Source organism: Schistocerca piceifrons, chromosome 7 (assembly GCF_021461385.2).
Source record: "Schistocerca piceifrons isolate TAMUIC-IGC-003096 chromosome 7, iqSchPice1.1, whole genome shotgun sequence".
NCBI classification, from domain to species: domain Eukaryota; kingdom Metazoa; phylum Arthropoda; class Insecta; order Orthoptera; family Acrididae; genus Schistocerca; species Schistocerca piceifrons.
Genome location: NC_060144.1, coordinates 523,230,455 through 523,497,967, shown reverse-complemented (window position 1 = coordinate 523,497,967; position 267,513 = coordinate 523,230,455). Strand labels below are relative to the sequence as shown.

The window sequence follows — 267,513 nt, the reverse complement described above, 5'->3', positions numbered from 1 at the left end:
TTCTAATATCACACAATATAGCATAACACTCTGTTGACATCTTGCCTTGGATAAGTCTCCAATGACTGGTTTCAACCACCCATTGAATTCAAGTTCTGCTTCCCTTGCATCCTGATATTTTTGAGCGTACTGCTTCTTCTTCTGCTGTAAATCCATTACGTAAGCTACCACAACATAAGGTTCACCAATTCATAATCACTGAAAATACATTAAAACTCAGGCGAATTAGAGGTCATGAAACAATCTATTCACTCGGTAACTCTATATCAGTCCTATTGTTCGTTGTTTAGAACGTAATAATGTCTGAAATACCCCCACCGAATTGTTTTTGCGTTAACACTGTGCATGTGGTAATAATTTGACTGCGAGTTAACATTTCGAAAAATTAGAGGTTGCTGGACAGAAACGTATTTTATTATACTTAATATTACGTATGTTTTTTGTCAATTCGAAAAATAAAGGGAGTTCAAAAGTTGAAGAATTATAGATCGATATGCTATCGACGATAACAGGCTAGTGGGTGATGAATAATGAATTGTTCTATAGTCAAGGTTTTCTTACTTTGTAGGCAATTCCCACATTCAGGTTTACTAAATGCTGAACAATGCTACATGATCTGCTAAGAACTTAAATTTAACTTAGTAAATCTACATGATCAGCTAAGAACGTAATTTAACTTAGTAAATCTAGAACAAAGTCAGTGTAGTACTCATTCTATAGTTAAAATCTTAGTTTTGTTAATGAAAATACTGGCCCAAAATAGTTTTTATTTGTACTTCAAAAGTCGTCAGTACTCCAAAAGTCGCCAGATAAGTCGCTAAATAATTTTTGTCGCTAAAAAGTTTTTTTTGTCACTAAGACGAAGGCAAAAGAAGCCATTTCTAGCAACAAAGTCGCTAAATTGGCAACACTGGCTGTTGGCTGTAGCAGCCAGTCACATTCACAGCTTTTCTTACGGTTTAAATTTCTATGTATGACATAAGCTCAGGAAACACATTTGCTGATTATTGTTATTTTTTACTAGCGGAAATTTTGTTGTGTTTTGTATCCTCATGAAGCGTTAAGCAAATAGTGGAGTGTGAGAGACAGAAAGAACAATCTACACCCAAGTCAGTGGGTCTTCAAGCGATGGAATTTTCACATATCAATTTACTTCGCGAATAACATGGCGAACCCGATGACTGGCGAAATTATTTGTGACTGGACGTGGAAACGTAAATATCTGTAGATTCTAGTAGCTACTCAACTAACACAACAAAATTCTTGCATGGAGGAAGTACTATCACCACGTGAACCGCTGATAGCGACATTGCGAGTGCAGACAACAGTGAATAGTTAAAAAAATTAGAATTTTTGACAGCAATGTCCAAACAAGCATTAAGCAAAACAACATGTGACAGATTGCGAAACTATATAATAATGCCCTCAAGAGTTTTATGAAAACAGGTAAACAAAGTATTTGAGTTATGGAATATATCAACTGTGACCTTCAGAATAAATGTTTACATTTTGGACGTGTTTTGAACAGCATAAACACTAAAAAATTACTGGAATGTCCAATTAGCTGTCCTTTACTTTGATTCTGAAAACATGGAGATTTTTCAGCTCTGTGCTTGCAGCATACCTACCAGCAACATGATATTAACTTTTGTATCAGAATATAATCTATTTTGAACTTAAGATAGGGATTCATAGTACATACGAAAAGTTTTAATATTGTGCTAGTGAACTGTACAGTTTACCTTTAATTCATTCTTATTCTGAACCACAGATTCCATCAAGGATTAAACATATTGGTGCACAAACCAGCAACTTCTTTTATTATTACTTTATTACCAATTCTCTGACATTCACCAGCCACAGCTGGACAGACAGCTGTGTCAAGATACAACATTATCAAAATGCGTGAATACAACTCTACTATGATAGTAATTTAATACTGCAATACATATTTAAGTTATAAATTATATTATAATAATATCACAACAATAAAATAGATACACGTATATATTGAAATTAAATATAACTATTGCTGTTGGAGTCATGGAACTGAGCTGCAGCTCAAGTAAACACTATGCAATTACTAGAGAAGAATTCTTCAACATTGTAGAAGGGTTGCTCTTTTGCTTACACAAAATTGTGGTTTTAAGCTGCTCCCATGGTAAAGCCTGAATGTCATGAGGTAGAGCATTAAACAATTTTAGGGCCACCATTGGGAAGCTGTTTTGTGTGTTTGCTAATCGACACCTTGGCATGTCGATACTGTCTTTGTTGCGAGTGCTGTATGCGAACTTCAATTCGCTTTCTGCAGATATCATGGTTTCTCTTTATGTGGAAGAGGCAATTCAATATATACTGGTTGTAAACAGTCAGAACTCCTAACCTGGAGAAAACTGGTTTACATTGGCCTGTTTTTTGCTTGAAGTAATGATCCTCATTGCATTCTTTTGCAGTAAAAGCACATTCATGCAGCCTGCAGAATGGCCCCAAAAGAACAGCCCATAACTGATGTGGCTTTGGAACGTTGCATAGTATACAGTTAGCAGGTACTGTTCTGGTACTATACTTTTCAGTTTCCTCGAGAAGTACAGAATCTGTGAAAGTTTGGAACATATATGTTTGGTGTGCTGTTGTCAGGTTAGTTTGGTATCAATGAGAAAGCCGAGAAGTTTAAAATCTGCTGTGTTACCCAGTGCTCTAGTACTGCTGAGGCTGCATTTCATCCTCTGAGTTTTTTCTTCATTAATTTTCATTTTGTTCATGATAAACCAGGCCTTAGCTGCATTGAACAAGACTTCTGCTTGCTGGACTGCCTGTACAACATTCTCTCCTTTTTAGAACAACTCTTTGTCTTCAAAACCCTGACTTATGTTTGTAACTAAGTCAAGTACAGCTGTTGTTGTTGACCTGCCCTTCCAAAAGCCATGTTGCGCATCATTAAAGAGACTATTTCCTTCAAAGTAACTTAATAGTTGTTCTTTTATTATCGACCCCATCGCCTTCGTTAGTGCTGGTATTATAGATATGGGCCTGTCGCTTGACACTTCATGTGAACTGTCTTTTTTGTAAACAGTCACTGTGCGTGCTACTTTCCCCTGCATAGAGGCATTTATTTATTACTACTGTTTATGCCTGTGCAATTTCACTGATTATAGTTTTTAATATTGTACAGAACATGCAATAAATATCAGGGCTCCCTGAAGATTTGTAGATTTTACAATTTTTATTATTTCTTTTGGATACACTCTCTTCGACATTGCCATGCTGCATTTATTCTCAAATTTCACAGCAATTGCAGGATCTATCCCAAAGTCAGGAATTTCGTCTACTTTGTTTTCCACTGTTTTTATAAAATAGTCATTAAACTCATCTGGACTGCAAGAATTAGAGCAAGAGGTAGGCTTTTTCCTGTAGTCATTAACCAGATCCAATGCTGCTTTACAAGGATTGTGAGCTTCTTCAATAAATCTGGTATTGCTTTCCTGCTTTCCTTTTTGTTCTTCCTTTCTGTAGATCCTTTTGATCTGTAAATAACTAGAGTACAGTCTATTCTTGATATCTATATCTTTAGCAGCTTTGATCTTGTCATTTGGTATTTGGAGAATACATTTTATTTTGGCTAATCTAGGAGTATACCACCTCTTTACTTTGTTATTTTTTGTCTACATTTTGATTTAGCATTTGAAAATATTTGAGGTTTTAATGGAAAATGTTCATAAAATTTCATTTTAAGGGTCTGGAACGTGTGATTGAATGCAGAATTTGGTGGCAATTCATCAATTATTTGGTGCCAATCTATAGAAGACACTAGTTTTGAAATCATCTAAGCTTTTCTTTGTAATAACTCTATTTCTGAATATATAATTTGAATGCCAGCTGGGAATTTGTTGTGTACTTACTGAGTTTGTGCATAACTTCATGATTACTGCATGGTGATCTTCTAATATAGCATCTACCACACTTACTTTGTAGTCCCAACTATTTAGGCTTGTCACAATTGTGTTAAGAAAAATAGCTCCTCTTGTTGGTAGAGAGTTTCCTACCAATAGCCCATAGCTGTTTACTAAGTTCATGAAAGGTCTTTGTTTATAATTACCTTCTCCAATATGAATGTTGAAGTCTCCATATAAAACAATTTTTGTCCCTAAGTACTTTAGGTGACACAGACAGCTTTCCAACTGGTTGAGGAAATTTTCAAAATTTCCATCTGGGGAACAGTACACAGAAACAACAATTAAGTGCCAGCCAGGGTGACCGAGAGGTTCTAGGCGCTACAGTCTTGAACCGTGCGAGCGATACGGTCGCAGGTTCGAAACCTACCTTGGGCATGGATGTGTGTGATGTCCTTAGGTTAGTTAGGTTTAAATAGTTCTAAATTCTAGGGGACTGATGACCTCAGAAGTTGAGTCCCATAGTGCTCGGAGCCATTTGAACCATTTGAACAATTAAGTTGGCATCCGACAGTCCCTAAGCAGCTAATTCTAGGTCTAGATCTACACAAAATTTACTTAAGTCACTTTTATTGGCACTGAGTTTACTGTTTACATACACAGCCACACCACCATGGATAGCAGTTTCTCTACACCATGCATTCACCATTCCTAAATATTCAATGTTTCTGTAGTGTTCTATTTCCGGTTGGGCTAGCCAGTGTTCACATATACATAATACATCAGGTCTCACTTCGTCAATAAACGGTGACAATGCATCAAGCTTTGTTCTGAGGCACTACACATTTACACTCGCTAGAACTAAGTCAGCATTTTCTTCAAAGATATCATTTCCTTTTTCACTAGAATGTTCTCGGTCTTGGGAGTTTATCGCACTGGTGCACTGGGTATCCTCCAGAATAAAAAACGTTTTATCACAATGTTCTTCAGCCATATACTGTTGTCCATTATTTTATCTTTGAGGTCGAAATCAACACCAATTTTGAAGCCATTATTTATTCCCTTTGTTTGCAGTTTTTCAACTGTAAAATTGTTGTGATTTGGGAAAGTGTTCTGTAAGAAGTTATTTACAGTTTCATCTGTGGTGCCACCTCTTAGTTTGCTTAGATGTAACCAGGCTTTTTTGTCACCATACAGCATTCCTTTTTCATCGCCAATACCTATTATGGCTTTATTTCTGTTTTTAGTACTGGCATTCACAAACGTTTTTATAGTGGGCCTCAAACACTGTTCACCAGATTTTCCATTTTGTAGCACAGTCTTGTAAGATGTTTTGTTTTCTTTTTCGGTGACTTCAGTGGTTTTAGCCAGTTCATGTTCTTGTTTCGCTACAGTCGAATTTCTTCTGCCTCCTAGCTTGTTCTTAACTTCTTGCCAGTCTATATTGATGCCTTCTGAAGAGTTTTCATCCATCAGATTGTTTACGTCTGTATTTGGTTTCTTTTTAATCTGGGATTGAGTTTCACTGACACATTCATTGTTTACGTTTGTACTAGATGCCACTCTAGCAATGCTTGGGTCTTCAACGTTATTTCTCGTTGGAAAATTACCTCTTGATGAATTTGCAGGCTTTTTGCTGCTGTTGTGATTGGTGATGGTGGTAAGCGCTGCTTCTCTGACACACTCCAGGCCTGTATTTGAACTTTGCCTCAGATTAGCGATGTTTACTTCTTTATTTCCGGCAATAGTACACGGCATGTTGTTTTCTACATCCTCTGCACACTGTCTTGCTGTATTTCTCGATGACTGAGTTGCTTCTTCAGACTTTGTGGCAATCACAGTGTCTTGTTTTTCTTTTATTTTTTGTTATCACTGGTAAGTTTTTTCACAGTTTGTGTAAATCACTCACTGATACAACTAGATCAACATTGCATTGCTGCTTAGCGTACAAGATTTGTTCATGTTTCGCTGTATTAATGTCTTCTGAGACTTTGTCAGCCCGCATCTCGTGGTCGTGCGGTAGCGTTCTCGCTTCCCACGCCCGGGTTCCCGGGTTCGATTCCCGGCGGGGTCAGAGATTTTCTCTGCCTCGTGATGGCTGGGTGTTGTGTGCTGTCCTTAGGTTAGTTAAGTTTAAGTAGTTCTAAGTTCTAGGGAACTGATGACCATAGATGTTAAGTCCCATAGTGCTCACAGCCATTTGAACCATTTTTTGAGACTTTGTCAGCTAACCTCACTTCACAGGTGTCACTTTAGATTGCGATCTTCGCTGTTGGTGAGTCCCACACATTCCGTGGTGCAGAGATTGGCAACCTGCTCTAATGTTCAGAAATGTAAAATTTTGCTCTGCACAAAACAAAAAAGGTAGTATCCTATGACTATAATATCAATGAGTCATTGTTAAAGTCAGCCAACTCATATAAGTACCTGCAAGTAACACTCTGTAGGGATATGAAATGGAAAGATCAGACAGGTTCCATCGTGGGTCAAGTTGATGGTAGACTTCGGTTTATTGGTAGAATATTGGGGCAGTGCAATCAGTCAACGAAAGAGATTGCTTAAAAATCACTCGCGTGACTGGTACTAGAATATTGGCCAAGTGTGTGGGACCCATACCAGATAGGACTAACAGGGGATATTGAACGTATACAGAGAAGGGCAGCACGAATGAAGGTTTGTTTAACCGTTGGAGAGTGTCACAGAGATCCTAAAGGAACTGTTATGGCAGAGGGGCAGCAGCCTTTTCAGTAGTTGCAGGTGCAACAGTCTGGATGATTGACTGATCTGGCCTTGTAACATTAACCAAAACGGCCTTGCTGTGCTGGTACTGCGAACAGCTGAAAGCAAGGGGAAACTACAGCCTTAATGTTTCCTAAGGACATGCACCTTTACTGTATGATTAAATGATGATGGCGTCCTCTTGGGTAAAATATTCCGGAGGTAAAATAGTCCCCCATTCGGATCTCCGGGCGGGGACTACTCAAGAGGACGTCGTTATCAGGAGAAAGAAAACTGGCATTCTACGGATCGGAGCATGGAATGTCAGATCCCTTAATCAGGCAGGTAGGTTAGAAAATTTAAAAAGGGAGATGGATAGTTTAAAGTTAGATATAGTGGGAATTAGTGAAGTTCGGTAGCAGGAGGAACAAGACTTTTGGTCAGGTGAATACAGGGTTATAAATACAAAATCAAATAGGGGTAATGCAGGAGTAGGTTTAATAATGAATAAAAAAATAGGAGTGCGGGTAAGCTACTACAAACAGCATAGTGAACGCATTATTGTGGCCAAGATAGACACAAAGCCCATGCCTACTACAGTAGTACAAGTTTATATGCCAACTAGCTCTGCAGATGATGAAGAAATTGATGAAATGTATGACGAGATAAAAGAAATTATTCAGGTAGTGAAGGGAGACGAAAATTTAATAGTCATGGGTGACTGGAATTCGTCAGTAGGAAAAGGGAGAGAAGGAAACATAGTAGGTGAATATGGATTGGGGGGAAGAAATGAAAGAGGAAGCCACCTTGTAGAATTTTGCACAGAGCATAACTTAATCATAGCTAACACTTGGTTCAAGAATCATGAAAGAAGGTTGTATACCTGGAAGAATCCTGGAGATACTAAAAGGTATCAGATAGATTACATAATGGTAAGACAGAGATTTAGGAACCAGGTTTTAAATTGTAAGACATTTCCAGGGGCAGATGTGGATTCTGACCACAATCTATTGGTTATGAACTGCAGATTGAAACTGAAGAAACTGCAAAAAGGTGGGAATTTAAGGAGATGGGACCTGGATAAACTGAAAGAACCAGAGGTTGTACAGAGTTTCAGGGAGAGCATAAGGGAACAATTGACAGGAATGGGGGAAAGAAGTACAGTAGAAGAAGAATGGGTAGCTCTGAGGGACGAAGTAGTGAAGGCAGCAGAGGAACAAGTAGGTAAAAAGACGAGGGCTAATAGAAATCCTTGGGTAACAGAAGAAATATTGAATTTAATTGATGAAAGGAGAAAATATAAAAATGCAGTAAATGAAGCAGGCAAAAAGGAATACAAACGTCTCAAAAATGAGATCGACAGGAAGTGCAAAATGGCTAAGCAGGGATGGCTAGAGGACAAATGTAAGGATGTAGAGGCTTGTCTCACTAGGAGTAAGATAGATACTGCCTACAGGAAAATTAAAGAGACCTTTGGAGAAAAGAGAACTACTTGTATGAATATCAAAAGCTCAGATGGGAACCCAGTTCTAAGCAAAGAAGGGAAGGCAGAAAGGTGGAAGGAGTATATTGAGGGTTTATACAAGGGCGATGTACTTGAGGACAATATTATGGAAATGAAAGAGGATGTAGATGAAGATGAAATGGGAGATAAGATACTGTGTGAAGAGTTTGACAGAGCACTGAAAGACCTGAGTCGAAACAAGGCCCCGGGAGTAGACAACATTCCATTAGAACTACTGACGGCCTTGGGAGAGCCAGCCATGAGCAAACTCTACCATCTGGTGAGCAAGATGTATGAGATAGGCGAAATACCCACAGACTTCAAGAAGAATATAATAATTCCAATCCCAAAGAAAGCAGGTGTTGACAGATGTGAAAATTACCGAACTATCAGTTTAATAAGTCACAGCTGCAAAATACTAACGCGAATTCTTTACAGACGAATGGAAAAACTGGTAGAAGCGGACCTCGGGGAGATCAGTTTGGATTCCGTAGAAATGTTGGAACACGTGAGGCAATACTAACCTTACGACTTATCTTAGAAGAAAGATTAAGAAAAGGCAAACCTATGTTTCTAGCATTTGTAGACTTAGAGAAAGCTTTTGACAACGTTAACTGGAATACTCTCTTTCAAATTCTGAAGGTGCCAGTGGTAAAATACAGGGAGCGAAAGGCTATTTACAATTTGTACAGAAACCAGATGGCAGTTATAAGAGTCGAGGGGCATGAAAGGGAAGCAGTGGTTGGGAAAGGAGTGAGACAGGGTTGTAGCCTCTCCCCGATGTTATTCAATGTGTATATTGAGCAAGCAGGAAAGGAAACAAAAGAAAAATTCGGAGTAGGTATTAAAATCCATGGAGAAGAAATAAAAACTTTGAGGTTCGCCGATGACATTGTAATTCTGTCAGAGACAGCAAAGGACTTGGAAGAGCAGTTGAACGGAATGGACATTGTCTTGAAAGGAGGATATAAGATGAACATCAACAAAAGCAAAACGAGGATAATGGATTTTAGTCAAATTAAATCGGGTGATGCTGAGGGGATTAGATTAGTAAATGAGACACTTAAAGTAGTAAAGGAGTTTTGCTATTTAGGGAGTAAAATAACTGATGATGGTCGAAGTAGAGAGGATATAAAATGTAGACTGGCAATGGCAAGGAAAGCGTTTCTCAAGAAGAGAAATTTGTTAACGTCGAGTATAGATTTAAGTGTCAGGAAGTCGTTTCTGAAGGTATTTGTATGGAGTGTAGCCATGTATGGAAGTGAAACATGGAAGATAACCAGTTGGGACAAGAAGAGGATAGAAGCTTTCGAAATGTGGTGCTACAGAAGAATGCTGAAGATAAGGTGGGTAGATCATGTAACTAATGAGGAGGTATTGAATAGGATTGGGGAGAAGAGAAGTTTGTGGCACAACTTGACTAGAAGAAGGGATCGGTTGGTAGGACATGTTTTGAGGCATCAAGAGATCACAAATTTAGCATTGGAGGGCAGCGTGGAGGGTACAAATCGTAGAGGGAGACCAAGAGATCAATACACTAAGCAGATTCAGAAGGATGTAGGTTGCAGTAGGTACTGGGAGATGAAGAAGCTTGCCCAGGATAGAGTAACATGGAGAGCTGCATCAAACCAGTCTCAGAACTGAAGACCACAACAACAACCACATGGCAGACTCCTGAAGACAGACATAAACTATCGGAAAAAAGTCTGTTAACAAAGTTTCAAGAACAGGCTTTAAACGATTACTCTGGTGATATACTCATGCAGGGATCGTAAGGATAAGATTAGAACAATTACTGCACACACATTCAGACAATCAGTCTTGCCATGCTCCGTATGTGAATGGAACAGAGAGAAACCCTAATAACTGGTTCAATGGGATATATCCTTTGCCATGCACCTCATGGTGCTTTGCAGAGTATAGATGTAGGTGTAGCTTCCAAGTTTGCACACATCTACAAAGGAGACTGCATACAAAACACTTATGTGACGCATCCTAAAATATTGCTGAAGTGTGTAGGACCCACACAAAAGAGGACTGACAGCTGATATGGAATGGATATAAATAAGGGCAGCACGAATGGTCAAAGGTTGTTTCAAACCAAGGGAGAGTGTCGGCGGGTACACTTTCGCAGCTTCTGGGTCTACAGGAACAACAACCAGTGTTGAATTATCTGTAGCAGTGTGTGTGTGTGTGTGTGCGTGTGTGTGTGTGTGTGTGTGTGTTAAAACAACTGAACTGGCAGATCCTTGAAGATATATGGAAATCATCCCTTGAAAATCTACTTTAAGAGATGAATCTAGAAATATATTACAACTCCGTATGTACCACTGCCATACAAATCACGAAGACAGCGTGCGCAGAGGCATTTAAGCAACCAGTTTTCACATGCTCCATACATGAATGGAATGGGAGAAGCCGTAATAACTGGTACAATTTGGGGTGCCATCTGCCAAACACTTCTCATTGGTTTACAATGGATAGTTGTAGATGTAGATCTCATATCTGTGCAAATCTCCTGTCCGCAAGATGTGATCTGTCTGCACAGATATGATGTCTGTAGATAGGTCATTATGTGTGCGAAGTTACAATGTAGTTTTGTAGTGACAGAATCAAACAAAACGTAATGAATGTGCTTTATTGTGTTATAAATACAGCTAGAAAATACTCCGAAATTTTGAATATCGTGAAGTAGCCGTAAGGTGTGAATAAGCAACTACATTACTAAAGCCTAAAAATTCTGTCGCTCTAGACTATTACATGAAACCGAACACCAAACATCTAGTGACACTGCAGATCAAGTTTAGACAATGAAAAATACAGGACAGAATATAATATTATTATGAAAAGGATAGCTGCTACTCTGCTGAATACTATTACAGGAACTCTGCTGATATGACGAGTGTATTAACAGTTCATTTCCTATGCAAATTGTTAGCCAAAAACAAGCAATTATACAAAACATGATAAAGCCAACAACGCCAAAATATGATGTAAGGACAGAACAGGAGAAAAGGGAACCAGAGAAATCCTAAAGAGAAAGGTTTGTTACGGGTCAGCAAAGCTCTTATTATTACTTTAGGAATAACCCGTGGAGTGCGGAAGATGCGTGACAGCACGTTTGCGCTCCCTACCGTGCTGCGTCTCAAAAAGTGTAGTTACGTCAACCGCGTCAAGCACTCAACCGCGTGGCACATCTTGTGCATTCCGCGGCAGCCGCGCCGCACCTCTGCAGCTTACAGATTCTGCAGTATTACTACGATGGTCGATCAAGTTCCTGCACCATTAGCAGACGCACCTGCTGGTGCAGTGATCAACCATGTCACAACAAAACCACCGGCGTTCTGGCAGCAAAATCCTATGCTGTGGTTTGCACAGTTGGAAAGCCAGTTTATTTATTTATTTATTTAGCTATCTGTGGTCATTTTAAAATGTATGGATGTTGTCAGTTTGTGTACATTCATATATTTATACAGTTTGCTGTTATATGCAGTTAAACATTGTGACATATAAGTTATTTACAATCCTTATCAAAAAGTTACATATAGTTAAGTATTGTGAAACAAGAGTTATTTACAATCATTTTGTACTAAGGAATTCACTTATTGTGCAAAAGCAGTGTTCCTGCAAAAAGAATTTAAGATTTCTCCTTAAGCGGTAGATGTTATCTGTTTCTTTTACTTTCTGTGGCAGTTTATTATACAGTTTTACACCCTCATACAAGAAGCTGTCTTATGTTTATTCTTCCTGTCTAGGTGAAGACAGTGACTTGTTCTTGTGCTATAGTTACGAAAACTGCTATTTGTGCTACAATTTTATATGTTTTTCTTGATGTACACTACTGTTTGGAATATAAATTCACAAGGAACAGTTAGAACTTCTAACATTTTTAAAGTTACTGCTTTTCGTTATAATTCTTACTGCTGTCCTTTGCATTTTAACTACTGTTAGTAAATTGTGTGCACTGTTTTCCCAGAAAATAATACCAAAACTGATTAATGAATGAACATAACATGCGGATACAAGGACTCTAAGCATAATATGTTGTGGACATCTTTCTCGAGAATTTCATAGCATGTTCACTCCACTTCTTTTGCCAGGCAATGTGCAACCTTAAGAATTTTGTTGTAGGTACATCATCTAGGGAGATGTTATCTAGTTTTAAGTTTAAGGAACTCAGTTTTCTGTTCATTCTAAAGCATATTGCCCAAGCAAAAGTCACCACACACTGTACAAAATATATACGTTGTGGCAGCACTCAGCGAAGAAATGGCACTGCAGGTGCAGGATATTCTGTCATCACTGCCGAGCGTGGACCAATATTCGTCGATTAAGAGCGCCCTAATCACATGACTTTCGCAGTCGCGAAAAGGCTGGAAAAACTACTTCGTAAAGAAGAGTTGGGCGATCGCACGCCATAGCAGCTGCTGCGCCGCTTATGTACGTTGGCAAGCAACTCAGTAAGCGACGACATTCTGCCAAGCATTTGGCCATCACGCCTACCTCCTGATGTGCAAAAAGAGTCTGTGTGCGCCGGCGATCTAGATGCACTAACGCAAAACTGCCGATACAATATCTGAAATGTATCCATCTGTGTGATTTGCAACAGTTAGCTCACAACCGCAGACGGATAGCAACTTCGCTGCGCTACAAGCTCAGATCACTGAACTTTCTGCACAAGTCGCTGCACTGCGAACTCACAACAATCGCCGATCTCGTCGCTACCGCAGGGAAATGGAACAGGAGCTCAGTGATGACGGTGACTGACGCTCCGAACGCCAGCCATCGATTGTTTACCACAGACTGAGGTACGAAATAAGAGTTCCTAGTAGACACAGGCACAGACACATCAATCTACCCGTCTGCCCATTTGTCACCTCGTGATGGTTACCACCTCTTTGCAGCGAATGGTTCTACAATGGCTACATATGGTCGTACCCCATTAGTGTTAAACCTAGGCCTATGACACATGCTCCAGTAGCAGTCTGTTGTGGCAGACATCACACATCCTATACTGGGGGCTTGTGTCTGACTTCCAGCATTGATTCCTGCTGGACACGTACTAACTTAACTAGCAGAGTACTAGTATGCATGTGGAAGGCGTTAGCATCAGAGTGGTAATTGGAAATTCTCCATTTATTGAACTTTTGAAACAGTTTCCTGAGATCACGGGTCAGCCTCCCAAGCTAGTTCCCGTGGAGCACTCCACGGTGCACTACATTCTGACCACACCTGGGTCATCTGTTCATGCTCGACCACGTCGTTTAACGCCACAGAAATTGAAAGTAGTTAAACAGGAATTCGCATCCATACTCTCACAGGAGATCCATCGTCCATCAAGTAGTAGTTGGGCATCCGCACTCCACGTGGTACCAAAAAAGAACAACGGATGGCATTCTTGTGGAGACTGTCGACAGCTAAATGCAAGAACGACTCCAGACCGCTAGCCCATACCACACATAGAGGATTTCACGTCCAATGTCTACGGTACGACCACATTCTCTACTCTGGACCGCGTTAGAGCTTTCTACCACATACCCGTGGCAGCTATATGCACACCTCTCAGGTGGTTCGAGTTCACTCGCATGCCTTTCGGGCTATGCAACGCTGCTCAGACATTCCAAAGATTTATGGATGAGGTCACATGTGACTTGAATTATTGCTGTGTATACATAGACGAGGTTTTGGTCATGTCGCCCTCAGAAGCTGAACATCTGTCACACCTACGACAAGTCTTCACCCGTCTACATGAGTATGGCCTCATTATTAATTCGTCCAAATGCGTCTTTGGGGCAGCAGAAGTTCAATTTCTTGGTTATATCATTAATGCTTAAGGAATTAGGTCGTCAAAAGAGAACATAGAGGGTTGGGTTGGGTTGTTTGGGGGAGAAGAACAGACAGCGAGGTCATCTGTCTCATCGGATTAGGGAAGGACGGGGAAGGAAGTCGGCCGTGCCCTTTCAAGGGAACCATCCCGGCATTTGCCTGGAGCGATTTAGGGAAACCACGGAAAACCTAAATCAGGATGGCCGGACGCGGGATTGAACCGACGTTCTCCCGAATGCGAGTCCAGTGTGCTAGCCCCTGCTACGACGTTTCATCAGTGTCACGAACTTCTATCGTCGTTTCGTTTGTAACCACGCCCACCTAGCTGCAGCACTGAACAAATTCATACAAGACAAACCAAGATCAAAGGATAAACTTCAGTAGAATCTAGAAGCTGTAACGGTATCTTCTGATTTGAAGTCTGCCATCACTGAAGCAGCACTATTGGCACACCTAGTGCCGCAGGCACAACTTGCTGTGATGGTTGATGCCTCCCCCTCCTCAATCAGTGCTGCACTACAACAACGCGTGTATGGACAGCGGCAACCGGTAGCCTTTTTTAGCAAAAAGTTGTCACCTTCACAGCAAAATTGGTCAACATACGACCGTGAGCTGTATGCTGCCTATGTTTCGGTAACGCATCACAAGCCACTAATATATGCTTTCCGACATCGCCCGGACAAAGCTCCACCACGACAGCTGCGACATCTTAATTTTATTTGTCAGTTTACTACTAACATCATTCATGTCGAAGGCAAACTGAACATGCCAGCTGACGCGCTCTCGTGTATAGAAACTATTTTTGAAGCAATTGACTTTGAAGCTCTCGCTGCGACGCAACAATCTGACGATGAATTACGTGATTTGTTGACGTAACCGTCAGGCATGCAACTCCGCCGCATCGCGCTACCACCGTCAGTTGTTGAGCTGTATGGTGACGTTGCCAATAACAGAGCACGGCTATTCGTTACAGCAAATTTCCGGCAACAGGGTGTCGCTTCGCTGCACAATATGTCGCACGCTGGTGTTAGAACCACAACAAACATGGTGAAGTGAGCGTTCATCTGGCAGCATATGGACAGAGACTGTAAGCAATTTGTACGACAGTCGTAAGGATACAATTACTATCTCACAGCTACAGACCGTTACACACGCTGGTTCAAATGGCTCTGAGCACTATGGGACTCAACATATATGGTCATCAGTCCCCTAGAAATTAGAACTACTTAAACCTAACTAACCTAAGGACATCACACAACACACAGTCATCACGAGGTAGAGAAAATCCCTGACCCCGTCGGGAATCGAACCCGGGAACCCGGGCGCGGGAAGCGAGAACGCTACCGCACGACCACGAGCTGCGGACAGAAATATACGCGCTGGGTTGAAGTATTTCCGATAAATGCTATAACTGCTGAATCTGTCGCGACCGCATTCTTTCGTGGGTGGATCGCCCATTTTGGAGTACCTCTGCGGATCACAACCGACGAGCGGAGACAATTTGGATCTTATCTCTTCAAAGCACCTGCTGTCTTACTTGGCATGAAGCGAATCAGGATCACAGCGTGCCACCCAGCGGCAAATGGTTTACTTGACCGTGTGCACCGCCATCTCAAAGCACCGCAGCGATGCCACTACTTGCAACGGTGGACCGAGACTCTACCTGTCGTTCTCTTAGGTCTATGTGCGTCCCTGAAAGAAGACCTCCAAGCAACTACAGCAGAGCTTATATATGTGAACCGTGATTTATTTTCAAAGGATATTCTTAAGAATTTATCTTATTTACTAGCGATTCATCAAGAACGTTAACGCATTTAATCACTCTATGTAATTATGGAAGTAGTTGCCATGGAGTTACTGATGAAATCATAACCAAATTCCTTTTAACTAATGGGAATTTTATTCACTTTAATAGTGCCTAAAAGCGTATTTTAAAAGAAACAGACTTAAAACTCTAATCAGAAAGCACCCTCTAAATATCAAAGTTACAGTTTATTCAGAGGCAGAAAGAAACAAGTTTAGACTGTATGAGCCTTTGGGCAGACAACCTTGCCGCTCCCTTTTGACGTGGCCGTAGTTACAACTGCTCACAACAGCCTCTGAAAGACTACGCTGGTGCAAATCTGCAACACACCAGATAATTTTAAACTAAGAGTTTTAACAATTTACACAAGCACACAAACTATGCACCCCCCCATAGGAGGGATGGAAATAGTACAAAACACTAACAATTAAAATATTAACCTTGCCACCGAAGGTGCAACTTGATTTTAACTTCTAAGAAAAGTCTTATGGTGAAAGGGTGGCAACTTTATATACTAAAATGATCATTTAAATATAAGCCCATGAAATGCAATCTCATATAAAATTCTACAAGATTTGTCAAACAATAGTTAAGATGCTCTACAGTATACAGATACCGCCTCTCAAGATCATAGGCAATAATATGAAAGTTTCCAAAGATCAAAACATATTTCAGGCATTAGGACGTTACACTCTAAGCAATAAATTCGTTAGCACACCAAATCTGACAAACATGACAGAGGCAGCTACTAACGTACGGTAGATTGATAGGGAGATTACTGAACAACCCGGACCGCAGGTTGCTCTAACCCGCCCCTACTCCACAAGGGAAAAACGGACCACCCAATTTATAAACGACCACCTTCCCATGGGTGGGCAAACGGAGAAGAATGGCGGGACGACCCCAAAGCAAAACGGCTGGTGACTTCACCAAAAAAACAAGTATAATTTAACAAGAGTAAATCAAACAACATATCACTAATCACTTAACTTCTAATAAATTGCGATTTCTCGAGTAGACCTGGCGCAGCACACCAAAATCGCTCTCCCTAACTGTCCGCTGCTAGCCGCTTCAACGGACGCAGGAAGGCGAGCCGATCTTCGCCTCACGGCGTCGCAGCTCGCACCAGCCAGACTGATGTGGGTTGACTCCTATTGCTCTCGTGTCGACCACGAAGTCACTACCCCTCGCTACACGCCATGGCCCACTGGACCCACGTGTTGACCTCACATGCGCCAACGCTCAAGACGGACCAGTCATCTTGTGTCTCAATGCGCGACCGACCATCCAATCGATCAAACCGCCAATGATCATTGTCTGAGCAAACTCGAGCAGACTGGTGGCCTAACACCCAGACTCAGATGCAGGAACTAAGCCCCGACCGGGCGACCACTCGTTGAGTTCTCTTACTGGTGGAGTGGAAAGACTCTCATTTTGTCGGCTTTAAAGGCTGATCCGAACGACAGACATACTAGCACTCCGAACAACAGACAGACACTAACTGCCTAACAAATGCGGACGAGAGACAGACTAGCAAGCTGGGGACGAGAGACTGACCCAGACTGACCAACTGGCGAGCTCATAGCGCCCCTTAAATGCACATGAACAGGCAACCTTTCCCCCTTCCCACCAGAAGGAGACACCAAAGCTACGATTGCCACAGCGACGCCACCGCCAGAAACGGAGGGCGACTGCTTTACACCATGCACTGCGGCATGCTCTTCAAAACAGCAATTTGTACCACGGCTCAGTATGGTCAACCTATACGCCTTCCTGGTGAGTTCTTCGCCAATGTAGAAGATGAATCCATTGACCCATCAGAGTTTGTGGATAAGCTGCACACACAGATACGACATCTACGCCTGGTGGCGCCAAGGGGTCAGCCGAACAGCTACTCGTTGATGTTCGATGTAAAATGTAAATGTCGTGTGACTAGGGCCTCCCGTCGGGTAGACCGTTGGCTGGGTGCAAGTCTTTCCATTTGACGCCACTTTGGCGACTGGTGCATCGATCGGGATGAAATGATGATGATTAGGAGAACACAACACCCAGTCCCTAAGTGGAGGAAATCTCCGACCCAGCCGGGAATCGAGCCCGGGCCCTTAGGATTGAAATTTTGTCACGCTGACCGCTCAGCTACCAGGGGCGGACGTTCATGTTCGATGAGCTACATGATTGTCACTATGTTTTTATTCACAACGACACAGTGCGTAAGCCGCTGTAGCCACCCTATGATGGACCGTACTGTGTAGTTCGCAGGCAAGACAAAACATTTACCGCCGACATAATGGGCACACCGACAGTCATCAATGTTGATAGGCTTAAGCCAGCCTTCCGTGTAAGTACCATAGACCATGACCCAGCTGCACTCACCTCAGACACTACAAGTACATCTACTACTTCACCACACACTGTGAAGAAGCTGCAATGGTCGTCAGAACCCACGACCAGTACACGACCTGTTGTCCGATTGGGAAGCCCACCACCAGGAAACCAGCAGTAACCAGTATGTGAGCTGTTGTCAGGTTCAATGCAAAGTATAGATGACACTAGGGGAGGGAGTAGTGACGTGTACGCAAGCTGGTGTACAGTGTATATGCGCAAGATTGCTGCACACAAGTCAAAGAGTCCATGCAACATCTCTGGCACAGCCTGTGATCTATATTTATTCTTTGTTTTCTAGCTATATTTTTTATTCTGTTGCTTGTTTGCTCTGTCACTCGAATATCATTTTCTGTTATGGGTTATTCTTAAAGTAATAAAAAGAGTTTTGCTAACCCACAACAGGTCAATATTTACCTTTCCAACAAGTCGTGTGATGCCAGCATCTTAGGGAAGACGCCTGTTTCATAACAATAGTCTGAGAAAGCCATGGGAGTGAAACTCACACACAATATGTTTACACACATGGGACTCCCAAAACCGGATTTCGTAAACCAATTTCACAGTAACATTTCTGACAGTTCATGTAAACACTCAGCAATCGATTATGGAAATCCGTTTCTAGCTGCCAGTTGTCCACTTGCACTATCGATGTTCACTTCTATGTCAATGCACAACCATTTGGAACATGAAAATGCATTGACATCGAAAGGAGTACAACGGCAGTCTCTCCACAATAACTGTGACATAATGCTGGTATTCGAATTCAGCCACCAGGGAGGAGTGATGGAAGAGAAGAGGCTCAACAAGTTACAAAAAAATTGATTTTTTTGTGGCATGAAAAGAGTTGCGTTTCTTAAATAGCACCATTAAAAGTTGAGACATGACACATGCAATTACACTGCAATTGCGGTGTGCCACTAGCTGTGGTGACACTTTCGTTGCATGTGTGAAGCCGGCTTGCATCGGATTTGCTAGTCTGGTTAAACATGGCGTCTGGAAAACAGCTGTCCCAGTTTCTGGTTTATCAGCACAATCGCTATTGCTCTTCACATATAGCCTAATCTTAAAACTAGGCATAGGAAATATGGAAAATACACACACACTACTACAGATAATTAAAGATAGGTTATTGTTCTTGTAGTTCCACAAGCTGCGAAAGTGTATCTGCCGACCACTGTTTTCACTTTTTTCAGTAATACAATGAAAATGCACTGGAATCGATTGGAGTATGGCAGCAGTTACTCCACGATAACCGCGACAGAAAGCTCATGTTTCGAAATACAGTCACCAGGGAGCAGTGGTTGAAGTAAAAGTGGTGGAACGAAGTTGAAGTTACTGTCGCACGACAAAAGTTGCGTTTCTCAAATTGCGCGACTAAAAGCTGGGACTTCACAAGTGCAACTACATTACAACTGCGGTATCTTGTATGCTGTAGCGACACTTTTGTTGCATGTGTGAACCCAGTTTTAATTTCGTCCATATTTGTTTTCGTTTTGTAGAACAGAAAAACTCTTTTCATGGTATTCAGTTCCTGATTACGACTTACTGAGTGCATTTCACTTTTTTAATTGCATTTTAAATATGTTGCTTGTATTCTGCTTGATTTTTCCTCACATCTCTACTATTGGGTGGAGTTCATAATTCCATATTATTGTTTCATATAAATCAGAAGCTGGTTTCGTCTGATATTATTCTGTGGATATTTCTTCTTGCCTATGAATGTATGTATTAACTGCTGGATTTAAATGCATTGTAAGTATATTGTTTGTATTCTGCTTTACTTTAGTTAACATTCATTTCTTGTGATTTCTCACATATAATGGAGAACTCAGTGCTACCAGTTTTTGGCAATTGGTGTCCAACTTTATTACTTCTTGTCATGGGATGAGTGTGTATTTCTGCTTTGAACTGAGTTTGCTTTGTAGTATTAGTGAGAGAGTATGTATGGTAGTTATTGTACAAAACTATTCTACATCGAAATGCATATTTATATATTGGACTGTGTGGCATAGTGCGAGTGTGCTTCCAGTATACTGAATGCTGCTGCATTTAGTTAACGATAGTTAAACAGAATTTGGTAGTAAAGCCAATGATGAAAGCATGATAGTGTATATCATTTGCTTTTCAATCTTCATTGGTTTGAGACGATGATTGTACATCATCACAGAATTCAAGATGGCGCCGAGTGTAAATTGTGGCTGTGTTAATTCCAGAATAAACTCAACATAAACGTTAAAAAGTGTTTAACATGTAAATATATTTGAGACCAACTGCCCTCAATACAAATGTAAAGTTAACCCTAAAAGTAACAGTAAAAGACATAGGGATAAGAATCCATGGTATGCCACTCAACTAGCCAATATGAAAAGGAGGTTGTTGTTGTATAGAGTGAGAGGCACCCACATGCCTTGCTCATACTGTGGCATCAAGCAGTCAGGCCTGCAAGATGAGTGGACTGCCAAGTGAGTTAATTCATTCTTATTTATCGAGTAATATGAACTCTCGTACTCTCAATTAAGTTACAAATTATCCTCCTGTATGAATAATACGCAACAGAAACGCACATCTGACTATCAGTAATTTACAGAACTCTGACTGTTCACTACGCACTGGCAATACCACATTTTCTTTCTTTTTTTATTTAACGGCTTTTATCAACACGTGGCCATCGCACTGAATATGAGTGGCGCACACATTATAAATTCTGGATATCATGACAACATACAATTCGAAGGAAAAGGCCACCAATCTTTTTCTTTTCACTATCTTATTTATTCTGATAAATTCTATAACCTAAACACACAAATTCTATAACCTACAACAATAACACGTGAGAAATTCCGCCCAGTGGGCATGTCTTTACATTGGTGAATCTCTATCTTATGGTCTCGTAATTATTTAACGCTACAGTGCACTTTCTGGATAGGATGGTGGATCTTTTGCTATATCTCACACTTCGACTCTCACAACCATCATCACGAAACTTTCTTCCAGACCGAGCGGTACAAAAGGAACATGCATACCCACTACCTCTGAAACTACCTTGCTACTCTCCCATGCAAACCACACATACTTAAATTACATTACATACACCACACTGCAACATGAAATACAAGACAATAAATAGTCACAACACTATCACTTTCAGCTTTCCCACTTCAGTTAGTATTTATCCCAGTTTCACACAACACTGCCCCACTTTGTAATTCTACTTTCCTACTATGAACTCTGGAGATATATGCACGTCTTCCTGTGCAATGCAAGCCAAGTGGCGTTGCTGGATAGACGGCCGACTCACCTTGCTTCTCTCTCAGAGTTTGAATCTAGCGTCACACGGAATCATATCACGCAAAGTAATATTAAGAACATATTCATCACACACGCGAGTCCTCAACTGATACCATGGACGAGTACTTCTCTTTATCCTTTGTCTCATACACAGATTGAGACTTACACTGTACTCACCACGTGGAAGTACTCGTCTCAAATTTCAAGTCCTGCACACGCCATTTCTTAAATATTTCAACTTATGGTACACACGCTATTTCTTAAATATTTCAACTTATTGTACAAACGCTAGTAATTCAACTTAACTTAAGCACACGGAAGTATTTCAACTTATTGCTACACGTGGTTTCATTGTGACCGTTGGTCACTTCCGAAGATTACTACGATCCCATTAATATTACCTGCCTGACATTTAATTCTCCCCACAACAGTTCCTGAAATAGAGAAATTATTATTTCAAACTACTCTTAAATATTCCACATGCATACCATGTCTCCACTCTTTGGTCTTTACGGAGCACAACTAAAACATGTCTTAACAGCACAAGTTCCAGCGGCAGAGTGCTGAAACATGGCCGTTCTTCAGGTTCTCTCGCACCTCTGCTGAACTGGGGAGCACCTTGCTACCGTATTGGTCAGCCACATTTCAGGTGCTCAAAGCTCAGGTAAGTTTCATCTCTTTGGTCCCACCAAAGGTGGCCAAAGGATCGTCTCAAAGATGATCATGTATTCACATTCACTATCTGTGGTTAGCAGACGACCATACATTCATTCATTTCACAGATCTCACCAAACTGGATGTAGGGATTTATTTTGTGGGAGTGCACATGTGATCAATTAAATAAATAAATTGTCATTCTTTCCCACACTGGTATCCGGCTTTGTTGTATTAATTGAAATTGAGTTATTATTTGTTCTGACAAAAATAATGAAGTATGTTGTACCTATTTTCAATGTTGGGCGATACTGTACCCTTTCAAGAGATTCTTACAGACTTCAGAAAACTGATATGGCTAAACAAAGGTACTCAAGAGTACAAAAGGAACATAAGTATGCTTTAAATGAGACCAAAAAACAACATAACCTAGTCAGCATTGAGTCATCAAAAAATAAATGCAAAAAAGCATGGACTATAATAAATTCAGTGTCCAAAAGCAAGCAGAAAGCTGAGGTAGAAATTTCGGTAGATGAATATAATAACTACTATATAAAATCTGTTAACCAAATTAGGGAAAGCATTGGGAGGCCGCAAGAAACTGTAGCTGATCTCATTAAACATCATAATCTAGACTACACCCTGAAAGACAGATTCCTTTTAACAGAGGTCACACCAGATGTTGTTTTAACTATTGTAAATAATTTTAGGCCCTCTGATAGTGAAGATATATATGGTATTTCTTGTAATATGTTAAAAAATATAATTGGGCACATAGTATATCCTCTTACTGAATGTATAAACAGATGCCTAATTGAAGGAATATTCCCAGATGTATTAAAATTATCCAGGGTAGTGCCCATTTACAAGAAAGGAGACAAAAATTGCCCATCTAGCTGTTGACCAATATCTCTGACACCTATTTTATCTAAAGTTTTGGAATCCATCATCAACTCACAGTTGTGTGATTATCTAACATGTAATAACATTATTACTGCGGTACAATTTGGCTTTAGGAAGGGCAAATCCACTGTCCATTCCCTTGTCTCCCTGATTAAAAAAGTGCTTGATGCTTATGAAGGAAAAAAATTTGCTCAGGCTACCTTTTGTGACCTTAGCAAAGCCTTCGATTGTGTGGAGCATATTTCACTTCTCAGCAAACTAGTTTATTATGGAATCACGAACAGTGAAGTCGACAACATCTTCGAATCTTTCCTTAGTAACCGTAAACAAATTGTTTTTATTGGTAAACAGAGATCACAGCTAGCTGAAGTTAAGTGCGGTGTACCACAATGCTCAGTATTAGGACCTCTGCTATTTATCCTAACGACAAACGATTTACCATCTTACATAAATACTCACTCCATTCTCTATGCAGATGATACCAATTTTTTCAATATCAGCTCAGACATAGATATGCTCCAAACTGTGGCAAATGACACAATATCAGAAGCATCAGTCTGGTTTTGAGCTAATGGGTTCCTGCTTAATGAGAGTAAAACTCAATAGATCTGCCAGTAGCAGACTTCATGGATAGTGTTAAGCTCTTAGGTATTGTTATAGATAGTAAATTGACTTGCGAGCAACATATTAAATACATTAGTGCAAGGCTGTCTAGAGTGGATTATATGTTAAGGAATTTAAGAAACCATGTCCCTGCAGCCTATGTAAGATCGGCCAACTTTGCTTTCTTTTCAAAGCATTATAGCTTATGGGCTTTTAATATTGGGCAATGGCTCACACCTTCAGGACATTTTGGTACTTCAGAAGAAAGTAATTCCAATTATCACAAACAGTGATGAAGTGGACCACTGAAAACCACTGTTTATCAACTTATAAATATTAACTGTTATAAACTTGTATATTTAGACTGCCCTACTGCATATAAAGACCAACTTACGAGAATACCAGCGTAGAAGAGATGTACACTCTCATGAAACCAGAAATAGTAGCCATCTTGACATACCTTACTACAGATTATCCAAGTCGCTGAACAGTGACGAAGTGGTGGGTATGAAGATGATTAACAAACTGCCACTAGAATGGGTAGAAGCTCCATTTGATTTATTTAAAGACAGATTATTCAGTTGGTTAGCTGCAAATCCTTGCTACTCACTTCAGGAATTTTATGACTGTAAAATATCATAGTGGTACCGGTTTGGAAAGTACACCATAATTTCTTTAACTGAGTAATTTATGATGCAAAGTTATCATATTATTTGATTTTCAATATTTTATTTTATGGAACACCAATAGTGACATAATGATCTTCATGTATATATGCTGTATAACTTGTATATATGTAACTTGACTTTGTCAATTGCTGTAATAGCTAAACGACAATAAAATTTCATTCAATTCAATTTGTTAAAATGTATTGTTTGTAGTACATGTTAATAATAATACTTCATTAATCACTAAATGTTTAATTGCAATATGTATAAAAACAGGTTACAAATCTTGATTCATACCACAACAATATATTCTTCTGAATATGTGTCTGATTAACAAAATGATTAAATTACAAATAAAATGGTTTGCTTAACACTATTTACATATTTTTTCGAAGCACTTCTTATTCTGCATGTAAGTATGGTATTCTTCTAATGTGTAAAATGGATTTTGCAACAGGAATTTCTTTAGATGAAATTTAAGCTTCATTGTGGGTAGGGTAATAACTTTACTGGGCAGTGCATTGGCTACCTTTAAACCTGCATATTGCGAACCCTTTTCATAGAGTGCTGTTCTGTGGCTGCTAATGTAAAATTTTTCTTTATTTCTGGCATTGTACAGTTACAAATTGGAACAAATGTTGGGTTGTAGTGTTTTAAAAAGTAATGTGGCTTTAAGACTGTACATTTTTACTACAGTTAGTACACCAGTTTTTGGAAACAAGTCACGGCATGATTCCTTATATTTTGCTGCAATGATGATCCTTATAGTCCTTTTCTGAAGTAGCATTAGCTTATTTAGATTTGCTTTGGTTGTTGCTCCCTATATTTCTATTCCATAATTCAGCTGAGAGGGAAATAGAGCATGGTATGCAGTCTTCTGATTCCTCCAGCGACTTCTTTGCTCTTGAAATTTCAGATAGTACCTTCTGTTGGAGAGCAGTGATCTCACAACTTCAGTAAGATGGTAGTTTCCCATCATTTTGAAAATTTTTCCCAGAAGGATTTTGTGGTTTATCGTGTCGTATGCTGCTGATGAGTCGACAAACACTTACCAGTTTTTTGTCCCTTCTCAAAACCGTCCTCTGTGTAATGTGTTAGGCAGAGGACCTGTCCAGTGCAAGACTTACCGGGTCTGAATCCTGCTTGTTGTGGAATGATTTGGTTTTCTAGTTGTAGTCCTACTTTATTCAAGATAAGACGCTCATATAGTTTGAAAGGGCAACACAGCAGCGATATTGGACGATAGTTCTTGGCATCACCTCTTGATTTACCCGCCTATGGGATAACTACTACCTGAGCCAGCAGCCATAGCTTAGTTACCATCTTGTTGGACCAGCAGAAATAATAGCGCTGTAAGAGCCGTTCCTTAGCAATGGGCAACATATTCTATATGAATTCATTAATGACGTCATCGGGACCTGTGGCCTTCCTGGGTGTCAAGGAACTAATACTAGCTACCAATTCTGTTGAATTGAAATATGGCTCAGGTGAAATTTCAGCCACTTGTAGGCTCTTATATGAGGTGGCAATCTTGCTGTTCCTGGTTGGTTTACCATTCAAAAGGAGCTGATGTGCGATTTGAATATCTGCCATGGAAACCTGATCGTTGGGGACTGCCAGGTCGCTAGACAATCGTTTTATAAGGTTCTAAGATCTTCTGCTACTATGTTTCACGTCAAGACTCTCCAACATATGTTTCCAGAACTCTTGTGGGTCTTCGCTTGTAGTTTCAGTCAGCTGATCCCCAAGTTTTATGGTTTCTGCACTGAAAGGGGCCTGGCTGTACTACGCCAGGTATTCGTTATGAGTTTGTTTCGTGTCATTGGACACTACAGGAATGTAGAGTTTTCGGCAGCCTCTAGGTATGCTTAGTCTTGCTGATCTTTTAAGAGCTTCGACGGACATTCTGTAGTTTTCAGTGTTTGATGGTAAATTTACGATTTCCATATCTAAGGTGTCCACAAATTTTTTCCGGTTAGCCCTTTTGAAGTTAAAACATCTTTTAAAGGGTACTTTTTGCGGCACTATTACTGGTCTAAACTTTAGCATGATTGGTCTGTGTTGGGTCTTTCGGATCGGGTTGAGAATGAATTTATTACATGACCCAGACAAGGTCTTGAAAACAAGTATGAGGTCTGGGTTATACCCTCTCTGCCGTCTTGCACTGTTGAATGACGCAGGATTCTTCTGATCATGGATGAGATTCAGCTTGTGCTCTTCTGCCCAGTTTTCCAGTACTTCTCCGTCCTCGTTTGTGACTTGGTAGCCCCACACTCAACTGTGACAGTTAAAGTCTGCCATTATTAGCTGTGGGTGACAGACATGTTGGCTGAAAGCAAACCTTTCCCCTGGTAGTTTATATATATTGGTCGTGAGGGCACTCCTTCACCAAGGTCATCCCAGGAATATTTGGACGGCTTTATGATGGCCCTCTACGGGTCTCCTGGAGGCACAGGACGTCACAGACGTAGCTCAGTGTGTGGAAGGATCTGCTGGTATTTAGCGTTGCCCAGCAGACGCCTGACTCTACATGTACAATCTTCTGGGAGGCTCCTTCTTTGTCCCACTTGCCCACACAGGGCATGAATAGAAACCTTAAAGAAAACGATACAGGTAAATTCGTTTGTAGCTAGTGCTCCATACAGGCATGATTTAATAGATAATTGCTGTGTAAACAGAGAAACAGTTACCATGCACATTCGAAAAGATCTACAGGAGTTCCCAATATGCCAGATTTTTAGAAACAAGGAATCAATGAGACATCATTTCATCAGGCATGGATTATACAAAATAATTAAGGGATGACAGTTCTGCATGAAGAAGTATTGCACGTAATTAATATGCAAATAGAGAAAAATGGAGTAAATGTACTGTTTGCAGAAACTCAAACTGAAGCAATACAGGACGCAAAGAAGTGAAATTGCGAGGAATTGAATCATCCAAAGAAGAATATTCACCAGCAGCAGAACTATCACTGACACCAGAGTTTAAAACACCAACAAAACTGGAAACAGCATTCAAGGAGAAACTCGAAGTATTAACCTTACATGCAGCACAACAGACACTAATTAGTAACATCAGAAAAGAGGTAGAAGCCACCGAACAGTATTTTAGATACCTACAGGTAGCAAAAATGTAATATAAAAATATAGATACTAATTTAAATGTTACATCATAATAACCAAAAATTTTAAATTAATTATTTTACTTTAAAATGCGAAATATGCCTCAAAAAATTAGAAGAGATAGAATTACTATTTGTTACTGATGTAACATATGTTTTTGTAATGGCAGAACGTGACCTAAAAGAAAATGAAATAAGTGTTAACAACCAATAGGACTACACAGAATTGCCATGATTTCTGTAGATCTGAAGATAAGGTTGGGAGATTGACAATACTTGCTAACAACAAGATGAAAGATAGTATGTCTTGGTAGTGGTAAATAGCACATAAATAATTATTTTCAGTTAGTAGCAATAATACCTGGGAAATAATGTTTCATAATAGTTCTTTTCTGATCACAAGCATTGAGATAAATTCTTTTTACAAGAATTGCAATTCATTTTAATCAAGCTTGAAGAATTCATATATCTGGTAATGGTCGAGACTTAAATATAGAGTACATCATAATTAATAGCGAAGACGTCGGGTGAAAGTAAATAAAAACATTCTAGTAAACTGGCTTCACAAACAAGACATTTTTGTGAGAAGACTGCAGATGTGTGGTTACAAGCTTTAACTAACTTCAGTATGAAATGTTGCCCTAGTTAGTACAAATATATTTGAAATACAAAATTTTCAATGAAGTCTGGACCGTTCATGTTCACATACTTTCAATCATCTCGCTTTCCCCTATTATTTGTAGTACACCCTGTGTAAATACACTGATAGCCAACTTACATACAATATCTTTTTTGTGAGTTGTTCACCAATTGCGTTTTAAGGTTAGAAGTAAATAGCTGAACAAGTTTTAGGAACTCATCGAATTACTAGTAGATCATATAATAGCCTATGTTTCTCAAAGTAGACCACTTTAAGTCACACTTACACTGAATTTGAAATATGTTTTGATACAATGTTCACAACAGTGTTCGCAACTGCTGTTGGACTATCATCTTGTGACTGTTACAAACACGAAAAAATCTTGTAAAAGGTCAGTATGTAACCATGTTTATAAATGGATGTAAAATGTGAATATAAAATGACTTATTCCACATCAGTGTGATTAATCATACTAATGAATCATGCAGCATGCAATTAACTAACTAATTAGCTATCTATGATTGTGTCAATACAGATCAAAGGAAACATTGGTTGTGATACACTACCGGTTTTTGTTTATTTCATGACATACATTGTATAGATGAATGCAGTAACTGTGCTGGCACACAGTGTGTGATAGGTTCTAATATCTGTTGTCCTGTGAAGACAATACATATTTAATCTTGTCACACTCTATGAGACAAAGAAATGGCTGTGGATTTTGTGAAGTGTTAACTATAAAAATTACAAGTTAAAACAATCTCCATCCAGAAGATCGCTGCTGTGCTTAAAACCAGCTGTAATGAAGTTGAAAAGAAATTTGGGGGTCTCTTGACACACTGCAGATGAGTGCCATCAGGTCCTCTTTGAGAACACATTGACTTTATTTAGGAGGATGGAAGAATTGTCAGTGAGCATGGACATGAGAGTGTGGATGGGGAGGGCGGGGGGGGGGGGGGGAATAGGGTTGAAAACAACTGTAGATTCTGTTGTTACATTCATTACGTCCAGTTGTGGTATTACTGCGGAATTGTTGGTAGGATCCGACAATGAAAATGATATGATTTTTTATACATTAATGTCCTATGAGTGTTTCAATGTACAATTAAAAATATGCTTCAGTGTTATTTATGTGACTGAACTGCTGTTGTGTAATCCTTCAGCTGGTGCTTCACAAACAGCTGTACCAATATAAATATTATGTGGATTTCAGATATAGAATAAATATCGAGCAAAAATGCACTGCTTGATACAACAGTGTGTTGTCTGGTTTGCTCTGGGAGGAGACTGAGCGGATGCTATAAGACATAACATATTAGTTCAGTTTATGACAACATAGATAACAAGAATTACTTAACTTTGTATGATCCATATCCACAGTAATTTCATAGGTAGTTACAACTATCTCTGAACATTAAGGTATCACTTTATATAGACAAATTAGAAGTCTATCTCTCAGACTTTATTGTACAATAACTTTGACATTGACTCTGCCTACTAGATTAATCACACAGCTGGCCTACTAGAAGACAATCGCGTTGCCTTAGTTGATGATTGCAGACTGAGCTGGTGGTACTGTGCTCAGACATAAGTAGAAGGTTGGATGCAATGGCGTGTGTATGGTGGTGGCTTGTGACAATGGTAGGGGGAAACAGAATGCAGACAGAGATGACGGCACAGGGAGTGTATTGCAAGTTAGCAAGTTAGAGAAACCAGTTACAGGCTGAATGCCAGAGACACAGATGAAAGGCAAACAACAAGGGGATCTTCTGGGGGGCAGAATGACAATCCAGGGGTAAAAATGGAAATGTCGTGTGATGAGGGCCTCCCGTCGGGTAGACTGTTCGCCTGGTGCAAGTCTTTCGATTTGACGCCACTTCGGCGACTTGCGTGTCGATGGGGATGAAATGATGATGATTGGGACAACACAACACCCATCCCTGAGCGGAGAAAATCTCCAACCCAGCCGGGAATCGAACCCGGGCCCTTTGGATTAGCATTCCGTCATGCTGACCACTCAGCTACCGGGGGCAGACAATCCACGGGCGCCACGTCCATACACATTGGTTCAGGACGTAGGGCTGGTGCAAATGTTGGTGAGAAAATGGTTCAAATGGCTCTGAGCACTATGGGACTTAACTTCTGAAGTCATCAGTCCACTAGAACTTAGAACTACTTAAACCTAACTAACCTAAGGACATCACACCATCCATGTCCGAGGCAGGATTCGAACCTGCCACTGTAGCGGACGCGCGGTTCCAGACTGTAGCGCCTAGAACCGCTCGCCCACCACGGCCGGTAGATGTTGGTGAGGTCTGTTGTGGACTGTCAAGACAGTCAATCCACTATGACAGGTAGCCGAAAGGAATGTGTTTAAGCTCACGCATGATGGCGTGAGGTCTGGAACAGGACAAGGTCTTTATAGTAGCAAAAATAGTACGTAGCTTCTGGAATACTTAACTTGGGGACCGACGCACAAATTGTTTGCAGATATTGCTGAAACAACGCAGGGGCAGATGCACACCCGAATGGCAGTCGTTTGAATCGATACAAACCAAGATGCATGTTAACCACCAAAACACGCTGGGATTCTTCGTCCACCGGTATTTGCAAGTACGCATCTGCTAGGTCCAACTTCGAAAAATATTTACCCGGACACAGTTTGTCAAAAAGATCTTCCGGGCGGGGTAAAGGAAAAGTTGCAGTCACTAGTTGGGGATTCACTGTTGCCTTGAAGTCCACACAAAGTCTCAATTTTCCGGAAGGTTTCGGCAAAATTACTAAGGGCGATGCCCAGAGAGAAGCCTGCACACGTTCAATTACACCTTGTGATTCCAAATCGTGTAATGTTTTTGCGACCTCATCACCCAATGCGTGGGGAACATTGCGCGCTCTGAAAAATGTTCGTTGTGTGTTGACTTTCAGTTCCAAATGTGCTTTATAGTTCTTAGCGCAACCAAGGCCCGGTGCAAAAATGTCTGCAAACTCTTCACATAGACGAGAAACACTGTCTGAAGGCACAGTCTGGTTCACTGATAGGACCTGATTGACTATAAACAAGTTAAACGACTGAAATAAATCTAAACCAAACAAGTTCACTGCAGAAGAAGAATGCAGGACGTACAATGACACAAGTTTTGTTTGTCCCTTGTATGTTGCAAGAAGGCTGCACTGTCCTAACACAGGGATTGCTTGTCTTGAATAACTACTTAACTTAACATTTGTGGCACGCAACGGAGGGGTGCCCAGCTGTTTGTACGTGTCTTGATTGATTAAGGAAACTGCAGCTCCGGTATCGAGCTGGAATGGTATCACATTGCCATTAATGTCCAAGTCTGCAAAAAGTTTATTGTCCTGCTGACGACAAGAGCGACTGTCTCGTGCAATGTGAACTGACACTTGTACAGAATCACTTGCGACTTGACGGGATTTCCGGCGATGTCGGTGCACACTATTTGTGGGACGAACACAGTCACTGTTAGAGAGAGTGGCACTGGGCGGAGTGGAATGAACTACATGAATTTCCGTGGGCGAAGGTTCACGAGCCTGAGTATTCTGGGTTCGATTCCGATTCCGGCGTGAAGCAAAGGGCCTGGAATGGTTGTGAGTGTCCGTTCTGAGCTTTTTCTGGCAAATACTTTGAACATGTCCTTTTTTATCACAGAAAAAGCAAATAGCCTGGCGTGACGGGCAATTCTAACGCGAATGTCTAGTAGCACACCACGGGCATGATTTTAGCACTGCATTTGCTTGCTTGCGCGGCAGCTACGCGGACGAGCGCGAGGGCTGTTTACTGTTCCGTGCAGCGCGCCCGGCGGGCCGGTGAATGTGACACACAGCTGGTGAAGTTTCAAATGATTCCTGAGCAAAGTCAAGTGTGTCCTGCTGATCCAATATGTCGATCACTTGTTGACGGGAGGGATTGACTAGTTTCAAAATCTGTTCCCGTATACAAACATCAGAAACATTCTGTGCAATTGCATCACGTACCATAGTATCTGAATAAGGAAGTCCACATTCACACTCAAAACCACAATCCCTAGTAAGGCCTTGCAAAGTTGCAACCCACTCCCTATTAGTCTGACCGGCCGTACGTTTTGTACGAAAGAAGGTATACCTTTTCGCAACTACATTGACTGATTCTTTGAAATATGCATCTAATGCAGACAAAATTTCGTCGTAGGACAGAGTTGCTACGTCGCGTCGGGGAAATAATTTCACTATCACATGGTATGTGGTCACTCTGACGCAAGAAAGGAGAAAAGGCTGCCGCTCATTACCTTGAATTCTGTAGGCGGCGAGATGGAATCCAAATTGGCGTGACCACTCCATCCAGCTTTCCAGTGCCGCATCAAAAGGACAAAAAGGTGGTGCAACTGCGTGTTGTGGCTGCGTGAACGGTGAAGCGGCAGCAGCCGCATTGTTTTGCATTGCACGTTGACCGTGGACAAGCTGTCCAAGTGCATCCAGTAAGGCCTGCGTCTGCTGGTTCTGTAAGCGATAGAATTCGGACAGCACATCTGGAGATTGTGGCGAAGTCATGACACAAGTAAATCAGGGCAATATCAATACGAACGCAAATTGGGCTCGTCGCCAACTGTTGTGGACTGGCAAGACAGCCAATCCACTATGACAGGTAGCCGAAAGGCACGCGTTTAAGCTCACGCAGGATGGCGTGAGGTCTGGAACAGGACAAGGTCTTTATAGTGGCAAAAATAGTACGTAGCTTCTGGAATACTTAACTTTAATCTATAATTGGTGAACATCGATCTGACGGTACATGCATCACAAGATAAATAGCAATTGATAATGGCGCCCTGCTAGGTCGTAGCAAATGATGTAGCTGAAGGCTATGCTAACTATCGTCTCGGCAAATGAGAGCGTAATTTGTCAGTGAACCATCGCTAGCAAAGTCGGCTGTACAACTGGGGCGAGTGCTAGGAAGTCTCTCTAGACCTGCCGTGTGGTGGCGCTCGGTTTGCAATCACTGATAGTGGCGACACGCGGGTCCGACGTATACTAACGGACTGCGGCCGATTTAAAGGCTACCACCTAGCAAGTGTGGTGTCTGGCGGTGACACCACAAGGTCAGTGGCGGCTCCAGTAGTGGTGACAGCAGCAGCTGACTATAGTCTGATTTGAAGTAGTTTTCACTTGACGTTTGCACTGCGATGTTGCAGCATTGTCACGTCAAGCACTGACTGGAGGCAGCCGCCTCAGCGCATTGCTATAGTCTGTCGGTAAACTGAAGAGCGAGCAAGCGAGTCCCCACTCCGCCTACCCTGCTACGTCACAGGGTGCTTCTACAGGCCGTTTCACAACGTAGTACCGGCCTTGCCGCGGTGCGCGCTTCAAATCTGTGGCAACGCCGTGTACAGATACGTCCCGGCTGTGTTTATTTTTAGACAAACGTATTAAGAGTATAAGTAAAACAAAAGACGATAGCTTCTTCGAAACAAAACATTATAGAGTAAATAATATTAACATAAGAACGGAAGTCAGTATTCTACTACAAACATAGAACCGAATGTCTCTTCATGTGAATGTATGTTCCACTATTCGAAAGACGAACCAGATATAGTGCAATCAATCTGTAGAATTTAAGGCTTGTTCTTACTTTGTGTTTCTACTAAAAGGCAGAAGTTTTCTTTAAAGGGTTTGCATTGAAACTTAACAATTCTTGCAACACGAGGAGTGTTAAAAAGTAAGCAGAAATTTATAATTTCGTGTTTTGCATTGGTTCGATTTGCACTGCATTTTTTGTCACTGTCTTTGTAAACATGTCTGAAAAGTATCTGTGCAATGTATTTACCCAGTTCTCAGTTGTTAAAAAAGTTATATGTGTTTTGGTAGCATCAACTATTATTTGTTTTGTATAAAAATAGATTAGAGAATCTGTACTAAATTTTGTTATAAGAATGGAATAAAGTGTATCAAATTTTTAGGAATGTTAAATATTGCTTTTGGTGAGTCTCTTATGAGTAAACCCAGAACATACAAGTGGTATAAACATTTCAAAGCAGTCCTTAAAGGACAGCAGTTTTACAAGAATGGATGAGATTAAAAATGCAGTCAAAAAGCCTATAAACTATCCTGAGGAAATAGTTCCTAAAGTGTTTTGGGAATTGGAAAAAGCACTGGCATAAGTGTATAGCATGTACTGGGGAATATTTTGAATAGGATAACATTGTTGTAGAATAACAAGTAAAGTTCTTACCAAAAAATAAAAATTAATACATGAACGCACCTTGTATGTCAAGCTTTTTACATAGAAGTCCAGAATCGGTATACATGTTTTGAAAGAAATTTCAGCAGGGTTTAGATTAGCTATTGCACACATGTTTTAAGCAATATTCCTTAGAATCATGTGAATAGTAACGGAGATAGAGTTTTAGTGACAGAATACATTCAAATGCTGCTGTTCTCTAGGCATTAAATGTTTTACATGATTGAATCACGTTCTACTAGCAAAAAGTTAATTGATTTTACCATGAAGTTCTCAAGTTATTCCTGGTTTTGTACAACAAGTGATAATGGTATTTATTGCTTTGGACCACATTTGACTGTATTTATCTTGGAAAATCTTTTACTACCATGTAGTACATTTCTACCAAAAGAAATTTCGTGGTGTATGAGCAGAGTCAGGCTTGAAAGAACACACAATACATTTTTCAAAAAAATATTCATTGCCTGTTTACATACATCGTATTTTAGATGTCATCATCAACATTGTCACTGTCATTACCGACGTCGTCGTCGTCGTCCTCGTCGTCATCACTTTCTAAATTAATAACTATAGCGTCTATTATGTCTTCCATAACCCCATCCTTAACCCAGTATTCTGTTTCAAGTTTCTCCACATGGAGGCAGTATGCACTCCAGTCATCTTGAGTTATCGTTTCGAAACCTGTGACAATTGGGACAAGTGTTTGTATATGCTCTCTTTCGGTTACGGCAAAATTTAGTTCGGAATAAAACACGGAAGCTCAGAAAATGTCTACGTACCTTCTTTCACCAACTGCAGCAACTTCGTCATGCAAATATCTCCAAGAATATTTCTTCTTCTGGCGAAATTCTTGAGCTTTGCCCACGCCATTTCAATTGGATTTAAGTCACAGTTGTATGGTGGAAGTCGCAGCACAGTGTGTTCATGAGCTTCAAGTATTTTATTAATTTCAAATACTTGGTCTTCCGGCTTATGTTGTTTAATTAAATCAAATAATTTTTTATTCTCATTGTCAAATCAGCTTCCACCTTATTTTTTAATAACCATTCAATCGATCATTTCGCTTTTATTCGAGGACCTAGTTGGAGCTTTGTTACCGCTTTATAAATCAACTGTGTGTTGCGTAAGAACCCATCTTTTGATCCAATATTGACCACTATAATCCTATTGCTTCCGCTAACATTGTCCATAATGCCCTCAACGCCAGGGCCCTGCCAACATTTTCTGTAAGTAATGTTGTTGTCCACACATGTTTCATCAATATAAAAGAATTTTCTGCCTAGCTCCCTTAATTTCCTCACTTGGATCAGGTACTTACATCGCCAGTCAATTATATCCGTTCTTTCTACGAGAATCTTTCGTTTACTTACAGATCTTTTTCAGGTAAATCCCATTTCACGCAATGTCTTGTGTAAAACATCTTTCTGCCAAGGAAAATGTATTTTTTGTTTCACGACAGTAAGTAATTTCCGTAATGTCGGCACTATTTTTTGGTTTATGTAAAAGTCCTCCATCGTTTGTCGAATGACTGATTTTGTGAAACTGTCTATAACGATGGGTTTCCTCCCTGAATTATCAGTTTTCCTTCGCGGTGATTCCAGTAAACCATGCGGCTTGTTTTCACGTTCCTTCCTTATGCGTCCTATTGTGGCGAGGCTGACGTTTGCATAAACTGCAGCCCTTTGACTGGGGCTGTAAATGTTAACCAACAGTTCTTTTTGTGTCGCCTCCTTAACACACACTGTAATAACGTTAGACGATCGAACGCTCGTTACTCCGCAAATACCTCCTCTTCTTCGTGTTCTGCACATTTTCTTGCAATACAGGGCGATTATCCATCACTCCGGGATACTGAAGTATATCAGTGAGTACACAAAGTCAACTGACTGACACTGACAACAAAGATTCCACAAACAGAAACGACGTATATCAGTATATCAGTGCACGCTGAACTACACTGCTAGACAGGTAACAGGGCAACTGATTTTGGGTGGCCCTGTAGGCCAGTGACAGGGTTCTTCCGGGAAAGGCCACTTCCCTCACCAAAGGCGCTGCTCGCTCTTCAGTTTACAGACAGACTATAGCCCCGGCGATAGAAAATCGTTTTAAAGCCTGTATCTTCTACAAAAAGTAAGTAAAAAACTTCAAACCCACATATGATGTATATCTCTACAATGTCTCTCAATCTGTCAAATATCTATTCTTAATTTTAATTAAGACAAGAGTTACGTCAATTTGTTTGAAACCATTTAAATTCTAGATTTCGCAAACAGCTTCTAACTTATCACGTCATTACTGAAAAACTATTGGTGTCACAGCAAAATATTTTTTTCCATTCATTACCAAAATAATGCACTCGGCAAAGAATCCTTAAAAGTTTTCGTAGTGCATTACGTTTCCTGTATATAAATTTCTGAAAACAGCGTTTTTAAGCAACCCTATCAGTACTGAACTCGAAACAAGTATGACGTTTAACATCTCTACCTCCTATAAATATTATCCAAATATTTTGACATTTACGTACAGTATCGGTCTCAGTGGTATCTGTAAGCATTTCAAATATCTTTTCTTAATTTTAGTTAGGGCCATTGTTACATTAACTATTGAAGTGTGAGAACTTTTCGCGTCCGGAAAAGTTTTCTTCTTTAGATTGCAAATCTCGAAAACTATTACACACATTGAATAAAATCTTGGTGTATATACAAAATGAAATAGAATTAAAATTCAGTCTAACTTACCGTAAGGAGATGACGAGAGCTGGCCAAACAGTATTTCTTAGTCTCACAACAAGAATAAGAATTAACCGAAATAAATTCACAAACACAATATTTAATGGCAGTAAGTACACTACACACTAATCAGACAATGCGAAAACACCGCTTAATTCAGAGTCAGAGTCAGTGGAACTACCTGTGTCGCTGCTCGTACTGACAGATATAATCAAGTCTTCGACACTTTGTTGTAAGATACCTTCATTGTTCCATGTGTCCTGTATCAGTCCTTTCACGTCATGCACTACCTTCTGCCAGTCTTCCGATGTCATAATTTCAACTGCCTCTTTCCACTTCGGTTAATGTGAATTTCTTATGTTCTGTAGCAATATGCCGTTTAACCTGAGCCCAAATCAATTCTATTGCGTTGAAATAGCAATGGTATGGAGGCAATCTGAGCACTTTATGCCCGTATTTTTTTGCTACTTCATCCACAATGTCAGTCGGGTTCTTTGGCTTGTGTTGCGATACAAGTTCTAATAAGTCTGCCCTTGTCAAATTACCGTCGAACTGTACCATATGTTTTTGTAACCAGCTAACAATGTCGTTTTTCCTCGTTGCCTTTGTGGATGCTTTATCTTGTATTACTGAGTGATAAGGAGCGTTATCCATAAAAATGATAGAGTTTTTTGTTAAGTTCTGGAGCACACAGTCTTCAAACCATTTCGCAAAAGTATTGTGGTTCATCTCTTCGTGGTAGTCGGAGGTCTTATTTGAACTGAATAGCAGCAGACAATTTGGAATGAAACCTTTTTTAATTTCCGGCATGTGCTACAATTATCTTTTTTCCTCTGCCGATCGGAGCTGCCATACTACCGCTGATGGTACCGCCTGTCCAGCCTTTTTTTAAAAACTGTGTCCTGCATTCACCCACGTTTCATCAAGCCAAACGATATCATCAAAATTTGTCCTCACTAATTCTCTAAGAAAGCGGCATCGCCAGGCTGCAATATCTTGGCGTTCCATTAGTAACTTTCTGCCAGAGATGGATTTATAGCGGATCCTAACATTTTCACGACTCGCAACAAAGACGATTTACTACCCTGAAACAGGTCAGCCACTGTGAGGGTAGTATGTAGTTTTTGAGTGTTGGATACTCCTTCCTCGAATAAAATGCGTATATTTGACGACGAATGGCATCTTCCTGAAAAGAGTTTAGTTTTGTGACCCTCTTCTCTAGTCGCCTCTTTTTCCCAGGTGTCTCCAATTTAGATGATTCACTTGAGCCTTCTTTCGTGAAATTCTCCTTGGAGATTCTTATTACTGGTTGTTCGCTAACTTGCAGAGCAGCTGCAGTTCGCTCCACCACCTTATCCAAAGGAACGAGAGGCCCTCTCGCATCCCTCTCTCTCTCAAAATACTCCCTTAAGGAACACACGTATTCGCGCGCCTGATTGCGTATAACGACGCCATGTCCGCCACTTTTGGGAGGTTTCAAAGGAGTGTGCAGCCTCGGCCTCCCTCTCTTGCGACTGCTTTCATCAGACATCGTAAACACGCGAAGCTACAAGTCACTCGAATCTCTCACCCGCACGTCTATAGCGGCTCGCTGAGGACTGGCTGGCCTGCACAATGCCTTAGTCAGCTCAGCAGAGCGAAGTGGCAACGCAGTGGCAGCCGACAGCGCTGTCGGCTGCCATAGGTTTATTGATGGCGGGAGCCCTGCAGCCCGTTGCCTGTCAAGTGACAACTACTTTAAATCAGACTAAGGTGGGGCAGTGGGCAGCGACGTCCACAGGGACCACTGTGGACGCGTACTGGCCACGACAGGCTGAGAGATGGAGGCGACTGATGGCGTGGTCCCCAGCAGTGTGCTGGTCGATGGGAAAAATTCTGCAGCAGAATCTCTGACATGTACTGAAGCGTGCAACAGTTGGTTCTGGTGGTGCCGATGCAGCCCAGTGGAACTTTGTACAATGAAAGAAGGGCGTCCAAAGGCTTTTGTAGTGACACTGTGGTCCCAATGTAGTTTCTTCCAAAACGCTTCATAGAACACTTTATCCCATGCCTAAAACTTTGTCTGCCCAGATGGAACGAAATATTTCCATGGTAAACGCAGAAGATGCAACAGGGTACAGTGTCTACAACCACGTAATAATTCTGCTAGCAACTATTGTGACACGGCAAGGGGCAGTAGGAGGACAGAAAAATCTTTAAGAGTGCTTCTGTGTGTGGGAGGAATGGAGTTTCTCCATGTGACTTCTGAATGTCTGAAAGAACCATTCAGCTTCAGAGTTAGACTGAGCATTTTTTAATTTGTGTCAAAGGCATCAATTACAAGGGAATTAACAGAAATTAACAGTTATAAAACATGTAAGTATACAATGGACAGTAACATATAAACATGAAATAGGAGAAAGAAATCTATAATTAACTAGCTTTTGCCCAAAAGGGAGCTATGTTCAAAGCATTACAATTAGCAAACAGTTAGAAGTAATTGTACATAAATGAAAATTCATAAATACACTTAAGTATAGACTAACAGACAATGAATTAAATTGTATTCGCCCAGAAATGGGCAACTTCCAAGGCGTTAGAACTGGCCAGCATCAACTCTTCTTTGGTGCATGATGATGGACACAGACAGCAGTTGTGCAGGTGAGACATCATCTGCTCCTCTCCACACTCACAAGTTGAGGGTCCTCTAGCGCATCCCTATTTTTCAATAGCTTCTTTACACCGCCGAACACCAGTTTGTAATCTGTTGAGGGACTTCCAGGTACACCAGCTCTCATTATCACTGGGGGGTAGTTCTTCTTTGGGTTGTCTCCAGCTTAGAGGAGCAGTCTCTACTCTATTTCTCCTCATGTCCAGTCTTTTGTTTGTGTTGTTGTTGTTTACATAGACCCTTACAAAACTTTTTCTGGACTTCAAGGCCGGCCGAAGTGGCCGTGCGGTTAAAGGCGCTGCAGTCTGGAACCGCAAGACCGCTACGGTCACAGGTTCGAATCCTGCCTCGGGCATGGATGTTTGTGATGTCCTTAGGTTAGTTAGGTTTAACTAGTTCTAAGTTCTAGGGGACTAATGACCTCAGCAGTTGAGTCCCATAGTGCTCAGAGCCATTTGAACCATTTCTGGACTTCAAGTGGGACGGTGTTGGCGAATGGCCAAATGATGGGTGAGTGTCAGATGTCAAGGCTCTACATCCTTCTATTGGAGTAGCTGCTTCACACCTGATGTCAGGTGGAGCTATACCTGCAAGATGATACAGCGGCTCCCCTTTAATGGGTCTCAGGCACCCAGTGATTACGTGAAATGTCTCATTCAGGGTAGTGTCCACGTGCCTAGCATGGCAGGAGTTAAACAGGCGATGCATATTCTCTCCAAGAGCAGCACAACGCCAAAACCTAAGTCCGAATAGCGACTGGCTGTGCTCCCCAGTTAGATACCCTTAGTATTCGTATGATATTGCTCCCTGTGGAAACTTTCAATTTGGTGTTTTGACAATGCGTTTTGAACGTTAGGGTCCGATCTAAAGTCATCCCAAGATACTTTGGGGAAAATGAATGTCCAAGTTGAGTGTCATTCCATGAAATATTTAGTTGTTGGTTGGCCTGTATGTTTTTTTAGCAAGTTCTTCCAGTGCTTCAGACAGCTTATTTTCGACGTTATGGAAATCTTTTCCCTGGGTGGCCAATGCGAGATCATCCGCATACAGAAAACTCCAAGTGTACAGCGGGAGTGGTTGATCATTCGCCATATACATATTAAAGAGTATAGGGGCCAGCACACTGTCCATTCCTCTGTAGTCCACATCTACTGCGCCGTCCTTGAAATTCCACGAAAAATCTCCTGTTGCTAAGGAAGTTGGCTATTAAGGTGGTTAGAGTACAGCAATTACTGATGTCATAAAATTTTTTCAGGAGTAATTTATGGTTGACAGTGTTGTATGCAGCAGATAGGTCACCAAAGGCCTCATTGGTTACCATACGTGATTTAAAACCGTCTTCAATGTATTGGGCGAGGTTGAGGATCTGTGACGTGCAGCTTTTACCCAGTCTAAAGCCAGCCTGTTGAGGTATGAGCGCAGAGTCATTTGCTTCTGTCAAGCATTCAAACTCATTCTCTTCAAGATTTTATACAAATGGGAAAGAAGAGATATGGGACAGTAGTTCTTAGGGTCATTGCTCTCTTTACCAGGTTTAAGAATAGCGATGACATGAGCTTTCTGCGAGACTTTGGGGATACTACCAGAGCATAAGCAGTTGTTAAAAAGATCTAGAATCCATTTTAGTGTTGTAGGACGAAAACGTTTTATTTGCTCATTCCTAAGATCATCCATCCCAACAGCCTTTCCTGTTTTACATTTACTAATCGCCCTCTGCAGCTCTTCTGAGCAGAAAGGTCTAGACAAGTCGGTAACAGAAGTACGCACGTTATTAGACTTTGGCTTGATGTTTCGGTTATCCGATTTCACATTTAATAATAGTTGATGGGAAATATCGTAGGCTATTATGTTTGCGTGGAGGGCCGCGCTAGCAGGGCCATTATTAAGGTGTCTGAGAAGTTTCCAGGCTTTCTGGCTGTTCTTGCTGAAGTCAGTTTCCTCCATAAGCTTGATCCACTGATCCAACTTGGCGGCTGATATTGATTCAAGTAATTGCAGTCCACGAGATATGGTTTCTTCGCCAAAAGGGTTTTGCTCAAATGCTGTGTAGTAGCGATCAAGATCTGGTGCTATCTCAGGGGACAGTCCTTGCACGTATTTAGTTCGACATTGACGAGGAATGGACATTCTAGACCATTTGTTCACAGCTCTTACGAAACGATCGTATTGCTCAGGGTATGGGCTGATATGTGTTACCTCTTGATCAAGAAAAGTTGTAAATTTCTTCCAGTTTGCTTTTTTAAAGTTATACCCCATACACACCACGAGACTGGCTACATCGCACTACTAAAACGGAAAATGGCTCTGAGCACTATGGGACTTAACTTCTGAGGTCATCAGTCCCCTTGAACTTAGAACTACTTAAACCTAACTAACCTAAGGACACCACACACATCCATGCCCGAGGCAGCATTCGAACCTGCGACCGCAGCGGTCTCGCGGTTCCAGACTGTAGCGTCTAGAACCGCACGCCCACTCCGGCCGACTACATCGCACTACAGGTGATACCTCCTAACACACCGAGTCTTAGCGTCGACACGTGCTCAAAACGTGGACCGCTAACACGGTACGAGACACATCTGAAAATCGAGACGCACATGCTCCATGGCACGATTTACCATCTTGACACCACGAAAAACATAAAGTGACGTACATCTGTCCCTTGGACAGTGTACAAGAAACCACGGAAAGTAAACAGAAACAATTTCCTCGACCATGGTGATAACTGTGAAGGCTCTTCTACGAGAATGCTATCACAAGAGTATGATGCTCAACTGCGGTCAACTTACTACAGACCTCCTTGCTCTCCTGGGAGCGGAAATCGGACAACAATTGTGAATTCCAAAGAAATAATAGCAGTACTCAGTTGTTTGGAGTACTCAGTATTGCAACGTGCCTGGTTTGGTATGCCGCAAAAAGTGCCAATTGGTGATGACATATAACTTGCAACTGAATTTTAATTCAAAATGGTTCAAATGGCTCTGAGCACTATGGGACTTAACATCTTAGGTCATCAGTCCCCTAGAACTTAGAACTACTTAAACCTAACTAACCTAAGGACAACACACACATCCATTCCCGAGGCAGGATTCGAACCTGTGACCGTAGCGGTCGCGCGGTTCCAGACTGAAGCGCCTAGATCCGCTCGGCCACACAAGCCGGCGAATTTTAATTCAATCTGCCACCTGCCAGTCAATGTTGGTGTGAAGATGTCACAAAAACGCAACTCATTTGACGACATTCAGCAAGGACTCATGCTGAAACCTAATGGAATTTACAAACAAAATAACACAGAAATAGAACAAATGGAAAATTACATTAAGCAGCACAATATCAACATTAAATTACGTTAAACACTTCATCTCTGGAGACTATTTACATACTGCCACCTTCTCTTCCCGTTGCAGTTCTCTTGTATCTTAGTACTCTAACAGGTTAATATCGGTCGTTCTGATAGTTTCTGCGGCATTGGTCTGAGCTGATTCCGCAGCAGTTGTGTATCAGTTCCTGTTTGAATTTTCTCTGCGTGACTGAATCCTGCGATGGGTTACGTGGCCTCAATTTCACATATTCGCTATGTTGGTTATTCCATTGACCTTTACCGTTGTAGGTCCTGCTATTGCTTTGCTGTTGGTCCCTGGAATTCTGTTGACCCTGGTTTGAGTTATGTTGCTCCCTCCGCTTTCCGTTTCGTCGATAATTGTTGTTGTTGTTATGATTATAATTTCCTCACCTTCTTCTACTTTTCCATGATGGCCGCTTATTCCCGTTGAAGTTTCAATTCTGGTTTCGATTCGATCAATGTTTTCCCCCATTTCGTCCATCGCCATTCAACTCTGGCGAATCTGGCCAGTTACAGTCATTATTTCTACTTCTTTCCCGCGAGTTGTGAATTTCATTCACAAACGCGAGTTCGCACAGCGCACTCTTGAAAGCTTCGATTGAACTGCTGCATCCACCGATGAGCAGTTACTGGTAACATAAAGGTAATTTAATGTAGCAGTACCTTATAATTTCCTTGGGACTCTATGGTTGATCCAATAATCGTTTCTTCTTGACCAGGGATTCGAAGAATTTGACAGGAGTGCGGAATCCTGACGCTTCTAAGTCCTTCCCTGACGTGATCTCCTGTTTTATCCTCTCCTGCGTGTCTTGCGACCAATATGTGCCAAGGAATACGTCCTTAAATTCTTGGTAGGAATGACAACTCTGCAACTCCGCGCGTATGTTCTGCAGTCGACCCTTCTAAGAAAACATAGATAAACTGGAGCTTGTACTTCAGTGGCCAAGAGTCTGGTAGCACGTGATCGTACTGTGCCATCCAGATCATGGATGCAATGGGTTGTTTGCCTCCTTGTAGACTTGAAAATCCTCCATGGTCAAGAAAAGTTTGTAGTCGAAAGGTTCGACGTATCCGCCATACGAATTATCCCTCTTGTCTGCAGTGCGATTCCATGTATCCGTGCCCAAACGATCCTCGTGCACTGTTATGGTATCCTCTCGTGTTGTCAGATTCACATAATAACGTTTTTGACCTCCTTGGAGGTGAACAATTGTTTTCCGACTCAGTCTCTGGCATGCTGCGTGTTACCGACGGAGCATTTTCCATTACACGTTCCACCGCGACTAGAGCATATTCCTGCTGCATTCGCGCATGTGCAGAGGGTGTGTCCTCATAGAGCTGTCCGGAGAGTCGCAAAACATTTTCTTCGCTTCTGTGATGCTCTCGATGGCGCTCTACCGGACGAGATTGTGTTTGCAATTGCGCGACCCGCTCATGTGCCTGCCGAACGTTCTATGCCAACTTGTTTTGTTGCACGGCGACTCGGGTCTGCTGATCTTTAACTTCAGAGATTTCGACCTGTTTGATTTCTGTCAGTTCGATTTGCTACGCAACCTCACTCATTTTTTCCTGCGTTTCTCGAGCTATTTTTCTGGCTTGCTTTTGGAGAGTTGTAAGTGCCTTTTCTGTCTTACACACTTCAGTTCTTGCCACATTAACTTTTCCTTTGGCCACTGATGCATCCTTTTGTGCTACTTGCGCTACCAATCGTGCTGTTTTGGCATCGCGATCCCTGGTTTGCGACCTCACGTGTTTCTACTGTCGTTTTCTTGACATTCTCTAGCTCTTCTTGGATTCCTGTGATCTCTTCCTTGGCTCCATTTATACCGTCTCTGACCGTTCTTATGACTAATTTGTGTCTTTGCTCCTCTTCCTCCTGTCTCTTTTTCTCTGCCTCTTGTCTCTTCCTTTCTGCCTCTTGCCTCATCCCTTCTGCATCTTGCATGAATTGCAAGTGCCCTCGGCAAACGAGAAGTCCAAGACGTTTGAAGTCATTCTGTCGGTACAGTAAGAACTTCACCACAGATTCCCCAGTCTAAACTACTCGCAAGTGAAGTCAGTCTTAGGACAGGTTCTTAGGACAGGTCCCAAGTACCAACCACACATGCCAGAGCTTTGACCAGAAGTGCTTCCAGACCAAAGTCCAGCACCCAAGTACTTTGCACCTCTTCAGAAGAAAACAAATCCGTTTTCTTGCAAAGTGCACAAACCACACCACATTCACGCCATCTTGAGCCAATCACAGTGCTCTAGAGGCGCTAAATCTCGCCTCCAACATGACAGCACAAACTCATGTCGAACCAGGGCAAGAGTTAAGAAACCTAATTCTCTGGGGGAAAAACACCAATTACTGGCTTTTTTTAAAGTTTTCACAGAGGGGGAAGATGATTTTCTCCAAATTCATGTTGCTTCCCATGGCAACAAGCGAACAGATACAATCTTAAAGATATTTATCTGAATCACCTGTGCCTTGGAGCTTGTTAGTCCTAGCTATGAGGCATAATAAAGATTCTATCTCCAAACATTTCTCAGAAGCTGGAGTTTCTTATACAACTGAGGCAGCCAATGGAGATCGTTCACAGGCTTATTTGCAGTTTTGGTGAACACGAAAACCCGTGTATTTTTATTGTGCACGGCTCTGCATACAATGCCCAGTTTACGACTCCACTGTGTAGACACATTCCTTCAGTCCATCACCCCCATCTCAGACTTCCGCTGGCACCACGGCAGGTAGCTCATTATTGTTGTGCTGGAGACCTATCTTGACAACGGGCTGCTCTGTCTGTCCTTTATGGCTGTGGGCTTGTCTGGCAAGTTTTACTGTGACTCTCATCCACATAGAGGAAAGTCATACGTTTCACACTATGACCGAAGTGTCAGAGATATGTTGGTCACTCTCTGGTATACTTTGATGTATATGTTCGAGAATTAACAATAAATGAACGTGCTGTGTAGTCATCTACTTATATTCACGATGGTACTCGTAAAGTAGTGGAGGGGCTGTTTAGCAGTGATAAGAAATTTGTAAACATTCTGCCGCATCGTTAGTCAGTGTTGAAATTATGATAAAGTTGCTAAAATTAATCGCACTATCAACTATGATGCTTATTGTTAAAGTACATCGATAGTGTCTTTTCCATCCCAACATTCCACTGATACGCTGTTGCTTACCACATGATGATTTGACTGACATTGCTTGTTTGAGATGGAGAAAGAGTCTTGGTCGAGGAGGCAACACTTTCCAGGGATGGCTAACGCCGAAACAGTGCTCGCGTGCATGGCAGCAATATGAGGAATCAATCAAATGGAACACAGCGCCATCAGCTATCCCGTCTGTGAATGATGAGTTTAAATGTAGGGGTCGTCAATTAGCTTTGGACAGCAGTTTGGAAACGCTCCACAATGCCTCAAATCTCTTCCAGTTTCCTTATGTTGTGTATGTCTTTTATTTCAGTCACCCAGTGTGTGGGTGCTTTGTGGGATCAGCAGCGCCAACATGATTTGCACGGTGTGATGTCTAGTTTCCTGGGGGAGCCAATGGACCAAAACATGTTAATGTCAGTTTAGAATCTGATGCAGACGTCGAAGTCGTGGCGGAAAAAAAGTAAGTATGGCAGTGTACAAAGTGTGTTAGAGCTGAAAAAGTGGTGCATTAAAGAATGAAACAGGGACCCTCTCCTGCGACTGATAACCTGTGGGAGAAGAATTTCGTACAGTACAGGCAATGAAACTTTACACCGGTCTGTGCAAATGACGTCAATCACTAGCCACCTGCTCCAATGGATAAATACCTGTATATTTAACAGGATCGCCACATATGCTCGATGCCAGCAAGTAGACGGTATTCGTTTTAATATCAACTGCGGTGTGTATCACAGCACCTCGCCCCATATCAATGATATCTTTCCTATCTCGACTTTCCACTGGGTACACTATTGATTGCCGCACCATTCCGTTGACATGGAGGGAGCCTTGGTGGAAGGCTGGATATCTGCTGTGGAACAAGGGATTATATGTAGAGGTCATCACCTTAATACAGTTGTTTGGAATCGTTCCTCGTTGCTACAGACTCGTCCTATTTCCATATGCTGCGATATCCTACACGTTTTAATTTTTAGTTTTTTCACCAATAAGACAACAGTACCTCTTTTTGATTATGCTTCCTCACGTGTGTTGTGAGCAGCACCTTCTGGTGTGGTCAACACCGGAACAGTAAGCATGTACAGTCGTGCTCAAAAGTATCCGAGCGACCTGAATTGCATTTCGCCTGATTCGCATTCAACCCGTATAATGCAGCTGTCTAGCAGGTCCTCTAATCGCTCCTTGGTACAGTCGTTTGACTATTGAAAATGATTCCAACAAGTCACCACTAGAAAACACTGCTCTGTATCGCAATAACTCAAGATGTAAAGTAATACCACGATACTAGAAATATCAGGGAACACCTTATCACAGATAAGACTGTCCTGAGGCTTGTAAGCTCACATTTATTGCAATAAATGACATACCTGGAATTTTACCACTCTCATTATTACGTGAGATAGGTAAAGCACGTAGTAAGTTCGTCGTATTCATGATTTCCTCTTCAAAGTAACATACCGTATTTGTTATGTAACACAAAATTACATTAAAAATTTAAGTTATTCACGAGCAGCTAGTTGAGAACATGTATGAACTTCAAATGACACGACGAACCGTCTCGTTCTGCATATGGATTCAAACCCAAGTCATTTCGTGACTGACGGAAACTAACAGTCATTCCTGACCAGGCATACAGAGAGGGATATACCTCGATTTTAGACAGTATCAGCTAGCAAATATGAACTTCAAATTACATAACGTAAACATTTTTAGCGGACGCGAATTCCTACCCAGCATCTATTGCCCCTGTTAAAGAACTACAGGAGATGTTAAATATTGCTTCTTCGCAAGTAACTTACTTGAAATGCCGTGAAGTAAAGCTTTGTGTTGGACAGGGATTCGAACCCAGAACCTAATCGGATTGTTATCGAAGCACAATCAACTGTGACATATCGGATTTTCTCGTCAGTAGCCAGATGTTTTAACTGAAATGACGAGACGAAACATTTTTTCCTTCCCAGGACTCCAACCCGGCACCTATCGCTAATATATTCTAGAGAAAACGAACGTTAAATGCGGGTTTGTTACACCAGCAGCGACATTTGAGCATGTTTGAACTAGAAATAATATGACGAAGAGTTCAGAGCTGACTGGGAATCGAACCCCGCACATATCGTTGTTGACTACACACAAACAGACGTCAGTTACCGAATTTATCTCCACCAGCAGCTCGGAATAACATCCTTGAACTTACAGTGATCTCGCAAATAGTTATATGTCTCACTGGGAGTCAAAAACGTCAGATATCGCTAGTGTTGACGACGAATGAAAATGCATAAAAAATCTAAATTATAATCCTCCAGCAGATTGGTGTTCTCGTGCTAGAGCTTGATAATTCATAATAAAAACCTTTTTGACCGGCCACGATTCGAACCCATTCACGCGCAATATGTGGAGATGTTGAGGAATCTACAGTTTTGAACAAACAACAAATTGTAGTCGAGGTGTATTGTCACGAATGGATCAAATTCCACGTTAAGGGCGGTCTGAGTTGCATTCCCAGTTCAGAATCAATTTGATTGGCATACAGAAGCTCAAATAAAAGATGGAATAAGAGTCCTGTGACCCTACATAGCGTTTGTTTCGTCACTAGAAATGAATAACTAGTATAAGAAAGGATACTGGTGATCGAGTTTCTACATTTCGCCACCCCTGACTTTATTGTGGTTCAACCTAACGTCTACTTGGTAGAGAAGGAATATCACGTTTAATGTGAATTTCAGACCACAATTCCATTATACCTTCTTCACTTGGCGTAGCCAGAAGCGAATAGATTCTGTCTCTCCCTATCAAAAACCATCGGCGGGAGGTGGAATCGAACCTAGATCGTCAGTATATGAACCTATCACCAGTCCAACATACCACCAAATCCTCTTCTCTGTTACTCATTTTCCTATCATAATACTGATGCCGCACACTCGATGAGAACTCTGACACAGGCTCTCTGTAGTGGTTTGCAGCATGTTCAGTACAGTCATTTACTTGGTTGACCGAATCGCCATGAACTAGCTGCCTCGGTTATCCAGTGCATACATTCAACTCTGTTTTGTAATCACCGAAATAAAATAACGTAACTGCCACCTACACAGAACTGCCAACAGTGTAGGATGCAGAAATTTAAATAGGAAGTGTTCCTTTCCATTTGAGCTACTCTATTGCGCTATCTGTTTGTTGAATCCGTCGTGCAGTGCAAAAGGAAAGCTGTACCTGTCTGCCTCTCAGAAGTCAAGATGTGGCCTTATGCATTATCTCACAGCACTGTGCAATGCGGAAGATCTGGAGGAACTGTCGTCGACTTCTGCAGCTTCTAGCTACTAGCGTAACGGTAAGCGTCGCGCAGTGTCGACTCGATGAGGCGTCGCGAGTTCTATTGCAGCCGCTGCTATGTTTTTTAAAACGCAGAACTGCTGTAGTTATCAATTTCATGGAACTTTGAACATAATTCCCTTCACTTCTCAACCCAAAATATTCCCATGTGGAAATAGGGCTACCTTCGGCGACATTTAGTTCTTTTCAGGTTTAATAGACGGCCAGGCAGCAGATGCATCTCGAAGCTTTTGTATTATGTCTGGGGAGAGCGCATCGTGCCAAAATAGTCAGAAAAGTATTTTCCACTTTAGCCGTCGTCTGGTAGTGGCATTTTATTCTTCTTCAAACCTTGTTCGACAGCTTTAACTCAGAACAAGTTTTCTGCATGCATGTAATCAATAAACTGCATGTGCATTGTCAGACTGTTATAGATAACATCAGAGAATTCGCATATATCGTTGATGATTAATTTCACTCTCATGTTTGGTATTGTTTTAACAACACTAAAAGAAACCTTACGAAAATTGTGCACTGTATTATAAGAAATGAAATAAAACTACCCATGATAACCTTACGACGAAAGTCTGTTTTAATAAAACTGAGTATATGTACACAAGCGTGCCTCTATCGGCACGAATTAGTAAAATACTACTCACTTAGATTTCGATTGGGTCTGTGTTTAATTGGTATGCTGTGTCATACTCAACAGGTATGCAAAAGTGGTATTTCATAAATAAAGTTGTGTATTCCTAGAAACCTAAACTTTGCTTGTCAGCAGCTGAAAGAGTCATTACCTGTTGTGCAGCATTGTAAGTTTTTCACCATTGCACTATGAGCTGAAAGTATTTTCTTGCGATTTGCTTATCAATTCATTTCCTTCATTCTTATCATCCTGGCATGTGAGTCTTAAGCGAAGAACAATATTGAATTTCGTATCGTTGACGGTCGATTCGAAATTCTTCAGAGACGCTTGTATTGTGAAGCAGCTTGGCAGTCAGAAAGCCGAGATCTATGATCATTAACACAACTTACTGAGTCGAGCTGCCAAGAGGATTTGATGTGTGAAGGTTTTCTTCTGATTTCGATACAGAATTTTTTCTGGCAGTTCGCAGCTCCATAAAATAAAGCACGGAAAAATGTTTGGATACGCTGGCCTCTGCCACGGTCAGAACTGACGACTCCTTCAAGCGTTGCAACACTATACACAGGCGGTACCACGGGGCTACGGAGACGCCGCTAGCGGTACGCCACTCTCATCGTGGTATTGCTCGCTCAGCCTCATAACGCGTCGTGAACGATAATAAACGTTGTCACTTATGTGAAGAATAGCATTCGATTATTCAAAAAATTGAATTTTCTGCCTCAGTGTCTTAGTTTACATGAGGATTGTACGGCACGAGTCATTCAAATGGAAAGGGAATATCAAGTGAATTTAGCGAGTCACTTCATTACCATACGCGGAAGTGATTACACTGTCATAGTGTTGCCAAATGTTTGTGATGATGTTGCCAATTCTCAACTGTGCTAGGAACAGCTCTGTAGCGTTATAGGAGAAGAATCCCGTGCTGGTGTCACAGGAGGATACGGAGAGGAGGCGCGGGGTTTGGTTAATATGCTGCGTTTCTCCTCCCAGTTGTGTCAAACATTCAGGTGTGTAATCTTCCATCACGATTACAGTTTCCCACAAAATACATACGAATAAAACACTTACCTTGTTACTTTGTGACAAAAGATTATTTCAGTACAATAAAAAGTCTTTGGAATTCAACTTTGCCCAGCTGTCACGAAAAGTAAGATAACAAATATTTTGCACCTCGAAATCTATTGCATCTATGTGCAGTCTTGTGATCATACAAGCAGAATTTCATTAAATGCACGAGAATGTAGAAAAATGTTGGTGCGAATGGAAGCTGTAAGACACGCAGTTAACTGATTATTTTATACCAAGTAATAATCAATTCATTTGAAAATTCAGAAGAGAAGAAACTAAAAATTATGCTCATTAAGACAGAAACTAAAATGCAGATGCGGGCACTGTGCAGATCCTGGCTTTTTCATCTTCAGATCTATTCAAATAATGTGTACTAACCAGCGTATTCATTGCTTTCGTAATGTTTCCCTCTTGTTTAGTCTTCTAATGATGAACTGGATCCACACCCATGAGTCTGATTGTTTCTTTGTATCCTTCCATCTACTATCTTTGTGTGTAATTGTTTTGTGTTCAAAAAGTAAAACATTACGCCTGCTCCCACGAGGTATTAAAACGAAGTCGCAAGAAGGCTAACGAATTATAATCAAAATACAGTGAGACGCCAATTTGTCTGTCGACATGGTGTAAGTCGACAGAAATAGTTGGGTGTTATTGCCTGTATCACCGGCATACCATTGTCGTCTTCTCTTATTGTGAGTCTCATATTACCCTGAACACAAGACGCCGAGATAAATGTGTATATTCTCCGTGACGAAACATCCCACATTCCACTCATTCTGATCCATTCGTTACGTGCATCTGCGGTATTGAGTGACAGGAAAGCTGTTGTGAGGTGACTAATAACAATAACAATGCTAGTAATAACAAATCAATACTCAAGGATGTTTACTGCATTACAGACGATTAACAAAATAACCAAGAAAGGCTGATTGTTTAATTGGCGCATTGCGTAGGTGTTCTTACCACTTTGTTACTGAATTATGGTCTGGTTGTTTGCAGAGAGAAAAGAAAGAAGCCTGTAGCCATACATATCGCTAGTACAATGAGATATTACCTATCAACTATCCTTGCTTTACATCACGAGACGAAAATGGCGTCACTGAGCTGATATTTGAAATACATTCCTGTTTCCTCTCTCTGTCTCTCTCTCTCTTTTTATTTGTACTTTTATTTTTTGAGGAAAGCATCGAGAAGCGCGAATAATAAGCAAGTGGGCATATAACCAGTTTACAGTTATTTTCATTGGGATACATAATGCAAAAATACAACTTTTAAGTGTATTATTGCGAAATTCCAGTTATTGGCAGTTTATTCGTGAGTTTGCTCGCATTCAGTGGGGTGAAACCTATCAGAGAAGCAAGCAAAACACAAATCTTTCTTGCACCATGCGCAACACACAAACGAAATCTCGCTGCACTGACGCGTTGTCCGATATATTGCACGGAAAACATATCTAATTCATGTTGCTGAATACATCTCTATCAGATATCAATTTGGATGCGTACCAAGTGTACAAAAGTATATCTTGAAATACGTAGAAAGGCACATAGAGGTATTCGACTGAAACATAGCCATGACCAAGATTGTAACTGGGGTCGACAGCATCGTCGTCTACCACCTTGACAACTCGAACGGTGACAGTGCTCGGCCGGTTACTTACGTTTACTGGTATCAAAGCTTCAGCATGAAAACACAAAAATGTTAATAACCCGAAGATAATTAATTTTGGAACCCATACAAACTAATGCAATCATCAGTCGGAAGAGTTGTTTGAACACCACAGTGCTTTAATAGGCACGGTCTTGTTGGAGGTGGTATGCCGTTGCTTTCCTCCGATCTTTGAGTTGACTTACCTAGCCAGTTAATAGGGGAACCTAGAGTTTAACGTGGCTTTCGGACCACAGTGCAACTCGGCATTTTTCACATCAAAAAACACTGCCCGAGGGGAAATAAATGTAAAATGGCACATAAAAAACGTGGGACTGACGAGGACTCAAACCTGAGACCTTTATATCCGTAGTTCTGCTCTTTATCACCTTGCCACCATGCAGCCAACACTGTGGGTTCTGCTTGGCATTAAAATTAGGATCTTTCGTTTGTGCCTGCGTGGGCACTTGCGTGTCCCTTAGGAGACTTTATTTTTGGGATTACTCTCGTATGCGTGTGTGTAAACCTTCCAATCCCCACTCAAGGAAGACAAGGACACACAGTCTAGCTTCAATATTACAAATACGCTTCAGTTAGTGAATGAACGCAGACTTAGGTTGATAATCATTCTGAATATTTAGCAATACTGTACCCATTGGTGTTAAACTCATTTACAACCAATGATTCCTACAGCTGCAGGAACACTACTTGTGATACCTCTCAGATAAAATACTTAGGCAGTGCTGTCAGACGAAAAGATCAACCTGATACTGTGGGAAGTTTGTTTTACAACCTTCGTACCTGGATAAAGAGCTTTTCCTATCTGAGATATCTGTGAAAGCTGCTGCATAAGACGATTTAAGAAGAAACTAAATTCCTTCAGCTAAGCCAATGTTTAAAGAAATCGTCTGGTTTGTGAATCGTTTACCGGTCGTACTCTGCCGCATTTCGCTGGTTGGAAGGCAAAAAGCTTACTGACAAATTTCACAGAAGGAAAAGGGGGACGAAATGTCTCCCACTGGAAGGTAATGTTGTTTTATTTAAATGATTACAAAATCAGGTAAAACGAACAGCGAAGTTGTCAGTATAATCACATTACTGTTGTCAGTATGATGCTTAACCGCCCAGGGCCTGTAATGATAAAGGTCCCATTTAGGTCAGGCATATTGTATACAGAAGTGTAAGAAAGAGCACCACTAAATTCTACAATCCGTATGTATTGCATACACACAGAATTTACTGTTACAGTGTACTTATGGAGCCCAATGAGTGAATTGCATATTTTCCGGTGAGAAAGAGCACTGGCAAACAGTCTTCGCTACTTTATGTTACTTAAACTGGTGTCACTCTGAGCCAGAATTTATGTCAGCGACAAAGTGTAAGGACAATGAGTCGGATGCTGGTTTTGCAACTGTGAACTACTTTCCTACATTATAGAAGCAGATATTAAATTTCAACTAATATTGCGAACATTTTGGATTTGGATAGCTTAGAATGAAAATCTTTCTGTTTATTGCAAAGGAAAACAATTGATTTTCTAAAAAAATCTCTGTCATACACAACATGAAACAGGCCACGTCGACCAAATCATATCAAAGAACTGACAGCGACGTATATCGGAAGGCAGTAAGATCCCTTGGCTTTTGGTTAGGCAGTATTCGACAGCCATTTCTAGGCGCAAGTAAATGAAGAGAGGCAGCGCGTTATTATTATCAAGTAACGTCTTCATTAATTACTTTAGTTTTAATGTGATCTATGAGTAATTGCTGATGTTTGATATTAACATGAAAAGGATTCCGAAGACAGGGAAAGAACGTGTTCTTGGGCAACTACTTCTATAATGACCAAAAGGCATTAAATGATCTTCAAGCACATGGTTTAAAGCAGCGGTATGAAGAAAATGATAGTAATAATGGCGGTAATAATCGAATTATCCTGTAACTTCACGCTTCACAGTGGATTTTCTCGAACTAAGAAATTTGCTGAATTAGTGAAAATTTGCGAATGGCTTCACATCGAAGCTATGATGCCTAGAAGAGTCTTTACATCCTGCTGGCATGAGAATAGCGTAATCTCCACGTCAGAATCTTGCTTCTACTTAATTATTTAATAGACTCGCATTTTTTCCACCGTGACTAATTTTGTAAGCTAAGCACATCATCCGTTTCAGCACACGCCTGGGGCTGGGAAATGTGGCCACAATGGTCTGGTGGAACGAACTATCACAAGTGCAATGCGTGGGTTCAGGCATTTACTCTTAACAGGCACAAACAGATTTACTTTACCTCTGGTAACCTCAAGAGAAAGATGTTATAATCCAGAATACGAATTACACACAACGTTCCTTCATTACGAATTGGGCAGAGACGGTTTACGTTGGGAAATGACATAGGTGGAGGTCATGGTCCAGACAGAAATACTGTCACCAGTAAACTTACTTACATTTGAAGATTTTATTTTATTTGATGAACCGATAGCCATTTAAAGGAACAGGGCTCTTATTTTACTTGTGCTTGATTGAACTAGAGACGTTGAAAAATTTGATGCTGGACTGTGATTCGAATTCGTATCTCCTCTTTCGAGGATCTGAATCTCTCGGGACAGTATAGTTCAATCATTTCGTTCCTTTTCCCAAGACTACAATATTCTTTGGGTCTCCTCCAAAGGTAACTATGTGGCTCCGAATCCTGATCCAGTACAAAATTATTCATAATTTCATTTCAAGCACAATCACGTGCACACCGACCTGCTAGTGAAAATTAACGTGCATTTTTAATGTCTGTTCATGTGTTGCCAACAACTTCTGGTCAAACACGCACACATCTTGGTGAGTAAGCAGTTCATACTTATGCTATATTCGTGGACGATAAAGAAGAACGATAGGAGTGCTGTTCGATAGTCGCTCAGCCACAAAAATTTGTATCCTTATTTTAGATTCAAACACCTAGCAGCTGGCAAGAAATACCGATACGTAACATTTTCTTTTGCTTAGTTAACAATCCGATTACGTGTTGGGTTCGTATCTCCGTCAGAGAATTTCATATCATGCGCTTCATCTTTAAATGCATACACACTTTGTTACCTCTGAATTGAAGTGTATCAGACACCTTTCGTGGTTAGTTAACAGGGATGAAAGGGTCTTGATAGGAGTCCCGGTTTATTACAAAAACTGTCGTCTTTTATTTTCAAGTTTAGATTTCGTTACTGATATAGGCGAAAATTTCGGTAATTCATGACTGTTCATGGCTAGTCAGCAATATGATTAGATTAGATTAGATTAATACTTGTTCCATAGATCATGAATACGACATTTCGTAATGATGTGGAACGTGTCATTTTAATGAAAGGTTTCTTTACATACCAGTAATCAATTTTTGTACAACAGTTTTTTTATCCTCTCTCTCATTCTTTTTTATTTTTATCTCTCTCTCTCTCTCTCTCTCTCTCTCTCTCTCTCTCTCTCTCTCACACACACACACACACACACACGACACACACACACTCTCTCTTTTTATTTTTGTTTGTTGTGCTCGACTATCGGCGAGGCACGAAAACGTCCGTGAATGAGTTTCTTAGTTTCGCGTACAGTTACGAAAGAAATATAAAAACAACAATTAGAGTGACTGATTTATGATAGTTAGCGGTCAGTTCTGAGTATTATTAGTAACTACGCTCCAGTCCCTTAACGTAGTTACAGAATTGCGAATCAAACGCATTACATATTCCAGACCGTAGCAGCCGCGTCTTTGAGACACCAGCTGTGGTCACTTTCCAGCCCGCTGTAGGATCACATCGGTTCGTCTTCTTCCTGCTGGCACTGCAACTGAGATTTGGCAACAAGACAAGGTATATTTGGCAACACTGCAATCGACGAGTTACTTCCTCGTGTGCACGGAATTAAGCCTCAAAGTTCACTTGATAGTTCTTGTCATTTCCATTGATTAATCTGAGTTGTTATCGCTTGAGGTGTAAAAGAAGATTGTAAATTTCCGTTTTCAGCCCAGGAAAGTCGTTGCACGTGGAAATCGCAACTAATCACGTCCTTTAAATAGCGGATTACGAGTTCTAGCAACTATTGGCCTTATAAGAGGAAGGCCCAACCCACAGCTCTTCGGTGGCCTTCTGGTGGCGTGCTGACCCGTGGAAAAGCGTCTGTTAAGTTTCGCTAACTGTAACGTTTTTATCCCATCTGTGAAAGAGCTACAAGCAGTCACATCAAACATCGATAAGCAAATTGCAAGAAAATACTTTCAGCTCATAGTGCAATGGTGAAAAACTTACAATGCTGCACAACAGGTAACGCCTCTTTCCGCTGCTGACAAGCAAAGTTTGGGTTCCTAGGAATACATAACTTTATTTATGAAATATCACTTTTGCAAACCTGTTGAGTATGACACAGCACACCAATTAAACACAGACCCAATCGAAATCTAAGTGAGTAGTATTTTACTAATTCGTGCCGATAGAGGCACGCTTGTGTACAGATACTCAGTTTTATTAAAACAGACTTTCGTCGTAAGGTTATCGTGGGTAGTTTTATTTCATTTCTTATAATACAGTGCACAATTTTCGTAAGGTTTCTTTTAGTGTTGTTAAAACAATACCAAACATGAGAGTGAAATTAATCATCAACGATATATGCGAATTCTCTGATGTTATCTATAACAGTCTGACAATGCACATGCAGTTTATTGATTACATGCATGTAGAAAACTTGTTCTGAGTTAAAGCTGTCAAACAAGGTTTGAAGAAGAATAAAATGCCACTACCAGACGACGGCTAAAGTGGAAAATACTTTTCTGACTATTTTGGCACGATGCGCTCTCCCCAGACATAATACAAAAGCTTCGAGATGCATCTGCTGCCTGGCCGTCTATTAAACCTGAGAAGAACTAATTGTCGCCGAAGTTAGCCCTATTTCCACATGCGAATATTTTGGGTTGAGAAGTGAAGGGAATTATGTTCAAAGTTCCATTAAATTGATAACTTCAGCAGACAGCAGTTCTGCGTTTTAAAAAATATGGCAGCGGCTGCAATAGAACTCGCGACGCCTCATCGAGTCGACACTGCGCGACGCTTACCGTTACGCTAGTAGCTAGAAGCTGCAGAAGTCGACGACAGTTCCTCCAGATCTTCCGCATTGCACAGTGCTGTGAGATAACGCATAAGGCCAGATCTAGACTTCTGAGAGGCAGACAGTTACAGCTTTCCTTTTGCACTGCACGACGGTTTCAACAAACAGATAGCGCAATAGAGTAGCTCAAATGGAAAGGAACACTTCCTATTTAAATTTCTGCATCCCACACTGTTGGCAGTTCTGTGTAGGTGGCATTTACGTTATTTTATTTCGGTGATTACGAAATAGAGTTGAATGTATGCACTGGATAGCCGAGGCAGCTAGTTCATGACGATTCGGTCAACCAAGTAAATGACTGTACTGAACATGCTGCAAACCACTACAGAGAACCTGTGTGTCAGAGTTCTCATCGAGTGTGCCTCACCAGTGTTATGATAGGAAAATGAGTAACAGAGAAGAGGATTTGGTGGTCTGTTGGATTGGTGACAGGTTCGATTCCACCTCCTGCCGATGATTTTTGATAGGGAGAGACAGAATCTATTCGCTTCTGGCTACGCCAAGTGAAGAAGGTATAATGGAATTGTGGTCTGAAATTCACATTAAACGTGATATTCCTTCTCTACCAAGTAGACGTTAGGTTGAACCACAATAAAGCCAGGGATGGCGAAATGTAGAAACTCGATCACCAGTATCCTTTCTTATACTAGTTATTCATTTCTAGTGACGAAACAAACACAGGACACTTCTTCCGTCTTTTATTTGAGCTTCTGTATGCCAATCAAATTGGTTCTGAACTGGGAATGCAACTCAGACCGCCCTTAACGTGGAATTTGATCCATTCGTGACAATACACCTTGACTACAATTTGTTGTTTGTTCAAAACTGTAGATTCCTCAACATCTCCACATATTGCGCGTGAATGGGTTCGAATCTTGGCCGGTCACTAAGGTTTTTATTATGAATTATCAAGCTCTAGCATGAGAACACCAATCTGCTGGAGGATAATAATTTAGATGTTTAATGCATTTTCATTCGTTGTCAACACTAACGATATCTGACGTTTATGACTCCCAGTGAGACATATAACTATTTGCGAGATCACTGTAAGTTCAAGGATGTTATTCCGAGCTGCTGCTGGAGATAAATTCGGTAACTGACGTCTGTTTGTGTGTAGTCAATAACTATATGGCCGGCCGGTGTGGCCGTGCGGTTCTAGGCGCTTCAGTCTGGAACCGTGGGACCGCTACGGTTGCAGGTTCGAATTCTGCCTCGGGCATGGATGTGTGTGATGTCCTTCGGTTAGTTAAGTTTAAGTATTTCTAGAGGGCTGATGACCACAGATGTTAAGTCCCATAGTGCTCAGAGCCATTTTTGAACAACGTTATGTCTGGGGTTCGATTCCCAGTCAGCTCTGAACTCTTCGTCATATTATTTCTATTTCAAACATGCTCAAATGTCGCTGCTGGTGTAACAAACCCGTATTTAACGTTCGATTTCTCTAGAATAATGCAGCGATAGGTGCCGGGTTGGAGTCCTGGGAAGGAAAAAATTAATGTTTCGTCTCGTCATCTAGCTACTGCCGAGAAAATCCAATACGTCACAGTTGACTGTGCTTCGATAACAATCCGATTAGGTTCTGGGTTCGAATCCCTGTCCAACACAAAGCTTTACCTCACGGCATTTCAAGTAAGTTACTTGTCAAGAAGCAATATTTAACATCTCTCGTAGTTCTTTAACAGGGGCAATAGATGCTCGGTAGGAATTCGCGTCCGTTAAAAATGTTTACGTTATGTAATTTAAAGTTCATATTTGTTAGCTGATACTGTCTAAAATCGAGGTATATCCCTCTCTGTATGCCTAGTCAGGAATGACTGTTAGTTTCCGTCAGTCACGAAATGACTTGGGTTTGAATCCATATGCAGAACGAGACGGTTAGTCGTGTCATTTGAAGTTTATACATATTCTCAACTAACTGCTCGTGAATAACTTAAAGTTTTAATGTCATTTTGTGTTAAATAACAAGTACGGTATGTTACTTTGAAGAGGAAATCATGAATACGACGAACTTACTACGTGCATTACCTATCTCACGTAATAATGAGAGTGGTAAAATTTCAGGTATGTCATTTATTGCAATAAATGTGAGCTTACAAGCCTTCAGGACAGTCTTATCTGTGATAAGGTGTTCCCTGATATTTCTTCTAGTATCGTGGTATTACTTTACATCTTGAGTTATTGCGATACAGAGCAGTGTTTTCTAGTGGTGACTTGTTGGAACCATTTTCAATAGTCAAACGACTGTACCAAGGAGCGATTAGAGGATCTGCTAGACAGCTGCGTTATGTGGGTTGCATGCGAATCAAGCGAAAAGCAATTCATGTCGGTCGGATACTTTTGAGTATGACTGTACATGACGGAAAATGAAGGAACAATGCTTTTCGAAACAGAGCACCAAGACATCCGCTACCCTATTTATAGGAAGATGAGATTAACTGTACAGGTAATCACCTTTGAATAGCTGTTGGAAGCGCCCTACAATACCACAAACTCTTCCAGTTTACATATGTTGCAATGTCTTCCACACTTTTGTCAATGAGAAACATTGCCTCTGTGTTTTATTTCTACCTGTCTGTGTTGTGGTAGCTGTATAGTTTATGCCATGCGATGTTCAGTTTTTTGTGAGAGCCTGAGGATCGAAATGTGTTTATGTCAGTTTAGCAGCAACTGACATGGGTCACTAAGTCATGATACAAAAAACAAACGGTATGGCGGAACACTGATTGGGTGAGTTACAACCGAAAAAACAGTGTATTATACTTTTTATGAAGGAACAATACAGGAACCCTCTCGTGTTACTGACAGTCTGTCGGATATGGTCATCCTACAGTACAGGTGATGAAACCTTACCCTGGTCTGTGGAAGTGACTTTGATAAAGAACCACCTGCTCCAATGTACCAATACCTGTATATTTAATAGGACTGCCACCTATGTTTGGGTGATAGACATTGGATATGTATTGCAATGCAGTAGTAAAATCTTCGTCCTTCCTCCATGCCATGTATGATGTGTAGTCTTCCTATGTTTCCCAACAAGAAACACCACTGTAACTGCTTCGTTTGGCGCTGGCCTTACACACTGTACACAGTTGGCAGACCTATGACACCATGTTCCCATTTCCACCGAGTGGTCGAAATGGGCTCCTGTCGCATTAACTCAGCTCGTCCTGTTTCCCCACAGGTTGCAGAAGGTCTTAGATACAGATCTCTCCAACTTCCGTACAGTCAGACTTAAATTGGGACGATCACATGGACTATCCTGCAGGGGGGGCAGGGTAGATACTTAGGATCAGTTACAAGATGCAGAGGGACTGTCTAAAAACAGTGCTGGAGTTCTTAGTGTATGGAATCCTTAGGAGATAGGTTCGAAAAAAGCTGACTCGTTTTGAGATACAAGAGTGGCACAAATGTGATTCACCAGTGGCAGTAATCATTAAAAGACGTCTCTACAGGATTCAATGCAAATATGTAGTTGAATGGATAGACCTGATTCCAAATTGCAGACTGCACTTCGGACAGCATTTCTCCCTAAAAGCGTAACACTAACAGCGACCCATATGTGCCTATAGACTCAGGACCGCCTTTTATTCAGGGTGATGGTAACATAGGCTCAAACTGGTTCAAATGGCTCTAGGTATTATGGGACTTAAGATTTGAGTCCCCTAAACTTAGAACTATTTAAACCTAACTAACCTAAGGACATCATACACATCCGTGCCCGAGGCAGGATTCGAACCGGCCACCGTAGCAGCTGCGTGGTTCCGGACTGAATCGCCTAGAACCGTTCGGCAACCGCGGCCGGCGTAACATAAGCGTTATGATCGTGTTTTTAATAGCATGGTCCTCACGCTTAATGTATGTTGTGGGCTTTAGAATCCCTGTGTGGTCAGCTTCAGATGTCATTTCTCAATAGTGTTCCTCGAAAAGAACATCGTGTTCCCTCCATGGATCCCCAGTTGTGCTACTTGGTGAGTGTAATCCGACTGTTGAAAAAAAATTACTCGCCATGTAAAGTGACTCTCACGATCAATTTAATTAATTGGCCGATCAAACTGATATCGATGACGTGCTGCCTTGCGGGTTGAAGAGTTGGCTGGGGCGCCACAGAATGATTCTTGACAAGCATTTCTTTTTTTTTTTTCGTTGCGGTGATATCTTTTAACGAAATTTCAATCCCGCACCTACACAGGGTGAGATAGGCTCTCACGATTTGTTTCGTAAACGCTAGTATGATATAGCATCGCATTGGTAAAAGGGGACTTGTCATAGTGTACAAAACAGCTATGTTCTCTTGAATTATAGCTTATGGTTATTAAACGTTTTTCCGACATGTGAGCCAACGGCACGAAAGATTGCATTCTCTAATGTTATTTTAGGTGCATGACAGTTTATTTACAAACACTGAACGCAAGAGACGCCCTCAGATCGTGTAATTTGTTCAACAAGATGGAAGAACTTGCTTAATATAGATTATAATTTTTTTCTTTGGAGTTTAAATTATCGCTTTTTCTTTACTCTGATGACGGTTTCGAAATAACAAGGATATTCTGCGGTGATCGATAGTTTTTCGCAGCAAAATAGTCGAAGTTTTTTTCCTGATTTTACACATGGTAGACATGTCTCTGCTGATCACTGTAATCGGTGGTGGTATATTTCGCTGGTTGTCGCAAAATAAAGAGATGCACATTGCAGCCGGCCGGTGTGGCCGAGCGGTTCTAGGCGCTTCAGTCTGGAACCACACGACCGCTACGGTCGCAGGTTCGAATCCTGCCTCGGGCATGGATGTGCGTGATGTCCTTAGGTTGGTTAGGTTTAAGTAGTTCTAAGTTCTAGGGGACTGATGACCTCAGATGTTAAGTCCCATAGTGCTCAAAGTCATTTGAACAATTTTTTTTGCAGATTGTACCCTGCAGTTGACCGTAAAACCTATACCGATTTTTTCATTGAACTCAAACTAAATGGACTGCATCTATTTTTATGGAACGAGGACATTTATTATCGTCGCGAATGTGTTTTCCTTTTAACAATTGCTTTATTATAAGAGTCGAATTGATGTAAAATAGTCCAGCACAGAATGGTGGGTTGCTGTGTGCGAGTTCCCTACGAGGTCATGGCTCTCCCTTGGTCAGGATAGCAGTCGTTTATCACGGTTCTGAGGGATGCCGGCGTGAGGCTGCACTCGCTGTAGGCGGCAGGGGCTTCCTGTTTTGCAAGCAGCCAACTTTTGAAATTGCCATCTGGAGCGTTCTCCGAATGGGCGGAGTTGTGCTACTAAATTTCCCATCTCTGCTGTCAAGGACCGTCGCCTGAAGGTATGCCAGGTATCATGAGGGACGACAGAGGGCCTGGTGAGGCCTGCAGCTGTAGAGGGCTCGGCAGAAAAACTGTAGAGGACGGACAGTGGCCTGCCTGTACCGTGAGATGGTCGGCCGATAAGCTGGCTGTTCGAAGAAGCATGTGTTCTCTCCATAGATGGATGGATGGCAGAGGGGAAGGGAGGAAGGGAGGGAGGGAGGGGAAAGAGCCTCGGTTTTCGGCAGTTTGTGATTGTACATCAAGGAGAACGCACGTTCAACTACCACCCTCTTTTCATTCTTTTAGGATGATGATTGTAACCAGTGCATGTGCTGAATTATGACCTGTTCACTATGAGTGCTGGTTTTTTCACGAGAATTTCGATGTGTAATTAGAAGTCTGATGAATTTTTTTCCATCAGTTTATTGGCTTCGATTACCTGGGCTGCAGGATAGTTTTTGAGCAGGCATCTGTTGCGAATTCTGACATCAAACAGCGATAGAGACTGTATGCTTACAGGTAATACACTTATTAAACTCACCTCTGTCCAACACCAGCATCTCGTCAGTTGAACGTATTTCCCACCAATAAGAATAAAGATAGTACCATATACCCCTGCCTTTTTCCTGACATATTAGATATTGACTCTAATTAGTCCTCTGTGAGATTATAAAGTTGACCTTTTAATCAAATACGCAATACACCATATTGCCACCAACACACATTTTTAGAGATTATTTATGCAGCGATGTTACATAACGAAGATCAAAGAGAAAACATAAACTACCATACATATAACACATCAAAGGGTAAAATATAATTCTTCCCAACACCCCCACAAGTTCTCGAGATGTCAATTCGTGAACTCTGAAAGTTCCACAGCTTGACAACACCACTGATGTTTACCTTTAGGCAGCGCCTTTGTCAAAAAATCAGCTTGCTACTTAACGGTACTTACAGGTTTCACACTGAATTTTCCTGCTTTAATTAAATCACGAATATGGTGGTGCCTCACGTCAATGTGTTTTGTTCGAGCGTGATGCACACCATTGTTACTCAGTGCAATGGCACCTCTGTTATCACAGCATACACTTACTGGTTTTTCACTATGCGTAACACACAATCCACGAAGCAATCCTTGAAGGTATACCGCTTCTTGCGCTGCTGCTGATAGAGCCATATACTCAGCTTCTGTAGTTGATAGAGCGACGGTTTGTTGTCGTTTTGAAGTCCAGGAAACTGCTGTCCCAGCTAACTTGAAGATATAGCCGGTCGTTTGATTGCCGCTGATGGAGGTCTGATGCATAATCAGCGTCACAGAAACCTTCAATTTCAGTTGTTCCAACTTTTCGGTAAATTAGTCTTACATTGATTGTGGCTTTAATGTATCGCACAATTCGTTTGACCGCTTCCCAGTGGATTTTCCGATAGTTAGAATTGGATCATGGGTGACTGGAATTCGACAGGAGGAAAAGGAAGAGAAGGAAATGTAGTAGGTGAATCTACATCTACATCTACATCCATACTCCGCAAGCCACCTGACGGTGTGTGGCGGAGGGTACCCTGAGTACCTCTATCGGTTCTTCCTTCTATTCCAGTCTCGTATTGTTCGTGGAAAGAAGGATTGTCTGTATGCTTCTGTGTGGGCTCTAATCTCTCTGATTTTATCCTCATGGTCTCTTCGCGAGATATACGTAGAAGGGAGCAATATATTGCTGGACTCTTCGGTGAAGGTATGTTCTCGAAACTTTAACAAAAGCCCGTACCGAGCTACTGAGCGTCTCTCCTGTAGAGTCTTCCACTGGAGTTTATCTATCATCTCCATAACGCTTTCGCGATTACTAAATGATCCTGTAACGAAGCGCGCTGCTCTCCGTTGGATCTTCTCTATCTCTTCTATCAACCTTATCTGGTACGGATCCCACACCGCTGAGCAGTATTCAAGCAGTGGGCGAACAAGTGTACTGTAACCTACTTCCTTTGTATTAGTATTGCATTTCCTTAGGATTCTTCCAATGAATCTCAGTCTGGCATCTGCTTTACCGACGATCAACGTTATATATGATCATTCCATGAATATGGATTGCGGCTAAGAAATGCAAGAGGAAGCCACCTGGTAGAATTTCGCACAGAGCATAACTTAATCATAGCTAACACTTGGTTCAAGAATCATGAAAGAAGGTTGTATACATGGAAGAAGCCTGGAGATACTAGAAGGTATCAAACAGATTATATAATGGTAAGACATAGATTTAGGAGCCAGATTTTAAACTGTAAAACATTTCCAGGGGCAGATGTGCACTGTGACCAGAATCTATTGGTTATTAACTGTAGATTAAAACTGAAGAAACTGTAAAAAGGTGGGAATTTAAGGAGATGGGAGCTGGATAAACTGACTAAACCAGAGGTTGTACAGAGTTTCAGGGAGAGAATAAGAGAACAATTGACGGGAATGGGAGAAAGAAATACAGCAGAAGAAGAATGGGTAGCTTTGAGTAATGAAATAGTGAAGGCAGCAGAGGATCAAGTAGGTAAAAAGACGAGGGCTAGTAGAAATCCTTTGGGTAACAGAAGAGATACTGAATTTAATTGATGAAAGGAGAAAATACAAAAATGCAGTAAGTGAAGCAGGCAAAAAGGAATACAAACATCTCAAAAATGAGATCGACAGGAAGTGCAAAATGGCTAAGCAGGGATGGCTAGAGAACAAATGTAAGGATATAGAGGCTTATCTCACGAGGGGTAAGATAGATACTGCCTACAGCAAAATTAAAGAGACCTTTGGAGAAAAGAGAACCACTTGTATGAATATCAAGAGCTCAGATGGAAACCCAGTTCTAAGCAAAGAAGGGAAAGCAGAAAGGTGGAAGGAGTATATAGAGGGTCTATACAAGGGCGATGTTCTTGAGGACAATATTATGGAAATGGAAGAGGAGGTAGATGAAGATGAAATGGGAGATACGATACTGCGTGAAGAGTTTGACAGAGCACTGAAAGACCTAAGTCAAAACAAGGCCCTGGGAGTAGACAACATTCCATTAGAACTACTGACAGCCTTGGGAGAGCCAGTCCTGACAAAACTCTACCATCTGGTGAGCAAGATGTATGAGACAGGTGAAATTCCCTCAGACTTAAAGAAGAATATAATAACTCCAATCCAAAAGAAAGCAGGTGTTGACAGATGTGAAAATTACTGAACTATCAGTTTAATAAGTTACAGCTGCAAAATACTAACGCGAATTCTTTACAGACGAATAGAAAAACTGGTAGAAGCCGACCTCGGGGAAGATCAGTTTGGATTCCGTAGAAATGTTGGAATGCATGAGGCAATACTGACCCTATGACTTATCTTAGAAGAAAGATTAAGGAAAGGCAAACCTACGTTTCTAGCATTTGTAGACTTAGAGAAATCTTTTGACAATGTTGACTAGAATACTCTCTTTACAATTCTGAAGGTGGCAGGGGTAAAATACAGGGAGCGAAAGGCTATTTACAATTTGTACAGAAACCAGATGGCAGTTATAAGAGTCGAGGGACATGAAAGGGAAGCAGTAGTTGGGAAGGGAGTGAGACAAGGATGTAGCCTCTCCCCGATGCTATTTAATCTGTATATTGAGGAAGCAGTAAAGGAAACAAAAGCAAAGTTCGGAGTAGGTATTAAAATCCATGGAGAAGAAATAAAAACTTTGAGGTTCGCCGATGACATTGTAATTCTGTCAGAGACAGCAAAGGACTTGGAAGAGCAGTTGAACGGAATGGACAGTGTCTTGAAAGGAGGGTATAAGATGAACATCAACAAAAGCAAAACACGGATAATGGAATGTAGTCGAATTAAGTCGGGTGATGCTGAGGGAATTAGATTAGGAAATGAGACACTTAAAGTTGTAAAGGAGTTTTGCTACTTGGGGAGCAAAATAACTGATGATGGTCGAATTAGAGAGGATATAAAATATAGACTGGCAATGGCACGGATAGCATTTCTGAAGAAGAGAAATTTGTTAACATCGAGTATAGATTTAAGTGTCAGGAAGGCGTATCTGAAAGTATTTGTATGGAGTGTAGCCATGTATGGAAGTGAAACATGGACGATAAATAGTTTGGACAAGAAGAGAATAGAAGCTTTCGAAATGTGCTGCTACAGAAGAATGCTGAAGATTAGATGGGTAGATCACATAACTAATGAGGAGGTATTGAATAGAATTGGAGAGAAGAGGAGTTTGTGGCACAATTTGACCAGAAGAAGGGATGGGTTGGTAGGACATGTTCTGAGGCATCAAGGGATCACCAATATGGCATTGGAGGGCAGCGTGGAGGGTAAAAAACGTAGAGGGAGACCATGACATGAATACACTAAGCAGATTCAGAAGGATGTAGGCTGCAGTAGGTACTGGGAGATGAAGTAGCTTGCACAGGATAGATTAGTATGGAGAGCTGCATGAAACCAGTCTCAGGACTGAAGACCACAACAACAACAACAGAACTTAATCTGCTTAGAACCCCCACAGCATGTGCTATGTCCAGTCTTGTACTTTGAGCTAAATTTGTAGTGATTTTACAGCTTGCTGATAAGGAATGCGATGTGACACAAGGTTTTCCTCATCTTTCAATTTATTTTCACATTTTTGCAGCTTTGAACCAGGTTTCAATGGATATGCAACCGGATTACAATGTTCCATACCAAATTTTGTGAGTATGTTTGCTGCATATTTGCTTTGATCAATACTAATCATCCCTTGTTTCCTGTTTCGTTTTGTTCTCATGCCAAGACACCAACTAAGTTCACCAACATCTCTCATCTTAAACTGATTCATTAATCCTTTCTTCAATTCTTTCTTCCACTTATTATTTCTATTAGGTAAAATGATCAAGTCGTCTACATAAACAGCTATAATGAGTATATTTTGTTTCTCAATTCTGAAGTAAATGCGAGAATCATATTTTGACTTCTTTAGGTTCGTTTTATGTAATGTCACATTTAATTTCATATTCCAAACGCGTGACGCTTGTTTTAGACCATAAATTGCCTTCTTCAGCTTGCAAACCTTCATCTCCTCCCCCTTCTTCACGTAGACTTCAGGTTGAAGACTGTAAACTTCTTCATCGAGATCACCATATAGGAACGCAGTTTGAACATCCATATGTTCAATGTCAAGGTCATATTCAGGTGATAAAGCTAACAGGATGCGAAGTGAAGAATGACGAACAACAAGCGAGAACGTTTCATCAAAGTCTATTCCAGGTATTTGGGAATAACCTTTCGCTACAAAACGAGCCTTATAAAGTTCAATTTCACCATTTGACGTTTCTTTCACCTTGAACACCCATTTCGAACTAATTACCTTCCTGCCTGGCTGTAAATCAGTCAAAATCCATGTTTCATTTTCAAGTAAAGATTTATATTCATTATCTAAGGCTTCCTTCCATTTTTCACAGTCATCACAATTCATTGCTTCTTCATACGAATTTGGTTCAGAAATACAAGCAAGACAAGGAAAATCATCATTAAAATATTCAGTATTTGGTTTTCTTTCACGTGATGATTTTCTAATTTCTGGTTGCATTTCTGGTGCGCAACTTCCGTGTGACTATGTACATTGCTATTTACTGTTTTCTCAGTGTCACTTTGTGCTAATTCAAGATAAACTTCATTTCTGTCAACTTCAGCAGGTTGTGTAAGTTCAGTTGCCTCTTCAATGATGTTAGGTGCTGGCGCTAGTTGACGACTGTCTATACGATTATCGTCAATTGGGTTACTGTTTGGAATACTGTTTCTACATGTGCACTTTGAGTTTTCGATGAATTGCATATCACCGGCTTTCACAATCGTCTTTGGTGAATTTGGATCAATCACACGATATGCTTTAGAATCTTCGCAATATCCAACAAAGATAAGTTCCTTAGATTTGTCTTCTAATTTCGTCCTTCATTCGTTTGCTATATGTACAAATGCTCGAGATCCAAAGATTCATAAATGACTCAGATATATCCGACAACCACTCCATAATTCCTCAGGAGTGACATTCTTAACAGCTTTTGTAGAGATCGATTCTTCAAATAAATTGCTGTGTTTACAGCTTCAGCCCAAAATTGTCTACTTAGACCTGAGAGAAAATTTGGAATACATTTCACATAAATTTTCTCAGCATGTTATAGTCTTAGGTGGAGATTTCAATTTACCGGATATAGACTGGGACACTCAGATGTTTAGGACGGGTGGTAGGGACAGAGCATCGAGTCACATTATACTGAGTGCACTATCCGAAAATTACCTCAAGCAATTAAACAGAGAACCGACTCGTGGAGATAACATCTTGGACCTACTGATAACAAACAGACCCGAACTTTTCGACTCTGTATGTGCAGAACAGGGAATCAGTGATCATGAGGCCGTTGCAGCATCCCTGAATATGGAAGTTAATAGGAATATAAAAAAAGGGAGGAAGGTTTATCTGTTTAGCAAGAGTAATAGAAGGCAGATTTCAGACTACCTAACAGATCAAAACGAAAATTTCTGTTCCGACACTGACAATGTTGAGTGTTTATGGAAAAAGTTCAAGGCAATCGTAAAATGCGTTTTAGACAGGTACGTGCCGAGTAAAACTGTGAGGGACGGGAAAAACCCACCGTGGTACAACAACAAAGTTAGGAAACTAATGTGAAAGCAAAGAGAGCTTCACTCCAAGTTTAAACGCAGCCAAAACCTCTCAGACAAACAGAAGCTAAATGATGTCAAAGTTAGCGTAAGGAGGGCTATGCGTGAAGCGTCCAGTGAATTCGAAAGTAAAATTCTATGTACCGACTTGACAGAAAATCCTCGGAAGTTCTGGTCTTACGTTAAATCAGTAAGTGGCTCGAAACAGCGTATCCAGACACTCCGGGATGATGATGGCATTGAAACAGAGGATGACACGCGTAAAGCTGAAATACTAAACACCTTTTTCCAAAGCTGTTTCACAGAGGAAGACCGCACTGCAGTTCCTTCTCTAAATCCTCGCACAAACGAAAAAATGGCTGACATCGAAATAAGTGTCCAAGGAATAGAAAAGACACTGGAATCACTCAACAGAGGAAAGTCCGCTGGACCTGACGGGATACCAATTCGATTCTACACAGAGTACGCGAAAGAACTTGCCCCCTTCTAACAGCCGTGTACCGCAAGTCTCTAGAGGAACGGAAGGTTCCAAATGATTGGAAAGAGCACAGGTAGTCCCAGTCTTCTAGAAGGGTCGTCGAGCAGATGCTCAAAACTATAGACCTATATCGCTGACGTCGGTCTGTTGTAGAATTTTAGAACATGTTTTTTGCTCGAGTATCATGTCGTTTTTGGAAACCCAGAATCTACTATGTAGGAATCAACATGAATTCCGGAAACAGCGATCGTGTGAGACCCACCTCGCTTTATTTGTTTATGAAACCCAGAAAATATTAGATACAGGCTCCCAGTTAGATGCTACTTTTCTTGACTTCTGGAAGGCGTTCGATACAGTTCTGCACTGTCGCCTGATAAACAAAGTAAGAGCCTACGGAATATCAGACCAGCTGTGTGGCTGGATTGAAGAGTTTTTAGCAAACAGAACACAGCATGTTGTTATCAACGGAGAGACGTCTACAGACGTTAAAGTAACCTCTGGCGTGCCACAGGGGAGTGTTATGGGACCATTGCTTTTCACAATATATATAAATGACCTAGTAGATAGTGTCGGAAGTTCCATGCGGCTTTTCGCGGATGATGCTGTAGTATACAGAGGAGTTGCAGCATTAGAAAATTGTAGCGAAATGCAGGAAGATCTGCAGCGGATAGGCACTTGGTGCAGGGAGTGGCAACTGACCCTTAACATAGACAAATGTAATGTATTGCGAATACATAGAAAGAAGGATCCTTTATTGTATGATTATATGATAGCGGAACAAACACTAGTAGCAGTTACTTCTGTAAAATATCTGGGAGTATGCGTGCGGAACGATTTGAAGTGGAATGATCATATAAAATCAATTGTTGGTAAGGCGGGTACCAGGTTGAGATTCATTGGGAGAGTGCTTAGAAAATGTAGTCCATCAACAAAGGAGGTGGCTTACAAAACACTCGTTCGACCTATACTTGAGTATTGCTCATCAGTGTGGGACCTATACTTGAGTATTGTTCATCAATGTGGGATCCGTACCAGATCGGGTTGACAGAGGAGATAGAGAAGATCCAAAGAAGAGCGGCGCGTTTCGTCACTGGGTTATTTGGTAACCGTGATAGCGTTACGGAGATGTTTAGCAAACTCAATGGCAGACTCTGCAAGAGAGGCGCTCTGCATCGCGGTGTAGCTTGCTGTCCAGGTTTCGAGAGGGTGCGTTTCTGGATGAGGTATCGAATATATTGCTTCCCTCTACTTATACCTCCTGAGGAGATCACGAATGTAAAATTAGAGAGATTAGAGCGCGCACGGAGGCTTTCAGACAGTCGTTCTTCCCGCGAACCATACGCGACTGGAACAGGAAAGGGAGGTAATGACAGTGGCACGTAAAGTGCCCTCCGCCACACACCGTTGGGTGGCTTGCGGAGTATAAACGTAGATGTAGACTTAGACATAGATGCATCTGTTAACACTGATCTTGCTTTTTCAATGATGGTCCGACTTAAGCGTTCTGAAACACCATTCTGTTCTGGTGTGTAAGGAGTTGTTGTTTCATGTTTAATTCCATTCGTCTTTAAAAATAACTTCATGCGCCGATTAACGAACTCTTTTCCATTGTCTGTTTGAAGTATTTTGATTTTTCGACCAGTTTCATTTTCTACTCATGCTTTGAATTCGATGAATGTGTCACAGACTTCTGTTGTTGATTTTAACATATAACCAAAAGATTAAAAGATTTTCTTGACAGATCATCAGTAAAAGTGAGAAGATATTGTGATCCTCTCCACGAAGCCATGCTCATTGGTCCACAAACATAAGAATGCACAATGTCAATTAGATATTTTGCTCTTTTACCTGATGTTTTAAGAAAAGGTTGTCGAGACTGTTTACCTTTTATGCAGAAAATACACGGATCTAAATTGACGTTCGTCCCGTTCAGTCCATCAGCCATTTTTTCTTTTAATAAATGCATGCTTATACGATTCAAATGTCCCAATCTTTGATGCCACAATTATAACTGTCAATTTCTACAACATTTGCGTAATGATGCTCTTCAACTAATCGATACATGCCATTCATTTGAGTTGCAGTTGCTAATGGTGTTCCAGAAACAATTACATCACTTTTATTGTATACACCGCACTGCACATTGTCAAACAATACACACAATCCACGTCTTGTCATCTGACTAACCGACAGTACGTTGTAAGCAAGGCTTGGAACATACGCAACATCATTAGCAGTTATTTGTTTATTCTTGTAGTCACAAGTAACTCGAAGATGAACATCGCCTTCTCCAATAGCCTGAATATTGCTGTTGTCTGCTACTGTCACTTTAGCAGCTCTGGTCGATTGGAAAGTGTTAAACGAGTCTCTTTGATTCGTCATGTGTAGTGAACACCCGGAATCCACATACCAGCCACCACTATGACGCAAAGATTGTGACGACTGCGATTCTACCGTCACTAAGTATCGCCAAAATACCCGAAAAGTACCGTGTTAACTAATGCAGTCAAAATCAAGTCGTATCTAAATAGACGTTTCTCCAAATTTTACTTCCCAACACAATATCTGACCGTGCATTTATCCCAGTTTAGCATAGAGTAACCATATTAAATAAGATTTAATGACATTGAAAAAAAAAATTTGCTTCTAACATTAATAAACAAAGGAATACCAAAGTTGAGTGATGAACCCACAATTTTACACGACTCTCATTCAAAGTAATCACAACCCGTATGGTTTGACAGCTATCCATACCCTCCAAAAGTTATAAAAAAAAATACACATGCAGCGGCAGCGGATTTAAAATGTAAAAAAAATGGAAATAATTAAAAGTGAAATGGCTGCTGCTAATGAAAGTCAACAATGTCTACATAGAACACACCACTTCGTGGAGAACACTTTTATTCTAAAGAAGGCAAATGGTATGTGAATGTCAGCCAAAAGGAAAAGAAATTGCAAATTAAAATTGTATGCAATAATTTTGAGTCTTTGAGAGGAGAGCGCTGCTTTTAAATCTTATCTTGTGTGTTGTGACGATGGTCGCGATATCGACGGCAGCTGGCTGCCTTGGTGAAACGTTGACATCTGCTCCCACGGTCGTGTGATTGCAGCTGATGATTTTTTCCTCGTAATCGGGCGGTCGATGGTATTCATTAAGCTGCAAATCTGATTGCAGTGGCGTTTTACAGGCCACAGGCTGGTCGATGTCTTTGTTGTTGCAGACGTCCGCATATGCACAGTTTTAATGTTTCTGGCGCACACAATTTAAGTTTACATATGCCACACACAGTTTATAAAACTTGCCTACCGCGAATTCTGTAAAAAGTCAGTTCGTATTATGAGTGCCACGATCGCGAAAAAGCGTCCTGGGCGGGAATGTACTCACACACAATGGACAGTTTGCGTAAGTTCAGAACAACTGTTACTGATTATAGGCGTCCGGTAGTTCATCGTAACGCGAATAAATACGTTAGTTCACAGTACTTGAGTGTACGAAAACACAGTCAAAATACAAGCGCAGTTCAATTCACAGACACAGAACTACAATACCGTCCATTCTCGATTGCATTGTCATAGTTACTTCGTCTCACGGCACAGCCTCAGTATTTACTTCGCCCAGTTTCTACACTCACTATCATCGTATCACGTCCTGGTATAAAACAGTCATTAAAAACGTACAACGCTTGCCGCTAAACTCAATCTCCACCAGCTCGTAAAAGTTACGACTCCCACAGTAAAACACTTGGCCACTGTTTCTATGTTTCGATACAGTGTATCGATACGTGGAACTGTTTCAGTGTTTCGGAACGGCTGTGGTTCACTGTTTCGAAACAGTGGTGTTTCATTCCGCCCCTGTCTCGGATATCCGGACCAGATTCGATCTCGAGCCAAGACACAGAAACTATATCGTTGTTTCAAAATAAAGCTGTTTCAGTCCACCTGTGCTTGGAACGGACTGATTGTATCGAAACAGTGATGTTTCATTCCGCTCTGTGTCGGACGAGATTCGGGCTCGGCACAGGTACTGAAACACAACATACCACTTCGTGAAACACTTTCAAGAGTGTCGAAATCGTTTTGACAAGCAATAGCATGAAGCTTAAGATATCCGAAAATAAAGCTTCGTTTCTAGATGACTGTCCTATTCCGAAATGGCGTAACATTTGCTTTATAAACATTAACCAAACAATAAAACAACGCATACTATTCACATTCAAAATAATAAATATGTGAAAATCATTCAGTTAAATTACTTTTTTTTTCTAACACACGTTTCTCTGTTCTAGTACAGTAATCATATTAAGAAACGCAAGTAAGCCTGGAACATTTTGAATAAAAAAAAGGCGTAGAGTGACAGTTATTATACATATACATAAATTTAATGTAGGTATAATTGCAAGCAATCTGTTTGACATATCACTGATAGTGTAATGGTGAACGGGAAGGGCTGGGAAGCATGGTGAATTTATAGTTACGGTTCGAAACACCTTGAAAGACAAAAAATTTTCTGTTATATTTTGTTATTTATTCGAATTATTTGGCATTATTTGTGAGTCTATAGTCACTGTGCCTATTATCCACAATGATTCCCTTTGTGTGCATGGGAATTAGCAGGATGGGTACATTCCCATACTAGCGGAATGTGGGAATCCCAGTACCATATCCGTTGTTTCTGCAGTTCGCTCCCACCTCCAGTTCCGTTCGTGGTGGTTCTTCTGTCTTCAGCTATGGCTGTCCTCAGCCAATTGAAAAGTATGAAAGTCACACGACACGAAGGCAGCGCATTTGCTGCATGAAATACGAAACTGCCAAGACGCCTAAGTGATAGTTTCATACCTTCTGCGATATGATTAGCGCTCTCGAACCTCATTTGTGTTTATATGGACATACCTATACAGTAGACATTCAAGATGATAAAATGTCTAGGTTTATTAGATTACAAAACACAAACTGTTTCACTGTTTCGAAACAGCGTATCGAAACATTACATTGTACTGTTTCATTTGTTTCGAAACAGTTACGTGTTTCAGTTTGCCCGTCTCTACTAGCTACACAACAACACACCCCCGCTTTGTTGGATCGACTATCGATATTGCTCTCCCTCTCAATACTCTCGCCAACAGTTTATACAACATCAACGTAAATTACATATATATCTATACAAACTATTTTCTACCAAACTTATTACAGTAAACGATAAACAAAAAAAACTTAAAGCTTTCCACAATCAATAAACTCTAAACATATTTATCTACTTACAAAAAAGAAATAATTTCCAGTTACATATTACATCTAGAAAACAACTTTTATCTCTATATTACAGGATAAACGAAAAATGCGCTACAACATCAAAGATATATGAACAGAAGGGAAAAAAAACAAGATAAATATATATGTGTCGCAAATATACGATGTCTTCACAAGATGCAGTTAGAGCCATTAACAAAGTTTCGTTTTGAGTACTCACTGCATTCGCAGAATTTGAAAATTTATTTGGTTTCTTCTTTGTTCTACACTCATTCGCCTTGTGACCAGGTTTCTGACATTTATAACACTTAAAAGGCTTGATATTTCGCACATCACGTTAGATATTTGTCTTCTGGTGTTTACTGTCCTGGTTACTAACTACCAGCGCCGAATCTGTGGTCTCATTTGTGGATGCAAACTGACGTTTCGTCGATTCTTGAATTAATCGCTGACTTACTAAATCACTAGTAATCTTGACACCCGAATTTTCAGTTGCCATAATCAAGGGTTGGAAATCTGCTGGAAGTCCACTTAGCATAATTGCAGCTACGAAATCACCGTCCATTTTCTTACCAATGCTTCGAATTTGTTGAGCAAGTGACATAATTTTCGACAAATACGCCTCCATATTTTTCTCAGAAGCCAATTGTAACAGCCCAATATAAACTGATAAACTCTTATCTTCAAATGCAGATTGTAAATTTTGCAGATTGTAAATTTTGCCATGCTTCTTTAGCAGGCATTGCTCCACGAAGTTTTGGATACACAGATGAATTTACAGATAAACATAATTTTGATAATGCTATCTGTACATTCTTTTCATCTTCGTCAGTGCCAGCAATTGAGTCCAATAGTCCCTCATGTTTCAGGTACATTTCCATCGTGAATTTCCAGTCGTTGTAGTTTGTCATACCAGTCAAATTTTCAAAATTAAACAGTGATTGTCCACCCAAAACCATCTTGAATACGTTCAGATAGTTAAACAAATAAATCTTGAAAGTTTCTCTGCAAAAAGAAAATACAATAGCAACACGTTGAACACAAGCGAAAATTATGTAACCTTGATTTATCTGTTTATTTCTATGGTATCGAAAGTTCACTAATCTCTCCTGGGCCCATAACCTATTAGATATTGACTCTAATTAGTCCTCTGTGAGATTATAAAGTTGACCTTTTAATCAAATACACAATACACAATACTGCCACGAATGCACATTTTTAGAGACTATTTATTCAGCGATGTTACATAACGAAGATCAAAGAGAAAACATAAATTACCACACATATAACACATCAGAGAGTAAAATATGATTATTCCCCACATGCCAGCTTGAGGTGAAAGGTAGAGTTTGAGTGTGTCTGTCACTAGTTTCGAGTGATATTGCGAAATCTTTTCCCAGCAGGATAACACCAGTTGTATGGTGGCGCCAATTTTTGAGTTGTATTGCACTTTTATGCTGTCCTTGTGTAGCGCTATGCATATAGTTGTGTAATTAGGCCTGATTCTTACGATTAATTACGTAATTAGGTTCGATCTTTGAGTCAGTTTCCTGACCAAAATAAATAAAGTACACTAACCTAAACTTCCTCTCCCAAATCTAGAGAGCACTTGGGCTTTCCATACACAAGAATCAGGGTTCAAGTTTTTGCAGGTTGAGAATATATGTGATTTCTTCTAGGAGTGAGGGTGGGCGTGGTCAGGGCAGGGGTGATTAATTGATAAATTTAATTGATTTGCATATCAATTTAATATCAAAAGTATCCTGACGCCGCCACTTCCATACTACTCTTGATATTTGGTGTGCTTCTAGGTGGGCCGTGAATTGTGCAAATATACTACGTCCAGTCTTCTGCATTTTCGTCGAAGGCACGGTAAGGTGGCAGGAACTGCAGCACGGAAGCTGCAGCCACGCTTGCCAATGCGCTGCTTACAGTTTAAGCTGCCACTTGATGTGTGACGAATTCTGTCATGATATCAGTCAGCTTCTGAAGCGACTGCATCTGAAACTGAAGGAACGTATTAATATCCTGTGGCGAATGTACATCCACATTAGGCAATGATTTGGTAGGAACAGATACAATTGGCGACTCTGTGGATTTGAAGCCGGAGTCGGTGCAGGCAAAGGTGACAGTTGTGTCATGGGATAATGAACTATAAATTGTGGTTGGGCAGTGGGTAGGGTTGACATCGTAATTAGTTCGACAATAACACTGACACAAAAGCATAAGGTGTGATGTACACGACGTGCTCCCGCACCCAGAATAAAAAACGTCACAAATTTGCATGTTATGTTCGGAGAAACAAGGCAAATTAGAACACTATAATTTCGAAGCAAAAGACACGTCAACCGTTGTCGCCACTGCTTCTGACTTAGGAAGCCGCCAACTCGACGACAATTTTGTAAACGCTTTGTCGACAATTTCGTAAAGACCTCGTCACTACTGCTGTGGAGGCCGAGTTGCCACTGTAGTTATGGTAGGCCGAGTTTGTGGGTTCTTGAAATGGCTCCTGGTGCAGTACACCGCTAAGACAATTTCTGCTTGCCACTATTACACAGCTATGCCAACATGTCAGGTAACAGGATAGGTGAACGAAGGTTCTATAACACTCCAACAGCTGGAGGGAGTGGCCAAGCAGTTCTAGGCGCTACAGTCTGGAACCGTGTGACCGCTACGGTCGCAGGTTCGAATTCTGCCTCGGACATGGATGTGTGTGATGTCCTTAGGTTAGTTAGGTTTAAGCAGTTCTAAGTTCTAGGAGACTGATAACCTCGGAAGTAAAGTTCCATAGTGCTCAGAGCCATTTTGAACACTCCAACAAATTAGTAACAAAGTTACGCAAATGAGTTAAAAGATTCACTTACCTTTGTGAATAGTTTAATACTGAAGTCTGCAACACTGCTTGAAAAAGAACACAAAAAAAGCCATCAATGGCTAAGTGCAAACAATCGTAGGTAAGCTTCACAGTACATAGCAAATCCAATGTACAACAACTGTCTGTTCACTTCTAAGAGTTCACTAAAAAACGTTCCCTGTCTAAGTCAGCCCTGGGCGATGATCTATAACCAAGTGGGCGAGAGCTGCTCTTCTGTCTTCCAAATAGGCTTTTGTCCGCTCTCGGCTGGTCATTGGTGGATTGTACTCAGCCAGCAATTGGGCGAGGCGAAGTCGATATCTTCACTCACAGCGCTGCCCGTGGCGCTGGTAGAAATCGCGCAAGTGGCGAGTCTCTATGGCACTGGCACTAGCTCATATTTTTGTGCCTGTATTGTTCGGACAACACAGCACGTCTTGTCATGAAATGAGTATGGTCCATACATCTGTGCTGTGTGTGAAACCGTTATGAATTTGCGTTATGTTGGAACTTGTAGAAATGGCTTGTGAGAAATTTGTTTAGAAAATGTGAAGTTAATTTTGGTAACACCTGAGATATAGTTACAGTATCATGTTATTTATGAGCTCAATTTTTTTTTTACGAAAGACTCCGTCAATGACAGAGTGCGAGTACTTGTAAGTCACTGTCTGGATTTTAGTTCTGACGGCTTGCCTTAATACTAACGAGAATATTCCTTATCTCAAAACCATTGTTTTTGAGCAGCTCTTCCTGATCCTTGGCCCATGTACCCATCACCCAAGTCACCAAACAAATATAGTGGGTGGACTCACCTAAAGAAGATCCCACATGAAATTTTCACTCTGCAGTGGAGTGTGTGCTGATATGAAATATCCTGGCAGATTAAAACTGTGTGCCGGACCGAGACTCGAACTCAGAACCTTTGCCTTTTGCGGGCAAGTGCTCTACCATCTGAGATAGCCAAGCACGACTCACGCCCCATCCTCACAGCAGATGGTAGAGCACTTGCCCACAAAAGTCAAAGGTCCCAAGCTCAAGTCTGGGTCCGGCATATAGTTTTAATCTGCCAGGAAGTTTCAAGAACCCATATGTTGGAGTACTGGTCAGATGGCTGCACATGTAGATTAGCCTTTTTACATTGGTTGTCCTTGTCATGGCTGTGGGTTTTGATTTATAATTTGATGTAATCCTCGAAGTTCTAGAGATGTTGCGGAGGCCCCACAATTGAAATAGACATTAAGGACGGGAGATGGCAAAGAGAGAGGGAATTTCGAAGTGTTGTCGTAACTAAGTTCATTGTGCTGAAGCTCCTTTCACAGTCTGATGTGCTATTTCAGGTTTTCAGCAATGTTCTCTCCTCTGTTATCTATATAATCTCTGAAACCTTCTCTTACATTTGGATAAGAAAGAAGAAAACGGTCACACATTTTTCTTAGATTTTCTTCCCCATCAAGCCATGGCTCAAAATGTCATAGGACCATTTTTTACTGTCTAAAATATCGATCTCTTTCATGAACAAAAGAGGCAAAAAGATTGTTAGTAGCAAAATTATTGAGGAAGTCAGGCGACATTGTTCACAATGTGATGAAAGAAGTCCACTGCCATAGAGTGGTACAACGTACCTCAACAAAATCTGCCACAACACCAGCCACCACTGGCAAGCCAGGGAAACTTGTAAAGCCTGCTGTCCTCATTGCTAGTCCAAAATTATCCTCTATGGTCCAGCAGGTAAAACTCAACCTTAAAATCATACACCAGAATCTTGGTAGTATTAGAAATAAGCATAATGATCTAGATGTAATTTCACGGATTGACAAACCCGATATATTAGTTGTAACTGAACATTGGTATAATGAAGCTCTGATTAGCATTAGTCAACCACTGTGTATGAAATTCTGCACAGCCTTCAGTAGAAAAGAGAAGACCGGCGGAGGTGTAGCAATTTTCACTGTAAATGAGAGTAATTTTAATGTTACTGATGTGAGTGCCTTCTGCTTGGAAGGAGTCTCAGAATTTGCTGCAATAAACCTAACATGGGGTAGAGATAACATAACAGTTACAGTGTTTACAGGACATCTGCAGCAAATACAGATATCTTTTTTGTAAATCTTTCCGACTTGCTTGTGTATATAGACACAAAATTTTCTGGGCCAAATGGTCATGTAAATATTATAGTTACAGGGGATATAAATATAGATTTATTAACAAATGATGTCAGCACCAAAAAGTTACATCACCTGTGTGATGAATTTAACCTGACCCCACTCATTCGGGAACCCACTAGAGAAATTGGCAATAGTAAATCATGTCTTGACAACATAATAACCAACATGACCCACCTATCCCACAGTGCATCTGTTTTAAAACTAGCCATCTCAGATCTCCATGCAATACAGCTTAAATTGGAGCTCCATGAGGCCCCACTGTCACCACAAAGCAACAGTTTGTAACTAAAAGAATAATGTATAATGACAACATAAATAGACTAAACTACATGCTAGCACATATAAAATGGTTTGAAAATAATAGCTTTTCATGTGATAGCTTTGCTGCTGACTTCTATTACTGCTTTGATACCACATGCCCAGTTGTAATCACAAAAATGAAACAAACAAAAAATATAAACAAAAATATTTGGGTAAATAGTAATGTCACTGAAGCTAGGGAAAACTTAAAACTACTCCACAGTGGAATGCTGAATAATAGAGAGATTTCTGAGCTAAAGGAAGCCTTCAAAATATATCAAGCACACTATAAGGACTTACTCACACAGACCGGGAGCAACTACGTTGCAAACAAGCTTCAAAACTCACACAATGTAACTGCTGGCATCTGGGCAGTCATAAACAGTTTTAAAGCCTGCAATGACAAATCCTGTATGGACTTTACTATTAACAACAATGACATGCTCATAAAAGACCAACTGGAAATTGTAAATATTTTTAATGAATATTTTTCTTCCGTACGGGAAGCCATAAATGACAAATATAAAAACATGCACTACAGTTTTAAAGGTAATACATGTGACCATAGTATATATCTAGCCCCCACAAACTGTGCAGAAATAATGGACCTCATTAGCTCTCTAAAACCCTCCAATTCAGCTGGGCATGATGGCCTAAATATTAATGTTTTAAAAGCCTGTAGCCAAAATGTCTCTATACCTCTGTCTGTAGCAGTCAACAATATAATAGAATCAGGCACTTTTCCAGGCAGACTAAAAATAGCACAGGTAACACCCATTTTTAAAAAAGGTGACAACAACAAAATAGAAAACTACAGACCAGTCTCAGTCCTTGTTGTCTTTTCCAAAATAGTTGAGACAGTTATATACAACAGGATTATAAACTTTAACAAACACAACCTGATGTTTGAAAATCAAAATGGATTCCTAAAAGGTAAATCAACTAACACTACAGCTGCTCATCTAATTGAAGAGGTGTTAGGGGGTATCGAAAGCAAGGAACATGTGGCAGGTGTATACCTAGATCTGGAAAAAGCCTTTGATTGTGTGAATGTTGACATCCTATTAGATAAGCTTTGGAACATGGGCATTAGAGGCGCTGCTTATGACCTAATAAAGTGTTATATGGACAATAGAAAACAGTTTGTTCTGCTTAAAATGGAAAGTGGTGTCTACAAATCAGAGATCACTTGCATAAAATATGGCGTGACCCAGGGCTCAGTGTTGGGCCCCCTTCTGTTCTTGATCTATGTAAATGATATTAAATACTGTATTATAAATTCCAAAACTGTTCTGTATGCCGACGACACGTCCATTGCATGTAAAAAGGAATCATGTAATGAACTAGAAGCCGAGTGTAATAATGTGACAAAAGAAATTGTTCAGTGTTTTAATGAAAGCCACTTAAATGTAAGCACCAGTAAAACATGTTTGATGGAGTTTAATAAAAGTAGTTTGAATAATGAAATTAAATTATACATTGGCAACGAATTGGTAAAGAAAGAGTCTAGTGTAAAATTCCTTGTCGTAAGAATCGAAAGCAACCTGAAATGGGACACACATTTGACTCCCTATCAACTAAGTTGTCAAAAAATATATTTGCAATCAGTACTATTAGCAGGTTCTGTAAAGACACTGTAGTCCCAAAGACTGCATACCATGCTCTTTTCTCCTCTCACTTGAACTACAGTATTGAAATTTGGAGGGCAACAACCAAAGCTAATCTAGATAAGCTACTCATTCTTCAAAAAAAAGGGTGTGAGAATAATCTGTGGAGCAAAACATAGGGAATCTTATCGCAACTTGTTTCCAAAAACAGGGGTGTTAGCTGTTATAAGTATATAAATACTAAAAGCCATACTGCTTGTGAAAATACTGCACCCAAACACTTATTCAGATTTCCACCAGTACAATACTATAAATAAAGAAAGTTTTACAATGGCAGCCACAGACCAGCACTTTACGAAAAGGGGCCTCAGCATGCTGGTATAAAATTAGCTAATGCACTGCCTAGTGCAGTCATGGCTCTTCCTACAATTAAACTGAAGCATCAGCTTAAGAAATTTTTAGTAAAATACCTTTTCTACACATTAGAAGAGTACCATACTTATATGAAGGACAACAAATGCTTTGTGAAATTGTGTTAATAGAAATCAGTAAACATCTTATTGTAATTTTGTTGTAAATTAATGATGTATTCAGAAGAATTTGTCTTGTGCATTGTACAAACAACTTTAATCATTACTGTTTCTTTGTACATGTGCAGTGTACCATTCGATGTTGAATAAAGCAATTATTATTATTATTATTATTATTATTATTATTCACTGTCAATCGAAATTAGCCTTTGCCTCAACTTGTCGATAAGGCTCTGACAGAACTGTTTCTCACTAATTTGGGTAGTCTTTCTGCTTGATTCTCGTCTGGGATCGAATGAGAGGTCTTTGAAGCACCCTTCAAAATAGCTTTATCTGCTTCCTTCAGTTGTTCAACGGCTGTTATTAATCACGTATTGCCCTATATGATGAGGAAATACTAGCACTGCTCATTTGGAGGTACTGTGAGAGGATACTAATCTCTTCGAGAACATCAGAAAACAGTGCAATGCTGCTCATGAACTCAGTGCTTGATAGTGTTTACTGCAATCTCTTGAACTCTTCCCTTACAAATGATTTTGTAGTCATGTCATTTGAACATTTGGCAACACTGACATACCATAACACCTCTAGCGCGCAAAAATTCTTTAGGGCAAGGCGGCCATTATGTTCTGTCTATGTGATACTTTCGATTGTAATGACGTATATTGATTGATTGATTTTTATTGCCCAAAAACAAAACATTTACAGGGATGTAACGCTTGTATAAGCAACGTCAATAAATGTACAAACAACAATGACAATAAATACACAAATAATTAATCTCTGTTAGAAATTATGCTCACAGAAATCTTCCATTGTATAAAAACAATTTTGAATTAGTAAAGTTCTTACAAATATGTTAAATTTTTTCAGCTCCACAGTCTTAACTGACTCTGGTAGCTTATTAAAAAGCTTTATAGATGTGTGTTTGAAGCTGTTTAGAGTTTTGGTGTATGAAGAGTAGTCTTTTTTTTACATCATTACAGTATCGTGTGTTATAACTATGTACATCAGAATTCAGATCAAAACTAGACAAATTCTTTTTAATGTACAAGAGACATCAAAATATGTATATACATGGCAAGGTCATAATACTAAGATTAATAAATACTTCTCTACAGTGAGTTCTAGGTGGTACATTACATATCAGTCTGACAGCTTTTTTCTGGGCTGTAAATAAGCATTTTGAGTAGCAATTATTTCCCCACAAGATTGTCCCATATGTCAAATGAGAGAGAATATAACTATAATAGACAGAAAGCAAAATTTTCTCATCTACTGTAGCTTGTAATTTTCTGAGCATAAATATTCCTTTAGAAATTTTTAGTGTTAAATAATTCACATGTGCCTGCCAGCCTAAATTATTTTGCAAAACAGTGCCAAGAAACTTTACAGGAACTGTCTCTAAGGTGATTCTATTGTTATAAGAAATGTTTAATTCCTGTATTTTATTTATGTTGCACCAGTCAGAAAGTATACCTACCTTGAGTGAGGTAGAGTTACTTATGTTATTGTTCGTAGGCACTGTAACACTTAAACTGATATCATCTGCATACAAGTAACAGTTTTTAGTATCATCTATTACATTGCTAGGTTGGTGATTCATATATAACATGAACAAGAGAGGGCCCAAAATTCACCCTTGAGGAACACCATGGTTAACGGGTAAGAAACTAGAATATTGATTATTGAAGTAAACAGTTTGAGATCTATTAGATGAGTATGACTCAATAATTTTAACAGCAGAGACTGAGAAACCTACAGTTTTTAATTTCAGCAGCAGAGTGTTGTGGCACACAGTGTCAAACGCTTTTGATAAATCAAAAAACTTTGTACTTACAATAAATTTTTCTTCTTTTGCTTCAAGACAGTTACATATGTAGCTCATAACAGCATCACATGTTGACACATTTTTCCTAAACGGAAACTGGCTATTTGAAAGTAATTCATGAGAATCTGGAAAATTGATTATTTGAGTACTCATTAGTTTCTCAATTACCTTGGAAAAAAGTGGTACAAGAGAAACTGGCCTATAATTGCTAAGCAAATTATTGTCACCATTTTTGTGGACTGGGATTACTTAAGCTACTTTTAATTTTTCAGGGAAATAACTTTCATCAAAGCAGTAGTTTATGATGTGATAGAGAACCTCTGCTATATTATGACTACTAAGTTTCAATATTTTAGAGCTGATATTGTAAATATCCAGAGAATCACTCTTGCTAAGAGAAAGAATGACAGAGTGTACATCTTCTATACAAATGTGTTCAAAATAAAACACATTTTCCATAGCATTTTGATTTTTATAGGCAACATCCAAATAGTAGCTAGGTTCATGTTTGCTATCAGGTATCTTAGTAACTACACTATCTGCACTGTTTACAAAATAATTATTGAAACTATCAAGACTAATTTTGGATCTAGATACAAATTCTTTGCTACCTGATGCTAGATTCTCATTAATGATTTTCCATATTTCTTTTGGTTTATTAATGGCTTGTGCAACCAATTTGCAAATATATTCTAATTTAGCTTTCTTAATACCCATTCTGTACTGATATTTGCCTTCTTTATATCTTACTTTGGCATGCAGACAAGATGAATTCTTTGCTAGGTAGTAGAAATTGTTGTATTGATCTTTAAGTTTTCGTAGTTCCTGTGTGTACCACTTATTTTTATTGATTGTCGATACCCTGCTCATTTTAACACATTTGTTCTTTAGTGACAGGCCAATGTTAACTGCTCACATGAATAATTCAAGAAAGTTGTTGAACTGATTTTCTGCTCCAGTGTTACCATACACACATACCCTGAAGTGTGACAATAAATGTGCTCATTGTTTTAATAAGTGGATCAATGGGTTGTTATTTATAACGATAAGGATCCAAACTCCCACATTGGTGACCCCAATGACAGTTTGTGACGCTCTTCCCGTGTTCTACCTGAGTTCAATAACAATAACAATTGTGTATGTACGAGTGAACTGCATGTATCGTCATGTGGCCTACGCAACGAGGTGTACCACTGTACGATTTCTACAGTCAGAATCTGACCATGCCACCCACCTGCACTACGCATGGACTCTATACAGCGAACATTTCGAGGCCCTCTGACCTGCGAGTGGATTGCAGTACCACAACACTCACAGACAACGCGTACGAACCACCCGTTATCTTGCCTCAAGATGGTTCTTTCGAACATACAGGACAAAGTGTGAAAAGAGATCCGGACATTCCACCGCTAACGTCGCACGCTCAGGGGTGCGCAACCCCCCTCAGAACTTTGCACCAACTTTCGGAGCAGTATAGTACACAGCTGCTACATCATCTGGGCCACAAATCGGTTCCACGCCTGGTTACACACAGCCTCAATTTTCTGATCGAACTGAACAGTATATAGTGAATGTGACCTCTCCTAGTACCTCACCCATATTTGCTAGACATCAGACAGCAATAACAACCGATCCAAGGGGTGTAACAGTTTACTGGCCCCCGGGCCTACCCCGCCCCCCCCTGGCAGACGCCATATTGACTGCTCCCACACCTGTGGCTCTTACACACCCAGTGGTCATGGATTCCAAAGCAACTAAGTTACTTAAACTGCCAACTTTTGCAAAAACGCAGCCCAACACATGGTTCACGTTAGTCGACTCTATATTCGCCGCCACAGGCATTGACTTAGAAGAATCACACTTCATGTGTTTGGTGGGACATTTGCATGACCATTTGGATTTGATTAGCGACTTCACCGAAATATACTAACGCGGAAAGACTCATTTGTGAAAGACTTTCTCGAGCTCCGGACGAGATTATTCATCATATCATTCATGAGGAACACCTGCACGACCTAACCCCATCGGGACTACGGCGACAACTCCGCGCCCTCGCACCTGTGGATTTGCTACCCGATACAGCGTTATGGTAGATGTGGTTCGTCAAAATCCCAGAAGCATTACAACTACAGTTCCTGCCACTCACCAACAGCACCTAGGACGAGAAGCTTTCGGTCACAGATAGAGCTTTCAGGATTATTAATGGGCGAGCGCACAGCATGAAGAGTGGGGTTAGCGATGTCAACAGCACGCCACCCCCCCCCCCTTTCCCCTCCAGGATTCGGGCGAGCTCGCTTCCTCAGCGCTCACGCTACGACAGTGGTGACATCTGCCCGCCATCAGGAGGAACCACATACAGCCTTCACGACCTCCGCCATGACAACTGACACCGCACTGCAGTGCTCCACAATGGACACAGCTGACACCAAGAGCTTTACGTCACCCCCACCTAACGTAGCCTGGCCACTGTGTTGGTTCGACAGCAACTTCGGCGACGCGGCTAGGAAATGTTGCAGCCCTTGCGCGGCAGGAAACGCAGCTCGTGAGGCGCCATAGGCGCCACATTTTGCGCACAGGAAAAAAGACACCTTACAGCAGCAACAGTATCTAACACGCTAAGTGCCGACGGTTGTCTATTCGCTCTTGGCCTCGTCTCAGGAATTAAATTCCTTGTTGACAGTGGTGCTGATACGAGTGTAATACCCCCAGCTCTCGCACCTGCCGTGTTAACTTCCTCGCCCAGACTGTTCTGCGCAGCTAATGACTCTCATATCAAAGTGTTAGGTACAGTGCCTTTAACGCTCAAACTGTCAAAAGACTTGAAGTTTTCGTGGATTTTTCATGTGGCACAGGTGACTTGTCCGGTCTTCGGCATTGACTTTCAGCGACACCACAGATTTTCACTAGACATTCCGCGAAGTACAGTAGTCCACAAACCTTCGCAAAACACTATTGCCCTCATGGCCACTGCATCTGTATCACCCATTCGGTCAACAAACATTGACATTTCACTATCGCAGACCAAATGTGCCCTTCTTGCTGCCAAGTTAACTAGTAAAAGTTGCGACGTGCTACTACAACGACAAGAAGGCAGTGGACTCAAGCAAACGCAGGCCAAACTCACCTCCCTTATCGAGCGTACTGAACAGACATTACAGAGCACAAAATCCGAACTCGCCTCACTTTGAGGTATTCGCTCTTCGCACAAACCGGTGTGCGCTCAAATCATTGACTCATTGCACGAGTGTTCGAACGCTAACAACACACACTGCGCGCGTAGCATGTTATCAATCACGAGTGGCGCATGTCACAAACTCAATACGACTGAGGGCCCTCCGGTCAGACACCGACCACGACGCCTGAATCCACACAAACTCAAAGCGGCGAAAACAATAATCTCGGACATATTAAAAGCAGGCATTGTACGCCCATCCTCCAGTGACTGGTCGTCACCGATTCATCTCACACCGAAGAAGGATGGTTCCTACAGACTCTGTGGCGACTATAGACGTCTCAGTGACTGCACAATCATGGACAATTATCCAGTACCGAACGTTCAGGACTTCGCTTCTCAGTTGACAGGCGCTAAAATTTTCAGTGTGGTAGACTGTGAGAAAGCATATCACCAAATATCAATGTACGAACAATATATCCCTAAAACGGCCATCACCACACCCTTCGGCCTCTTCGAATATGTTAACATACCTAACGTATCGAAAAACGTCGCCCAAACCTGGCAGAGGTTCTTAAATACAGTTTTACGACTCCTACCTTTCTGCTACACGTACCTGGACGACATTTTGATCTTTTCTTCCTCTTGGGAGGAACACGAGCTTCACATCTGGGTCTGTTTGACATATTACAATCCCACGGTGTGATCGTCAACAAAGACAAATGCAAACTGAGACAGGATTCTGTTGCTTTTCTGGGACACACAGTTTCAGCCGATGGTATCCGGTCCACACAAGAGAAAAATAGACATTATCAAACAGCTGCCGATACCAGAAACATACCATGAGCTCCGTCGGTTCTTAGGAATGATCAATTTTTTCCGCCGCCACATTCCAAGAGCCGCTGAAATACAGGTCCCCATCACAGACGCACTGCACGGGCCACAAACGTCAGGCGACAGGGGCGTGCCGTGGACAGAGGTCATGCGTGCATCTTTCAAAAAACTCAAAACCGCACTCGCGGAAGCCATCACGCTTGCCCATCCACATCCAGATGCAACACTTACGCTCACCACAGACGCTAGCGAAATATCTATCGGCGCAGTACTTCAGCAACACAGAGGAGAGGTGGTGCAACCTCTTAAGTTCTTTTAAAAAAACCTTTCTTCCTCTCAGTGCAAATGGTCGGCTTTCGACAAAGAGATCTTAGCTGTCTACGAAGCCATTAGATATTTCCGCGAAGACGTCGAGGGACGCCCCCTCACGATCTTTACAGACCACAAACCTCTCGCCCAAGCACTCACAAACCCTCCAGCTGACCTACCTCCTAGGATCTCATTTCACAATACACAACTAATGTACAATAGGTTCGAGGATCCGACAACATAGCCGCTGATTATTTCTCCCGGATCTCGGGCATATCTTCCACAATCGACTTCGACGCTCTTGCTCGAGCGGAACAAATGATGACTCCTTGGCGAGCCTTTTATCTGACAATAATCACTCGCAGCGCCTGGCGCGCAAGACGATCCCTGGCACACGCTTGGAGCTATGGTGTGACACCTCCACTGGCGTGCCAAGCACCCTCGTCCCCTCCTCTTTGCGTCGCTCGGTGTTTGACGCACTGCACAGTCTCGCCCACTCGAGCATTCGCGCAACTACACGCATCTTCGCCGAACGTTTCGTATGGCTTTCGCTTCGCAAAGACTGTCGCGACTGGTGTCGCACTTGTATTTCATGCCAGCGGTCCAAAGTCGGACGCCACTTTACGCCCCTCTCAGGCGTCTTCCGCTCTCCTTCTGGCAGACTCCACCACATCCACATCGACATTGTCGGCCCCCTTCCCCAGGTGGATGGTTACCGATACTTGCTTACTTTTATCGACAGAACAACTAGATGGGTCGAGGCAACCCCTCTAGCCGATATTTCGGCCGAAACAGTCGCCAATGCTGTCCTCTCCACATGGGTCGCACGTTTTGGCTGCCCCGAAACCATTACTACAGACCAAGGCCGTCAATTCGAGGCTGTCCTCTTCAAAAAAATGTGTGAGCTCTTCGGCGTCGGCCGCATTCGCACGACAGCCTACCAGCCCCAATCAAATGGCTTAGTGGAACGATGGCACCGCACATTAAAGACAGCGCTAATGTGCCACGAGGAACGGAGGTTACACGCCCTCCCGTGGGTACTGCTAGGCCTCCGTTCTGTATATAAAGATGACGTGCAGTGCTCGGTGACCAACTGCTTTAGGGCGAGCCGTTGGCCCTACCAGCCGAGTTTGTCGAGCCTTCACCGCTCCAAGATACCATCAAATACCTCGTGCTAATCGAGACCATACGACAGACGATACGAGTGCAGAGAGCACCTGCTCTGAAAGCACACGCTCCACGTAAAACATTCGTGCACCAGCGGTTAGCCACTTGTGAAGCTGTGATGCTTAGGGACGATACAGTGCGCGCCACCCTGCAACCCCCATACACGGGCCCTTACAGGGTACTTAGGCGATTGTCAAATACATTCGACATCTGTATCAAAGGCAAATCCTCGACAGTGTCAGTGTCTTGACTCAAGCCGGCGTGGGTCACTGCAGACGACACCACCTCCAGTGACCCGATGCCACCGACCACTATGTACGACGACCTCCACACCACCGCCTCCTCAAGGGACGACACGCCGGCCACGCCCACTTCCCCAATGCCGGGAACCCTCACTGGGCAGAGTCCGGTGTCCATGCCCTTAACCCCACCCTCTCCTGCTATGCCCATCACACACTTCTAACCTGACATTCAACAACCCACTACCGTCTCCATCGACATCTCACACTTCTCACCATCTGACATCTGTATAACTACCACAAATGATTCTCTCTTAGTCATCCATGCTCCCTCCCGCTTCGCCGACAGTGACACCTTCCAACTTTCCGTTCTCCACTCCTCACCGATCCCCAATTCCTTAGATCCTTCCCTCATTCAATCTTTCATTGATGCCAGGGGGACACTGTACGTGTTGTACCCCATGTCTCCGTCTATTCCCCCCACCCCCTCTGTCACCTCACAAACAGGTCGGCGCATACTCCCACTGGTGTGGCACCGTGATTACATTTTTCCATCCAAAAGGGCTCGAACTCTGGCCCCGCCCCGCCCAGTTCCCCCTCCGGATGAAGAGAGCGCGACACCTGCACCCTCCCCCCCCCACAACAGCCAGAGCCTCGTGCTCTTCACAGCAGTGTTGGGGGGGGGGGGGGTGAGGGGGCTCTGTGGCAACACTGACGTGCCATAACATCTCTTCCGCGCAAAAACTCTTTGGGCCGAGGCGGCCATTATGCTCTATGTAATACTTTCGATGTGTAATGACATATATCTGAAGTGTGACAATAAATGTGCTCATTGTTTTAACAAGTGGATCAACGGGTTGTTATTTATAACGATAAGGACCCAAACTCCCACAAACATCTATTGAAATGATCATTCAGAGCCTGGTAGGACTTCCACACTGCTTGGACTGCTCTACAGCTTGAGGCCAACCAATGCACTGAGAATACTTTAGATGTCTTCTTAAGTTCTGCACCTAACTCTTGTACAACAGCTGATTCTTTGGAGATTGATGATAAAACACATACAGCTTGTGGCACAAACAATGCCATTTGAACAGTTTGCTGTACTTGTTCTTAAGTCATTCAAAAAACATCTGAATTCTTACCTATCACTACACTAGCTCCATCACTGCATGCTCCTATCAAATTGTCATTCAAATAACTTGACGAAAAAGCTTGATACGAGAGACATTTTAGAAGTTCCGCTTCTATTGTGTCTGAAAGTGTTCTTTTAAGTTCAATAACATCCAAAAAGAAATTATTTACACAACCAGGACTGATTTCCAATCTTAAATACACTCTTAAAACTGATTGTGAAGCAACAGATGTAGACCCATCAATGAGTAGAGAAACCGTGAAATTCTTTGACATTATGAATGAACAGAGCTTTGTCCTCATAGTGTCCTTAATGCAGTCTTTGATGTTGGCATAACTGAGTTTATTACGCAGTGTTTTGTCCATGTGGAGACCAGTTTGAATTTGCAAATCCTCCAGCTTCCGGAAGTCTAGATATGGTTTGTTACTTTTTTGCTACAAAATATGCTGTGCGAAACACTTCCCTTGTACTTTCAAAAACATATTTCTGCTGTTCAGCTACAAGATTTTCTAGAATATTGTCTTATCCTTCTTTTCGTTATCTGCATCCAGTTAAATGGCTTCATAATTCCTATGTTTACCATTTTTTTCTCAATGACATCATCTGAGCTTGTTTACTTCCATAAACTGGACCCACCGAAATACTGCTCCGTCCATTAGAAACGTGCACTCCCTGTGATTTACTAACATCCAATATTCTGCACATCTTTAATCACTGAGCATTCCAACTTGCCTTCCCTACATACTAACTGCTATATTTTGTCTTAAATTCTCTCCATGCGCTGTCGTTCCAACAAACAGGATAACTAGATATGTTTTGGGGACCCAAACCCTACACACTAATTGCTATATTTCATATTAAATTCTCTCCATGTGCTGTCATTCCAACAAACAGGATAACTAGATATGTTTTGGAAACCCAAATAATAACAAGGAATTACTTTACATGACTGGTTTTTGTCTTCATCAATAACTGTTCTGGTGCTATTATCCGTGTATGGAGTAGACTGGCCATTATCAGCTTCACGATTTTTGAAGCACATGGACCATCTTCTGTAGTTGAAACCCAGAAACTAGATTGACTGAAATAATCTTCTATACTGTGTTATGCCAAGCTTTAAAATGGCAAAGTAACACATAGAATTGGAGGAGTCAACAGAGCTGTTCACTACAATGCCTATAACATAACTGAAAATAAAAATGAACAAGACCCCTGCTGGCCATACAGTGGCTAACAATTAGTTAACAATCAGACTGTAAATGCACAAACAAAAGGCACAACAGTGACTCGAAATAATAAATAGGTCTAGTGTAATAATATCATAGCAAAGTGTTAAGTCAAGAGTGATGTTCAATATTGTAGTTGGATCATTGAAGATCAAAATATCAGTATAAGAAAGCAGGAAAGGTTTTCATTTTACTTATACCTTGTCTTAGAGATTAGGTTTCAGATAGGAGTCGGGCTTTTTAGTATTATTATTATTATTATTATTATTATATTATTAACCTTCAGGCGCTCGCAGAATTTGGAGCCACGTTAGCACTTGCATGGTTGCATTTACACTGCCACTAATTGGTTTTCATTTTCTAATGCCCATAAATTATTACATCGTGCTTTAGAGTCAAATCAATCAGTATCAAAGTCCCACGCCATAAAGTGAGCCAATAGATAACCGGGGATTAAGTGGGAATCAAGCGCGTGAATAGTTACATGTTCAAGAGGCGATGTGCACGGAGGTTAAAGAATACAACATCTGTGTGCCGAAGAAGGGACACTATTATTATGTCACTCGATGTGAGCATCTAAAGGCGAGTCGACATCGGATATGCAACGCTGCGCAGCATTGCTCATGACGGCACAGAACTGCCAAGAATGGAGCAGGGTCTTTGTAGGTGCTACAGTGTGTGTGCGCACGTGTGTCAATAACAGTGGAAAGCGAAAATGCCATCCAAACAGAGCACGCATTTCCTTTGATGTTCCGACACTGCAGAGAACTTTTCATTGTTGCGCATAGCGGCTCGGTTTGATGTCTACACCAGCAGTGATGTGCCAAACGTACTTCTTGGCTTTGCGCAGATGCTCGACCCTGGGTGCCTGATGTTCATTGTTCTTTTTTATTGTGTTGTTTGTCTGGGCCATTTATCAACGCTCATTTGACTTCACAGCTAATATGTTCTATGAGTTATAACTCACAATTGACTTTAATTTAATTTACAGAGATGATGAAAGGGAATTAGTGTGATAAGAAAATGATCTCCACGAGATGGTGTACCCCTCGGAAAAAAAGTGGGGGGACGGCGTCCACCTGCGTTCCCCCTCCAATACGATACTTGTTATATGGATGTTTTATTTCAATTAGTCTATACTACCACCTCCTCGAACACTTACCACTCCTCCTGAAGCACTCTATATGGGACAGAACAATATGTTGGTTGACTCTCCTATAAACATACAATCTGGAAATTTTAACAGCGAAAGGACATCATGATGCATGACCTCTCTCTGGTAGAGATTCATTCATATTTATTCATATCATTGAGGAATATTTTTATGTGCAGTGCATTTTGATGCTTCTTTTTTGGGATAGGTTCTAACATTACACTCATTTCAGCATCATATCCATCCTCCCGCAATTTGCAAGCCGTGACTTATTCAATTTTAAGATTTTGGTGCACCTTTCCATCTGCACTGTCATTTCTTTCTCCTTCTCATCATCAACAAATTTAATGGTGTTAACAGCTAGCCACTGTTTGAGGAAGCATTTTCCATGATCACTTCCCTGGCTCGAACTGCCTGGTAACTACGTGCATCACTTTGGACTGGAACATGGCTGTACCAAATCACTGACCAAGTTGGTCCCCAGTATGACCGGGTCTACCGGTCTGCTCGTAGAGCAATACTTGCGTACATCGTAAGACACATCGAAACCGACTAATAACTTGGTGCAGGACTGGCAGCGATGACTTACCTATTGGGAAGAACTCACTCAAAATAAGTCCACACACTGCCTCTTTCCTCATGTGCTATTGCACAAGCATGGAAATAAAAGCGCTTGCACAAAAATTTGTGGAAGAAAGCATGTACACATGTCCACACATCACCTCTTTGTGCAAGTAGTCTTCCTTGGATCCTCTTCTTTGCTTGGGAGCTTGTGCTACATTTATTGCAAAAGAAATGGCGACAGAAAAATAAAACACAAAAGCGACTATCTGTAATGAAGTATCTAAGTAACAGAGGAATGAGAACATGTTTCGTATGCAAATTTCAGAGGGAGGTCAAAGCCAGATTTTTAGATTTTCTGCTCGTAAAACTGCAGCTTTAAGACTTGAATTGCAAGTAATTGGCGACTTATATATTAAATGCGCAACCAAAGTTAACATTCGGAGTGCTGGATGATGGGAGTGGCTGTAAACAGGAAATGCCTTTGCAAAAGCTCCCATCAGCCACCATGCCGAGTGTCAACTTTGTTTGTGAGTACAATACCAGTTTGAACTAGGGTATTTATTTTGCATTTCAGAACAAAGCATTTCAGTGATTATTCCTGAAACTGAGATATACTTAAGAGGGGCTTCTTAGTCATTACGTGAAGATAAATTAACTTTCAATGTGTCATTTGTATTCTATTTTATAAAAGAGATGTTTACATCACTACTATCATGAAAGCTTATATGTAAATTAATATCCTCGGTCTCGACAAATTTGGGAATTTCATAGCTGCCAGAATCCTCTAGGATGGAGGTTGTGTTTTCCAATTTTGTATTTTTTCATTATCAATGTCCTTCATTTCTATTTCCAGTAGTGTGTTGATGAGCTACATATACCTCATCATTTGTTTTGTTCATATATCAGGCTCCTCAATTGTTGTGCTATTAAGTCACCATTGCATGAATATTCGTCCACAGCTTTCATATAACTTTTAATACATTTCTGGTTTATTCTTCTCTGTTTTCCTTTTTCAAAACTTACATCATTTTGCTCTTTATGGTAACATGATCAGAGACTTTTTATACAATACTTGACACTCAGTGTATCACATCTCAAATTTTTATTGAAAAATCTTTGAAAGCGACATTCCTTACAACTTTTCTTTGTCTGTAATCATCTGTAAATACAATAGTCTTTGGACCCAACAGCCATCACTGCACATAAACTGCTTCACAGCATAACCTCCACACACTACACAATGGAACACACATGGGTGATGGAGATATATATACAGGGTGATTCAAAAAGAATACCACAACTTTAAAAATGTGTATTTAATGAAAGAAACATAATATAACCTTCTGTTATACATCATTACAAAGAGTATTTAAAAAGGTTTTTTTTCACTCAAAAACAAGTTCAGAGATGTTCAATATGGCCCCCTCCAGACACTCGAGCAATATCAACCCGATACTCCAACTCGTTCCACACTCTCTGTAGCATATCAGGCGTAACAATTTGGATAGCTGCTGTTATTTCTCGTTTCAAATCATCAATGGTGGCTGGGAGAGGTGGCCGAAACACCATATCCTTAACATACCCCCATAAGAAAAAATCGCAGGGGGTAAGATCAGGGCTTCTTGGAGGCCAGTGATGAAGTGCTCTGTCACGGGCTGCCTGGCGGCCGATCCATCGCCTCGGGTAGTTGAAGTTCAGGTAGTTACGGACAGATAAGTGCCAATGTGGACTCTCCATACAGTTGATTGTGGAATTTGCAGCTCTCTGCTAGCTCTGCGAGTCGATTTTCCTGGGCTGCGAACAAATGCTTGCTGGATGCGTGCTACATTTTCATCACTCGTCCTCGGCCATCCAGAACTTTTCCCTTTGCACAAACACCCATCCTCTGTAAACTGTTTATACCAACGTTTAATACACCACCTATCAGGAGGTTTAACACCATACTTCGTTCGAAATGCACGCTGAACAACTGTCGTCGATTCACTTCTGCTGTACTCAATGACACAAAAAGCTTTCTGTTGTGCGGTCGCCATCTTAGCATCAACTGACGCTGACGCCTAGTCAACAGCGCCTCAAGCGAACAAATGTACAACTAAATGAAACTTTATACCTCCCTTAATTCGCCGACAGATAGTGCTTAGCTCTGCCTTTTGTCATTGCAGAGTTTTAAATTCCTGAAGTTGTGGTATTCTTTTTGAATCACCCGGTATTTTTCAGAATGATGCATAGTGCAGATCCCCCTACATATATGAAGGCAGATTGGTATGTATTGGCCCTTCCATCGGCCTCAGATGAAGAATGGGATATGCCTTATGTCATGTGTGCCAAAGTGCCTATTTGAAAATGGTCAGCTATCCACTCGTGAGGCTATATGCCACCCAGAGAACAGGACGTAAAGTGCATTGCTTCCCATCTTTGGTGAGAAACTTTGCGCTTTTTAGCAGCTGACAAGCAGTTCGGATCCATCACCTATGTGTGTTCCATTGTGTGTGTGTGTGTGTGTGTGTGTGTGTGTGTCTTTATATATATAAAACCTTGAGAGTGAGATCTCACTAATTGTGAGGCCATTTTCTGGGATGGCTTTGCTGGGCCACTCTTAAGAACATTTTAATGCTATTTAGCTCCCGTTACTGATGCCATAGAGCTCTATACAGCACCAATCTAATATCGAAGTATCTACGATGGCATCTAGGGAACTGAATATTCACATATAATATCTACAGCTCCCCCCAAAGACTCTTATAAGCTCCTCATAGTTTGACTTGCAATACCACAGTTCTCTAGAACTAGAACAGACACTCTACAACAATTTCATTTCCATATAATGTAAGTGCAATATCGTAGATTCTATGTTAATGTGGCATGACGAAGGCTCTCTCTTGGTCAGCTGGAAAATAGTGGAGATGGTCCTAAATAAAATAACAGGACACCAATGAGACATGAACTGCAATATAGAACCTTTGTTTAGAATGTTATTTTTGATTTCTTTTTACAGAAAGTCATGCACACCTTTGTTGCACATATAAAATCAACTTTTGATTTAATTGTATCATTTGGCTTTGGTTCTGAAAAAAAAAAAAATAAATAAATAAATAAAATAAAATAAAAACAGGTTGGAATCCTGATACAATTTATTTTCTGCTTCACACTGTTTCTCTAGATCTGGCCACTTACTAATTTAGCTTCAACCAGTTTCTTCAGCCTCTGATATATGGTGGATACATAATGGATTTTTCCATTACATTTTTGCCACGGAACATCTATGGAATCAAATCCTTGAAGAGAGAACATTTGGATGTCTGCCACTTTCGCCACTGGAGAGCAGTGCCAGGTGATAGATGAGGTCGATTAGACAGGAGATATCAGGTAATCGAGAGTGGACAGAGCTATCACAAGAAGAAGAAGAAGAAGAAGAAGAAGCGAGTGGATTGGGGGTGAAAAAATGCCAACAACTGAAAGGGCACAGATAATGAAATAATTTTCTACTTTTCATAACTGGATACATAGCATGTTTTTAATTTGTGTAATGTGTATGGAGGAAGATGTAAGTCTGTTTGGTTTTCATTTCATACAAAGGGTATTTAATTTCGTCAGTATTAAGAAACTTTGAATTGAACTGAGTCTGACTTAATTATTATTTGAAGCAGCTCTCCCAGCTTTTGGTGTCTGTAAAGTTTCTGAATTTAGAGTGACTAAAGTATACGTGAAAAGTGTCTCACATTAATTTGAATTTTTCAGATAATTTTAATTTTGTATGGCCATTATTGTTAATGGTAAAAACTTTGTGGAATCCTGTTTTGCATTGAGAAGGTAACATTTCCAGAAAAAATCATATCCCTACATGCTTGCTTATTTTCAGTTGCGGAGAGAACTATTAATTAGTTGGTATCTGGGCGGGTGTATTGAGTAGTTCAATAAAGCTTTGTTGGCATTGGATACTAGGGTAACCATGTGAAACTTTCCCACTTTTATAGTTGTAAATATGACAGTATTTGTAATAAGTGTAGTCATTGGAATAAGTGTTGTCATCAGAATGAAGAGAAAACATCTTTAAAAATGAAACAAATGATATGAAGTAATTATCATGAATTTATGGGTACATCTTTGTATATACATTTCCATGTGTAAAAATGTGGTCTGTATTTGGAATGTTTGTCCTGGATTGTATGATATGCAGAGATCAGGGACTGGCAATAGGGCCACATAACTTGTAACTTTAAATTGGCAAACATCATCAGTTACAATAAGCCCATCAGGCCATAGTAGCAATATGTGAATCATAGTTCAAGACTACAGTGACAAATATCAATAAAATCTTCTCAGTTACAGTCCATGTCACTTTGAATAAAACACTCAAGTCTTCGACAGCTGTTTCTGCCAGTGTCATCAGGAGTTAACTCCCGATGATGGGGACAGCTACGGAAAGCAAGAGTATTTTATTCGAACTGACACATTTTGTAAACGGAGAAGATCTTATTGAAGCTTGCCACCACGAAAGACTCTGAGGACACAATGAAAAATAAGTTTGTCATTTCAGAAAGTATATTCATTTAGAAAAGTCATATTGTAAGATGGGCAGTGATTATGAATTACTGCAGTGGTCATGGTGACAATGCTATATACAAGCTATCCAGTTAATAAGTAATTTAAAACAAATAAAATGGTATTTGTAATGAGATAATATGAAAAGGAAGTTTCTTATACGTCTTTAATACATCAGCTTTGTAAAATATTGGAATGCAGATGGGCATCCATGGTGCCCTTTTACCTGTGATAATTAAAAACCTCTTTTATGTTAAAATTTTCCACAAATAGTAAGTTTTAGTGCAAAATCAATATGCAGCGTCAAAAGCTACTTAAAAAACCCTCTGATGATATCTCATTCATCGTTGTATGATTAGTATGTGATGAGAAAAAGGGTAAGTGTTTTGACAAATAATATAAGAAAATCATTTCAAAAGTACTACACACTGTGCATGTGACATGATAAAGTTAAATTCACGTCAGTTGTGAGTGAGACTTTAGGCACGTGTTTGCTTGTTTGCATGGCTGTGTCATGAGCAATTTAGTTTTAATATGGAAGCTGAAACCAAGTCACATAGCGAGGGGCGTTCCTACATCAAAATCAGATTCCTATATGGAAAGAACCCGACAGAAATTTACAACGCTTTGAGAGAGATGTGGGAACAGTGTAGTGGATTGTAGCACAGTATCACAGTGGTCTGCTCATTTCTGTGAAGATCGTGTAAGCAATGAAGACAATTCAAGAAGTGGAAGGCCATCAGCTGCAACAGACTACACCTCTCAGGTTACTGTTAATATTTTGAGAAGGGATCGATGAAAAACTTGTGAGGAAATTGCGTATGAGGCTGGAATGTCTGTCACTTCATTCTACAGAATTATCGCTGAAAAATTAAAACTGAGAAAAGTTGCATGATATGAGAGAAGGGTGAAAAGAAGGTTGCAAAAGAATAGGAGAAGAATTGCTTCAGTGTTATCAAACAGAAGGAAAACAATTTCTGAGACAGATTGTTCCACTTCATGGAAACCTCTGAACGAGATTTTAAGCCAGAACTGAAGTTTCACTCATCACAATGGAAAAGTTCTGACTCTGCACAAATGGAAAAATTCTGCCAGCAACAGTCAAAGGTGAAATTGGTGATGATCTTTGCATATGCAAGAATGGAGTTATCACTACAGACAGAGTGCCCCAGCAGATGTCTGTAACAGGTGCATACTACAAGCCGTTTCTGTAAAATATTTTGCGCCCTAAAATTCATTAAAGAAGGCCTGACATGCTCGCAGCTGATGTCCTCACTTTGCACGCTAATGCAAGACTCCATATTGCCCTAGCAGTGAGAGAAACACTCGACAATAATGGATGGGAAATGCTTCCCCACCCACCATACAGTTCTAGTTCAAGTGGCTCTAAGCACTATGGGACTTAACATCTGAGGTCATCAGTCCCCTAGACTTAGAACTACTTAAACCTAACTAACCTAACGACACGACACACATCCATGCCCGAGGCAGGATTTCAACCTGCGACCATAGCAGCAGTGTGGTTCCTAACTGAAGCGTCTAGAACCACTCGGTCACAACAGCCGGCTCATACAGTTCTAATAGGGACGCACCAGACTTTGTTTTCCAAATTGAAGAAATGACTCCATGAAAAACATTTTGATGCAGTTGATGTAGCTCCCATAGAGGTGACTCAATTAACCAGACAGCCCAACGATGAAGGTGTCCTTTCCAGAACACAGAAGTTGCCAAAATGTTGGGAAGCTGTCACAAGCAAGAATGGAGGCTATATTGAAGGCCTGCAAAGATATTTTATAAAAGAAATTATTTTCTTCAATTCTATCTTACAGTATGCAGAACCTCTGAAATGACTCTCGAATATGATTCTGTTTTAGCATCATAAAGTAAGGATCGAGCAGAGGCGCTGTGTGCCGGTAAGTTTCAGGCATATGCCATGTGGTAGTGGCTGCTTGGGACTGTTTCCCTGCATGCTGTTGTGGGGGCGGCAGTTCTTGGAAGGATTACCAGCTGCATAAACAGCACAGTGTGGCTGCATGCTCTCCCAAGTAATGGTCGGAGGAGCATCGGATGGCATGGCTGCCAGGCCAGGGCACACCCCACACCACGCCAGGGGTCAGGCTTTCTGGGAGTGGCCAGGTGCCTCGAATGTGCCGTCCAAGTGCACTGCCTGTATTGCTCATCACTGTCTCTGGCTGTAAAGATGTGCCCTATGGTGTTCTTACTACATCTACAACTATGGTCCTCAGTCACAGTAACACATGTGCTGGTGTGCACATAGTCCAGACAAATGGTGATTCTTGTAGCAGCCTTTTTGACAAGATTTCTATACTGATACCGAGTGATTCAAAAGAAAGATCAGATTTCAGCTGTTTATTACAAGAAAATTACAAAAGATAGAAGCACATTGCGCATGTCACTGGATGGAGGAAAGTTCAAAGTTTTGACATAGCTGCACTGTTTTTTGAATGTAGCAACATGGCGACTACACTACAAGGGACATCATTTTATGTGTTGGAATTTGTGTGAAGTCAATCAATTTTTCAAATGGAACATGTGGTCCGCTGAAGATCCAACAAGAAGCTGCCTCTGCACAAGCAGATTTATGACTGGCATAAAAAATTCTGATGAAAATGTTGAGCATACCCAAAATGCAGTCACATGGAGCCCTCAGAAGTCCACAAGATGGGCAGGCCAGGAACTTCAACTTCCTACATAACTTTGTGGTGTATTCTGAAACTACACTTGCATACGAAACCTTATGAGTTGCAATTACTGTAGTAATTGCATCCCGGCAACCATAACAGAAGGTATGCATTTTGCATTTCAGTTCTTCAGGATATGGCAGGGGATACTTTTCCCAAATGACTCATCTTTTTGGATGAATCGACGTTTCATCTATTTGGTAAAGCAAACCGCCATAATACAAGTATTTAGTGGTCACAAAATCATGGAATCGCCATCGAACATGAAAGAAATTCATTAAAAGTGAATGTGTTTTGTGCCATTTCTGTTCACAAAGTTTATGCACCTTCCTTTTTTGCAGAGGAATGTTGTACCTGGACTCTGGACATGCTGCAAAACTGGTTCTTTCCTCAAGTTCACGGAGATTCCAATGATTTCATTTTTCTGCATCACTTTCACCTTGAAGTGCAGCGTTATTTCAAGATCACCATCACACAATGTTGGACTGGAAGAGGTAGACAACAAGAACTTGTTCATTGTTTTTGGTCTCACAGGCCACCAGACGATTTGTTTCTGTGGGGGTACACAAAAGACACTGTCTTTGCCTCACCTATGGCACATACTCTTCAAGAACTGAGAAATTGAATTGTTAAACCTGTCAATTCAACAGTGACCTGCTGAGAAAGCTTTGAGCCTTCCTCAATCCAGTGACATGTGCAATGTGTTTCTATGTTTCATAGTTTGTCAGTAATAAACAACCAAAGCCCATTCTTTCTTTTCAAATCACCTTATATGTTTTATAGGGTGCTGAATCCGAATTTTCAAAGTTAACTGATCATTAACTGCACTCAGTTTTGCCAAAATCAACTGCATAATGTCAATTTTAATTGTTTCTTTGCTGACTACACTTTCACTTGGTTCAAACATGTCTAGGCTGGGTCCTACAGCTTTCACTTCATCACCTCTACCCTCGCCTCAATTCATTTTCTTAGCAATCACACGAGTCCACCAAAAAAATAATTAATTTCACAAATAGTTTGCAATTATCTTTTTTTTTTTTTTTTTCGTGTCCCTCGTCATTGTAAAGCCCTCTTTCAATTCATCGGGTCCATCATTGTTGGTAGTATCTTGTCACTGTTGATACGAGTTTTTTGGGGAGCTCTGAGTCTTCTTTCTTCAAGTGATTGTAAGTTCATTTATATATAAACTTCAAATACACAAATAATTGTCCTTTCTTCTCCTGCAACAGACAAAACTTCCTTGTCAGTCAACAGATCCCAGCTGACACTCACACTTGTAACCTTACCCTCCCACACATCACCATTAAATTTCTCTGTCTCTGCAAAAGTTTCGAAAGCTTCAACAGGCATAAGATTTACAAAAGAAAAACTTTTTATTTATCTTCATTTTCTCTTGTTGTCTGCAGTTGTTGCATCTAGGGGTACATTCTTTAGGCTGAAATTTTTAGTTTGTGGGTTCCAGTTGAACTGAATAATTGATGAAATTTATCCTGTCGCTATGACTTTCTTTTTATTTTATCCCATTCCTCTAAATCACACTGACTTTACAATCTCTACTTCAGAACACAAATTTACGTTGTTATTGTCAAAAGTATAAAAATGTCTGTTTCCATCAGAGGCATGCCCACTACTCCTTACATTCTGCGGTACTCACAATATTCCAAACAGTTTATTTATTTATTGTCCTCTGAATCAATACTGTGCATGACATGCATTTGATGTTGGACATCGTGATAATTTGCTGGCATGAAGTAAGATGCCAAACGTTTACACAAACATGAGCTTACATACATATTTTCTGAGAAGTTATGGACACACAAATTTGTGGACACACAAATTACATACTCAGTTACACATTTGTATTTTAGTGCTATATTCCTCTAACACATATACACAACAGTACCTGGTTGGATATTCTTTCTGCACTTAATTTACTTAGTAGCAGATGATACAGATCCAAGATTTTTGCACATACTTGCATTAATGTTTTACTGTTTACAAAATGCTTTGCTGCAATTTGTTTCATGTTTCTTTCCACCCATGTGGAGTAGAAATACATTTGCACTGTAGAAACAATGATCAAGTAGGAATGATTTTAATTTTTTATTAAATAGTCAGGGACTTACTGTTTTTTATTTCTGATGGCAGGCTATTGTATATATTAATGCCGTTGTTGAAGGGAGAGTTTTTAAAGGCAGAGGTGCGCATTTCTTAAACACAGAGTTCCATTTTCTGTCTAGTACCACAGTCATGGACATTTACATTTTTATTAAATTTTGTAATATTACTTTTTACAAATTTTCATAGTGCTAGTATATACAGGCTGCCAAGGGGTAGGATGAGCAACTTTTGGAAGAGAGGTCTGCAGCTATGTCGGCTTTGCCTTGTTCATTATTCTTATAGCTCTCTTTTGGGTGAGGAGAATGTTTGGGCTATGCGTAGAATCTCTCCAGAGTATAATACCATACTGCATTACACTGTGGAATTGTACCTAGTAGGCTGTGTGAACAGTTTCTGGGCTTGTGCAGTATGTAAGGATTCGTAGGGCATAGCACACTTGGTTTAGCTTACTATTAGTTTTATTAATGTGTGTTTACCATTTCAGATTATCCTGAATCCATACGCCTAGAAATCTTGTTTCTGTATGTGGGGATATTTGGGAACCGTGTAATTTCATATCAGGCATAATTTTATTTGATCTTAGGTGGAAGTTTAGGTAACTGGTTTTCTTTGTGTTAACTATGAGCTTGTTTTTCTCAAACCAATCACCAAGTTCGTCTGTATTTCCATTTATGGCTTCTTGCAGTTCGTGTTCATTTTTGCTTGTTATGAGGATACTGGTATCATCTGCGAAGAGTGTACTGGTGCTGGCATTGATGTTTGAGGGTAGGTCGTTTATGTACACAAGGAAGAGCACTGGTCTAAGTATTGAGCTTTGGGGGCACACCTTGTGTGATATTGCAATAGTCAGAGTAGTATGTTTTGATATGTCCTTGGTTGTTATGTTTTATTGACACTTTTACTATTTGTCAGGTGAGCTGAACCAGTTTAGTGGGGTGCCTCTGATGCCATATGACTCCAGTTTGAGAAGAATCTTGTGGTCTATGACATCCAGTGCCTTGGACAGATCTAGGAAGATCCCAACTGCTTTTTGTTTTTTGTCTAGAGCATCTAGGATGTAGCGTACCATATTTACACGAATCTAAGCCGCACTTTTTTTCTGGTTTTCGTAATCCAAAAAACCGCCTGCGGCTTCGAATCGAGTGCAAAGCAAGCGGAAGTTATGAAAAATGTTGGTACATGCCGCCACAACTAACTTCTGCCGTCGAATGTATGTAGCGCTATGCAGGCATGCTTTGTAGGCACAAAGATAAATACTGGCACCAAAACCTCTGCATCAGTAAATAAATTAAAAAAAAAAAAAAGTTGAAGACGTGCTTTTTTCTCCGCCGCGAGTTTCGACCACTGCATTTTCATACATTATCCAACGAAGTAAATACAAATTTCGTATTGTTCATCTTCGAATGTAGCACAATTTCAGTGTACTACGAAAATCTGACTGGCATGACTGTTTGGGATGTTTGTCAATATAGCCAACTCTACGTTCTGAATTTTTTCCTATCTGTGAGAAGAGATGGTTGCTAATAGGAACCTGACGAAATTTGAATCACATACAGTATTCTCTTCACCATAAGAATAATACGAATATAAACATTTTGCCATGTATTCTTTCGTGTTTGCTGCTATCTCATTTAAATCCTGTCTGCCAAATAAACTACGAATCTAGAGTGTGACAACAGCAAACGCGGAAGAATATACGTATCGTGTCATGTTTATATTCGTATTATTCTTATGCCTAATAGTGAAACAGTCAAAAATGAAGCACGGCAAGTGACTAGATTTTTAAATCTAAGATGACTAATTTCTGTGCAGAATTTGATGTAATAGAGAAGTGGCCGCAAAGATTTTCAAACGGAGAACAATTTTCACCCAACTCTCGTTCAGAACATGTTCTATCGTACGCAGTGTATTATTTGATTCTTGTTGATCATTATCAAAGAAAGCAGCAGTGTAAGTAACAACAAATAGCAGTCTCTTGCCATTGTATCGCTAATGAGACGATTCCTCTGTTTTTTTTTAATTGTACGCGGCGGTAGCGTGCACAAAAGCAAGCCATGCCACGAGCCGCAACAGGCCGTAAACACGCACTATCAAAATGCGACAAACAATGCATGACACAGTGCAGTAATGCATTTTCAGCTTAAGAGTGACGCAAACACCTATAACAAAGAAAACGGCACTTAGCAGATCAAAGCAAAATAAGCAATCGATTCAAACCAGACAAAGCACGTGAAAAAGGAAGGGCACCCGTATAAATACGGACGGAGCGCGTGACCCATAGCAATGGCTACGTGGTAAAGCTTAACTGCTAAGCTTACGACTCGAACCAAACTACTGTAGCTGTATCGTCATTCATTCGACCTAAATTGTGTCTCATATTACAATGGACCAACTTTGTTTCAATTTGGAGGTGCGGCCGACAACTTTTCTCTCCCCTTGAATTTCGAGTCTCAAATTTCAGGTGCGGCTTAGATTCAGGAAATTTTTTTTTTCCTTTATTTCGAGTCTCATTTTTCAGGTGCAGCTTAGATTCGAGTGCGGCTTAGATTCGAGTAAATACGGTAAATACTCATATATGGAAGTTGTCGTGGATTTGTTTTTTCTGGAACTGTGCTGGGCATCAGATAGTATCTGGTTCCTATCATGAAAATTTATTAGTCTTTGGTGAACTAGTCTCTCCAAAAGTTTACCAAACACAGGTAACAGCGATATGGGTCTGTAATTTTCTGCATTGAGTTTTTCACCTTTCTTAAAGACTGGGATGACTTTAGCCACTTTCACGAATTTTGGAAATGTACCTGCCATCAATGATGAGTTGTACACATTTGAGAGTGGGAGAGCTATTTTGTTTATGCAGCTTTTTATGATAAAATGTGGGATGTCATCGATTCCAGATGAGAATTTATTCTTGAGGTACTTTGCACTTACTACAATTTCTTCAGGAGTAGTTTCCCAGAAGAATATAGATTCTACAGGAGTTGTTATTTTGTTTTGTCTGTTGGGCGTGGGTTTGTTGAAGCTTTGTAAGAGATTTTTAGAATATTTTCATAGTAATTGTTGAAGATATTTGCAATTTCTTGTGGATTAGTAACTCTGGTGTTGTTGTGGATCAGGATAGTGTTTTCATGGTTATGTGGCTGTTGATTTGTTTCATTCCTTAAAATATTCCACATTGCCTTGATTTTGTTTGAGGATGTTGCCACATAGTTGTCATTTGCTGTTTGCTTTGCTAGTGCTATGACTTTTTTAAGGATTTTGACATACTGTTTGATGTATCTTTCTTCAGATGGGGTGGGGATGGTGTCGTTACTTTTTAGATACTTCAACAGATCTCTCTTCCTTCTGCAGGAAATCTTTATACCAGTTGTTATCCATGGCTTCTTATTGGGTTCTTTTGATGTGGTGCATTTGAGTTTAAGAGGAAAGGCAATACTGAAGTGATATAGAAACGTGTTTAGAAATGATTCCATTTTGTTGTCTGTATCATCTGCTTCATATACTTTGTTCCATGTTTCTGCAGCTAAGGAATCATTGAAGATTTTCATGTTTTCATTGCTGTAGTTTCTTACTTTAGTTGTGTATTTGTTGTTGCAGTCTTAGGGGAGAACATTTGTAAGGTATAGGACTTGGCCACAGTGATCACTATAGCCTGTATCCAGAGGTTCGACTCTGTGGTAGGGACAGTTTACAAATATCTGGTCGAGTGTGGTTTTGGTGGTGTTTTTGCACCTGTGGGGAATGTTACTGTGGGATTCAGACTGAATGAGTTAGTGAGATTTAGTAGGGATCCTTTCACACACCCAGTAGACTGGAAATCAACATTGAAATCACCACATAAAATTGGCACCTTTTTGTTTTGGTGAAGTTTGTTTAGGAGTATTTCAAGGTTTTTTAGGAAGACACATACATTGCCTGTTGGAGAACGATAGATACATGTTATGATTATATTTGCTTCTAGAATTTCGATTACAGCTGCCTCAAAATAATTTTCTTTATTTATGTGGTCAAACTGGTCAAAACTTCTATACTTTACAGAATTTTTTATAAATATGTCAGCACCTCTACCATTCTGGATTTTCCTGCAGTAGTGGGAAGCTAATGTGTAACCAGGTACGCCAGCTGAACTAATTTGGTCTGGTTTCAGCCAATGTTCTGTAATGCAAATGACATTTACATATTGTAGGTCTGTTGTGAATAGGAGTTCGATTTCTGCAAGCTTGTTTGTTATTGACTGCACATTTTGGTGGTATATGGAGAAGTTGTATGTATGTGGACACCGACGGCTCTTTTTTGTTGCCTCTGCGGAGGTAGGGGGCTTGGCCATAAAAATTTTCTAGATTTAACATCCTACCCTTATTGGCGTAACCTGTATGGTTTACACTGGCTTTGTCTTTGGGTGCAAGGTTTTTTAGTCATGTTTTGTTCCTTAAATCTAAGAGGTATTATAGGACTGCTTTGCCCTATCTTTTGCTCTAAAGATTGTGATATTTGATTTGCAATTTCTCTTCTGCCGAGGTTGTTCAAGTGGAACCCATGTTGTGTGTAGTGTTCTCTGCGAAATTTGCACGCTTCAGTTACGACGACATTTGCAAATTTTGAACAAACTTTATATATTTGTGAGTTTGTGTTTGTTACATCTGTGTTTACACGCGACCTGTTTGGAAGGTCGTGTCTAAATGGAACGTCAACTAGGAACACTTTCTTTGATGAAATACATGGTACTTTGTTTCTTAGTGTTTTTTATAGATTCTGGCTGTTGTTGCAGGTGATGTCATTTGTTCCTGCTGCAATTACAACAATGTAAGAGATGCATGTTTCTGGAGAGTTTTGATCAATGTTTTTTATGACAACACTTGCATTTGCTTGGGGATAGACGTAACCAAAACTTTGATGTGGTCACCTTCATTTAGAAATTTTGATATATTGCGGGCTTGGCTGTCGCCCAAGATGATTGCCTTAAACTTTTTTTCACTAGTTTTTTGTTTTCCATGGAATTTCGTAACCATTTTGACTTTGTTTTGGGGATCACTGGAGGGTAAACATGGGTTTGAAAGTTGTGTTTGCGTCATTTTCTGACGTATGATTGTCTTACCTGGTATCAGACCAGGTTGCTCTTTACCTTTTGAGCTGCTGTTGCTACATAGGCCTACATCATTACTGGAGCGATTGATTGTAGCACTAAAATCACATTCCTTATTTCCAGTAGGTCTAACAAGCTTGTTATTTCCGGTATTCCCAGCACACAAGTCACACGCACAATACATGAGTATTTTGTTGATCACTATCCACTGTAGCCATTTTCTTCTTTATTTCTTCTTGTTCCGAGCATGCTGCAGGCAGTTCTTCCCCTAAAGCATTGTTTTTCCCTTCCTGGGACGCCAACAGAACCTCGAGATTGCTCACTGTTATGTACTCGGCAGACAGTTTGTCCTTCAGTATTTTGAGTTTGTTCAAGAGATCCTTGTGTCCAGAGTGTATTGCAGCTAGTTCTTCTTTTAATGCGGTAATTTCCTTTTCTTGAAGGGTTGTGAGGACTTTAAAATTGTTTTCTGCTAAATGTTTTGACACATGTACGGCATTGCCACTGGTCTCCATCGTTTATAAATTTCAGATTAATTTTGACGCACTTATCGTAATACCAACACGTACATTCCATGCACAGAATGCCTCTTGCTACCTTTCTCGAGTGTATGTTGCATACGGAACGGTCATATAATAACGAAACTGGGAGACGATCTTTTTCACTACCGTTCAGTGGCGCCATTTTTGTTACAAAACAAAAGAGTTTACAAGCTTTCTTGACAAAGGGAGAATCATCACCAACTTATATTATTATTTTCTAAATGAATCATATACAAAATCATATGAAAATCTTATATATATATATATATATATATATATATATATATATATATATATATATATATATATATATATATATATATATATATATATATATATATATATATATATATATATATAGACACACACACAGCGCTTTCGTTCTGTAAGTCACCTCATCTTTGTTTTTATATATATATATAGAGAGAGAGAGGGAAACATTCCACGTGGGAAAAATATATCTAAAAACAAAGATGATGTGACTTACCAAACGAAAGCGCTGGCATGTCGATAGACACACAAACAAACACAAACATACACACAAAATTCTAGCTTTCGCAACCAACGGTTGCTTCATCAGGAAAGAGGGAAGGAGAGGGAAAGACGAAAGGATGTGGGTTTTAAGGGAGAGGGTAAGGAGTCCCAATCCCGGGAGCGGAAAGACTTACCTTAGGGGGAAAAAAGGACAGGTATACACTCGCACACACACACATATCCATCCACACATATACAGACACAAGCAGACATATTCAAAGGCAAAGAGTTTGGGCAGAGATGTCAGTCGAGGCGGAAGCGCAGCGGCAAAGATGTTGTTGAATGACAGGTGAGGTATGAGTGGCGGCAACTTGAAATTAGCGGAGATTGAGGCCTGGTGGATAACGGGAAGAGAGGATATATTGAAGAGCAACTTCCCCTCTCTGGAGTTCGGATAGGTTGGTGTTAGTGGGAAGTATCCAGATAACCCGGATGGTGTAACACTGTGCCAAGATGTGCTGGCCATGCACCAAGGCATGTTTAGCCACAGGGTGATCCTCATTACCAACAAACACTGTCTGCCTGTGTCCATTCATGCGAATGGACAGTTTGTTGCTGGTCATTCCCACATAGAATGCGTCACAGTGTAGGCAGGTCAGTTGGTAAATCACGTGGGTGCTTTCACACGTGGCTCTGCCTTTGATTGTGTACACCTTCTGGGTTACAGGACTGGGGTAGGTGGTGGTGGGAGGGTGCATGGGACAGGTTTTACACTGGGGGCGGTTACAAGGGTAGGAGCCAGCGGGTAGGGAAGATGGTTTGGGGATTTCACAGGGATGAACTAAGAGTTTACAAAGGTTAGGTGGATGGCGGAAAGACACTCTTGGTGGAGTGGGGAGGATTTCATGAAGGATGGATCTCATTTCAGGGCAGGATTTGAGGAAGTTGTATCCCTGCTGGAGAGCCACATTCAGAGTCTGATCCAGTCTCGGAAAGTATCCGTCACAAGTGGGGCACTTTTGTGATTCTTCTGTGGGAGGTTCTGGGTTTGAGGGGATGAGGAAGTGGCTCTGGTTATTTGCTTCTGTACCAGGTCGGGAGGGTAGTTGTGGGATGCGAAAGCTGTTGTCAGGTTGTTGGTGTAATGGTTCAGGGATTCTGGACTGGAGCAGATTCGTTTGCCACGAAGACCTAGGCTGTAGGGAAGAGACCGTTTGATGTGGAATGGGTGGCAGCTGTCATAATGGAGGTACTGTTGCTTGTTGCTGGGTTTGATGTGAACGGACGTGTGAAGCTGGCCATTGGACAGATGGAGGGAACAGCCATGGGTACCAGGATGGCCCCCTCATACGCCAACCTATTCATGGGTCGCTTAGAGGAAGCCTTCTTGGTTACCCAGGCCTGCCAACCCAAAGTTTAGTACAGATTTATTGATGACATCTTCATGATCTGGACTCACAGTGAAGAAGAACTCCAGAATTTCCTCTCCAACCTCAACTCCTTTGGTTCCATCAGATTCACCTGGTGCTACTCCAAATCCCATGCCACTTTCCTTGACATTGACCTCCATCTGTCCAATGGCCAGCTTCACACGTCCGTCCACATCAAACCCACCAACAAGCATCAGTACTTCCATTATGACAGCTGCCACCCATTCCACATCAAACAGTCCCTTCCCTATATATAACACTGCGAGAGGGCTGTACAAGCAATGATCACACGCATGGCACAGCGGACACACCGGCAACCGCGGTGTTGGCCGTCGAATGGCGCTAGCTGCGCAGCATTTGTGCACCGCCGCCGTCAGTGTCAGCCAGTTTGCCGTGGCATACGGAGCTCCATCGCAGTCTTTAACACTGGTAGTATGCCGTGACAGTGTGGACGTGAACCGTACGTGCAGTTGACGGACTTTGAGCGAGGGCGTATAGTGGGCATGCGGGAGGCCGGGTGGACGTACCGCCGAATTGCTCAACACGTGGGGCGTGAGGTCTCCACAGTACATCGATGTTGTCGCCAGTGGTCGGCGGAAGGTGCACGTGCCCGTCGACCTGGGACCGGACCGCAGCGACGCACGGATGCACGCCAAGACCGTAGGATCCTACGCAGTGCCGTAGGGGACCGCACCGCCACTTCCCAGCAAATTAGGGACACTGTTGCTCCTGGGGTATCGGCGAGGACCATTCGCAACCGTCTCCATGAAGCTGGGCTACGGTCCCGCACACTGTTAGGCCGTCGTCCGCTCACGCCCCAACATCGTGCAGCCCGCCTCCAGTGGTGTCGCGACAGGCGTGAATGGAGGGACGAATGGAGACGTGTCGTCTTCAGTGATGAGAGTCGCTTCTGCCTTGGTGCCAATGATGGTCGTATGCGTGTTTGGCGCCGTGCAGGTGAGCGCCACAATCAGGACTGCATACGACCGAGGCACACAGGGCCAACACCCGGCATCATGGTGTGGGGAGCGATCTCCTACACTGGCCGTACACCACTGGTGATCGTCGAGGGGACACTGAATAGTGCACGGTACATCCAAACCATCATCGAACCCATCATTCTACCATTCCTAGACCGGCAAGGGAACTTGCTGTTCCAACAGGACAATGCACGTCCGCATGTATCCCGTGCCACCCAACGTGCTCTAGAAGGTGTAAGTCAACTACCCTGGCCAGCAAGATCTCCGGATCTGTCCCCCATTGAGCATGTTTGGGACTGGATGAAGCGTCGTCTCACGCGGTCTGCACGTCCAGCACGAACGCTGGTCCAACTGAGGCGCCAGGTGGAAATGGCATGGCAAGCCGTTCCACAGGACTACATCCAGCATCTCTACGATCGTCTCCATGGGAGAATAGCAGCCTGCATTGCTGCGAAAGGTGGATATACATTGTACTAGTGCCGACATTGTGCATGCTCTGTTGCCTGTGTCTATGTGCCTTTGGTTCTGTCAGTGTGATCATGTGATGTATCTGACCCCAGGAATGTGTCAATAAAGTTTCCCCTTCCTGGGACAATGAATTCACGGTGTTCTTATTTCAATTTCCATACCAAATGAAAGTGCTGGCAGGTCGACAGACACACAAACGAACACAAACATACACACAAAATTCAAGCTTTCGCAACAAACTGTTGCCTCATCAGGAAAGAGGGAAGGAAAGGGAAAGATGAAAGGAAGTGGGTTTTAAGGGAGAGGGTAAGGAGTCATTCCAATCCCGGGAGCGAAAAGACTTACCTTAGGGGGAAAAAAGGATAGGTATACACTGGTACACACACACATATCCATCCGCACATACACAGCAACAAGCAGACATTTTCCTTTACAAATGCCCGCCTGTCGCCGTGCATGTGCGGATGGACATGTGTGCGTGTGCGAGCGCACACCCGTCCCTTGTGTTTGTTTGTGTGTCTATCGACCTGCCAGCGCTTTTGTTTGGTAAGTCTCATCATCTTTGTTTTTAGATATATTTTTCCCACGTGGAATGTTTCCCTCTATTTTTATATATATATATATATATATATATATATATATATATATATATATATATATATATATATATATGCATTTGAAATAAAAGAATTGTTTCCAGAATTCTGTGATGTCTTAAATAGAAATAACTGATTTAGATAAGGTGAACTTACAACCAGATAGCTGCACTTGTCAAGGATATGATGGTGGTGTGTCTACGAGTAGCAAACACTCAGGTATTCAATCAAGAATCACTGAATGGTTCCCAAATGCTGAGTTTATACAGTGTTCAATACATAATTTAAATTTGCCACTGAATGGTTCCAATTTTATGAGAAGATACAATGCATTTATATTTTCTTTAGCGCTTCTGCAGTTTGATGGCGACAAATAAATGAAACTGTTGCAACTGACAGATATGTTTTGATAGCTCGGAAGAAACTGTGCCAAGCTAGATAGTCTTCCAGATTTGATTCTTTGTTAGCAATCAAACAGAATTTCATACAAATTTTAAAGAGTAAAAGGAACACAGAGAGAGTAGCATCAAATTTAATAAAAAATATGGAAATTTTTTATTGTCATGAATCTCATATTTTAAAGTTTTGGAAAATATGAATCTACTGCATTTCCCTGATGCTATATGGAGAAAGTCTCTCAACTTATTCAAACTGCAAGAAGCAACATAGTCACCTTTAGAAACAATGTTTTCATAATGAAATAATTTCACAAAACTTTTCATCCCATTTCACTCCCTTATACAGCTAAATTTCCAAAAACTCTGAAATACATGTTTTTCTATTTGTAACTGAGAAGACAAATGCCAGTTCTCATGGACGTAACTTTACAAATACTTCAGTAGTTTAAAAAAAACAGTTTCACCCTCTATTTCACACCCAAAGGGCTAAATTTTCAAAAATGCTTAAATAATTATTTCTTTATTTTTGACTAAGAAACCAAATACCAATTTTCTTAGGCCTGGCTTCGAAATTGCATCAATAGCAACATATTTTCAAAAAACATTTGAACCTCTTATTTCACCCCCTTAGGGGTGGACTTTTGAAAAATTGCTTCTTAAATGATGCCTACAACTTACAATCAACACCCTCTGTGGATTTCAGGTCTCTGTCTTTCGCTGTTTGGACTGGGCTTTTTGAATATTTTGATAAGTCCCCTCTGTTGTCGATGTGGAATAATTAACAACAATGTAATGAAAGATCACGTTCAACACTTACTGTAAATAGCAAAATAATGTTTTGCTTACCATTTGGATAAGAAACTTTCAATACAAATTAATGAAGAGGGTTCACAGAATAAAATCCTCTAAAGTTAGTGTGCAGCAGAGTTTTTAGAGACTGACAAATTAATTTCTGAATTTCATTAACTTATTTCCATGGTACTGGCAATATTAATCTTATATTGCAGCACTAGATGACATATTATATCAAATATAAAGACAAACTATCACACACTAGCTCATTTTCCTAGCTAATGCTGAAAATAAATTTTATAGCAACCTCATTTGTCATACTTATTACAGTCCATATCACATTCTGATATGTGTAACACTGATCACACAAAAATTAAATTCTGTGAAAGTAATACATTTCTATATATGGTAAAGCTATGCAACACAGAATAATTCCTAAAAGATACATGAACACGATCAAATTACTGGGTTGTGCCTTTTGTAAAAATGCTGACACCACTATTTTATTGAAGTAAAGTAGACAATCACTGTATTCTCAAAATGTAAATTCCCATGGGTGATATGGCTAGATAAAAACATCATTTAGTGACTGTTTTAAATAAAAAATATAAATTATTTACACACAAAAATGACAATAACATTCTTCAGTTAAAACGTCCAGACTGGAAGGCCATGGTCGATGTATAAAATTTCCACCTAATTTTCATCTCCATTATGATGCCGACGTGTCAAATGGTGGTGCCCTCTATGCGCTCTATAAATGTGAGAGTACCTGGAGCCTCAGTGGCAGTAGCCAGACGACCTCAGAAGATGTCTCCCGCATATGGAGACGTAACATTCGGTGGAAATTTTATACAATGACCACGGCCTCTCAGCCCAGAAGTTTTAATTGAAGACAACACTGGCTGTGAGAGCCTACATTGTATGACAATAATATTGTTTGATTTTAAACAGAAAAATGATACTACTGAACATAGCTTGGACCAGTTACTTCTACATCTGAGTTCTCAGAAAATTTACTACCAACTGTAGAACAGTTTTTGATAGAGTTCTGTTACCGACAATCAATGTCGCAAGCATAACTGCATCTTCTACTCTAATGTCATTAATAACAGCCCGAACAGATCTAACCAATTCTTCCTTCTGTTGAACACTAAGGTCTTCCTTTAATATTTGTGGGAGAGGCTTGAAGTTGTCACTCATAATATAGGCTGCGATTCCACCTAATGTGCTACCTGGAAATAAAAATATAAAGTTTAATTACATCCTTCCACAACATAAAGCAATGTTTAAAAACTGCAGCACGTGTTTTTATCAAGAAAACAGTTTAAATAACACTGTGCTATCAAGATGACTGAATCTGTTACAGCAACCTGAAATCAACAGACTGTCCTTTCAAGTATTCACACAGCATAGCACATAAATCATGTTCAAAATGTAACAAATTTTTAGTCACAGAGGAGCTAGAAAACTGAACTTCTAATTTTTCAAATCAGTTCATCGACAACTAAAAGGAGAACAGTAACTATATAAATATCTTCTGACATTACAGAAAAATTCCAAAGTGCACATTACTATTGCATAACAAAGCATGCCTTTTGGTTGTAACAATGAGAAAAATACTGGAATGAGCCATAATTTCACCAAATGTACAACTTATTTACCTATAGTGATGTTGCAATCTAAGCCCGTCGTTAGCCAGCAGCTACATTTTTGTGCTATCCTGTGTGTTTCTGTTGTATAATAAAACAAACTAACTTAATAGAATAAACCTATTTATTGAAAGGTTATGGTACTCATCTAGAGAATGTCCATAACCGAATATAATGCAACCAAGATTTTGTTTTTTACACACCATGACATTTGAAGGCAGACTGGGGACAATATGGCAGATACATGCAACAATTTATTTGGTTGTTGCTGTTGATATATGATAGACTGACGGGCTGTACCTAAGGCCAATCTTGGCCTCAGGTACAGCAGACCAGGACACTCTCATGACCTATGACTGTCTCAGTTTAGTAGAGGCACTGAGTCATTGTACCTAACAGAGGTATAGCACACACACACTTATCTGTAAGGTTATATCATCCCAGCTGGCTAACCATAGAGGTGCATGCTTCACCAATGGTGGGAAACTACCCATGCACTATCATGGATCTTTTTTTTTTCTTTTTTAAATTCTGGAACTGGATGCCACTCTTGTCACTATGAGCTTCAGTTACTGCAAGAGACAAGAGTTGTATACGCCACTGTCTGTGAATATGTAAAGACAGTTAAATGTGCTTTTGTGTTTTAGTTTTTACGTATTGTGTTTCTGAAATGGTGATGGAGAATCAGCTCACTGTTTGCCTAGGCAAGTGTGTAGAACTGCTAGAAGCCAGACAGAGACTGGCTAGTGTACCAGTACAACAGCCTTTAATTTGGCAAGAGGAGTGATACAGGTCTGGCTTGTCTCTCAACTTATTGTGCAATACAAGCAGGTTGTTCAAAACTGTATTTAAAAGTTTTTGAAGTTTTGCTGACAAAGTAACAGCCAACAAGCAGTAGTAGAACACTATTTGAAAGTTTTTTTATATAAAATGCAACTGAGGAATCAGCAAACAATGTATACACCGTAGCAATGCAAATTATCGATATCCTTCATGGGCTCCTTCAAACAAGTATCTATTATACATGTGACATGTGGAGTTTGTGTGGCTAAGAGAAATGCTATCCACAATACACCTGAAGTCTTTCAACTGCAACCATGGATGTTAAAATTTAGTAATCCATTTGGCATGCCACAGCTCTGATAACCTTGTGCCCAGCCTGAGGTTTTGATTACTGAAGTCAGACCTCAGAATTAGCATTCCATTGACTAAACAAAATAGAAACTGATCACAACTACATTTTAACACACCATAGCACGCCATACTCTTGATACATCCCGTAAGTTACACCTCTGTTGAAATTACTGAAACAGATTTTGTGACATTCTTGATCAGTCATTTCTATAACTCCGGGAAGGTGTATTCTCACATAATGTTGAATGTTACTCATATAATTCATTTATCAGATGTATGTTTGTTAGTTCACCATAACGTTAAATCACACAAGGAGTATAGGTAGAAGAAATGTCGAGCTGTTGAAACACAAAAATGAACACATAATTTGTTAGCTATCAAATGAATTCTTCAACAAGCTAGAGTATGTAAACTTTGTGCAAAGTGTGAGGAAGAGTTGGGGAGGGGAAGCCACTGGCTCAGAGGGTGTCAGCAAGAGCGTGGGATAGGTGGGAGAGGCAGCAGGTGCATGGGACAAATTAGCAACACAAGAGAGCTGGAAGCTGGTGAGTTCATACAGTGCACAATGACATGAGGTGTGGACTGAGAGGGGATGACAGGACAGAAGAGAGATTGTTGGCTAGAGGGTGTTGGTGCAGTGGGTTGTAAGAAAATTGTCACTGGGAGAATTACAGAATAAGAGTATTTCAAGGCTAAAACCCATCTGCCTGGTTCAGAAAAGATGGTGCTGGGATGGATCCAGATGGCATGTGTTGTTAAGCAGGCACTGAACGCTAACATGTAGTGCTCAGCAGTGTGTTTTGACAATGGAGGTAGACCTGCCTCAGACATTGTTTTGGTGGTCTTCAGTCCAGAGATTAGTTTGATGCAGCTCCCAATGCTACTCTATCCTGGGCAAGCTTCTTCATCTCCTAGTAACTACTGCAACCTACATCCTTCTGAATCTGCTTACTGTATTCATCTCTTGGTCCCCTCTACGATTTTTATCCTCCACACTGCCCTAAAATACTAAATTGGTGATGCTTAATGCCTCAGAACATGCTCTACCAACTGATCCCTTCTTCTGGTCAAGTTGTGCCACAAATTCCTCTTCTCCCCAATTCTATTCAGTACCTCTTCATTAGTTACATGATTTACCCATCCAATCTTCAGCATTCTTCTGTAGCACCACATTTCAAACGCTTCTATTCTCTTCTTGTCTAAACTACTTATCATCCATGTTTCACTTCCATACAGGGCTACACTCCATACAAATACTTTCATTAGGGACTTCCTGACCCTGAAATCTATACTCAAATGTTAACGAATTTCTCTTCTTCAGAAATGCTATCCTTGCCATTGCCAATCTACATTTAAGATCCTCTCAACATCAACTGTCATCAGTTATTTTGCTCCACAAATAGCAAAACTCATCGACTACTTTAAGTGTGTCATTTCCTAATCTAATTCCCTCTGTATCACCTAATTTAATTCTATTACATTCCATTATCCTCATTTTGCTTTTTTTATGTTTATCTTATATCCTCCTTTCAAGACACTGCCCATTCCATTCAACTGCTCTTCCAGGTCCTTTGCTGTCTCTGACAGAATTGCAATGTTGTCGGCAAACCACAAACTTTTTATTTCTTCTCAGTGGATTTTAATTCCTACTCCAAATTTTTCTTTTATTTAATTTACTTCTTGCTCAAAATACAGATTGAATAACATCAGGGATAGGTTACAACCATGTCTCACTCCCCACCACTGCTTCCCTTTCACGCCCCTCGACTCTTTATAACTGCCATCTGGTTTCTGTAAAGATTGTAAATAGCCTTTTGCTCCCTGTATCTGACCCCTGCCACCTTCAGAATTTGAAAGAGAGTATTCCAGTCAACATTGTCAAAAGCTTTCTCCAAGTCTACAAATGCTAGAAACATAGGTTTGCCTATCTTTAATCTACCTTCAAAGATATGTCATAGGATCAAGTATTGCCTCATGTGTTCCAACATTTCTACAGAATCCAAACTGATGTTCCCCACGGTTGGCTTCTACCAGATTTCCTGTAAACAATTCATGTTAGTATTTTGCAGCCATGACTTATTAAACTGATAGTTCAGTAACTTTCATACCTGTCAATGCCTGCCTTTTTTGGGCTTGGAATTATTATATTCTTCTTGAAGTCTGAGGGTATTTCACCTACCTCATACATCTTGCTCACCAGATGCTAGAGTTTTGTCGTGGCTGGCTCTCTCAAAGCTACCACTAGTTCTAATGGAATATTGTCTACTCCCGGGGCATTGTTTCAACTTAGGTCTTTCAGTGCTCTGTCATATCATATCTCCCATTTCATCTTCGTCTATGTCCTCTTCAATTTCCATAATATTGCCCTCAAGTACATCGCCCTTACATAGAACCTCTATATACTCCTTCCACCTTTCTACTTTTCCTTCTTTGCTTAGAACTGGTTTTATAACTGAGCTCTTTATATTCATACAAGTGGTTCTTGTTTCTCCAAAGGTCTCTCAAATTTTCTTGTAGGCAGTATTTGTCTTACCTCTAGTGAGACATGCTTCTACATCCTTACATTTGTCCTGCTTAGCCATTTTGCACTTCCCGTCGATCTCATTTTTGAGACTTTGTATTCCTTTTTGCCTGATTCATTTACTGCATTTTTATATTTTCTCCTTTCATCAATTAAATTCAATATCTTTTCTGTTACCCAAGGACTTCTACCAGCCCTCATCTTTTTACCGAATTGATCTTCTGCTGCCTTCACTATTTCATTTCTCAAAGCTACCCTTTCTTCTTCTATTGTATTTCGTTCCCCTGTTCTTGTCAATCATTCCCTAAAGCTCTCTCTAAAACTCTCTACAACCTCTGGTTCTTTCAGTTTATCCAGGTCCCATCTCCTTAAATTCCCACCTTTTTGCAGTTTTTTCAGGTTTAATCTACAGTTCATAACCAATAGATTCTGGTCACAGTCCACATCTGCCCCTGAAAATGTCTTACAATTTAAAATCTGGCTCCTAAATCTCTGTCTTATCATTATATAATGTTTGATACCTTCTAGTATCTCCAGGCTTCTTCCATGTATACAACCTTCTTTCATTTCTTCAATCTCTGTAGCATCTGTGTAGCTAGTTGGCATATAAACTTGTACTACTGTGGTAGGAGTGGCCTTGTGTCTATCTTGGCTACACTATGCTACACTATGCATTCACTATGCTGTTCGAAGTAAATTACCCGCACTCCTATTTTTTTTATTCATTACTAAACCTACTCCTGCATTACCCCTATTTGATTTTGTATTTATAATGCTGTATTCACCTGACCAAAAGTCTTGTTCCTCTTGCCACTGAACTTCACTAATTCCCACTATATCTAACTTTAACCTATCCATTTCCCCTTTCAAATTTTCTAACCTACCTACCCCATTATGGTATCTGACATTCCACGCTCCGATCCGTAGTACGCCAATTTTCTTTCTCCTGATAACAATGTCCTCCTGAGTAGTCCCCACCCAGAGATCCAAATGGGGGATTATTTTACCTCGGGAATATTTTACCCAAGAAGATGCCATCATCATTTAACCATTTAGCTGCATGTGTGTGATAATGATGGGATAAGGATGTGAAAGGACTAGGCTAGGGGTTCACGTTACTGAGGAAGACTCACATGCAATTTTTGCCCAGTTCCCCCACTAAGCACATCCTACTCTATCTACGAACCTAAACACTACGACCACTGCCCACTGTGAGGTTGAATGCCACCTGGTAGTGGTGCGGGCAAGTGCCACAGTGAGAGTAGTAGATAAGCGGGACAGAAACTAATTTGTAATCTTTCTAGCCATCATACAGAATGAAAATGGGGAAAATCCATTGACATAACTCACTTAAAAAAAATAGGTAGATTGTTATGGCTGTAGCCTGCGAAGGAGCATCTTGGAAACAGTGAAGCTGGTTGGTTGGTTGCTTGCCACTACCATGAGAACCCTGGAAGGTACCAGTAGGCAACAAGGTTCACATCACAGCATAGTACGCAAAGGTAGAATGCTTTCCAACTCTGTAAAGCAGGGTAGACAAATATCTGTGACAGATCACATAACATATGTTCTCATGTGAGGCACATACATTTAATAGCACACAGTTGAGCATACACTGTTGAACATGGGGCTCCACAGCACACAACCTATGTGTAAAAACATCAGTTACAATTACAGTGGGTGTGGGATCAGAGTCCATGTGGATCAATGGACAAATGTCAGATGAATGCCACTTGTTGTTAAATCAGTCCAGGTACATCATCATTCAGTTGGACAGCTGCTTGATACAGGACCATGCCACAGGCACAGACCAGTGAGAGCAGAATTCTGTTATGGGAGACATTCACCTAGGCTTCCATGAAACCTGCAATAGTACTAGAAGGCACCAAGGCAGTTGTGAACTACATGATCATTATTGTGAAGCTCATGTTTGATATCTTCCTCATCTTCAATGGCATCGTCTTCCAGAAAGATCACTGTGTATGTCAAAAGGACAGAACCCTGCTACAGTGTTTTGAGGACTATGATAGCGAGCTCACATTGATGTCTTGATCACTTGCCTGATGTGAACATGGGATGCCGGTGCATGCCAGTTTGTACTCACTAATTACCAACCCATAATTTATGGAAATTGCATAATCTACGCGTAGATACCTGGTACTATATGCCTCCAGAAATCCGATGAGGAGCCGTCAAATCCATGGCACATATAATTGCTGCTATACTGCTTTCAAAAGATGAACCAACACGCTATAAAACAGTTAATTATAAATGTTTTTGTTCATCACAGTCTGGATTGCATACTCTTGTCCATTATGCCACAATCATATCCTTGAGGATATCATCGCAACATCCCTAGAAAACAAAAAGTATATCTTACCTAACTTGCTATAATTTATTACTAGTTTAAACAAAAATTCTTACTTCATACAGTTTGGAGGCTTTTTTTGGGGAGGTGGGGGTATGCTGTGTTTTTTGGTGCTTTCTTCACAATATTTTTAGTGATTCACCTATGCTGCCAAGTGTGGGCTGTTAGCCATTAGTTGCAGTTAACAGTTTTATCCCCCCCATGAACCATGGACCTTGCCGTTTGTGGGGAGGCTTGCGTGCCTCAGCGATACAGATAGCCGTACCGTAGGTGCAACCACAACGGAGGGGTATCTGCTAAGAGGCCAGACAAACAAGTGGTTCATGAAGAGGGGCAGCAGCCTTTTCAGTAGTTGCAGGGGCAACAGTCTGGATGATTGACAGATCTGGCCTTGTAACACTAACCAAAACGGCTTGCTGTGCTGGTACTGCGAACAGCTGAAAGCAAGGGGAAACTACAGCCGTAATTTTTCCCGAGGGTGTGCAGCTTTACTGTATGATTAAATGATGATGGTGTCCTCTTGGGTAAAATATTCCGGAGGTAAAATAGTCCCCCATCTGGATCTCCGGGCGGGGACTACTCAGGAGGACGTCGTTATCAGGAGAAAGAAAACTGGCGTTCTACGGATCGGAGTGTGGAATGTCAGATCCCTTAATCGGGCAGGTAGGTTAGAAAATTTAAAAAGGGAAATGGATAGGTTGAAGTTAGATATAGTAGGAATTAGTGAAGTTCGGTGGCAGGAGGAACAAGACTTTTGGTCAGGTGAATACAGTATTATAAATACAAAATCAAATAGGGGTAATGCAGGAGTAGGTTTAGTAATGAATAAAAAAAATAGGAGTGCGGGTAATTTACTTCGAACAGCATAGTGAATGCATTATTGTAGCCAAGATAGACACAAGGCCACTCCTACCACAGCAGTACAAGTTTATATGCCAACTAGCTACACAGATGCTACAGAGATTGAAGAAATATAAGATGAGATAAAAGGAATTATTCAGATAGTGAAGGGAGACAAAAATTTAATAGTCATGGGGGACTGCAATTCAATAATAGGAAAAGGGAGAGAAGGAAACATAGTAGGCGAATATGGACTGGGGGGAAGAAATGAAAGAGGAAGCCGCCTGGTAGAATTTTGCACAGAGCATAACTTAATCATAGGTAACACTTGGTTCAAGAATCATGAAAGAAGGTTGTATACATGGAAGAAGCCTGGAGATACTAGAAGGTATCAAACATTATATAATGGTAAGACAGAGATTTAGGAGTCAGATTTTAAACTGTAAGACATTTCCAGGGGCAGATGAGGACTGTGGCCAGAATCTATTGGTTATGAACTGTAGATTAAACCTGAAGAAACTGCAAAAAGGTGGGAATTTAAGGAGATGGGACCTGGATAAACTGAAAGAACCAGAGGCTGTACAGAGATTCAGGGAGAGCATAAGGGAACAATTGACAGGAATGGGGGAAAGAAATACAGGAGAAGGAGAAGGGTTGAGGGAGGAAGTAGTGAAGGCAGCAGAGGATTGAGTAGGTAAAAAGACAAGGGCTAGTAGAAATCCTTGGGTAACACAAGAAATATTGAATTTAATTGATGAAAGGAGAAAATATAGAAATGCAGTAAATGAATCAGGCACAAAGGAATACAAACGTCTTAAAAATGAGATCGACAGGAAGTGCAAAATGGCTAAGCAGGGATGGCTAGAGGACAAATGTAAGGATGTAGAGGGTGATCTCACTAGGGGTAAGATAGATACCGCCTACAGGAAAATTAAAGAGATGATTGGAGAAAAGAGAACCACTTGTATGAATATCGAGAGCTCAGATGGAAACCCAGTTATAAGCAAAGAAGGGAAAGCAGAAAGGTGGAAGGAGTATACAGAGGGTCTATATAAAGAGCGATGTACTTGAGGACAATATTACGGAAATGGAAGAGGACGTAGATGAAGATGAAATGGGAGATACAATACTGCATGAAGAGTTTGATAGAGCACTGAAAGACCTGAGTCGAAACAAGGCCCCGGGAGTAGACAACATTCCATTAGATCTACTGACGGCCTTGGTAGAGCCAGTCTTGACAAAACTCTACCATCTGGTAAGCAAGGTGTATGAGACAGGTGAAATACCCTCAGACTTCAAGAAGAATATAATAATTCCAATCCCAAAGAAAGCAGGTGTCGACAGATATGAAAATTACTGAACTATCAGTTTGATAAGTCACAGCTGCAAAATACTAACACAAATTCTTTACAGACGAATGGAAAAGCTGGTAGAAGTTGACCTCGGAGAAGATCAGTTTGGATTCCGTAGAAATGTTGGAACATGTGAGGCAATCGTGACCCTACGACTTATCTTAGAAGATAGATTAAGGAAAGGCAAACAAGATGGCAGTTATAAGAGTCGAGAGACATGAAAGGGAAGCAGTGGTTGGGAAGGGAGTGATACAGGTTGTAGCCTCTCCTTGATGTTGTTCAATCTGTATATTGAACAAGTATAAAGGAAACAAAGGAAAAATTAGCAGTAGGTATTAAAATCCATGGAGAAGAAATAAAAACTTTGAGGTTAGCCGATGACATTGTAATTCTGTCAGAGACAGCAAAGGACATGGAAGAGCAGTTGAACGGAATGGACAGTGTCTTGAAAGGAGGATATAAGACGAACGTCAATAAAAGCAAAACGAGGATAATGGAATATAGTCGAATTAGGTCGGGTGTTGCTGAGGGAATTAGATTAGGAAATGAGACACTTAAAGTAGTAAAGGAGTTTTGCTATTTGGGGAGCAAAATAACTGATGATGGTCGAAGTAGAGAGGATATAAAATGTAGACTGGCAATGGCAAGGAAAGAGTTTCTGAAGAAGAGAAATCTGTTAACATCGAATATAGATTTAAGTGTCAGGAAGTCGTTTCTGAAAGTATTTGTATGGAGTGTAGCCATGTATGGAAGTGAAACATGGATGATAAATAGTTTGGACAAGAAGAGAATAGAAGCTTTCGAAATGTGGTGCTACAGAAGAATGCTGAAGATTAGATGGGTAGATCACATAACTAATGAGGAGGTATTGAATAGAATTGGTGGAAGAGGAGTTTGTGGTACATCCTGACTAGAAGAAGAGATCGGTTGGTAGGACATGTTCTGAGGCATCAAGGGATCACCATTTTAGTATTGGAGGGCAGCTTGGAAGGTAAAAAACGTAGAGGTAGACCATGACATGAATACACTAAGCAGATTCAGAAGGATGTAGGTTGCAGTAGGTACTGGGAGATGAAGAAGCTTGCACAGGATAGAGTAGCATGGAGACCTGCATGAAACCAGTCTCTGGACTGGAGACCACAACAATAACAACATTTTTATTGTACCCATTTTATTCTGAAGATTCTCTTCATCTCATTCAAACTTGTTTATTGGTTACACAAATGGATTTAAATGCATAGCCAAATGAAAATTCTCTATGGGAATAACGAATGAAAGAGTATTCCAACATGAAACAATTTATTTCTGAAAACAAATAAAACCAACATTAAGGAAAGCAGGGACATATTGAGATCAGAAAAAAATCTTTATTGAAATGCACACACAACCCTGTGTTGAAGTTCAAAGGTAACTTTTGGACCACCTTTGTTTTATGTTAACAGCAACCAGTGAACATGATAGAAATTAAAACTGTAAATATTCTATTACGAACTCTGTAAGACTTCTGTTACTTTCCTGTAAGAGTAACTACCTAACCTGAGAACATAAACTTTTATGTTATTTTAAATATTTATACACTCCTGGAAATTGAAATAAGAACACCGTGAATTCATTGTCCCAGGAAGGGCAAACTTTATTGACACATTCCTGGGGTCAGATACATCACATGATCACACTGACAGAACCACAGGCACATAGACACAGGCAACAGAGCATGCACAATGTCGGCACTAGTACAGTGTATATCCACCTTTCGCAGCAATGCAGGCTGCTATTCTCCCATGGAGACGATCGTAGAGATGCTGGATGTAGTCCTGTGGAACGGCTTGCCATGCCATTTCCACCTGGCGCCTCAGTTGGACCAGCGTTCGTGCTGGACGTGCAGACCGCGTGAGACGACGCTTCATCCAGTCCCAAACATGCTCAATGGGAGACAGATCCGGAGATCTTGCTGGCCAGGTTAGTTGACTTACACCTTCTAGAGCACGTTGGGTGGCACGGGATACATGCGGACGTGCATTGTCCTGTTGGAACAGCAAGTTCCCTTGCCGGTCTAGGAATGGTAGAACGATGGGTGCGATGACGGTTTGGATGTACCGTGCACTATTCAGTGTCCCCTCGACGATCACCAGTGGTGTACGGCCAGTGTAGGAGATCGCTCCCCACACCATGATGCCGGGTGTTGGCCCTGTGTGCCTCGGTCGTATGCAGTCCTGATTGTGGCGCTCATCTGCACGGCGCCAAACACGCATACGACCATCATTGGCACCAAGGCACAAGCGACTCTCATCGCTGAAGACGACACGTCTCCATTCGTCCCTCCATTCACGCCTGTCGCGACACCACTGGAGGCGGGCTGCACGATGTTGGGGCGTGAGCGGAAGACGGCCTAACGGTGTGCGGGACCGTAGCCCAGCTTCATGGAGACGGTTGCGAATGGTCCTCGCCGATACCCCAGGAGCAACAGTGTCCCTAATTTGCTGGGAAGTGGCGGTGCGGTCCCCTACGGCACTGCGTAGGATCCTACGGTCTTGGCGTGCATCCGTGCGTCGCTGCGGTCCGGTCCCAGGTCGACGGGCACGTGCACCTTCCGCCGACCACTGGCGACAACATCGATGTACTGTGGAGACCTCACGCCCCACGTGTTGAGCAATTCGGCGGTACGTCCACCTGGGCTCCCGCATGCCCACTATACGCCCTCGCTCAAAGTCCGTCAACTGCACATACGGTTCACGTCCACGCTGTCGTGGCATGCTACCAGTGTTAAAGACTACGATGGAGCTCCGTATGCCACGGCAAACTGGCTGACACTGACGGCGGCGGTGCACAAATGCTGCGCAGCTAGCGCCATTCGGCGGCCAACACCGCGGTTCCTGGTGTGTCCGCTGTGCCGTGCGTGTGATCATTGCTTGTACAGCCCTCTCGCAGTGTCCGGAGCATGTATGGTGGGTCTGACACACCGGTGTCAATGTGTTCTTTTTTCCATTTCCAGGAGTGTATTTACTGGTACATTGTTGTTAAATGTGTTGAAGAGTAGTGTACCTACTGAGATGCTCATGACTGACCATAGTTGTACCCGCAGACTGGAAAATTCCTTTGGTTTGCTCACTAGACAAAAAGATTATAGAGATATGACAGATGGAGCATTTACCTTTTATCAGTTGTTCAAAAAGTATTCTTACATGCTTGCTTACCAAATTTTAAAAACAGATAAGACAGGGAAAAGACATATAATAATATTATATGTGACTGAAAAATGATAGAAGGTAACTCTGGAATTTAAATGTTAACTTCTTATGAGAGACAAACTATAAAACAGATTTGTTGAATAGAGTCAATACATTTGGATTTATACCAACAGTCAGCTCTTCAGCTGGTATGTCTGCTGAAAGCAAAACGAGCAGCTAACAACGTCTTTGTAAGAGCATGTGACCTTAGCTGTAAGATAAACATTGGCTACAGTGACAAAAATGGTCAGACACTGTCAACAAAGCTCAAGAATGAAAGAAATTGAGACCATAGTGTAAAACTAATGAACATGTTACATTCTATCCTGGATTTTCCATTGTTTGAAAACTAATGAACAGATAGTTTGCAGTGATGAAATGAGGCTACAAGTTATGTTCAAAAACTCCCGGAACATTCGTAATTTCACACCAATGGCGTGTTGGAGTGAAATGTAGTTGGCAACTATCCACATGCCTGTGTTTAATGTGCAACTCCTGTAAGTTTCATTGTTGAATGTATGTTAGTTATTGCTCAGTGCTTCAGTGTTTAGTTGGCTCATGTCATGAAATGATGTTGCCACCAAGTTTGACGCACAGCTCGTAAGTTAAGACCAGAAAGACCTTTGCCTCATAATCTGTGAAGAGCTTTGCTTTTGGACTGCAAGAATGAGTTGTTCCTTTAGAGAATCATAACTGGTGACGAGATGAATGTCTATGGTTATGATGTTGAGACCAAAGTTCAAACTTCACACTGGGTTGGGAAAGGGTCTCCAACACCAAAAAAGGCTCATCAGGTCAGGTAAAAGATCAAAGTTATGCTGATAGTTTCCTTTGACTATGAAGGATTAGTTTACATAAATTCGTGCCAAACTGACAAACTATTAATCTATGGTACTATTGGGACATGTTGCAATGCTTGCGAGAAAATGTGAGAATGAAACATTGTGAAATCTGGTGAGACAATTCACAGCTCTTTCACCATGATAACACACCTGCACATTCATCCCCATTGGTGATTGACTACTGCACAAAAAAAGAAATAACTGTGCTCCCACAAACCCCGTACTCTCCAAATTTGGGCCCTGCGGACTTTTTTTAATATCCAATGTTGAAAGGATGAAATATTACAATGACAGATGAGATAAAAGAAAATTTGCAGATGGTGCTTTGCGTGATCCAGAAAGAGGCGTACCAAGACTGCTTCTGGAAGTGGAAATGGCATTGGGAGCAGTGTGTCAATTGTGGATGAGAGTATTTCAAAGGAGACCACACACAATAAGTGAAAGGTATGCATAGCAAAATTTTGTGGACAAAGTTCTGGGATTTTTTGAATGGACCTCATATTTTATGCTATCATGGGAAACATGGAAAACAGTCTTCAGTGAAACTGCAATAAATATCATATTCGATGGCATGTTTATCTATGTTATATTGATATTCACAATATTATGAAAATGTCTTGTCATTCTGGCCAGAATGCAACTGCGTGTAACAGAAGCAGCAATACAGAGTGGGGTGGAAAAGGAGGAGAGGTATCAGGATACAGGTGATGGGAGAGAAGTGATCATTTGCTGGTGGAGCGTGCAGGGTCTGACGGTGGCATGAAAAAGCTACCAGGCAAAGCATCGGGAGGCTGTGGGAAGGGTGGGGGTGGTATTTTCCCTTTCTCTGCTCCTTTCCTTTCCCATTTCCCCTACCTCTCTACTCCAGTCACTCAACACCATGCCTGGCAGCCACGTCCTGCCACTATCAGTCCCTTCACATACTGCGAGGCAGCACTCACTCATCTCCCCCCCCCCCCCCCACACACACACACACTCATACTCCCCTACCCCTTCCCCTCCCCTGCTCCAATCCTGATTGCTGCTTATGTATGACACAGTTGCATTCTGGCAGGAACAACTGAGATAGCGGTTTTGTGTGTGTGTGTGTGTGTGTGTGTGTGTGTGTGTAAGTGAGCTTGCTTGTTGGAATGTATGTGCATTTCCTAACAATCATTTCGTTGTGCCTGTCTGCAACTCAACATGTCCTCTTTATGTTCAGTGGTAATTATGCTTTTCATAATATTGTTGGTATTCCAGCCTGGACTTTTCATTATTTTATTTTGATATTCCATTCCCAAAGTAAAAGGACAGGATTAAGATTGTTAAAAACATATGTGACACATGGCATTTTACAATACAGTGACAAGGCAAAAAACAAGTTTGCACTCCTTCATTAAATACAATTAAAACATACCAGAACTTATGAACTAGGTAAGAAAATATAATTGTATCAAATGAGCATTTATTTAAGCTAACACTTACAAGAAGGCAGAATGGTGAGCCAGTGCTTACCTGCAGGAAGCGAAATTCCAACTATTTACAAAAGACACCTCTTAAGAAATTGGGTTTATGTAAGCATTCAGAATTGTTAGCTCCTTCCTTATGGAGTAGGGAAATGTTATAAAGGAGGGGGACTTGTCACTTCGACCTAACAGTTACCTAGACCCACTTCTTGTGAGAATACGGGGAGACAAAAATCTCCCATCATCCTTACAAGAGGATTCCCCTCACCCTCAAGCCTAAATGGCACGCTTCTCCTATCCAACCTTCCCCAAACAACCCCACTTTTGTCTCTATGGAAGACACTAATTAGTTCCAAAACAGTTTTTCCCCAACTTTCAAATATGTGTCTGTTACTAGTAACTGGCATTTTACCTCCTGAAGCCAAGAACTGACCAAACATTCCATATCCTTGTAGAATATTGATGTATACCATGGGATGGGATGAGATTGATACTATGGAGTGAGATTTATCACTACATGGCTCTCTATTGGGTAATTTCCATCTATTATGAAGATGGGTGTTTGATTTCTTCATGTTGGCACTAACTTGAATGTACTTAAAGTGGAACTCATGTCACTGAACAAATCTATCACCATTCTGTGTGGTGTGATAACATAACAAAAACTGTTTATATCTATTGTTCTTTGAACTTAGTGTTTTACACTTCTTTTTGGTTATCTCCATAGTCCATATCATTATCCACAATGTGATAATTTTTTAGGTATAAACTCAAGTATTTAATGGGGTGTGTCTGACTACAATATAGCACAATACAAATACTGCAAGGCATGATACATAGGAATAAATCTGAAAGATAATCTTGCTAATGTCCCTTCATGTAATGTGTTCAATTATGACATTACCAATGTCAGTGATGATCTTGGAAAATCAGTTGTGACCAATGTGGTACAAATTACCCTCAAAAGATATGCAGAGGTGAGCACATTCAAAAGCTTTGGGAAGTAAATGGCTACAAAGGCCATCCTTGCTGCAAAAAATCATGTTGTGTTGCTGAGGTTTTATACAAAAAACTGACATTTTCTTGAGACCTATGAGAGATGTTTACAGTGAAGAGATTGAGGGAGAGGAGGTGTTATCTTTAGTTGGTTGGATGATTTGGAGTGAAAAGGACTAAACTGCAAGGTCATCAGTCCCTTCCGTTAAATGGAAAAACAGGAGTGGTTGTTGAAGGAAGGAGGCGAAAAACAAATCCTGGAAAGCAAGAGTATCCTTTTTTTTTTTTTTTTTTTTTTTTAAAAAAAAAAAGACAGAGATAAAAGCCCAGAAAAATATTGCTCAGACAAGTCTTTAAAAAATCATCCAAGATAAGGCATTAAAATCAAAAATTGAAAAGAATAAAGAGGATAAAAAGGAGGAAAGGGTAGATGCCAGGCTGGGACACCAAGCGAGGGCTGCAAAGAACTGGGGAGAGGGTGGGGGGTTGGGGGGGGGGGGGGCAGGAGAGTTGTGCTCCACCAATCTCTCAGCTGGGAAATGAGGTCAAAAACTTACCTTACATTGATGAATAGAAACCATCTTCACTGGCAAAACATAACATCAAGTCAGCTGCTTGGCATCGTCTGCTAGCACAGAGATAGTGTGTCAGGAAGATTAAGATGCTACCTCAAAACAACTAGATTAGGGCAATCTATGAGTACGTGGGCCACCATCAGCTGGGCTCTGCATCAGTAATGAGATGGATCCTTATGTCAGATAATGTGGCCATGGGTCAGCCAAGTGTGGCCAGTGCAGAGGTGACAGAGGATGATGGATTCCCTAGTGAGAAGCATGCAGGGAAGACTGCCACATAGTACTGGTCTCCTTAATTGTCCTCAGTTTGTTTGGGGAGATCATAGCAAACTATTCTCAGTTCTAGGCTTCCAGCAATCTAAGGCATATCAATGACCACAGGCCTGCTTCTGGGGCCCCCATTTCCAGAATCAGCATCCTGGTGGCCAGCTTGGCCAATTGGTCAGCTCGTTCATTTCCTGCAATCCCAACTTGACCAGGGATCCAAATGAAAACAACTGGCCATCCAGGAGGCCAGAGACAAGACCTTGGATAGCCATAAACAGTGGGTGAGGAAGGTAGCACTGGTCTATAGCCTGGAAAGCTACTACAGATTAGGATACACTTGCCAGTGCAAGAACGAACATGGCTACGGGATGATTTAATGGCGATCAATTCTGGGATACACCTGCAAATGCAAGAATGAACATGGCTAAGGGATGGTATAATGGCCATCAATTCAGTAGGGAAGGCACTGCAGCCATTTGACAGGGAGTGGAGTTTGCTGCACCATGCATATGCGTATGCAAAGGCCGTTTGTCCATCAATTGTCGAGCCAACGGTGATACCACTTCCAAACACGAATGCATCCCAAGGAGAGCCAAGAGCTGATGGCGAAAAATTGAGGGGCGTCAGTGGAATCTTTTGGACCAAAGGAGACTTGGCGACAAATCTGAGGTCAGGGTACAAGCCATGCAGGCTGATACAATGTCTCCCTGACCAGTGGAGGAAGTTGCAGTTCTGAACAGAGACACTGGAGGTGTGCAGCAATTGTAAACCCAGTTCTGGATTGCTGTTGCGGGAGAGGGAACTCCCTTCAAGGGAAAAGGATACAATAGCTGGGATGTGCTGAGAAGCTACGAACATGTCTAGTGTGATTCGGCAGCTATTGTTAGCACATGATAGGTAATGGAGGGACTTCAATCTTGACTTGTATGCTGTTCACATGGCTAGTGTGGAAGGCTGCTGTCACAAGTTGGGAGCGGGTGGGCAGTATGATGGCAACAGAAGTGCATGACATGAGTCTTGGTGGCTGAAAACCGAAAGCTATGGGTGAGAGCCCATGACGGTGCCTTTCAGATAGTGCCCTCTAGGCGATGCTCAGCAACACCTATACTACAGGGGCAATAATAAAAGTAAAATTTGTCAGCATATAAGGAGGGATATGGAGGGTGTCGGGGGGGGGGGGGGGGGGGGGGGGTGACACCATGTTGTGTCATAAGCCTTCTATAGGTCAAAAAAGACAGCAATGAGGTGCTGATGATGTGCAAAGGCTGTCTGGATGGTGGACTGGAGGTGAACCAAATTATAAACAGTGGATAAGCCCTTGAGAAAACTGCCCTGAGACGTAGCTAAAAGACCCTGAGATCCAAGGATCCAATCCAGCCACTTGCTCACCATGCAGTCAATCAACTTACAGAGAACATCAGTAAGGTTAAGTGGGTGACAACTGTCCATCTCTAGGGGGTTCTTACCCAGTTTCAGTACTGGAACTATTGTGTTTTCTCGTTGTTGAGATGGGAACTCACTCTCATTTCAGATCTGATTAAAGAATATAACACGAACAGTCCACTGAGAGATGATTCAGCATCTGGTTGTGGACACGGTGTGGTCCTGGGGCCGTATCAGGGCAATGGAGTTCCCATTTCAGAGCATTACATGGCTACAGGTGGCAGGTAGCAGAAGTTAAGTGCATTCACTCCACCTGCTGTTTTATGAGCCAGAAGGCAGGGTGGTAGTTCTCAGACACAGACAAGCAAGCATAATATTCAGTAAAACGTTCGGCGACAGCATATGGATCAGTATAAACAGCACCATCCTCGGAAATACTTGGTTCACCTGCAGGGGACTGGAAGCCATAGAGTAGTCTGACCTTTGCCCATACTTGTGTGGTGGAAACTTTCTGCTCCCAGGATTTTTGCTTTTGTCATTTTACTAGGTAGCTGGTGCAGGCATGGAGCCATTTAAAGGCAATGAGGTGCTACAGCAAAGGATCCTGCTTATGGTGTTGGAAAGGCTGCTACTATGGCCACAGCGACCTCTGCGGTCCTCAGGATACTGTCTTCCAACAGAAGGATCCCGGGGAAGAGGGGATGGCTTGGTTGACTGCTATTGTATGCTGAACAGCTGCATCGCTACTGCCATGCAATAAGGAGCTAAGGACAACAGTAGAGGTGAACCCATCCTACTCAACATTACGGAGAACCAATCTGAGTGGGCATCCAGGAGAGCGCCCCTGACGGAGCGACAAAAAGATCGGGAAGTGGCCAGTACCACACCGGTCATCATGGATTCTCCGGTGGACAGATCAGATGACCAGAAATGCAAAAGGAAATATCAGTGACTGAATACATTGTGTGTGCCACAAGGAAGTGTATGGAGGCACTAGAGTTCAAGAGGGAAAGATCGAGCTGTGTCAGTGAAGTTTTGATTTCTTTACCACAACCAGTGATCACTGTTCCACCCTACAAAGGGTTATAAGTATTGAAGTTACCCAAGACTAGGAAAGGTTTGGGGAGCTGAAGGATTAACACAGAAAGTACATCCTGGGACATGACATTACTGGGAGAACAATAAACATTACTGGTGGTAAATCCCTGATGTGCCCTTAACCGAACAGTGACAGCCTCCTAAGGTGTATCAAGAGGCACAAGGTATGTATGATTCCAACACATAAGTGCAAATTCCATCTGATCGCCCTCTCATAGTCAGTATGATTCTTAAAATAACTTCAGTAGCCACAAAGGGTAGGGGTGCGAGTTCCTTGAAACATCATTTCCTGGATGGCAATACAGAATGCAAAGTAAGTGCTTAAAAGCTGCCACAGTTCAGTCAGATGGTGGAAAAATCTGTTACAGTTCCACTGTAGGATCAGACTGTCTGAATACTGTGGGGGTACAAAGTGATTGCTCGGGGCCATCAGCATCTCCATCTTGGGCACAGAAGGAGTATATGCAGAGTCTGGTGGTGTGGGTGCCACTGGACTTTCCTTCGTCTTAGAGGACTTCCTTTTGTCCTCCTTGTCCTTCTTCTCCTTAGAAGAAGAGGACTGGGAAGGTTTCCTTGAACTGGTTTCATGGACAGAGGAAGAACGACAAGTCAGATGGCCTGCACCCTGTGGTTCCTTCAGCCACTCGCTGGTGTCTGGCTGTGGACAAGTAGGAACCATGGAAGTGAGAGTCCCTAGGGCCCTCTTCCAAGCTAGAGAAGCCAGAGAAGGATGAAGCACCTCTAACTGGGGTATGGGGATCGGTGTCCCTGGCAGATGAGAAGCCAATTCTCCTGAAATGGGTGCAGTGGAAGCATCAGAAGGGTCCACTAACACCTTGGGGAGGGGGGGGGGGGGCAGGTATTAGTGGGCAGCTCTGAGGACACCCTGTAAGAGGCACAACAGAGGAAAGCACCATCAACACAGAAGGCGATGACATTGCAGCTGTAGTGTAAGATTGTGTCATTTGTAAGGGATTAAGAGGCTCATACTTTTTCTCACCTCTTGATATTTGAGCTTGTCCAGGGTCTTATACTCCTCAATTCTCTTCTCACACTTAAAAATGGAGCAGGAAAGGTGGAGCTCACCACAGTTTACACAGATTGGGGGAGGGGCACAAGGCATGTTTGCATGCAACAGACATCCACAATCCCTGAAGACAGGGGTAGCAGTGCAACGAGAAGACAAATGTCCAAACTACACACACCTGAAGCATCTCATTGGAGGAGGAACACACACCAATAGACTATCACCTTGACCTTCTCAGGCACCATATCGATATCGAAAGCCCTGTTTTCTGTTGGTCACCTATGGACATGACAGATGAAGAGTACACCCCGTCAGTCTAAGCTGGCCTGCAGCTCATCGTCAGATTGCAGGGAAAGATGATGCCCTGGACCACATTGAGACTCTCGTGGGGAGTGACAGTCACGGGAATGTCATCCAACTTTTCACAGGAGAGCAGTGCCTGTGTCTTTCCAGGAGATGATGTTTTAATCAGTAGGGAATTGGTCTTCACCTCAGACATGGCTGCTACTCCCCCATATTTGCCTTCAATGTGTTCAACAAAAGAGACTTTTCATGTGCGAACTATCAACCGTGGTGTCACCCATTCTGCATGGGGGCTCCCCTCATGGGTGCCATCCAGCCACAGCAACGGCTCCCTGGCTGGGAGTCCCTGTGATCCAGTCACGATGGGCACATACCCCATGGCATACATCTGGAGAGTGCAGCACAGGCATCAACAGTGTGCTCTGTGCATGGTCACGGGGTTATCATCGTGCAGGTATTTCATGACCCCCCCCCTCCGCTACATGATGGCTACCGTACTGAGTTTTGGGTATACTATGACAACAGGGAGGAAGAGTGAGAGGGTAGAAGGGCATAGAGGTGGAGCATACACTGCAGTGGGCAACCTTTCCAGCATGATACACACTTCTGTAAAATTTGGAAAAGATGGTAGGTGAAACCCAATAATGGGGACCATATAATCATTAATGGAAGGTGAAGATAGCACCAGGAGTGAAAGAGGAAATCAGGACCAAAATCATTAACCAGGTCCAACCAAGGTCTACACTGAAAGGAAGAAACTGGAGTAGAAGAAACTGGCATCTCAATAAAGCCAATGAATAACATTTTATATATTCTAACAATACCTTCTATTAAAGGACATGATTAGTATACATTTGCAAGATAACCGATGTTAAGGAACTTAACATTTGCAGCTGTACACATTTCAGTTTTTCTCATTCTTAATTTTGATGCTGTTTCTTCAATATAATTGAAATTAAAAAATCTAGATCATCTCAAAAATGGCTGAACCAAAATTCATGATACGTTGAGGAAGCATTTCTGGTTGCTACCTTATAGATTACATGACAAAAAATAGCTGAATCAGCCTCATACTTGTTTTGAGATGCGAGTGATCACTTATGTTTTCTTTTTTTCCGATCCCCTGATATGGAGGAAAAGTATTGCAACACATTTTTCCGAAGCCTTTCATTTGTGCTCTCCCTACGTTAAATTTTGACTGGTCATAACCGAGTCTACTTATTGCTCGGACGCATAAGTCTTAAAAATCATCACTTTCAGCGCATTCCACACTATATTTCAAACTCAAAAAGTACGATGAAAGCTCTTTTGCCTGTAATCATTATCAAAAAATATTTTGCACATACTGAAATTTAACAAGTATTTTAGCAACAAAGCAAAAACAAATATTAGTAAGAACTGGATGGTATTCCTGGTTGTATGTCATGGAACTACCACAGAACAATAGTGACAGCTCATCAATTGCAACTTTCTCAAGTACCTTTAAATAAAACAGCTAGGCCTCAAGGAAGTCCTCTGACCAAAAAAAGGTAAATATTGATACTGTAAACCACCATCACCCACTATACAACCAAGTGTTTTTTCTAAAGTAGTTTAAAGAGTTAAGCTTTAAGTGCTGTGTTTCTTTTAAAAAAGTGAACCTACAGCAAATCCTAGTCTACCTCAACATAAATGTACATCAAGCAGAGTGATGTTTCAAACCAAGATATAACTCTGTCCTAGATCTGCCAATACCATGTGACATAACTGACCATGGTATTTGCATTCTTGAACTAGCCTAAAAGGGCACCAATCTTTAAAAAAACACGGACTACATTTGCTGTACTGCAGAGCTGTCAAGCAGCCTCTACTGTTTCAACTCTTGACAACATATTAATATTGTTAGTTGATGAGACTATAAAGTCTTCGGATGTGGCTACAAAGCAAATTAAAAATAAACTCATGTGCAAGCTTGTGAATCCAGTTTTCAGAACTTGCCAATTTCTAAATATACTAAGACTGAGTACTAGAATGTCAAGAGTGTTTCAAGCTTATTCTACATTTACTTCCATTCCTTCACTAATTAATTAGTAATGGATTGCTCTTGTGATGAAAGTCAGTTACCTGTAAAAATAGTCATTGGGACACAGGGAAAATAATGTTAGAGTTATTTCAATTAATACGGTCTGTGAGGCTCACCAAAAAGAAAGAACCATCAATGACTGAAATGAGTAACATTTTTATTGTTATAAGAAGTCTAGATCATACGTCATTCACTTAATGTGTCAGTATATTAATGATGCTATCCCAGTTTCAAATTATAATCTTCTAAACAGCAGTTTAGTTAAATTTCTTTCTCTCTCTCACCCCCTTCACTACATTAAGGCTTAGTGAAAGTTTGTCATTTCTCCTTCTAGAACTGCATTTATGAATTTACAGTTGTTTCTGAAATGAGACTGATGTTGAAGACAAGTTTCACGATGAAGTAAATACACTGACCGAGTCTTGTCAGAATGCTCAAGCGTTTAAACAGCTGTCTACAGAAGTTTCTAGACTGGGCAAAACATAGTATCCTTATTACTAATTTCTATGCAGCAGATCCTTTCTTCTATACAAATGAGTGACAAAAAATTAATGAATGCAAATAGGAAAAGTGAGTCAGTTTTTTTACATTTTCATCTCAAAAATCTGACATTATCTGTAATGTATACATTGCAATGCTCAGACGTTTAAGATGATCTGTACCATGCAATATCTAGTTTAAGATAATACAAATTGCTGAATGTCAATAATTTACCAAATAGCAAAACCACTGAGTCATCACAATGCACATTTATTATAAATATAAACATACAAGATTTTGGAGTATCTTATTTCATTTGTTGATTTACCCTCACACATTATTGTTAACGATGTGGTCAGGTCTTGTGCAGTACATGAATTGCGTTTTATCTAAGTTCAGTGACAATCAGTTTGAAGAGAACCCATTATTGTGGAACTCCCAACACAATGAATGTCCATAGCTACAGAACGATAAATGCCTGTCAAGAAGATTTACAGTCTTGTCAGCATCACACCTCCAAGAATTCTCTGGGAAGACACTGCTCATCAAGAACAACTGAAGGTCGAAAACACTGAATCACCCCCTATTTGGCCATCAGTTACAGCTTAGGCTGAAATTGAAAACAAGTTTCTTCCAGACATCAAAGCCTTTGGAAGTACCATTTACTTTTTATTTATTTCATTAACAGTACTGAGTAACCCTCCACCTTGTAATGTAAGGTGGGTCAGACGCATCTGAATCTAACAGCAAAGACTTCTCATTGTAACAATCTTATTGGTATGCAGTTGTTAATGTTTTAAAAAAATAACATAAAGAACATAATATATAAAGATTTCTCTGAGGTTACAGCAAATTGAATGCTTAACAACAACTGTTACAATGATTCCATATAATTTGTTAGTACCTAGTTGATCAGAATATAATTTATATAATACAAATGTAAAATAAAAATAAAAAAAGAAATGTAATACAAAGAGTGTGGTGAAAATAATTTGCAGTATGTAGAGGGAAGTGATATGCTGTATCTGGATATGTAATATAGTCTAAGTAGCATGTTGTTTGATAATGGACTATTTCTACCTACCATATTTCTGATGAGAAGGTCTCGGTACAACCTTGTGCTATTCTCATCTGAAATGGTTTGTGCTAATATGTGTGTACACAGATTATACAGATTAAATACTGATTGAGCACTTCATACATTAATTTTAGCTTTACATGAGAAATACACTTATGTTTGCAATTTGTTAGTAGAAACAGAATATATTGCTACTTGACTGCATTATTCCTTAAATAACTTAATACATTACTGATGTATAAAATTCATTGATTGTAGCTTTGAACAGAGAAGAGAATATACTTTTGTCTGCACACAGTAAGATGAGCAATACATTACTGCTTGCCTGCAGTATACTTTAAACACAATACACTATGTCATTGTGGAGGAGGAGACTCGGAATACAAGTTCTTCGAGCCTTCTCCTCCCAAATGACATTACCTTATTACTACAGTCTTAGTATGTGGTGCCAGTGTTTATTTGTTTTACGATTGTTGTGCTGTTCGTGACTGTGTTGTGGCATGCAGTGTCATGCATTGGTGGTTTTGGTCCCTTACATGTTGATCCCTTCTGAGTCATGTTCACTGTGTTCCTTCCTCGGTTTCGGAATCTGTGTACTTGCTTGTCCCCTCCCATGTAGTTTGTTGTGTTGTTTGTGCTTGTCTACACCTCCTTCCATATGGATTCTGGCACTTGTATTCTTCATGCAGTGTGTTCGATACAATATCGGCTACGCTATTTATTGTGTTCCAGTCATCGGGATTACATATTATTATGCTGATACCATTGTCTTTCTGTATAGGTCTCACTTGTGCTAGCATGTTGCATAGCAATGTGACATGTTCTGGTGTCCCAGTTTCTCCGCATATGCATACTTCATCGTTAGTCAGCCCTATACAGTTTAAATGTACCGGATATGGCCTGTGGCCTGTCAGGAAAAGGACCATCCCCTGACTTGGGTCGACATGTTTCAGTTGTAGTCTTTCATGTGCATCAAGAAAGAAAGAGTGCACTCAGTGACCCTTGCCAGATGCATCCCACTCTCTCTGCCATGTTTGAATCCGTCATTGTTTCATTTGCGTTTTCTTCATGATGTCGGTTTCCATAATTTTGGTGACTTTATTGAGCCTGTCTCTCTTAAGCCAGTAAAGTTATGTCTATAGGGCAGGTCCCCATCACAACACACAGTGCCTCTAGTGACCTGGTGTTGAACGCTCCAATCATCCTCAGGAGAACACTACATTTACCTTGTCTTGCAACTGTCTTGTTAATCTGTATATTCAGTCTGTGAGCCCACTCACTTGTGGCGAAGCATGCAATGGATTCAAATATCAGAATGTGATAGGCCCTTATCGCCTTAATAGGTAATTTGTACTGAGTTGTGTTTAGTTTTGTTAGTTTGAGCATAATTTTGGAGGCTTTGTCAATCGTCAATTTTATATGATGGTTGAAAGTCTGTTTTTTGTCAAAGATGCAGTCTGAGGTAACATGTGGCTTGCCTCCTCTGTATACTTGTTTTGTCTAATTTTAGAATTGGATTCATCTGTAGTGTCCCTCTGAGCAGTAAATATACAGTTTTGTTGGGAGCTATTTTTAATTAATTTTCTTTGGACCAACTGTTAATTTTCTGAAGCAGGTGCGCGTACCTTTTGTCTTTAGTGCTGCTCTGGAGTTGGCTGACACCACTACGAGCAGGTCGTGTGCGCAAGCCACCACACCTCTCACCCTGTCGTCACTGTCCAAGGTGTTCAGCAAGGGCTCGATTGCGATATCCCAGAATATTGGACATCCCTTTGTTATTATCTTGACAACCTTCTGTGTACCAGCTCTCCACTCCACCACTCTGCCTCTGCTGTAGTTGAGGAGGCTATTGTAGAGGGAAGCTGATAGCCTCATTTCTCTTAACCTGGCGAAGAGGGAGTGCCACCACAAGTTGTCAAAAGCCCTGGCTATTTCAATTAGTATGGTGACCACATATTTGTCGCTAATGCTATTTGTTACTGTCAGCACTTGGTTGACAGCGTTTTCTATTGATCTACCTTCCCTGACGCCAAACTGATGGGGCGTTAGGCTGAGGAGGCGCCCGTGTGGTTGTAAACGGTCACACAAGAGCCTTTCCTGTACCTTGCCAAGAGTGTTTAAGAGACAGATTGGTTGATACATTCTGGGATCTGTTGGCTCTTTGTCCTGTGATTTCCTGATTATCACTACATTATCAGTTTTCCAGAGGTTTGGAATTCTGCCTGTTAGTAGTGAATTGTAGAACATGTTAGTAAGAAAAGGTATTATTTGTGTTACTGTTTGTTTTAATGTTTCTGAAAGTATTTTGTCTGGGTCAGGTGCTTTTCAGTTTTTAAGCCTGCTGATTGCTGTTGCGACTTCTTCTTGTAAGAATGGCATGGTTACACTGTCACTGATGCATGGTTGCCTCATGCTCTCTCCTAGGTCAGCATGGTCTCGCTCATCTTGTGTGGGGTCGTCATCTGGGAGGAGCCTGCTCAGAAGATATTCTGCTGTGCTTCTCCATCCTCTGGTCATTGCGCCGTCAGCTTATTTTAGTGTTGACAGAACTGTCAGTGTCTTAATTCGTTCTGTTTCTATCTTGAATGGTTTTCCCCAGGTCATCCCCGTTTTCAAGAAGGGACGTCGAGCAGATGTGCAGAACTATAGACCTATATCTCTAACGTCAATCAGTTGTAGAATTTTGGAACACTTATTGTGTTCGAGTATAATGACTTTTCTGGAGCCTAGAAATCTACTCTGTAGGAATCAGCATGGGTTTCGAAAAAGACGGTCATGTGAAACCCAGCTAGCGCTATTCGTCCACGAGACTCAGAGGGCCATAGATACGGGTTCACAGGTAGATGCCGTGTTTCTTGACTTCCGCAAGGCATTCAATACAGTTCCCCACAGTCGTTTAATGAACAAAGTAAGAGCATATGGACTATCAGACCAATTGTGTGATTGGATTGAGGAGTTCCTAGATAACAGGACGCAGCATGTCATTCTCAATGGAGAGAAGTCTTCTGAAGTAAGAGTGATTTCAGGTGTGCCGCAGGGGAGTGTCATAGGACCGTTGCTATTCACAATATACATAAATGACCTTGTGGATGACATCGGAAGTTCACTGAGGCTTTTTGCGGATGATGCTGTGGTGTATCGAGAGGTTGTAACAATGGAAAATTGTACTGAAATGCAGGAGGATCTGCAGCGAATTGACGCATGGTGCAGGGAATGGCAATTGAATCTCAATGTAGACAAGTGTAATGTGCTGCGAATACACAGAAAGATAGATCCTTTATCATTTAGCTACAAAATAGCAGGTCAGCAACTGGAAGCAGTTAATACCATAAATTATCTGAGAGTACGCATTAGGAGTGATTTAAAATGGAATGATCATATAATGTTGATCGTCGGTAAAGCAGATGCCAGACTGAGATTCATTGGAAGAATCTTAAGGAAATGCAATCCGAAAACAAAGGAAGTAGGTTACAGTACGCTTGTTCGCCCACTGCTTGAATGCTGCTCAGCAGTGTGGGATCCGTACCAGGTAGGGTTGATAGAAGATATAGAGAAGATCCAACGGAGAGCAGCGCTCTTCGTTACAGGATCATTTAGTAATCGCGAAAGCGTTACGGAGATGATAGATAAACTCCAGTGGACGACTCTGCAGGAGAGACAATCAGTAGCTCGGTACGGGCTTTTGTCAAAGTTTCGAGAACATACCTTCACCGAAGAGTCAAGCAGTATATTGCTCCCTCCTACGTATATCTCGCGAAGAGACCATGAGGATAAAATCAGAGAGATTAGAGCCCACACAGAGGCATACCGACAATCCTTCTTTCCACGAACAATACTAGAATGGAATAGAAGGGAGAATCGATAGAGGTACTCAAGGTACCCTCCGCCACACACCGTCAGGTGGCTTGCGGAGTATGGATGTAGATGATGTTCTGTAGCTGGGTTTTTACAAAGCTGGTCCAGTAGACTTGCCTTGTTGTCTTTAGTTGTTTTTGGTATTTCCGTTTAGTGTCGCGATACAGATCAAGTCTTAGCTGTCTTTCAGGAGTTGTCTTTGCTTGTCGGTAGTACTTTCTTTTGTCCCGTGAATCCTTCCTTAGTCTTGCCAGTTCTGTTGACCACGGTTGTTTCTGTCCCCTTTGCTAGTGGTATAGCTGCTTCCTGTGCTCTTTGTAGGAAATCTGTCAGTACATGTGTTTTGTAATCTATACTGCCCTGAACGGTGTGTAATGATGGTGCCTCAACAATATCTCGAACTCTCTGCCAGTCGGCTCTTCCTATGAGTAAGTGCAGCTGTTCGTGGTCCATGTTATGTGCATTGATATATCTGTCTGTGGTTACGACCACTGTGTTGTGGTCACTGTGTGTGGCTCTATCTAATACCCCTCCATGTATTGTAACAATACAAGAGAAGTAAAGTTGCTACTCACCGTATAGCGGAGATGCTGAGCCGCGATAGGCACAATAAAAAGATTCACACCATCATAGCTTTCGGCCATTAAGGCCTTTGTCAGCAGTACACACACACACACACACACACACACACACACACACACACACTCACACACACACATGCTTAATGACTGATGCTACAGATCACTTTATTAATAATTATAGTACAGGGTTACATCACCAGTTATGAGTTATATTTTCAGCACGTACACAAAGTCCTTTCATCCATACATGTATTTTTTCATCATTACTAACTTTACGACATGAGCGGGTATACAATGTAAAAGGCATATTGCTATACACATAACTAGGTCTAGATTGAGACTTAGCATCTATTCCACAATGCCAGGTCTTGTAAGCGATGACATCTCGGTTGGCGAATGATTCCAATCCAGGTAGAGAGGCATTCTCACATCGGACGATGCTAGAGTGAACCAACCACTTCCAGTATTCCCTGTGCCACCATCAAGACTAAAATTCACTCGACATCCTCGGACAAAGGCCTTAATGGCCGCAAGCTATGATGGTGTGAATCTTTTTATTGTGCCTATCACGGCTCAGCATCTCCGCTATATGGTGAGTAGCAACTTTCTTTCTCTTGTATTGTTACATTCCATCCTGGATTTTCCATTGTTTGACCCTCCATGTGTTGACTAGTGGAAGAGATTTTGCATTCCCTAGAGAAAGGTGTATGTTACTTACACCACCAGCGTCTCCGAGGTAGGTAGGTGGCTGACCCTCCCTATTCAGTGAGAACAGGTTGCATTCATTTACCACGTCAAGTACTAGTTGCCCTTTGTCGTCAGTTCTATCTGAGTTCCACAGGGGGCATTTTGCGTTGATATCAGTTAGAATGAGCAGCCTTTTTCTTTCTTTCCCTTTGGAAGTACCTTCAGATAAGGCATGACTTCCATAGCGGTAATCTAAGCATCAAAACTGGAGTTATATGAAAATTTTCTGGTTAGTTACAACTAGGAATGGTGTGTGTGGAGGTCCCTTAACAGATAAGAAATGTTGCTGACACGGCTAAGTCTTCACCTCATGGGCATTCGTATCAAGGACAGCAAGTTTGAATGCAACCACAAATAACCTTGCTCCAATGCCCTACGAATGCCCACAAGGGTCCATCAGTCCAACAGTAACGTGTGGTGTGATAAACTACATAAATGACATTGATATTCATGATCAGCTGTTGTCATTTATGTTTTATTATTCTGGAGAGCAGTGTTGAAATGCTGATAAATAGTAGTTTCGTAATCTTTGTATACATGTAGCTCATCTTGGGATTCTAAACTCTTAATACATGCCACACAATAAAAACTAAATAATATAAAATAAATCTGGAGAAATGCTAACTAAATGTAGACTGTCAATTCCTTGGTTTTCCTAATTTTATTTATTTTTTGCAGTCTATGTATATATGATTGTTATGTAATCACATATATATACTTTGACATGGGAGGGGGGCGGGGGAGAAGCAACACTGAAACTCTGCATAACATGTGCAGGGCTATAGCTATAAATAGAGATGCTGAATGAAATGCATTTGGCTGCCAAGAGAGCAATGCATGATGCCCTCAATGATTACTGTAGCAGAATATCATCTAGCGACCTTTACAGAGCTCAAAGAAATTTTGGTCGTACGTAAAAGCTGATTGAGGCACCAAAGTTGGTGTCCAGTCCCTAGCAAATGAGACATAAACTGAAATAGTGGCTAGCAAAGCAAAAGCTGAAATGCCTAACTCTTGTGTTCAAATGTTCCTTTACAAAGAAACACCCAGTAAAATTGCCCCAATTTAATCTTTCTACTACTGAAAACACGAATGAAATAAGTATTAGTGGCAGTGGTGTTGAGAAACAGCTGAAATCATTACAACTGAACACAGTTCCAGGCCCCGATGGAATCGCTGTCAGATTGTATACAGACTATTGAAACAGCCCCTCTTCTAACTATAATCTATCTTAGATCCTTCAAACAAAAACCATGACCAGTTCTTGGGAAAAAAAGCACAGGCCACACCCATCTACAAGGAGGGTGGTAGAGTGATCCACAAAACTACCATCTAGTATCCTCTGACACCATTTGTTGTAGAATCTTAGAGCATATTCTGAGCTCAAACATAATCAGGTATCTCGAACAGAATGTCGACCAGCATCAATTTCAAAACATCAGTCTTGAGCAACCCAACTCTCATTTTTCCCACATGACATACTGAAGGCTTTGGATCAAGGCAATCAGGTAGATGCAATATTCCTCGAGTTCTGAAAAGTGTTTGACTTAGTACCACATTTATGCTTATTGTCAAACATATGATCATATTGGGTACCAAGTGAAATTTGTGACTGGATGAGCACTTTTTAGTAGGAAGGACAGAGAATGTTTTCTTGGATGGAGAGTCATCATCAGATATAGAGGTTGTGCCTAAGGGAAGTGTATTGGGACCAATGCTGTTCATGTTGTATATTAACCCTTGCTGTTAATGTTGTATGTTAATGACCTAGAACACAATATTAATAGTAAAGTCAGGCTTTTTGCAGATGATGCAGTTCTCTATAATGAAGCACTATATGAAAGAACCTGCACAAATATTCAGTCAGATCTTGATAAGATTTAAATGTGGGCAGAGATTGTTAACTTGCTCTAAACATTCAGAAATGTAAAATTTTGCTCTTCACAAAACAAAACAAAAAACCATTGCATCCTATGACTAAAATGTTGATGAGTCATTGTTGGAATCAGCCACCTCATACAAATACCTGGGTGAAATACTTTGTAGGGATATAAATTGGAGTGATCACACAGGTTCAGCTGTGGGTAAAGCAGGTGGCAGGCTCTGGTTTATCGGTAAAATACTGGTCTACAAAGGAGATTCTTTACAAATCACTTGTGTAACTGGTTCTAGAATATTGCTCAAGCGTGAGGGACGCGTACCAGATAGGACTAACAGGGGATATTGAACATGTACAGAGTAGGGCAGCATGGATGATCACATGTTTGATTAATATGTAGGAGAGAGTCACAGTTATACTAAAGGAACTAAAATAGTAGACTCTTGAAGATATACATAAACTATACAGAAAAAGTCTATTAACAAAGTTTCAGGAACTGGCCCTCGACTGATCACTCACATGTGGATTATGAGGCTAAGATTAGAATAATTACTGCATGCACAGAGGCACTCAGACAATCATTCTCCCTGCGCTCCATACATGAATGGAATGGAAGAGAGCCTAATAACTGGTACATTGGGATGTACTCTCTGTTGTGCACCTCACAGTGGTTTGCAGAGTGTAGATGTAGATGCAGGACAAAAAAATGACAAACAGTTAATTTTTTTCAGTATGCTATGAGGCATATAAAAATAACGTCACCACCTTACCTGTATGTCACTTATGATGGACCATTGCTTGTATTCAGTGAAATAATTATTGAACCACTAAACACACAATTTGCATAAAATGCTCCTAAACTTAAATACGACTTGTTCTTCCATCTGATGTACTAATCAAATGTGTACTGAAACATAACTCAGAATAAATTTGGAAGCTTCATGTGTGCTGCAAGTAAAGAATATGAAAATTTTCATATTTATCTGACATGTTCCACACCCATGAGAATCAATACATTTTTTGGTCTATGGCACAAAAATGTATTGATTCTCATGGGTGTGGAACATGTCAGATAAATATCAATAGTTTTGGCCATAACTTAAGTGACAGTTTTCTATTTGGTTTTATATGCACACCCTTGTGAAATAATGGAAAGAACTTTCATCAAGTGAAATAAATAATATATCCATGTTCCTCAGTCCAGTAAGCCCAACAGAGCTCCTAAATACCATTAATTCACTGAAGAGTAAGTATTCAACTGGTATTGATGATAGTCCAGATTATATTATAAAAATAACAGCAAGACAAATACTTTCACCTTTATTCAACATATGCAATACATCCTTATCGTGTGGTGTCTTCCCTCAGCAGCTGAAAATGGCAAAAGTAATACCCCTATATAAAAAAGGTGATCATCACTGTATGGGTAACTACAGGCCAGTGTTTCTATTGTCAGGGTTTGAAAATTATTGAAAAAGTGTTCCTTTCAAAACTAATTACATTCTTTGACAAGAATAATATTATTTCTGGTTGTCAACATGGCTTCAGAACACAGAGATCAACTGAAACTGCCACTTTCAATCAGAAACCCACAGGAAGTAGCTAATATGTTTAATAACTATTTTATAAATGTAACAGAGAAACTACTACAACAGACTTCTAATAGAAAACAGCATACAGAAACAGGGAAAAAAGTCTCAAGCAGATCAATGTTTCTGTACCCTACAAATGTATAAGAAGTACAGGTTACAATAAAAAGTCTCAAAATGAAACACTCTGCAGGCGTACATGATATACCTGATTTCATTATAAATAAGTGTGGAGACTTGATTACTGAGCCCTTAACCCACCTATGTGACCTATCTTTTGCTACAGGAACTTTTCCTTCATGATTGAAAACAGCAAAACTAAAGCCATTATACAAGAAAGGAAACAAAGATGATATTTCCAACTAAAGACCACTGGCACTCCTGTCTGCTTTCTCAAAAATATTAGAAAGGTTTTTCAATAAGAGGTAAATGGCATTCTGTCAGAATCTCAACACGGATTTAGAGCAAACTGCTCAACTGAATCTGCAGTTCACTCCTTTCTATTAGAGGCACTGTTAGCATTAGACAGCAAAAAACTTACCATGGGCATATTTTTAGATTTGTCAAAGGCATTTGGCACCATAAATCATGACAAATTGCTATACAAGCTAGAAAATCTTGGCATTAGGGGAACAGCTAACAGCTGGCTCAGCTCTTATCTTAAGAACAGGGAAAAATATGTGGAAATAGATCAAGAAAGGGACAATGTCATTACGAAATATAATTCCAAGCTATTGACTGTTAAATATGGAGTGCCACAAGGATCCGTAATGGGTCCTGTTCTGTTCTTACTCTATGTAAATGACCTAAACATAAGCAATGACAGCAGTAAAATATTTCAATTTGCTGATGATACGAGTGTTCTAATTGCAGGAAACTCAGAAGAAACTCTTGTAAAAAACATAAAAGAAGCCACTGACAGGCTAAAATGTTACTTTGATGACAATGACTTAATAATAAACACTGAAAAAACTGTAGCTATGGATATACACACAGCACAAACAAAAAAATCTGATATCACCCAATCTAGACCTATATGGGCAGACAATTGCCAAAACAGCCTGTACCAAATTTCTTGGACTTCATCTACAAGACAACTTGAAATGGAAAGCACATATTGAACAAATGAACAAAAAATTAAGTACTTCTTGTTTTGCGCTGTGTACATTAAAAAACTGTACCAGCTACAAACCCTTCAGTGTATATATTATGCAGTTGTACACTCTCACCTCCGGTATGGGATTATGTTCTGGGAAAATTCTGGAGATGCCATCAAAACATTGAAAATTAAAAAAAATAATTATAAGAATAATGGAAGGGGTAGATAATCGCAAATCATGTAGACCATTGTTTCAAAAAAGGATGATCCTGCCTCTTCCTTGCATATATATATACTTGAAAATATAATGTATTTAAAGCAAAACTTACATACAAAAAGACCACTCATCACTCAAAATCACACAATGCACAGCTATGATACAAGACAAAAACTGGATATACATGTTCAAAGTGCCAACACAAAGTTATTTCAAAACAGCCTTATCCATCCTAGTATCAAGCTATACAATGCCTTAGCAGATACCACTAAACACATACAAAACATTGGTCACTTCAAATCTAAACTAAAGTTGTACTTGGTTGATTGCTGCTTTTACACAATAAATGAATACCTACAAAACTAAATTTTTGTGTGTTTACCTGATGTAGTCTCATTCAGAAGAAAATTTGTATTTTATCTCTCTGTACATAGTGTAACAACATTTATTTAAGTATTCATCATTAATTGATATATTAATGTGTGTTATTACATACAAAGGTATATTATATGTAAAACTGTTAATATTAACAAAAAAATCCAAATATCTCTAGCACATTGTGCAGCTGTAGATGAAAATGGATCAATAAATCAAACAGAACAAAATCTTAAATGCAGTGGACAACCACAGAAATATCTCAGGTTTATTCTTGGACCTAACAAAAGATTTTGATGTGATTGATCATTTTATACTCCTGAGGAAACTTCAGTGGTATGGTGTAAGAGGTGTGCCAAATCATTGGATTAAATCATATTTGGAATATCGCTCTCAGGTAACTGAAATTAAGTACATGGAAGGAAATGAACTCCAGGTACACCTTTCAGAACCATGTGTACTAAGTCATGGTGTTCCACAGGGCTCCATTTTAGGTACCTTTCTTTTTTTTTGGTCTACGTTAATGATTTCCCATCACACCTTAGGGATTCTGAATCTGAACTGTTTGCAGATGACACTAGTCTATTGATGGAAGGGAATAAAGAAGAAAATCTTACTGCATCTGCAAAAGATATTACAAAAGGAGTGTCTGAATGGTTTACCAGAAACAGGCTAGTAATTAATCCCCAAAAAATGGTATTCATGAATTTCCACACTGATCAAAATAAAAATCCGGCACAACCTGTGATATGCATAGATAACCAAACATTAGTGCTGTCAATGAAACTAAATTTCTTGGGATTCATATCCAGGAAAATCTTACATGGAGCACTCATATCACAGCCCTAAATTCAAAACTAGCAAAAGTGAGCTATGCAATAAGAATTCTCTGCAACAGTACTAGTGCAGAAACAGTTAGGGCTGTATACTTTGCTCGTGTACATTCAATACTGAAGTACGGTATCATTCTCTGGGGAAATGTACATCAGACCATAACAGTTTCCAGGAAGCAAAGGGCAATTATAAGAATAATGACATAAGTGAGCAGCAGAAAATCATGCAAACCTTTCTTTAAAGATCCAAAGATCCTACCCTTTCCCTGCATTAGTATACTGGATGTAGTCACGCACGTCAGAAAAAGCATACTGAGAAAAGAAAACCTTTTTCCTGAAAACAAAAGTGTCCATGATTACAGTACCAGGTCAGACAGTGTCATACATGTTAATCATTGTAATACCACATTATGCCAAAAAGGTGTATATTATGCAGGAAGAAAACCTGACAGCAGATTACCAAGACATACAAAATGTCTTCCTGAACTACAAAGCTTTAAAAAGTCTGTGACATCCTACCTTCTGAAAAACTGCTACTATTCAATCTCACAGTATCTTATGCAAGACAAAATGTAATTTGTATCTTAAATTGTAGAAATAATATATATATTTTTCAAAAATTTGTATTTATTAACTGTATAGATCCAATTTGTCATAGAAATTTATAAAATGTATGTTTAACATTTGAAAAACCAATAGCTAAAAAGGTTTTCTGTCCAATATCCTGTGTACAATATATGTACTGAAAAAGATTTATATGGGCAACCAAATAAAAAAAATAATGCGCCAAAAATAAATACGTCCACCACTCACCAATCGCCATGCCGAAACGTCCACCCAGGAGGCCTCCACAAATAGTTGTTAAACAAGCAATAACGCCTCCCGTAACCGATTTCCTGACTGCAACTTTCACGTTTTCGTGTTCTGCCACAATGGCAAGGGCATCCATTATTTCTCGAGTACTGAGAGGCATTTTCTTAAATATGGCAGACTATGAACAAGAATTAATATTCCGTTAAAGAAATTCATTGCAACTCTCACAAAATTTACTGCGCATCATTTTTTTAAACAGAATATACATCAGCCTACCTCGTAAATATTTTTTTAAAAAAATCAACGCAACAATGGCAGTACTCTATACGATATCGCGCTTGTCTTGTCTTGACTTCAAAATCAGTCCTTAACTCCACTGCGCAACCTTCCAGTTTTTCCCCGGTGCAGAGATTATATTATGCTGTAGGCTGTAGCAGCCAATCACATGATTACACAGCTATTCAGCGGTTTAGCATATAAAAAATTGCCATGTATGTGACAAACTCAGGAAATACCTACTCTGATTAATCTTATTTTTTACCAACGGAAATATTTTTTGCGTTTTGTATCCTCGTCTAGCCTTAAAAACGCAAGTGCCTTTATTTGTATATACGTCACTAAAGGTATTGTGGCTGCACACCAGTGACCTCTATACTAACTGGATGGCGAACTACGGCTGTCACAGCGTGCCGTTGTCTGCAGTTAGGCGAGAAACTGGACGTGATATTTCAGTTACAAAGGGGGCACTTGTTTTCGTTCGACAGTATCCACACTCTTGACGATAATAAAGCCACTGTGTTAGCATTAAAGCAACGAACTACCAATTTCGTTTTACGCTCATGAACACTTAAGTCTGCTGTAATATCGTAAATATAGAGTACCTAAAAGCGAAGAAATATTTTTCCGAGGCGTAAGGAACAGTTTTTCACACATATGTAATGCACTTACCACAGGCGACATCGTCTTCGGCGTTGGAAAAAACGTAATGGGGTTTATTTAAACGTGAATTCTGGATATCCTCAACAATATGCTAATTATTGTCAGGCACCATATGAAACAACCAAAATTACGCGTGAGACTGACACGAAAATTGTTCTCTTCGTTTACTGAACTAATTCACATGTACCAAGATGGAATTTGCGATGAAATCAGTTGATTTAATGTGCATATTTAACTGATAGTTAAACAGTTCAGTCAATTTGGGTTAACCTTGTACCACTTTTTTCCGTCTTTTTGAAAGCACTGCACAATGTACCTTACAACAGATACTAAAATTTAAAACGTGCTGCTAAGCTGGTCTTTGCAATTAGGAAATATGTACTAGAGACGCTCTCTTGGAGTAAAATTTCAATTGTACTACTGGTACAAAATTACTGTCATTTTGGGTAACTTTGGTCTTAAAAAACATAATATTTTTTCCCTTATCTAATGTTCTGAATAAATTTACATCACAACAAAAGGAAATTAGGTGTTAATAACAAGTAAAAACAGTGTTGATTCAGTTTCCAGATTTATTTCGAAATATCAAGATGTTTGTATCAGTCTGGCAGTGTTCAACTTTAATCACTGTCAGAAGCTTACTTCACAGTCAAAGCAATTAAAGAAAAATCACAAGCCTAAGAGCTTTTAGGGAGGTGGAAAAACATTTGAATGAATCACAGAGGTAATAAAAACGTGACTTTTATACAAAATAATACAAACAGGTGTGACACCAGCCATTCGAAACAAAAAATAGCAGTTGGGACAAAGATAGCATGATTAGTTAAAAGCTACCCTGATTGTAATGTCTCAAGTAACACTTTCATATGTCTATGTACTTTTTTATCGTTTGTAAAATGATTAATACTGTAAACATTAAGCATGAGCAAGTATATTGAAACGAGAACACAAAAACACACTGAAACACAAAATATGAAATTTAGTTTTTTCATTTCCATACATTTTTAACCACTACTGCAATGTTACAGGCACAACATTAAACATTACTGAATAAAATAATCTTGCTGAGTTTTTGTCTTACACTAGTTGTATTGTGACCTATCTTCTCAGCTGTAAACCTTTTCCCATTTGCTTTCAGCCACTCGTAAATGTACCTGGATGCTATCTTACGCACAAGCCGTGTCTCATGCAAATCTTCAACTCCGCATCCATTATGGAAGTCATGGTCAAGTTGAGGGAATGAATAGTTCATAAATCTTTTAAGGACACACATGACAATCTTAGCAATTAAGTGCTTTTGCCTCATGTCACCATTGACAACAAACATTTGAAACAATTTTTCTGAGCGCTCCACCACAGAGTATACAAGCACTACTTGTTTCAATAAGCTTACCTCGGCTTACAAATTTCGTGAATGAGCTCTTTTCTGCAGTACTGAGAAGTGCTTACATTACAGCATTACAAACGACAGGTGGCCTAAGAATGTAGAGGCACTTCTTACATGTAACTTGTTTTGAAATTGTGAGGGCAACATATCCTGCAGTGTAGTACAAAATGTTCTACTTGTATGTAGAAAACAGAGTACCCTCTTCAATAGGTGAGCACCATTTTTCTACTTCATCTACAAACATAAAGGAATCATCATCATCTATAAGAGGATGCTTTTCTGATCAGAAATCACACAGTCCCACAGGTACCATTAAACACATGTTAAAATTTGTACAGTTTCCCTCAACAGTGCTAACATTACTGCCTAAAAGCAACTTATGCATAGCACACTTCAACTGATATGAATTTGGGTTATTCATCCAACCCCCTCTGGATCCTCACACATGAAAAGAAGAGTTCAATATGATCTTGGGAAAACTTGCGTGTCAACAAATATTGCAGGGGAGAATTTTTCCCTGTAATTATTTCCAGTGCAATGGCTTTAATCGAATGCATGTTCAAAATTATGCCAAAGGCAAAAGTATTGCTTTGATGCTGCAGAAGAGTAACACCATTTACTTTTAAACTTCTCATACAAGATTCTGTCTGATGAAAAATATCAAGCCAATATGTCTGATTACCAAGTTTCAGACTGGCTTTATATCCTGAAGCTAGAGGATTTCTGGAGTTAAAGACGTCAAAAATTCTGTCTATTAGTCTCAAAAACTCTACTGTTGCCACACTACAATGGAATCTGGGATTGCCAGCTCTTCTCAAAATATCTATATAATCTGCAACACTAGAACTGAAAGTGTTTTAAATGCTAACCAGACATTCATGTTTTTATTAATGTAATTAATATGTTGTCCTGATAACTTGTTAGCAAATGTCATGCCTTCCTCAATTTGCAACTCATTTAGTTCCTTTAAGTACTGCCACTTAAGACACATATCCAAAATGCAGTGAACATTGTGGTTTGAAACTGGGTAAAGGAACTCAGAAGAAAAAAATTTTGATGAAAATAAATACTGCATTCCAATGAATGAAGAGTACTTATATTTGTCCTTGTGCCATCACAAGTGACTGCCCAAATCCTGATGCCTGAACTGCTTAGCCTCTCCAGAACAGAGTTTATTAACTTTGCCTGCACACTAATATCAAATCCATTCACTAAAAATATGGGACACTTTAATTTACCTTTTATGGACACAAGCATAAAAATTAATGCCTCTGAAGTTTCTTTCACTTCTTTTGATTTTTCAACTTCTCCTTCAAAATCTGCAAAACCTGTATACCTCTTAGTTTCCTGGTCCAATACTACCTGTTTTCTAATTGCCACACTGTCTATTATGAGGCTAGAACCTTTAAATTCAGTCCTCACTTGATGGTTAAACTCAAAGTACCCGAACACATCACTTAAAAGGCCAGGATCACAATTCACGGTCCCTACCCAACAAGGAATCAGAGATTTGTGAGGCAGAGGCATTAATGTCTGTAAACATTCATACACATTAGGAGAGTAAAAATACACCGTCATTGCAAACATTTTAATGTCTGTTTTGTACCTGTTTCCCTTGGATGACACTGAATTATTCAACAAATTGCACACTGATTCCCCCTGAGTCCCTGTTCGTTGATTCAGGAATTCATGCAGCTTCACTGTTAGATGAACCTTCTCTTTCAGAGCACTTATGATGTCTTTCATTGAACAGTTTTTCTTCTCTCTTCTCCTAATTATTTCCTCCAGGCTCTTGATTTTTCTTCTCAGTGCGTCCACATCTGATAAAAAATTGCATATGGCAGTGGCCTTCTATTTGTGTTTGAGATCCACATTCCTCAGATGTTTGCAACTCTGAGAAAGCTGAAACAAGAGTAGAATACAAGTAGTACAGGCATGAAACAATGTTTGGCAAGTACTTACGAAAAAACATGTTTGTTTCAAAACAAAAACAATGTTTGTGTGAAGTGACTAACCTGTTCAATATAATCGTGAGTTTGTATAGTAGACTGTTCATTTGTTATTCTAATCTGTCGCCTTGGTTGCTTTTCCTTGGGCATTAAATGCGTTGGAAACGCAAACTGTGATGGCACTCCATCAGGTTTGAGATGCCTTTCGAAGTACCAGGCCTTACTAAATAATCTTCTTCCAAAAAGTTATCTCCACACAAGAAACTAGCCCTTGTAGAACTGAAACCTTTGCGTTTAGTGGCAATTACCTAGTGTTTCAGCAAATCGCCTTTTTGTAGAGGAAACCTGTCCAAAACAGAAGACGCATGCAAGGCAACGACCAAGATATTTACGAGATTGTTGTCATTTCTTGACATTAAATTATTACCTGTGGAAAGTTAAATCACTTTCTTTGCTCCACAAGTTCGTACAGTTGTATGTGGAACAAAAAATAACAATTTTACACTCAGAACACACACTTCGTTAACAGCAAGAGAAACTTTCTACCTAACTAAAAGAGGGCGGACAACGTAAACACTAAACAGTCCTGAGACGACACGGATAAACGCTATAGTCAAAGACAGAAGATGTACGTCCAGTAAGTAAGTCTAGGTGTGTTTGAGCAGTTGCCAGAAAGCAGTTTTCCAGCGCGAGAAATAAGGCGCTACTGCGCATGCGCGGCTACGATGACGGAGACTTCTGCGCTTGCTACTTGTGCTGCTCGTACACTTCCTGGCGGCCCATTTCTGGTTGGACTCACGTGAGACGTAGCTCGTAGCTGATTTCAGTTGTTACCGACGACCATGTGCAGCAGCAACAGTAATGTTTTTTCTGGGGACGAGGTGATGCAAAGTAAGATTATTTGTTAATTAGTTGTAAAAAGTGTATGTTAATTATGGGTGAGAATATAGAAACTCTATTATATATTTGTTATTTTCAGACTACGATCTAATGGACGAGTTCTTGGTTTTCCATCCACCTCGTACACAAGAACAATTTCCTTCATGTCCCACACCGGAACCGTTGTGGGACAAGGAGTCTACATTGAAATTAATTGAATTCTATAGAATTCATCATGAACGGCTCGGTAAGAGCCGTGATCTGAAGAGAAAGCAGCAGTTATGGGACGCGATGTCCACGTATATCACGAAAGCGCTGGGAAAGACGTTCTCGCCCGCTCAATGCGAAAACAAATGGCGATGTTTGCTACGTTCTTATAAGGGCGCAGTGGACAATAACAAAAAGTCGGGGAGAGGTCGGAAAGATTTCGTGTATATGAAGGAAATGGACGAAATCTTCGAAAAAAAAGACCAACATTTACCTGTAGATTTTGCTTGATGGTGCAAGTAAGTTACATTCGATACTTCGTACAGTCATCACGTGAATTTCCTCAAGAGACTTCGTTTATAACGATTTTTGATGTACATTAACGCAGTGCTTTATTTTCTTTAGACGTTGTGGCGGAGGCAGCGACCACTGACCAACCCAGCGACCAGGCTGTTCCAGGTCCATCGGGATACTCGACGAAGGTTAGTTTTTTCTAATTCTCACTCTGACTCTGGAAAGTTTAATTCTTTGAGCGAAATATGCCTACTGCTTGCTGAGACTGCATTTTATGACTTTCATAACAAAGCTACTAAAGTATCTTGAAGTGCTTTGCATGGAGTATTTTCCAAGCAAATGATTTCTGATAGTTTCATTCGTACTGTACTAGCTGTTAATTACTAAATGCTAAGAGTCCACGTGGGTGTGAGCATTGCAGTTTCATAGATTTTTGTTGTATATGACCTTCCTATTTTTTTGTATCCTTCAATTTATGGTTTATGTGCGTAAGTAATTTTTCAATTCATCCTCCAAGGTAACTGGAGGTATCAATTTTGTTTTACAAATATCTGTAAATATAAAATGGTTTGATTCATATTTGCAACATCGCGGTCCGAAGTTATGCAGTTTGTCAGGTCTCTCAGTGAATATTGTGGGAGTATACTGGATGTTTGTGTGAACGTTTTTCGTTTTCAGTGCATTCGTTGTTAATTTCATTCAAATTTCTTTATATGTGTTACTTGCCACTCGATTCACGGTTTTTGTCCATACTTGCGTTTATTTTAGAATCATTTTTTTGAAACATTTATGCCTTCTGATACTACACAAACCCCCAGAGGCAAGAAAATTAAGTCAAATATTTAGTAAATTACGTAGGATATGGATGCAAAACAAACGTAATTATTACGACGCGTCTGACGTTCACCTTACTCGCCGCTTGGAGCGCTAGTGTCGCTACATATGTCAAACGGTAACAACTTTTACTACAGTGAGTGTCGCAACTGTTATGTTAGACTGTGGTATAGAGGTCAGTGCCGCACACCTTTCGAAGATATGCTTTGGCTTTCTCGAAGGCGCCCAAGTCTCTGTTGTCAAAGCAAATTACATGGGTGTTAAGTTCATGGAGCGCGCTGCAGCAAGGAGAAAGCGTCTCTCAGCACTCCTAGCGGTCAGTGCTCGAACCCTGTTGAGATGCGCTGGCCGAGCAGTTGATTAACTGACATCTAGTAGTGGTGGTAGTAGCAACAGTAGCAGCTTTATTTATCCATAGATCTTTTTTTACACAGATATAGGACATGTCAAAACATTTACAAGTTGAGATCAATTTAAAATAAGTTAATTCGTATACACACACAGTTACAGACTTCTAGTTAGACACATTTAATAGATTTACTCCAGATATATATAATACTTCTTTTACCAATACCTTATTAAATAATGTAATGCCACACTGTTTACTCATATCTCACTATCAGTCCACCCTAACACACATTGTTTCATAATACTGCTGACACAAACAACACACTGGTGATCTCTAGCCAATTTTCTGTGCTGCAACATCCCACTTGCTATCCTGAACAACTGACTCAGCATTCCTCTATAATGACTGAGATGTTGAGCTCAGAAAGAGGAAGAGGTGCTAATATTGTGCCATGCATAGCTTGGGACTAAGTATTTATAGAAAAGGAAAAAGCATAGTGTGGAGATGTTATGTGGAATGTTGGCTGTTTTATAATCATTATTATTATTATTTATTTGTATAACATTTTTGTTTGGCAAACCACTACTGTTTTATCTAAGTAATCCTTCAATGTATAAAATGTATTGCCTAACAGGTACTTTTTAGCTGCCTTTTTAAATAAGTGTATTTTTGCTATTTCTTTAATCACTTTTGGTAATTTATTGTACAGATTTATTCCTTGGTAGAAAATGCTGTTTGGAGTTTCATGTTTATTTTTTCTTGGTAAATGTAAGATGAGTTTAGCACCTGTTCCATGGTCAGGGACAGAGCTGTTTGTGCAGTAACTACCAATGTTATTTTTGATGCGTATAGCTGACTGATAAAGTTATTCACATGGAGCAGTTAAAATTCCAAGTGTTCTGAACAGATTTTTACAATATCCTCAACTACAATTTTTGGTTATTATTTTTATGGCTCTTTTCTGGAGTTTGAAAATTGTGTTCATATTTTGTGCATTTGTTCCCCAGAAAAGAATGCGATAGCTAAGAACTGAGTGTACATATGAACAGTATGTAACTAAAAGACACTGCATGTTACATGCTGATGATAGGCTTCTAAGGCATAACAAGCTGATGACATTCTGTTTGCCAGTACATTTGTGTGTTCACACCACTTCAACTGAGAATTAGTATTCATTCCTAGAAATTTTGCATTTGTTACACAGCCTATATAGGTGCCATCTACATTTAAGTTAACATTGTCATTTTTCCTCTTTGAACTGAAATTCATGGTATTAGTTTTCTTTATGTTCAGTGTCACTTTATTGCTTACTGGCCAGTTGTAAAGTTCCTTGAGAGCTTCATTTGCTTTCTCTGCAAGGAGTTCTCTTGTTTTCTCAGTGACTATGATATTGCTGTCATCAGCAAAGAGAATCTTTTCACCATGAGTAACACTACTGGAAAAGTCATTGATGCACATTGGGAATAGTATTGGTCCTAATACGCTACCTTGTGGAACCCCTACATTAATGTATTTTGTTTCTGATAAGTGTTTTACTAAATGATCTACTTGAAGTCTGTGTTCCCTACTCTTTGTACCCTATCTGCTAGGTATGATCGAAACTAGTCATTAGGTAACCTTCTTATTCCTAAAGCTTTTAATTTATTTAATAGAATCTTGTGGTCAACTGTTTCAAAGGCCTTAGAAAGATCCAAAAATATGCCTGTGACACACTCATCGTTATCAAGAGCATCAAGTACAACGTTTGTGAATTCTATTACGGCTGATTCCGTATTTTTATCACTTTAGAAACCAAACTGTGATTCACTGAATAGATTGTATTTATTCATGTAATTCATTAATCTGCCTTTAATAATTGCTTCTATTGTTTTTGAGAATGGTGACAGCATGGAAATGGGCCAGTAATTTTCGATGTCTTCTGCATTACCTTTCTTAAGCAAAGGTGTAACTTTAGCTGGTTTTAAAGCAAAGGTATAACTATAGCTGGTTTTAACTGCTCTGGAAATGTCCCTGATGTGAAGGACTGATTTACTATATTTGTTAAGGGCCTTGTATATCTCTATGCATTGTTTCAGTACACACATTGGTGCTTCATCTAAGCCTACTGGCTTTTTATTTTTTAGTTTTTGAACAGTTTTGTTGACTTCATTATTTGCAGGTGTTATACTTGTTTTTGAGAATTTTTACTTTAACTTCTCTGCAATACATGACACATACTCGTTTTCATAGTTTGCTACGGGTTATGGATCATTTATTACCATATCCCCCTCCCTTAGCAGGTTATTCTGCATTTGTTTGCCTCTCCCTGTTTCCTTTTTATAACATCCCAGACTGATTTGGTTTTATTCTCTGCATCATATATTATTTTGTCATTAAATGACTTTTTTGCAGCAATCAGCATCTTCTTGTAGATCTTTTTGTTTCTATGATAGAAATTTAAGAATTCTGGATCATTGCAACTCTTTTTCATCGAACTGAGCTATTTAAGTGTTTTGGAGGACTTCTTAACACTTGCTGTTATCCAAATGTTTTTGTGAGATGTTTATACAGACATGCATACTTTTGGAAATGCCTTTTTAAATTAAATAATGTGGAGAATATTGTAATCACATTAATTTTCTTATACACTTCATCCCAGCTTTGTTTTGCTAGTTCTTTTGAAAAAACTTTTATTTTGATTTCTGATAGATTTCGTTTGTAGGCTTGTAATTTAGGGAATGATTCAATGCCTGATTTTACCATTGTTATTTGACAGAGATGGTCTGATAGTCCAAGATCTTTTATAGCTCCATCACATTTTTCCCTGTCCATATTTGTGGCCACATGTACAATTACTGATGCAGTCATTGTAGTAACCATTTTTGCACTATTGACCAATAGGGATATGCCAAAACTCTGATGGATATTTATGAGGGTGCTGCAAGATTCGTTTATGATATTAATGTTGATGTTAATGTCCACACACAGAATTATGTTGACCTTTTTACTTGAGATTTTATCTAGAACTTCTGTAAATTTCTGAAAAAAAGTGGCCACACCACCATTGGAGATCTATACACACACAAAATGTTTAATTTCCTGCTGATATCAAGCCCTGTTAATTCAATAGCTGATATTTCAAAGTGAGGTCATGTCTTGATTTCACCTGCGTTCCTTTTCTGATATAAATGCGTGATCCTCCTCCCATGCAGTAAGTTTGCCCTTTCATACAGTGACAATACTACATGCTGGGTTTCTGCATCTCCACACAAGTGCTCAGTCACACAGACTACCGTGCAGTTTAAAGACTGGAGCCTACCCTCTAATAGTTGCATTTTATTTTTTATTGATTGCATGTTTTGATGGAGGACTGTTAAGTCTGTGAAATACCCCATGTTACTCTTTCCAATGGTTTTTCTTTGTGACACCCGGTATATGTGATATCAGAAGTGTTAAAATCTGTCTTGTGAGTGATTGTTTCAGTATTTTTTAAACTGCTGGAGATACTCTTTAGGCAGGAATACCTGATGTCTGGATTTATCCTAAAAATACCTACTTTTCCTACCTATGATAAGATGTATTAGAACATGCGTGGCCTGAGATCCACCCCCTATACTTTCATGAATCAGCTGTACCAATCTTCCCTTCCCAGTCCTGTTTAGGTGTAGGCCACGCCTAGTGAAACCCCATCTGTTGATAGTCCTGACAGCCAACAGAGAAACATGAGCAAAGTTGGCTGTCCTCAGAGCCATTCCTAGCCCCATATTGATTCGCCTCACAGCTCCATCAAGGTGCGGTCGATGATGACGCCGAAACAGCTCAACAAAGTGTACATTGGTGCCATGAGTCAGGAAGCTATCTTGTCCAGGCCACCACCTATGTCATATGCCCCATCCCTGTTCAAACTGTTTCCCACCCCACCCACTATCACTACATGGTCCTCTTTTGTAAATTCCTTAAATAAAGACCCTAAGTCCTGTATCACATGACTTAGTCCTGCATTTGACTGGAAGATACTGGAGTTCTGCTATGCTGTCCTTAAACTTTCCTGTAACTGAGGGCCTACACGTCGCCTATGGCTACTACCTAGAAGCAGCACTTTGTTCTTCCTAACTCTTTGTAAATTCCTAGGCTTCTTGGCCTTGGTTGAAGTGTGCTGCACATTTCCTGCCCCTCATTCTACGTGAGGATTTCTCCACTTAACTCTGGCAATGGTAGATACCTGCTTTTGGTGTTGATGATAAAACTGTCAGATCGCGTTCTCTTTCTTCCTAGATTAGATTAGGCTAATGTACCTTCGACAGGTCCCAAGTGGAATGATCGCCATTTTTTGAAATGAGCACTATATGAAAGAATCATTTTACAAACATTAATGCACTGGATTTAAAATAAAAAAATGTTTTATTTATTTATAAGGTAATAAACATGTAATAGAACTACCATAATACTTATTTACAATGAACACATTACTGCACTCAAACAGTGCAGAAGTTAGATTGTACTTACACACACACACACACACACACACACACACACACACACACACTTATTTACAATGAACACATTACTGCACTGAAATTGTGCAGAAGTTATATCGTACTTATACACAAATCAGTTGGCTCTACTGAGAAACTCATCAGTGGAGTAGGAGTTGCCCACCAATAAATCCTTTAAGCTTCTCTTTAACTGAATGTCATTGGTTGTTAAGCTTTTTATGGCTGCTGGCAAGTTATTGAAAATGTGTGTTCCTGAATAATGCACACCTTTTTGTACAAGAGTAAGTGACTTTAAATCCTTGTGAAGATTGTTCTTATTTCTAGTAGTGATTCCATGAATTGAACTGTTGGTTTGAAAAAGTGATATATTTTTAATGACAAATTTCGTTAAGGAATAAACATATTGGGAAGAAGCAGTTAGTATCCCTAGCTTCCTAAACAGGCATCTGCAGGATGTTCCTGAGTTCACACCATATATAACACTTACTGCACGTTTTTGTGACCAGAAAACTTTACCTTGGCTTGATGAATTACTCCAAAAAATAATCCCATATTACATTATGGAATGAAAGTAAGCATAGTATGCCAGCTTTTTCATTTTTATATGCCCTATGTCTGACACAATTCGCATTGCAAATAGAGATTTGTTAAGATGCTTCAGCAGTTCTGTGGTGTGCTCCTCCCAGTTGAATTAATTATCAAGCTGTAATCCCAAGAATTTAAGACTGTCCACTTCTTCTATCTGCTTGTCATCATATTTTAGGCATATACTCATAGGATATCCCATACAAGTTCTGAACTGCATGTAGTGTGTTTTTTCAAAGTTTAGTGACAAAGAATTGGCTAGGAACCAGTGATTACTGTCCTAAAATATTTTATTAGTCGATCTTTCTAAGACTACACTTGATTGGATTTTTATTGCAATGTTTGTATCATCGGCAAACAAAATGCACTTGGCATCTGGTAATGTTACTGACGAAAGGTCATTGATATACACTAGAAAAAGTAAGGGCCCTAAAATGGATCCTTGTGAGACCCCACATATAATTAGTTCCCAGTTGGATGATGCCTGATAGCTTAATGCATGTCTCTTTCCTAATAATACTCTTTGTTTCCTGTCAGAGATATAAGATTTGAACCATTTTGCAGCATTTCCTGTTACACTATAATATTCTAATTTAGGTAAAAGGATATTTTGATTTACACAGTCAAATGCCTTTGACAGATCACAAAATATATCATTTGCCTGTAATTTTTTGTTTAATGAATTAAGCACATTTTAACTGTAAGTGTAGGTAGCCTTCTCAATATCAGAACCCTTTAGAAATCCGAACTGCGACTTTGACAGTATGTTATTTGAGTTAAGATGGTTATAAAGCCGATTGTACATTACTTTTTCTAAAATTTTTGAGAATGCTGGCATCATTGAAATTGGCGGATATTTAATGCTATTTCTTTATCTCCTTTCTTAAACAGTGGCTTATATTCAGCATATTTCAACCATTCAGGAAATATTCCACTGATAAACGACTGGTTACAAAGATAGCGTAATGTGTTACTTAGCTCAAAATCACATTCTTAATTAACTTTGTTGATATTTCATCATACCCACTACATGTTTTTGATTTTAAAGATTTTATGAGGGACATTATTTCTGCTGGGGTAGTGAAGGTCAAATTCATATTATGGAAGTTACTTGAAATGTCTGGTCTGAGGTATTCCATAGCAGCATCTACAGAACCTGACAACCCCATCTTTTCAGTAACATTCTCCTACCAGCTGCCAGTTCCCAACCACCCTCCTCCTCCCCCCTATCTCCCTTGATCCTTATGAGTTCCTTCCTTGCTTCCTCCAACTGTGTCTGAAGAGCACAGATTTTCCTTTCCTGTTTCCCAATCAAAATGTTCCTGTCGCATACTCTGCAGTTCCAGGAGAGAGCCTCTTCTGTTCTCCAAACACCATTACATCCCCCCCACCCCCACTGAAAATATTTCCTAAGAGATTGGCAACAAATCCCTCTACTCACTACCCTATAACAGCTCCCACATTTCTCAGTCGCGGTCATTTTCGAAAGAATAATTAAGTTTAAAGAACGTTTTAAATTTGTCGAGGACCCGAGACTGTCTGTGTGTAAACAAAAAACGACACTAAAGTCTTATGTGTGGTTGTTATTGTTCTTGTACTGATTTAGATATACAATGACAGAAGAATGAATTAGCACTCACTTTGTTTTTAGAGAATTTACGTTATCAAGCGTGTTTAGTCAGGTTTTTAAACGTCTATAACTCGGAAAATTTAGGCCTAGATTGTGTCTAACTAGTAAACAATACGAAATGTGTTAGTTAATAGATTTACAAACGTATAATTACACTTTTATTGCGAGATTAGTCACTGATGAAACTAGAAGCTGTCTTTTTTAAATGTATTTTTCTCTATTAAGAAAACCTGAATATATTTTTTTGTGCTTATGTCACGCAGAATTTCGGGTTATGTCTCGATTGTCGACACTTCAGATAACTCGAAGTTTTTTCAAGAACAAGCACGTTCTTGCTAATATGCAGTTGTGTGACAAGTACAAACACTACAGCAAGTATATGAAACAAAGAAAATTGAAATTTAACACTATTTCCTCTTAAATAAGTTGTTTTAGCGGATGAAGAAAATACTGGTGATCTCACTCGGTGGCCATCTCGGAAGAAGCCCTACGTCGCTACACCATCCCTCTTTGGGAAAGAGTGGTGCCCTCGTTGGATGATGCCAGAAGTGGGGTCGCTGGAGCGGGTCCATGAACTCACTGGGAAGCCATAGGACTTCTCCATACACCAGTTCTGCTGGTGAGGCTTCTAGATCCGATTTATACATGTTACATAGTCCAAGCAAAAGCAATGGTAAGACAGAGGTCCATTGTGATCCATGGTGCATTAAGGCTGCTTTAAGCGATCGGTACCAGCATTCAATCATGCCATTACCGACAGGATGGTAACTCGTCGTCGTGTGATGCAATGTGCTGCAAAATTTACTTAGTTGGGCAAATAGGTCTGATTCGAATTGCCGTCCTCTGTCTGTGGTTATATGAAGTGGACAACCAAAACGGGCGATCCAGTGTGACACAAATGCATTGGATAGCGCCTCAATAGGAATGTTATCCACCAGAATAGCTTCTGGCTAGCGCGTGAATCGGTCTATTACTGTCAATTCAATTCAATTCAATTTATCATCATCCATTTTATAATATACATGATATAGGAATTGTCATATAGGAAGCGAGAGAGAGAGAGAGAGAGAGAGAGAGAGAGAGAGCATGATTTATATTTTTAACAATTAAGGGAAATAACATTTTGTTAGTTACACTTTACATATTTTGTCTTCTTTTTACATGAAATATGAGAAAAAAATTACAAGGTTTATACAATGAAAAATCCATTAAAGGGAATAACATTTTCTTAATTACACTTTAATATTTTTCTTAATTCACCTTCACATATTTTGTCTTCTATTTACTTACATGCAAGTTGAAAAAAAGGATTATGCAGAAAAATCAAAAGGTAAGCACTGTATGTTTAGATAGCAAAGAAATTCATCAACATTATAGAAACTCTGACCTAATAGTAGCTTCTTTAACTCTTTTTTTAAATATATGAAAGTTTTGTATGCTTTTTATTTCTTTTGGTAAGGCATTGAACATTATTTTGGGTAGATACATCACACTGTTTTGGTACAGGGATTTTGAATGTATGTTTCTATGGAAATCGTGCCTGTTTCTGGTCTGATAGTCGTGTACTTCACTGTTTAGAGAAGAGAATTCTTGATTTGACTTTAGGAAACATACTGATTCATAGATAAATAAGCTAGGGAGGGTCAAAATTTTCAACTCCTTAAAGAGTCCTCTACATGGATCTCTGTAGGCAACACCCTTCAGAACACGAATAGCTCTCTTTTGAAGCTTAAAGCAACTTTTTGCAAAACCTGTATTCCCCAAAATATAATACCATATCTTAGAATACTACGAATGTAAGAGTAGTAGGCACATAGAATTGTTTCAAAATTGCAGTTTTCTTTAAGTTTTCTCAATACATAACAGTATTTACTAAGTTTTTCATTCAATAGTTCAACATGTTTTTCCCATCTCAAGTTATTGTCCAGCCATACACCTAAAAATTTTGTAAAAGAAGGTTGTTCTATCAGACATTTCCCAATCTCTACTCTTATGTTATTTTTTACTTTGTTCCTTATGTGCCTAAAGTTCATCCAAGTGGTTTTTTTGTCATTTATAATTAAGTAATTGTCCTTGAACCATTCAGCTGCCTCATTCATTGTTCAAGCTATTTTTTGTTGTAGGTCAGTTTCACTAACTCCCCTAATAAAAAAGCTCGTATCATCTGCAAAAAGTACTGATTCTGTTCTTGTTAGGTGGTTAGGAAAATGATAAATAAAAACTAAGAAGAGCAAAGGGCCTAGAACAGAACACTGGGGTACACCACTGTTGACTTTTAAATATGTTGAGTAATATTTTCTGCCAATATGTATTACGTCAACACTTTGATATCTGTTGCACAGATACGATTGAAACCAGCTGTATGCTTTTCCACGTACTCCATAACAATACAGTTTCTGTAGCAAAATATCATGGTTGATGAGGTCAAATGCCTTGGATAGATCTAAAAATATTCCACAGTTTAAATCCTCATTATCCATTGCAGTTAAAGCCTGTTCCAAGCAGTGATATACAGCTGTTTCTGTGGACCTGCTTTTCCTGAATCCATTCTGTGTGTTGGTTAGAATTTTTCATTTGTTTAGGAAACTCAACAGTCCCTCATACATAATCCTCTCAATTACTTTAGCAAAACCTGAAAGTTGTGACAATGGTCTATAATTTTGTATGGTATGTGGACAGTCTTTTTTATAAAGTGGCTTTACTATCGATTTTTTAAGTGCAGGAGGGAATTCACCAGTTTTAAATGATGTATTAATAATACCAACTAGTTAAATTATTATTTTGTTTGCATTATATTTTATGACCATATCAGGAATACCATCACATCCACAGAAAATTTTATTTTTCAGCTAATTAATTGCATTTCTTACTTCTGAATGCGTAACTGGGCACAAAAACATTGTCTTCACATTTGCTGGAACTTTTGACTTACTACCTTTTGAGTTCCCCAGGGTCTTGATAGGATTTTGAGCACTGTTAATGTAGTAGTCATTGAACATATTGGCTGCACATTGAGGGTCTTCAACAACCTTTCCTCCCTTTTTTATAAGATTATAGTTTGTCACTTTGGATTTACCAATGTTATGGTGTATGACCTTCTAAACTGATTTGGTTTTATTGCTGACTTTTCTGATAATTAAATCACTGTTCAGGTTTTTTTTTTTTTTTTTTTTTTTTTTTTTTTTTTTTTTTTTTTGCTGCATGAATGTTTTCTGTAGACTTTTCTGTAGCATCTAAGATATAGTTTTAAAGCTGTATCACGCTTTGAATGCCAACCCAGATCTCTAAGAGTACCTGCAGATTTCATAATTCCTGCAGTTAACCATGAATTAGATATGAGAGAAATTTTTACTTTTTTGAGGGGGAAAGCGACATCAAGACAGTAATAATAATCAGAGAAAAATGACTCATATTTAGAGTCTACAGTTTTGTTTGGGTCTCTGCCCCATTCAACACTATGCAACATACTATGGAAATTCCAAAGGCTACTTTCATTAATATATCTGGTTTCTATATAGTTTTCACTGCCATGTTTTTTCCTAACCATATTTTTTTTAATAAGAGCTTGATTGCCATGTGGTCAGAGAAACCAGTATCTGTTACTTCAACCTCATAACTACAGGTCTCTTTGTTAATAAACACCTGATCAATTGTTGTCTCACACCCATCTCCATACATGGTGATATCAGTTACTCTAGCTTCTAAATTATATGAGATGAGGAGATTTAGCAATTGATCCTTGTGTGCATTACTATTACTTCTAAAATTGACGTTGAAATCACCCAGCACAATTGTTGATTTTGACCTAACTCTCAATTCATTCATTAGATCCTCAAATTTTTTTAAAAAAATAAAGGAATATTTCCAAAAGGTGACCTATATATATATATACAGACAATTACCAAACCACAGTCAGTCAGTTCACAGACCCATTATTCAAATTCTTTTTCTATACACTTTACTTTGTTTAACTTTAGTTCTTTAGAGTTAAGATTGTCTCTAACATAAATACAAACACCTCCGCATCTGTACTTTTTTCTGCAAAAACTGCTTATAACTTTAGATTTGGGAAGGGATGCTGCACATATTTGAGAGTTTTGTAACCAGTGTTCACTGACACATACAACAGATACTTGGCTAAAACTGTCACTTAACAAAACTTCAAGTTCACCCAACGTATTACTTAAACCGTGTACATTCTGATATAGGACTGAAAACTGATTATTAGACACATACTTAAATAAATTATTACTTATCTTAACACTGCTTTCTTGTGGCTCTTTGACACTAAAAAAATCCTTGAGGTGATTTGGCTGCCTCACACTTCTTCTAATTGGTAGCTCAGAAATTATTGCTGCTGTTGGTTCTGATGAAGTGGTTACTGAAGCTGGTTGTGGTGTTGGTTAGGCTACTGGTGTTGTTGCTAAGACTGTTGTAGTAGTTCCTGGAATACTCATTCCTGATGCTACAGATGAAGCTGATAGTGTTGTTTGTTGGGCACCTGCTATTACTGGACTAACTGGTAGCCCAGAAAGTATTGCTGCTGCTATTGTTGTTTCTGATGAAGTGGTTACTGATTCTGCTGTTGATGTTAAGACTGTCGTTGTGGTTCATGGATTACTCATTGCTGACACAGTTGGTGGTGCTGTAGATGAAGCTGGTTGAGCTTCTGCTGTTTGCGCTTCTAGATACTGCTGATGTTGGATTGCCCACTATAGCAATGGTCTCTTCATTCTTTTTTTTTTGTCTAGAAATTGTACAATTTTATGTCCAAGCAGTGACTTACCACTTGCATGCAAATGCAAACCATGTTTAGTAAAGTCTTCTCGCTGCAAGAAATCAACAGATAAGAAATGTGCGGTGAGGAATGCTTTACTTATTTTTTTGAAGTCTGTTTGCCGTAGCAATTTCACTGTCAGTAGATAAAGTTCTCCTTCTGAAGGGGGCGGCGGACCTACTGCATCAATATGAATACGGGCAAAACGTGCCATTGTGTCTGGAAATTTGCGCACCAGCGCAGAGACGTGGTGAGAAACCTTGATGTGCTGGCACTGTACGCATGCGCGAGCCCGTGTGCGAGAGTTTTTTTTATTCCTGGCCACACGAAATGATTGGCTATTAGTCTGACTGTTGCCTTCACGCCGGGGTGACATAAATTATGTAGACTTTCAAAGGCTTGCTTGCGTAACGCTGTAAGAACGAACGGACGAGTTTTCCCAGTTGAATAGCCTTGCATTTGTAGCTGGAACGTCGATTGGCTGAAGTTCAAGGCCAGACGTTGCATCTTGTCAACAATCTCGAAGTTCCAGGTCAGACTCCTATGCTTGGGCTAGGCGTGTGAAATCTACAGTCTTTGTGATACTGCTCACTTGGGATAGACATTCTGCAACGACATTGTCGATTTCCGATACATGCCGTACATCGGTAGTGAATTGTGCGATGAACTTCAGTCCATCACATTGTTTCGGAGAACACTTGTCATTATTTTGTTGAAAGGCATAGGTGAGGGGTTTATGGTCTGTAAAAATGACAAAAACTCTAGCTTCCACCCGTGTAAGGAAATATTTAATGGACTCATAAACCGCCAACAATTTGCGCTCGTATGCCCTCCATTGTTGCTGCGCAAGAGATAACTTTCGTGAAAAGAATGCGAAAGGTTGCCAGGCTTCACCTATATGTTATTGCAATGCAGCACTGATTGTCACCTGGCCACCAGTGCGAGAGGTGCTTCCAAAGCCAAATGTCCAAGAAGGGCTGCGTCTGCTATACTTTTTTCATCGACTCTGTCCACAATACCAGCGTTTGGCCTTTAACGTAGGACCAGCTAAAGCTGCAGTAAGAGGCCCTTGGAGTTCTGCTGCATAAGGTAGGTGACGATGGTAGAAATTAAGGAGTCCCAAGAATCGTCGCAGTTCTTCAGCAGTTTCTGGCAGTGGAATATTCAATACAGCCTCTACTTTCTCTAGTAATGGCAGTGACCCCTCTGATGAAATCTGGTGGCCTAAAAAGGTAACCTCTGTCTGTCCAGAAACACACTTTGAGGTGTTCAACACTACTCCGTATTCGTCAAGGCGTTTAAACACCTCAGGCAGGTCCTGTTTGTGTTCTTCTGGGGTCGCTGAAAAGACGAGTATATCATTAAGATATGCAAAACGGAAACTATAAATCTTTGCCATATCCGAGCAGAATTTTTCAATCCGAATGTCATAAACAGGCTTTCGAACAGACCAAACGGCGTTACAATGGCCGTTTCCGGAATGTGTCTTACGGCAACAGGAATCTGTGTATATGCCTTTACGCAATCTAATATGCTACACACCGTTTCTCCACATAGTGCGTAATTATAATCTTTCAAGAGAGGAACAGGGTACCGATGCGGTATTGTCCTAGCATTCGAGGCTTGTTAACCACCACAAGGACGCCGTGCACCGTTCTTCTTTGGCATTAAATGGAGGGATGACGACCGAGGACCACTAGACAGGCGAATGAGGCCTTCCCTCAACATTGTATTAAATTCCACATTGGCAACCGCATATCGGCCAGGAGCAAGACGCCTGTGTCTACACGAAAGTGGAGGGCCTGCAGTAGCGTTAGTATAATGTACAGTATTGTGACATACCTTTTGTGGTCCCCCAGGAGGCCTTGTGATAGCCAGGAATTGTTCTAGAAGTGCGGTATACTCGTCACGCTTCGACTGGATCAGTTTGGCATCGTATACGCCGCGCTAGGTCGGACGGAATCCATCGACAGATAGTCCCGTGACGTTGTCTGTTAGGCGGGCGCTGGCGACGTCCGGCAGCAGTCGATAATGTACTAAGAAATCGGCTGCGATTATAGGCTCGGCTACGTCCGCCACGGTGAAATTCCACTTCGAGACGCGACGTAGTCCCAGGTCCAACTCGATGTGCTGCATTCCATACGTTGCAATGGTTGAATTATTAGCTGCGGAAGGGCAAAACGAGGAGGCTGGCTGATACTTGTGTAACTGGGTCCGTGGCAAAATACATATGTCGGAATCCGTGTCCACCAAAAACTTGCGCCCTGTCTTGCGATCTGTCATAAAGCGACGCATGGACGGCGGCCGACTGTTCAGAGCGATTACTTCTGCCTGTCGCTTATAACTGAGAAAGGTACACTTTGAAGCACACTTGTGCGCCTGATTTCCGAATTTCCTGTGGTACCGACACATGTCTGCCCGAGTTAAACCTTCGGCCGCGGCGGAGATCGCCGAGGAACGACTTCTAGATGTTCTGTGGAATCGTCCTCTAGTGTACCTGTCGGACAGTAGATCGCCCATCTGCTTACCCGGCGTGTCGACTTTGCTTACGAGACTGTCGTAATCAGCCCGCTTTACCACCGGGGTGCTATTACACGCCGTCGTAATTTCAGGGCAGGAGGTCGGTACGATGGTGTCGTTGAATTCGATCCGCCAGGTCAGCAACGGCATCTAACGACATGTCCGTTTGTGATGCTATAACGGCCTTCACCTGTGCCGGCAGACGGCTGCTCCACAACATGGGTAGTAATGTATTAGGTACCGTGCGCGTATTAACCTTCCTTCTCGAATTAATTCAGTCTTTAATTTCGCGTATGCTTCTGTATTCGGAGGTGACGCTACAGTATCTTGAACTTCAACTGCGTAGCGGTGGTGGAGCTAACTGACAACCAGTGCAAAATTAGTGGAGTCGGCGGTCACTCCAGCGCAGAGGAAACTCGCTTCCACCTGTGCAAACCATGACGCTGAGTTGTGGGGCCAAAACGGCGGTAGCCGCGCCACCAGTCTTGATATGGTTGGTGGGTCCGTCCCTGCACCAATTTCCGATTCTTGAAGTTCGCCACTAGCCATTTGTGCTGCTGATTTACTCTCTCTAGCTGCGATCACGTCGGGGTCACTACTGTCACAAGCTGGGTGTGTTGTACTTGCGATCTCGTTATCGTGTTCTTGTTCGCAGCGAGAATAAGATATGCCCGACGTATAATTCTGTCAAACACTTTATTTAGGGAAGAAGTTATTTTTAGCTCATATGACAACAGGAAAAGCATTAAGAAACATTTCTGGCGCCACGAATATTGCCAGTTTTTGGTAACTAAGTAAGTAAACAGTAACAGTAACAAGAATACCCAAAAGTCAAAGCAAATAATTAAATTCATGGAGCCTAAAAGTCAAAGGAAATTACTAGGTTAGTGGAGCGTGCGCTGCAGCAAGGAGAAAGCGTCTCACAGCGCTCCTGGCGGTCAGTGCTCGAACCCTGTTGACATGCGCTGGCCAATCAGCAAATTAACTGACATCTGTTTCGGGGAACTGTCACGTCACGTCACGGCATCGTCTCGCCACATCAAGGTGTAGTCACACTATCAGTCATGTCATAAGTCATCAAGTCAATTCAAGTCACTTGATATCAACAGACTTTGCTGTCCTCGACTGTTCTTTTCGCAGGAATTACAATCTTCGCACCGTGATTTTCGACTGTTTTTTATGTGCAAAGTGCACATACACAACATGTTAACTTATATGCATGGGATGCTGGTGTCTGCATTTATACGAAAACGACCTGTGTTGGCTTCAAATGGCTCTGAGCAGTATGGGACTTAACAGCTGAGCTCATCAGTCCCCTAGAACTTAGAACTACTTAAACCTAACTAACCTAAGGACATCACACATATCCATGCCTGAGGCAGGATTCGAACCTGCAACCGTAGCGGTCGTGCAGTTCCAGACTGAAGCACCTAGAACAGGTCAGCCACTCCAGCCGGCTGACCTGTGTTGTACTCAAATGGTTTGCAGCTTGCAGGTATAGCTTGTATATTGGAGAAGGGAGACAGACATGCGAAACAACATAAGGGAAGTGCGTGGGTCCGAAAAAAATGTCATTGCGTGGTAGAGAAGAGGAATTTCACACGTTATACAAGGGGCATGAGGAAGAGCAATCTGTGTTTCATATTTCGAAAAGTGCAGGCATCAGTTTTTTTTTTTTCATTTGCACCCAGGCTTACTAAAAGTAACACAGCCTTCTGAGCTGCCATCACACTCCGTGAGAATTTGATTTAAGTTCAGCTTTAGTTGCTGGTCAAGTGGAAATTTTTGTGCATCAGTCCTATCTCCTTCAATCCCTTTCCTGTCGAAATACGTATGGTTTTCTTTACATGTTGTATTTGGCTTTCAGTAGTTAAAGTGCCTTACTTGTACTGAGGTTAGCCCGGGAAACCACATAAATAATGGCCAATGATGCTTGCAGAACTGTTTCACGTACAATTCTGAGAGCTGCTTAACAATAAATAAGCCTGTCACAAATAAATATTTAAAGAAACAATTTGCAGTACCTGAAGGTTTTCAGTGTATTTCTTTATGTAACACTAAAAATGACTGACAACATACAAATAAGTTCCAGCTACTGATTAATCCGATTCTACCTATAGTACAAAGGGCGTTCAAAAAGTTTTCTACAGTCGTCTCTAATTTTTTTATTTTTTGCAGGAGGAGAATGAAATTTTTTGTGAACATAACTGGAACATGTAGCTAAAAGTTAGAATGTGAAAGTATTTTCTTTTATTTGCAGGTGAGCTATAATGGACCCTGTAGTAGATGTCAGGTTGCGACATCCGTCGGTGATGGAGTTCTTCTTCAAGACCAGCGATGACATCGATTCACAGGAAGTTGCTCCCTGTTTATGGTAAGGACGCAAATGGATCGCAGCAGTATCCAGCGGTCGTTGCAGAGGTTTAAAGAAGGTGATTTCTCTCTCCTGGACAATCCACAATGCTGTAGACCCTCGACAGCAATGAGTGATGCGAATAAGGAGACCATTGGTCAAATCATCCAAAATGACAGATGTGTGACGACACGACAGCTTGCTGAAATGACTCGTTCGTCATTGGGTAGTGTGGTATCACTGGTTCAGTCATTAGGGCACAAAAAAAATCTGTGCACGTTGGTGCCCTTATGACACAGGGAAAAAAAAATTAGGAAAATGGGTTGGAAAATTGTTCCTCATCCTCCCTACAGACTGGACTCGGCTCCGCCGGATTTTTACCTCTTTGGTCGTCTGAAGGCCCACCTGCGCTGTAAAACATTTGATAGTGAGAAAGACCTTATTTCCTGTGTCAAGCGATGGTGTAAAAGTCAATCCCCAGAATTTTACCAAAGTGCATTTACGTGGAAAGAACGTTGGGCCAGAAGCGCCACAGCTGATGGAGGCTACATTGAGTATGCTCAATGTATAGCTAAATGTTCGAGGTATGTTCACAAAAAATTTCATTCTCCTCCTGCAAAAAATAAAGAAATTAGAGACGACTGTGTAAAACTTTTTGAACGCCCTTTGTACTTTCTTTTCACTTCAACTTGTAGCTATGTTGCAATCCATTTCATTGTAAAATAGTAAATACTATACCGGTATTTATAAAAATCCACTTTATAAATGTAGTAGAGGGCAAGTAATTTAGTACGATCATGTCGTACTATCCACACTGCTGTCCCACTGCTTCAATTAATCTGTCGTGATTTATTATAAATTTTAACAAAAGAAATAACGAAACGAAACAATTTATAGCAAATAACAAACAACTGACGTCGACCACAAAAACTGGAACGAAATATGGAGATCTGCCTGTAGCCGTCTATTGTGAGGAAATGAGCTTGTAGGTCTCGTTATCAGCAATGGATGGATGACGTCAGCCATCCAAACTTTCCTCCAGAGAAACCTTGATGGTGCCGTGATGTGACGGGACGACCAGTGTGAATGCGTCTTTACGGGAGAACCTTTTTTAAATTCTCAGCTGGTCCACGAACTGCAAATTTGGGAACTATTGCTGTCATTTCTTCTTTCAATTTGACAATCTTCGCACTTCATACTACTTTATATCACAGCATGTAGTGACTAGGGCCTGCCGCGCCGGGATTAACCGAGCAGTCGAGGGCGCTGCAGTCACGGGCTGTGCGGCTGGTCCCGGCGGAGGTTCGAGTCCTCTCTCTAGCATGAGTGTGTGTGTTTGTCCTTAGGATAATTTAGGTTAAGTAGTGTGTAAGCTTAGGGACTGATGACATTAGCAGTTAAGTCCCATAAGATTTCACACACATTTAAACATTTTTTTTTTTACTACGGCCTCCCGTTGGGTAGGCCGTTGGCCGGGTGCAAGTCTTTTGATTTTGTGCCACTACGGCGGCTTGCACGTCGATGGGGATGTAATGATGATTAGGACAACACCCAGCCCCTGAGCAGAGAAAATCTCCGACCCAGCCAGAAATCGGATCCGGACCCTTAGGATTGGCATTCTGTCGCACTGACCACTCAGCTTCTGGGGGAGGACACAGCATGCAGTAGAAACAGTACATTAGAAGCTCCCCCAATGTGTGCTGGTTGAGAGATATGTTTTATTTATTTCGGGTTCCATAGATCCTTAGTGTGAGTGTATCGCTAGGATGTAGAACATGTCAGATTATTAATGTAATAACTGTATCTAAATGATCATGAGGCTTACAAACTGAATCATATATAAACATATATAAACATATATATGAGGTTAAAGTGTTTAAACAACAGCACATATTGCAGTAGTAATAATGATTACACAAACAAATTATAAGTCTTACATTCTAATACATATAAAAAGCGTTCTGTCATCAGTTGATATGCCAGTGTTACATAGTCAGTTCTTATAGGAAGCTTAAAATTAAACACATTTCACTAATTGTTACAGTGTCAAAAAATTCCTGTAAAGAATATAAAGAACTACTGAAAAGATAGTGTCAGCGGTTTCTTTTTTTTTTAATTTAGTCAAATCCCTGGTGACTGATTTAACATGAAATGAAAGTTTATTGTATAATTTTATGCTTGAATAATGTACAATTTTCTGTTCCACACTGAGATTTTTTATATCTTTGTGGAGATAATGCTTACTTCTTGTATCATGTTGTTCTGGTCTTCAGTCCAGAGATAGGTTGGATGCAGCTCTCCATGCTACTCTACCCTGAGTAAGCTTCTTCATGTCTTAGTAACTACTGCAACCTACATCTTTCTGAATCTGTGTAGTGTATTCATCTCTTGGTCTTCCTCTACTATTTTTAATCTCCACACTTCCCTCTAAGTACTAAATTGGTGATCCCTTGATGCCTCAGAACATGTCCTACCAATTGATCCCTTCTTTTAGTCAAGTTGTGCCACAAATTTCTCTTCTCCCCAATTCTATTCAGTACATCCTCATTAGTCCTGTCATCTACCCATCTAATCTGTACTATTATATATTAAGACTGCTTAAAGATTGCTGCAATACTGAAACAGTGTTATGTGCTTATTACGCATACATCCATAGTCTACTGAAGTATGGTACAGTGTTCTGGGGAAATACCTCTTCTACAAAGTAGTCTTTTAAGCTCCAAAAGAAAACTGTAAGACTAATAAGTGATGTTGCTTACAGAGCATGATGTAGAGGTATCTTTAAGGAATTAAAAATCATGACCTTACCATCTATATTTATATTTGAAAGCATCTTCTTAATTAAAAACCATCAAGTTTCAGTTTTGAATAGTGAGATCCACAATTATCAAACAAGGAACAGGAGTGACTATCATAGGGATGTGCACAGAAAATCAATATATCAGGACAGTGCTGTTTGCAAACAGAAAATTCTGTACAGTGCATTGCCAGGTAGCATAAACAAAATACCAAACATTAATACATTCAAGAAAGAACTAAAAAAACTACTAACAAACAACAGCTTCTACAGCATTAATGAATACCTGGAATTTTGCTCAGATCTGTAGATCTGCATCATAACTCTCTAAATAAAAATTTACAATTATTAACCATTCCTCCATAAAGCCAAACTTCTTTCGTCCATGTATGCATCTAATTATGCACCTAGCTTTTGTGACATGTTGCTATGCTTAATTAACTAAAGTACTGGTATTTAACAGTTTTAGTAAAATCAACAAAGGGGTTTCACTAGCTTTTTTCTGTCTGTCTGTATGTATTTATATAATTTTATAATCAAAGTAAGCAAAATAATGTTTTTGTTATAAAGAAGTTGTTGTTACCAATGACAAGATTTTGTACAGGATGTAAATATGTAATTGAAAAAAGTCCAGTATCATGAATGTGATAATACAGGCTCTACATAAATAAATAAATAAATAAATAAATAAATAAATCTTCAGCATTCATCTGTAGCATCACGTTTTGACGCCTTCTGTTCTCTTCTTGTCTAAACTAGTTATCGTCCATGTTTCGGTTTCATACATGGCTACACTCCATACAAATAGTTTCAGAAAAGACTTCCTGACACTGAAGTCTATACTCGATGTTAACTAATTTATTTTCTTCAGAAATGCTTTCCTTGCCATAGCCAGTCTACATTTGATATCCTCCCTACTTTGATAGTCATCAATTATTTTGCGTCCCAAATAGCAAAACTCATTTATTATTTTAAGTGTCTCATTTCCTAATCTAATTCCCTCAGCATCACCTGATTTAATTCGACCATGTTCCATTATCCTTCTTTTGCTTTTATTAATGTTCAACTTATAGCCTCCTTTCAAGACAATGTCCAATCTGCTGAGCTGCTCTTCCAGGTCCTTTACTGTCTTTGTAATTCTGTCAATGTTGCCCTACCTTTCTGCAGTTTCTTCAGTTTTAATGTACAGTAAATTGTGATCCGCATCTGACTCTGGAAATGTCTTACAATTTAAAACCTTGTTCCTAAATCTCTGTCTCACTATTATATAATCTCTCTGAAACCTTCCATTGTCTCCAGACCTCTTTCACAAATACAACCTTCTTTCATGATTCTTAAACCAAGTGCTAGCTATGATTTAAGTTATGCTCTGTGCAAAATTTTACCAGGCGGCTTCCTCTTTCATTCCTTACCCTCAGTCCATATTCACCTACTACTTTTCCTTCTCTTTCTTTTCCTACTATCGAATTCGTCACCCATGACTATTAAATTTTCGTCCCCCTTTACTACCTGAATAATTTCTTTTATCTCATCATACATTTCTTCAGTCTCTTCGTCATCTGTGGAGCTAGTTGGCACGTAAACTTGTACTACTGTGCTGGGAGTGGGCTTCGTGTGTATCTTGGCTACAATAATGCATTCACTATGTTCTTCGTAGTAGCTTATCTGCGTTCCTATTTTTTTATTCGTTATTAAACCAACTCCTGCATTACCCCTATTTGATTTTTCTGTATAACCCTGTATTCACCTGGCCAGAAATCTTGTACCTCCGCCACTGAACTTCACTAATTCCCACTATACCTAACTTTATCCTATTCATTTAGTTTTTTAAATTTTCTAACCTACCTACCCGATTAAGGGATCTGACATTCCATGGTCCGATCCATAGAACGCCTGTTTGCTTTCTCCTGACAACAATGTACTCATGAGTAGTCCCTGTCTGGAGATCTGAATGGGGGACTATTTTACCCCCAGGATATTTGATCCAAGAGGACGCCATCATCATTTAACCATATAATAAAACTGCATGCTCCTGCGAAAAATTACAGCTGTTCACAGTACCAGCACAGGAGAGGTGTTTTGGTTCATGTTACAAGGCTAGATCGGTCAATCATGCAGACTGTTGCCCCTGCAAGTACTGAAAAGGTTGCTGCCCCTCTTCAGGGACCACACGTTTGCCTAGCCTCTCAAGATACCCCTCTGTTGTGGTTCCGCCTGCAGTACAACTATCTGTATCACTGAGGTACGCAAGCTTCCACACCAGTGGCAAGGTCCATAGTTCATTCACCCTGTAGTTTCATAAAAAAGCTGTTAGTGAACTTTTTAACTGTTACCGAACTGACCTCTTGACACACAGACTCTGGCACCACTGCTCAGCACAATATAAATGTGAGATAAATGTGAGTACAGATATACTTGCCTCACTTTGGATTCGATTCCATGTAGATAACCCCTCCCTCTTTTGCACAAATTAATGGCAACAACAGTTTACCCATCTTCATCTACATCTACATCTATGTGATTACTCTGCTATTCACAATAAAGTGCCTGGCAGAGGGTTCAATGAATCACCTTCATGCTGTCTCTACCGTTCCACTCTTGAATGGCACGCGGGAAAAACGAGCACAATTTTTCTGTGCGAGCCTGATTTCTCTTATTTTATCGTGATGATCATTTCTCCCCATGTAGGTGGGTGCCAAAAGAATGTTTTCGCAGTTGGAGGAGAAAACTGGTGAATGAAATTTCATAAGATTCCGACGCAATTAAAAACGCCTTTGTTTTAATGATTGCCACTCCAATTCAAGTATCATGTCTGTGACACTATCTCCCCCATTTCGCGATAATACAAAATGGGCTGCCCTTCTTTATACTTTTCCGATGTCACCGTCACTTCCACCTGATGCGGAACCCACACCGCACAGCAATACTCCAGAATAGGGCGGACAAGCGTAGTGTATAAGCAGTCTCTTTGGTAGGCCTGTTGCACCTTCTAATTGTTTTGCCAATGAATTGCAGTCGTTGGTTTGCTCTACCCACAATATTATCTATGTGATCGTTCCAATTTAGGTTATTTGTAATTGTCATCCCTAAGTATTTAGTTGAATTTACAGCCCTCAGATTTGTGTGACTTCTCGCGTAATCGAAATTTAGCTGATTTCTTTTAGTACTCATGTGAATAACTTCACACTTTTCTTTATTCAGGGTCAACTGCCACTTTTTGCACCATACAGATATCTTATCAAAATCAATTTGCAAGTCGTTTTGATCATCTGATGACTTTACAAGACGGTAAATGAAAGCATCATCTGCAAACAATCTAAGACGGCTACTCAGATTGTCTCCTATGTCGTTAATATAGATCAGGAAGAATAGAGGGCCTATAACACTTCCTCGATTTTCTTGAACATTAGTTTCTCCAGAAATTTAGAGAGACTTGTCAACAATGAAACCGGCCAGTAGTTGGAAACAACAGCTTTATCACAATTTTTGAGCAATGGTTGGACAATTGCATATTTGAGTATATTAGGGACAGTAACTTGATTGATGAACTCATTAAATATGTGACAGAGTACTTCAAGAACAAATTTTGCGGCAGTGCTTCAGTACTTTAATAGATATATTATCCACACCAGTGTAATTTTTATTTTTCATTTGCCTTATTACCTGCTCAGTCTCTTCGGTTGTAATACAGGGTACATGCATCTGACTGATCTTCGATACCGTCTGTATCTTCTGTAATTTTTCGTGTTACCCTTTTGAGCACCTTCCACATACTTTTCATTTTATTGTTTGAATTGTTAATTTCAGATTTAATAAACATGCTCTTGGATTTTTAATTACTTTTTAGGATGCTACAGTATTGTTTGTAGTGCTCCCTAACTTGAGGTTTGTTAGAATTTCTGAGTGAGACATAAAGCATTTTCTTGGTTTTACAGGATGTTTTGATTCCCCGTGTGAGACATTGTCTCCAGTAATCACTCAGATTGGTGTTTTTTGAAATTCTCTTGGAAAATACAGCTTAAAAATGATAATGAGTTTATTCCAGACAATGTTAAATTTGTCACTGGTATCTTTAGCCTGACCTACTGTGTCCCATTCCAACTGCTGATAATGTCTGCTGAAGGTTTACAGATTCGCACAGCTGATTAGTCTAAAAGCTCTATTGATAAAACTACTCTTTTTGTTGGGCTTACATCATGCATTTTTAACAACTGCCCATCATGGTCAGAAAAGCAATTTAAGATTTGTGTTACTCATATATTATCAATTCTGTTATTGCCTACAAAAATATTGTCACTCAGACATGTGCAGTTGTTAGTCACCTTTGTGGGAAAATTAACAACTGCCCTCAGATTAAAAGAGCTCATTATATGCTGAAAATCTGTACTATCATTATTACAGGTAAAGAAATTTACATTAATTATTATATTGAGCAGGGGGGTTAAAAGCGATTCTGTTTGCTTGAGGAATATACCTAGCTTCCCTGAGGGACGCTCTGTAAACAGTAGGAACAGTCCATATCTATTTAGGCAGGCTAGGAAAAAAATCTCACCTTCATAGTCTCGGATGTTATTGAATTTAGCATTTGTTAAAATGAAGGACTAAGCAAGGAACAAGCATTTTTTGTTTTCTCCAAAAAAAATTTCTGCTTCGAGATACAGCCCTTTAAAGATGACACTGCACATGCAATTTTCTAGATGTGAATTTTGAAAACAAATTTAATATGCTATATCTGTGGAACAGATCTAGATATTTTGTTTTTTATTTGTAAGATAATTGCTTTATGATTACAAAGTAATCCTCCATTTGGACTTATCTGTCAGTTATTTTACTACAGCATTCTGAACGTTTTTCATAATTTATGGAAAACTTTTTAAAGAAAATGCCAGTTCATAAAATTTTCATTTCTTTCTGTTGACTATTACCATATAGTTCTACATTCCTTGAAAAGGTGAGCTTCCACTTTTAGGATGAACAGGTTTTATAAACAACTGAAATTTTTGCCATACGTAAAACCTGTTTTATTACCACTTTATCACATAACAGGCTCATAAAAATCAAAACCTAGCCTTATTTAACATAATTTTCGTTTTGAAAGATGAGTAACAGACTCATTTTCCAAGCATTTTAAATGGTTCCAAAATGTATGTGAAAGGTCCAAAGACTCAAAGATTTCAGTTAACACAACTTCTGTGCACTCTGTTTTGTACTGAAATTAGCCAGTCAGCGAACTAAAAATGTGTTCCACTGCTTCAGTATCTTAGTTTGATATACAGTGATGCCTTCCTGTTGAACCAATATGAACTGGAGCCTACCAGTCTTCAAAACATTGTGAACAGGAAATGAACACTAATGGTGTTGTTGGTGTCCTTCAGCTGTAAACCTACATCCAGCACCTGGTCCATGTGTTAGCATTAAGTTCACTACAATTTCGTTTCACTCATAACTGGTGTTTATAATGTCTGCAATCCACCAGTCAGTCGTATAAACACGCCACAAACATCCCCTTTTCAGGTCTTGAATCTGAACATTATCTTGCTTTTTCTAAGGTGTTGACCAAACGAAGGAAATTTCTTCTTTCTTGCTCTTTAAAGTGCATGCAATATGATTTCACCCATCATTTTCCGTCCAAAAATGTGTCTTCTGAATTCCTTTCACAGGAGTAGTTTGTTTGGACCATTCTTCTTTTTTCTGCTCACGGAATTCTTCGATTTCCTCTTTGGACAAAGGAATGAGGCCAGTGGATGTGTAAGATTTCACGACTGTCGTAAAATCCTCAGCATTCTGAATCGCATAATTTGGTCTGGAAAGATTATATTTCATAGCATTGTGCTTCAGCAGGCCGCCTACACCATCACAAGGCCCCTTCCCGTGACCAGTATCACTATATACTCAGTCAGTTGGTACAAGCGACATACTCAATTCAAACAGCTGCTAACAATTTTTAAAATGACTAGAACCACCATCAGATATAATGATGATCTCTGCCCCTGTTTGCAGTTGAAGAATTTTTGCGCATTGCTAGCAAAGCATGTGCTGAGTCATGTCCAGTGTCATCACTTATAAGTGAAACATTTGTGGTCTTGTTCTGAAAATGTCGCACCTGCAGAAATTAAAACCTGGTCATTACTCTAATGATACCCATGTACTTCTTGTGGGAGAATTACAGACCACTTCTCAGAAAAATCACAGTGAAGCACTAATCATAGTTCTTCAGCCTGTAAGTACCCTGTCACTTTTGCAATGTGTTGTTGCAATTTCTTCAGATGCTGGTGTGTTACAGCTTTCACTGACCATTTACCAAGTTCATCAGTGAAACTGTAAAAGGCAACAGTTTTCTGAAATAGTTTATTTTCCTCCCATGTCGCATGTGCAATTTCTGCAGAGTTATCTGCTATGTCTTCCAGGCCAAGTGTCTTTAAAGACAGTCCTCCCTTTCCAGGGCAGTCACCACATTCTTGAAACAAACAAGTCTCTTGCTTTACATCACAGGCCACTAATGACTCCACACGCCCAACCAGGGTGTCAAATGTCACGTGCTCCAGTAAGTACTTGAAAGTTACCACACAAAGTTCAAAATTCGCGCAGTACACATAAACTGACATCTCTAGGTGAGTGAGGAACTACCCACTTAGGTCGTACTGCATAAAATTTTGATCTTCCAATATGTGAAGTTATATAGTTGCTCTTATAAATTGCAAAAGTTTCTTTAAAACTGCGAGTCATGCACCTCTTCACTTTCACAACTTTCGGACCTTCAACTGTTACAATTATAGTATCTTTTTGTTGATACTGTCGTGAGAACAGTTCCATTTCTCTTCCAGATAAAATGACTGCACTATTTGTACTTGAGCTGCCTTTACAGGATGACCGTAATAGAGATCTGGTCTTCCAAAGATTATTTTACAGACCTCATTTCTTGATTTGTCTCCCATATACTTTGATACTGATGGAACGTGGTTCAAAATTGTTCTCTTTGAAAATGCCTCTGGAATAATTGTTAAAACTTGCACCTTTTCATTCTATGATGCACAATATTCAACAACTGAATTGATATTTGTGAAAAATTTCTGGTAAGCGGTGTAAGAGTGATTTAGTTCATTTTCTTTTGAAGATTGAGTTTCTTATTGCAAGTGTGGTCAGTTTTGCTGTAGTCTATTCATCCATAGCTTCAGTAATTTCTCTGCACGTTCTTGATGCATAGAACTTGTGACTCGACTTCACTGACCAAAGTTTCTTAACAGGACTAACACCTACTTCTAAAGTTGACTGATTCAGGATATTTAGCTCTTCCTCTATTGATGCAAAATCTGCATCATCTGCACCATGGGAGGATTCACTTTTTTCAGATACTATCATTGTTGTTATTGGTATTCTGTCAAAACATGTAGAACACAAATAGTCATCGCTGGAAACATTTTCACTTTGAAACAGAGTCTTCAAATGAGAACACTTTTTCCCAACCAGAACAAAGTCTTTTTTTGTCTTATATATCAATATATCACTCTTTATGTATATGCAAATAGTCAGCACACTTCACTCACCTGTGACCCCAGTCTAAGGACATTTCGAACAGTCATTTTCACAAAACACACTGCAGTTGCATCAACTGGCAAATTCCTCACGAAAACACAGAACTCACTGGTGGTTTCAGATTTCTTAGACGCCTCATCAGTAAACAAATTAGCACTGAACAACAATACAGAAACGTCCAATGAACCACCATGACATAAAAACTGATGAGAAACTACAACAAAGTGTAGGATATATCTGCAACAATGAAAGTGAAAAGAAATAACTGCAACAAAGAAAGCGATAAGAAATAACTGCAACAGAGACAATAGAAATAAACATTGTAACAAAGAAATTAGTAAGAAACAACTTCAGTGAAGACATACATTTCCCTTGAAAGTTAAAAAAAATTATTTTTTAAAATAAAACATGTCCAACTTAAAAGTGGAAGCTCTTCTTTACAGAAGATATAGTACTTCATGGTACTAATCAACAGAAAAAAATCTAACTTTTCTGGATTGGGATTTTTGAAAAAAACTTTTTTCTGTAAATAGTAAAAAAATTCAAAAAGTGACAGTGAAAGAACTTTGACAGATATATCCAAACAGAGGATACCACTGTAATCATAAATTAATTATCTTTCAAATAAAAAAGTTATAACAAAGTATCTGGAGCTGTTACAGAGATACAGCATTTTAAAGATTTTTCTGTAATTCGCAGTGTCATCTTTGGAGGCTTGTATCTCGGGAAACGAAGTCTTTTTGGGGAAAACAAAAAATACGCGTTTCTTACTTACTCTTGAATGTTAACATATGCTAAATTCAATAACACCCAAGACTATAAAGGTAACCCCCCTGCGTGAAGTCTACATCTACATCTATACTCCGCAAGCCACCCAACGGTGTGTGGCGGAGGGCACTTTACGTGTCACTGTCATTAACTCCCTCTCCTGTTCCAGTCTCATATGGTTCTCGGGAAGACCGACTGCCGGGAAGACTCCGTGTGCGTGATCTCCTCGGGAGGTATAAGTAGGGGGAAGCAATATATTAGATACCACATCCAGAAACGCACCCTCTCGAAACCTGGACAGCAAGCTATACAGCGATGCAGAGTGGCTCTCTTGCAGAATCTGCCACTTCAGTTTGCTAAACATCTCTGTAACGCTGTCGCGCTTACCAAATAACCCTGTGACGAAACGCATCTCTCTTCTTTGGATCTTCTCTATCTCCTCTGTCAACTCGACCTGGTATGGATCCCAGACTGATGAGCAATACTCAAGTATAGGTCGAACGAGTGTTTTGTAAGCCACGTCCTTTGTTGATGGACTACATTTTCTAAGGACTCTCTCAATGAATCTCAACCTGGTACCGCCTTGCCAACAATTAATTTTATATGGTCATTCCACTTCAGATCGTTCCGGACACATACTCCCAGATATTTTACAGAAGTAACTGCTACCAGTGTTTGTTCCGCTATCATATAATCTCACAATAAAGGATCCTTCTTTCTGTGTATTCGCAATACATTACATTTGTCTATGTTAAGGGTCAGTTGCCACTCCCTGCACCAAGTGCCTATCCGCTGCAGATCTTCCTGCATTTTGCTGCAATTTTCTAATGCTGCAGCTTCTCTGTATACTACACCATCATCCGCAAAAAGCCACATGGAACTTCAGACACTGTCTACTAGGTCATTTATACATATTGTGAAAAGCAATGGTCCCATAACACTCCCCTGTAGCACGCGAGAGGTTACTTTAACGTCTGTAGACGTCTCTCCATTGAGAACAACATGCTGTATTCTGTTTGCTAAAAACTCTTCAATCCAGCCACACAGCTGGTCTGATACTCCGTAGGCTCTTACTTTGATTGTTAACCCCCCTGCGTGAAGTCTACATCTACATCTACATTTATACTCCGCAAGCCACCCAACGGTGTGTGGCGGAGGGCACTTTACGTGTCACTGTCATTAACTCCCTCTCCTGTTCCAGTCTCGTATGGTTCGCGGGAAGCCTCCGTGCGCAATCCTCACCAAGCCGGTGCAGGCCTCGAGGGTGTCGTGGGCGAACATGGCTGCCAACACGGGGCTCCTGTCCACCAGGACGGCACTGTGTGCCACCAGCTGAGTGTCACCTGCCTCGAGTATCACCATGGCGTCGTCCCCGTCGTCCAGGAGTGCACCCAGGTCCACAGTCGCTGTCTCCGTCACATCTTTAACTGTTTCCATTGCGGACGATTCTTTCTCAGGTAGCAGGTAGCAGTGCGGAACTGTATCAAACGTCTTCCGGAAGTCAAGGAAAATGTATCTAATATTTTCTGGATCTCATGAACAAATAAAGCGAGTTGGGTCTCACACGGTTGTTGTTTCCAGAATCCATGTTGATTCCTACAGAGTAGATTCTGGGTTTCCAGAAATGACATGATACGTGAGCAGAAAACATGTTCTAAAATTCTACAACAGTTCGATGTCAGAGATATAGGCCTATAGTTTGCGCATCTGCACGACGACCCTTCTTGAAAACTGGAACTACCTGTGCTCTTTTCCAATCATTTGCAACCTTCCATTCCTCTAGAGACTTGCGGTACATGGCTGTTATAATGGGGAAGTTATTTCACGTACTCTGTGTAGAATCGAATTGGTATCCCATCAAGTCCAGTGAACTTTCCTCTGTTGAGTGATTTCAGTTGCTTTTCTATTCCTTGGACACTTATTTCGATGTCAGCCAGTTTTTTCGTTTGTGCGAGGATTTAGAGAAGGCACTGCAGTGCGGTCTTCCTCTGTGAAACAGCTTCGGAAAAAGGTGTTTAGCATTTCAGCTTTACACATCTCATCCTCTGTTTCGATTCCATATCCAGAAACGCACCCTCTCGAAACCTGAACAGCAAGCTACACCGCAATGCAGAGCGCCTCTCTTGCAGAGTCTGCCACTTGAGTGACACGGATTATGCCGGTAATGACATAAACAGGCAGTAGGAGTTCAGTGCAAGAATCCTCAAAATGTCGATCAACACAGTGGTTTTTTACATCTACAGACTTGAACACTACATTCTTTTTAACATACATTATTACTCTGCCTTCATCCATTGCACTTTTAGGTTGTACTTATGTAGCTGCACCATTACAATCCTTTTGGTCAAATGATGTTCAGTGGAACATAATATATGGGCATTGTTTATGCAGTAGTAATAGTAGCTCTATTCATCAGTAGATATCTTTTTACAAAGATATAACACATGTCAAAATATTTACAAGTTTAGATCAATTTAAAATAAGCTAATTCGTATACACATACGTTTACAGACTTCTAGTTAGAGACAATCGTTAGATTTACTCCTGGTATACAATACTTTTTCTTCAATTAACTTATTAAATAATGTAATGCCACACTGTTCACTCATATCTCACTATCAGTCACTGCACGCACTATACACACTGTTTTGTAACACTTCACTCACTACACACACACACACACACACACACACACACACACACACACACACTGGTGATCACTGGACCACTTTCTGTACCGCAACTTCCCATTTGCTGTCCTGAAAAACTGAGTCAGCATCCCTCCATAATGAGTGAGATGTTGAGCTCAGAAAGAGGAAGAGGTGTTAGTACTGTGCTATGCATAGCTTGGGGGGTAAGTATTTCTAGAAAGGAAAAAAGAAGGAAAAAAAAGTGAAGGTGTCATGTGGAGTTTTAGATGTTTTATAATCATTATTATTACTGCTATTATTTATTTGTATAATATTTTTTTATCAAACTCCTACTCTGTTTCATCTAAGTAATCCTTCAATGTATAAAATGTATTGCATAACAGCTACTTTTTAGCTACCTTTTTAAATAAGTGTATTTTTGCAATTTCTTTAATCTCTTTTGGTAATTTATTGTACAGATTTGTTCCTTGGCAGAAAATGCTGCTTTGAGTTTTATGTTTATTTTTTCTTGGTAAATGTAAGTTGAGTCTCTCTCTTGTTGCATGGTCATGGACAGAGCTGTTTGTGCAGTAATTACCAATGTTATTTTTGACGTGTACAGCTGACTGATAAAGGTATTCACATGGAGCAGTTAAAATTCCAAGTGTTCCTAACAGATTCTTACAATATACTCAACTACTATTTTTGGCTATTATTGTTATCGTTCATTTCTGGACTTTGAACATTGTGTTCATAATTTGTGCATTTGTTCCCCAGAAAAGAATGCCGTAGCTAAGAACAGAGTGTACATATGAATAATATGCAACTAAAGGACAATGCATGTTATACACCGATGATAGGATTCTAAGGGCATAACATGCTGATGACATTCTGTTTGCAAGTACGTTTGTGTGTTCACACCACTTCAACTGAGAATCAATATTCATTTTTCTGACATAAATGCATGATCCTCCACCCCTTGAAGTAGTTCTGCAGTAAGAGGTAGACTTTTCATACAATGATAATAGTACATGTTGGATTTCTGTGTCTTTACACCAGTGCTCAGTAATAAAAACTACTGTGCAGTTCAAAGATTGGACCTCACCTTTTAATAATTGTATTTTATTCTTTATTGATTGCAGGTATTGATGGAGGACTGTTAAGTCTACATCTACAGCTAGGTGATTACTCTGCTATTCACAATAAAGTGCCTGGCAGAGGGTTCAATGAACCACCTTCATGGTGTATCTCTACCGTTCCACTCTCGAACGGCACGCGGGAAAAACGAGCACAATTTTTCTGTGCGAGCCCTGATTTCTCTTATTTTATCGTGATGATCATTTCTCCCTATGTAGGTGGGTGCCAACAGAATGTTTTCGCAATCGGAGGAGAAAACTGGTGACTGAAATTTCATAAGATTCCGATGCAACGAAAAACGCCTTTGTTGTGATGATTGCCACTCCAATTCAAGTATCATGTCTGTGACACTATCCCCCTCATTTCGCGATAATACAGAACGAGCTGCCCTTCTTTGTACTTTTCGATGTCGTCCGTCAGTCCCACCTTATGAGGATCTCACACCACACAGCAATACTCCAGAATGCGGCGGACAAGCGTAGTGTAAGCACTCTCTTTGGTAGATCTGTGTTCTGCCAATGAACCGCAGTCTCTGATTTGCTCTACCCACAATATTATCTATGTGGTCGTTCCAATTTAGGTTATTTGTAACTGTAATACCTAAGTATTTAGTTGAATTTACAGCCCTCAGATTTGTGTGATTTACCACGTAATCGAAATTTAGCTGATTTCTTTTAGTTCTCATGTGAATAACTTCTTACTTTTCTTTATTCAGGGTCAATTGCCACTTTTCGCACCATACAGATATCTTATCTAAATAATTTTGCAAGTCGTTTTGATCATCTGATGACTTTACAAGACGGTAAATGACAGCATCATCTGCAAACAATCTAAAACGGCTACACAGATTGTCTCCTATGTCGTTCATACAGATCAGTAAGAATAGTGGGCCACACTTCCTTGGGGAACGCCGGATATTACTTCTGTTTTACCCGATGACTTTCCGTCTATTACTACGAACTGTGACCTTTCTGACAGGAAATCACGAATCCAGTAGCACAACTGAGGCGATACTCCGTAGGCACGCAGTTTGGTTAGAAGATGCTTGCGAGGAACAGTGTCGAAAGCCTTCTGGAAATCTAAAAACTTGGAATCAGTTTAACAACCCCTGTCTATAGCACTTATTACTTCATGAGTATAAAGAGCTAGTTGTGTTTCACAAGAACGGTAATTTCTGAATCCGTGCTGACTGTCAATAAATCGTTTTCTTCAAGGTAATTCATAATGTTCGAATACAGTATATATTCTAAAACCCTACTGCAAATCGAAGTTAGTGATATTGGTCTGTAATTTAGCGGATTACTCCTACTTCCCTTTTTAGGTATTGGTGTGACTTGAGCAATTTTACAGTTTTTAGGTACGGATCTTTCTGTGAGCGAGTGGTTGTATATAATTGCTAAATATGGAGCTATTTTATCTGCATACTCTGAGAGGAACCTGACTGGTATACAATCTGGGCTGGAGGCCTTGTCTTTATTAAGTGATTTAAGTTGCTTTGTTACACCGTGGATATCTGCTTCTATGTATCTTATCTTGGCAGTTGTTCTTGATTGGAATTCAGGAATATTTACTTCGTCTTCTTTGGTGAAGGAGTTCTGGAAACCGTGTTTAGTAACTCTGATTTACTGGCACTGTCATCGGTGACTTCACCGTTGTTATCGCTCAGTGAAGGTATTGATTGCGTCTTGCCTCTGGTGTGCTTTATGTATGATCAGAATCTCTTTGGGTTTTCTGCCAGATTTCGAGATAGAATTTCGTTGTGGAAATTATTAAAAGCATCTCGTATTGAAGTACGCGCTATATTTCGAACTTCTGTAAAACTTTGCCAATCTTGGGGATTTTGCGTTCTTTTAAATTTGGCTGCTTTTTTCGTTGCTTTTGCTGATACTATCTCTTTGAAAACATTCCACAACTTTTCTACACGTACATGATCAGATCAGAAGGAGTGAAGACTGTCTCTTAAAAAGGTGTTAAGAGCATTTTTATCAGCTTTTTTAAATAGATATACTTTGCGTTTCTTTTAGATGGTTGTAGGTGTTACGGTATTCAGCCTAGCAGCAACTGCCTTGTGATCGCTAATCCCTGTATTCGCCACAACACTCACTATTTGTCCAGGATTATTTGTTGCTGAAAGGTCAAGTATGCTTTCGCAACCACTTACGCTTCGAATGGGCTCATGAACTAATTGTTCAAAATAATTTTCTGAGAAAGCTTTCAGTACAATTTCGAATGATGTTTTATGCCTGCCACTGGCTTTAAACGTATAATTTTTCCAGCATATCGTGGGTAGATTGAAGTCACCAGCTCTCTATACCTCCAACTATTTGAGTTTCAGTGCTTTCTATTAGGGCTTGGAGCTCTAGTTCTTTCCCAACATAGCTACGACAATTTACAACTACAATACCAATCGTTTCTACATCTACCTTACTGTGTTTTACCTGCCCACTTTCAGACGGACGCCCCTTCTGTGATTCCCTGAGACCCTCTAACCTAAAAAACCGCCCAGTCCCTTCTACACAGCCCCTGCTACACATGTAGCCACCTCCTGTGTGTAGTGGACTCCTGACCTATTAAGCACAACCCGTAAACCCACCACCCGATGGCGCAAGTCAAGGAATCTGCAGCCTACATGGTCACAGAAGCACCTGAGCCTCTGATTCAGACCCTCCACTCGGCTCTGCACCAAAGGACCACAGTCAGTTCTATCGTCGATGCTGCAGATGGTGGGCTCCACCTTAATCTCGGAAGCAAGACTGGCAGTCTTTACCATTTCCGCTAGCCGCCCGAAACCAGACAGAATCTGCTCTGATCCAAAGCAACACACGTCATTGGTACCGACATGAACCACCACCTGCAGTTGGCTGCACCCTGTACTCTTCATGGCATCCGGGAGCACCCTTTCCACATCCGGTATGACTCCCCCCAGAATGCACACGGAGTGCACACTGGCTTCCTTCCCCTCCTTGGCATCCATGTTCCTAAGGGGCCCCATTACGCGCCTAACGTTGGAGCTCTCAACTACCAGAAAACCCACCCTAAGTCTGTGAAGTGAACCATGTTACTCTTTCCAATGGTTTGTTTTTCTTTGTGGCACCTGGTATGTGTGATATTTGAAGTGTTAAAATCTGTCTTGTGAGTGATTGTTTAAGTGTTTTTTAAACTGCTGGAGATACTCTTTAGGCAGGGGAACCTGTTGTCTGGAATTATCCTTAAAAAGACCTACTTTTCCTACTCATTCTTTCATGAATCAGCTGTGCCAACCTTCCCTTCCCAGTCCTGTTTAGGTGTAAGCCATGCATAGTGAAACCCCATCTGTTGATAGTCCTGTTGGGCACCAGAGAAACATGAGCGAAGTTGGCTGTCCTCAGAGCCATCCCTAGTTCCACACTGATTCGCCTCACAGCTCCATCAAGGTGTCATCGTTCATGACGCCGGAACAGCTCAACAAAGTGTACATGGCGCCATGAGCGAGGGAAGCTATCTTGTCCAGGTCACCACCTATGCCATATGCCCCATCCCTGTCCAAACTGTTTCTCACCCCACACACTATCACTACATGGCCCTCTTTTGTTAAGTCCTTAAATAGCTCTGCATTTGGCTTGAAGATCCTGGTGGCCTGGTGTGCTACCCCAAAACTTTCCTGTAACTGAGGGCCGACACCTCGCCCATGGCTACTACCTACCAGCAGCACTTTCTTATTCCTAACTCTTTGTACATTCCTAGTCTTCTTGGCCTCAGTTGAAGTGTGCTGCACATTTCATGTTCCTCGTTCTACCTGAGGCTTTTTTCACTTAACTCTGGCAGTGGTAGATACCTGCTTTTGGTGTTGATGATAAAACTGTCAGATCACGTTCTCTTTCTTCCTGTCCTCCTACCAGCTGCCAGTTCCCAACCACCCTCCTCTCCCCTATCTCCCTTGATGCTTATTAGTTCTTTTTCCTCTCCTGTGAACCTTGCAGAACTAGCACTCCTTGAAGAAAGGATATTGCGGAGACATTGCTTAGCCACAGCCTGGGGGATGTTTCCAGAATGAGATTTTCACTTTGCAGAAAGTGTGTGCTGATATGAAACTTCCTGGCAGATTAAAACTGTGTGAAACACCCCCAAGCTGTGGCTAAGCCATGTCTCCACAGTATCCTTTCTTCCAGGAGTGCTAGTTCTGCAAGGTTCACAGGAGAGCTTCTGTGAAGTTTGAAAGGTAGGAGACGAGATAGTGGCAGAAGTAAAGCTGTGAGGATGGGGCATGTGTCATGCTTGGGTGGCTCAGATGGCAGAACACTGGGCTGCGGAAGGCAAAAGTCCCAAGTTCGACTCTCGGTCTGGCACACAGATTTAATCTGCCAGGAAGTTTCCCAGTAGTGTTCGCAATTTCAGTATTAATCCACGATCTTTCTATTACATCATGCCTCCACGGAATAGGAACAACGAAAATGGTAATTTATGGGTTATTTGTCCCGATAGCTCAGTGGTCGGCGCGGCAGTCTGTCACGCCAAGGGGCCCGGGTTCGATTCCTGGCTGGGTCGGAGATTTTCTCCGCTCAGGGACTGTGTGCTGTGTTGTTTTCATTATCATTTCATCATCATCAGTGGAAATCAACGGAATAACCATCACTGGAATCACTTACCTAGACACTCATGTGGTGGACCTCTTTGACGAGGCTTCCCCCATGACAAGACCTGCCGTAAGGCAGAACACAAAGTTTTTTTGTGGGTTATTTCGAAGTTTGTCTTTCAAAACCTTCATGAAATGTAAAAAAAAAGAACTGAACGCTGTGAACCACTGTTTCAACAGTTAAAAATCCTGTCACCGTCATGCCTCTATGTAATGGGACTAGCTTGTTTTACAGTACAGCACTTGGAATTCCTCCACAGAAATGCAGACCACCACATATATGACACCAGAAACAAAACTCAATTACAAATTATAGCTCACAACACAAAATTATATACAGTTAAGTGTATGGATATTAAAATATACAACCACCTCCCAACAGACATAAAAACAAGCAAACACCCAAAAATAATGAGAATTAAATTAAAGGAATTACTACCAAATCGCTGTTTCTATTCCAGACATTAATTTCTTGAAACAGAATTTTAATAACTTGTAAGCTGTTTATTCACTTGTAGGTATTTCTATTTTCTGAGGTAATTTAATTATTGTATGTTATTCATATTCTGACTGTATCTCTTATATGTATTCTGCTATGTGTAATATGTACAGTGGCTTCTCAAGTGACGGCAGTTTTCACATGTTAATTTATTTCATGAATAGCACGGCTACTGGCGAAATTATTTGTGAATAGACATGGAAACAAATCTCTGTAGACTCTCGTAACTACTCAAGTAACACTACAGAATTCTTGTATGAAGGAAGTAATTTAAACACATGAATGGCTGATAGCGACATTGTGGGTACAAGCAACAGTAAATAGTTACAAAGTTTTAAAATTTTCGACAGTAACATCCAAACAAGTGCTAAGCGAATCAATAGCTCACAAATTATGAAGCTATAAAACTATGTCCTAAGGGATTTTATGAAAATAAGTAGAGTATTTCAGTAATGGAATATATCAATAATGACAAGTTACAGATAATATGTCTACGTTTTTAGACCTGTTTTGAATACCATATACTCTAATAAATTATTGGAATGACTAATGGGGTGTCTTTTACTCTGATTCTAAAAATATGGTAATTTTCAGTTCTGTGCCTGAAGTATACCAGAAACATGTTATTAACTTTTGCACCACAAGATAATCTACGAGGGTGGTTTGACAAGTTCTCTAAATCACCACGAGAGGTCAGCACTAGCGCAACGAATTGTTCTAGTGATATTCATTGGACAGTTGCCTGTAAACACGTGCCACATCAGTGCTCTTGGAAGAGAGCTGTGGCAGTGACGTGACTCTGTTGTTGTTCTCGTGTAGTAGTTTGCGAAGATGGAAAAAAATTGAGATTGGAGCTGTGATTAAGCACTCCATAAAGAAAGGTATGAAAGCAAAGGACATTCATGCTGATTTCCAGAATACACTGAGGGACTCTGCTCTTTCATATTCAACTGTTGTCAAGTGTATAAATGAATTTAAATTTGGTTGGGGGAGCTTAGATGATCCGCACAGTGGTCAGCCAAGATGTGTCACTACTCCAGAAATCATTGCAAAAGTGCACAAAATGGTCATGGAGGATCGCCAATTGAAAGTGCATAAAACTGCTCACATTTGCCAGATGTCATCTGAAAGGGTATGTCGCATTTTAACTGAAGAATTAGAAATGAAAAAATTATCTGCGAGACGGCTGCCGCGACTCTTGACACGCGCCCGCATGCATGTGCCGTCGCCATGGCAAAATTACACAAACTAAGTTATGAACTGTTGCCACACCCACCTTATTCACCTGATATGGCTCCATCACACTTCCATCTCTTCCCAAAACTGAAAATTTTTCTTGGTGGACGAAGATTCACTTGAAATGAAGAACTGATAGCTGGAGTTGATAACTACTTTGCAAGCCTGGAGGAAACTCATTTTCGAGATAGGATCAAGGCACTGGAACATCAGTGAACCAAGTGCATTAATCTACAAGGAGACTACACTCTTTCTGTTCCGTTCTGAGAACTTTTCAAACCACCCTCGTATTTTGAACTCTAGATATGGATTTGTAGTATATATGAACATTTTTAATATTGTGCTAATGAAATGTACAGTTTTCCTGTAATTCACCCTTGTTATGAACATCATATTCCATTAGGGATTGAATATATTGAAGCACAAACCTCCAAATTCCAAGTTTGCATACATCTACAAAGGAGACTGCATACAAAATGCATATGTTACACATCCTAGAATATTTCTGAAGTGTGTAGGACCTATACCATGTAGGACGGACAGATGATATTGAACGGATACAAAGAAAAGCAACACAAATAGTTAAAGGTTATTTCAACCCATGGGAGAGTGTCACAAATGTTTTGAAGGAACTGAAATGGCAGATTCTCAAAGATAGACACAAACTATCCCTTGAAGACATACTTAGAAAGTTTCTAGGACCAACTTAAAGAGATGAATGTAGGAATATATTATAACTCCCTATGCATTGCTCTCATACAGATCATGAAGACTGCATGCACAGAGGCCTTTAAGCGACCAATCTTCACATGCTCCATACATGAATAGAATGGGAAAAAAGCGCTAGTAACTGGTACAGTGGAGGATACCATCTGCCATGCACTTTTCATTGGTTTACAAGAATAGTTGTAAATGTAGATCTCATATCTGTGCAAATCTCCTGTCCACAAGCTGTGATCTGCCTGTGCAAGTATGATGTGTGCAGACAGATCATTATGTGTGTACTGTTATAACGTAATTATGTAGTGACATAGAAATAGTAATAAATGAGATTTATTATGTTATAAATACAGTTGAAAAATACGCCAAAACTCTGAAGAACATGAAGCAGCTGTGGATAGTGAATAAGCAACTTCAGTACAAAATGACTAAAAATCCTGTTGCTCTAGACTACCACATTGAAAAAAACATCTAGTGACACTGAAAACCATGTCTGATGCTCTTTAGTGTGAGGTGCATAGCACAGCTGAAGAGTTGTTACGGGACCTCTGTTGATAAGAATGAGTGTATTAACAGTTCATTTATAATGCAATTTTTTAACCAAAAATACGCAGTCACACAAAGTGTGAGGTAGCCAACAACACTAAAATATAATGTAAGTAAGAACAGGAGAATAAAAACCTGGGCAACCTTAAAAAGAAAGGTGAATATTTATCTTTTTACACCCCATTTAAACAGATCTCCCAAACCCGCATTTCGTAAAACAATTTCCCAATACCGCTTCTGGGTGGTGGTGTAAACACTTCAAAAACGATTCTGCAAATCAGATTGTAGTTGCCGGTTTTCCAATTCCGCAATCGGTTTTCGCTCCCACATAAACGCAAATACTCTGCAATGTGCTCGAGCTGTCAGGTTTCGTCTTCTTTTTAAAAAATTTCGGCTAATATGGGCGGAGCAGCTTCTTGTACAGTGAAGCATAAGCTGAAATATTAGACTGAAGCTGTTTACACCTTGTCTAATTGAAGAGAAACGGCGATTGTGCTGACTAAATAATAAACTGTGTTTTTCAGGCACTGTATTTTACTGCACTAGCAAATCTACTTTCAGAACTTGACATGCAAACACGACAGCGAAAAACGGTTTCCGAAATTTCGTTTTCGTCTTTCTGAAGATGTCTTGCATATAAACGTAGTGCCAGGAAAGACATCTGCTACATTACAATAGTCAGAGGAAGGAATGGGGGTGAAACTCATATAAATGATGTTTTCATGGGGCTCTCAAAACCGAATTTTGTAAATCGATTTCACAATATCACTTCTGGTTGATCATGTAAAACTCCAAAACCGAGGCTGGAAATCCGTTTCTTTCTACTGGTTTCACGTGTGGTTATTTCCTCGATCTAAAATACATTGTACATTCCATTCCAAAGGCAAGTCTCGATTCTGCAATCAACCATCAGTCAAGAAGTTACCATCAACCAATGAGAACGCTTGGCACGAATCTACTGGAAATTAATTTCTTAATGCTCCCATAAACGATCAAACATTTTGTCAAACTTAACTATGCTTGCCAAATATTTGACTGCGTGCAGTTCAGTTTGACCAGCCCTGGGTTAATGCTGCTGTGAGCCATGTTAATTCTGAGTTGAGCAGGTTACTGCTGACTGAGATGGATTCTCATGAGTGCAGTGCCTGTTACAATTAGGGGATGGGGTTATACTAGACATGGCCTGCACCTGGAGAGGGAAACATATGTTGGCAGAGCTTCTTGCAGGAAACGAATTGGGGACCACTATCGCAAAATGCAAGATCCCTGTGGTTATTGGTGTCATAGGAACACCTTTCTTTCGGGTTAGAATGAAGTTTCAGGCACCCTGTTTTGAAAGAAGTCACTATAACAGAAGAGTCCTACAAGAATGCACAGAAAAAGTAGGTTAGCTTATTCCACCAAAATATTAGAAGAGCTTCTTGTCTGTTTGCAAAATTTAGAGGAAAAGATAGATATCCTGTGCCTGTCTGAGCACCAAATAATCACAGGGTTAGATAAGTTACATATAAAAGATTAGTCTAGCAGCTTACTCATTCAGAAATAATACGGGAAAAGGAGGAGTTGTTACATATATTAAGACAGGACACAAGTTCAAAAGCACTGACACAAGTAGATTTTGTAGTGATCAGCACATAAAGTGTGTGCTCGTGAATTAATGCAGAAAAACATTTCACTATTAATTGCAACAGTATATAGATCCCCACTGGGTAATTTTGAATTATTTATGAGGAACGTGAATTCATTACTGTGCTCTCTGTCAGGCATCAGCAACTAATGGTCAGAGGTGACTTCAATGTAGATTCTCTAAAGAATTGTGATAGGAAAAATGATCTGGAAACTTTATTTTGCCCTATAATTTGCTCTCAGTAGTTGACTTTCCAACATGGGTGGATAAAGACAGTAGGTCCCTAATTGATAATGTTTTTTTTTTTTTGAGGAGGCACAAAGCCAAAAAAATAATTATTTACCCAATAACAAATGCTCTCTCTGATCATGATGCACCGTCAGTCAGGATAAATGACATAGTGCCTTACAGTGTGGATATACCACAGTGGAAGTCAGTTAGAATCATTCATGACAACATGGCAAATGTTTTTAAGAGTACTCGTAGTTTACTAGAAACAACCTGGGATGAAACTTATAAAGAACCAAATGCCAATATAAAATTTAATTTATTCCATGAAAAAATTCATATCAGTATTTGAAAATAGCTTTTTGCATAAGCTAATCAGAAGGGACATCAAACAGCCATGTAAAAAAATCATGGATCACTAATGGGATTAAAGTATCTTGTGAAAGGAAAAGGGAAATGTGTCTTTTGGCAAGAACAAGTAGAGACCCTGCAGCAGTTGTGCACTACACAAAATTACTAAGAAAGCTTATTTAAAAAATCAAGAAACATGAACATAATGTCAGAAATCAGTACTTCTTGTAACAGAGTTAAGGCAATACGGAATATAGTGAAGCATGAAACAGGACAACCAACCACAGAAGAGGACAGCATTACTATTGAATTGAAGCAAAGTGTTATAAATTACAAGTCGCAGGTAGCAAATGTATTTAATAATCATTTCTTAAACATAATAGAAAGCATATGGACCAACAGTTCAAGAGAAAAATCAGATCAATATGTTGTAGAAGTAACTCTCATAAAATTACATCACACGAATGTACCACCAACTTCTACTTCTGAAATTAAGAGGGTCATACATTCTCTCAGGAATAAAAGCTCTTCTGGTTTTGATGATGTTTCTAAAGATTTGTTCCCATATAAGTCCAGTATTGTCCAAAATATGTAATGCATCAGTAACTCGAGGCTTTTTTCCAGAGACTAAAATATGCCTTTGTTAAACCTCTCGTTAATGACGAAATTATAGTCATTGCAAAGAATCTAAGTAACAAAAATATTGATTATTTTCTTTCTGTTGCATGAACAGTGCAATTCAGAGTTCTGCTGGCAACTCTGTATATAGAAATATCAATTACGATAAAGTAACAGTCACTTAATTTTGTAGAACAGTCATTCCTAAGAAGAGATTTTCGCCAACTACAGCTATTCTCTGTCTGTTAAAGAGATACAACATAGTAGTCAGGCAATAACTTTTTAGTTCCTTAAGTTCGAAGGTGAATTAAATGAAAAATCTAAGTCAATACAAAGAATACTAATAAAAATCAAAGAGTATAGCAGATTGTCCATGCACTTGTCATCACAGTGTAACCTCCAAACAGAAAAATATGATTATAAAACTCACATTTTAGTGTAACCTCCCAACAGAAAAATAATATTATTCACATATAGTGTAACCTACCAACAGAATAATCTCCTTTAAGTTCCCAATTGAAAATTTCTTTCCAATAACAAACTTTCAAGTTTTTATGTGACATTACATTAAAGGCTACCTGTATATCGAGGTTAATAAGTTCCAACGTCAGCAGCGTTGCGTCATGGCCCTGTGAAATCATTCTGAATAAACTGAAAAATCCTTACCTCATAATGATGTCGCTGGATAACGCTATCTATGTATCTGCTCCTATAAGAAAATTTTGGCACGGCCCAGAGCAATGCTGGCCACTAGATTTTCATTTGTAGGGAAACAACTAATATTCTTTTGCTTAATCAACATGAGTATGCACAGGAAGAATTCGTAAAATCTGTAAACTCAGATACATGACTGGCAAATGTTTTCTTCAGAACAAAAGTTATTATTGAAACAGTTCTGCAAGGAATTAAATGGGACTTTGACATTACAATTGTGGTTAAATCAGTTGTGGCAATTAACATATGTGCATGACAACAAACAACAATTTTTTTTTTTTACCTTATACCAGATCGCTCAGGTACCGCCATCGTTCTGCACGATCAGCCAAACACAAGTCAACCGCTGCACCACCCTGTCCGAACTCAAGTGCTCTGTCCAACCTACTAAACTCGACAGCTCTCTGCGAGCTACTTAAGTCTACTTATTGCCAACACTGCTCTAACCTGCGATTCTATTGTAGTATAGATATTCTATATTGCATGTGCGCTAGCGAATAGTAATGAAGCCCTTACAAAACCCTCCACAGGAGGGTAAAAATTTGGCAGCGATGGCGAGTCAATTTGACTTGCCATGAGCAAGAAATTTTTCTATTGCAAATAGATATAATATATTTAGTTTACTAAGTCTACTGTCACAGAGTATATATGACGTTATTGATAAATAATATGAGTACAGAACATATTAAGAAATGTCATTAAGTGAACATGCACTGTAACAGTCTTTAGCATTTTTACAAGAATTAAACATATTAAGAAGTGAAATGAAGTGCACACACACTGTAAAAGTCTTTAGCATCTTTACATGAACTGATCACATTAAGAGACGAAATAAAATGCATACGCACTGTATAAGTCTTCAGCATTTTTACAAGAACTGAACACATTGAGAAATGAAATAAAGTTCACATGCACTGTAAAAGGCTTTAGCATGTTTAGGAGAAATGATCGTATTAAGAAATGAAATTAAGTGCACACACACCGTATAAGTCTTTAGCATGTTTAGGAGAACTAATCACAGTAACAAATGAAATAAAGTGCACACGCACTGTATAAGTCTTTACCATTTTTACAAGATCTAGGAAAGAAATGGGAAGGATAGCATCATGGTTGTAGCACAGTGGGTTGCACATAGCTGCACTAAAAGTCCATATCTTTTTACACAAGTACAACACCAAGTGAGAGAATCTGTAGTTCTCTTCCCTGAAGTATTTATCAGTGTAGCCAAGACACTGAAATGTTGTATTAATATTGTATGTTATCATATAGGTAGTACATTAGGTAAACCAAACAGTAGGTCCATAATAACATCTCTGTCATTCAAGGTGGTGGACAGCTTGATATGTCAACACCACATTCTTGTAGAATTCATACTCTTACATCAACGTAGAATTAGTGCAAAAACCAAATAGAGTGCTCCATGAACTTGAGCATGGACAGGATAAAGGGATGACTCAATAATTGGTGGTAATTAGGTCAGTAGGTGAAGGATACATTGAATCTTATACTAATCATCATTCAGAAGTGGCCTGTTGTTTCATTACATATTACAAAGCATTCATTGAGCATTACAAAACATTATGACCAAGTACATATTGGTATATCATCTTAATTAAATAAGTGTTGGCACTCAGTGGCCTGCTGTTTCATTATGTATTACAAAGCATTCATTGACCATTACAAAGCATCATTCAGAAGTACATATTGGTATATCATCTTAATTAAATAAGTGTTGGCACTCAGTGGCCTGTTGTTTGATTATGTTTTACAAATGATATAGAAGTCATTCTTCAAAAACAGGAGTTATTGCATGTAGCAATAAGCTGCTAGTGAGTACATATATTGTGCAAGTGACATAAGATGTATTTAAAATGTAAGACATTTAACCTAGTACTCAACATGCTTAGCCTAATAATACATACAGGTAATGGAATCAATACATCAGACAGAATGGAATGTTGCATTATATTCTGGACTAGACTGGTAACATTATTTATTTGTGTACTGGTAATAGTTGGGACTAGTAATAATTTTTTGTGTACTAGCAATGCATTGCATTGGGATTAATATTTAATTGCCAGAGAATGAAAATATTTGCCTTTTATGTACTGCTGGAAATAAAGTAATGAAAGTCGTTTGTCATTCATCATGAGTCAGCTGCAGCAAGGTTAGCAAACAAGGAAGAGTATATGTGATCACATTCATGAATCATAGAAACAACTAGGTAAAATGCAAGTACCGGAGCAGGTTTAATAACTAAGTGCCTGTAGCATATAATATAAGGACATATTTCAGAAATGATCTTAATATCATGAAAAGCGTCTCCTGGAAAAAATACAAAGTGGATTATTGAGCTGAAAGAAGAGATGTATTCATATTAGGCTGAAAGGGAGTAAACTTCGAATTAACAGGCAATGAAATGTGTACTTAATATGTATGTACTCTAGCTGTCTTTCTCAAAACATTCAGTCATTATACTATGCGACATATGACATAATGTCAAAAAGAACTGCAACAAATACTTAAATAACTACATAGCAGCTCTAAACTAATAAAAAATACATAAACTTCATCATTATCATCATCTGCAAAGAAAAACTTCATTATTAATATTACCATATTTTTCATATAACTAGTCATCATCATTTATTTAGAGTTTCTTACTTCTAGCATATTCATTACTAAAATTAACATGTGTAGTTTTGTCTGACAGCGTGCCACAATCACGTCATATTCTGAAAGAAAAATAATTAGTCAAGACTGCTATCATACAGTGTGTATAGTATATTCCTGTTAATGCTTGTTAACTCTGAACTATTTACTTTTCATGAGAAAGTATTGCATCTTCTTTCTTTCACTCTGATAGTAAAATATCCACATCATTTTACAGTAAATACTGTGGGTGTTTAATTCATTTCTTTTACAGGGTATTGCTTTCTGAAAATGATGAATATGGATTATTATCTTGCGTTTATATCATATATTCATTGAAGGAACTCATGTTTCTAACGATGTAACTAAGCATACAGCATAGCATGCCAGAAAATGTATTAGGTCAAATATATATACAAGAATATTTTCAACTGCAAAAGCGTATACACAATATCATAATGTAGTAGCATAAAAATGTAGAACAGTCAAGATAGTGGGATATCACAAGGCAAAATGTCAAGGTCAACTGGTGTTTGTTATATCTTAAAGACTACATATTGCGTAAAGAGAATATTCTACTTTCTGTAGGAAAACTGTCATATATACATTATAAAGTGGAAAATGTCTCAGGTCTGTGGTTATAGTAGGTGGACTGACTTGCTAAGTTCAACTTACTGGGACTTTTCCAAGAAAATTATGTCATTTAGAAAATGTGCACGGTCTGACATATAACAACAAGAAAAGCGACCTGCTAACCTTACCTTGCTGGGCACTTGCCAAGAAAACACGATCATCATCAGTAATATAAATAGAAGTGTATCTGGAGAAAATGGCATTACAGTGTGATAAATCATAAAATATGTTCATTCTATAAAGGGTTTAATATTTGAAATGTGGTGGTTGCCCTCGAATTTTCTGGTTCTTAAAGCTTCAATATGTACTTCATTGGGGCGAGGAATGCTTTTTATTTATTTTATTTATTTATTTACATCCTGAATCTTTGTGGTACATATACCATACCTTAGATGTTGGACAAAATGATATTACATTAATATACTGTTACATTGGTGTATACATTACATTTATAAATTGTTACATTTTTATATTGCTATGTTGTTACATAACATTTTTATATTGTTACAACCAACTTATTTTTCAAGATACTGTGTTACTGAGTAAAAACAGTTTTCCAAGAGATATGATGTTACAGATTTTTTTTAAAGCTATGGATTTTGTTTATGGCCTTTAGGTTACTTGGCAGCTTATTAAACAAATGTGAACCTGAGTGATATACACCTTTCTTGCACAGTGTGGTATAACAATGATGTCTGTGTATGTCACTATTTGCCCTTGTATGGTGTTCATGTACAGATTTATTTTGAATAAATACATTTCCATTTTTTAGCATACTTTTTTGTAGGAACATTACAACTTCTAGTATATAGATATATGGTAGGGGTAGAATCCCCAGTTCTATAAAGAATGGTTTGCATGATTTTCGGCTGTTGGCATTTTTCATTACCCTCACAATCTTTTTTTGTTTCCGGAATGTGGTTATGCAATGAGGAGAATTTCCCCAGAATATGATGCCATATCTTAATAGGGAGTGTATGCAAGCGTAATACACTGCTCTAACTGTTTCAGGACTTGTGTTGTTCCATATAATCCTCATCACATAAGTCATTTTGGATAGTTTAGAATTTAATGAAGTGATGTGGGAATTCCATTTAAGATTGTCTTGTAAGTAGATGCCAAGAAATTTTGCTTCACTGACACTGTTAATTCTTTGGTTTTCCATAGACATGTTTGGTTTTAATGGGTTTTTATTTTGTTGTGTATGGAAGTGTAAGACGACTGTTTTTTGAGGGTTTATCAGTAATTTATTCCTCATAAACCACTCTGAGACATTTTCACTCGTGACTTTAGCATTTAAACTTCGAGCCATTTCATTTTCACCTTCAATTAATATGCTTGTGTCATCTGCAAATAGCACTGGTTCGGAGTGTTGAACGTGTAGGGGGAAGTCGTTTATGAAAATTAGGAAGAGAAAGGGACCTAAAATTGAGCCTTGTGGTACACCGTGGGTTAATGTGGAAGGTTTCGATTGATAAGCTTGGAGTTCGTTTTTTCCCATGTGTTTTACCTCTGTTATCTGAGAGCGATTTTCTAGGTAGGATTTCAGCCACTCGTGTGGCAGGCCTCTTACACCATACCACTCTAACTTTCTTAGGAAAATTTCATGGTCTATTAGAGCAAATGCTTTTGTTAAATCCAGGAAAATCCCCGAAACATTTTTGTGATTATCCACTGAATTTAAAATACGATTTATGAGGCTAAAAGTGGCTGTTTCAGTACTGCACTGAGGCCTGAAGCCATGCTGACATGCTGCGAATTCTATATGGACCAGCGTATAGTAGCTCAAATATACTGCATCTTCTTTTTCCTCTGTTGGATAAATAGTGTGTGCGTATCAATATCTTCTGTCCTATGTGAAATTCACGGCATTTACAAACTTGTTTCTGCTGTCTTCTGCGGCGCTGTGCGGCACGCTTGATATTGTTGAGTGCAGTGTCAATTATTTCATAGTGGCGTAGTCGACGAGATGTAGGAAAAGATACCAATTCTTTAATTTTGTTGGGTGGTTCAACGTTTTTCAAGATAACAGTAAGAGGGAACATAGGAGATTCATTTGGTATAGATTTAATTACATCCTGGAATGAGAATAAGTTTGTGTCCCAATCAATATGTCTTTTATGGCAGTATATTCTGCATAGTTTACCAATTTCTTTCATCAGTCGTTCAGAAGGATTCGAAGAAGCATGTTGCTTGGATATATAGGTCGGAGAAATGTTTCTAGCTTGTACCATATGTGTTCATGTCACAGATCGAAATTGTGGTCCATTGTCGGAAATTACTTTCAATACATGACCTAAATGAGGTATAAAATGTTTTACAAATGCATTTGAAATAGATTTAGCTGTAGCTTTGCGTAGCGGGGTGAAGGTAACAAATTTCCAAGTGAATTCAACAGCGACAAAGATGTAACAAAAACCTCTATTAGATCTGGGAATCGGTCCAAAAATGTCTGCAGTCACGTCTTAATTTAATAGGTACAATAGGATATAATGGTGGAATATGTGAAGTCATGTCTGATTTAGCTTTCTGGCAGATTTTACATGACGCTAAAACTCGTCGAATACTTTTCTCCATGTTGCCAAAATAACAATTCTGTCGTAGGATAAGAAAACATTTTCTGGCTCCATAATGTGCGTAGCTTAAATGAGTATACCAAATTAATTTGTTAATCAGTTCTTCAGGGATGCAGAGTAACCAGTTGTTGCTGTCAGGGCGAGAGCTGCGAAACAGAATGTTGTTGCGTACAGTGTAATTGTTTCCATTGGTAACATTATTCCTATCTTGCCAAAGGTATTTAATTTCTTTCCACAAATTGTCTTTGCTCTGTTCTTTCGCTATGTCTCGTAATAACGACGAAACAATCCTTGAATATATCCTCAGTTCGAATATAATAAACTTTCTCGAGACTGAGAAGCTTATGTCCACGAATCAGCATGGTTTTAGAAGGCATTGCCCATATGAAACTCACGTTGCCCTTTTCTCACATGATATACTGCGAAATACCGATGAAGGGCAACGGGCAGATTCCATATATATTTCCAGAAAGCATTTGATACAGTGCCCCATTGCATGCTGTTAACGGAAGTATGAGCATGTGGAATAAGTACAGAGATTTGTGAGTGGCTTGAAGACTTCTTAAATAACAGAACACAGTCTGTTGTCCTCAACAGCGAGCGCTCATCACTGAGCGAGATGGCGCAGTGGTTAGCACACTGGACTCGAAACAACTATATGCATAAAAGATTTGATGGATGGGCTGGGCAGCAGTCTGCGGTTGTTTGCTGATGATGCTGTGGTTTACAGTAAGGTGTCGAAGTTGAGGGCAATAGTTGAAACTCACGTCCGGCCATCCTGATTTAGGTTTCCGTAATTTCCCTAAATCACTTCAGGCAAATGCCGGGACAGTCCCTTTGAAAGAGCACGGTCGCCTTCCTTTCCCAACATTCCCTAATCCGATGAGACCGATAACCCCACAGTTTGGTCCCCCCCCCCCCCCCCCGCCACACCCCTGAATCAACCAACCAGAGGAGTGTTCTTCAGAGACGAGGGTATCGTCAGAAGTGCGTTGTTGTTCTTTATATGCATAAAAGATTTGGTGGATGGGCTGGGCAGCAGTCTGCGGTTGTTTGCTGATGATGCTGTGGTTTACAGTAAGGTGTCGAAGTTGAGTGACTGTATGAAGATAGAAGATGACTGAGACAAAATTTGCAGTTGTTTTGATGAATGGCAGCTATCCCTAAATGTGGAAAAATCTAAGTTTATGCGGCAAAGTATGAAGAACAATCCTGTAATGTTCGGGTACAGTATTACTAGTGTCCTGCTGGACACAGTCAAGTCGTTTAAATATACTGCAAAGCGATATGAGACGGAATGAGCTTGTGAAAGCTCTGATAAGGAAGGCGAATGGTCGACCTCGGTTTTCTGGGAGAATTTCAGGAGAGAGTGGTTCACCTGTAAAGCAGAGCACATGTACGACGGTGATGCGACCAATTCTTGAGTACTGCTCGAGTGATTGGGATTTGTACCAGGTCGGATTGAAGGAAGACGTTGTAGGTATTCAGAGGTGGACTGCTAGATTTGCTGCTGGTAGGTTTGAACAACGTGTAAGTGTTATGTAGATGCTTTGGGAACTCAAATGGGAATCCCTGGAGGGAAGGCGACACTCTTTTCAAGAAACATTATTGAGAAAATTTGGAGAGCCAACATTTGAAACTGGCTGCTGAGCGATTATACCGCCACAAACATACAGTGCGCTTAAGGACCACAAAGATAAGATACGAGAAATTAGGGCTCGTATGGAGGCATATAGACAATCGTTTCTCCTTCGCTCTATTTGCGAGTGGAACAGGGAAGGTAATGAGTAGTACTGGTACAGGGTGCCCTCCGTCACGCACCGTACGGTGGCTTGCGGAGTACCTATGTAGACGTAGATGTAGATAGTTTCCGTCTATCTTCAAGAGGGAACTGAACTGGCAGTGTCTCTGTAACACTCTCCCATGAATTAAACAAACCTGTGACCGTTCGTGCTCCCCTTCTCTGTATACGCCGGCCGAAGGGGCCGTGCGGTTAAAGGCGCTGCAGTCTGGAACCACAAGACCGCTACGGTCGTAGGTTCGAATCCTGCCTCGGGCATGGATGTTTGTGATGTCCTTAGGTTAGTTAGGTTTAACTAGTTCTAAGTTCTAGGGGACTAATGACCTCAGCAGTTGAGTCCCATAGTGCTCAGAGCCATTTGAACCATTTTCTCTGTATACATTCAATATTCGCTGTTACTCCTATCTGGTAAGGGTCCCACACACTTGAGAAATATTCTAGGATGGGTTGCATGAATGATTGTTACGCAATCTCTTCTGCAGACTGATTGCACTTCCCACAGTATTCTACTAATAAACCAAAGCCTACCACCGGCTTTACCCACGACTGAACCTACGTGATCATTCCATTTCATATCCCTACAAAGTGTTACACCCAAATATTTGTATGAGCTGGCCGGTTCCAAAAGTGACTCACTGATATTATAGTTATAGGATACCATGGATATCATGCACAGAACATTCGAAAAGATTTACGGGAGTCCCCAATGCGCCACAATTACAAAAACAAGGAGGCAGTGAAAAATCATTTCACCAGCATGGACTACACAAAAATAATTTAGGTGTCACAGTTTTGTGTGAATAAATATTGCAACTAATTAATATGCAAACAGAGAAAAATGGAGCAGTTATACTGCTTGCAGAAACTCAGATTGAAGTAATATGGGACGTGAAGGAGTGAAATTACGAGTAACTGAATTACCCACAGAAAAATATTCACCAACAACAGAACTATCACTGACACCAGGGTCTAAAACGCTATTAAAACTGGCAACAGTATTCAAGGAGGAACTAAAAATATTAACCTTACCTGCAGCACTACAGGTACTAACAGTAGCATTTGAAAGAGGTACAATCTGACTGAACAGTGTGTTAGGTACCTCTAAGTAGCAAACCTTTAATACAAAAATGTAAATATTAACTGTGTGCCTATCTGTGACTCATCGTCATCGCTATATGGCGAGTAGCAACTATCCTTTTCATAATATTGTACATTACGTCATTGATTTTCGACTGTTAAATGTTAATGTAAACGTTTTTCATATAATTATTTTACATTACAACATCCAACATTTTAAAATTAATTATTTTATATTAAAATACTATATATGGCTAAAAAATTGTAAGAGATAGAAGTACAGCTACTTAGTCATGTGTCACATATTTTGGTTATGGCAAAATGTGACGTAATATAAAATGAAATAAGTGTTTACAACCAATAGGATTATACATGGCTGACACGATTTCTACAGATCTGAAGATAAGGCTGTGGGAATCACAATATATGCTAGCAACAAAATGAAAGACAATATCAATTGGTAGTGGTAAATAGTACATTAGACAGCAGCAATGAAAATTTAACATCTGGGGAAATAATGTTTGATAACAGCTCTTTACTAATCACCACCATTCAGATAAATTGTTTTTTAGAAGAACTGCTAGTCTTTTTAATCAATCTTGGAAACTTCTCATATGTGGGAATGGTTGAGACTTAAACATAGGGTACATCATAATTAATATCGAAGACTAACATGGATGAAAGTAAACAAAAACGTTCCAGTAAAATGGGTTCACAGACAAGTCATTTGTGAGGAGACCCAACTCTGTGGTTAAAAGCATCAACTAAGTTCAATGTGAAATGTTGCTCTAGTTAGTACAAATATATTTGAAATGTAAAATTTTCGATGAAGCCTGGAGTGTTTTTGTTCACATACTTTCACCCATCTCTGTTTCCACTATTATTTATAGTACCCCCTATATAAATACACTGACAGGCCACTTATATGCAATATCCATATGTGAGTTGTTCACCACTTACGATTTAAGATTAGAAGTACATAGCCAACAAGGTTCAGTAACTCATCAAATTCACCAGTATATACTTTGAGGTTCGCCTATGACATTGTAATTCTGTCAGAGACAGCAAATGACCTGAAAAAGCAGCTGAACGGAATGGACAGTGTCTTGAAAGGAGGATATAAGATGAACATCAACAGAAGCAAGAAGAGGATAATGGAATGTAGTCGAATTAAATCGGGTCATGCTGCGGGAATTTAGATTAGGAAATATGACGCTTAAAGTAGTAAATGAGTTTTGTTATTTGGGGAGCAAAATAACTGATGATGGTCGAAGTAGAGAGGATATAAAATGTAGACTGGCAATGGCAAGGAAAGCGTTTTTGAAGAAGAGAAAGTTGTTAACATAGAGTATATATTTAAGTGTCAGGGAGCCGTTTCTGAAAGTATTTGTATGGAGTGTAGCCATATATGGAAGTGAAAAGTGGACGATAAATAGTTTAGACAAGAAGAGAATAGAAGCTTTCGAAATGTGGCGCTACAGAAGAATGCTGAAGATTAGATGGGTAGATCGGGACCTTTGCTGTTAATTGTTACAGCAACCATTGAAAAATAGCAAAAGCTGAAGGACTTCCGAAAGGTAGTCTCTGAAACTGGAATACTCCTAGGTGAGTGTTTATCATAATCTACGAGGGTGGTTTGAAAAGTTCTCGGAATCACCACGAGAGTTCAGCGCTAGCGCAACGAGTTGTTCACGTGATGTCCATTGGACTGTTGCCTGTAAACACGTGCCACGTCAGTGATCTTGGAACAGAGCTGTGGCAGTGACGTGGCTCTGTTGTTGTTCCCACGTAGTGATTTGCGAAGATGGAAAAAATGGAGAAAGGTAGTTCGTAAAGAAAGGTATGAAAGCAAAGGACATTAATACTGATTTCTAGAATACACTGGGGGACTCTGCTCCTTCATGTTCAACTGTTTCCAGGTGGACAAATGCATTTCAATTTGGTCAGGAGAGCTTAGATGATGATCCGCGCAACGATCGGCCACGATGTGTCAGTACTCCAGAAATCATTGCAAAAGTGCACAAAATGGCCATGGATGATCGCCGATCGAAAGTGCATGAAATTGCTCACGCTTGCTAGATATTACCAGTAAGGGTATATCACATTTTAACTAACCAATTAGAAATGAAAAAATTATCTGCAAGATCGGTGCCACGACTATTGACGCTGGACCAAAAACGCATAAGAATGGACTTATCAGAACAAAGTTTGGCCCATTTTACGAGAAACGAAGAAGATTTTTTGCGCCAGTTTGTGACCACAGATGAAACTTGGGTGCAGTACTACACCCCAGAGACAAAACAACAGTCGAAGCAATAGAAACACGGTGATTCTCTGCCACCAAAGAAAGCAAAGACAATTCCTTTGGCGGGGAATGTCATGGCATCAGAGTTCTGTGATGCGAAGGGGATTCTGTTTGTAGATTACCTCCCCACTGGGCAAACAATTACTGGAGAATACAATGCTAACTTCCTGGACAAACTGCAACAAAAGATACTCGAAAAAAGGCCAGGTTTAACAAGGAAGAAAGTCGTCATCCATCAAGACAATGTGCGCCCGCACACACGTGCCGTCACCATGGCAAAATTACACGAACCAAGGTATGAATTGTTGCCACACCCGCCTTATTCACCTGATATGGCTCCGTCGGACTTCCATCTCTCCCCAGAACTGAAAATTTTTTCTTAGTGGACGAAGATTCACATCGAAGGAAGAATTGATAGCTGGAGTTGACAACTATTTTTTAGGCCTGGAGGAAACTCATTTTCGAGATGGGATCAAGGCACTGGAATATCGTTGGCCAAGTACATTAATCTACAAGGAGACTACATTGACATATAAAAAATGTTCCATTGATGCAAGTACTTTTTTTCTGTCCCGTTCCGAGAACTTTTCAAACCACCCTCGTATTGCTTGGACAGCTCGTCCAGCAGTAACTGTAAGTACGCTTCACGTAAGTCAATCTTGGAAAAGATCTTCCGAGTCTCAGTCTAACTGTTAATTCTTCAGGTCTGGGAGTGGAAAAGAATCCGTGATGGTCTGTGGATTTACTGTTGCCTTAAAGTCAGCACACAGACATGGCTTTTTTAGAATTACGAAGGTTGAGACCCACTGACTTGCAGAAACTGTTTTGATAATCCCATCATCTTTTCATCTTTGCAGTTGCTGAGCAACCTGCACTTGTACTGCATGAGGGACAGGATGTACGAGAAAAAGTCGCCGTTGCACGTTGTCTTCAACAGTAACGTATGATTCAAAATAATTAGCCCTTTCTAAACCTGGTTCAAAAAGTTCCTGGTACTTACTATACAAGTCAGAAACATTTGTGAGAAGCAATGAAACACTGATTTATAGCACACTGTTTTGTGTGCACAGGTTAAACAAATCAGACAAGTCTAAATGAAATATGTTTGCACTGTTTCTAAATATGAGTACATGAAAACATACACATTTCGTAACTCGACGAAAAATTGCTGGGAAACTGCACATGCCATGCACTGTAATTTCGTATCTACTGTGTGCAAATGAAACAGAAGTAGGCCGCCATATCTATTGGCTACCATTCCTGTCGTAAGTGTCTTAATTAATAAGGGAAACATTTGCACTCGTGACTAACTGCAATTTAATTGGTCTTTTGAGCCATTCTTAATTGGACAGAAAGTTTGTTTTCCTGTCTATGGACTGCAGCGGAAGAGTTCCACAGTGAGGAAGTGCAAGGCTTTGCCAGCACTGGCTTTAATGGCATTACTGATAACAAAACGCACTTGTTGACAGATATGCTGCGATTGTTCACTGGCATGGCATCATCTGCTCCTCGAGTCCGTGTTGCCTTGTAAGCACAGTGTTTGAATGTGACTTTGCTTTCCACACTGGAAACACTTTGCATCACGACAAGGACAAACTTTCCGCTCATGATTCGAAAACCACTGAGGACAAGACGTCCTCACAATATTCGTTAGCACACGTCGTGTAGCACGAGAATGAATGTTTTTACCTCTACGTTTACTGATTATCTGAGTCCTATTTACATTCACTTTAAGACTAGCATTAACCTTTGACTGAGTGTCTTGTGCACTTTGAAAAACAGAAATACAAGGATCCTCAAAATCTACTCCAGTTGCATCCACAACTGTTTGAGATTCCACAACAGACGCAACTGGTTTTAGATCAGGATCCAGGTATTTGAGAATCGCAGAGTGAATACGCGCATCTGTCACTTTCTGCACGGTTGCATCGTATAATATGACATCACTACAACTGGGTCCATAAGAAGTCTTGAATCTACAATGTCTTGTTAGCCCTCTCAGTTCGGCTGTTCAGTGTTTGATAGTTTGTGCCGGTTGCTTCTTGAGTCGAAAAAATTTAAACCTTTGCTGCTGCGACGTGCACTTGACTATTATAATGTTCGGTAGTAACTATTACTCTCGGGATGAGAATTGGATCATAATTTAAAACACAGACAGTATACGTCGGCTCCGACCGTCGAAACAAAATATTCTTTGCGCACCATGCTTGTATGGTTGTACGCAGTGAAGTGGTCTCCGAAAAGGCTGATTTTCCGATCATTGCCCTTCAGTACTGCTGAACGGGCGAAACTTGAGTGCAGCAACTGGTAGCGGTGCAGCTTGTTGTGAGAGGAGATCTGTCATTTGCTGAACACTGAGCCTTAGGCTTTCAGCCTGCTGAAACTTAACAACTTCAACATTGTTAAGTGTGAGGTAAGCATTTTTTTATTATTCGCATATAAAGTCACCATTACTAGGAGGAGTGTAAAGGTTCGATGAGATTTCGGGATTGCAACCGGATCACATCGATTTCTTGCCACGATATTTCGGCTGGCAATCTTCCAGCCATCTTCAGGTGAGTGTCCATTACTGGAGAATGCAAGTTCCCGATGTCAACTTTATAACAAAAAACTGGTGCGAAAACGCTTACGCATTGGCCTCCGTCACAGGAGCGTCCTCTATCGAAATCCGCGCCCTCTGGAGCTATTGTGCTCTCTGTGGAGCGCAGGCGCATGTGTAAAGGTGAAAACAACATGTCCGCCCTCAGTCGGAATGCGCGCCCGTGTCGTTAAAAACAGACGTCAGATGTCGCCAGACGTGTCATTGTGAAAAAATGGTTCAAATGGCTCTGAGCACTATGGGACTTAACTTCTGAGGTCATCAGTCCCCTAGAACTTAGAACTACGTAAACCTAACTAACCTAAGGACATCACACACATCCATGCCCGAGGCAGGATTCGAACCTGCGACCGTAGCAGTCACGTGGTTCCAGATTGAAGCGACTAGAACCGCACGGCCACACCGGCCGGCGTCATTGTGAATAAAATGTCTTCTCTCAGAGGAAATTAGAGAGATCACCGGGTCCTAAGCCTTGTCCAGTCGAAAACTTGCATTGAGTGAAGGAGAGAAGAAAAAATGTTGTTTGTGCACCAAACAACGTATGCGACGCGAATGTTGAAACGATTTGACTTGGAAAATTCGAATACTGTGTCTGTACTGGCGGATCCCAATGTAAGATTGTACGGTACTCAGTGGATGAAAATGCATGTCACAGCGACATTTCTATTCAGGGAAGCAATTGGTTCTCTTTTATTTCTCGCGACTATTAGTTGACCAGATCTGCATTTCGCAATAAACGCAGCGAGCAAATACTTACAAAATTATGATGAGAATCACTGTCAAGTCATCATACGCATTTTCCAGTTTGTGCAAGGCATGAAAGTGTACTTTATTCATTTGGGAACAATTTATTTAGGGAATGGAGTATATTCATCACAGTGATACAGAACACACGCTCTGACATGCCACACAGCATACAGACCAGCAAACTACTCCTAAATAACTCATGTATAATGCTCTACACACACGCCTGCTAATTGTAAACTGTCAAAATAACGCATTGCACAGCCTACAGACATGCAAACCACTCGTAAATAATGCAATACATTTACATCCAGAGAGCCAAACAACTCGTAAATTGTCAAAATAATAATCCATCTAAAAGACTCTGCAAACATGCTTGCTATTCATCAGGTGTCGAAATCATGCACCAGTCTTTATTTAACAATTAGAGACAGCACCACCATCCAGTGTGTTCCCCAGGAGGTCTGGACTCCAACTGACTTAGTACACACTACCACCAGCAGAGAGCGCTGTCGTCCATGACGTCATCTGATGACATGACTACCATTATTCAAGATGGCAGCACAGGCCGAGTCCAATTCCCCTCCAGTTCCTGGAAAGAGGTGACGGTCGGATGACTTAGGTTAGTGGAGGTAGCCCAAGTGACCTATCTTCCCGCCATTTTCTTAGGTTAGTAGAGGTGGCCATGGTGTGTTGCATTGTCCTGATGGAATTTGAACTTCCCACCATTTTCTGGAGGAGGGGAGGGGCGGTTAGGTTAGTGGAGGCAGCCAAACTGCCCTTCCTTTCCTGACATTTTCTTAGGTTAGTAGAGATAGCCCAACCGTCCTTTCTTTCCTGCCATTTTCTTAGGTTAGTGGAGGTAGCCCAATTGACCTATCTTCCCTCTAAAATTCAAACTTTCTGCCAGGGGGCGTTGCACTTTCCCGCCGTCTTGAGTAATGGTATTTGCATCATCAGCTTACATCGCAGCAGCCATCTTGAACGACGTCAATCGTGTCATTAGTTGACGTCTCAGTAAGTCACATACTTGCGTCATCAGCTTATGTCACCGCCGCCATCTTGGATGTCGTCATCAGCTGACGTCACGGTCGCCATCTTGGATAACGGTACTTTGGGGCTGCACGAAGGTTGTCCCCCGACTAGCCTTTTCTGACTGAACTCTCTCGTATTACAGAAATGGATTTTACACTTTAATGTCCTCTTAATCTTTATTGTGTTGTTTGCTTGGTCTTTGGATTCCACTTAAAAGTTACACAAGTTCCTGGTATTTTTTCCTGCTAGTGTTCTCCTACTATGCAGGCGATATATTTATGAGCAGAAAGGCACAGGGTGACAATTATTGAACTGTACGAGATAAAATTGTCATAGCTTCTGAACAGTTGGCGTTAGAACGTTCAAACTGCACAGCTGTCAGCGGGACATGATGGGAATTAGTATGCGCATGAGCACACACCTTGTTGATGTCGGCCAATTTCGCTATTCGTCGGTGCCAGTAAACAAAACTGGCGCGTTTGGGAGACCGAGAATCCGTATTTCGCTATCGAGAAGTCCCTTCACCCTCAACGGGTGACTATGTGGTGTGCAATGTCCAATCAAGGAATACTCAGTGCAATATTTCTTGATGGCACAGTGACTACGGAAGGGTATATGAAGGTTTTGGAAGATGATGTCAGCCTCATTATCTAAAGTAACCCTGAATTCGACAAGATGCGGTTCATGTAAGATGGAGCCCCACTGAAGCAGGAGAGTGTTTGATGTACTGGAGGAGCACTTTGTGGACCGCATTCTAACTCTGGGGTACCCAGAAGCCACTCGCATGAGCCTTTACTGGCAGACATATTCTCCTGATCTGAACACATGCGACTCCTTTTTGTGGGGCTGTACTAAAGACAAAGTGTGTAGCAATAATCCCAAACCTATTGCTGAGCTGAAAACGGGCATTCAAGCTTTGGTGTTCCGACAGCCGCGCTGGATACCCGCGCTGTCTCACGCGTCTTGTCACGGCCTGCGCGGCTCCCTCCGTCGAAGGTTCGAGTCCTCCCTCGGGTATGGGTGTGTGTGTTCTCCGTAGCGTAAGTTAGATTAAGTAGTGCGTAAGCTTAGGTCCCTAAGCAGTTTGGTCCCCTAAGATCTTACCACAAATTTACAAAAATTTTTTGTTCCGACACTACAGTGGGTCACGCAGAATTTCGCTATTCTCATCATCGCCAATGACGGCAGGCATATCGAATATGTAATAACCTAAATCTGAATATCTGCAGTGACATTTACATGTTGAATAAAATTTTGCCCGCCATAGTTTGTAACAAATTTTTTTCGTATAGGTTGCTAATTGTCACCCTGTACTTACGTTTTACATAGAAAGAGCATATGCTGTTTATTAATAACAGCGTACATATATAAACCGTTCTAATGAAAATTATTTCAGGAGTGTAAAATTCAGAGTTATTTGACGAGAAAAATAATTTTCGATGTTATTTGGTGTTTAACAAGAAAACAAAATACGAAGGATAAAGCGAAAAGGCACTTTTGCTGTGTTCTAGATATTATTTGATGTGTTTAAATGTATATATTTTCTCGAGCTAATAAGTGTAGAGCGTATATGTTCCAAAATGTTTTGATGTTTTTCCTATTCTTCAGTTCTCGGAAGTGTAAAGAATTTAGCACACCACTTTTGACAAGTCCTTTCACAATGGTTCAAATGGCTCTGAGCACTATGGGACTCAACTGCTGAGGTCATTAGTCCCCTAGAACTTAGAACTAGTTGAACCTAACTAACCTAAGGACATCACAAACATCCATGCCCGAGGCAGGATTCGAACCTGTGACCGTAGCGGTCTTGCGGTTCCAGACTGCAGCGCCTTTAACCGCACGGCCACTTCGGCCGGCCCTTTCACAATGAATCCTGCTTTGGTCATTAATAAACTATTACTATCGCTTGTTCGTAGATTTTGTTATTATATTCGATTTTTTTCGATGAAAGGACAGTCCCTTTCAATCTCACTTGCACCATTCAGGTGCCAAGTTGCACAACAGACAGCTGTCACAACTCACTCAATTTCGGCGCTGACGATTAAACGAAAACGGTCACTCGAAACAGTCGAGAGTCAGTAATTCTGTGACGCGTCTTCCCTGAAGCGGTTTCAGTCTACCGTAAATGGACGTCAACATTTAAGGGGAGCTGGAGGTGGTAAAATCCAAAAAATTACGATTTTTTTTTTTTTTTTTTTTTTGCTACCGAAAATTAATTGGATCTTCCTCTTTAATGTAAACTCTGAATTATTGTTCTACTCGCCCTAGAAGTGGAGTTATTACCATTTTCCCCCACGCCTGCAGAGGAAATGGGCGGCCACTGAATGCATCTAACACCCTCTCTTGACTTCCTGGCGAACTGCTTGGGATTTTCTCGGCCTATTACGCTTACAGCGCCTTATGTTACGCATACAGCGAGTGTGTAAGGGTTGGCTACATTGTTTTCTGTGACAAATGAAGCGCTAAGAGCGCGGAACATCGTCTCTTTGCTGTTTACCGTTTCGAATTAGTTCAGTGTTGCGTCTGTTGTTGGTAGTATTATACTTCTTGTGTAAAGCGTTGTTCTGGTTACGATGCCACGTTTTAGTAACCGTGTATATAAGAAGAGGAAGAATGTAGGGAAAAGAAAATTAACACTAATACCAAGTTACGATACTACAATTACTGAAACAGTGCGTTCTTCTGCTAAGCAACACATGGCCGGCCATAGCCCTGTGACATCTTCTAGCAAGGAGCTGACTGGTGGAAGTGACAGATTTCGTCAAAATGTTAGTGACAGTGATGATATTAACGAAGTACTGAATATTGGATTATTATCTTCCGTGCTGAAAGAAAGTGTTATGTGCAAAATGTGTTCAAGTGTAGGAGTGGGACTAGAGATAACAAAGCACTTTGGTTTAGCTTGTGAGATGAAGATAATCTGTGCATGTTGCAAGTATCAAGTGACTTTCTGCAATTCACATGCCAGTCTCTTTGGTGAAAATGGACGATCTAGAGTGTTTGATGTGAATGTTCGACTTGTGTATGGTCTCCGATCCATTGGAAAAGGGTTTGCTGCTGGTAAACTGTTTTGTGGTATTATGAACTTGCCATCGCCTCCAAGCAAATTTGGGTACTCCTGTGAACTGGTAGGATCCTCTGTTGAAGATGTGGCTTTGAAAACCATGAAGGAAGCAGTGGAGGAATCTGCAGAAATGAACGGTGGTTCTAGGGATTTGGTAGTGGCATTAAATGGTTCCTGGCAAAAGAGGGGTCATAAATCCCTGAATGGGGTGTAACTGCTACTTGTGGTGATAGCGCAAAAGTGATAGATGTTGCAATATTATCAAAACATTGTAGGTGCAAAAATAAAATCAAAGGAGAGTACAGTGGAACCTGTGAGGCAAATTTTAGTGGATCAAGTGGAGCAATGGAAGTGTATGGAGGGAAACAAATTTTTGAATGTTCAGTTCCCAGATACAACGTTAGGTACAAATACTACCTTGGGGATGGTGACTCCAAAGGTTTCAAGACTATAGAGGAACTGAAACCATGTGGAAATGAATTTGTAGTTGAAAAGTTGGAATGCATTGGGCATGTGCAAAAGCGTATGGGTGCACGGCTTCGAAGGCTCAAACAAACTTTGGCTTCAAGTAAGCTCAGTGATAGAAAGACAATAGGAGGGAGAGGCAGGCTTACTGATGAGGTGATTGAATGTCTACAGAGATACTATGTGTATGCTATAAGGCAAAATACTAGTAATGTTAGTGACATGCGAAAAGCAGTGTGGGCACTGTTCCTTCATACTGCCTCTTCCAATGAATACCCTCAACACAGCCTGTGCCCAAAAGATTCCTGGTGCAAATATAATGCAAAAAAGGACTATGATCACAAACATGGTTTTCCAGCAGCTGTGATAAATGCAATAAAACCAATTTTTCATGACTTATCACAGCCAGAATTGTTACACAAATGTCTACACGGAAAGACGCAGAATCCTAATGAGAGCATAAACAATTTGATTTGGAAAGTGATTCCTAAAAGGGTGTTTGTAAGCATAAAAACACTGCACTTTGGCATTTATGATGCAATAGCAACCTACAACCAAGGGAACAGTGTGAAGTGTGAAGTTCTGAAGGCATTAGGATTTACAGCTGGGGTGAACACTGTATGAGCAGTAAGAAATATTGACAGAGAAAGGATAAGAGGAGCAGAAAGAAGAGAAAGGCATATGAAGTATGATGAAACAACAGGCCAGAAAAGAAGACAGAAGAGGAAGCTTTTGGAGGATGAAGAAGATGACCCTGATAATCCATCCTATAGTGCAGGAATGTATTGAGAAACTTTGGTAGCCATTTCCCGTAAATTAGAATTTTTCGAATATAAGGAACATTTTCTCAAAATCCACTCAAGCTAGAGAGATGAAATTTTTATACAGCACTCCTAGTGGTCAAACTTACATTGTGACACAGCCATTTGGCAATATGTTCAGTAGTTTCATTTCAGTTGAATTATAAAGCAATTATTTGTAAAAAAATTTGGGTCATTAATAAAAAAAAATAATTGGAAGGAAACTAGAAAAGATACGCCAAAATCCCTCTGTCATAACTGCAATACTAAACCACTCTATATGTAAAAAAAAAAATTCAAATTTTTCTATTTGGTAGTTTATTCATAAATGTTCCTCAAACTTAGTGATTTTAACATGGGCAACATAGGCACCTCCGGCTCCCCTTAAACTCTCGCGATTCCGCGTTACCAGCAGCCGACCTTCGCACCGTAACAAGAAGTCGAGCGGCAGGCCGTCAGGGTGCGATACTAACGGCCACACCCAGCCAGCAGTAGATGAGCGCATCAGCCAACGGCGCGCGCCGATCGCATTACGTCACGCATCCACCAACAAGGGAACCAGCCGGACTATAAGCCAGGATAATGACGTTGCCTGTTTCGTGTTTGTTAGAAATGTTGTTTGAGTGTCCTCCTAGGAACCGACAAATTTTGTTCTTAGGATCTGGATACATCAATAAAAAGTTAACCTTTTATTGAACATTCAGAAGAATTTTGTTTCCTTTTTCGATTCAAGCATCACATCAATTTTATTCAAAGTCCTTTCAAATTGTGCGTTAATAAACGTGTTAAGTGACAGTGCTTCCTGTTCTTCATTCTTGGGAGACTTTTCACTGGCGACGAGGTAAAAAACTGTGATACACAATTCTTGTTCCAGGAAGCATTGGTTTGGTGCTCTGTTTTCCATGGCAAGTTCAACAGAAAAAGTGGACTTCACACACCCAGTGCTTGTCCTGCTCCAGCAGATGCAGCAAACTGAAAGTTTGGTAGCACAGCTGGAGGCCTTCACCCGGTCCACCCCTCTCATCTTGGGCCAGCTCATGCAGATCACCTCATTGTTGTGCAATATCCGCCAGCCACCCCAGTCCTTCCTGCCATCCCTCCAGAACGTGCAGCCTCGGGAATGTTACTTCGCACTGCTCGAATAATATCTCTTCATCGAGGAGGCAACAGGAGACACCTTTCTATTAGCTAAAACTGGCACATTGGTGCTTAATCTCGTCGAGTGGCTTTATCCTGAAACACGAGCTCTGGTCCCTCTCATACACCACCTTAAAAGCTAGCCTCGCTGAATATTTCGACTCCCAGATCCACTTAGCCTCAGAAACCTACCACAAATGGATTGGTTATCTTGAAATCCTCTCCCGAGTGTAAGTTTTCTCGTTCCAGTGATCAGTGCCGTCAGCCATATCCCTCTTCACTGGTAATGGAGATAGTGCTGGTCCAAGTGCCCAACAAGGCCCTCGCCAATGACATTCTGAAACTCGAGGATTCTTTGCCGGATGCGTGCCTCCCTGACATTGTGGCCTAAGAATAATCTCTCTGCTCCTCATTGGCTATGCAGGACCCAACTTTAGGGCTTGCCTCACAGCGCCCACCAACTGGCCACCCACTCCAGTGCCAGTTTTGCAAACATAATAAGAAGCCCCCCCAACAGGCCATCATTAGCAACACCCTCCCTCCAGCACACGGTGCTACATTCACCACCCCCACCAGCAGAGTTACTTCCATCAGACAAAGTGTGCAGTGTGTGGCAGAACGAGACATAAAGCTGAAGAATGTTCCCCTTCCTGTCGACTATGCACATGTCGATCAGCTCGAACAGGACACGTGCTGGGCCACTCTCGGAGATGCAGATGTTGCATCCACCCGTCTTTGTCTACCCGTCTTCCACCGACTGGATGGGGCTGGACGTGCAGCTCAGTGAGGCTCTGGTCACCCTGCCGACTGACATAATTTTGGCAGTCAACATTGCCGACTGGGACACATACAAGCAAGAAAGGGTGCCTCACTCCATCATTTCTCCATACCTATCAAGAGTTTTTGCAGTAATGTGATTTCTATCACTGCGGTCTTTCAAGAAAACATATTGTATGGAGCTACCTCCATCATGGCTCACATGCAAGTGGTTGCTGCTCTGGGCACATAGGATTTATTTCACACTATGGAACTTGGAATTCATTACACAACACTGGCGATGAGTCAGCTGCCTCATTCCAGCAGTTTCCTCAAGAAATTCCTCCCCCTCCCCTCATCTTCTCGCTCGGCTTTATGGCGGAGGGTGGGGGTACAACAGCACTGAAGACATCATTATGCTGTCCCACGCAATTCGTAAGTTCTGGAAAGCCCGGACTGTGCCTTTTGCCCTCCAGGACAGGCTACATGAGGAACTCCAGCGCCTGCAAGAGGATGGTGTTCTTTCACCCGTTCCAAACAATAGATGGGCAACACCTACCATCCTGGTCGAAAAACCAAATGGAGTGCTCCATATGTGTGGCAGTTTTGAGATTACCATTAACTACAAGATGGTTGTGGACTCGTACCCCACACCCAAGATGAAAGATATTATGGCACATCTCACAGGGGGCAAGGTGTTTGCAAAGGTCGTCCTCAAAGACGGATTTCTCCAACTCCCTGATCAATGGTGCACATATGGAATTGTTGGTGATTAATATCCTCCTCAGCCTTTTCCATTACAAATGCTTACCATTTGGCATTGAAAGTGCACTGGTTATTTTTCAGCATTATCTGGAACAACTCCTTCTGCTGATCCCTGGGATGCCTAATTATCTCAACAACATATTGGTCATAGGAAAAACTGACACAGATTCGAGGGCCACTTCAGAGGCCTTGTTTTCGATATTCCAGAAGATAAAATTGCACAACAACGTTGATAAATGTGAGTTGTGTCCATCAGGTTGAATACTTACTCTATGTCTTTAAGGCCTCTGGCACCCACCCCACATCCAACTATGTCAAAGCAGTCAAGGAGTTGCTGACTCCTGTGAATGTCAAACAACTGAAGTCTGTTTTGGGGCAGATCATTTACTATCTCCACTTTATCTGCTATAAAGAGACAGTGGCAGAGCCCTTGCTCTGACTTCTCAGAAAGTGGTCAGATCAGTGCAACGTCAAAGCAGGCCATCCTGAAACCAATGCTTACAATCCTGTCACGTCATTGGTCCTAACAGTGGACACATCCAATTGTAGGGTGGGGTCAGTGCCGTCTCATGTCACTGATGGCACAGAATGCCCTATTGCCTTCATGTCAAGATGCTCAACCACACCCAGAAGAACTATAACCAAATTGAGAAAGAAGCCCTGGCGATAATTTTTGGCATCAAGAGGTTTCACTGCTACATCTATCGCCTCCAGTTTACTCTACGTATCGATCACAAACCAGTCCTCCCTCTTCTTCGGGTTTCAGCAGCAATACCTACAATGACAGATCACCACCTAGAGCGATGGACCCTCTTCTTTTCTAGCTATTCCGATGATATACAATTCACATAGTTGAGTCAACACGTTAATGCCGATTTTTTTACTTCTCTGTGCGTGGATGCAGACCTTGAATTCAACACTGACCCTGATGTCTGTTTTCACATGGATGCAGTGACAGAAGAGGCTGTCACTTCTTTTCCATTGGAATCCATCCTCATAAAGTGGCACATGTCTTATGATCCAGTTCTCTGCAAAGTCTTGAGGTGTATTCTTTACACATGGCTGGCGAATCAGAAGCAACTGCAGACTTCTGACCGCCAAGCCTTCTGGAACAGACATCATGAGCTCTCCACATTCCGAAGTATCCTGTTGCTCCAGGGGAAAAATGGCCTCACCTGAATGATCATCCTCATCTCTATCCGGCAGAGGACCCTTAATTTCCCATACATTTCCCATACCATGGCCGTCAGGAAATCGTCCTCACCAAACAGATGGACTGACATCACAGGTATTGGAGAGGGATGGATACAGCCATCTGTACCATGGCCTCAGCATGCACGCCTTGCCAAACCCAGCAGGCTGCTTGGTGTACAGATATTTTCCTGGGCCTACTCTCCCCACCCTGTGATCCAAAATACACCTCTATTTTACCATGCCCTTCATGGGATCCTTCTGTAGGTAGAGGTCAATGCCAGCTCTGGCTTTCCTTCTATTCCGTTTATTTCAAATTCAAACACAAATTTAACCGTACGCTAGATGCAATTTACATAAAAGCAGGCTTTTCCTTAGACGTTTCTGTCTCAATGTCTCGTGTGCGTGACGACAAATGAGTTGCAGCTGTCAAGCAGTTCCGCGCCTGCTGCCATGGGCACCTAGTTTTGTGTATGTTCTATGATTTCTTCATGTTGTGTATTCCTTGATGTTTGACTTTTGATATGCTTTTGTTTGTTCCGTGTTTAGTTGTCCTGTACTTACTATCATTCCTGGTTACGGTAGTATCAAGTATCCTTCTTTACACGAAATATTCTTACACTCAGGAACTAAGAATATTTCGTGTAAGTAGGATATGATCTGTTTTATGAGACAGAAAACAGACACAGTTATTCATCAAATGGTTCAGATGGCTCTGAGCACTATGCGACTTAACTTCTGAGGTCATCAGTCGCCTATAACTTCGAACTAATTAACCCTAACTAACCTAAGGACATCACACACATCCATGCCTGAGGCAGGATTCGAACCTGCGACCGGAGCGAGCTATTCGTCAACATAGAATTTTAGTCCACCTCATATTTCTAGCCTCAGACAGAAAACGTTATTTCAAAGGTTGGTCAGCCCAAATAACACTGATCCCCGCATGTGGTGAGCCTGACGTGATCCGAGCTGACGAATCTGACCTGAAGTAGGCTACACCACTTCTGTATCTGTTACTTGGTGAGATGACCAGCGAACCAACAGTGCCCATTACTACTTCATAGCAGGAAAACTCATACGAGATGCTTACATCGGAATAAACCTGGAGAGTTGGAGCAATACAAGAGGATTGAGTACGGCAGGTACTGGCGCAAGAGGTCATCAGTGATAGGAAGCTGTCACAAGATTTACGTTACTTATGGAGCAAGGTAGACATGGTAACTGTTCTGGACAAGGTGCTATGCACCATATGGAGCAGTCGACTTCCATCACAGGTCAAAACAATCACAGTGTCGCAAACGAAGATATCATTAGACGACGCAGCAGAGGTCACAGTTCGCATCCAAGAGTCCACCACACGTACTCAGGTTGGAAATGGGAACATGTTGTTGTAGTTCCGCCAACGTAGTAGAAACGACATTATCAGCAGTAGCGGCGGAATTTTTTATCGGGAAAATTGGGAAGACTTCACATCATACTGGAACTGAAAGAAAGACGAGGATTTTGCTACTGCATTGCGGTGCATTTGCAAACTACATATAAGTACTGTAGTTCGAAGGAGATATGCATCTTTCAGGGTGCATTCATGACTGTCACCCAAATATCTCTCTCTCTCCTCATTATTTTATACCATCCAACAGAGAAACTATGAAGTTCATGCAACCAAACTTCCAAGCTCCATACCATGCATTGTAATAGCACTTCGCTAATGTCTCCTGATAAAGAACTTGATGAGATTTTACAGTGACTCTCTCTTCCAATATTTCGAAAACAAATACAGTCTGCATGTCGGCATCGAGCAAATGTTTTGATCCCATTAAACATACACATTTTGCTTCATTGGAGCACATAGCAGATGACCGATCTAGCCCTTATAGACATTTGTACTCGAAGGAGACCATATCCGACAGACTATCATTCACAATAGAGGCTTTCTGGGTTATAAGTCCATAAGCAGTTTTATAAGCAGTTTTATACATTGTTTTTTTTGCTGTAACACAGCCAAGAAGCGTGTGACAACAGCTGTGTACAGCGTCATACATTTTGTTTTCTTTTCTGCCATGTCTTCAAGGTCTCTGTCAGGTGCTAAACGGACATTAATACGTTTTGATCCTTTGGCTATCACAGAAAGATGTACACCGCACTGTGTAAGGTAAGCTGCTCCCACAACACACACGGGATCGTAGAAAAAATATAAAGGCGAAGTTTCTTATTGACAAAAATTGGAAGGCATTGCCACAAATGGAAACAGGAATAGGTAATCAGTACATTCCAATACTGTGCTTTCGAAAGAGCATAAAATATGTTCCACACTGTCACAGCTGACTAATGTTAGTGATAGGGACCAGAATTCTCATGCCAGTACTGTAACTACCATTCAGTGAAATTCAGTGAAGACAGTTCCGTACCAGTTTTACTCATGGCACCCATCAAAGTACACATGATCTCTCTAAATGTGTGCTTACTGAGAAGGTTAGCACTCCTTATCGCTGTACAACAAATGTGAGCCTGAAACATTTGACAGTGTTGTGTTGATACAGCTGATGGTTAAGAAAAAGAAGAAATGTGTAGTTTATGGGATTCAGACAGATGGAGTTTGGAACACTTTCTGTAAATCACTTATCATATCAATTCTCAAGTATGGTTCTAGTGTGTGGAAAGAGAGAAATTACCTTAGAAAATAAACACACATTCCTAAGACTACATGGTTCTGCACTTAAATGCACTATAATGTTAAAGCAGTGTGGTTTTCCGATATATTACTCGTGTGGGAATATATTGCCAACACCTCACATACATCCACTCCTGAAGTTTTTTTACCTCACTCACTATGGCAAGAAACATTAAGATGATAAAGCTACTAGCTTCTACACCAAAGAAGTAAAATAGATTCTTTGCTATACATGCACGGTGTAGCTTTCAGGAGATGTACAGTGCCAGTAGTGGGATGAGGAATTTCTAGTGCACTTTTGACATAAAATTTATATGAAAATTAATTGAATTGTGACAGCTGATTGATTTATGACCTTCACCTATTGTACTGCTAAGTGGTATATGACCCTCTGAGAGTAAATTTATGACACGGGGGAATAATTCATTCTCCTGAGAAACCCCTACCCTATCCCTCTCCCCCCTCCCCCCTCACCTTTTATCAGGAATCCCCAACCCCTTTCCTCTCCCCCTCGCTGATAGAAGCACACTCTTGATATTAAATTAACTGACTAATTAATTAAATCGATAAATAAATTAACTCCTTCTGTTATGGGAAATATTCCATCCCCCATACCCCCTCACCTCCTCCATCTGGAAATTGGTAGGAAAAGGGCTCAGTCTGTGCTGGAGAAGAAGGATCTCATGGTATGAAATTTAAGTCAATGTTAATTACATAGCAAAGGATATACTGTTTATTTATAAAATTCTATTTTCAGGAGTTGGACTTCACTAGAGAAAAGGTCACATCCAGAAACTATGTCCTAATTATGTAATTACATTGCTGCAGATTGGAGGTGTCGTCTTGTTGGAAAATCTTTGTGTGTGTGCTCACCTTGACACGCAGGGATCGACTGAGTTAGTGCACAATGCCACCACCAGAGGACGTTCCATCCCCCACCCCTCACCCCTTCCCTCCCCTTCCCCCAAGAAAAAGTTGGCAGGAAAAAGAGTCTGTCTGTGGTGGAGAAGAAGAAGTGTCAATAATATGTTGTTGTTGTTGTTGTGGTCTTCAGTCCTGAGACTGGTTTGATGCAGCTCTCCATGCTACTCTATCCTGTGCAAGCTTTTTCATCTCCCAGTACCTACTGCAACCTACATCCTTCTGAATCTGCTTAGTGTATTCATCTCTTGGTCTCCCTCTACGATTTTTACCCTCCACGCTGCCCTCCAATACTAAATTGGTGATCCCTTGATGCCTCAATAATATATTCACGCATATTCTTTATTCCCCACTTTGGTAGAGCTCACGTCTGCACCCCACAACCCCGCTTCCCATGTCGTAATAAGTGTAACCACTGAGGAATGGAATGAAGTGCGGTATACTGGCCGCTGCCTGGGTCTCCCACGCATGTCTGTGTCGCCTGGGCGCAGCCATATAGGTCAGAAACCGACCAGTGTCCTAATTACAGATCATGATGCTGAATACCTCCGACCACGGACCAGATGTTGGCCTCCTTTGATCTCACGGCCCCAAACAAAGCATCAAATGGCGGCATTATGTTTATCGGGAAATTCCAGACTAGCTTCCTGCCACTGTCACTCTTCTCCGTAGTAAAAATATATTTTCAACGTTAGAGAATCACACACGAACATTTTTCAAATCAAGTAATTAAATTTCCGCCACAAATAGTGCTAAATATACCTGAGGTCTTGTATGCACCGACATTTGACAACACGAGTATCCTCCTTCACCACAACGCTCCCACTAAACATTTTTGGAGAAAAAATCCAACTTATCACAAATACTGATGATTGTGAAGAGCGCGCTGTCCACTGCCGGGCTCGCAACTGCAACAGCTTGCGGAGGTACAGCTGTGCCGCACGTGTTGACCACATCGACAGTTAAGCACCAATCTCCAGTACTCGTACAGCTGCCATAACACATGCTCAGTGACCGGAGAGAGTATCTTGCCAGCAGATATAAAAAGCTTAACAATCAATGAAATTCAGTTTAAGAGAAGCCTAAAGGATTAATTGGTGGTCAACTCCTTCTACTCCATTGATGAATTTCTCAGTAGAACTAACTGATTTGTGTGTGTGATATTATAATTTCTGCACAATTTCAGTGCAGTAATGTGATCATTGTAAATGTGTGTGTGTATGTGTGTGTGTGTGTGTGTGTGTGTGTGTGTGTGTGTGTGTGTGTATGTATGTAAGTACAATCTAACTTCTGCAACATTTCAGTGCAGTAATGTGTTCATTGTAAGTAAGTATTATAGTAATTGTATTGCACGTTTATTACCTTATAAATAAATAAAAAACTTTTTTATTTTAGATTCGCTGCATTAGTATTTGTAAAATGACTCTTTCATATAGTGTTCATTAAGAAATGGCGATCATTCCACTTGGGACCTGTGGAATGGTACATTAGCTTATTGTTTTAGGTGTAAATATTTGCCATGTATTGTTGTTTTTCTGACATGTTCTACATCCTGGAGGACCTCCTCACTATGGATCAATTGGAACGAAAGTAAATCTAATCTAATCTATCACCGTGGCCACCCAGCCATCAACCGATCAATTTACATGAGGGGGGGATAATTGTCCAGTGCAAACACTCACCATATTGAATCTTCTCATGCAACATACAAGTCCGCTTTTCTCGCCGCTCTACCAGCATATTGCTAATTCACTATTCAGCTTTTCAGAGGGCATTTCAATGGCCTCAGTAAAATTACAAAAACTGATTGGAAATATGTATAGACTGAGGATAAGTAAGCCAAAATGAGGGGAAACTGAGGGAGAATGAGGAGTATTTACATGTATGCTTGGTGCAGGAAAATTCTTGTACATGCGAACGTGTGTGTATGTGACAGCAAGAGGTATGTGTGGAATAGTTGACATGGAAGCACTGGGAACCAGGGGAACAGTCATTTTTCGTGGGCAGAGATAAGGCGGCTGGAACAGTTTGTTTAATGTGGTTGACCACCAAATGTAGAGTAATAAATTTATATATTTAGGATCACAAGCCCTGTTGTGACCCCATGGTATCGGCAACCAACTAACAGATTTTTGTAAAGTGTCTGTTGCTAAAAAGTACTGTATTACCAGCTTGGGGGCTGCAATATACAACCACAGAATGGATCGCACGTTTGACCCTGTGCAAGACTGTTAACGTGTTTTGGGGTAACAAAAAGTATTTACAATTTGCTTCTCTGTACTCTCCAACAATCACAATCATGCGGTGTCAGCTAACAAATACCTTACAGAACAGCTGTTGCATGGTTTTTAACATCGCTCTTTTGTATGTCTATTGAGATAATAGGGATACATACGAGTTAACTGCTGTCTTTGATGCTTTCCTGTAAAAGAGAACCATCTGCCTCTAAATTGATGTGGATGTGCATTAAAGGACGATAGAAAGTAGATGAAGTAATCGGTTAAGAGGGGTTGTAACGATGTATGATTTAATGGTAGACTGATGATGCATTCTAGAAAGAGGGAGGTGTTGCAGAAGGTCATTTATCACACATTCAACCATTTTTCTGTTGTTCTCTCGGAGTGTATCAGTTGTGTGGTATAACCTACTTTCGACTTGTATACAGCGGCATGTCCTGTGTGTGACTTAGAGCCGATCTATCTGCATTCGTTAACAGCAAACCTCTCCATACCACAGTCAGAAGAGGACTTCCAATGCATGTATGATGAACCATGTCTACCAAACCGATGATTTTGCCACCCTCCTCTAGACAAACGATGTATGCAGAGTAACCCATCCCCCATCTTGGATATAAATTGAGTCTACAGTTTCATAACTACCTTGATTCTAAGTTAGTAACAGGGATTTGCAATCCCTGTGTATACATTTGCTTGACAGATGTCATGTGTAGAAGAGACTGTGTTCAGTTCACAGAGCAGCGTGGCATGTAATTTCACATGCCAAACACCGCTGCTATGCACTTGTCTACTTCCTCCTAAGATGTTATTGTTTCATGCATTTTCTGTTGCTGACGATCATTTTATAGGAGTGATGTGAGCATAGCACCATTTCTGAACCATAATCAGATGTGAACAATGGGCGCTATATTCTTCCGGAAAGCTATTTAGTGCGTGGATCACAAAGAATCCACGTTTTCTTTCCTTTGGTGTAGAGGGTAGTAATTTTATCATCTTAAAGTTTCTCGCAATAGCGAATGGGATAGAAAACTCGCAGGATGAATGCTTGTCATATATTGCAAATATGATTCCTGCATTGGAGTATTAACAGCATTTCATTCCACACGACTAACATATCATAAACCACATTGCTTTAACGTTAGAGCATGCTTATGTGTAAAAACGTGTAGCCTTAGGAGTATGTGTTTATGTACTACGATTATTTCTGTCTTCCCAGTACCTTCTCAGTGTGGAACCCAAACACTACAACAATTCTACAGAACTAATAGCACAAGAGAGTTACATAAAATGTCTCAAACACCTTCTGTCTGGAGCTCCATTGTGCATAAATCATACATTAATTCTTCTTCTTCTTCTTAATCGTCTGTTGTATCACCACAGTACTCTCAAATGTATCAGGCTCATATCTACGACATGCCAACAAGGGTTGCTATACTTCTCTGCATGTAGGCATCAAAAGAGATCGTGTGTAATTGGGTAGGTAATATGAGTAAGATTTGTACAGAACAGTCTTCGCAGAGCTGCAGTTACAGTATTGGAATCAGAACACTGGTCTACATCACTAGCGTCGTTTAGTACAAGTCTGGGACACTTGTTATAGTCTTTACAAAAGCAAAATACCGAAATTTATTTATTTCGTGGAACTCAGCTCACTCTGTTCCTTCATGAGACATCGACTGTATCGGGTATAGTACCATCCTACTTCTGGTCAGCTCCACATTAAATCAGAGACAATATTTCGTGGAGGGTTGGTTAAATACAGACAAAGAGTTACGAGTTGCCAACAGAGAGGCCATCTTAGAATTTCGCTCAAGGTCCTTAACCGATAGGTCCAAAAAACGGAGTAGCTCATTTCAAAATAGAGGGCAATCTTTGAATCTTTGACTTTATCTTATGAACGTGAGATTACTTTGTGACTCCCATCCACATAGGGGGCAGGTAAACCATAATAAAATCTTACAAAATTTAAAAAATGTTACAGCTAAGGAACATAGTTTTTGCACCTCCTCTCTGCTGATGGCTGTTTCCTACACTAAGATGCAGTGTTTGTGTCATGTGATGTAGGCACTGTAACAGGGTTCACATTATATCCACATGTATATGACCCCCACAAGGTAATGGAGGGGGTAGTTTAGCAATGATACAGAAAATGATAACTGTGTTGCAAACAAAGCACCTGGTGGTGTTCAAAGCTGTAGTCATACACTTCTTGGATACGTTACAGCAGAACAACCATGTGTCAAATTACTTATGAAAGTGAAATCTGGGTGGTAGCAAGACAGAGCGGATCAGGTTGTGAAAAGGGGCCCAAATCAGTTGCTGCTAGTTGTACAAACATACAAACTTTATTGGCTAAAAACAATTAATCACACATGCCCCTTAAAAGAATTCAGAAACAATACAACTGAAGGCTAGAACACAAGTTATTAAAATAGTGTTTAGGAATATACACGGCTGAAGGCCTTATTTACAAAATAGAAGAACTGAGGGTATAAGGCCTGGATAACAAGAACTCCAGTAAGGAAATTTTAAAATGTTTTAGACAAAAACCTTTCAAATTTTAAGTAGGCTGAAAGCCTAATCTTAAAATATTTCACATAAGGTTCAGCTGAAGGCCACTTACTGAATATTAAAACAAACTAAATTAATACATGGATGAAGGTCTTGCAGAGTACTTGAGACAAAAGAAAATCACAATCCCAAACAACAGAACAGTGGTGCTCAGAAGTGTTCCATGGGATGGCCTGGGGAGGAAACTCTAACAACAGGTTAGGTGAGACAGGCAGCCAAGCGTAACACTAAATAATCGGGTAGCAGCAAGACCGAGGGATGGCTGAAGAACCAACCAACAACCTAATTAATTCCCTTCCACCCAACCAACGGCACAACAACCGAAAATATCACCGAGGACGAAGATCGGAGCAGCACTACGTCTTGATAATTGGCATCTAACCACATTCAAGGCACAATAACCACTCAAAGAAAAAAAAGGAGAACAACATCAAGCTGTCGAACTACACACCATGCTGTACAGCATCAACGTGGCGAGCAAAACACACTACCAGAAAACTATGCTAACGACCAGTGCAGGTAACCGGATCGTTAATGGCCATAAGGCAGAAGATACCGCTGGTCCACTTCACTAAGAAGTTACAATCATTTCAATAGTTAAACACCGTACAGGAAGACAGCTGCAAAATTTGCCGACTCCAGCACACCATACGTTGTTGCTTGCAGGAACATCCCAGGAAGCAACAACCGGCGATGAATGAAGAGATGTCACAGCAGTTGGGGTTTCGTAACAGGTTAAATGATTACTCAACTCCAGTATCCAGGTTCGGTGGGCGACGAACTTTGCAGCTCTCGCAGCTAGTTCCTCACAACTCTGACCACACGTGCACGCTGCCAGCGGTCGGGCGATTCTTGGCTGTTCGGAGATCACTGTAGCTCCAACCCGACTCAACACTATGTTCATTCGGAACTCGGAGATATGGCGACCCGGGCACACTGGCTTGGACCCCCCATGCAGAGGTAAGTCTTGCCCATCGGCGACGACATCTCTGCACGAGGAAGGAACCAACCCATGGCCGGCAAGACGACCAACTGACGAGGCCCAGAAACGGTCAAAAGACCAAACTCATGTCACCCGGTGAGACGATCGACCGAACGACCAACCAGCGGTCGTTCCCACTCCAGTCTCCTGACGTCGCACAGTACGTGTGTGTCGCCAGCGGTCGGCGAGTACTGGCTGTCCGTGCCTCACTGGCGGTTGGTCCCCCGACTGATCTCCCGACACACAACGACCCGTAAATACTAGCGGTCGCTCCAGAGATAGTACGACAGTGCACTTATCGATAAGCGCTGTTGCTGCCACTCATGGGCAAGCAAACCAGCAACCTAGTGATGCCAGTAAATCGAATTAAAAGAAAACGAGGCGACAGAACCATAAAAACAATATGACGAGCAATAAACGGCATGACCGCGAGCTGCACGTGACTCAGAAAGAACGACACAGAAGCCCTCTTTTGTGACTGATAGTCTGTGGGTTATGGTATTCCTACAGAGCGGGCGACAAAACTTTGCACAGGTCTGCACAAGAAACTTCAATCACTGGCCACCTGCTCCAATGGACCAATACATGTATACTTAATGTGCTCTATGTCAACATGCAGGATATATCAGAAAAGAGAGAGGTGGTGATATCTTATCGAGTTCTCTACCGGGTGACGTTAGCAAAGTTTTTATAGTTTGTAGTTTTATTCTGCTGGATGTTACAAAAACAATGAGAAGAGACAAAGAGAAAGAAAGAGACTGTGTTGCCAACAACCTCGGCACCATTGCACTATCGTATTTCTAACATAACAAAGGCGATCAGGACATGTAGAGTGTGATATTTATAGACTGTCATTTGATATCGAAGAATTCATTCATTCCTTTAGTCTTTCTTTATTGATCCACTGAATCACTTTGTGTGTTCATGATATGGGACAAGTCATTATAATTGTTTAACATTTAGGAAATACGTAACACCAAATTAAATACACCAAGTCCTGCAGAATTGTATGATAGTTATAGATCACAGTATATAGTAATAGTATATTCAGAAGTTGTTCAAATGTAGGTCAACAAGGCCTAATTAAAATTAAAATTTGTGGATACATTTAAAATCAAATTAAGTACAGATAAGCATTACATAATTTATTCAGTAGTTAAGATTTACTATATAAATATAACAAGAACATACAAGTAGATCAATTTTTACAGTCGGTTAGACCTAACTGAAATTTACATTTTTGAAGATAAATTATGGTACAGAAAGATAAATGTGCAAATATATTAATAGAAAAATAACATTCAAAATATTCATGTAAGTTATAAAAAGAGTATTTTAATAATATCGATTTAAGCCTTATTTTAAAATGTGTTGGACTGTTGATGCTTTTCATGTTTAGTGGTAGACGATTATGAAGTTTAATCCCCACACATTTTACACTGTCAGCATATAATTTGGTGGAATGGGAAACTGCGTCAGCAAGCATTTCCCTCTAGTGATATGCAGGTGACAGTCCAGATTCCGCTTCAGGCTGCCAATATTTAGCTTGATAAAACTTAGTATCTCCAATATGTACTGGCATGGAAGTGGAAGAATACCTAGTTTGTGGAATAATTGTTTACACGAGTCTCTCTGCGTTTTAAATAACATTATCCTGACAGCTTTCTTTTGGAGCTTAAATATTTCATTGGGCTCTGAACTGTGACCCCAGAATACAAGGCCATATGTTAGGATTGCGTGAAAAAGAACATGGTACACTGACGTTAGGATATTTATACTAGTCACTTCCCTGACAGACAGAAGAATAAAACATACTTTACTTAGCTAGGTAGCTAAGCGGTTAGTGTGCCTTTTCCGGCTTAGAGTGTCCAGAAATGGATTTTACAGTTAAAAACTATTTCCACCTATTTGTGTAGTTGGGACAGTGGGATTATTGTTCTGGACTGTATGAAATGTTAGACCTACAGTCGTTTTTGCATTAAGAAGTAGCCTATTAGCTGCAAGCCATGAATTCAGTAGAGCAGATTTTTTAAATTGGGAAGAGTCTATGGAATTGCAATTAGAACTGTCCATCCAAGCCGCTGCAGCTTGTCTCGCAGTGTGCCGCAACCAGTGGCACAAGTGGGCGCGAAGCCTATGTTGACCGGAAGTTGCAGATTAGTTTAGCCTACAGACAAAGGTGAGTACAAAGCAAAGACTCCATCTAGAAACTAGTCGGCTTTTGCCCACAGCTGTGGGGATAATTCCCAGCAACAGCCCTTGCAGCGCCCTCTGGATAGCTGAATAGTGAACTAGCCAGTATGTTGGTAGAGTGGCGAGGGAAGCGGACGTGTGTTGTGTGAGAAGATTCAATATGGTGAGCATTTCCACTGGACAATTATTCCCCCTCATGTAAATTGATCTGTTGATGGCTGGGCAGCCACTGTGATACCCTCTCTAGCCCCTGAGCATCTGATATGGCAGGTGCGTGAATACTGCAAGACTGGTGCTTAACTGTCGATGCGTTTGACAGGTGCAGCACAGCTGTTTCTCTGCAATGTGGTGTGGTTGAGAGCCCAGCAGCAGATGGCACACTCTACGCAATCACGAGTGTGTATGATCGTTTGAACTTTTTCACCCGATATGTTTAGTGTACAGTGGGAGCATGGCCTTAGCTACTCGTAAGTGTGTGTGTTCAAGGGTGAGATGCATATCTAGTCAGTTTCAAGGTGAAAGTGTAAGGGTGTAGAATGATTAAGTACTCAAATCAATCAGTCGTCAGTAGTCGAAGACTGATGGTGCAGATAATCAGTCTCATAAGCTGAAAATATATATTCTTCACACGTGTATAAAAGTTAATACAAAACTAGCTTTAAATTTTAAGTGGCTGCTGTAAGTATTAGGCAAAAACGAATCTCTTCTTTCTGCTGATGACAGAAATAGCTGAAATAAAACTCTCATACTACATAGCTTCTCTGCAGAATTACTGTGAGGTTCGTGTATTTGATAGCTGTGTATAACTTAAGGATGATACATAGATGTGTTTACTGTTGAGCATGGTATACTCTAAGATCACGGTGAGCGTGTAGTCCAATAATTCTGTTTGTTTTAGGATGCTGCAGCAGATATGCACCAATATGCGGAATGCTGACAATAACGAAAGGACCGTCACACAGCAGATGCCATTTCGCATTGCACCGCTGAAGAGCAGACGACTTATGATGAGTATGCAAAAGCACTAACGTACCAGCTTTAAATTCCTGCTTCCAATTGATAGTGCATGCATAAGTTTTGTTCCTAATTTTGGCTTCCGCAGTCAGTTTCGCATAGGCTTCCCTTAACTTTTCGTCATGTGTTGTTTGCTGAAAAGAAAGTTTTGGTAACAGCTTTGTCCATTCGTTGTCTTCTTTGCGATCCAACATGAGCTCATTAGGAGTGTATGGAGTTTCATTGACACTGATGTTGTTGCGTACATCATCAAATAAAGACAAATATGTTACCCAATTGGTATGTTTGGTAGAAATCTAGGTTCTGATAAATCTGTTAACCTCATGGAACATACGTTGAGTGGGATTACACTGGGGACTATATCTGAAGATAAAAGTACTCTTAATACTATTGTCTTTGAGAAATTTACGCCACTTGTACCTAGTATAGTATGCAGCATTGTCGGATAAAATTGCTTTTGGTTTTCCCATGTGAGGAATGTAGTCACATGAGAAACGATGAATGATGGCAGTGGCAGTAGTAGATATTATAGCATACCATTTAACTTACTTGGAAAATAAATCGTAAAATGCAAGAATATGTTTCACACCACCACAGCTTGTGGAATGTGAACCACTTATGTCACAACTTACAATTTATATAAGTTTACTGGGTAGAATACAGTTCAATTCAATTCAATTCAGTTTATTAGCGTCTTTGTACATCATCAAAATGACATAGGACTTCTCAATAAACATTACAATTTAAAATACATGTACATGAAAATTTATAATTGAATTTACTTGTCACTTAGACATTACAATTTTAATAGAACTGTGGTGTCACCGCCAGACACCACACTTGCTAGGTGGTAGCTTTAAATCGGCCGCAGTCCATTAGTACATGTCGGACCCGCGTGTCGCCACTGCTAGTAATTGCAGACCGAGCGCCGCCACACGGCAGGTCTAGAGAGACTTACTAGCACTCGGTCCAGTTGTACAGCCGACGTTGCTAGCCATGGTTCACTGAGAATTACGCTCTCAATTGCCGAGAAGATAGTTAGCATAGCCTTCAGCTAAGTCAATTGCTACGACCTAGCAAGGCGCCACTTATCCTTTGCTATGTATCTAATGAAGCATGTACAGTAACAAGACCAATGTTCACCAATTGGGATTAAAGTTAAGTATTCCAGCAGCTACGTACTTTTCTTTATAGCATTCATTACGTATCCTGTTTCAAACCTCACGCCAGCCTGCGTGAGTTTAAGCGCGTGCCTTTCGGTTACCCTCACTGTGGACTGGCTGTCTTGTCAGTCCACAACAAGAACTATAAGAACATTAACATAAAAATATACAAGTAGGATAACAACATTCAAAAAAAGCTAGTGATTCTCACATCAAAAATTATTTCCATTCTTACATTAAGACTGTTTCACACTTTCATAGAAACAGCAAGTATTTAAATGTGAGCAATTACACATATTTATTATATCAGGGAAATATTAACTGCGCTTTTATTGTCAATGATTCATAAACTCTTCCATACTGTAAAAACTATTGCTCAATAACATGTTTTTTAATTCTCTTTTAAATATGTGCAGTTTTTGTATTATTTTTAGTTCTTTGGGGAGAGCACTGTAGAGAAGTTTGGGCTGGTATAGTACACTTTTGTGATACATAGCTGTTTTACGAATTTCTCTGTGGAAATCATTCCTATTCCTCGTTTCGTAGTTGTGAAATTCTCTGTTTAATGTAGAGAATTCCTTGTGTTCTTTTAAGAAACATATGCTTTCATATATGTATAAGGATGGTAGTGTCATGATTTTTAATTCTTTGAAAGCATGCCTACAAGAGTCTCTATATCCTACACCTTTTATTATTCTGACTACCTTCTTTCATAGTCTAAATGAATGTTTCGTCAGACTGTTGTTCCCCCAAAACTGTACACCATTCTTAATAAACTGTGCATGAATGAGAAATAAACACATAACACTGTTTTAATATTACATGAGCTTTTAAGCATACTAAGTATATAACATGTTTGACTTAATTTCTTGTTCAATGATATTACATGCTTTTCCCATCTTAAGTGTTCATCAAACCATACTCCCAAGAATTTATTGTATGATGCTTGTTCAATCTTACACCTACCCAGTTCTACTGTAAGGTTAGTTTTTTTCAATCTTACACCTACCCAGTTCTACTGTAAGGTTAGTTTTTATTTTATTTGTAATATGTCTGAAGTTGATCCACATTGTTTTTTTTGGCATTCACAATTAGTCTGTTTTCATTAAAACACCTGTCTGCTTTGTCTGTTGCTAATGTGACTTTTTCCTTTTAACAAACAAACCTGTATCGTCAGCAAACAGTACTGCCTCTGCTTCAGATAGTTGACTTGATAGGTCATTGATAAATATTAAAAACAGTAATGGCCCTAGTACAGATCCCTGGGGTACTCCATACAAAACTCTCTCGAATCTTGATGAATATGTCCTATCTGCATGGCTTGTCTCCACCTTCTGATACCTGTCCGACAGATATGATTCAAACCATTTGTGGGCAACTCCACGTATCCCATAGGCATATAACTTCCTATGCAGTAACTTATGATCGATGACATCAAAGGCCTTTGATAAGTCTAAAAACAATCCACAATTTTATTCCCTTCTATTTATGGAATTTAGAACAAGTTGCAAAAAATTGAAGATAGCTATTTCAGTTGATTTATTTTCATGGAAACCATTTTGAGCATTAACCAATATTCTGTTCTTAGTAAGAAATTTGTATATTCTATGATACAATATCCTTTCTATTATTTTTGAGAAACCTGACAACATTGATAAAGGCCTAAAGTTACTAACATCATATTTATCACTGTTCTTGTAAAGTGGCTTTATAGTTGACATTTTTAAGTTTTGATGGAAACACCCCTGTCTTAAAAGATTCATCTATAATTTCAGTGAGATGTGAGGCTATGTTTCTTGCACTTTGCTTAATGACTTTTTCAGGAATCCCATCACACCCACATGACATTTTATTTTTTAACTTATTTATAGCATTTGGTACCTCTGATTCAGTTACTGGATAAAGGAACATTGTCATGTCATTCATGGTGATTTTTACCTTGCTATTGGAATTACATTTAGTTTTAATTAAATTTATGGCTATATTTGTGAAATGTTTGTTAAATATGTTGGCACTCTGAAGTGGGTCCTTAACAGTTTTACCCCCACTTTTAATGACAAAGATGTTATCTTTTCTTTTGTCTACCTAAATTTTTATTTATTACCTCGCAAGTTGACTTTATTTTGTTGTTACCTTTCTCAATATATGAATCATTAGCAAGCTTCTTAGCTGCAATTATTACTTTCTTGTACAGGCTTCTATAACATTTCACATGTGCTTGCAGTGCTACATTCTTCCTGGCTGATTTATTTAACTTTCTGGGAGTGTGTAATGACTTTCTAATCCCCTGTGTAACCCATGTTTTGGTTTTATGTTTAGTTTTGACTCTTTTTATAGGAAAGGCAACATCGAAGCAGTGTTTGTAGCTTTCAAGGAATCAGTCAAACTTCGTGTTGATGTCACCACTTGATTCACTACCCCAGGTGTTATTTTCCAGAATGTAATTAAAAATTCTTATGCAAATCAGTCTTCTTAGACAAGTTCGGCGGTTTAGATTTTTGACAGATCGTGCATATTTTGAGTATACAGTGAATCTTATGTCTCATATTGCTAAAGTAACAGTAGGTACTAAGCTTTGCTTGGCACTTCTTGGTACCATAATGACCCCAAACAAAATGTGTGTGCCAAATTAGGTTGCATTCATAATCCTTAGGAACACATACATACCAAGTAGTGGCTTCAGGATGACGGCGATAAAATAACACATCATTATGTATCAAATATCGGTTGGACAGAGGATGATCAGGTTGATCTGTGAGGCAAACTCTTACCTTATTTCATCGAGGGTCAGATTTCTGCAACATTGACATATTTCTATATAAGTCGATATAATACTGGTGATATAGCTTATCCAGCATAAGAAGTATTCGGTAATCATTCACATTCTCCACATCAGAGTTACATTCATTCAAGCCTTGAGGCAGATGGGACAAAGCTTAAGCAATGATGTTGTCTTTACCTTAATATATACAATTTCAAAGGAATAGTTTTGCAAAGATAAAGCCCAATGTGATAATCTCAGATGTACAAGCTTACATGTTAATAGAAATGTGAGAGCTTGATGGTCAGTATAAATTTTAGTGTGCTTAACATACAAATAATAATTGAATTTCTTAAAGGTCCACACTATAGAGTGTTTCAAGTTTTATCGTAGAGTATGTGCGTTCACGTTCACGAAGTGTGCGGCTCGCAAAACTAATAATTTTCAAATGTTCTTGTTCTCCATTCTTTACAACTTGAAACAAACAACAGCCTAAGCCATAGAATGAGGTGTCACATGTCATACAAAAATCTTAATCAAAAGCAGGGTGATCCAAAATGTTTGTGTTAATCAGAGAATGCTTAATACTATCAAAGTCTTTCTGACACTGGTCAGACCAATCCATATCTGATTATTTTTGAGTAGAGTCCATATATGTTTGCTGTTTAAAAGTTGGAGTGGTAAAAATCGTCGAAAGAAAGAACAAAATCCAAGGAATGATTTCAACTGCTTTCTAGTCCATGCACTAGAAAAATTCCTGAATGTGTCTAACTTACTTGGGTCAGCTTTAATAATATGTCCAAGATACTTACTTTTATTGCAAGAAAAATTCAACTTTTTGAGATTAGCTGTCACTCCAGCTTGTGTGAATTTATATAGAATCTTTTGGAAAGTATCAATGTGTTCATACCAAGTGTTACTAGCTATGAGCAGGTCATAAATGTAGTGAGTAACTGATTTAACCAATTCATCACCAAGTACAGTGTACAATGTGGTGATTAACACGCCTGAACTGACGTTCAGACCGAAGGGAAGGACAAAAAACTGATAGGTCCCCCCCCCCCCCCAATATAAATGCAGCATACTTTCTAGAATTCTGATTGGGACTTGTCAGAACGAACTGGTCAGATCTATCGTAGAAGTAGAACAATACTTAGAATCTAAAATTTTCTGGAGTTGCTCCTCTAAATTCTCAGGTTTCGTGTGAACAGATAAAATAATTTCATTAATTGCACGAGCACACAAAACAACTCTGATATTCCCATTGGGTTTCTTTACAACTAGTAAAGGGCTTCAGTAGGGTGACGTGGAAGGTTTGATAATTTTTCACTCTAACATTTGTTTCAACTCGTGCCACACAGCAGGTAGTTGGCATAGTAGAACATTATAGGTTTTGTGGAAGAAAATGTGGTGAGGCTTAACTTCTATTTTATACACATATGTGTTGATCACACCTGGTCGTTTGCTAAATACTTGTACATACTTGGACAAAACATCATTATGTTCATTATATTCACCATGTGTGACAGCTGTGGTTTCTGATAACTTATTACTAATTAAAGTTTTCAAGTCCTCAATCTCGGCATCAGGTGCGTGTGTCTGTGTATCAACGTCATTAGTGTCCTGTATTAACTGAATCTTGTACCGTGTACAATATTTATCGTGCTTCAGAGTCCTGGTATCCAGATCAATTGAAATTTCGCTGCCCTTATCTCTAAGTATACAGTTAAGTTGGGAGAAGTCAATAGTGCTGTCCTCCATGCACAATACATTTAAACCTAAAATACAATTAGAGACCATGTTTTGGTCGACGAGGAATGGCCATTGTACGATTCCATTACCTGCCTTGACTGTTGCAGATATCTGTTTCTTAACTCTAGAAAACGTATTATCTACGGGAGTTAAAACTTTACAGTTTTGGGCAGGATACTCTGGTACAGGTTGAAACTCACACACTTTCTTTGAAAAAATCATAGGACAAGACACTAACGGCCGCTCCTGTGTACAGAATAATAGTAGTGGAAATACCACCCTCAACACCAGTAGTTGAGGCCAAAACGATTCCATTGGTCGATGAACGACATTGTGTGTTCTCTTGTAACAGTTCATCAGACAAGTTTTCGTCATGATTATACCTTATGAGTAATAATAGCTGCTGCATACAACTGTCAGGTACATGATCATTGTGCCGTTACAAAGTGGGTGTGTCAAATAACAAATTGAAATTGAAGTTACCCCCCAATTCTCCCACAGCCACGACCTGGAGCACAGTAGTAACTTGTTTTTCGTTTCACGTCGTCACATTTGTAGTGGGTGCAGGCAAAACCGGAGATGGGGTATGGTTAGTTACTTCGATGATATTTAAGCCTAATTTACACGACGACACTAGGTTTTAGGCAACTGCGCTACCGGTCACTGCGATGCGCGCCGTGCGTTTGCGCAACTCGTCGGTGAAACTAAACAGTGTCGGCGTGTTCCAACTTCGGTGACACTAGTTGCATGAGTTTAGAGGTTATGTGTGTTCGTAGAGTGTAGACAAACTGATGTATGACGTGGGGAACGGAAAATAATGTTCGCGTTTTGGATATCTATGCTTTGCATAGGTATTTGTGGGACTTCAGTGTTGCTGATTATAAAAATAAGCAACATATTGCTGCTCCTAAGACCATCACGTGTGATCAGAACATAGATAGTTTGACAATATCTGAGCTGCAGGGCAAAATTTATTGAATTAGGAGGACATATGCAGCTGAATTAAGAAAAACACAAGCAAATGTAATTCTAGCTGTTAAAATGCTCTCGTCTACAAGACTAAAATCCCATCGTACAAGTTGGTCGACTCTTTTTTTTTAAGGAATATTGTTGACAAGAGGGAAGGCTACACAAATCACGAAGCTGAATTCTTTATTCAGTATTCATCTATTTAAAACGTCGCAACGGTGCTCCCTATTCACATATGTTTGAATTTTGAAATATTTCCACTGTACAGATCTATCTCCAAGAGAGTAGTTTGCAAACCATTCTCTTCTTAATGCGCCCTGCTTCGAATAATTACTGCTGTTAATGTCAATAAGCATTACTGTTAATGTCAATGATTATTGGAGTTAATGAAAAAGCGTCATCACCAACTAAAACCGCATCTTATAGCATGCCGATTGTTCTCGATTGTAATGCACGCAATGTGATGTGTAATTTCAGATCTGGCAATAGTGCTTCACGCTTTAAGTATCTTTATTCCTTATCGCATAATGAACTCTATTTAGAGGAAACGTGAGCAGTTCTGGTGACATACTAAGATAATTAAAAGAACTTCTTGGGTCTTCCATTACAAATTACTTCAGCAGGGATGCTGAGCAACCGAGCTGACGTCTTTTCGTCGTCCAGTCAAGAATCGAAACATGTTTCTTACTTGTTTCTTATGCAGCGATTCCACGAAACAAGCTTTACCTCCATCACAACTCGTGCGACGTGCAGCTGCCAAAACTTCGATTTCAGACATGACTCAGGAACCCACAAAACTACGAAACTGAAATGTATACTGGTTTCGCCGTGTATACAGCGGTCAGATCAAACAATCAGTTTTCGTTCCATACCTTCTTAAGCGTATCATATTTGTGCGTCACAAATTTAAGCAGACAGGAAACTATTTCTGCTGAACCTCTCCTTGCGGTGGATTCATCCTACAAATTAACGGTGATGTTTCCAGTACCAACGTCATGAATCGTGAAATTATACGACGAATCGTGAAATTATACGACGACCGTGGAATGAGTCAATGTAGAACAAAGTAAAACCTGTTGTAGGTCAACACATATAACATGTATATTGTTATTCCTCTTATCCATTTCCGTATCGTTTTTTAGGGCTTTGTATGCTTGGTCTGCAACGAATGATGCAACTGACTCTCAATTTCGATCTTGTGCTGTTCTATTTCATCTGAAGCTGCAATCATTTTGTTAAACAACAAATCGTACAGTCTGCAAGTATCTGATCTAGGTGTACCAAAACGCATATTAAAATCTGTTTGAAACACACTTTGATAGTGTGACCTGCTTATTAACTTATCAGGAAACTTTTCGGTAAACAACCGATACATTCTACAGAGGTTGAGATCGGGGTGCAGACATTCTTTTGAGGATTTATTCCTGCTGTAATGGCTCATCTGCTTTGGAAAACTCGATATGTGTTGCGGAATAAGAACCCTGTCGTTATTTGATATGGCATGTGGCCTATTGCAATGTTTTCCTCTACCGTCTTTAGGAGGTGGTTATTCCACCTTTTACTTTACGTTGCAGAGTCTGCATTCTTCGTTGGGTGATGGAGAATATGTCAAGCAATGTTTTTTGACACACTTCTTTTGAGTAAACTTTGTATTTGAAAGTAGTTTTTTTCCGCGAAGTATCGTCTGTCTTACCTCTCTTGCGCCTGGCTGGCACGCCTATTTCCATGGATTTTATTAAGTATATGGACTGCTCATCGTATGGTAAGGCATGATATTCTTCGTACAGCTTTAACTTCATTTCCAGGTTTATGTCCTTGCATCCTTCTTTTGAGCACACTTCTGTATTGCATACACGATCCTGAATCACGAAAACAATCACTATTACTACCTAATATTCGACTAGATTATCAAATTTCACATTCTCTTTTAATAATATAGCATTACTCAGACTGAGTATTCTATTTTTTCGCCAATGATAACTACAGAACTGTAGTTAATTTCAATCACGTTACATACTTTTACTGTAATATTTTCAGAAGATACACATAACATGTCATTAGAGCCATGTACTCTACAGGGCACGTCGCCGCTTTACAGGACACATATGCTTCTCTAAAGACATACACCTTTTTACAAAACCCATACAGCATTTTTCCACTCACCTGTGTTGGAGGCTGTGTCGCAGGAACTACCTTTCCTTTTCGTGATTTATGTTCCAGTCTAGCATCACGAAGCCTTTTCCTCTTAATATCCTGGCAACTACCAATGTTAATTTTCCTTTTCCGTGCATTATTTGCACGTTTCAAACCACTTGCGGTAAGCGTCACCTTGCTGCACTCCGCCATTCTTGTAACATACACCATTGTTGGCGCAGAGGCGCGAAAACTGTGCGCGTCTCGTCGCTGTTTAGTGCTGCCCTCGGACGGTGAACATGTCAATTATAACAGCAGGCGGTGCAGACTGCCGTATACAGCATTATTCCACACGATTCTACGAAATGTCAAAATGTGCCATACAGCGTTATTCGTGCGCACGCTTCAATTATGAAACCATCTGCGTGCAACTCATTCCATACAAAGAGTGGCCTAACCCAATGTCGTCGTGTAAACTAGGCTTTACACTTGGGTATTGTTTATTCCGGTCTCCGAACTGTGGCGGTCGTTGCGTGTTCATGTTTTGACTCACCTGCGGGTTTGTAGATGCATTCCAGTTCCGAGTTTGCATTTGCGGCGGCGGCAATTTCCACTGGCCTGTATTATTGTTTTGCTGCGGTGATGTCGCAGAGTTTTGACACTGGGCAGCGTAGTAGTTGTTACTCCAGATGCGTTGCTGGTTTGGTGGTGACTGATGGTTATTTATGTTTCTCTTAAAAATTTTGTTACCATTCTGATAATTATTATTACTGTTGTAGTTGCTGTTGTGCTGTCTCTTATTTGGATTGCCGCCAGTAGAATAAGAAGTCTTATAATTGCTATTTGTGCTGTGTTGAGCATGTTGGTTCTGTTGTGTATATACGTTTGCCATTTAAAGCGGTTGATTCTGTTGGCTTGCGTGTCCGACAGCAGCCTGAGCGCCGGAATTGGGTTGGCTATCCTGCATATTTTGCATGGCGCTGGTGTAAACATTGTAGCAATTGTTTCGCCGTACGGAACGCTGGTCCTCGTAAAGCATATCAACAAAATCGAGCACTGTGAGAAAATACTCTGCGTCGTTGTCTGGGATGTGCAGAAGTTTTTCTTTGATATTAAACAGTAGTCTTGCCTTCAATCCGCGGAGGGCGTCGCGCGTTGCAAGCTGTTCGCCAAGGAAACGTCCCATATTTACATATTTCTCAAAATACCGGCGCAAATTGCCGTGTTTAGGATTGAATTTTTCAGGATCCACAATCTGCCTACTAAGTCATTCCTGTACAGATTGCGACCAAAATTTAGATAAAAAGGCTCTCTCAAATTGTTCGTACATGACGCATCTGTCGGCTTCATTATACGCCCATACAGGTGCGTCGCCTTGGATATAACCGACAACGTAAGTTATCCTCTTTCGGTCACCCCACGCACGAGGAAATGCATTTCTGAAGGCTATAAGAAAGATGGCAGGATATTCGGTCTTTTTTCATGTACCGGGTGATCAAAAAGTCAGTATAAATTTGAAAACTTAATAAATCACGGAATAGTGTAGATAGAGAGGTACAAATTGACACACATGTTTGGAATGACATGGGGTTTTATTAGAACAAAAAAAAAAACACAAAAGTTCAAAAAATGTCCGACAGATGGCGCTTCATCTGATCAGAATAGAAATAATTAGCATAACAAAGTAAGACAAAGCAAAGATGATGTTCTTTACAGGAAATGCTCAATATGTCCACCATCATTCCTCAACAATAGCTATAGTCGAGGAATGATGTTGTGAACAGCACTGTAAAGCATTTACGGAGTTATGGTGAGGCATTGGCGTCGGATGTTGTCTTTCAGCATCCCTAGAGATGTTGGTCGATCATGATACACTTGCGACTTCAGGTAACCCCAAAGCCAATAATCGCACGGACTGAGGTCTGGGGACCTGGGATGCCAAGCATGACGAAAGTGGCGGCTGAGTACACGATCATCACCAAGCGACGGGCGCAAGAGATCTTTCACGCGTCTAGCAATATGGGGTGGAGCGCCATCCTGCATAAACATCGTACGTTCCAGCAGGTGTTTATCAGCCAGGCTGGGGATGATGCGATTCTGTAACGTATCGGCGTGCTTCTGACCCGTCACTGTAGCAGTTACAAAACCAGAATCACGCATTTCCTCGAAGAAAAAAGGCCGGATAACGGTAGATGTGGTAAATCCAACCCATACCGTGACTTTCTCGTCGTGCAATGGAGTTTCCACGACAGTTCTAGGATTTTGTGTAGCCCAAATTCTGCAGTTTTGGGCGTTGACAGACCCTCGGAGCGTGAAATGAGCTGCGTCGGTCCATAACACGTTACTCAACCAATCGTCATCTTCCGCCAATTTTTGAAACGCCTACACCGCAAATGCCCTCCGCTTCACTAAATCGCCAGGTAACAGTTCATGATGCCGATGAATTTTGTACGGATAGCATCTGACGGTACGCCTAAGTGCCAACCAAACAGTAGTGTAATGGAATGCTGGTGCGACGTGCGACTGCATGAGCGCTCACTTCCCCGTGCATGGACGAACCCGCTACAGTCTCCGGCCGGCTGGAGTGGCCGTGCGGTTCTAGGCGCTACAGTCTGATGCCGAGCGACCGCTACGGTCGCAGGTTCGAATCCTGCCTCGGGCATGGATGTGTGTGATGTCCTTAGGTTAGTTAGGTTTAATTAGCTCTAAGTTCTAGGCAACTGATGACCTCAGAAGTTAAGTCGCATAGTGCTCAGAGCCATTTGAGCTACAGTCTCCATTTCTTCCTGAACTGTCTCAGCAGCATTACGCCTTGTGCTCGGTCCGCCACTACGGGGTCTATCGTCTAAACAACCCGTGGCCTCGAACTCCGAAATCATTCTCGCCACAGCTGCATTTGTCAACGGACCTTTACCCATTCGATTCCCCTTCCTATGGCGATAGGATCGTAACGCTGAACTAGCACATTCTCCGTTCTGATAATAGAGCTTCACTAAAAGCGCCTTTTCAGGTAACGTCAACATGCTGCGACTGCTGGTGCATCTCATTCTCTCTCTTATTACAGCTTCATTTATACACGACTGTCATGTGCAGTCACTGATGTTTTGCTGTCCAGCGCCATCTGTCGGACATTTTGTGAACTTTTTTCTAGTGAAACCCCATGTCATTCCAAAGTTTTCAAATTTATACTGACTTTTTGATCATCCGGTATAAATGGCTGAAATTTTCTGTGTTTTATGAGGCTCTCCTCTTCCTTGGCATTATAGTAAAGTTTAGTTTCAGAATGATTACTGTAAGGTTCAACTGGCGAATGGCAAGGAAAATGTTGATAATTATCACGACTGCAATGCAGTGTGTCTCGTAGAGGTGCGTACTGTTGTGAGTACGTAGTATGCGGTGTGTATGCGTCATAAATGTACTTGTATTCATTGCCAAACTGTGTGTTTTGGGCCTGCCGCGGTGGTCTAGCGGTTCTGGCGCTGCAGTCCGGAACCGCGGGACTGCTACGGTCGCAGGTTCGAATCCTGCCTCGGGCATGGGTGTGTGTGATGTCCTTAGGTTAGTTAGGTTTAAGTAGTTCTAAGTTCTAGGGGACTTATGACCTAAGATGTTGAGTCCGATAGTGCTCAGAGCCATTTTTTTGTGTGTTTTGGTTGCTGTTGTACGTAATTGTCAAACTGTTTCGAGTGCGCAGACTGCGCTGCTTTACTGAATGCATGTTTGTTGTTGTTTATAAATTCCGCGACAGTGCCGTGGATAACAGCAGGTAATTGTAAGCACTCGTCAAAATATTTGTCTTTCTGCTCTACCCAACTGTGAAATTCTCAATTGGTGCATGAGAAATTATTGTCAGTGCGTAGTCTTACTTTATCAGAAAGCTGTTTTGTCAATGGTGTCAACTTGTTTTCGACATCGGCAATACGCGTTTTTATATCATCATGCACTGCCGGATAAGATTTAATCTGAGTAACTACAGAATCGCATGTTTTACTGAGATTGTTTACTTGTGCTTGGATATCTGTCACATCTTTATTAGTGTTTTCTTGTTGTAATGAAAGCTCTGAAAATTTCGCCTAGAGGTCTGACACTTATCCAGTCATTCTGTTATTTATCTCCTCAACACGGCTACACAAAGTGTCGTTTGACGTTTTAAGTGCAGCTAAATCTGATTTAATTTCATCACGTCGTGTTTTTATCTCATCATGAGCTGTTTTCAAAGTGACGCGTATAGACGTCATCTGTTGGTCGATACGTGCGTCGAAGTCCTGTTTATGTTGTGTCATTTGATTCATAATAGCATCGAACATTCTGGCAATACTAGTGATTTTTATTTATTTACTTACCCATCAAGTTCCGTAGGACCAAATTGAGGAGCAAATCTCCAAGGTCATGGAACGTGTCAGTACGTGAAATTACAACAAAAAGTAATAACAGATGTGCATATGTTCCGCCCCCGCCAAGTCGTTAGACATGTCGTTAGACACCCAAATGGGTTCAGAACTAGATTTAGGCATATTACTGGTAGACGATCTATTTTCTAAATTTGCGTCACCAGAATAGTCAATAATATGTCGATCGTTAGTATTCGTGTCAACCGAACGTCACTTTCATCATTTAATGGCATGTCAGAGTCGGATTGCGTCTGTGTTTGCAGTTTCTTGTTCTCCATCTTTGCTAATTGTTTTCTGGTCAGTACCACGCCACCCGTAATGTATGACGCAATGAAAATTTAAACTCGTTTGAGTAATCAGAATAAATGTAAAAATTAATCTCGCTGTGCGACAATGTTTGAACAAGAAAATTAATTGTCGAAAGTAATGGTCGAATTTTGAATACAGATGGCTCCATGCCATATTACGTCGTACAGAACTAAAGTCGGCCATATTGTGAACTGATAAAACTGTATTGTTGCACTGTATGAATAATGAAAATAATTTTTTAAACCACGATGTAGCTTAAAATCATTGCTACAGAAACGGAAAATTGTGATAGATCTACCAAGCAAGCTACGGTAATACAAAACGCTTGGACAAGACTGCTGATGTAAAGATGCTGTGCCTTACCTCGTATCCGCGACTGCAGCGTAATTTCAGGTGTCGACATACAACCCAGTAATTTGTCTTCAATGTATTCCGGTCTCGAGTACCGTTTGTAGTTTCCAATAAACATGTAACAAAAGGAAGACAATATAGTACATATAACAATGCGTCCAGACACGAGTCGCCAATTTAATTAATTTTTTTATTTTATTTATTTATTTATTTTTTTACTCATTTGTTCCTGGATCGAGACCATACAATGAATTATAGTAATGAATATTAAAAATAGAGATCAAACAAGTTTACGGATTGGTAAGATATGTTTCATACAAACTCTCGGCGCTTGAGCACGTCTTTTTCTGTTAATGGTCCATCCATGTAATTTTAACCGTGTTTCTTCTCTCTGTGTTTTCACTAAAATCCGACTTCGTAATAAGACAGCACCCGAAGACGACGGTAAATGGAGCTGGACGAATTTTACTTAAAGTGCGGAACCTTCTGCCATGCCAAGTCACCCAACAATCTTACAATGACTAAAGATACAATATAAAACATACATAGGTTAGTACTAACAATATATTCTGAAATAAAAACACAATTTAAATTATAACACGTTATGCAATTATGAGTGTCGTTTGGTTGCAACTCGTAAATAAAATAATGAAATAATGCAGTATTAATAGCGGTGTGCCACAGAAGTCCAATCTGGACAAGACCTAGAAAACACACGCTGACTCTTCCTCTTTCGTCAATAATATGACGATCAAAAATCTTCAAATGTTTCCAGCGGCTGCATACAATATTTACACAGCGTGGATTATATCTATGGCTCAAATTTTTCTTTATTTCGTTACTGATAATTACGTTTTTTGCTAATAAAAGCTCAGCATGCAAATGTGCCTTTAAACGTTGAAAATGTGTTTTTACCACGAAGAAGTATCCTCGTAACCTAGTGAATTTTGTAAGTGATCTATTTGGCTCTTGTAAATTGTTAAATAATTAATTTGATAGGGTAGTTCAAATGGACTATTTCCATTTATTTTTGATACCGAAATTGCTTCAGCTCTCCCTTTACCTCCAGCATTAGACAACTGGAATACAATATTATGAGGAGAGATGAAAACTTCTGTCTGCATGTTTCGAGACGTTGGTTCAGACACACAAACAGGAAGTAGCCTCTTGGAGGGACAGTGACAGGAAACGAGTCTGGAATTTCCCGATAAACATGATGTTTTGTTTCGGGCCGCGACATCAAAGGACGCCAACATCCGATCTGTGGTCGGTGATATTTAGCAACATGATCTCTAATTAGGACGCTGATCGGTTTTTGACCTCCGTGGCGGCGCCCCGACTACAAAGACACGCTTAGGAGACCCAAACGGTTGGGAGTATACCACTCTTCATTCCATTCCTCATTGATAATTACGTCATGGGAAGCAGGGTCGGGGGGGGGGGGGGAGGAGGGGTGCAGTTCTACAAAAGTGGGGAGGTCCTGTCTCCTGCAGATCAATTAAATAAAGAATATGCATCAGTATATTTTTGACACTGGTTTGAATTTCGTCTCGTGAGATCCTTCTTCTCCGGCACAGATGAAAAGTCTTTTTCCTGCCAATTTTTTCTTGGTGGTGGGGAGGGAGGGTGCGAGGGGGGTGGTCGAACGTCCTCTGGTAGTGGCACTGGGCACTAGCTCAGTCGATCCCTGCATAACAAGGTGAGCCCACAAACAAAAATTTTCCCACAAGACAACATCTCCAATCTGCAGCAGTGTGCAGTTACATAATTAGGACATGTAGTTGTTGGATGTGAGCTTTTCAAGTCAAATAAGAGATAAAGCCCCTGAAAATAGAATTTTATAGATAAACAGTAACTCCTTTACTTTGTAATTAGCGTTGACTTCAATTTCGTATCACGACTGAGTCTTTTCCCACCAATATCCAGATGGAGGAGGTGATAGAGAGTGGGCAATGAGGGATTTCCCAGAGGGAAAGGGTTTAATTAATTTATCAATTTAATTGATTAGTCAATTAATTTAATACCAAAAGTGTGCTTGTATCGGTGAGGGGGGTGGAGAGTGGCGTTGGGGATTTCCCAGAGGGGTGGGAGGGAGGAGGAGGAGAGGTATGGGGGGTTTCTTAGAAGCTTTGATTATCCCTGCAGGGGGTCATAAACAACCCTCAGGCGGTCATGAGATGAACCACATAGTAGAAGAGTAGGTTAAGGTCATAGTTCAATCAACTGTCACAATTTATTTAATTTTCGTATCAATTGGTATCAAAAGAGCACCAGAAACCCCTAATCCCACTACTAGCGCCCACTCTTCACACCAAATCAGGGTTTGGAAATTATGCTATACTCCCATCAGCCCTTTAAAATGACTGTCATCAACGGAAAATGCATGAAACAGCTACATTTTTATGAGGAAACAGACAAATGCATAGCAGCTGTACTTGACATGTGAAATTACACACCACTCTGCACTAACTCCATGAACAGAACACAGTCTTTTCCAAGTACACGGGGGACAATCATTGTTCGCATCTGTGACACACCACAAGTCGTAAGTCACACATGTCCTCTGGCTGGTGCTAATGAACAGTCACTTCAAGGCAAATATCTAAAGCCAGGAAGCAGAGGCAGCCAGATAATCTCAAAGATCTCCTGGCTAAAATGAATCTGTCTCAGGACATGGACGTACACGGTTCTTCTCAGGACCCTCCAGCTATAAACCTTGGACCGGTCATCAGGATATGTCAAATCAACGCTGAAGGCATAAGTAAATCCAAATGCCAAGTCTTTCAGAAGATTTTATCAAAATATAAAATCGATGTTGTGGTTGTTCAGAACAATCATACTGAAAATGAAAAGCAAATGAATGAGAGGGGAAAAATTCCTGGTTGAATTACTAGGAGCTATGTACCACCATGCTTACGGAGTGGCAACATACGTGACGATCTACAATTAAGAATGCACATCCATGCTCTGTATCTGATCTCAATGACATCCATGAAGTTACTGTAAAAATAGAAGAACTAACAGTAACTAATGTATACAAACTCCCAGCTATATCTTAGCCCCCAAAGGTCATTCCAGTATCACAACACCCCGCCATATACCTCAGAGATTTTAACAGCCACCATACTCAGTGGAAGTATAAAGAAAGTGATAGAAATGGTGAAGTCATTGTAAATTGGGTAGAAGACAATAGCTTACATTTGGTGTTTGATGCAAAGGATAAAGGCACGTTCGTTTCAGCACCTTGGAGACAGCAATACAATACCGAACTATGCTATGTAACAACTAATGAATGTAAATTGCCTCTCCAAAGTTCTCAGTTTGTATTACAAGCCTTTCCACACAGTCAACAATGACCAACCTTTATTGAAATAGGGACAAATATCCCACCCGTTTAATCCTTTCCACGACCTAGATGGAACTTTAGGAAAGCAAAGTGGGATGTATTTGCTAAAAATCTGGACAATTGTCTTGGCTGGATTCCCCTAAAAGCAAAAACCAATGAGAGGCCTACTGGAGCTATGATAAGTGCAGCAAAGAATGCAGTCCCTACAGGCTACTGGAAGCAATATACTCCAGGTTAGAATGAAACTACTGAGAAACAATATGATGTATCCAGAATGAGATTTTCACTCTGCAGCGGAGTGTGTGCTGATATGAAACTTCCTGGCAGATTAAAACTGTGTGCCCGACCGAGACTCGAACTCGGGACCTTCGCCTTTCGCGGGCAAGTGCTCTACCATCTGAGCTACCGAAACACGACTCACGTCCGGTCCTCACAGCTTTACTTCTGCCAGTATCTCGTCTCCTACCTTCCAAACTTTACAGAAGCTCTCCTGCGAACCTATCAGAACTAGCACTCCTGAAAGAAAGGATACTGTGGAGACATGGCTTAGTCACAGCCTGGGGGATGTTTCCAGAATGAGATTTTCACTCTGCAGCGGAGTGTGCGCTGATATGAAACTTCCTGGCAGATTAAAACTGTGTGCCCGACCGAGTTCGAGTTCGAGTCTCGGTCGGGCACACAGTTTTAATCTGCCAGGAAGTTTAATATGATGTATTTTTAAAAATCAGAGACCCAGAAATAGTGGATAACCTACCTCATAGCGATACAGCCAGGTGAATTAGGTGGACAGAGAGCGTTGAGTCACTCAATGTTCAAACATCAAGTAGAACAGCATGGTCTCTACGAAGGAAGTTGGATGGAAACAAAGTTAAAGTAAGGAGCAACACTCCAGTATCAGCTAATAGGATTGCTCCACACCTATCGTCCACATCAAGAGCACCAAAGGATAAAACTCGTACAAGATACATCGGATGTAAACTTAAATTGCTCAAAAATAACACGAAGGAACAATCTGACAACTCAAGAACTTTGTCGATACCTGAAATTTCTGCTGCTCTTAAAGCTCTAAAACCCAGAAAGGCATTGGGAAGTGACAGAATCCACCCAGAATTTCTTTTGCGCAGTTGGAAGTATGCTAAAAGATGGCTGGCGGATTTCTGCTCTGATACTATGATAGCTGATTCAGTCTCACAAAAAATGAAGCAACAAAAAATCATAGCAACACTCAAGCCCAGCAAGACACCAAACCAGCCTAAGAACTACCACCTAGTCGCACTATTGAGCACTATTTATAAGTTCCTTATAAGAATTCTGTGCAACTGGATTAGTCCAGTGATCTTCCAGAACCTTCCTCTTGAGTCAGCTGGATTCCACCCAGGACAGAGCTGCGCTGATCAAGTCTTATCCTTAACAACATTTATTGAAGCAATACCAAATGAAGCAGAAAACATCAGTTTCTTTCATCGCTCTAAGTGCAGCATATGATACAGTTTGTAGGCACTGACTGCTTTACAAATTATTGCAACTTGTCCCAATGCAAAAGGACAACAAAACTAATTGACAACATGTTAACTGGTAGGACATTTACTATAACTACAGGAAAAGACGCTAGCTGCCCAAAAGTATTGAACTATGGCTTTCCCCAGGGATCTGCCATTGCTCCTCTCTTGTTTAATCTATATATAACTGATATCCCTCCAACACAGTCCAGGAAGCTTCGTTATGCAGACGACTGCGCAGTAGCTGCCCAACACAAAACTTCTGAAAAAACTGAGGAAATCCTAACTTCTGATCTACATATCTGAAGCCACTATTTCCGCAAATGGATGTTACGTCCAAACTCAAATAAAACTGAAGTTCCATGTTTTCATCTGTCCAATAGATTGGCACACAGAGCCCTCGATGTCTGTCTTGAAGGATACGAACTTCATCATAATATGCACGCATAATACCTTGGCATCACATTAGATAGGACACTTGCTTTTATGGAGCACTTGACATGAACGTCTGCTAAGCTCAAAACCAGAAACCACATTCTCCGTAAACTCTGCGGCTCTCGTTGGAGATCGTCACCAGACTCTCTCGTGGTATCAGCACTCGGTTTGGTATATCCAGCAGCAGAGTACTGTGCGCCTGTCTGGCTTAATAGTGCACACGTAAGAAAGATAGACGTACAACTTAACGAAGCCATGCACAATCTTAGTGGGTCAATACAATCTCCCACAGACTGGCTACCTATCTTGAGCCACATTCCACCTCCTGATACCAGACGAGAGAGCGTGCTATTGCGCGAATACCAGAAGTTTGCTAATAACACCGACCTTCCAATAATGGACGACGTATTCCCTGCGGAGCGAAAAAGACTAAGATCGAGTCATCCCGTTCTCATCACAGCCAGGACTCTCGTGGAAACTGAATTCAATCCCATCGATGAATGGAAACGCTGCTGGCAACAAAACTGTTTCCCACGATGCCTAAAGCAGCCCTGCATCCAGAAGACCCCCCTGGATTCGACAAGGCACAGGCAATTTGGACTATCTTGAACCGCATCTGAGCAGGCCATGGACAATGTGCCGACACTCTCAACAAGTGGACCAGATCTTCATCACCATCCTGTGACTGTGGAGCCGAACGACAGACAGTTGCTCATGTTTTATCGATATGTCCCGCATGTTCCTACTAGGGTCCTTTCGAAGATTGCCTCACAGCGACGAGTGAGGTTATAAAATACATAAAAGACCTTGATATCCATCTATAGCTGTTGTTATTTGTGACATTTTATGCTGGAGAGCTGTGCTTAAATGTTGATGTATAGTAATTTGTAATCTTTATATGTGTATTGCCATATGATAAATAAATAAATCCAAACACAACAATTGTGTAGCAAATGTATACACAGTGTTTGCAATACTTCACAAACCCTTGTCACTAACTTAGAAAAGAAATTTGAAATATTTTATGTAAATCACATGTGCTAACAATTCTGAAGTATTTATCCAGCATATGGTATCCATACCAAGAAGGTATCTTAAAGAGAGAAATGATCACTGAACATAAACACATTCCAAGGGTTACACGGTTCTGCGTTTAACCATGCTATAATGCTAGAGCTGTACAGTTTTCGACCTATTAGCTGTGTGGAATGCGTCGTTGTTAATATTCCAATGCAAGAAATGTATTTTCAGCGCATGACATACATTTTCCCTGCAAGTTTCTCTCCAATAAACTGTAGTGACAAACTGTAAGGTGATAAAACAAGTACCTTGCACACCAAAGAAGACATCGATTCTTTAAAACGCAAACACTACATAGGTTTCCGGCGGTGCACGACGTCTGCTGTTTATGAAGTTCAAGCCCGATTATGGTTCAGAAATTAGATATGTTCACAATAGTCCTATAAAATGAGCGTCAGCAACTGAAAATGCATATGAAGTAACAGCGACATCTTACGAGGAAATAAACAGTACGACCAGTAGACAGAGGAGACGTAGCACTCTTATCGCAGTTTATCACTGACCCTGGTAGCCTTCCTTTTGCACACACAAGTCATGGTCCGATGTTAGTCTGTATTGCTGATGTGCGGGATAATATGGTCCTTTCGCCTTGACACCACATCTCTAGAATGTCTCCTCTTTCTACTGTTAAGGTGTGTATGTGTTGCATGAGTCCACTCCAGAACACGCAGTTTTATTGATTTTGATCAGTACTCATTTCACGGTATTTTTTCTCTAATTTCATGTGCTCGTGTCCTCAGTCAGTTTCCCTAATTTTGCTAAGTTTTCGTGGTTTTACATATTTCATCGTATTTCCCTCAATTTTACATATTTCACATTAATTTTTCGTGATAATACCGGATCTTCCTCGAATTTTAGCAATTTTATGTCTTTTTTCATATTTTTTCGACGGTTTTCCATATGTACGAGGAATATTCGAAAAGTAAGCTACGATTTGTCGCGAAATGGAAATCACTGTGAAAATCAAGAATGTTTTCTTTGTAATTGTAAGCTACATCTTACAGCTGCTTCTCTACATAGTCGCCCCTCCGACTTAGACATTTGCCGATGCGTTGTACCAATTTCCCAATACCCTCGTCATACAAGGCAGCCGCTTGTGACTTCCGTCAATTCTATACGCTCGTCTACAGCTCGTAGTCTGTGCCAAAATTTAGTCCTCATATCCAGCGGTTCATGTCAACAGAGATGAAACTCAGAATGAACCAATAACGGGCTGCTCCAGGAGCATCTTCATCGCCCAGGCAGAGTGCGGTAGAGAATTGTCATGAAGAACGAAACACATGACAGCTATGTTATATGCGCTGCACGCCATCAGGCGAAATCTCTCACTACCTGGCGGAAAGCACTGTTCTCTAGGCATCGTTACGTGTTCACTGTGCGCTCAGAATTGAGAAGAGCAACGTGCCGTGATCGACGGGTATACTGGAGACACTACCCAACATTTCTGTACAAAACTTCGTCCGATTTTCAGAGTGGTTTCCATTTTGAGACCGCTCGGAACTTACTTTTCCAATAGCCCTCGTATATGGTCATATTGCTGACATACTCTTGTATTTTTTAATTTCCTAGGGGAATATTCACGTCTCTTATACACCAACCTACTAAAAAATACTAAGACTTCCCCTCTTCTCGATGATCCAGATGTTTGCATTTTGGATAGGACAATCATGAAAAGATAGTAACAGTTGCTTCATATCTATATGAGGCTCTATGAGTGGTGCAGATGATGGGTGTATTGGAAACTCGAAGTCTGGAAACAATTTCGTGAACTGCTCCAACCCATAAGAAAACTAGTCTGCAGACTCATGTAGTGCTGCACTTGATGGAAACTCAAAGTCTGGAAACAGTTCTACATGTTCATTTGACTTCCATTCCATCGTGTAGGAATCTGCAACAGGGAGTTGACATGTGTACAGAGTTGATTTCTGTTGCTGCTCAGACTTTTCTCCCATAAGTGTATGCTGTTATTGCATGTGTCTCATTATTTCTGTTTATACCTTTCAACTCTGATACATACCCACAACCCTGTCAGGACATCTACGAACCATAGCGTTCGAGTATTTATTTTTATTACCCTAGTAATGAGTTACTCGTTAGTCTACAGTGTGTTGACTGCAGGTAACTTCCTGGACTGTAAGAGCCTCTCTTCTCTCTCCCTCCCTACGGTGTGTGTCTCCCTGACAGTCATTTATACAGTCACCATCCGACTAATGTGTTGTTCTATCTCGTATATAAGCATGGTATTCACGAAGTACTATCTCCCTCCGTCCAACGGACATCTAGAACACAAAACAGTGTGATTGGGGTGGTTGTGGGCCATCATCATGGATGTTTAGAGTATAGAAGGATGTGTGACACGCCCAGTAGATCGCCTTTGATGATTGTTATCTAGACAATCTTGTTACAATTATTGGTAATACAATATATCAAGATGTTATGCTCTTTAGCAGGATGCCTTTAAATGTGCTTACATCCGCTGCAGGACCGTTTCGCGAAGAGTATTTCGGTATTTGCAGAGCTGTAGCACTGTCGAAAATAACATACAAGTGGTTGAAATCGAGACTTCGCGATTGGTAATATGCGCTCAGAGTCTCTATGTGTAAGTGTGTAGAGTTGACAGCGGTGTTTTATTGCGGTTTGAACGCATAACTTGCTAACTATTCATCTATAAATGATGCTGCCAAGGAGATGCACTCTATAGATAGAGAGAGAAGGGAGACTCTTATGGTCCAGTTTGCTACCTGCAGTCGACACACTGTGTCGACTAAAGAATGACTTATTACTAGGGTAATAAAAATAAATACCTGAACGCTATAGTTTGTGGATGTCTTGGCAGGGTTGTGGGTATGTATAAGAGTTCGACGGTGTAAACAGAAATAGCGAAGCACATCTGGTACGCAATAAGAGCACATACTTATGGGAAAAATCTGAGCGGCAACAGGAATCAAGTCTGTACACATTTCAACTCCCTGTTGCAGATTCTTACACGATGTAGTGGAAGTGAAATGAACATGGAGAACTGTTTCCAGACTTTGAGTTTCCATCAAGTCCAGCACTACATGCGTCTGCAGATGAGCTCTCTTATGGGTCGGAGCAGTACACGGAACTGTTTCCAGACTTCGAGTTTCGAATACATCCGTCATCTGCACCACTCGTTGAGCCTCGTATAGATACGAAGCAACTGTTACAATACTTTTCATGATTGTCTTATCCGAAATTGGGTCATGGGAAAGAGGGGAAGTCTGGATTTTTTAGTAGGTTGGTGTATAAGACACGTGAATGTTCCCTAGGAAATTAAACAATGCAAGGGCATGTCAGCAATATGACCATATACGAGAGCTATTGGAAACGTAAGTTCCCCACGGTCTCAAAACGGAAACCACTGTGAAAATCCGAAGAAGTTTTGCACAGATGTCGATATTTCCGCCGTGTACCAACTTTGGTTTGTTGCATATAGTTCCCAGCTAGGGGGTCTGGAGGTAGTCGGTCGGTTGTTGCGGACTAGGGAAGTTATCTCCGCGCGGTGCAGTGCAGGTTGAGCAGTGCTCGCTCCCAACTATGCGTTTTCGTGAATTTCGCTATCTATCAGTGTTTGGTTTCCCGCCCTTGTTGCGGTTGTCGTGGATCTTCTTTCTTCTACATGTGGCAGCAGTGATGTGTATCGACATTTGCGCCGTGTACCATCTTTGGTTTGGTGTAAATAGTATCCGGCTAGGGGGTCTGGAGGCAGTCGGTCGGTTGTGGCGGACGAGGGAAATTATCTCCGCGCGGCGCAGTCGGCTGGGGCCTTTGGCAGCCCCTGTGCAGTGTCGGAGCGTGTGTGGAGCTGTCCGATCGCTACGAGCTTCATGGTTCACCGACCCAGGTCGTCAAAGTTGAGTAGTGGTTTCAACTACACAAGCCACATCCATTCATGTTGTGGTGGTTCGTTTCGGTGGTTTGCTGTTGGGGAGGCTTTCCTGTGGGCAACACCGAGTGTTTCTACTGCTGAAATTTAGCCACCATGTGGTGCAATTAACTATTTTGGTCGACTACAATTTGAGTGCACCAGTGGAATTTTCTGTCTTGTGGCCGTTAGTGTTCTAGTTACCTACCCTGGGCACTGACGTAATTTGAGGCAGTGTTCTTTTGAGTGAAGTTAACTATATTACCATGTTTCAAATTCAAGTGTACCAGCAGAATTTTCTGCCTAGTGGCCGTTAGTGTTCCGGTTACCTGCCCTGGCCACTAACATAATTTCAGGCAGTGTCCTTCCCTCACCTGTTATCGCTGTCCGTCATGGTGTGTACCTCTTGGAAGCCACGGGCGTCGGGAGGTAGCAGGGTGCGACATAGGGGCCGATTCTGGGTTATCCACATCCGTGGGAGTTAGCAAAAGGGAACCTAGGCGTTGTTTCAGATGCGGTAGTTCAGCTCATTTGGTACGCTCTTGTGATCAGCGTCGTGCTCTTAGAGCTAATAGGTGACACCGGGTTGGTATGCGAACCCGGGTTCCAACCTTTAGGCCTTGGTGTACTCGCATAGTCACACTCGCATCATCCATTTTGCCTTATGTTTGTTCTCGGGTAGGTGGTGAGTCCGTCAGCGCTCTCTTTGATTCTGGTAGTTCCGTGTCATTATTGAATTTTGAATGGTTTTTGGAATTTGGGCATCTTACTAAACTTCATTTGGTCCCGTCCCCGGTGCAGAGACGTCGGGTGGCCAATGGCCAGGTGTTACCTTTGGAGGGTCGGGTCTGTGGGAGTGTATAGGTTGCCGGCTTTTCCTGGCCTGTATCTTTAGCCTTGGTTAAAGGATTGCCTGTTAATCTGATATTGGGGTGCGATTTCATTTATAAAACCGCCCTCATTTTGGATTATTTCGGACGCACCTTTTCCTTTAGGTTCTCTCCTGCCGAGAAGTTTGGCCTTTGCAAGTGCGCTAAACCTGGTGCATGACGAACTGCCGGGACCTTCGGCGTACAGGTGGCAGCTAATCAATTCGATCGGGCCCACCCCTTGTCTAGTCAGGCGCCTCAGTTACGCGATTTGTTGCACAGTTTTTCTCAATTGCTCAGCGATAACTTGGGTGTCACCAGTGTTCTTGAATATCATATCCGTTTGTCCGATGACACCCCGGTTAGGCAATCTCCATACTACCTCTTATCCCCGAAGGTTAAGATACTCAAGACTAAGATATCTCAGATGTTGGAACAAGGAGTCATCAGACCCTCTACTTCTGCTTATGCTTCTCCAATTTTTCTTGTACCTAAGGATCAGGGGCGTAATTTTAGACCTGTTATTGGCTACCGGCGTTTGAACGCTAAGGTTGTACTCGAATCAGTACCCTTGCCGGATTTGCTTAATTCTTTTACCTGGTTTGCCGGCGCTAATTGGTTTACTGTTCTTCATTTGAATCAGGCCTATTATCAGATTCCGTTGGCTGAGGAATGTAAACATGTCACCGCCTTTTGTACTGATTAGAACTTGTTCGCGTTTAACAGAGTCCCCTTTGAGTTAGCTACCGGAGCGGCGGTGATTACTCGTTTGTTGGATAATATTCTTGGGGATTTGAAGTTAGTTTGTGCCTATAATTATTTGGACGACTTGGTTACCTATAGCCGTTCGTTTGAGGATCATTTGGAGCATATCCGGCAAGTTTTTTTGAGGTTACAGCGAGCTGGTCTACCTGCTTATGCGCTCTCCAACTTCCATGTACTTATTCTTATTTGTCTGACAAACCCTATTCTCAGGGCTATATTTTATTTGGACTAATGGAGCTATGCAGATGTTTGTAAAAACGACAATGACATATCACTCCATGTTAATGTAATACTGCCGCCTTCTGAAGAAGATAGATTTAAATCTATCGAAACCTAGGTAAAGATTACTTCATCCTTTGCAACTGGTCGGCTGTTTTTAGTCATACTACCTGTTAAACCTAGTAAAACTACACTAGCTAGGCGAGAGGTATCCTTCTTGGGCCGTATTGTCTCAAGTCAGAGTATTCGCATTGGCCAAGAGTAGACGAAAGCCCTGCGGGCATTGCCTCCTCCTGCTGATAAGCGGGGAATCGCTAAATTTATAGGCACGACGAATTACTTTGGACGTTTTGTGCCGAATTTTGCTCAGTTGGTGGCACCCGTAAATTAGTTACGCCGTAACGTCGTGCGTTTTGAGTGGGGACCTGCCCAGGAGCATATTAAGACTGCGACAGCCAACCCGTCGGTTCTTGGGGTACCCGATTTTAGCAAGAGGTTTATTGTGCAGACTGATGCTTCTAATGCCGGTATTTCAGCTGTTCTCCTCCAAGAATTTGAGGGGCTTACGAGTCTCGGCGGTTAACAGATGCCGAGCTTAAGTACTCTGTCTGAGTGCGAGGCTTTGGCCGTTTTGTTCGCATTACGGAAGTATCGGTTCTACCTTGAGCATCGGGTTTTCCAATTGGAAACAGACAATCAAGCGTTGAGCTAGGTACTGGCGAGGCCGCGTAAGACTGGTCGTATTGCCAGGTGGGCAGTACGTATCTCGGTATTTCAGTTCGAAGTTAAACATGTGAAAGGTTGTGAAAATGTCTTGGCGGATGTTCTCCGCCGGATATTTACCGAAGACGTGTCTAGTCAGGGAAGCAAGCAGGTAGACTGTTACAATCTTAATTGTATGGTGTTAGGTGAAATTCCCCTTCTGTTTCAAGACACTTCGCACCATCATCATCAGGACCCTGTGTGGGCTGCTATTAAGCAACGTGTGTTGGCCAGAGAGCTCTCGGAAGAATATGAGATTCAGAGGGGGATTCTTTGCAGGAAGGTGGGCATTGATAAGCAGTTTAAGATCTGTTTGCCTGCTACCTTGGTGCGTCCGGTCTTTCTTTATTTTCCTGATTCATTGATGGGCGGCCATTTAGGGACTTACAAGACGCTCCAAAGGATCAAGGAGCATTTAACTTGGCCCTATATGGACCATCAGTTTACACAAATGGTAGCTCAATGTCGCTTGTGTAGCATAGCCAAACCCAACAATGCCCTTCAACATGGTTGGTTGAGTTCTGAACGAGAGTCCTCTCCCATGCACAAGCTCTATATTGATTATTTGGGCCCTTTGCCTTGGACCAAAAGGGGTCATCGATATGTACTCGTTATGATTGATGCATTTTCTAGGTTTACTTGGCTCCTTCAGAGCCGCAACGTTGCCGCTACCACCTCGATTAATCACTTGACTAGTGTCTTTAGTGTTTTCGGGCCGCCTAAGCAGTTGGTTAGTGAAAACGCTCCAGCCTTTCTTTTGGGCCCCTTTAAGGCTTTCTGCTTTCAGAATGGAGTTAAGCATGTCACCAGGGGTCCTTTGCGGAAAGGGTCAATCGAAACTTCAAGTCCGCATTGATCATTTATCATCAGAAAACGCCCAGCAAATGAGACTACAGTCTTCCCTGGCTCAGTTTTGCTTTAATACTGCCATTCATGAAGCCTCGCGAAGTACACCTGCATCCTTGATATTGTATTTTAATCTTGTTGATTTTTAAGATTTCTTGTTGTTAAACGTTCTGGCCTTCTGCCTTTAAAGGTATATGGTAACATATTCTAAAATTTTAAAATTTAATTGTGGCCCTCAGCCATTTGGATTGCACTTTGCATATGTTTGCTGTTTTTTTTTTTAATTATTTTATTGCTATCTTAACTGGATTTTTATCTTGTTGATTTGTTAAGATTTCTCGTTTGGAGGCCTTCAGCCGTGAAAGAGTTGCAATCGGTAATGATTCGGCTATGTGCCGCTTTGGTTGTAAAGGTTATTAAATTATAATAAATGACAATTAGAAGGAGAAACTGACCTCAACCTTTGGTCCTTTCCACTATCCTACTACCTGTTCTGCCCGGTGGGTTTAGTGGGCGTATCAAATACTGCAGAAGTGTTAGCACAAGTGAATTACATAAAATATTTCAAATTTATTGTATAAGTTAGTGACAGGTGTTTGTGAACTACTGCAAACCCTGTGTACACATTTGCTTGACAGCTGTTGTGTATGGAAAAGACTGTGTTCTGTTCATGGAGTTAGTACAGTGTGGTGTGTAATTTCACATGTCAAGCACAGCTGCTACGTATTTGTCTGTTTCGTAAAAAAATTTAGCTGTTTCATGCATTTTTCGTTGATGATGATCATTTTAAAGGACTAATGGAGTATAGCATAATTTCCAAACCGTAATCTGGTGTGAAGTGTGGGCACTATACACCTCCAGAATCTATGTAGCGCATGTATAGCAAAGAACCTATTTTATTCCTTTGGTCTAGAATGTAGTAACTTTTTCGCCTTAAAGTTTTTCACAATAATGATTGAGGTACAAAACTTATGGGGTGGCTATATGTGACGTGTTGGGAATATATTTCCATATGAGTAATGTATCAGAAACCCGCACTGCTTTCACATAATAATGTGTTTAATTGCAGAACCCTGTTGTTCTAGCATAACAACAAGCGACAGCATGAAGATGAAGAACGCAGGAGCAGAGAAGGCTGTGAGACGAAGTCAGCCAATAGTCTGCTGACTAGGACCACGTCACAACCGGACGGCCTCTATCCGAAGAGAATATAAGCGCCACTCCAGCCAGCCTTGGCCGGACGGTAGAAAATGGACACCAGTAGACCTGGACAAGAAACCACATTGTACATAGCAAAAGACATTTATTATTTGCATGTCGCCCAATGATTTTGACAACTCGTTGTAAACCAAAGTATTATCAATCTACTTTATTGTAATGGAAACCATTAATGTGATTTGCTTGAATTGTTGTGTAGCTATCTGAGAAGGCAGCACCCTTTAGTCATCCTATAACAGTGTAGCCAACTTAAGGGTTTTCCCCCCAAATTTAGGTGGAAGATAGATGGAAAGGGTTTCTTTGTAGGGGCTTCATTTTTATGGGAGAATTTATGGGGGCACTCTGATAGAAAGACAGAAAGTGTGCGCGAATGACAGCAGTTGAGATCATGGAAACTAAAGCAAAGGAGTGTGCACAGCATGCTTCAGCACTGGACACGAAATGCCTACCTCTTGTGGTCGGCAACATCTAAGACGCATATATATTAAGACGGGGCTATGATGGGAAAGGTTTACTCTATCTCCAAGGCAACGGAAAAGAGCTTCGTACCGCGCAAGCGCTGAACCGTATTGTACTGCTATTGGTGGATGTTGCCCATCTTCGCGCTGCTCGCGGCAGAACACGGAACTATCGAAAGAACGGATTTCCAGTATACTGGTGCCACGTATTCTCCTGTCCTGTGCACACTACTTCACTCTAGTCTCCTTCATTCCATTCTACTCTTTAAAATCACAAAGTAAGTTATAATTGTCTTCCTAATGTACCGCGAAATGAACAAGAACATCAATGAATAACAATTGGTGCTTATATTCATTCTGGAATGCCAAAAGAAAACACGAAACGATATCAACAAAAATATGTGAAATGTTGGGAGACGGATACAGAACTCAAAGGTTTGCAGCCAAGCATTTTTTTAATTGGTATAAAAATTGTACATAATATATCGCATTCTAGTCGAAATATTATATTCTCCTGGTCATACTCTGTCCCAGAAAAAGAATAACCGAACATGATCACGGAAAATCTAAATTGAAAAGTAAAATAAGGTTAGGGAGATAACCTAATTTCCACAGTCAGATTATGTCCGCCGCTCATTGTTTTGCACCAATATGTAATGAATAGTCATGTAAATGTTGATTCTTTCGATAAATATTTATTATGCAAGAATTTCTTCAAATCTTCCAGACCAGGAGACCAGCCAAGATTTTCGCAACATTTTCTTGAAAATGGTAAAATAGATTAAGTACGTCAGTTGTAATTGTTTCAGTTCAGTTCTTGGAATGCCTTTGAACAGCAGCTTGATTTGGCAGTGACTGACTATTGCTTCCAAATACTGCACATTAATTTGGAACCTACGAAGTTGCTCAGAGATATATTTTTGATATTCAAAAGTTTAGTGCAAAAACTTATTGTACTATCGAGCCTACGGAAAGTGAGTGACAGTGAATTAGCGGTTTTTGATTTCGAATCCCATGTAATGCATACTTCCACAATGGATTTTGGCTAAGAGTTTCATTCCATTGCTCAAAATATCGACGAAAAGGAGTTACCAGATGTCAAAGAACTGTACAAGAAATTTCTCTGTACTTTGGGGCGAGAAATTCAGCCGGCCGGAGTGGCCGTGCGGTTCTAGGCGCTACAGTCTGGAACCGAGCGACCACCACGGTCGCAGGTTCGAATCCTGCCTCGGGCATGGATGTGTGTGATGCCCTTAGGCTAGTTAGGTTTAATTAGTTCTAAGTTATAGGCGACTGATGACCTCAGAAGTTAAGTCGCATAGTGCTCAGAGCCATTTGAGCCATTTCGAGAAATTCAAAAAAGATTGCCAGATAATTTGTCTATTCTGAAGACGATGACCAATCTTCACCCTCAAGTTGCATTGTCTCAAATAAAATAGAGTGCGTCTGGAATTTTCATTAAAATTTACAGAAAAAATAAGTCGTGGTCAAATGTAA

The 267,513-nt window shown here is 40.5% G+C and overlaps 1 protein-coding gene and 2 long non-coding RNA genes across 6 annotated transcripts; 1 reads left to right on the top strand and 2 right to left on the bottom strand.

Moving 5' to 3' along the window:
• Window positions 1–115,583: 115,583 nt before the first annotated feature.
• LOC124709062 lies at window positions 115,584–151,831 on the bottom strand. Its single transcript, XM_047240711.1, has 5 exons — window positions 151,695–151,831; window positions 151,419–151,596; window positions 150,815–150,939; window positions 116,117–116,153; window positions 115,584–116,015 (listed from the first exon to the last, which is right to left on the bottom strand). The coding sequence occupies exons 2-5, from the start codon at window positions 151,576–151,578 to the stop codon at window positions 115,774–115,776; spliced, it is 564 nt and encodes a 187-aa protein (XP_047096667.1). The 5' UTR covers window positions 151,579–151,596; window positions 151,695–151,831; the 3' UTR covers window positions 115,584–115,773.
• Window positions 151,832–152,915: 1,084 nt separating this feature from the next.
• On the bottom strand, window positions 152,916–156,263 carry LOC124804978. Its single transcript, XR_007017388.1, has 3 exons — window positions 156,121–156,263; window positions 155,760–156,038; window positions 152,916–155,646 (listed from the first exon to the last, which is right to left on the bottom strand). It is a non-coding gene; the product is annotated as an uncharacterized LOC124804978 (long non-coding RNA).
• A 189-nt stretch (window positions 156,264–156,452) lies between these two features.
• On the top strand, window positions 156,453–266,510 carry LOC124804656. Of its 4 annotated transcripts, XR_007017365.1 has the most exons (6): window positions 156,453–156,584; window positions 156,673–157,078; window positions 157,185–157,261; window positions 174,504–174,617; window positions 236,689–236,801; window positions 265,426–266,510. It is a non-coding gene; the product is annotated as an uncharacterized LOC124804656 (long non-coding RNA). The 4 variants fall into 4 exon arrangements; XR_007017364.1 differs by lacking the exons at window positions 236,689–236,801; window positions 265,426–266,510 and adding an exon at window positions 186,896–187,284; XR_007017366.1 differs by lacking the exons at window positions 236,689–236,801; window positions 265,426–266,510 and adding an exon at window positions 165,373–165,565 and having other exon boundaries at window positions 174,504–174,852.
• Window positions 266,511–267,513: the final 1,003 nt, after the last annotated feature.

Coding starts and splice junctions, on each gene's coding strand:
- LOC124709062 (XM_047240711.1), bottom strand. CDS start 151,578: ATGCCTCTCAGTACTCGAGAAATAATGGATGCCCTTGCCATTGTGGCA. Junction 150,940..151,418: donor ACGTTTCGGCATGGCGATTG/GTGAGTGGTGGA, acceptor TTTTGTTTTCAG/GAAAAAGGTTTTCTTTTCTC. Junction 116,154..150,814: donor TGCATGATTTTCTGCTGCTC/ACTTATGTCATT, acceptor TGTTGATTTCAG/GTTGCTGTAACAGATTCAGT.